Below are 219,531 nucleotides of genomic sequence, written 5' to 3'. Positions count from 1 at the left end.
TGAGGTTTTTTTCCTTCTTCTTTCTTTTCAGCAGCATTTGTCCTCAGCCATTTGCCACTGCTGGGAGAGGGGGAAAAAAAAAAAAAGAAAATAAGCTTTGTGCGAGATCAAGATTTCAACGCATTACACACCAAAACATTTGTTGCTATTTACTTTTAAAAGTGCCCTTCTGAGGCAGCACGGCTAGAGCTGCCATCTGTTCGGGATTACGCTTCGGAACTCCTGGTTTCTCTGCAAACCTCCTGCCTGGCGCTGCTCCGTCTGCCGAGGAAAGAGGTGGTGGGGAAGGGGCTGGCCGTGGGGGAAAGGCACCTTTACAGCTGGATCTGCAATCCTGGCCGGGTTGTCAGGGAACCACTGAGATGGAAAAAGATTCCTGGTAGCGAAGGTGACTCCCGAGCATGTTTTCTAAGGTTCACTGAGATGTTATGTGTTCGTTAAAATATGAGAGGACCAGGATGGGAGCGTGGCTATTCTTCTCCACTCTTTAGGCAGACATCGGGGTGATTTGGCAGGCATGTGCTGGGGCCCCTGTGAAAGCCTATGCCCAGCTCGGCTCCTGAGCTGCAAGGAGTGATGGCAAAGCAGAGCTTTTCAAGGCGCAGGGAGGAAACACCAGCCCCCGAAGCAGCAGGAGTGTAGCCACGTCCTGGAGTCCATCGCTCAGGCAGGTGAGAGCATCTTCCAGGGCCAGAAATCCCTCAGGCAGCAAGTGTGTGCATCGCTCGGTGGATCGAGTGAGTGAGGTCTTCTTCAGGAGTCAGTGCAGGCTGTGTTTAGCTTTGTGCCTTGGGAACAAAGTGCTTTTCAGTGCAAGAAGTGCGAGGTTTCATTGTGGGGTGTTCTTTTTCTCTCTTTTCCAAAAAGAGGTTTGTGCAAAAGGGCTAAGCAAAGTGTCTGGGTTCTCATTTGGCAAGAAAGAGGATCAGCTCCTGTTGCCAGACATATAGACCCTGCTCTAAACACACAATTTTCACTGTCTCCAAGAGGCTGCACCAGTCCCTGCGGGTGCTGGGAAGCTGGAGAGTCTTGGTGACTGGCCACAAACCCACTGGCTCAGCGCACAGCATTTTCATCCCTGCTTGGATCTGCCTTACAGGCTCTGATGGCAACAGATGCTAATTATTAACATGGCAATTGTCGCCTTTGTGGCTGTAACTCTCCTCTACCAGTCTCTCTTGTACCCTGAGCCCATCCCAGCTCTGACATCGCTGATGTGACAAATGCTTAAGCCACGCAGGAGCTCTGCAAACCTGGAGGTGGGTCTTTATTTACCAGCTTTACAAATCAACAAACCGAGGTGCTGAGAAAATAGAGGCTGGAGCCAGCCCTGCCAGCAGCTCCGGCAGCGGGGTATTGCTTGAGCATGCATCAGGGAACCTGAGCACAGGTTTCTGCTTGGTTCAAAGGGTCCTGGTTTTTCCAACGCCATCTTCTGGGGCCAAATGTTTGAAATTGCTCAGAGACATGAAAAATGAGCAGTGTTTTTAAGAAGTATGCAGCAAACAAGAGTTCTCGTTGTGCCAGTGCAGCACAGATGTAGGAAACTTGTTTCTCTGGGCCTGATTTTGGGTGCTTTTTACATTTTTGGACATGTGGGCTTGGTGACCTGGGGGAGCTCTGAATTATGGCAAATGCAGTAGCGTGGTTGCTCTGGGTCCCCACTATGTGCTCTGAGTCCCCGATACACTTCTGCTACAGAGGCTAAATGGATCTGCTTTTCTAGGTAGTCTCTCACCCGCATTTGTAAATACAGCCAGAAATAATAAACTTTTTAGAGATGGACAGAATTTAAGCTCCCCATTGCATGAGAAGTTTTTAAAAATTGCCCTGATGCTTCTCAGCTACTTCAATGAATTAGAGAAATACATTCTCTTATATGCTTCTCATCTATTTACTTACACTTCCGCTGCACAGAAATTATTTGCACAGTTAGCAAAGAGGCAAGCCAAGGTCCGGTAATGGCACCATCACCGTTTATAGCAGTGCTGCCGTTTGGGGGATCTGTTCTTGCCGTGGATAACCCAGGCTGTGCAATCTTCACCCCCCCAGAGCAGCACAGCGGGCTCAGGCACGCTCAGCGCTAGGACTCGGTGTTTAGCAGCAAGCCCAGGGGGGAGGGTTTGGTTTCAAACGCCAGGGCAGGGAGAAATCAATGTGATTCTCTGGTCTGATTCTCAGCTTTCAGTGGTAAGGAGCTGCTCTGCGTTTGGTGTGCGCAGTACAGCTGCACCAGTGGAGCCCTGTGATGGGCTCATCCAGCTATTTCGCTTCATCCACACACCGGATTTTTATCGGTTTATCACTAATCACTTTATATAAGCATGGTGGAAACATATGCAAGGTTGGGCATGCAAAGGTTTTGCACTAGTTTAACCATGTTGGCTCAGAAAAGAGTTTCTATTAACCCGGTGCAGGGTTTGTGAGAAGCTGGGGATGGGGAGGAAGTACTTTGCTCTTCTAGTGGCCAGTGCTGCGAGGTGCAATCATTAAGCAGAGCTATGCTGGAGCTAAAATGCGTGTTAGACCTTCTCTGCTCCTATAGGAAGATATTTTTCCCCTCTGTGTCTGTGTGTCGATAAGATCTGGACTGAAAGCGTGCCGGTGCTCTTCCAGATAATACCGCCAAACGCAGAGGAAAGAAATAACGCACTTCCCACATGGGTACCTGGGGGCTTGCAGGGCTCCTGGTGACTGCAAGGATGCTGGCTGTGGGCAGAGTGGGAATCAAGAGCCGCCTTGACAGCACTGGTCTGGGAAGGCACCGGCCAATTTTTTCTTGAACTAATCACATCAGGCAATGGAGCCAGCAGCAAATTGTGTCACGAAGAATGTAAAATATTGGCAGCGTCTCAGGCTTTTCCGTTAGGGCTGGATTTCCCGTCTCCTCTCCCTCCTTTCTCAAGCCCATGTTGCTGCTGCTCTTTTTTTAAGAATTAAAAGTAAGTCGGATTCTGGCTTCTGTCAGGTCTTGGTATTGTCAAACCTGGTGTCCTGGCAAGATGCTGTGCCACAGCCCAGGAGAGTCTCAGGGAATCTACTTTCTAAGGTTATGAAATCAAGGCTCGGATTGTAATAGCAAATTAATCTTTTCAAATTCCCCTTTGGCCCATGCCGTTCTGACCATCTCCGTATTAATATTTTAAGTGGGTTTTATGAGCTTGCTTGAAAAAGCGGGGCTGAAGGAGGTGGGATAGATCGCCTTCTCCTTGCTGGAAAATGACACTGTTTAACCCTTTGGGTCCGGTACACATGGCTGGAGGGAGTGGGATTTGCTTTTTGCTGAAGGCTGAAGTCAAATTTGAGAGGTGCGTGGGAGATGAGACACGAGTCTGACTTTTCCCACACCAGGTTCACGCTGGGGTGCTGGGTCAGCACACCAAGGCTGACCAGCATTGTGGTTTGCAGCCTTGAACATTTCCCATCGAAGGCTGGGCTAGCAGACCCTACATGGAGGTCTTCGTAGAGCTGCACGCAGCACCTGGTCCTCGCTCCACCAGCATCATCAGCACAGCCAGATTTAGCCCTGCTTTAACGTTGCGGCTGCTAGCTTGAGCTCAGGATTCAGCAACTGTTTGGGCAGAGATCAAAGGCTTCATCAGAGAACGGTGGTGCCGTTACTTACGCTTGGTCTCTAATCAAAAAGACACAAACCATCAGCAAGTCTCGCTGGCGGGATGTGCAGGGTGGTGAACCCCTTCCTATTTCTTGCTGCTGATGCTTAGGAGGTGTTTTTGATTTTCGGATGCGCGATTGTGTTCCTCAGTTGTCAGGTTGTGTTTATTTAATTAGTCATGCAGATTTCACTGGAATTTTTGTACATCTAAGTCGTTACTCTAGCAATTAAAAGTCTGCTTTGATGAGCCCCTCTCGCGGTGCGTGGCACTGTGGAGCCTGCTCAGCAAGGTTTGGATGGGGTGGGTGGTGAATTGACAAAGGGGCTTTGCTTTCTGCCTCTCTGAGGGAGCATCAAAGGTATGGAGAGGAGGGGTCCCACCCCTGGCAGTGGAAGACTCCACATGAGTGGTGGATTTACCAGCAGCTGAGAAGCTGAAGATAACAAGCAATAGCAAGTTTCTGTTGCAGTAAAAAGTTGGCCTGGGGCACTGAATGAACTCATTACTTGCAACATTACTGATGCCAGTGGGAGTCCCAGGGAGTCCCTCACAGGATGCATCATCAACAGTCCAACTAGGCAGACACCTCCCAGTCTCCCCACTCAGATAGGCTCACTGGGAATCAACGGGAGGAGATTTTTCATGGGCAACAGTGAGCTCCTCTGAAAGAGAAAGATCCAGGGCCATTTTCAATGGTGCCCTCAGACCAAATTGTGCGTATCTCCTAGTGTAAATTGGACAAAAACTGGCCAAGGTAACTGGAAGAGCAGCAGTCCTCAGGCTTATATGATGGGGGCAATTATTTTCTTGGGAGTATGTGTATGGATATGTGTCCAGGCTAAGAAGCAACATTTATAGGTACCTATCCTGCCAGAGGAACCAGTGGTGAACAGGAATAGTTTCCAGTGGCCCATGAGGCCAAAAACAAGAGGACAGTTTTATTTCCTCGCTGCTTTTGGCTCTGGAGCTGCTGGCTGTGGGACGGGAGGTTGACGGCAGTGCTCAACGTGTGGAGGTGGCTCATTATATGGCGTGCAAGTCACTTCTGTGGGTGGGTCCAAGTTTTATGGGCCAAGAGAGCCTTCAGGTTAGAAACATGTTTTGTTGGTTCTTGAACGGCAGGAGGGAGCCTCCGGACAGAAGGTGCTCAAAGGGCACAGCCTGGTGAAGTGCTGGGCGCTTTAATTCGAGCCAGCGTCAGTGGGCCTGAAGTGAAGTCAAAAGCTTTGATTATTGCTTCTTTGGAAACCCATTTATCCTGCCTATCACCCCCCTAAAATTAGGTTTTGTTTCTCAGCCCTTAATTGCTTTACTTTGTCAAATATTGTTTGATGGGAAATCAATCTCGGTGTTTTTGCTATTGCTTTTCCAAGGAAGCCTCCCCTTTCTCCAACTTATTCCATTAATATTTATTGCACTGGCAGGTAGGATCCTGAATTAAAGGTTCTGGTATTTCTCCGTCTCCCTGATCCTTTCTCTGTACTTGTGATCAATGTTTGAGTTGCTTTCACTCTATAAATTTATTGCCCTACTTTTGCTGTTGCAGCCTCTAAGCTGCAGCTGTATTTTGTTTGCAGGTCTCCTGAATCCACATCTCCTTAGCGCTGTCTTCTTCCAGCCTCTTCTGCCTCTGGATCTTTTAGATCCACTGTAAAGAAGCAGCTGCTTAGGACCTTGTCACCCACCGCTTTAATCGATGCTGTATTTGAGCCATGTATCTGTCCATATCGGGGGCTAGCTGGGGACATATTTCATGTTGGAAAGCGGTGAAGAAGTTCTCCGTGGGGAAGGCGTTAGCTTGAGACACTGTCCTGCCCCAAACATAAACAACATAAACATGGCATTGGGCACACAATGATTTTGATATGGGTGACTGAAGTGCAAATTCCTGCCTTTCCCGGTCCAGCGGTACTGAGTTTTAAGAGCTAAACCCGGCCCTGAGCTAGGCTCTGCTCTGTTTCGGAGAGCAGCAACTTCTGCGTGTGGATGTGAGTGAATTATCCCGTCAGGGGTGAACGGCTGCTTCTCACATGCTGCTTTGCTGTCTGTGCTTCCCCATAAACTCGGGCTGAGTAACAGAGATCCGGGCTAGCCTGCAGCTTTGCCTTTCGGCAGGGGAACAGGCACGGTCATTGCTGGTTTTGCAGTAATGCCCTGCAAAATCAAGGCTGTCGTGTCTACGTGGGGGCCTGATGTGTTGTGCCAAAGCCCTTAAGACGGGTGCAGGGAGCGTGGCCAGAGGGAGCAAGGGAGGCACCTCTGCTCACGTGGAGCCAGAGCAATGCTCTGGGCATGTGAACGGCCGCTTCGTGCCTTTGCCGGTGAGATGCTTGATTACTCCTACTGGGAATGAGACTTCCTTCCTCCTGGAAATCCTGGTGTCGGGCTGGGAAAGCAGAGGAATCAGTTAGATGAATCCACTGGGAAAATTCACAGAATAGACAAATGCTGTTTCTGCCTTTTGGAGCTAAACAATTCAGGGGCCCGCTGGTGAGCATCTGAAGGGGCTTAGCAGGATGGGCTCTGCCCTGTAGATCGCAGCCCTGGGCGAGAGGTGCTGCGCAGCGCCGGGGCTGGGTCCAGCCTAGGAGGTGAAGCTCCCCGAAGGCAGCGTTAATCTCCTAAAACCAACCTCTGCCTTTTGGGGCAGGGAAGTGGAAAAGGTGCGCGGCGGGGGGGACACACTGGGCTATCAGCATCAATATAGCAAATGGCTTTTGTAAGCTGCCTTAGAGAGGAGAGAGGGTGTTGGCTGCCAGCACACGAGCTTGGCTTTTTTTCCCTCCCAGGCAAGCTGTCGGAGGGTGTGTGCTCATGCACTGCAGCAGCCGGGAGCTACGCAGGCCGGCAGCTCAGCGGCAGCAGCTGAGTGACGTGAGCTGGCTTTCCCCCATCTCCTCTCCTCCTCCCACACTCCAAACCCCCCCACTGTCCCCACGACTCCTGCTCCAGCGGCACACGGGGGTGCTCCGGCCACCCTGCAGCCCCCAAGGAGGAGATGCTGTAACCCAGCACCCCAGGGACACTGCAGGGCTCCCGCAGGGGGACCGGCACACGGGGTGATACGTCGGAATGGAATAACATTTGAGACAGTTAATAAAAATCAGAATGATCACTGGTTTGTTATATGAGGCCACCTATGATCCAAGGACCACCAGATCGCTTAGCAATTGAGCATGGAGCAAGCACAAGAAGAGAGGAAAAAAGGCATTATTTAGTACTAATTTTGTAATAATTTATTATTTATTTATATTTCTGGTTGGTTCCTGCATCAGTGCGTGGGTCAGTGGGGGGACTGCGTGCACTGCATGCTGTGTTTCGCTGAGGGCTGGGTCCCAGCCACGTGCCCCAGGAGAGGGCTCTCCTGCATGCTCTGGGAGCTAAAAGTCAAATTTTAAAGGCAAGTGAAAAAAAGGGAACTTTCCCAAAGTCCCAGAGGGGAGATGGAGTTTGTGCAGCCCAATGAGCCACTGAAAGCTGCACAGATGGAAAGCCAGGACGGGAGGAAAACACCCCCCGGATGAGAGCCAAGAAGACACCCATTTCTGCACCACTTTCCTTGGACCCGAGTGTTTTAAAAAGCCATTTTCTTCCCATGTGTCTCTGAGCTAAAAACCCAACGTCTAGGGCATGACGTGAATTTGCTGTGTGGCTGAGGGTGGGATGCTCAGGGTGCTGTCGCAGGACCTTTTTGCTCACATGCTGGATACGTGGGCGCGTCTCCCACGAGGAAGATGGACCAGGTGCATCGTGGCCGAGCCCCCCCACCCAGCTCAGCCCTGGGCATCGCCACGAGGGGAACCACGGGCTGCGGCTCCCCGAGGCCGCTGCCTTGGCTGGCGGGAGATTCACCTCGAGTCGATGTTTGCTGAGTCAGGCCCTCGCTTTTGGTCAGGCTGCTTCCTGCAGCTCATTGTTCATCCGCGCTTCCTTCCTCCCCGGTCCCACACCGGCGAGGGAGTGGGATCCACCGGCTGTGGGATGAAGGGTTCAGCTCCCAGGTGCCACTTCGCCCCGTTTTCGGCACACCCCTCTCTCCATCCTGCCACGGTAGCCATTTACAAAGAACAGTAAGGCTGCAGGGGAGGGCAGAGATGCTCCCTCCCTGCTCTCTCCTCTACCTGTCCTGAGATCCATTTGGCACCCAAAATCCACCGCTACCTTCTGAAACTAATGCCCAGGTGACAAGCTAAGTTGTGGCAACATCTGGGCAAAGTGTGCTTGGATGCCCTGACCAAAGCGTCTCACTTTGATAGCTCCCTACTTTTAGGCTCTGATTATATAGAAATGGGTGTTTTGGAGAAGATGTTATTCAAAAGCTTTTGTGTCTTATGGAAAAGGAGAGAGAAACACAAATGACTTGAAAAGTGCTGAATGAATGACGGATAAAACCCAGCTGTGTCCAACTGCTAGAGGTTTTATGCAGAACTCAGTCTGGCTCATCATTTGGCACCTAAGCTTTGCTTAACCTCAGGTTTACAGAAAATAGTTTTAGTCCCTTTCAAATATGCCCGAACAGTCATTCAGTCCCATCTGTAACAGGAATTGTACCTTTCTCAAGGCCAAACAGATCTCATTTGTGCTCTGTTCAGCCCATGTTATCTTTCTTCTTTGTGTCGCTTCCTTTCAGCCCTCTTCGAATAAACCAGAGCTAAATTATACCCTGAAAAAAGAATGCAATAGGTCAATGGAAATGATGAGCAGAAGTAGATTATTGGGGTATTCATTTCTAGAGGCTTTTGGAGGTAGCAGAGCTCCCCAGGGAAACACATGGCCTTGTGGAGGACGGGGCGATGACTGGAGCAGAGCAAGGCTTGGGATAAACCCTCTGTCCAGGGCAGAGCTGCATTCCTCCTGCTCCGGCTGTGCTTGGAGGCTGGTCTTATCCCCAGAAGATGCCTGGTCTGACCGGATTACCTGTCTCATTTCAAGACCCGTCTTCAGCAAAGCCCTCCTAATTCGGCTGCTTCCAGCAAGTGCCTGGACTCCCCGCAGGACTGGCAAATTGCTTGGCAGTAGCTCAGCGTTGCTGTACCTGCCGGAGCGGTGCCAGTGCGTGTGGTGCGTGGCGCGGGGATGCTCAGGGAGGTTCGGCTCCTCCTGCTGTTTCTCACCTGGCAGAAAATGCTCCAGTAATCCAGGTTTTCTCATGGCCGCCTGGTTTATGGTACCCTGGCAGTATTTTTCAGCATTTTAATATCTTCCTCCTTAATAAAAAGAAAAAAGCCTTTGTCCATCTCGCCTTGGGTTTATTTTTCTGTGTTTTCTCTTTTTCCCTTCACTCTCCTCGCGCTGCACTGCAGTTTTGCTCAGATAGCCCAGCTGGCCTTTCCAGACCGGGAGAAAGCCCTTTTCAGAAAATAAGGGGAGAGATTTTACTGTACATCCATCCTAAAAATAAAACTGCTCTGTATTTCTGGAGCATCTTTCAGCTGCTGATTTCAAAGATCCTTGAAATTCTCGATTAATGAAGCTTCCCAGCTCCCTCAGGAAGGAAGCACTGGGTATCATTATTAGTATGCCCTGCGGAGGAAGGACTGTTGTTTGTTCTGGGTTTTGTGCAGCCCCTGACACCGCGAGGTCCTGCATGACAAGAGGGGTTATGAGGGGATTTGACACCTGGCTTGCCGTCTGCCAGATCCCAGCTGGAGAAAAAACTCTGTTTCTTGTCCTGAATTAGGAGGTTTGGTCCCGTGCCATCTCTGTCTCCATCCTCCCCCTGGCTCCCATCTTGTATTTCAATTGCAAGAGACAAGCTCACCTTCTTACTTCAATTTTTGTACAGCACTGGGCACAGCCAGGGCTTAATCCAGAATCCCTTCAAAAATTAGAATATTTTAAAATTAGGTTTTTTTCCCCAGAACAGGTTGCATTTCAGTGGAAGAGGGGATGATTCCCATGTCTGATTTGGCAGAACAGTGATACGACAGCCCCGTGTGCAGGCTGGTGCAGACATACAGACCTATCTCGGGCTCCCCAACCGTCCTTGCAGCATTTCAGCCCCACAAAAACAGGAGAAAAGGATTCAGCATCTGTGTAAAAGCCTCCAGCACAACCCCATGTACTGAGCAGGCTTTCAAGGGCTTATTTTTCTTTTGCATGAAGTGTCCTTGAAATACACCATTTCTCATACTAGATGCTTTTTAAAAGCTTTGAAGGAGCAGGACGGGAGCAGCGCAGAGCGGCAGAGCATCCCGGCTGCTCGCCCCACGGCACTGCGGAGCACCCCGAGCCCCTGCCTCGGGGAGAGGCCTTGGCTGGCTCTTAGAGCAACCAGGAGCATCGCCTCCCCACGTCCTCTGATGGACTCAAAGCAAGGAAGAGCAGGGATGGGAGAGAGCAAACCAGAGCCCTTGGGACATCTTTCAAGCCTTCGGGAGGGGCGGGATGGAGGAGGTTTATTTTAGGAGCTGTGGCTGCTCTTCCCAGCTCTGGCAGTGGCCATCAGACGGCTGCTTGCACAGCTCTGCCCGAGCTGGTGTTGAGTGTTGCATTGAGCTTGTGGCGGGCTGAAAATGTTTGTAGAAAAGCGTCTGCCTACTAGGGGGGGAAATGTGGAATTTTCTTTTTCTCAACCAGTTAAATGCATGGAGAATGAGATATTTTTTCTCTAAACCCAGCCCTTCCCCTTCCCAGACCAGCCAAAGAATGTTTGAGTTATATCAAACTGGTGGGTTGAAACTTCTTGATCTTTCTTAATAAGACATCTTGCACTCCTTTGGGGAATAAGACTCTGTGGGGATCACTCCCTGTCCCTGACTCCCAGCAAGGGACATCTCCCATTCCTGCTCGGGGTACTTGGCTAAAGGCGGAGGGAGGAGGGATAGACATTGCTGGGGAAAACAGGAGAGGGGAGAAAAACAGATGCTGAGGCTTTTTGTGTGGTGCACAAGATCCTTAAAGCCCTCAGACCCCGCGTTTAGGGGTTGGAGCCCTGTTGAGGTTTTCCCATAGGTACAAATCCATGCTGCCAACTTCATTGCCGTTGTGCCTATGGATTTCCAACGGAGACTGCACGGCCCTGCAGCCCACAGGACTCGTGGCAGCAATGTTTCGCTGGCACGCAGAAGCGTGCGCGATCCCCACAGCCTTTGATATCCGCACTGCTGTTTTCAGCTTTTTTATCTTTCCAAGAATCGCTCTTTTCCAATCCTTTTTTACTATCCCTGTAGCAAAGCTTTCATGTGCTGAGGCATCAAAAGCTTTTCTGAAGTCCAGGGTGAATCATGCCCACTCCTTCCACCTTCCCGTGTCTTTGATTACCTCCCGAGCAGATGATGGCCCTGCATCACGCAGTCTCTCCCCGTTGGTAGCCCGAGCTCAGCCAGACCCAGTCCTGGCACAGGGGACCTCAAAACCATCCCGCCTTCCTGCTGCTTGGCTGTAAATCAGGAACATAAATACCCATGTCCACCCCACAACCAGCTCCGGAGTTGGGAGTTGTTCAGGTGGGGAAAAGGGGGAAAAAAAAGCAATTTTTTTTTTCAAACATGATTTTTGGAATTATTTTTAGAGCCTAATGCTTGAATGTGAATCATGGGTTTAGCCATACAAAACCTCCTTTTCATCTTTTTACCTTATCGTTATCCCAGCACACTCAGTTTTATCTGCAGTTTGACATCTTTTATATCCAGCCTTGCAGACAGCAGAAATAGGGGCAGATCTGCTCCCTAGCACTTGAAGCGCTGCGTATGCAGGGCACACAGATTTGACATTATAATCCTCTTTTTGTTGTATTTGTTCACTGTTTGTTGTTACTGTATATACCGCTTGTTGTTTTAGTTTTCCATTTCATGCAAAATACATCCAAAAAAATGCCACGAATGCTTGAGGTCTGTTTGTTGTTCTCTGTGTTCAAAACTGTTTCTTAAAACTATCGCCTTTAAAACTAACTTCCCCGGACTGTCTGCGTTTGCCCTTCGCTTGCCATCCCTCTGACTCCACTTGCATTAGCACAAACCTTACGACCTTCCAAGCCAACTGCAGAAAGCTCTTTGTTTGCAAAGGCTTGGAGGAAAGACGGAGGGTATGTTCCCAGAAACGGGGAGCTTGTCCCTTTGCTTTGATTTGTTGGTTGGCTGATTTAATTTGGTACTGTTTATATTTCTTTGATGTGGCTGGTGCTGTGGGTCTGTGATGTTCATACGGCTTTTTGGTGCTGCTGGGTAGTCATTATCCTGTCACTAATTGTCATGCTGCCTACAGCTTTTTACGTGGCCTTTTTCCCCCCCCCCTGCATTTTAAGACTAAACAAAAATACATCAAATGGCATTTTGTCCTTTGTCTTTAATTTGGCCCCAGCCTGCAGTTTTGGAGGTCAGGAGAGGGTCTCCGTAGGCACCGGGATGCAAAGCCTTCCTCTGCGGTCCTACGAAGGGAGCTGTGGAAAAAAAAAAAACATAACCTGTGGATTTACATCCTTGAGCTGTGTTTTGGGCTTCCCCTGACACCTCTCCCTCTGCGCACAGCAGTCAGCGTGGGTGTTGGTCCTCTCGGCGAGGCTTGCCTGGAGGTGATGCTGCTGCTGGGAGGCAGGAAGGTACCAGTGCCCACCAGCCTGCCCCGGGTGGCCGGGCAGCCCTGGCGCTCAGCTCCTGGGTGGAAATGGACCCCAGAAAAAGGGTCCAGGAAAGAGAGCTATGGTCGCTGCTGCTGGGTGGAGACGATGGAGCCAGACCCATCAGAGATGGTCAGTGAAAGGAGGGAAACAGAGGGGACAAATTGCACGCAGGGAGATTGAGGCTCTTTTCCCTGATCCAGGGTAGGAAGTCACCGATGTCCCCAGATAAAAGCGCAAAGCTCGATGCTTCTGTTCAATGACGTTATACAACCTGGCACAGAGAGATCTCATTTATTTTCTCCCATCAGCCTAATGTGACGATTTGGGAGAGGGGGGAAGAGGCCGGGCAGTGATCTCCGGAACAGTTGGGCTGGGATTACACTTTTTCTATTGAGCTCATCACCGTAATAACCAGGAGCTTTGTTTATCAGCCCACCAGCCATGCCCATTTAGGAGATTACCATTTTTCCAATCTCATTTCTCATAAAAGAGGATTGCTGTCCGTTGCCTCCCCGTCCCAAGCCCCTTGCTTATGAGCGTTTATCTGCTCAGGGTGCTTATGAAGCCCCGAACAGGAAACTTCTGTTTATCCTCTGCATCATCAAGAGCTGGAAACTCGATGGGATAATTACTCTTTCAGGAACACGTGTACAGCAGCCCATCAGTAGACTTTGGCATCTTGCTGGTGTCAATAAGACGTGTATTTGGCCTGTGGAGAGATATAATGCTTATTTGTTTCTCTTTACTGTCCCTTTAACTTGGCATGAGATTGGGGTTTCTGGCTTTCAGGGTGTCACATAGAAGCAGGGCTTTTTACTTAAGGTTAAGGAGAGGTGCTGCTCCCCTCAAAGCCGGTGGCACTGAGGGTGTCCCCAGCGGCAGGGAGGACACCCGGCCCATGCAGTGCCAGCCCCAAGGCATCGCTCGCCCTGGCAGGGCATCACCGACCGCTCTCGCCATGCAATTAGAGAAGCCACGTGTGGAGACGGCTTCTTCAGATGCTAACACGAGCACCTAGCCTGGGAGAAGGCTGGGTAATGAATCATTTATTTGACAGAGCTCTTCCCTTTTCTCTCTCTGCAGGTTGCAGGGAAGACGTTAGGATTCCCTTCACCCTTCAGCAGACAATTTTTGAACTACGGAAAATGCAGAAGTTCATTAGCGATATCCACCAGATGAAATTCAAGATGTGAAGTGTTTTGACTAGTGCCGTTCAAATAGAGGAATCACTCAGGAGTATATTGCAATCAGTGCATTAAGATAAGATCCCAGAGCATTGGGTTTCTGGAGCATTGATTATAGATTAGCATCCCACTGCTTCAGAAACGGAGTCTGCAGTCCCTGTATAAACCAGGAGAGCCAACGGATATGGATGGACTCATGATGGAGAAGCGGGGAACACCAGAAAATATGGGTGCGCAGCGTGATCCCCAGTGCCGCGGCCAGCTGAGCATCGCCAGGCATTTTGTATACAACAGAATGTCACGGTACCCACTTTTTCTCCGGGGGCTGCATCTTCCCCGTGGCGCTGGGGCTTCCCCACTGCCCCCCAGGACTTCGCCTTGCTGACCGAGCACGGAGCATTTTTTTTTGGCGAGGCTGCAAATGTGGAAACCTCGTGCGGTCGGTCAAAGCAAATTCATTCAAAGTGAATGAGTGCATGCCAAGTTTCTTTTTTTTTTTTTTTTTGCATTCTTTTTGGCTGTATTCACAGAACACAAATCTGCACGCAGGAATGGGAGCCGTGTTTCTAATTCGGTATGAAACTTTTATTCTTGCTTGGCACAGAGCAGTTGCAAATGATGGAGGCTGTTCCTAATCTTCTGCCCTGTGCATTGAAAATGTGCTCTATCCGTCCGGCACTCTTGGATATGGAGTAATTTGCATTGCATAGCAATTTTCAGGAGATAAATACAAGGTTCAGTGCTTGTGGGGACAAGGACGTGGCATCCTTACTGCATAGTATGCAACCAGAAAGCAAAGACAGCAGTGAAGCAACACGAAAAGCCTGGATTTCAGGAGCTTGTAAGTTCAAGGCGGCATTAAAAAAATTAAGATCTACTTCTGCCTTAGTAAACAGAGTATTTTCAAGATCCTGTTGGAGGAAGGCACACTTGGCTGCGTGCTTAACAAGGAGACTTGCCCAAGTTTTGTACCAGTCAATAGTATCAGCCACATGTCTAGGGATAAGTACCTGCTTAAACAGTGCGGTGCTGGGGATTTGCGGAGCAGCCGTGCCCAAACAGGGCGATTCCCGCTGACCCCAGCGAGTTTCAGGTGATGCTGGTCATCCGTCAGGATGTGATGTGGGAACACACAGGGGTACGAAACGCCGTGTGTTGGGAGCAGAGGTTGTCTCCAAGTTCATTCACCAGTCAAGAAACTGATACTGGCAACCCATGTAAAACCAGGCTGCCTTTTATGACAAGTAAATATGTTCATACTTCAGCTAAGAGCATCACTTTTCTGCATCCCCCACCATAACCTCGTGATTTCAATTCAGGATGGAACCAGCCCCACAGCTGGACGTAGCTGGAAACAATATCTCCTTTTTGAAAGTTTTAGGGCCTTTTTTTTCGTGCCCTTTCTGGAATTCGGATGTTTTCCTTAGAGATAACACTTACCCAGGGGATACCCACAGGATTTGTAAGAGGGTTTAAAAATCCTTATCGGCATTGATACGGCTGCTTACACTGCCACAAATCACTGCCAGGGACCACTGCAGCTCCACGTGGCCGTTGGCTGTGGGCTGTTGTTCTCTTTCCTCCTTTTCCTGGGTCTGTATTTACCGGCAGAGCTCTCGTCTTCTTGCTCCCGTGGTGGGAATCGGGTAAACGTGTCCGGCTAACTGTGAGCAGGGTTTGCATCGCTGCTAGTGAGGGGCAAGGGCAAGAATTCATTTTTCAGTGGTATTTTTTGTCTGGCAGGTGTCATAGCCCAGGGGAGGTGGCGGATGCTTTGCCTGCATTTGCAGAAGTATTTGTAATTTAATAGTGGGGAAGGTGCGGAGGAGAGTGACCAGAGCGATGTGCCTGGAAACATGGGGGGAGAGCGATTAGTTTGATAAACTGCATAATTGTCAGAATTTCATAAAGGGTTTAATAGCGTAGGGGAACTACAGAGCTTCCAGGTCCCGGAGGAGAGAAGGTGGAAAGCAGTAAGAAGAGCTCTGCACGCTGCCTGCCAGCTTGGCACAGTGGGAACAAGCTCTTGCTCCTTCATCAGCCCGGCTCCACATTGCAATTCAATCCCTTCTGCAGCGCTGGACGGAGGAGAGCCGGTGCAGCATCTCCCCTGAGCTGCTCAGAGCGCGCGTCCCTCCTTATGCAGCTGAGACGCCGGCATGACGCCGTTGAATAACAGCCTGGGAGAAGAAGCAGGGAGCTGAGCTGCAAGGAAATGTACGTAGGAGAGAGAAGGGTCGGGGCGAGGATGGCAGGGCTGTGATTATTTGCCAGAAATCTGTTTGAGACCTGGGGGCAGCAATTTACAATAAGAAAAAGCCTTGTGTGTGAATCTTTCCTCACCTAAACCTTATTCCTCTGTTGGGAATGCATCTCTTGCGTTACTCTGCATCATCCCGGGCTGGGAGCTGGGCATTTCCAATGTGCCACCTGCAAGCACATCGCGCAGAGAGCGAGGCATGCCAATGGGCACGTGTTGTGTGCCCACAGGATCCTCTGAATTACTGAGCAGATGGGTTTGCTCCCTGCCCCACCGCTCTGCACCGCTGCCGCCGGCCAGAAAATATCACAAGGAGCGACGGGCTCGGGTGATGCAAGAGCTGGGGCGGGAGGGAAAGGCGCCCACGGAGATGCAGGGTCTGACGTGGGACATGTCCCGGGGGTGGGAGCCGCCCGGCCTGGCACGTGTGCGATGCTGGTTTCCATGGAAACCCAGCAAAAGATGTGCTTCCACGGAGGAGCCGCCAGCGAGGCAGGGTGGACCGCAGGGTGGCCTCTAGTCCCCGTTTCGGTGGCATGAGGGGGACTGTAGGGCAGAGGGGACACGTGGACCTGCTTTGGGATGAGCCACCCCGGAGCACATGCACCATGCTGCCCTTTGGGGGTGCTGCCTTGGAGGGAGCTGTGATTTATTCCCCACCTGGGGTGTGCCGGGGAATTGCAGGGGGGGTCCCACGGGGTTTCAGAGGGGCGGCAGGGGCACCCCAGGATGTGGAGGGAAGCCCCAGCACGTCCCTGGGATGCTCAGGCCCTGGCTGAGAGCAGAGCGGAGCTGAGATGGGCTCCCCGGGCTATCAAGGAGGAGAAGCCAGGCTGCTTCGTGGGGTTTTCAGGGTGTCTCTGTTTTTCCTTCCTCTAAGGGCTGCTCAGATTTTAGTATTTCCTTAAATTGAATTGCAATTTTCTCTCCATGGCCAGTGGAGAGAGCGCAGCACCTCCAGGCAGCAATTCATCCCATCCGGAGGCAGGTAGCAAGAACCACGTCCCGGATGTCTCCATCAGCCCCGGTGCAGGCGAGACATCCACCTCGTGGAGATGCAACGTCCCGAGCCCGATGACTTTGAGCTGCCCGTGACAACGTGGTTCAGGAGATGCAGCCATTGATACACCGCTCCACCCTGAGCAGGGCGGAGGGGATTTCTCCTGCCTCATTTCTGCTGCAAGGCGTTGTGGCTGAACTGCTCTCGTAGGAGGCAGCTCAGGTTGGTGGAGGAGGGAGGGAGGAAGGATTCCGCCCACAGGGGCCATGTCCCCCGCTCGCCGGCAGCTGGAAGCTGACAGCCACAGCTGGGATCAGTCACTGTGGGCTCATTTTATCATCCCGGGAGGAAAGCGGTGTGAATCACCGCATCTGAATGCAGAGGTGTGCTAGGGTGGCTGCTGTACCTTACGCTGCCTGGGGCTCTCTTCTGGCTATGTGCTTTGCAAGGGACCATGGGGCTTGGGGGTAGAAATCCAACTTTTAGGCACTGAGAGTTAGATGAACTGAGCCTATGACCATCCTGCACGGCCGGAGCACAGCAAATGGGTCCATCACATCCTAAAACCAGAAAGTGAACTGCCAGGAGGAGGACTTGGGCATCATGACACCCAGCCTAAGGACCTTGCTGCTTCCCCACCCTTCCTCACAAACCTGGGCTCCTCCTGGCCCCCCGTGCTGTACATCCCCCTCTCTCTGTTTCCTGGGGCTTGATCCTCCCTTTTCCCAGGATTGCCGGTTCCTGGTGGAAAACCTGCCCGCAGGGAGCGGTACCGCTCCGACACCCTCCAGTGTCTGCAAGGAAGGAGAATGCCTAACGAGGATGCTCTTCAAGGTGGTAATATGGAGTAGATGTGCCGTGCTAGTGTTAAATTACGTGTCGATGCAGAGGCAGCGCTTCCAGCGGGTGCGGGCTGGGAGCACTGGTGTCGCACACCGCTGGGCCAGCCGGCGCGTGTAGGGACAGAGAAGCCGTGCCCATGCCCGTGTTCTTGGCTCGGCTCTGCTGCCTTTCCCGGGGTCTCCTCCAGTCCTGTGCCAGGACCAGGAACCAGAACGAGCTCGGCAACGCATTCGTCTGCCGAGAGCCTCAGCGGCGGATTGGGGCTTGTCTTCACCCTCTGCTCCCTGGTTCAGAAGCTCCTCAACACCGTTTTCCCCTATCATAGAATCATAGGATCATTTAAGTTGGAAAAGACCTTTAAGATCATCGAGTCCAAGCATTAACCTAACACTGCCAAGTCCACCACTAAACTATGGCCCTAAGCGCCACATCTACACATCTTTTAAATACCTCCCCGCTTAGTGCCCTAGTTGCAAGGCCATTACCTAGGCTGGAAGAGGCTTTGCTTGTTCTGCAAAAGATGACCACGATGTAGCTGTCATATTCAACAGAAATTTTTTTCTAAGTATTTTCTGGGTGGGATGGGATCTTTTCCCTAGCTCCAGCAGAACTTCTTCGTTCCTCCTGCTCTCCACCTGAGGATGCTGTGGGGGTTTCGACCATCCCTCAGCCTTCGCTGGCATAACTCCCAGCATGCTGCTGCTTGTGGGCATTAGTTTCAGTGCCCGGGTTTCCATCAGCTGCGACTTAGGCGTCTGACAGCTGGATAGGGGAGGGTTTTGAGGAAAATAACATGGACGTAGGTGAATGCAGGTGATGGCTGGCTCTGCCTGTCCTAGCTGCTGGTGGGTTTCTTTGAGTTCAGGATGGAAAATCACTTGAGGCCACGTACAGCCCGGGGCGCAACACTGGCAACCTCCGATGAGCCCCCTGATCAAATTAATCACCCTGCTCGGAGCAGACGAGGAGTAATGAAATGGGCTGTGGGAGACGCACTCAGTTCAAATGAGCGTGAGCTACACGTGGTGCCCAGGCGTCTCCTCGGCGTTGCTTGTGCATTTTGTCTCTGGAGGTAAAGCAGAGCCATGTGGCTAATTAAATTGAAACATAATCTCCCGACCTTTTTTGGGTTTCTCAGCTAATCCCGATTCAGCCCTTGTAATGCCTTTCAGATTTAAGGCAAGGGCACAGCTCCCCAAGGAAAACCGAGCTGCGGGGAGGAGAAAGGCGGCTCTCCCTGGGATGCTGCCCATGGCCTTTGGCAGATTTTGGGGTCGGCCCTTCCCCAACAAGGATGGACCCAGGAGGGCCGGTGGGGTCTGAGCCACGGTGCTGGGCTGGGGAGGGGGAAGGCACCCCCCACATCCCCCCGCGGCCTCGGCTGTCCCCAGAGGGCACTGCAGGGGAGGTGAAGAAGTGAGCGGAGGGACTCAGATTACAAATGTACGGGCATAGGAAGCAGAGATATATATTCCCTGGATATTAATTGCCTCTAAAATGTTGTCCTTTTTCCGGTGAGCAGGTACTTTAGGCAACTGGATATATGATGGAAAGGAGACTGTGTCAGGCGCTGGGAGGACGGACACGGCGAGAGGTGGCTGGACACCACCGAAGGGCTGGGCGCTGCGCGTGGCTGGTGGCCAGCCCATTGCCAGAGCATCCCGACAGCCCTTAGACATGTGTCACTGACCCCGTCCCCCCTGGGGACACTGCCCTCAGACACCGCCCTCTGCTACGACTGTGAAGACCCCATCTCTGGCACAAATACCTGGCTGGTTTCTTTTTTAAAGAGGGCTGTGACTCGATCTATACCTAGGGTTTGATTTCTTTGGGAGCACGCTGCCTCTCCTGCTTGCACTCATTGCCATGTTATTATTAAGGAAGAGAAAAAGAGGGTGCACAGTGTGGCTACCTCCTCCCTCGAGGAATAAGCAGGCTTTATTCTGAGCTCTCCGTAAAACAGCACTGCTGGGGGTCCTGCTGAGCACATGGGGTTTGAGAGCTTAATTCAGAAGGAAACCTCTGCCAGGCTTTGAAAGCCTTGGGTTTAAACAAGACTTTTAAAAAAAGTATATGGCAAAAAAAGTGCCATATAGCATCGTGGTCTCTTCTGAACTGGGGAAGGGGCTCCATCTATCCCAGCAGGCGGGGACGAGGGGCAGAGGCTGGACAGCAGGATGCTGCTGGGAATAGCCACCACAATGTAAGTGGGGAAGTCCATCGCATCATCAGCCTGTGAAACTTAAATACAGGAGTCACTGAGGAAGATATTTTGGGGACTACACTGAAAATAAGGGTTAAGATTTTTTTTTCCTGTGGTTTGGAGTGATGTCTCCGTGCGGACATTGCTGCAAGGCTCAGATACCCTTGACTGGGATCTGGGGATCAAAGCTGCATTTTGGGGGGGCTTAATATGGCATAAAATCACTTTTGCATGAGGGCTAACGTGCCAGCCGGTTCCAGGCAAGGCTGGCACCTCCGCTGGGAGCTGCCTCGGCCGCTCCTGCCATTAGGAAGAGCAGGAGGAGGCAGACCCTGGCACGGGGGGGCTCTCACACCAATGCTTTAGGACAAGACGGCAGGAAAACCAGCAACGTGCCTTCCCAAACTGACAAAGCCTTCAGTTTCACCGCTTTCTAAGCAAAACACTGCAAATGTTGGCCTTGAACTGACCTTTGGTCACGAAATTACCTCGCCTCAATTAAATATTAAAAACAAACAGAAAGTCCTGAGTGTGGAATTAATTGTTTCGCTCCACCTATGGTTTGGTTTTTTTTTTTACTTCAGTGGAAAAACTGAAAACCCAGTGTCACATTGGCTCACGCTGAATGAATTTTTATTCTGGCTTCCCATCATTAAATGTCAGCAAATGAAGAAAAGCAATTATTTGAAGAGCATTTTTACGACATGAAAATGCACCTCCCCATCACCACCTCTGCTGGGATTTAGGTGGTTATTTCTTTTTGCTGGGACTAGGGAAGACCAGTGCATGATGTCAGACCGTAGTTGGACCTACAAAACTGGTGGGGCTGACATGCCAGGGTCTCCCAGCCTGCGGAGAGCCTGCGGCAGGGTCCCCACGGGTGCGGGTCTCTTGGCAGTGGGAATTGTGATCCTCCTGAGATTGGGGTTGTTTTTTTTCCCATAAGCCTTTGCTCCTGGAGTCCAGTGATTTATAAGATGATCTTATCTTATTCATCTTCCTTTCTTAATGTTTTTAGTTTTTGTGGTTTCGCAGTCAAGCTTAAAAGGACAGGAAAAAAACCTGAAGAAGAAATACCGTAAGATCAGCAAGCAAATAGAAAAATTAACTAGTGTTAAAGCTGAGACGCCAATGCACAGCCACGGAAATGAAATGAAGGAAGAGATTCTGAGAAATTTTGACTAGTGATGCGCTGCTTCTCCCTGACCCAAACCACCCTGTGAACGTGAGCAGCGTGTAGCAGCACTTCTGGCTCCATCATCCCCTGGCCGCTGCCGGGGCTGCTGCCGAGAGCCGTTATTGCTCGGGTCATGCCCCTCTCCTCCGGCCCCGACAGTGAAATCAGTGTCCCCAGCACTAATCCCACCACTTGGGACCTTAAAAAGTGCTGCGCCCTCCCCTGCGTGCTCCCCACCCATCCTCTGTGCTCTGCGAGGCTTTGGGTGCCTTTCACAGCTTCCCCTGCCCGAGACTTAAACATTTCCACTTGGGAAAATGCTAGTGCGAAGTTTAAGTGCCCCAGCGTTTCGCACAGGTCGTTATTTGTGTGCCCAGTTGCTTTTTGTGCCTGGTAAGCCCGGGACGGATTATGGCTGTAGCATCCGAGATGCCCCCGCGGCCGCTGCAAGGTCCAGAGCCAAATCCTTGCTGTTCCGTGGTCTTCGCCTACATCAGCGCATTCATTGTTTTACTTATTCTACATCGCTGCTTTGTTGGTTTTCCCTTTGGGATGCTGAAAAGCCAGCACTTTTAAATACCCACGAACAAAGTGGCACTTGAAGTGGCTACTGACCTTCCCACCGATCTGATAGGAAACATTTCCATGACTTACCCGCCGCAATAGCCCAGACCGCTCCTGGGGCGGCTGCCCACCCGGTACCATGTTGATGTTCAGCAGCCGGATTTCACAGCAGGTTTTTCCCTTCCCCTCAGTCCCTTTGCTTTTTTGGGATGGACGGGATGGAAGGGTGTCCTGGTTTCGGCTGGGATAGAGTTAATTGTCTTCCTAGTGGCTGGTACAGTGCTGTGTTTTGGATTTAGGATGAGAATAACGTGATAACACACCGATGGTTTAGTTGTTGCTGAGCAGTGCTTACACTAGTCAAGGACTTTTCACCTTCCCATGCCCTGCCGACTGAGAAGGCCGGAGGTGCACAAGAAGCTGGGAGGGGGCACAGCCAGGACAGCTGACCCCAACTGGCCACAGGGACATTCCATACCATGGGACATCATGTGCGGTACAGAAACTGGGGGGAGTTGGCCGGGGGGCAGCGATCGCTGCTCAGGGACTGCCTGGGCATCAGTCGGCGGGCGGCGAGTGGTTGCATCACCTCTTGTATTTTTTTTCTCCCGTTCCTGGGTTTTGTTCCTCTCTCTCTCTCCCCCCCCGTTGTTTTACGTTCCATTACAATTTATTATTGTTGTTGTTGTTGTTGCTGTTGTTGTTATTATTTTATTATTTCAATTATTAAACTGTTCTTATCTCGACCCACGAGTTTTCTCACTTTTGCTCTTCCCATTCTCTCCCCCATCCCAGCGGGGGCGGGGAGGGTGAGCGAGCGGCTCTGCGGGGCTTAGTTGCTGGCTGGGGTTAAACCCCGACAACAGGATAGACGGGATGGCCTCGTCCACACCTGAGACACGGATCTCATGCTCCAGCCTGGGTCACCCCAGGTTAAACCTCACGGAACGAGCTGGCCCGGCAAGAGATTTACAGCACCAAATCCCATCCTGACCCTGGAGATGGATATTCATATTTCACTCAACATGGATATTTACCTACTTAGGAAAAAAATAATACAACACTAAGTGCTTTCTTCCCCGGGCATGTTTTTGCCTGACGTGTGTAATCCTAATCCCTTGGCAGGGCTAAACCAGCATCTGAGCGGGCAGGTGCCTGGCACGGGGAGGGAGGCAGGGTCTGACGGGGCACTGGGACTGGAGAAGGGCTGGAGACATTACACAAGGTGGCCGTGGCAGGAGAAGGAGAGGAAGAGTTGGTGTAGCTAAGAGGGATCTGGGTCCTTCACCTTTTCTGATGCCAAAGGCTACCCATGGACCACGAATTTTGGCGCAGAGGCTGCGATGTGGGAAAGCTCAGGTCCGGTTCAGAGGAAGACCATGGTGGGCTGAAGGTGGGTAGAAAGGGCCGGAGGATGCCAGTGTATCAGGTCTCCAGCTGGCACCTGGACACGGGGTCCTCCCCAGCATCGTCCTCCCCAAAGGCTGAACTTACCCAACTTCTAATTTAGAAAAGGGATGCCGAAGGAAGAAGGAGCTGGTTTATATTTTCCCAAGAAAAGCCAGTCCCTTGCACTCTTCCCCCAGCCAGGCGGGATTAAATTGCAGCTCTAGGTATGTACAAACATCCCCTTGTTTTCCCAGCACTGAGCTGGTCTAGGGGGCTTACAGGTCATTACTGAAGTTTGGGTTGGTTTGGTAGCAAAAGGGTAACTCGGAGAACAAGTTCAGGTTATGTTATCGTAGGATTATGCAGAGTTTTAGATGAAAATCTTCTTTAAAGTCCTTGGGTCTTAGCCAGATGTCAGATTCCCCTTCGAGCATCCACCCGACAGGGCTCAGCTGCGATAAGGCACGTCTCGAACAAAATGGCTTTTACTGTGGGCAAATAAAGTCGAGCCCTGAATGCCACAGAAATATAAAAGACAGTGGCTCAATATAGCCCATGACTCCGCTTGAGAGCTTTCAGGGCGGGGGGATTCAGCTCCCAGTTAGCAGCAGCCTAATCCAGTCCACCCATTAAAGCCCTCCGGTTTGAAGGGTTTCAATTTGGCCTTTAAATTGTTAAGAGTTGCTGAAGGATGAGCAGCAGCTGGTGGGCTGCTCGTGGGGATTTCTCCGCTCATGTTTAATGCAGCAGCCGGCAGCCCGGGAGCCGGGCTCAGTGCGCTGTCGCTCCGGTTTCGTAGCAAAAAGCATCCTTCATACCCCTGAGGGTGCAAGGCGAGGTCTGCTCTGCTTTAGCAGGGCTCTTCTTCCAAAATCAACCTGCTCAGCCTCCAGCCTGCATATCCGTCCTCTTTCCCTGCCCACCGTCCATCTCCTGGAGCTGAAGCCTCCCGTGCCTTCTCTGGAGCCAATAACCCCATGGGGACCGTGAGTAAATGTCTTCGCTCTGAATTAAACCAGAGCACCCGAAATGTCAGCCTTTGCTAGCAACCCTGGGTGATGGCGAGCTGAATCTCAGGACTGCCTGTTGCCAGCGTCCCCCGTGTCATTGAATTCTTTAAAATGGCTTAATCTGGGAAATACTGCAGCCTCTCAGATGGCTTTGCATGGAGAGAGATCCAGGTGGCATTTTGCAGTGCCAGCAACAATCCTGTTATCCTGGCTGCGTCTTTTAAACTCCCTTCAGTTCAACATCCTTCGAAAAGACGAGACCGTCAGCTCTGCAACTGTCGGTGCTAAAGAAACAGGAAGTTTTAGAAAATCAAAACCTTTGCAGGGAAGAGGGATAAAAGCAACGCGCCAGCAACTCCGTAAGGTCTGAGACGTGTTAGCCCAGGCACAGGGCAGCACTGGGGGAGCTTCCTTTCCCTGGCTGCCTGGGGATCCCGATGGGAAGCAACCTGAAAAGAAATGATGAATCCATGTAAAATCATGGCTATTTTGGTGGGTGGAAAACGAGCTAGCTCCTCAGCCCGCTGGGGAGATGAAAATAGCATCCTCTGGGGCTTTGCTTTGGAAAATATTTGGAATATTTTCAGAAAAAAAAAATAGGAAAAGTCAGAGTTATGTTTAGTAACAAGCCGGTCGGCTCCCGAGCTGGAAGACAACATGGGTAAGAGTCATTGCAGTGCTCCGAAATCACACGTGGCTGCGCACCAGCATTCAGGTTCGAGCTCCGCGAGGAAGGGCACCCTGCGGAGGACAGGGGATCCGTGCTTTGCAGACTGACCGAGTTTGGAGCCGGGGTGGCCCACGGGTGGGGACACGCGGTGCTCCCGGCCCGGCAGCAAACCTGGGACGCGCGGGCGAAACGCGGGCGGTCACTGGTCGGGCGATGGTAGCGCACCCCTCCCCGGCGGCCTGGAGGGCCCTGAGCCTTGTGTTTCTCTTTAGCATCATTCATATTTTATACCTTTTTCAAGCCTAATGATACAGGAATGCTGGAGGCTCATAAATAATGTCTGCTGGGGCGAGGCTGCATTAAAGCATAACAAACTTTCTTCTGAGTCGAGCGAGTGGCCACAACCGCAGCCCTCAGTCATTCCCGACTCAACTCCACTCCCTCTGATTAGGTGCTCTCCATCGTCCGTCGTTGTCCTTCCCATCCTCCATCACTGCCCCCTCCATCCTCCGTCGCTGCCCTCTCCGTCCTCCATCACTGCCCCCTCCATCCTCCGTCGCTGCCCTCTCCGTCCTCCATCACTGCCCTCTCCATCCTCCATCGCTGCCCCCTCCATCCTCCATCGCTGCCCTCTCCGTCCTCCATCACTGCCCCCTCCATCCTCCATCACTGCCCCCTCCATCCTCCATCACTGCCCCCTCCATCCTCCGTCGCTGCCCTCTCCATCCTCCATCACTGCCCCCTCCATCCTCCATCACTGCCCCCTCCATCCTCCATCACTGCCCCCTCCATCCTCCGTCGCTGCCCCCTCCATCCTCCATCACTGCCCCCTCCATCCTCCATCACTGCCCCCTCCATCCTCCATCACTGCCCCCTCCATCCTCCATCGCTGCCCTCTCCATCCTCCATCATCGTCCTTCCCATCCTCCATCATCTCCTTCTCCATCCTTCATCGTTGTCCTTCCCACCCTCCATCGCTGCCCTCTCCACGTGCCGGGTGGCTGTAGGGGCTGGCAGCATCATTACACCCTGGGTGCAGGAGCAGCCCTTGGCTCTGCCAAATACTGACGTCCCGGAGGAGCCAGCACGGAGGCTCGGGAGCCGCCAGCCAAGCGCCTTTTTGCACATGACCTGACATTCAGGGATTTCTCTTGGACTTCTTTAGAGGAAAAAGGAGCTGAGCGCTCACTTCTGGTTCCCTAGCAACACTGCTGCTCCTAATTCCTGATTTTTTTTTGCTTTTGGGGGGATCCTTCACGTGTTGTGCACTGAGCCACAGAAACGCACCGTCCCCGAAGTGACGGCAAACCTGGGCAGGCGGCCGGTGTGTCCATGGCATGGCCGGGGAGGCAAATATCGGTGCAATGGGTACTGAGACACGCCGCCCTCCTTTTGCAACCCAAAATGCCTGTTTTTCAAAACAAATGGCATTTGTGAGAGTGTGTAACCACGGGGAAGCGCACGCCGGTGCCCTTCCCAGCCCCACGGGTGCCGGGTGCCGGGTGCTGGGTGCTGATGTCGACTCAAAACGTAGGCAAAACGATGATGCTTAATGGAGCACTGAGCTCTCCACGACTCATGGTGGTTGTCCATGCGCACAGGAGGAGTTATTCAATAACTCAGCCGTGAACATCTCAGAGAAGAAGACTGCAAGTAAAAACAATTATGTACTTAAACAAGGAGGGGAAGAGTTTTAAAGGCATATTTAAAGTTATTTAAAAGCGTGCCACTGCTTGGAGGAGAGTTTTCCTCGCAGTGGTGGGGCAGAAATACGTGTCATTACTGGTTAGGGCGGCTCTTTGCTGGAAATGGTGGTTTCAGGCTTTGCGGGTTTGGGTCACGCGGGGTGAATGCTTTCCATGGGGAAAATAAATAAAGCTCTGATGAGGACAAATGTTTCTGGGGTCCTTTAGGTCAAACACAAAGAAAACTCTCCCAATATTGTTTAGAAAGGAAAATGGCAAGAAAACAAATATTTCGGAGCTTTTCAGTGTGGTATCCATCCAAAAACCCAGGGATGCGCCCCACTCGCCGGGCAGGGAGAGCTGGACCCACCTCTGCCCGATTTCTGCAAAGAGGTTTTGGGGGTCCCCAACCCCAAATAAACCCAAAATCTGGGGGCAAATGCAGCATGCACAGGCTGCAAAAACCAATCCACAAATGTCAGTTTGGGACGGTTTTTCTGGCAGGAACCGAATGCTCCCAGGTCCCACCGTTGCAGCTGCAGGGTGGGACGTGCTTAGGGAAAAGCCCGGCTGCGTTTCGCAGAGCTCCTTAGCTTTTCTATAGCTTTGATTTTTTTTTTTTCTCCTAAGCAACATAATGGAATTTAATACAATGCCATATCCACGCTGGAAATTTCTTTTGCAAGTAAAAGCCTGCCAAAAATTGTATGATTTAGCTCTTTCAAATGTCTAAATATACATTTGCATGCAAATTTGTAACTTAAAATTATACATTTAAATGTGCATTTCCCCTTTGCTGATGTTAGGAGTGTTTTCCTTAAGCCAGAAACATTATCCTCATTATTTGACTGAAACGTGTGAGAATTTCATTGCCTATAGAATAAACGTTCTGGCTATTTAAGGCATATTGAAAACAAGCTTTCTGTACTACTCTCTTGGCTTCATTTCACAACAAATGCATCATTTCTGATGACTGGCATGGAGCAGGAGCTGAATTTCAAGTGTGTCTAAAACCAGATGGTTTATTCCCCGTGCGGGTGCGGACAGGGCCGGGAAAGCCGAGCGGAGCCGGCTGCTCCTCGTGCCGGGGGGCAGAGCCCAGCTGTGGGACAGATCCTGCTCCTCCCAGCGACTCCTGGGCCTCCCGGCTCAGGCTTTGCTCCTTTTCTTTGCGTTTGAGACCAGAAGGGATGAGGATGTCTGGCCCTTCGTCCCCTGCGCCCATCCCCGCACGGAGCGGCACAGTTTGGCACCCGCCTGTCCCCAAGCACACGTGATGACGGTTCAGCCCTTGATGCCCATGTGCGTTTCTATGCGGTTTTAAAGTCAATAAGCCCCCGAAAAGCTTCTCCTTTTGGATTTGGCATAACAGAAGCTCCCGCCGTCCCTTTTTGCGAGCAGGGGTGTCCCTGCCCGCGCGGCCCCGCATCCCCAGGCCGTTTCGGGTGTCTGCAGGTGATGCCCCAGCTCACAGGCTGCTGAGCGCCGGGTCCCTGCCCCAGGCTCTGAGCATCCTGGTGTCAGGGTTTGCAGTTCAGCCCTGCCTGCGCTAAAATCTCTCGTCACCCTGTATAAAACCATACATCCCCCCGGGGCAGATGGCCTGATCTCACCCGCCCTGTTCCCACCTGCTCCTCCCGGAGCCAGGATCAACCCCTCGGGAAAGGAAAATCCCCCCCCCCCCGGGGCATCGCACGCTGTTAGGCTGGTCCTAAGGGTGGTGGCCGGGCTTGCAGCAGCAGCAGCGGCACTAACTCCCACCTGGAGCTGTGCCAGGCAGCGAACGCGGAAGGGTGCTGCAGGTGTTAATCACAGGACTATTTTGATCCCTTCGTTGCAGGAAAATTGCTTTGACAAATTTTCTATTTTTTTTTTGGTGTAAGCAAAGCTAGAGTAATTACCGGGGCGGGGGGGGGGTGTAAAAAAATCAAATGTTAACATTTATATGAAGAAGGTCTCATGATGATTAAATATTTCAATGGGTTGCTCTTTAGTAATGCAAAACTAATCAACTTCCAGATGATATTTAAAAAGCAGAGAACAGTGTATGGTTTAACATCATAATTTCAATAGGCCAGGGTTTAGAAGACAGCTAATTATAAAATAATCCTTTTATGTTCTGTAAAACATCATTTTAAAGCAGATGCGCACGACAAACACGGGGTTTCCTTATTGCTGGAGGTAATTAGCTGGGTGCTCATTTAAAATGTGACTGCGAGTGTGGAGCGGCTCCCGGGATGCGCTGAGCTGATGGAGCTGCTTTTGGGGTGAACCCCCCCCTCTTTGGGCTTGGGACTGGGTCCTTTTTACCCCAAAGGGTGTTTTGGCAGCGCAGAGTCTCACCGGGGTAGATGGGAAGAGGGATGGAGACGTGCCTGAGCCTGGTGCCGGAGCACAGCTTGGTGAGAAAAGGGATGATAAATAATACAGGCGAAGCGGCCGTGTATCGCAGCCTGACGTACCCTGCGGGGCCGTCTCCGCACCCTCACCCCTGGCAGGAGCCTCCTGCCCCCAGGTTGCAAAACCAAACCATTTCCACAGCATCCCAGCAAACCATCCCATGGGATGTGTTTCGGCGGAGGCGTGGGGGGCTGGAGCCAGTCGCGAATCCCCCGGTGGGCTGGAGCCAGGCGCTTCGCTTCGCACCCCCGGGTGGGATGCTCTGGAGCTGATGCTGAGCAGCAGCGTGCAGGATGCTCCCCAGGCCCCTGCCTCTCCTCACAGGCAGCTCCGCGGTGCCGGCAGAACGGGCAGCACCATCTCCTGGCAAGAAATGCGGCCGGGCAGCACCTCGCAAACCCCGCAGCACCCCAGTTTCGGGGCAGGAGCTGGCTGGGCGAGGGGTTACTCCATTTCTGGTGTCTCACGGCTGAGGTCTCGCTCCCGTGGACCCCGCTCCGGCTCCAGCAGCCACCGACAGTTAATTGGAGCCATAATTAAGACCCACTCTGGGGCATCCCCACCCTTCCTGAGGGCTTTCCACCAGGGGCAATTTTCACCAGGTTTTTCAGCTTCGCAGCTCCATTTTTGCCCTCCTGAGAGCGGCAGAAAGCGATGGGAACCGCTGGCGGGAGCAGCAGCAAGTGAAAACTAATTAACCTGGAATATCCCCCCCTGGAGCTGGTGGGAAAATATCCCCAAATGACCCAAATATCAACACGTCAAGAAGGGGATTTAAGGGGCTGGATGGGAGCGAGACAAGGGAAGAAATGCAAAGGGCATTGCACATGGTAAGCGCAGAGGCAGCGCGGCTTCGACTTGTTCCTTGAATTATAAATACTACGGAGTACATTTAGGCACACTCTGCTTCCGCCAGCCTGATAAGCGCTGCAGCACGGCGTGTCGGCGTGGGGCTGCTCCCGGGGAGCACAGGGAGGGATTCGTTCTGCGCCCTGGCACGTAAAATGGGGATCTGCTGAGCTGCCCGCGCTGCCCGTCTCCCTGCCCACAACAGGGGGTGAGGATGCTCGGCCGGGGGGGGGTGGCAGAGGCTGCCGGGGATGCAACCCGTGCCCTTCCCACGCAGTTACAGCGCATGCATATTTCATGGCCAATAATGGCATTTCGCTGTCGATACCGCTCCTGGATTTCTTTCCACCCTGCTACGTTTTCAGGTTAAATAAATGTAAGTCTTTGGGATCCCTCCAGCTCCGGGGGAAGGAGCTTTCCCTGGAGAGCCGGCCGTGTCTCGCGGTCGGTGGCTGGCACTGACCATGTCGCCGGTGTGTGGGGGCTTGCCCGGTGCAAATCCCAACCCCGGCAAATCGTCTCCGTGAGCCCATCCAGGGCTCCGAGCGCCGGCTGCAGCCTGACCGGGTGTCTTCGCCCTGCGGTTGTCCCCACCTCTGCCGGTGGCCTTTGCCTGAGAGGGACGGGGACAGGGATGGGGAGCGCAGCCCCGACATCACCCACAGCTCTGTGTGTGGGAGGGCACCCACTGGGGACCGCGAGCGTCCCTTCCTGAGGGGAGGGAGAGCAAATTTCTCCAAACATCCTCCCCACAGTCCCAATCCGCTAACAGCCCAGTAATCCTCTTACGGGGGTCAGCCTGGGTCGCCCGTAGGAGCCTTTGTGTAATGCCAGGGAGGAAAAACATGTTTTCACTGTGGCGGTGAAATGCCAGCGCTTGCTGGCTGCCACTGCCCCGGGACGGGGACGGGACGGGGCCCAACGCTGCCCCGTGCCCGCGGCTGCTCCCGGCACATCCCGGCTCCAGCCGTGCCAGCCCCTGCCCTCGCCGCCCTTTCGGGGAGCTCCCTCGCAAGGGCAGCCCCCATTCGGGCAGCCCCTCGCCTCGGCAGTCTATTTCAGGACCCGCAAACAGCACGCTCCGCCTTGGCTCTATTAATAATGCCACTATCCTGTCCAGCCCCTCCGGGCGGTTAAGCTCCCGTTTAATGCTGGGCTGGCACCAAGCAAGCCTCCAGGAGGATGAGGACGAGGATGGTTTGGCAGCCGGTCAGGGTCGCCAGCCCCAGTGAAGCTTCAGGATGTGTCGGACCCCCTTGGGCCCCCGTGGGCTAGGTGGGGCTGGCCGGGTGCAGGGGGTCCTCCTCTCTGCTCCCCGGCTCTCGCCGCCAGCGGTACAGCACCCGCGGGATTGGGATTGATGATCTGCTGCAAGAGGACCGTACATTTATATATCTGTAATTTCTTCCTAAAACAACTACTTTTCTCTGCAGGTAGAGGAAAAGGAAGTGCAAACTCCAAAGCGACCTGGATTTTATGGCAGCATCAGGCAGCAGTGTGGCACTGAGTGCCGGCAGATGGAAAAGATCTGTTTTCCACCGTATCCCAAACGCCGGGGATCGGTGACGTTGCCGATGAGGCGCAGGGTGACGCTTCCCCCGGTGGTGCCACCGCAGCCATGGCTGTGCCCTGAGGTGCAACCTCGGCGCATGGGCTCCCGGCCCCAAAACCCAAACCCAGCCCGGCCCCTTCCCCGGGAGGCAGGAATTTGCCCTTTTTTTATCTGCAAGACCTTGCAAGCGCCAACTCGGGGCCTTATTTACATTTTTTGCAGGAGCAGTGCTGCTTGCACAGCCCTCCTCGGCCGGCCGGTCCAGCCGCGGTCCCCGGGGCCGGCACGGGCGATGCTGCAGCCTGGGAGAAGGGTTTGGGGGTGCCAGACCCCCAGGCGTGAATTGGGATTGTCACCAGCTTTAACATCCCCAGCAAATGAACTACTTCATGTCAACGTATTTATTTATTTTTTGTAACGAGGCAACTTCATTTCTGCGGGTTGCTCGAACAGCGCGCGGCATCTGATTATTAAAAATGCTGCTGGCAGCCAGCCCACAACCTACTTAGGCATTAATCTTCCCTGACAGATGCTGACCAGGAATCGCTCCGGCAGCCGGGACCAGCTCCTCCGCCCAACGCGCTTCATCCCTTAAAAGCTGGGTATTATCCCCGTTACCGCTGGCAGGAGCCGGTGGCTGATGCCACGTCGCCAGGTGATGTTGAGCCGGGCAAGCGGCAGGACAGACATCCCGCACGGGAGATGCTGGCCTGACCGACAGCCGCTGGCGATGCTCGGGGCGGCGTGGAGCCGAGCGCGCTGGCAGCGAGCGGCGCGGGAGCTGCTGCCGGCACCGGGCGGCATTTTTGAGTCACAGCGTCGTGGGTTTTCTCTTTTTTTCTCGCACAGAAATAGGCAGAGTCATGTCAAGTCAAATGTTTCATGAATTCCTGTTTTGTTCATCACATTTTTTAGGAAGGAAAAAAAAAAAATCCATTTTTTTTCCCCAAGTCAGACTCTTTCACACCAGTTGTCTCAGAAGGATTTGACAGTTTTTCTGTGCTGACATTTCCTCACCAAATGTACCCCAGCGCAATTTAAAGAAGTAATTCAGGCTCCAAAATGAAACATTTCACCCGATCCATTTGCCCTTTTTTCATACCAAGCCCAACCGAACTTTTTATATCTCCATTTCCCCCAAAAGAAACTCCTTTCCTGATGGTTTTTCCTGGCTCGTGCTCTGGAGAAACCCATTCTGGTTGCCGTCAGCTCCCGGTGCATATATTCGGGGTGCAAATATAATACATGAGCAACCGAGTACTCACCCAGGTAGGATAAAAATACATATTTCTGGTGCTCGCTGGGACTTTTTGAATATTTGAGACCTCTCAGCAGTTTCAATCAACCAGTGATAGAGATAGAGGGAAACCCAAGGAATATTACCCCAGCGTTTCAGCGGAGCTGTGACACCTCCCGGAGCAGGAGCCGGCGGGGAGCTTGCTGGCGTGTGGGCGGGCGCGAGCTGCGCACCCAGATTGCGGGTGCTCGCACGAAGGCACGAGCATGGGGTCGCCGTCCTCCCCCTCCCACCTGCCGCCCGAGCCCTGACAAAAAGCCAAAAAACACACAAAAAAAGCCCCAAAGGAAACCATGCAGGCGGCGGGGGCAGCACTTGCAGGGCTTCCCGCCTGCCGGCGTGAGCGAGGGGTCCCCTGGCTTGCGGGGGGCAGCGGGGGTGCAGGGATGTGACCAAGGCCATGGGGGGAGTTGGTGGCAGGATCAGTGCCATCGCTGTGAGCAGTCGCCCATTGCCGGGAAAGCAGATGGGAGGAAACCAAACTGGGTCTGGCACCTCGGTGGAGCTTTTCTAGCCCTAACTGGGGGGGGCGGCTGGGGAAAGGCAGATCCCCCCCCCAGCTCCCAGAGCCCCTTGGGACGAGAGCACGGCCACGTCAGCCCATCCAGCCCCATCTGCCAAAATGAATAAGCGCTGCGAAGCAAAGCCGTGAAGACTTGGGTACTCATCGCCTTCTCTTTGCTGCCTCCGGATTATTTTTAGCAGCCCAATACTGGGAGAACGGCAAGAAGCCAAGGCGACACGCGGCGAGCCCTGGTCTGTCTCCAGCCTGAGGGCTGCTGGTGCTGCTGGGCACCCATGGGTGCTGCAGAAGACCTTCCGGAGACTTGGAGGCCAGTGGCGCTGGCGGGGGCGGGTGGCCTTGCCAGGGTGCAGCAGGCGCCGGCCGGCCCCAGTTTATCGGTGGGGCAGATAGAGCGGGACCGCCGCGTCCCTGGGGCTTATCAGACCTTGGGAAACTTCCCCTCCCTCCAGCCGGCCGCTTGCTGGCTGCAGTTTTTCCACCCAACCCCTTCACCCTCAACCCACATAGTGTTATAGGTCACTTTAACCCCCTGGGTTTAACTTTTCAACAGGTGAGAGCAAATTGCGCCGGTTCCTCGCTTCACTCCAAATCGCTACGATGTCCTCGCAACCTCGGCATCATCTACGCGCAACTTTTCTCGGGGACAAGATGAAATAAAACCAAGTGTCCCGTTGGTGGAGGGCCCAAATCCAGCCCCCCCCCCCCCCCATCCCCGCAGCCGCGGGGTCCAGCAGCTTCTCCAGGATATCCTGCGGCCCCGGCCGGATCCGGGGAACAATGCGCGGGGCATCCCCTGGCCACCCGCATCCGGCCGGGGTGAGAGGTGCCGGCTGGTTCCTTCCCGTCTCTCAGCCCTCGCCTCCGGCTCCGGCCCCTTCCCCGGGGTCTGGTGGCACCTGAGCCCGAGCCGCAGCTGCAGCTCCTTCAGCACCCAAATTTCCATCCCGAGGCTCTTGCTTCCCACTTCAGTGGGCAGAGGCTGCTCTCCCTCCCTCCTGCTTTGTCCAAAAACAATTGCAATTAATTAGGAGGATGGCTTCATCATCTGCCACTCAACGTCAGGGAAATTAGCAGCTGCCTTCATTTCTTTCCCTGTTTTCCCTGTTTGTCATGAGCCCGCGGGTGCTGAGCAGCCCAGGGCCACAGTGGATGCTCTGGTCTCCCCTGGCTGTTCCTGTCGTGCCCTCGGGCCGTGCCTCTCCTTCCAGCGGCAGCCCCGTCCCTTTGCAGGAAACCATTTATTTGCTTCCAGTTTCTTTAGCCCAGCTTCCTCCCTTTCTCCGTCATTGTGTGCCGCACAATCGCTGGGGGCGGTTATAGCATCAAATAAATGCCCAATATCTGCCCTGGGGACAGGGTTGGGGGAAGGAGCATTTCTGGATCAAGGACCAGGCTGGGAAGTGGCACCTGCAATACCTTTTCCAAATGAACGAGATGATTTTGGGGTGAGCGTGGAGCTGCCTTAGACCCGCTTTCGGTCCCCCCTGAGAAGTACCGGGGACTTCTGCAGCAGGCAGTGCAGCCCCTGGCGTGGCCTCGCAGCCAGCGGAGGAGCGGTGCCTTCCCAGGCAAAACTGTGCCCCCCCCCCCCCCCCAATTACAAGCAGGTGGATAAACGAAAAAATAGTAAAGCCATCTTTATTGTTGCTAAGGTAAGTGAATGCAGAGGCGCAGGCAGGACCCACCTTCCCTGGCCTTGGCCGTGGCCATCCCCGGCGCGCTGCCGCTGCCCGGGACACACCGGCCCCCAGGAGGGGGTGAAGGTGGTCATCAGCTCTAATGGAACATTTTGGAAATTAAGAGCCATTTTGTCCATCGGCTCTCGTTAGGCGATGGCTCTCCCTGCTGCAGAGCCCTGGTTTTACAGAATCTAGATTTTGCATCCTCATGGTCCGTCATGGTTTTGCATCCTCAGGCCCCAGAGAGCATCCCTGCCTGCCACAGCTCGCAATAAATCAGTGCTATGAGTCGCCAAATAGGCTTTCCTTAGGGAAAATCGCCCACCCGCTGCAGCAGCCCTGTGTGCTCCTGCCACCAAATCACTGTTAAGTGCCGAATCCGCCCTGTGCGTTGGCCTCTCGCGCTTGCTGTGCGGGCGAAGGCAGGGGACGGCTTTGCTGGCCGCCCAGTCCCGGCTCCTGGAGAAAGCCAGGCTAAACATGTTTAATGACCTCGTGAAGCTCAGGCATTTGGGTCTCCTTGAAACTGCCATTTCGGTGGTTGGAGATGGCTTTTGCACGGGTTTGATTCAGTCCCCCAAATCCTCTCTCTCTGGATTACGCTTGGATTTTAGGGTGACGTTTTGTTGGCTGGTGTTTAATCTCTCGGGGTTCAAACTCTGCAGGTGTCCTCGCTCCTTGCTGCGTATGCGGTGGTTGCAAGGTGCAGCCCCAGGGCTGGGGCTGAAGTCCCAGGTCTCTGAGTTCCAGGAGCCCCAGGGCTGCTGCACTCGGGAGACTCAGGGATTTCGCAGCACTCGGAAGCGCCGGGATTTGGGCAGGTGCCCAGCCACGTCCCAGCGGGACACACTGCCTCCCTCGCACACTTTGAGTCACGCTCATTTGATTTTCTCCATACTCCGGGCTTCTATACAGACACAAATGCCGTTCGTTATGTGCCTAATTGCCTCCCTGATTGCTTTACAGGCCAGAAGCATCACCTCTTGTTACCCTCGCTCACCCCTTCACCTGCCGAGTCGCAGCCGGCGCGCTGACAGCAGCTCCCCGGCGGCGCTGGCTCTGCGGCTGGCTGTCTGCCAGCTGGGATGTAGGGTGCTTTCCCTGGGTCTGCCTTTCAGGGAGACTCTCATCACCCAAAACCTCTGCCCACGAGGCTTGTGCAAGGGAGGGAGCAGCCGGGTTGACCGGGAGCCACCATGGCATGGTCCAGAGCAAAGCCTCTGAAAGTTGGCTGAATGAAATACTCCAAGCAAAAAGCACATCCAAAGTATATCTTCTTCAGGGTAGGAAGATGAACATCAACACAAGCTCCGCACATGGCTTGTGGTGGCATAAATGAGCTGCATCAAACCCTGCTCTTCCCCACGAGCCTATACACATGCACATGCATGGCTTTTCTCAGGGTTTGTAAGACCGGAGTTTGCGAGCTTTGGGGTTTATTTATTTCTGCTCCTGGCCTACAGCAAGAAAAACCTATAAACTCGTGATTTTTTTTGCAGGGAGGAGGTTTGCTGCCGGCTGGTTCGCTTTTGCCGGTACATGCTGCCATCTTCAGCATCTCACAGGAGGAGCCAGCTCTGCCTGTAGCCGAGCTGGCCTCATCACTTGTCTCCTCCAGCTGTAAGAACAGGCTCTCCAGCTTCTTCCGACTATTACTCAGTAGCATTTGCCGCTGGCATGTTAATTTAGTTATTAAAGAAGAAATCCCATCAGGATGTCCACTCGGCCACGCACGGGCTGGGGAGGGGGAGCGGGAGCAGCCGACGGCGGCCGCAGTAGCAGGAGCTGTGTAATGGCAGCCGCTCGCTGGCGTCCCAGCCAAGAGCCGGCGGGTGACAAACGCAGCACAGCTCTGTAACTGATTAAAAAAAAAAAAAAATCCCAAGCAGATTAATGTGACATTACTGGAGTTTTATATACTAGACGGAGCATCTCGCACACTAACCAAGCATCGGAATGTCTATCTATGGAGTAGATCAAGTGGTGTTTGTAGTAGGAGAGCACAGGTGATGGTGCGGTACAGGCATGGGGTGTCCGTAAACCCAACAGCCCCAGACCCGAAGCCGCCGTATCCCCAGCATCGCTTCATTGACTCCACAACCCTGGGACCAAGCCATGGGGCTCTGTGGCTCCTTTTCCCAATGCAGGCTTTTCGGAGCTGCTTTTCTCCACCTGCTTTTTTGGAGGTACCTGCTTTGTGGAGCAGGTAGCGGCTGGAAATTAATTGCAATTCCCTTTTCAGCCACTGAGAGCAGCTCCTGGAGGTGGGAAATCACCGACGGGCTGGGATCCCGCATCCATCCTCCCTGGCGATGCTCCACGCTGCTGCCGCTGCTGCTATTAATCACGGCTGCAGTAATGAAGTTAATGATCTGGGGTCTCTTCTAATTACAGGTCTGCCTCTGCCTTCGCTGAGGGGACTCAGTGTGGGTGATTCAAACTCCGCACGCTACTGATGGCTCAGATTTCTAAATTGGCTTCGGTTTACAGGATGGTCTTAGCTAAACTCCCGCATTTCCCCCAAGCAGGCTGACCGGGCAGCAGGACACCCTTAGTCACAGGGCGTTTCAAGGGAGACTTGTATTTGTGTCAAATTTTCAATAGAGTGGTTTGCAAAAAATAATTCATTCCAAACTTGGGTATCTGATTAAAATCCAGAGCCCTCTGCAGCTCCTTGCAGCCGTGGTCCCGGGGAGCACAGAGCCACCCTGATAGAAGGAAGATTTGGGGTCACATCGCTCAGGAAACCTATTTCGGTTTAATAGCCCGGAGCTCGGCTGTGGGGTGCGTTTGCTTCGCTAACAGCTGGCATTCAGGTTTCTAAAAGAAAGCCAGATAGGCTTCATTTTTTCTTTAGACACCAGCCCTGGAACTCCTTACAAGGGGTGTTTAGTTTTTGTAGCCATAGGACATGAAAGGTGGTCACAGTCCGTAGCATCCCCCAGGAAGAGCACCTCTCACAGCATCCCAAACGCAGAAATTTTTAGAAAACAGCAGGAAGACTTCAAAAGTTTCCGAGGGCGATGCCGGCCCACACTTCTGGAAGCTGATCAGGTGCCTCAAATGATAAAAACATCATTAAAACTGTTGTGGGGCAAAGCTGAATGGCGTCATCCTGGACGATGCTTTAATTTTCTTCATCTTCGCCAGCATTTTACAAAGCAGCACTGAGTTGCTCAGACTCCACAAGAGGTGGCTCTTAATAGAGTTGGAGACTTTGTTTCTGGTTTGCCGAAACCAGATTAATTGCAGCCCTGAGCAGGCACCGGAGGAACGCTGCTTGCTTCTCGGGGTAAAAGCAGCATGTTTGCACAAAGCGCCTTTATAAACTTGTGGGGGTTTGAGGTTTGTTTGGCGTTATTTTCCTCCCTTTCCCCTATTCTTCATATTCCAGCACTAAATCAACACCATATGATGTCTGGTTCATTTTCTCATTAGAGCAGCTCCGTTAACTGTATAATTTCCCAGCGTCACATTGCAGCCCTGCTACTTCTCCAATGCCGCCCCAGCACCCGGGGTTTGCGTGTCTGAGCATCGGAGCGCTGCTTTGCATGGGGGAAAAAAAAAACCAATTTGCCTCCTGGGGCCTTCTCTGGATCCCAGGGGGCCGGGGGAGCGTGTCCTTCCTCACCGTCCCCTCCTGCCCCGGCCGTGTCCCCACCATCCATCTCCAAACCCCCAGCCTGATGCGGCTGCTCCAGGCGTCAGGGCTTGCTCGTCGAAGGGTCTGCTTTTGGGACTGCGGTGCACGCAGTGTCCCACCTGAGCCCCGGCTCGGCTGCGGGCTCTGCTCGTCCCTTGGGTGTCACCCCTCGGTGGGACACAAGAGCATGTTGTGGCACCCGCCAGCCACCCAGCGTGGTCCAGCCCCGAGCCCCGGCTCCCTTTTCTTCACCGTGCTGTGCATTTCCGATGTACGCAACCGTGTCCACCAGCTTCTGCGCTGCCTCTAGCACGGGCTTTTTAATCAGTCGATAATTTTACGTACACATTGTGCAACGCACTCGAAACCAATCATTTGCTGACATCATTCTCTCCCGGAAAGCAGTATCTCGATACTTTCTCATCCTCCTCCCTACAGTACCACGAGTGTCTTGGATAGGCTCTCACAGGTCCTTTGGTGGACCATGAGCATCACTGACGCCGCTGGCTGCCCTGTTATCCAACTGCTTACCTGCCCCACGTACGGAGCACCCCAGCGATGCTTTCAAAGGGTGAGGGCAAGGTGAGGAGGGCAGGGATTTAGAGGTGGTGCAACGGGGTCTAACCCCCACCCCGGGGCGATGACTCTCTCTAGCTGCTCTAACTTCACCCCACGCCGGCACCTGCCCTGTCTGCGATTGCTTTCTACGCAAATGAGCATCCGTTCACATTGCGGCACGGCTGGAGCTGCTCGGTGCTCCGAAGGCATCGAACACCCCGGCACCACTTCTAGTCAAACAGAAAAGGCGCAGAGCAGAGCCGAAATAGGGAACAGAGAGAGGAACTCGCCTTGGCGCTGCTGACAGGCTTAGTCACGTTGGTGTGCGGGCGGGTGGTGACACGGGTCCCCAGGCTGGGGTCCCCAGGCTGAGGTCCCCGCCGGCCGCCCACCTGTGCTTAGAGCCCAACGCTTCCTCGGCAGCGTGTCAAATGGCTGGCTTGAGGTACGAGGATGTGATACCTGGGCAGTCGCAGGTGAGGTTTTAGCCCAGAAATGTGGGTGACGACACCGCGGGGGTGTGGTGCAGCCCTTCTCCCAGCTCTGACGGCAGCCACGGGTCAAGCACCCGAAAGGCCGGCAGCACTGCTTGCACCACGGGCTGGCGCGTCCCGTGCCCGTGCTGCTGCACCCGGCCATTTTCCAACACCAAAGCTGTAAGCAGGCAGAGAAAAGCTCTCTGCATGGGGTGTCCCCCCCAGGGAGGTGTTTTATTTCCATTCCTGACTCCGGGGTTGGCACTAGCGGGAAGTTTTCAGTAACAGAGCCAAGGCCCCATGCAGAAATCACTGGTGGGAGGAAGAGGTTTGGGCTGGAGTCCATGAGCTTGGCGCCGGGTCCCATGGTGTTTTTCTCTGGAGGGGCCTGGCCGGGGAGGCTCACACATGACGGGTTTCCAGATGGAATCAGCGGGCCAAGCCCTCTGCTGTTACCGCTCTCCTGAGGTAGCGGGAGACATCCCAGCAGACACGCTGATGTGTAATACCGTAAATATTGGGACATTGCAGTGCGTGCGCTAAATCCAGATTCAAAACCCCAGTCAGCTGGATAGATTAGGGGTTGGTACATGGAATTGGGATAGAATAGAGGAAAACAGTGAATAAAACGTTGAGACAGAGGGGAGATGACGTTTTGTTTCCAAACTGTGCGAAGTTTCACTCTGAATTTTGCAAATAAGTTTCAAAGAGCGTCTAGATCAGCCCACTGCATGCGACCCAGAGCCCGACCGAGCTAGTCGCCATTCGTTTCCAAGCCGCATCCCCTCTGCGGAAAATAAGGCCTCAATAAAATGTTAGTAAACAATTTTCAGCGCTGGAAAAAATTAGTTACAACTCAGCGGGGAGTAGCCCAGCTATTAAATAGCTTTTAAATGCTGTGGGATTTAACAGAAAACGGCACCTTTTCTAAAAGCCCGGGAGGATTTGAAACCATTGGGTTGAACGCTCCAGGCTGCGGGGAGCGGAGCCGCTGCTGCCAGCGCGTTGGAGAGGACGCCTTGCTCGGGGGTGCCGGCCATCGCCTCCCGCAGCCTGCGGCTAGCCGAGACAGCCCGGCAAATTTTGCAGGGCTTTCTCCCGCCCAAATAATCCTGCTTTGCCTTATTACTTCACGCGATGTTCCCGGGGCCGGGCTGCGAACCTGACCTCCCCCCGCGCCCCCCCCCCCCCGGGCTCCTCAGGGCTCAGGCTGCGGCGTTTGTCAGCAGCAGCCCCGTACCGCCTCTCCGGGGCTGTGTGCGGGGCGGCGCTCCATAGACCCCGCGGTGCCCATAAGGTTTTCCCCCAGCCCGGGGGGGGGGACGTAGCTCCCCCCCCCCCCCCCCAAACCCCCCCCCGTCCCGGTACCGCCGCGCTCCGCCGGGCCCGGCGCCCCGTGCGGCCGCCAGGGGGCGCCGCAGTGCAGGCCACGCCGCGCCGGCGCCGCCAGTGGGGGCTGCCCGGGGGCGGGGAGCGGCCCCGGGGGGGGGGGAGACCCGCGGCGGCCCCGGGGGGGGGCAAAGCAAGGGGGGGGGGGGGGAGGGGGCAGGGGCTTCCTAATTGCTTTTGTATTCGTTTTTCTTTGTTTAATTAATCCCCCCCCCCCCCCCGCCCGTCGTCCCCCCCCCGAAGGCTGTATTTGTGCCCGGCGGGCGTAGAGTGGGACCCGGGGAGAGGGAGGGGGCCGTGGGGCTGAGCCTGCCTCTGTGCGGGGGTATCTGCTCACATGGCCAGACAAGGGATGATACCTGTGATTTTGGGAAACCCGAGTTCTGCTGCTCTTCCACCTCGAGTAGATTTTAATGCTGGAGGTGAACAACTGCATGCAAACGCCAAACGAGCGTTTCTCCAAGTGCCGGCGGTACGAGCAGGCAGCCCTGCCTGCAGTCTCTCTTTGAAACTCTTCCGTGTCTTTATTGGCTTCCTCGCTGGGACCTTTAAAACGAACCTCCGCCTTTGGCCAGAAATGGGTTTGCCGTGATGCGCTTAATAGGGCTCGGCTGCCTGTTGTCCTCAGGAACTTGGCCAGGCTGGAGGAGCATCTTCCTACCCGAAATAACGCTCTCCCCATCAACACGCTGTCAGCCCAAGGTCACGGCCACAGCTGCCCCATCGTACTGAGGTGGCTGTCCCCACTGGATGGAATCACCTCTCATCCCGGGCACAGATTTTGCTCCTGATGCAGTTTCCAGGCAGAAGCGTCAGCCGTGCCCAGGAAAGCCAGGCGCGCGGTACCCACGGCTACCTTATGTGATGGATAAGGGCGCAGGTTCGTAAATCCTTCCCCAAATGAGAAGGATACGTGGCTTATAAATCCCCCATCAGGGTGAAATCCCAAAGTGAAGTCAACAGGAAAACCTTAGTTTATGTCATTATTATTATTTTTAATTCCTGGATACATTTTTATTAGCCCCCCCTTGGCTGCTTTTATTCTTTCACATTTCTGACGGGATTTTCTGCCTTGTCCCTTTGAACCTGTTTTCAGGCCCTCTTCCCATGCTGGCGGACTCGGCACACCTGGGGTATAATCATTGCCGTGGGCTCACATGCCGGGTTAAACCTCCTGGGAGACCTTTCCCTTCCCTTCTCCAGCCCGTTGGTAATGTTCTCTGATTCCCTGGCCGCTGTTCAGAAGTACAGATGCTAATTTTCCCCTGCCCGCAATGAAACCCCAGCGTGCTCGCAGCCCACCAGCCTGCGTCCCAGCGCCACCCATCACAGGCTGGCACATTCAGCTGAGACCCGCATTAACCTCTAGCGCGGCCTGGCTGGCCACCGTCAGCATCACTTGGCAGAGAAGTCGTGGCTGCCGCAGATTTATTAGCTGGAATAAGTGCTGGTGCAGCTGAAATCATCTTTTCTGGCCTTAAACAGGAGGTGGGAGCAGCTGCAGGGTTCAGTCCCGGTGGAGGTCAGTGGGGAGTGAGCCCATGGGATGCAGCCGGGGGGGTTAAACCCCAGGAGAGGCCAACCACCGGCTGCAAAGCCCAGATGGTGCTGATGGGGAGAGGTTGCTGCTGCAGAGCAGAGGGTTTGCAGACATGACCACCCCAAATCTCAGCTCCCTCTTATTCCCGATGCCGCTGGTGTGAAGCGTGGTGGTTGTTATCCATGACGGCCATCCCCAGCACTGCCGGGGACAGGTACCAGCTCCTTCCAGAGACAGGGACGTTTTAACAGCAATGAACAGTGCTTGCTGTGAAACCAAAATGAGAGAAAATTGGGCTGGGGGAGAGGATGAGCAAAGGGACGAGCTTCCCGTCGGGGATGCGCAGGGGCCGGCCAGCTCTCCTGAACACCTCTTATATTTATGGTATGGCTCTGCTGCCTCTGAGCCATAAATTTTGGCGGTGACTGCCCCCCAGTGCCTCCAAGAGATCCCCTGGCCAGGATTTACTGCTCAACTCTGCAACGGAGAAATACGGCGCTGGCCACAACTCACGGTGATGTACCTGCCGGCCCCGTGCCGCTGGGATGCTTTCCCAGCTCACCTCTCCCGCCACAGCCTGGCCTTGGGCAGCATTGCTTTTTATTTAAAACTTTGTTTACCGCTTTGGCACAGCTCTTCAGGTCAGAATGTCTTGCACCGATAATGTCTTTGAGCGAAGCAAGAAAGCCTCTGCTCTGGGGGCGAGTGGGGTCTGTCCTCGGGGGCAGCAGGCAAACGCCACAAGCGAAGGAGTGTGGTGATCGTATCGCGTGTTGCTGTTGGGTTTTACGTGCCGCTTACAGGTTTGGGCTTCCTGTCCTCTTTGATATCTCAGAGCCCATTAAAGTCTCACATCTCATGTTGTGAAATACGGCACACGTCAGGGGTTTTTTTTCCCCTTCCTGGGCTCCTCTCAGCTTTCAGCTGCAAGATCCAGCGGCCCTTCCGCCCAGCATCCCTCCCAGCATCATCCTGGAGGGGCCGGTACCCACCACATCACTCCCTGCTGGCGGTCTCCCGGGGGCTGGCTGTCCCCAGCGTCCCCTCTGCCCCTTCCAGAGCGAAGGGAAGCCGCTGAGCCTGGCTGCCCTCCCCAGCAGCTGAGGCCGAACTCTCTTGCTATGAGTGGCCACCCCATCTTCACCACTGCTCCGCTTTTCCTCCCGCGCTTAATCCGAGATGATTTTGCCCATGGAGCGATCCACCCTCGAGGTTTTACGGGATCAGCCTGGCCCTCTGCCACCCCGAGCAGGCAGGGAGTGAGTTTCCCAGCTTCTCCCTGGGAGCAGGGCAGCCCCGGTGCCGGGGCAGCAGGCATGGCAGGAGACAGGGCGCTCCCGCGGCACACACAGCCTGGCGCTATCGGCCTCGGCATCTCCAGCCGCGCCTTCCAGGGGATTTTATCTCCACCAAATCTGCAGATCGGAGCATGTAATTTTCCCTCTTTCTAGTCCGGGGGAGGGTTTGTGGCCGGAGCGGAGCAGACAGATATTTGAGGCTAGGAGCGGGGAGCCTGCTGCGCCGTGTTTGCAGCTGACCCCGCGGGGCAGCCTCGCCAGCGCTGGCCAAGGCGAGATCAAAGATGCTGTGTTTGCCACCAGGTTCCGTCCTCGGCAGCCGCCGGCTTCCCACGGCAAGCTGGGTATCTGATCTCAGTGAGAGGAGCTATTCGATGTCTGGATGGAGGGGACAGACGGCCGCTGTGTTTCACCGTGCTTTCCAAGCCCGCTGCATCAGTGCCGTAATTTCGGGGCTGGGCCCTTGCTGGCTGCCCACAGACCCAGGTTTCTACACCAACATCCCTATTTTTCAGCAAAGCCTCAGCTCTTCGCCGGCAGCAGATGAGGCTGTTTCCAGCTGCCCAACCTGATGCACAGAGACTGTCTCCACACTTGCGGTTTTTACTGATTTTCCCCTTTTTCAGGTCTCATGAAATGGCAAGTTCGGAAGGTGATGTTAATGACTTGCATCCCGATTCTGCTTAGCTGTAAGGCATGGAAAATAACCTTAAACCAGGTGGGGGTAAAAGAGCCTTCAGTGTAAACAAAAATGTGAGTATCTGGCCTCAAAACCTGCTTTGGGGAAGGGAATAAAAGCAAAGGAGAAGCCCCTGGGGACAGGTACCCTCTGCTCCGAGCAGGGAGCCAGCTCCGGGGGAGGAGGAGGAGGACGAAGAGGATGACCCCGTATCCACTGACCTCCCTGCTCCCCGCTCGGCACAGCTCGGCAGCAGTGAGGCCAATTAGCGCGGCTATAAATTGTCACCCTGTTCCACCTCCAGCCAGGGTGGGCAGAGCGCACACGGCGGGCAGCGTGCTCGCTGCACCCCCAGCCTCCCGCGCCCCGACTCCCCGCGGGGTGAGGCCGGAGGTGGTTAATGAGAGTCCCCGGCAGAGGGGAGGGCTGGGGCTCTAATTGACGCCGCCGGCCGGGGGTCACCAATTAGGCGGTGAGGTGCTGGCGGTGCCGCGTGGCCGAGCGCCCCGCTGCCGTGCCGTGATGAGACAGCGAGGTGCCCAGGGCTGCTCCCGCCTGGCCGGCTCTTTCAACAAGTGCTGTTGTCTCTTTGCCGCAGGCTTGCATGCTTGCACGCACGCTGCCCCGGCTCCCGGGGGCTTCGTTAGCGCCGCGAGCACTGGAAGGCGCGTTCCCCCTCCAAAGGCTGAGGCCGCTCGCCCAGCGCCGTGTGATGGGAACAGCAACATCAGCCCCGGCGATGGCAGGGAGCATCTTCCCCTCCACAGCAGCCATGTGGCGATGCTCAATTCAATAACGCTCTCCCAGTCTTCCCAGTATAAATAAATGCCCCCAGCCCCGAGCCAGCAGCTTGATGCCTCGATGCCTGCCCGTGGATGGGGCAGCGGGAGAGCAAAGCAGCAAACCCAGCGGCATCCATCACCCCTCGGCTGGTGCCAAAGGCAGCATCTTTCGGGGGGAGCTGCAACCCAGGCAGCCTCCAGCAGTGAGCTGGCAAAGCCGGGCATCCCCAGCACCCTTGCGTTGCTCCTGCGTGCCAGGGTGCTCCCACCTGCTCCCTCTGATGTGGATTCTCTGGTGTATAATAAGGGTTGGGTCCCCGCTGCAGCCCCCTCCCCAGCGCCCTGCTCCCCAGGGGAAGAGGAGGAGGCACACGGGGGTGCAAAGGGGGACAAGCAGACACAGCCATAACAAACCGCAGCTGCTCAGCCAGGAAGGCTCCGCGGTCACAGCCAAGCTGCCGTTCATTAAACCGCCCAGCTAATTAAAGCGGAGCGTGGTGTCTGGCAGGCGGGCGGCAGCCCCGGGTGCGGCTGGGTGGGCCGGGGCCACCCAAAGCCGCCACAGCGGGTGCCAAGGCTGCCAGCACCCCAGGGAGCAGAGCTGCAACACCACCTCCCTGCCTGCCTCCTGCCCGCCACGAAGGCAGGGGGGCTGGGGGGGCCCCCCAACACTGCCCTTGGTGGAGGAAGGCTGGGGCTGGCCCCTCCGGCTCGGGGCACACGGGCTGGGATGTCCCTGCCCCGGCGGGCTCAGGGCGGTGTGACTCTGCACTGGGACGGATGGGGAGCAAGCACGCTCCCGCTGTGCAGGGTGGGGACTGCCCAGGGGTCTGCAGCCCCTTAGGGACCTGCCCGGGGGAGTGGGGGGATGGCTAAGGGTGTTGGTGGAGGCTGTGGGGAGCTGGACTGTCCCTCCAATGCTCTGGTCCTCCACCGCCTCAGCCGAGGCTTTTAATTTCTCACCATCCCAGCTCCGTGCCGTTCGGTGAGGATGCTAGCCTGGCCCTGTGTGCCCATCTCCTCCGGCACAGGCAGCGTCTCTCTGCGCAGGAGGAGGCTTCAGCTCACCCGCAGCCCCCGCAGTGCAGGTGTTGAGGGTGAGAGGGGACGGCTGGCGTGGTCCTTAAATCCCCTCTTCCAGCAAAACCCTATCGTTTACACGGGGGCAGAGGCACAGGGCTGCCGCACGCCGGCACATGGGCACCCATGGGTCCTCCTCGCTGGCCGTGCCGACCCTGGATGCTTCCCAGGGCCAGCAGCTCCTTGCTGCCGTGGGCCAGAGCGTGGCTGTGCTTTGGTGAGCGATGCTATCGGAGGCTGGTGTGAGGGCCGGTATTGCTAGCTGGTGACTTTGCCATTGCCTAAAATAAAATCCGGGGGCGGGGGAGGCGGGGGGGGACGGACCAAACCAGAAAGAAAGAAGCCTGGCTGGATTAATAATTCAGGCTGGCAAGAGAACAAAACCCTTGAGAATCCACCTTCCATTATGTGCCCACAAACCACATAAAATGGAAAAAGAAAGAACAACAAAAAAGCCCAACAACCTTGAGCCTCGGTGGCAGCCCCAGATATGCAGGGGTGCAGGGCAGAGGGGCCGGGGTGCGGGGACAGTCCCTCAGCAGGGGGGTCCGGTGCCCTCCAACTGCCGGGGGCCGGGCGGGATGGGTGCTGGGGTGCCTCCGGCAAGGCAGGGTGCGGGATGCTGTGCTTGGGGGTGGCCAGACCACACAAAACGCAGCCCGGACGGCCCTGAGCCCTCCCTGCAAAAAAACGGTGTGGCAAAAATGTGCTAAATCCTCAAACTCAAACAAGGTTTGCCTGCCGCAAATTGCAGGGGAGATTTGGAAAGGAATTTGCTACCAGAAAAGTGGTCACAGGCTGGATGTTAAATATTTGGGATGGAGACCTCCAGGCACTTTGTAGCCCATGCCCGGGGTGGGTGGGGGGGATGCTTTCTTTAGCACTGAGCTGGGGCAGGGCTGCGAGGCAGGGTAGGAAATAATTATATCCATAAACAGGTAATTATAGCCCCCTTTCAAAAAGAAATCCCTTTGAAGGCTCTTTTCCCTTTACGGGGAGCACAGCTGCTCACTGCTCTGCCCGGGACCTCACCGGCTGCCGGAGCAAAGTGCCCAGCACCACCACGGAGCAGGGGGACCCAGCCCCGTCCTTCCCTGCCGCCTCTCCAGCCTCCAACCTGCCCCGACCAGGAAACCCTCGTGCTGGTGAAGCAAATGAAGCGGTTCAGCCCCTTTCTCTCTCCCCCTCGCTTCTTTTTTGTTGTTGTTGCAATGAGAAATTGTTCGAAAGGAACCCTCTGCTATCAGAAGTCTGCCTGGGCAGCCTGGGAAATGAGGGAAGGGGATAAATCCTGCTGCTGGGGGCTCCCTGCCATCTTCCCCCAGAGAGGAAGGGAAATGTTTCAAGTCATTGCCCCGGGGGAGCCATGGCAGAGCATCCCGGAGAAGCCCCCCGGGTTTCAAGTCTCTCGATGGGTTTTCTCTGGGCCCCAGCTCAGGGAGCAATGCTGCCTTGTCCGGTCCCCGAAAACAAATCACGTCTGCTAGCTAAACAGCAAAGAAATGCAATTTAAGCATTAAATGTGCTGCTTACACGAAGCCCAGGAGCAACGTTTCCTTAGTCTCCCCAAACAGAGATGCGAAGCATTCAACAGTCCCCTTCTCCCTCGCTCCATTTTGCATCTATAGTATCATTATTATTTTTTTGTTAAATAAACTGTCAGCACAGCATGGCTCCAAGCACCGCTTCGGCCGCTGCTGTGCCAATTTAAACTTCTGATTTTCTAGTAAAAGCTCCCAGCATCTCCCCGCAAAGGTGTTTTCCATGGAGGTGGGAAGGGGAAGGGGGACGGAGGGGTGTGGGGCAGGAGCCCTGCCCAGCCGCGGTAGGCAGGGGCTCAGATGGAGCTCGTTTTATCTTAATCCCACCCTGGAAAAACTCTCCCGCCCGCCCAGTTTCCATCTCTCGTGGTTTCGGAGCTGGTTCCTGCCCCGGCAGCAGCACGGGCAGGGTCTCGCCCTGCAAAATAGGGTAGTGGTTGTGGGGTGACCGACGCTGCGTCCTTCACTTAACCAGGATATATGTTTAAATGCGCTCTATAGGTCACGACATAAAAGCCAAGATGAAGGTTATGTGTCTCTATTTCCCCGTCCCGTCCTTCTGCAGCAGTGTTGCTCCAGTGACCCACAATAAATCCCCCCTCCCCAGGGCAGAAAGGGGAAAATCTCCATAAAACCACTTTTAACCCCAAAGAGGTGACGGTCCTGGCTCTCCAGCACTGTGCATGCAGAGGAGCGGTGCTCCGGCAGCTCAGCCTGCCCTGGCCAGAAGGGCCTGGAAATCCAATACCTTTGGACAACAGGGGAGTAAGCATTAATTGAGCTGTATTAATGAGCCGGCAGCCGGAAGGCAAAAGCTCTTAGCGTGGGAGCGGGGCGGCCCCAGGATGCTGAGCAGCCTCGGGACGGGGACCCGACCAAACCCGCAGGCTGGGAAAGCAGCAAACCCCCCACCCTCCAAAAATCAAAATACAGAGAGAGAGAGAGAGATAAAAAAGCACAGGCGTTGTAATGAAAAAGCTATATGTGGTTTGAAATCCCCGGCTTGGCTCATGCCAAAGGAATTTCCAGGCCTGGTTTAGATCTGATTCAGCAAAGCTTTTATAACGGCACGGGGCGTGCGGTGGAGCCGGGGCTGCAGGAGCTGCCAGGGTGCGACAGCCCCCGCCTGGGCCAGGGCACTCGGGCCGGGCTCTCCATAGGGAGCCCCTCGGTAGGAGAGGTTGGCATGTGAGCCCTGGGCTGCCTGTAAAGCCTTTATTTTTTTTCTCCAGCCTCATTCCTGCAGAAAACGAGGCCGGTGTCTTCATGGGGAGGGATGTGTGCGGCATTTGTGGGTCTTGCCCTGACTTCTGCACGAGGTATCGGCCCAGTGGGGTACAGGATCAGGCCCCAGGGGTGATTGTGCTCCTGCAAGTTTCACGACATCGCTGGCTGGGGTAAAGGGAGGGACTTTCACCAAGAGCACAACCCTTTCTAGCCACCGGAGAATCCCCACAACGGGGTGGCTCCTCCGGGGACCAGGCACGTCCCCAGCCCTGCTCTGCTGCTGGGGGCTCTGGCAGTGGGAGAACCCCCCCCCCCCGGGAGTGAATAAGTCAAACAAAACAAAGGGGAATGGTGGAAGTTGTGGTGTCCCAATGCCGGGCACTGGAGATGATGGTTTCTTTAGGCAGAAGGAGGAAGAAAAATAAGTGTTGTGTCCAATTATCTCCCCTGTGAGTCACTCAGAGGGATGGGAATTTTTTTTCCATGGCTAAGAGTTCCCAGAAACGGGTGAGCCGTCTGGCCGGGCGGGTCTCTCTCCAGGGGGTGTCTGTCCGGGGATGGGTGAAGCAAAGCCAGCCGTGGCCCAGGGGTTCCGTGGGTTCCCCCAGCCAGCGAAAGCCCTAAAGCTATAAAGGCAGAGGGGGGCCTGGGGGTGTTCCCTGCACCCATCCCCAGGGATCTGGAGCCCCCACAAACCCCGCAGACACCCCTTCATCCTTCAGCCCCTGACACCGGCTGCATTTAATCATCATTTTTGCCTACAGGGGTATGAGAAAGGGACCGCATGGCCATCAGGGGCTTCAGAGTCGGTGCTGGGAAGCAAATTCTCCGTTGGGTGTTAGGGTACTTCCACCCGTGTATGGACTGTCTGCAACAAGCATCCCTCTCCATCCCCGCACCCTGGACTCAGATCCCTCTGGCTGGGAGGGCTTATCCGGGGACGACAGCACAGCCCCGTAATGCGGAGGGGTTTTGCACATGGAGATGCCGCTGCTTTGATCAGGCTCTTCAGAAGCTTGATTTAAAGCTTGCGAGCCTCTTCTGAAACACTTTTCGGCCTAAATATTTTTCGAGACAAAAGGAAAAAAAACCCCAAACCTTCCTCTTTACTCCTCATTTTGAAGGTGAAGTCTTCAGCCGGCTCTGTGGGGAGAAGGTGCCCCACAGCCAACGGCCCTGGCCAGGGGCTGCGTCCAGCCTCCCCGCAGTGCCGGCGCAACCCATGCATTACAGCTCCTGACTACGATTACACGCTCTCCCCCCCCTCCTTTCCTAATTATATTCCATTTCAAGATTATTGCGGAATAATTGCATTACAAAGACAGCTCCGATCTGGCATTAAGGAGCGCTTCTCCCCAACTGCACAGCACCGAAGGTACCGAGCCCCAGCGCGCAGTGCGGCAGCGGTAATGGAGCTTACCGCAAGCACTCAGGAAAAGAGCTCTCATCACTTCAGCTAATACACTTATTTGCTTTGAGCACATCCTGAATTTCTGAATCTCTTCCCTCCTTTCAAAGGCCCACGTTTGCCAAGAGCGCACCCGGGATGGCGCAGGGTGATGGCAAAGGGGAGGATGAGCTGCACGGGTGTCAGACAGGCAATGGGGCAGCATCTTACGCCTGCGGTAGGCACGGCAATCCTTCCTCTGTGCCCCGGCCCGGTTTAAATTACAGGCTCTCGTTCCCCCTCTCCCCTTCCATTCCCTTCCTCTGAAGAGGAAGGAGCATCCCCATCCCACCCCAAGCGGGAACCGGCCCCCTTGGCGCAGCCGCCGAGATCCTTTTGATTTGGAGCCAGGTCTTTCTTCGCTACCTTGATCCCCGATCCCTTTCAGCTGCCGCCGCCGTCTGCCTTGTGGTTCTCTATCAAAGGCTGTCTTGAAAGCCAGATAAACAGTGGCGTATGCAGCAAGGCTCCCAACCTTGCACATAACCGCTCAGACACGCTGGAGAGATTAGCCAGAGCCCAGCTCTCCTCTGCTTGCACGGCTCTGCCAAGAGCCCTACTACCTAAGCTAGTGATAACAGCAAGCGTGTCCCCCTCAGACTGAACACTTGCTCGCGCATTAGCAAATGACGCGCACGACCGTGCCGCACAGACATTGCCCCGGTAACGTGCTGCATGTAGGAACAGCACGTCTATCTGAGACGTGGTCCTCAGAGACAGGTCAAGCATGCAGTGTTTGGAGCTGAATCTGGAATATATTTTGGCTAGTGGCCGGGCTTGCCAGCGTTGCAGATGGATGAGCTGTTGTCACAAGCCTTACGACAAACGCTTTCGTGAGTCTGAATGTGAAAATCTGAAAAGGATCCAAGAACAAGCCCACCTTCAAGCTGGATGAGGTTTGGATTTGGCATCATCCCTCCTGTTCCTGTGTAAAGGGCTGAGCGAGGGCTGGTGTACCCTCGGGGCCTCTGCGCTGAGCGGGATGCTCCTGCAGGGAAAAGCTCCTCTGGGCAGAGCAGAGGCAAATCCAGATTTAATATCCCCTGTCTGGAGATGGGGGAGGTTGGGGAACTTGGGGATGGCCACGACAGCAAGAGCTGAGCTCAGGCTGCAGCTCTCCACCCCAAAAATATGATGGAGTTGGGTGGACAACGTGCCATTTTAGTCTTGGTAGAGAAGAACAAAAGGAAATGCATTAAGAATAAATAGTGGTAGCCAACTGAGCAGCCGCAGCGCTCTCTGCAAAGCCAGGTATCACTGCCCAGCTTTGCAGCTGGGGAAACTGAGGCAGGAGCAGGCAGTGACTTGTCCCATATCACCCTGCAAACCCATCTTCTCCCGCTGACGCTCGTGTCTACCACTCACCCTTTTAACTCTACCGGAGCCGTTTCACACCCTTGGGTCCCACTACAGCCAGAAATGCCAAGTGATAATGATTTATTATTATTATTATTACTCCTGCTATTATTATTGCTGCCTAGATAATCCCCTGTCAGAATATAAATGTGCCTCCCCTTCCAGCGTGAGAGTGTCCTGCTTAATCATGTTGTTTTCCTCTCACTGGTACCTTCAGCTCTGACATATCGAACATTAATGGCACCGGGAGAGCTCCGGCTGCCCTGCTTCTTCAGAAGACGGGTCATTATACCATCAGCCATCCTGGTACGAATACTGCTCTCCCCTCCTCCTTTATTAAGATTTGCCTCTCCTCGATTAAATTAGCCACACGCTGAACGGCTTGCTTCCGCGGGAGGGAGGGATGCGTCCATTATCGCCTATTCCCTCTGAAAAGGGGGGGGGGAATACAACGCGGCCCGGGATAATTGAATGAAAATTTAATGAGCACTTGCGAGAATACGTTAAGAGAAACGCCAATCGATAGAAAACTGATTTCCCGTTTTTAACACTAAATGGACTCGTGCTGGAGAAGTCATTCCCCTCCGCCCGTGGCAGAAGTAACAGGAAAGGCTGAAGCGGCCAGCCTGCCCTGCTGGCAAACACGGCTGCGAATCGGGGACTCGGAGGCAGAATTAAATCATTAACGCACCGTTAATCATTTTGCAAATGAATACCCTGCCTGTGCTTAACTGCCCTCTTACTCCGGTCGAGCAGGGCAGCTATTGTATGAGGAATAATAGCCATTGACCACAGAAGCATATGGACGGAGGCTCGGCTGCCTGTACCACCCACCTTTATTTCTCACCTAGGTTTAACTGTTTGGCACTAACCAGCCGGTTAAGCGGTGGGTATGGGAAGCCTGACCCACGCAGCCATCCCACAGCGAGGATGCAGACGGTCCCGCCGCCTCCAAAGCTCTCGCATGAGCATTTCGCCGTGGGGGTCTGGCCCCCCCGTGCCCCACACACCTCCCACCCCAGAGACACCGTGGAGGGATGACCTTTCCATTCCATAATTGCCTCCCTGGCTGACCTCGGATACGTCCCGGAGCGAGATTTTCGGAGGAGCACCATGCCGAGTTTGCAAAGAGCAGTGTGTGTCCCAGCCAGGTTTTTCCAAGGCACCTCGGCTCCGCCAGCCTGGATTTTCCTGGGAGCTCAGCCCAACACCTTCCCCAGCTCAAAGCCTCGTTGGCAGCTGAGTCCTTGATGAAAATGCAATGCTTTTGCTCTTGGGGCCAAAGGCATCTTCGGTGGTGCTCCCATGGAGGTCACTGGAGCTGCTCCAGATTCGGTCCTGCGGGTAAACTCTCAGTAAAATGGGTCAATAAAATAAATCTACCCAGAAAGAGTAGGGGTTGCAGAGCTCTGCCTGTTGCCATTGGAAAGTGCTTTTCATCCTCTTGATGAAAAAAAGCCAAACTGCAGTTTATTAACTGAAACAGCCCACGCGCGGGGCTCTGGGCAAGCGGCAGGGCCATCTCCCCGCCAGCCCCGCCTGCAGCAGGGCACGCTCCGTGGTTGCTTGTTCCTGCAAATCGAGATCCTCACGCCACTTTTCCACTTTTTATTACCATCTTTCCAAAAAGAAAGGATTTGACCAGCTGTCCTGGCAGAAGCGGTAGCCAGGCTGCCCCACGGCCATGAGGACTGTCCCCGTGTCCCCAAACGGCCCCGGAGCACCGCGGGGGCTCCTTTTGGACACGCTGATGCTCTCATGTGCACATCCGCCCTGCCCAACCTCCAGACCATGCCCAGCTCACATCTGAGGTCCACCGTGCCCCAGGAAGCCTGGTTTCACCCCAGATGCCACGAGCAGGAAGGGCGGTGGGGGGACCCCCGTGCTCCCCCCGCCGGGCACCCCCACCCTCCCGCAGCCGCCCCGCACAAAGCAGCTCATTCTCGGCAGCTTCCAGCGCTGCTCTGCAGCAGTAAATATTGCATTAGCTGTGGTGGGCCGGGGCTCCGGGCCCTCCTCCAGCTTGGCAGGCTCCTCTCGGCCGGCCGGCAGAAGAAGCACGGATTATGCGAGCTGGGCGCAGAGCAGCAAAGGGCAGAAAGCAGCCCCGGGAGGAGCAAGAAATGCAGGCGTGTAGCAATTGCCGGGGCAGCGATGGCTTATTTCCATCCTGCTTTCTAAACTGCTTGACAAAACCCTTATACAACATGCGGCTTCGGTAGAGTTAAAATTTTCCTCTTGGTGGGGGGGAAAAGGAAAAATAAAGTGAATTTTTAGACCGAAGCATTTGGGAATCAAAGCCGAAAAGCTTCCAGCATTGATCTGAAAAGGGCTTTTCCGCTCCCAGGAGATGCTCTGGGGTTTTGCCGTCGTGATTTTGAAACTTTCTGGAACTTGTCGGGTTTTGTTTCTGCTTGCTGGGAAAGGTCACGGCTTCCCGGGCAGGGAAGGAGAGCTCTGCTTTCCGACACAGCCCTTCGCTCCCAGCCCGCCCTGTCATTTGGGAGCCTGGCTGCCCGAGCTCGCCCGCAGCCCACTGCGGAGGCGTGGGGCAGAGGGAGCCCAAGAAGACGAGATGGAGGCATTAACAGATCACCCCACGAACAAAATCCGCACGCAAAGGCCAAAAATAGTGGGATAAAATAAATCCGAGGTGGTCCTTCCAAAACTGCCTCGCTAAGTGAGTTCCCGGTCCCGACTCCGGCGTTTCCCTCCATTCCGTGCACAACAGGCCTTTTGTTAAATTTCACATCCTGAAAGAATTTAATAGCATTTTTATTTTTAATCCATCACATGTGTTTTGTTTGGACTAATCCGACAAGGCTCCGCTCACAAGCAGCTCTTTTCCAACATCACTAAATTTCTCATGATTTAACCTGTTGACAAGGACGGGACATGTTCGGCCCTCGTTATACAAGCATCATTAGGTGCACAAGGACCCCGCAGCCCGGTGAGCAGATGGGGTGGTCAGGGTTTTTTGCCAAGGATGGGAGGAGAAGCGGAGCCCTGCTTTGGAGGTGAAGCTGTCCCCCCCTTTCTTTTGGAGGGGACTCCAGGGCTGCTCAGCAGCTTGTAGTGATTTTGCATAGACCTGTGCTTCTGCAAACCAGACCATCTTGCCCATAAAATGGGGTTTTGCTGGGGAGGAACCGGCATTCCCATCGCCCAGCCGAAGGACTGAGCTTGGGACTATTCGGAGCAGCAGTACTAATGTCCCTTAATTGCCGTAATTCAATTAAGCCCTGCGGCGGGGTGCAGCCGGGCAATGAATCAGCCCCTCCGCCACCAGCCAAGGGCCAGTACGTGGCCACAACACATTCAAGCAGGGACTTAACTTTAAGCCTGGGTTGAAGACTGTCCCCGCTCGAAAAAGCGTTTGCTCCTGAGGTGACGCGTCCTCAGGTCCTGTTGCTTTTCCCCAGGGTTCAGGCAGGAGGAAGGCTCGGGCGCTGGGCTGCGCAGCAGGCGTGAATTGCATCAGTGGGGTTATAAAAGGGATCGGGAGCCCCTGCGGGCGCCCAGCCTGCCTTCAGGCTTACGCGCGCTGCGGATGCGCCTTTGAGCACATCTGGATCCTCTAATAATTTGGGCCGTGAAGAAAACGCGCCGACGCGAGCTGACACCCCCGTGAAGCGCCTTTGTGTGATCCCTCAGAAGTGCCCGATTCCCAATCTGCGGATTGCCGCTCTAATGAACTCCAGACTTTGTTTTGAACATCAGATACATTTCAGTTTGCTGCTCCAGAAGACATCCCTCTCCCCTCACTCATCCCCTCGCGGGAAGCGGGGAGCATTTAAGCAGGCAGGGCTCGTCTGGCAGGGCTTTGAGATCCCTGCCTGCTGGGGGTGAGGGCTGCCAGCCCCGGCGAGCAGCGTCCCCAGACTAAGGCTGGATGGCGGCTTTCAAGGGACAATAGCGCAGCGAGAAATCCCACTTCAGACACTCCTTGCTCAAGAGAAGCCCGGCCAAGAAACCGACAGCAAGGCGTGTTTTATAGCTGCGGGGCTCAGCCGTCAGCCTCCGGCGCGGCCGCAGCCGGGACGTGTGGCTGCCCGCGGGGTCACTTCTGCGTGCCGGACTCTCCTGGGGTTTGACTTTAGCTGGGAGTTTTTAAGGGGCACCAGATTGTCCTGGGATCATTATTTCTACATGCAGGTGATCACTTGGTTTAAATCCAAGGTAGCAAATGTGGTTATCACAGCACATCATCTCTCGGGTGGGCAGCCAGCTGCTGATCGAGGCCGCAAATGGAGTGGGTGCACTCTAAAAAAATCCTTTTTTTTGAGCTGCTCAGTGACAAACAACCGGATTTTCCTCCTCCCTGCCACTGACGGCAGCCCAGGGTGCTGGGCGCAGGGGTGCCCTGGCCGCGGGAGGACACGGCTCTGCAGGAGCTCGCTGGGCTTGGTGGCCAGCTGGGTTTTGAAGCATTGCGGTGAGCTGCCATCTCCAGCTACCAGGGTCTGGAGGTCTCTGAAGCTTTGGTTTGGTCAAAATATGAAACCAAAGGCAGAATATATATAAGCTCCCATGTGCTCAAGTTTGGGCTGTAACCGAGGCAGGCTCTGGGAGACCTTCTTTTTCAAAGACATCAGACCCGTTGAGAGCAAACCGAGGCCATCAGCACTCCTGGGAACGTGCCTGCCGAAAGGGGCGGCAGGACGTGTCCCCACCAGCAGCAACGGACAAGGGACGGGGGCTTTTCCCATTTACCAGACATTATACAGAGCAGCTCCACGAGCCTTTCGGGAGGTCTGGAAGGATGCCTTCGCCCGGAGGTCCTGCAGCAGTCACCTGGGGACAGCCGGCGGGTGCCCTGCATTTATTTATCTCCCTCCACAAAATGCCCAAGCAACTCGTGCCAAACCACCACGGCCCCCTCATTAAATCAACATCTGCCCCGGTGTGGCAGGGCTTCGAGACCGCCCGGTAGATCAGCTCAGAGGTGGGTTCTGTGTTTGGTTTTTTTGATACTGTAGTCAAAATTAATCATCCGACAAATCCAGGCTTTGTCGCAGATTTGCAATAAAGCCCCAAACCAGAGGAAAATTCTGTGCTGGGTGGAGTCCAACGGTGCCGCGTTGCACACAGATCATGTTCAACTAATGGATTTATTTTGTCCCTGGGAACTGGATCCCTTCGAGCTGGCTCCTGGGCTGGGGCAGCACAAACCCCGGCCACTCCCTGAGAATAAACCTGGCTGGATAAACTGTGAAGAACCAGGAGACAAACATCCCATTCACCAGCTCTCCTGGAAAAGTCATTGGGATAAAAGCCGTTGCCAAAGCCACTGCAACAAAGGCATGTCTCTCCGGCACACCGGAGCTGGCAAGGATGAGCCCGGGAGTCGGGGCTGAGCCGGGGAGGACACGGGAGCGGTACGGCTCAGCAGGGCTGTCGGTTTGCTGCGTGGCCGTGGGAAACTTCTTAGCATGGTGCTAATCTCAACGGGGGAAATCTCTCAGCATGGTGCTTTGGCCTCTTGCCTGCAGGAAAGGACAGCAGCGCTTCTGCACCGGGGAATTTCGAGGACAAACTGAGGCTTTGTGTGTAAAAGCAGACTTCAGTATGGGGAGAAAAGGGACTGAAGAATTGCTGGCAGGAAACAGAAAGGGGACTGAGGCCGCTTTGTGCCCCGGCAGGCCTGCCCAGATAGCACTGGGGACGTAATGCTGGGAACATACTGCAAGTGCGTTGGAGAGAGATGAGTTGTGCTGGCTTGTTGTGGGACAAAACCCCGCTCAGCCCTTTTCCTGCTTTGCAAAGGAGAGCTCCCGCCCATGCATGCACCCCTGTATCCATGCGCACCCCTGCTCCTACGTGCACCCCCGTGCCCACGCACCCCCCCACGCCCAGCCCGGCATGCCGGGACCCACCTCTCACCAACGCAGTGACCCTGTGCCTGCTTTTGGCAGGGTGATTTTCCACTTAAACCACTTATTCAGCCCAGATCCCAAACTACTGCAGATCCAGGCCTTGCCTAACCTGGTTCAGCTAACCCGGCTCCTCAGCCAGCCTAATTGAACATCACCCATTTTTAGAAGGAAAGGGTCACTTCCATACGAGTCTGGAGCTGCCCCGGTCTGTCCACCCTGGGCAGGAAGGTCCACGCGGGGCAGGAAGGGATGTGGTCTGGGGCTGCCAGGGATGCTGCGCTCCATCGCTCACCGGCTCTGCCCTCTGTTGTATCTGAAATAATAACTTCCTCACCCAGGGAGAAGCATCCCCAAAGGCATCCAACCCACCGCTGCCTTTCCTACCGGAAAATCCCTGTCCCGCGAGCGGAGCCCGCTCAGGTGCGGCCTCGGCCGCAGAGCATCCCGTGGAGGAAGTATGGGATCCAGATGCCAGGAGTAGGGTTTGGTTTGCTTTAAATATAAGGCATACAAAAAAGTCCAAGCAGAGACTATTTATTGATTTTAATGAAAATAGTATGTTGCCTTGAATGAGGATGTTAATTAAAAGGCACCCGCTGCTGTTTATCGCTGGCTGAGTCTCTGGCAGCAGTAAAGAGAGAAACAAGTCGGGTAGCTTATGCCAAAACCTCCCTGCGGGGAAGGTGGATGGTGCTGGGAGCGGGATGCGGGGCCAGAGCGTTCCCTCTCCTCTCTGCTCGGAGGGAGCAGCTCCGAAAATAAACTCAACGTGAAAGCCGGGCATGGCAAGCGGTGTTGCTGGAAAAGGGGGGCTAAAGCTCAGGGTGCAGCCCACCCCAGCTCTGCTCCGGCCAGCGCAGTCACTGGCAGCGCGTGGGTGTGGGCAAATCCCGCCCCAGCTCCCCTGTTTACTTAATAATTTCACACAATAGCATCCTTTATATAGATAGATTTTTTTGTTTTTCTTCTCCTTGTTATGCATGAGACCACTATACAGACAAAGAGGCACCATGCACATAAAAACTTGCTACATCTTGCCTAGAGGCAGCAAATTTAAAAGCAAAATTGAATTCTTAAGGCCCCATGGAAAGTCACTGAACCTGTCGTGCAAGGTCTGCTGGCACAAAGGCAGGGAGGCTAAATAAAAACCCCTGGGTGAATGCTATATTTTTCTGATAGAGATCCAGCACGCAAAGGCACTGGGCTCAGAAGCGGGGTAGAGCTTCTGAGGTGGTTTTTTTTGTCTGGAAAAGAAAGATGATTCTGGCTCGTGAAGCATCCCACTCACTTGCTGGTAGTTCCCCCGGTGTGCTGGCTTGCTGGGGTTCTTGCTCATCCCCTATTTCTGGCCCTGCACGGCACATCCTCCCTCCACAAAACTCTCTCGGCAGTTTGGAGGGTTTGTAAGATGATTTTTCCCCCCAGCCCTCAGCAACCCTTGAGCATTGCCCTCGCCTTTCTCCTCCAAAGTCGCTTTCTAATGAACGATGCTGGGTCAAACACCGCTCCCGGCGCAAGACGCAGAGTCTGCTCCCATCCCTTGAAGAGCTTTGATTTCCTTTCAACCCTCCTTTTCCCACACCTTGTGCAACCCACCTATGCACCCAGAAAAGTCCCAACTTCCACTGCGGGAAGGGGGTGCTTGAGCGCGGAACTGGGCTCCTCGGCAGAAGGGCTCACATCCCCGCGCACACCCCAGCTCTCTCCAGGAACATGGGCTGAAGCTGAGGACGCCGAAATCTATAGAGAAAATACATTGGGTTGCTTTATTAAGCAATAATCTATTAAGAGCGCTTCTGTGGGCTTTGGCCTACTTAATACGGAGCTTGGGGCTAAAAGCAATGTCAAAGCCAAGATCAACCCATTACTGGAGGTAATTCCTATAATTTTCTATTAGATTACTGGTATGAGATGTTCAGAAGCCTTCCAGAGGCTTTTGAAATATCTGAGCTTTTTTCTGCTCTCCCTTTCAGCGTTAACTCTCGCACAGCCCATCCATGGCTGCTCTTTTCAGGAAGTACCCTGTGTCCCCCCCATGCACGGGGGAGACGGGGGCAGGCAAGGACGTGCCCAACGTGCCCGCGCAGAGGTGGAGCCGGGGGTCCGTGCCGTCTAAGCGTAAACGGTGCTCTGGGGGACTTTGCAACCAACGATTAGACATGTTTACTCATGTATTCACCAAAGGTGCCTCCCCAAGCTCCCAGTAAACAACATCAAGATCCACCTCTCCCCTACAGAGACCTCCCGGGGCAGATCCTGACCTCCCCCAGGCTCGTGGCGGGGATGGCCACGTTACCCCTGTCCATGGCAGCGGGATGCCCAGGTCTTGCCCATCAGATGGTGGCAAGTTTGTGTAGATAGGAAAGAAAGAGAGAGCGGAGCTGTTCACCTGTATCGACCCCGTTTCTTGCCAGGCTCAACCACATCAAACAGCCCGTGCAGATTACTCAAAATTCGAGTCAAGCTATGTGCGGTGGCAGGCAGGCTTCGCAGGGCTGGTCTCGCAGCCTGCCCACGGGCACGCCGAAAACAAATGCATTGAAACATTTGATTAGAAAATAGTTCGGGGGTTTTTTTTTTCTTTTTTCTTTCTTTTTTTCCCCTGGGTCTGCAAGCCGAGCGTGAGTCATCTCCCAGCTTTCCTCAATGAGAGATCTAAAGCACTTTAAAAAAAAAAAAAAAGACAAACCAAAACACGTCTGTTGTTTTAATCACGGCTCCGTTTCACAAGACATAGCTGGTCTGGGCTGTGATGCAACCGGGTCTCTTCTTCCAAGTCACACATGCGGATTTTTAGGTTTCTTCTGAGATCCTCTACCAGGCTGGCAAAGCTGCTCTGCATGCACCCCTAGACACTCCCGGGGACCTCTCCGTCCTGTAAGTCTGGGAGCACGTAATGTCACGACGTGATAAGCAGGACTTCTTGCCTGATTTTGTTCCTCTCCAGCACGGAACAAGGCAGTTGCTATTCTTATTTAAACAAGCAGCCATTGCCATCAGCTGCCCAGCAAGGTAATGGTGTTGCTGTGCGTTAGCACCCAAAGTGCCAAGTGGTTTAGGAGCCGGTGCACCGCGGCCGCACATGTGGCCAAACGCATCTCGCATCTCGCCTTCTCCTCTGGCTTAGTCCCCGCTGTGCAAATGGCATCCATACGCGTACCAGGAAGGTTAAGCCGTGATTTGTTTCGCCTGTGGGAAGGTGGCAAGCTGCAGCCATGAGGATTTCCGATATAAAATAACAATTGATCTTTATCCGGGGCTAAAACCCAGCCAGAGACCAGGGCACACCATGGAGTACGGGCAGAGCCAGCACGGTTTGCCTGCTCTGGGAGTGCTCCGGTGAAAAATGCAACAGCGATGGGCTCCGGGGCTTGCTGCTGAGCTTGCAAAGGCAGGCAGCCGTGAGGAGCCTGGCATGAGGACACTGGAGCAAAGGGCAGAGCTGTTTTCTCCTGCAACAGCTAAGCCCAGGCAGCTCCATATGCAGAGTTGTGGTTTTTTTTTCCCCTGGCATTCAACGCAAAAAGAGAGCTCACAATCCCAGTCTGCTGCATTTTTCCCCCTCCCCTCCAAAAAAAAAAAGTCCCCCCCCCAATTGTGGAGTGAGTGGGCGTATTTATGAACTGAGAGAACATCAACCACAATGTTATTTATAAGTTTGTTTTTTGACAAGCACCTCTGGCTTTTCCACGACATAAATCAGTCGTTGGGTTGCGTTCTGCTGCGAGTTTGGTTTTTTGATCTGAAGGTGATATTTCCATCACTGGGAAACACCCAGAGAAGGCTTGCGTCCCGCGGAAAATCATGCTGGGCTCTTCCCATCTGTTGTCGGTTTCGTTTGCCACATGTTATCATTTAGAAATGAGCTCTTTTCATTTGGCCAGGCAGGAAAAGCGGTTGGAAAACATCGCAGGCAGGAGTGACCCACGGAGCCTTTTCCCTTGCATCCCGTGTCTCCTGGGGGAAACAGGGCACCCGGCTAACGTAGGCTCCTCCATTACGTGCTTAATGTTAGACAGCCTGGATCTGGCCCGTGAGCCTTCGGAGAGCCGACGCTGATCATTCAAAAGGAGCGTGAGCTGCCCAGTTAGCTCCAGCGGGCACCAGCTCCAAAAGCTGCTGGGAAGTGTGGGGAGGACCTTGCCAGCCCCCTCCCTCACCCTGCAACGGGCTCCAGCTCTTACACCACAGAAACTCCCACCTTCTCTTGAGAAGCGTAAGTTTTCAATGTCTCCAAACATCAGCTCTCAAAATCTGCCTCTCTACAATGCGTGGAAAACGTAGCCCTGGATTTATTATGAAAAATGTACATTATAAAAATATTAAACCTGCTTATTGTATTATATGTATTTTCTAGACAATGGCTTTCCTTCAAACACGAGGCTAACCCTGCTCACGTGCACACCCATTTCCCTCGTCCAAACCCGAAGCTTCCCACACTCAAGTGGAAAATCAACCCTTGAATCCTCCCTGGGGGATGTGCAGCCCCCAGGGGCATCCCCTCGGGGGTCCTACCCTCCCGACCAGCAGGGCGGTGGCCTTGGGCGCAGGGTCCCGGGGACAGGCAGGCTGGCAGTAAGCCTCTCAGCATGCCCCGGGGCCGCATCCAGCTCCGCAAGGGAGCTACGACAGCCCCATTTTACAGATGGGGCCGCTGAGGCCAAAGTGAATGAGGTGGGAAGGGACGGAGGGACGTGGCGGCGGGCTGGGGTCCCTTTGGGAACAGGGAGGTGGGCAGCAGGAGGGTGGCCCATGGGTTTGGTTTCTGAGGGGCAGGCGGGACCCCCTCCCAGCCCCGGGGAGCAGCATGGGGAAGGGCTCGTCCCAGCTACCTGTGGAGCCCCACGCCTGAGAAGCATCAGGCAGTTGCCCACAGGACTATAAAAGGCTGCAGCCAGGCTCAGTATGGGCTTATAGGGGTGTTTATGATGCTCCTGTAAAGAGAAAGGTCTTGTGCACCTGATTTCAGGCTGAGGAGTTGCTTGAGCTTCTACTCCCTGCAGAAAGGGAAGAAATGCTGCAAAACAGGTAAATATGAAGCAGTGGGGCGGTGCTGCTTCTTGCGGGGTGTTCTGTTCTGTGGGGCTATGATGTCGGTCTGGGTGTCGAAGCAAGGAGCAGGGAGATGTTAAAACAGGTACGTCCCCTGGAAAAAAAGAAGTCGGGGCTCTCAGCAACTGCAGGAGTCATTTGTGGATCTTAGAGGGAGGATTTTCTTTCTGGTTCAGAAGCCTGGAGGTAGTGACAGAAGGGTCTGAGGAGCCCCTGGGGTCTGTGTGTGGAGTCTTTGCTAGGAGTTAAATGTACCTCTGCCCCCTGGTATTTTAGAAATGTGCTGTTTGATTGCAGGGGTGAGCAGGGCCTGGAAGCATGAATGCAAGAGTGTGTGTTTGCGTGTGTATAGAAAGGTTTTGAAACCAGAGAGCAGCTCTTCCCTGGCTGGTGTCACCAGGGGCTCTGAGAGTGAAGCTTTGGTAGAAAGAGTACAAGATGCTGCATGAAAGCGATGCGGCAAAAGCTTTTGGTCCTGAACCCAACACTGGAACAAATGCACTGGCAGACTCAGCTGAGATTTGTGGGAGTTTTGAGAGTCTCAAACCCTGTGGGTTATCAAACACCTCTTCAAACTCCCCCTCTGCCATGGAGGAGGACCAGGCGCACATCTTCCTCTTCATGTGGTGAGCCACGTGTGCTGCCGCACCACAAGCTCACCAGCGGCACTGAGTCAGGTGAACGTGGCCTTGCAGGAAGGCTGTGCATTTTACAACAAGGTAGGAGAGTAAAGAGCATATAGACCTATATGCTCTCTCCTACTAAACATTGTAGACATTGCAGATGGTCTCCCCATGTGTGCTGCTGGGTGTCTTGGGACAGGGGGACGGAGCAGCCACTGCTTCAGGAGGATTTGTTTTGGGGGGGGTTGAGGGCAAACAAATTGAATATTCCCCTGCCAGGCTGTTTGGGAGTTAGTCCAACTCACTCCTTGCATGCTGGAAAGGTAAGAGACAAGACTGAGGCTCTGCTTGACCCCAGCACTGGCTGCATGTGGCTGGTGCACCTGGGAGGAGGGTGCAGCAGCTCAGGAGAGGGTCCTTGCTTAGACCATAGCCTGTGGGGTGCTCAGGAGGAATGTGGTTGCTGCTGGCTGAAACAAATCCACTGAAAGGGCTGAGGAGGACCAAGCAGCATTAGCCGTGGTTGTTTTTGACATCAGGCCTTTATTTGAATACAACAACCACAGCAGCAGGAAGGCGAGGAGCTGTGGTAGTAGATCTAGAGTGCGATTACCTCTCCCCGCATCGCTTCTTGTGCTTGCTGCCTGCCAGGAACTTGGGTCTCCTCTGCCTCGTCCTTGCAGCCTGCTGCACCCCCCAAAGGGTCCCGGTCCCATCCAGGCACAGCCACTGCAATGATATCTGCAGGGGTAGGTGCTGATGCCTGGGCTTGGTTAGTCCCCCCCCTGCTGAAAGCCGTGCTGGCATCCTCCTAGAAAGCATGAGGTTTTCTAACTCAGAATAAGCTGTTTCCAGTATAAATCCGGCGTGGAGCTGGCACGGGAACCAAGCATGCACAGAGGGGGCACGGGTTGCCCTGACCGCCTGAGGGAAGTGGGCTGAGAGCTGGGCAGCTTGTGACTTGAGTGTGGGGCCACCCTCCCGTTCATCCCTGTGTGCTCTGAAAGCAGGCGGGGAGGCTCGGGAAGCGCCAGGAGGAATGGCCTTGGTGCTCCCATGCTGTGCCCCAGCTGGGCCCTCCTCCTAATTTAAAGCAGGCCAAAATTATGTGAATGGTGAAATCCTGCCAGTGCCCTCCTGGAGGGGCAGGAGCTGTTGGGAAGCCCCTGGTGCACTCGCCACGGGGAGGGAAGCAATGCAGGACCTGGTACATTGGCCCGATGCCACCAGAGGATCCTCCGCAGCTGGCTTTCTCCCAGACGGGACCAGCCATGAGGAATCCTGGTGGCCGGGATGCAGCGTCTGGCACTGGGCGTGTAGCTCCCCACTGCCGGCCTCACCAGCAGAGCTGGGTGCGAAGGTGCCCTGTTCGAGGCAGAAGAGGAAGCAGGAGTGTATTTGCATGCTGCAGCTACACCCTGCCTCAACCAAATTACCAGCAGATGAGCATAGACGCATCTCCTGCCTGTTCCCTAATTTATGGCAGCAGAAGCAGGGAGGGAAAGGTGAGGGGGAGTAGGGGAGGGAGCAGCAAACATGGCCATTATACATGCAAATACAGTACTTTCTGGTTTTCCAGTGCTTTCCCTCTGAGCACCCCTGTGTATTTTCCCACCGCTAATGAACCAGTCATTGTTCCCCACATTTTGGGGTGCAAAGGGCTTGGCAGGGAGAAGGGTAGCTCATGCCATCCTGTCCCCGCTGCGGGTGCCAGCAGCGCTGGGTGTCTCCATCCCTGTGCCTGCCTGGCCGGACCTGCCTGGGCACCCGGGGCTGTGTGCGGGCAGAGCCGGTGCCCACACCTGCCTGCGCGGCCGTGTGGGAACCCACGGGCTCGCCCGAGGCCAGGCACTGCGTCTGGGACGGAGAACAAAGCCGGCGCTTCACCTCCCCACCGACCCGAGCAGACTTCCTCCTTGGAGTATTTACCATTTTTCCAAGGCAGCTTCCCATGGGGACAAGCCAAGCAGAAACACCCGTGGGGCTGGCCGTGGGCGCTGGGGAGGAGGTGTCCTCCTCATTTACCTGGTGGAGCTGCTGCCTCTGAGGAGCCCAGCTACGAAACAGGGGATGCGGTGACCCCCCCCCCTTGCTCTAGACCCCTTTTGGGAGGCACACCTCATCCTTGGTACCCTGGCTTTAGGTCAATCCTGTTGGAGAGGCTGAGGTTTGCCTGTCCCTGCAAATCAGGAGCAAACCTGCTGAGCAACTTTGGTACTAAAACAGCTAGTCCAGGATTAAGCAGTGGGAGAGCAGGATCGGTCCGTCCGCAGCTCCTCCAGAAAGGCTCTGTAATGAAGCGGTCCTTTGTGCATAGCAGGAATGGAAACAACAGCCCTCAAGTCTGACCCCAGACAATTGTTTTCAGTGAAGAGGGCTGGGGAGGCAATTAATAATGTTTAAACGAAAGAAATAAAAAAAGGAATACTGTATCTAGAAATTCTTCTGAGGGCCAGAGCTGTGACAGAAAGATATATGCTTTAGCATTTCTGTCAGAATAAATGACCCTCCTGAGAGAAGGATTTTTTGAGGCTCTTTCTGCCCCACTGGACGTAATTTAAGAAATGCATTACAGCTAAAAATCACTAATTTTAGCCAGTAGATGAGTTACAAAGGGTCGAGTTTTTCCTCGTATGCTGGAAGGACAGGGGAGATATTATTAGAGAGCCATAATGCAAACAGTAGTTTATGATTAGAAGAGAACATCGTCAGCGTTTCTCCAATTAGGCATGGGCATCAAGTTCCCCGGCACGCAAAGTGCCTGTTAGTAAACCTTCGTCTCTGCTGGGAGCGGAGGAGTGGACTGAGAAAACGCAGCCCGTCTCTTCAGAGCCGCTGTGAAGTTTCTCAGCGAGAGCCGACTTTTCAACTCCGTCAGTGCGCGCCAGCCCTGCCGCGAAGGGACCCCCTCTGAGAGTAAGAAAAGAGGGCGTTTTTCATATCTCCTTGCAGGGGAGCTGGTTTTTCTAGGACATGGACGCTCGTCCCCTAAGACATGAACCCAGACCACCAAATTCATTTTGCAGAGACCACCAAATGGCCATCTGAGATCAATTAGCTTGTCATTACTCATCCCCATCAGATCTGAACTGCTGACCTACAAGTGAAAGTCCGTATATTTGTCTCCCAGCGATGTGCAGACCTGTCCAGCTATCTAATGAGAAGAGTTTCCCCTCTAAACAAAGCCGAGGAGGTTGTGCTCTGGCTGTCCATTGCCTGCCCCAATTAGCTTGAGCCCAAGGGCCAAGCTGAGTCTAGCTTGATGAAGAGGTAGGAGTCTCCGGGGCATCCAGCTCTGACAACAGGCTGCTGACTGGAGGAGGATGGCTCCCGTTATTGACAATTTCAAACAATTTTAGAACTTGAAATGCCATTTTAACTTTGCATTTGAACGGTTGCATTGTTATTTTAAACTGCTATTCATAACTAGTTAGTAGTTGAAATTATAGCCTTATTTATTGAAGATACTAAATATGCAATCTGGAGGCAGTATTTATTAGGTCGTGTGTATTGAAAGTTTATTATTTAGGTAAGGATATTTAACATGGAAGGAGATACAGCCCTTTTAATTAAAGGAGTGTGAACTTGACTGAAGCATTTGCTGCCTGCAAAGGCTGTAATTATCGCACGTGATTCAAGTCTTCGTTTAAATCTAAGATTCACAACCCCTTTCCTCATTTAAATTTATGTGTTCTTGCATATCTGTTTTCCGGTAGCATATGGGGATACATACATTAGTCTGAACTCTGAATTACTTCAGGATGGCTGGGAGGCACCAGTGGGTTTTACTCCATTTGGGAGAGTTACTCCAAGCTTCCAGAGGTCTGGCAAGTGCGGATGCCGCGGTGCAGGTGCGGTGGGTGGTGGTTGGGCATCTCATCACATGGGCTTGGGAACAGGCTGGAGCATCGTCGGAGGTAGCAGTTCTCTGTCCCCGTGGAGGGTCGCAGCTCCCTCCTCTCAGCCCCCGGCTCTGCAGGAGATGGTCTCCAGCAGCCGGCCCCTAAAACAGCTCAGGCTGTAAATCATCCCCTCCGTGCAGTTGAACGCATGGCTTCAGCTGGGTCAGTACTTCGGAAGAGCAAGACACTGTCAGCAACGCTGGGGCTTTTGCTCGTGCTTTTCTCATGTTGGAAATGTGGTTGTGGGTACCAGCCTGCTCGGGGACATCCTCATGACAGTGGCCAGCACAGGCAGACCACTGGCGTGACCCTTCATCCGTGGCTATGTTCCTTTGAGCACAACTGTCAGGCTTGCTTATAATTCACTGGTGTTACTACTGTTTAATTTTTTGTCCTAAATATAGACCAATTGTTTTTCCCTTAGAGTGACCGACAATTTTATTGTAAGCTGCGTTTTCCAAAACCTTCTTGAGAGGGTAATAGCTATCAGGGAAGCAAGCGCTTGTTCCAGTGGGTAACTTTGCGTTTCTCTTAAGCTTCCCCACTTTGGTGTGGGTGGGGTCCAATGTTGGCCCCTTTATGATTATTTTAATTAAAATACCCAAAGGCAGCAGACCATGACAGGTGAGGCTAGTTTGGTGTTAGTGTTGCATGGTAGAAACCCAAAAAGTGCTGTTCTGGTCTTTAGAAACAACGTGCCTCAACCTAAACTGTTGATATAAAGAGAAAGCTTTTTGGAAATTGCCACAGCTTGGAAAATAATTGGTCCTTTTTTGTAAAATCCTAGAGTTAATCAAAACTATATGATTAAGACTCTGAATGTTTTCTTTACTATACCTTTAAATTCCAAATAAATCAGTGCCTCTACGGAATTATTCAATTGACACAAATTTGTTCCACCCAAAATGAATAGTAAGCCTGAGAAAGTGATAGGAAATTGTTAATTCATCACTGCCTGCCTTCCCCCGGTATATATTTCTCCTAATTAAAATGCAACCTGATATTCAATCCAAGGAAAACATTTCTAAGGGTCCATCATACGCCACAAGCTTCCAAAACTTTTCTAAATCTGATAGCAAGAAAACATCGTACATCTTAGTCACTAATGTATGCTGTGGAAAGATAAATGTAAGGTTCAGTTTTTACCAGAGTTGCAGCAACCTGTAACTGACAGCCTTTCCACATGATTCATGAGCTGATGGAACAGCAGTAGAGGGACATTTCAATATACTGTGTTACAGTCTTAGGTTTCAGTGTTTAAACGAGCAGAAAAAAATATCGCGTCTTTTGGGCCTTGATTCAGAACAAACCTGAAGCACAAGCTTGAGTCTCATTCAGGTCAATGGCTTTTAGGCATGTGCTGAATAAATGTCTTCCTGAACCAGGGCCGTACTCGTGAGCACAGCGCGAGCACCGGTCATTGGAAACATATTGGCGATGTAAAGAAAGCATCTGCTCTTGATCTAGTATTTCTGCCTTTACAAGTCAGGATAAAGCTGTGCTTGACAAGCCAACCCTCCGGGGCTAGGACAGTACATCTTGCAAGAAAATCCCACAAGAGTAATGAAACTTTGGAAGAAAAATGAGGCTGAAGCTTATGTTTCGCTGCTGTTAAAGTACCTCTGAGCTACGCGCTAGGTGTGTGCGTCTTGCAGCGGGCGTGCAAGAAATGGAAAAGTGGTCCTTTCTTCAGCTCCAAGCCATCAGCACCTGGAGCACCTTCTGCCCCAGATGACTGTTTTAATAGCTGCTGCTGGCTTAATACCCCAAGAAACTGTAATTGTCTTTTTGAACACGCATCTGCTCACAGGTGCTCGGCACTATATTTAAGTTAGAGGTTCACTGGCAGAGAAACAGGCGTACTACTAGGGAATGCTTGTCATAGCAAAGGCTTCACGTGCTTAAAATGAAAATTAGGAAATCAAAAAGACAATGAAGGTATTTAAATAGTTTCTGAGTAGATTAATGGAAAATGCAGGACAGTAAAGGAGGCAAGATGGTCTCTGAGGGTCCAAGAGTTTCTGAAATACTTGGTGAAATAAGGCAAGGATAGGGCAAGGATGTATTAGAAAAGTTCAGTGCTGGGCTGCTTTCACAAACCTATAAGCAAATGGTGGGAATATAACTAGCTGCTGCAGGAGACAGAGGCTGCGGCTGGAGGTCTTTGAATTGCAGTTGCTGCTTCGCTCTAGCCCGTTTTATGCAGCTGAGAAGGAACATAAACTACACCTCAGTTCCCCTACCTCTGCTCTCAGGATTTGGGGTATTTTTTAAGTCGTCTCTAACATGTTTTCTGAAGTCTTTGAAGAGAAAGCAGGATGAAAAAAGCGAGTACTTTGTCCTCATTAGCAGTTCCACAAAGTGTTGAATTTTAGTCTCCTTTTAATCTTTCGGCAGTCATGTGTTCAGTGGCTACATATGTTTTCTTAAAGAGCAAAGCATAATCAGCTTTGCATCCTGCATTGCCACGAGCACTTCCTCTTCAGTTCAAAGGCGGTGCAGAGGAATTGAGATGGAGAGACCCAGCTTTCTGTCCATATTCATGCACACCTCTGCTTTGACTGTACTTTAGATGTAGCTTCTTGCATTTAATAACTTGGGGCTCGTGATCCTGTTTTCTCACTTCTGTGTTGTGGCAATGACACTTTCCTTGGAGAAAAGCTCTTGTTTGTCATTAAATACTGGTGTTTGAGAAACAAAGCGGAGGACGATGGTGCTTTCAAACCAAGGGCAGCAGCATGTTTGACAGCCTGCCTCTGTGCTTGGGACTGCAGCTAGCCATCTGAGGTACTCAGTTTTGCCTACGTAAGCAAAAAAAAAGGTGAATTACAGGCAGCTTCAGAGAAAAATATGCAGACCTGACTTCCAAAGCGCTTTGCACACTCTTCTCATGAAGCAGTGTGAAAGCCGGTGTGCAGGCAGCAGCCACGGGAGCAAGAAGCTCCCAGGCAGCAAGTTCAATCGCTGCACAGTGCTCCTGGGCTTTTCCTAGATGTTTGCTGACAATCACGTTATTCCTAAATGCAGTGTTAGTGATAAATGCTGGGAAACGGACCCACGGGAGAGCACTGCTAGGACTTTCTGTACCGCTGTGCCTGGGTGGGGATGGTAGTGGTGTGTGGCTTTGACACTGAGCTCTGGTTACCTACAGGCCAGACTGACTCAACCAGCTTTAATTTCAGCATGCTCCAGAGTGATTCAGGGACTGTAACTAATTGAATTTAAAATGACTAGGGTATTTTTTTTAGTGGACAGAAAGTGGAGGCTTTTCCCAGCTTTGTGGTTCTCAGGGGGAATTTGCTTCCTGGAGACACTTTCAGGTATCTGGCTGCTTCTGCAGGAGATAAAACTCCAGCCATGTACAGCTTAGGGGAGGAAACCCTCTGAAAGTCCGCCTTTTGCAACCAAGAATTACAATGTGGTGGGTGACACACCTTGAAACAGGGAGAACTGGACCTTAAAGCTCCGCTCTGAAATGCTTTATCGGCAGCTCTTACATGAAAGTTAAAGTGCTTGAATTAGTATCTTCTGCTAAGAACAATTTCCCTGGTCGCTGTCTTGTCCCCTCTCAGCTGAGCAGCGCCCAGACTATGTCTCTCCTTTGGCAGAGAGAAACAGGTCTGCCATGACAACTTACTAACTGGGAAGGAGCTGCAAAGTAATGGTTAGTTAAGCTTGTTTTCCCCTTCGTAACAATCTGCAAACTTTACCTCAGGGGTGATGAAGGACTATGCTGCCTGCAGGCAGATCTGCCAGGAAGGTAATCCTTGAGTGCCACTGCAGGTTGTCTTCGGCACGCTTTCATCCAGACTGGTTACTAGTGAAGCCGAAGGGGTGAATCCCTTGACGCCGTACTTGGCTTTTACTGGAGGCAGAAGCCTAAACTGGGTGGCCAAACATACCCTTTCTTGACTCTAAAACGGCAGCATGAAGAACGCACCTGGTTTTCATCTTTGGAAATGAATGTTGCTTCAGGTTCCTGCCAGATAAAGACATATTAAAGGGCAAAACTCTGAAATGGCAGTAGACTCCTTATGAGAGCAGAAAAGAGCCATTAAGATACCATGGTGGAAAATGAGTACATTGCCAAACTGAGTGAGAGCAGATGTGATAGAGGCCGGGATCCAACACTGTGGGAAATCAGTCTGCACAGTGCAAAATGAGAACAGATCCTGAATTAATTGTAGCTGTTTCCCATCTAGAGGCAAACCAAAGAAAAACGGGTGAACAATTTGGTGCTACTGAGAAAATGACCATAAATACGAAGGATGTGAAAATCAAGTCTAAAAGACAATGGGGTGGGAGAAACCAAAACCTTCTGGACCTCAAAGGATCTGTGAAGCTCAAAACTGATGCTTGTAAATTTGTTGGTACATGATAACATCAAGGAAGCTGCTGTTAAGAGCAAAAGAGAAGTGGTGAGGAAACAAGCTGTTCCCAGGGTCACGAGCTGCCCACCAGACATCCTTGGCTGGGCAGCGGTAGGACATTCTCTGTTGAATCTTCTGACACTCTCAAGTGGCTTCCTCCGATTCCCAAAGGATTCCTCTTTGACTTTCTACAATTAAAATAAAGCCTTGAAAGAGAAGGAACAGAAACAGCAAATAAACAGGAATCCCCATTTTATGAAGTAGTTAGACATGTAGTGAAGACCTGCCAGGCTGGAAGTGAAGGGAAGGAGTTGAAAAGTAGATGATGAAAACAGGGAGGAAAAGCTCCCATCCAGGATCTTTCCTCAGAAAGATGAAGCACAGCAGACTGCTAGATAAAAGGGACGTATGCAACCTTGGATCTGACAGAGTGGAAATCCCCTAGCTGGAGAAAAGAAGAAAGAGATGATGAGGTAGCTGTAAGGAGATCCTAGGGTATTGGGCTCAGATAAACCCTAGAGCAGAAGAAGCAGCAGCCAAAAAAAGGAACTCCATCAATCAGTGGCCATGAAAATGTGTGTGTGAACTTTTCTGAAATTCCCAGGGAGAAGAATGATTTGGGTTGAGAAGCGATGAATGCAGAACTCTAAATACTGGTGTCATCAGCCCTACCCGAACTAGTTTTCTATGAGTGTGGACAAGTCGCACAACCTCCATGTGCCTCTGCTTCATCACTTCTGTCAGATGGGCGTAGCAATATTGTCTCTGTTAAAACATGGATGTGAAAAATAGATCACTTCAACAATTATAAAATCCTCCTACTAAGGGAAGAGCATTATTGCTCATTGTTGGCATCTGTAAATGATTGTGTATAGAGTAAATATGGAGGAGTCTTGGATATGTCACCCGGTTCGCTTTTAAGCTGCTCTTTGCTATGGCAGGGATGGTTGCACTCCATCTGCTTCTGACAACCTCCAGTGATGGAAACTCATTTCTCCTGGGACATCTATCCCAGGACTCAAGTTATCTTAACAGTTAAATGTTCTCCTGTTACCTAATCTTGATCTTGCTGCTGCGATTTGAACCCATTCATTACTGCTCACCCTATCTGCTGTGGAGTGCAGGTTTTTATAGATACAAGAGATGTCTGCGTTTTTATAAGTGGGTATGCACCGATCAAGTGTGCCGGGTGGTTTTCATTGTAAGAAGCAGTCTGACTGCTTCCAGCTTTGCCAAAGCTCAGCTATTTAGGCTAAAGCTCTTCCATGCCAGGCATTTCCCTCAAGCTGTTTTCCACCCCCTTCGTTTTTTCCCTCCTCTTTGCTTTTTTGTTTTAAAATGCAGCCAAAAATCTCAGCTGTTTCTGAGAACGAGGTTAGGGAATGATACCGCTGCATTATGGCTGAGCAGGAGAACTTCAGTGATGGGACTATTTTTGGAAACCTCGAGTGCTCTGGAAGAGGGATCTGAAATCCGGGAGCGGGGCTGTGACTTGGAGATCAGCCAGCCAGCTGCTAACCCCCCCAAAATGACAGCTCTCCATGGTGGGCACGCGTTGGTCAGTCTGGCTCCAGCCTGGGAATCTCAGTTGATACTGAGATGTTTCCTGTGAGAGTTTCAGGAGTCACTCTCCTTGTCCTGAAAGGACTTTCTGTCCAAAAAAAGTCTCACCCTGCACAAACTCAGTTTGACACTGGATTCATAGTAAAGCAAGGTGTGGGACATCACTACACCTGTGTGCCTTTTTTCCTGTTTTCTGTTCTCTTACACAACAAATTGTTGAGTCCGCAGGTCAAATTCAAGCAAATTTGATAGTGGGAGGGAAAGTGGGTTTCAGAAATTCCTTCAAAAGCCTTTAAACTGGGTTGTATGGGTGAAAGGGCAGAACGGAGGTGCAAATCCTGAGGAAACCAGCCTACCTTTGTTTTAATGCTCCCCAGAGCAGCTTGTGTTTGCGTAGGATAACATTGTCATTTGTTAACTCCCCTGCGACAGGATCCAACTTTGTATTTGAGCCATATTTTCCCTCCTTCAGCTTTCAAGGGTGGTTTTTTTTCCCCAAACAGTTAAGACCGTTCAAAATCTAGGATCTCTGATGAAACCAGATCTGCCTTCGATACACATTAATCATGGCTGGATTATGGGGTTGGAGTAGCCACTGGAATTTCTTTCTGGTGAAACTGGAAGTGACCTTTGTTTCTCCTTGTTCTGTGGGTCAGTCTTGAGCTTAACTGGACATCTACAAATGCTGCAGCTGCTAATGGAGACCACAAAGGTGACTGAGAGGTGAAGAGCAACCTCTGCTCTTGTGCCTTATTTCTTTCGCTGCTGCTGTAGCATTGGCTCGTAGACATCTTGCTGGTCTCCTGCCTGTTGGTAAGCACAGGCCTGGGCAGAGGGAGCAAAGCACAAAAATGCAGCAAATCACAACACTAAAGCCTTGAGAGGGGAAAATTCACATCTAATAGGAAAATCCTATGGTAGAGCGTGCTGAGGAATCTGTCTTGGGACATAAAGAAGGCAAAGGGTTGTAAATATACCCTTCAACCTAGAACATGCAATCGAATCTGCATGGGGAAATTCTTGTGCTCTTACGAAGTCAAGGGAAAGTCTATGAGACTTCATTCTGATCCAGGGTGCACCCATTTGGATCAAGGTGGAGGATTCAAGGTCCAGTTGGACGGGGCTCTGAGCAACCTGATCTAGTTGAAGATGTCCCTGCCCATGGCAGGGGGGTCGGGCTAGATGAGCTTTAGAGGTCCCTTCCAACCCAAACTATTCTATGATTGGGGCCATCCTAATTCCTAGTCAGTAAAAACAAACAGCTCTAGCAACAGAGGAGAAGCATGCAAATGAAGTTACTATCAACACCCTGCCTCTTTGAAATCCCTTCCAAATTCTCAAAGGATAAGATCAATGCGAACAAAAACAATAACAGCACTGTATTAAAAGAAGGTGAAAAGGCAGCTCCCTCAGCAGTACACACCCAAGAAATGGGCTTTTCTTTGCTTTCTTGGAGCTGACAAGAGGCAGGCAGAGCTAGGAAGAGCCCCAAAGCAGCAGCCAGGTATTTTTTTTTAACTTTGCGAGCTCCATAATGAAAGCAGCGGTCGGCACCCCCTGTGCCAGAGCGCTCCAAACCTGCCTGCGATGGAATGTGCTGATAAAGAGGAGTATTTCCTTGCGGACTTGGTTTGAGACACAAATTTAAATACTGCTAATTTCCAGTATCGGCCTCAGCAAGAGACTTCACCTCTCAGTGATCCATCTGTAAATGGTGGCAGCTCTTCCTAGCCTTGAATGTCGAATTAGACAACACGCTTCATGACTTTGTCTCCCAGTCTCTGCGTTCACCTAAGTGGAGCACTGATTCCTCTGAAAGCACAATAAAACAGCCAGCCAGCCATTTGTTATGATACGATGTGGCAGCCTGGTGTGTTAGGTGTATGGAAATGTAAGTTTTTGATGTGTTTAGTGTGTAATAAGACAGCAGAACTCTGCTCAGTTCTGAAATGCAACTTTCACCGTGAAAATGAAATTAATTCTTTAAGAACAAGTTCTTTAGAATAATCTGATGGTTTGATAGTCAACATTTTGCTGCCTTTTATGAGGCAAATTTGAAGTTGGCTGTGTGTCATAAAGGTGGATAAAGTGTGAGTGACCAAGAGGACTGAATGGCAGCAGAAAAACTTTAACTTACAGTATCTTCAGGAAAACTTCCTAGAAACAGAACAGGGGATTTGAACAAAGTTCTCGTTAAGATTAATGCAAGTTGTGCTGATAAATCCTCTGGAGTTGTCCGACTCTTCTAAACAAATACAGAATTTTGGAAGGAGAGATTTTTTTTTTGTGCATAAACTTCGTTTCTCACCAGCAAAACATTTTCAGCTAAGATGCGCCTGTGGCAAGTCTCCCCTACTGTGAAGTTTATTGACATTTTTATTTCAGTTGGGCAAAGTCTTAAAAACCTTCATTACAGTTGGGAGTTCATTTCTGCTTTGACCATAGAGAAGGTAAAAAAGCTTCAGAAATGCAATTGCTTTCCACCACTGGATCTATAAGAGGAAAGAATTGTAGCTCAAAGCTTACAAGAATAATCTCTTTTGAATCTGAAGAGTCACTTGGACATTATCTGTACCAAAACTGAATCACCTCTAACAGTTGTACTGAGTATAATCAAAAGTATAACAGACTATAACACAGCTTGCTCAGTGATAAACATTCACATGTGAAACAATAACAGGGCTTTGAGTCGCTCTGTTCAGCGTTCTCCCTATCATCTCAAATTCAACCCATGAACAGCTATCCCTACAAGTGTTTGGTTTCTGTGCTTTGAATTTGAACGTACCCTGTCCTGCTCATGCAGGAACAAGAAGGGATGGCTGCAGGACCAGATACTTGCGCTGTCCTGCACATGAGTTCCTCTCTCACATCAGCCACCTTAGTTTGTGTCAACCAATTTCTTACAGTGCTGTGTATGCTAACAAGAGGGGAAAAAAACAACCCAAAAACCCTGAAGATTGGAAACAAAAGAGGAGCAAATATAATTAATCCAGAGAGATGATGTTGCATTTAGCTTATCGAGTAGAGATTTGGCTGGTGGAGACTACTAGAGCACGTGCATGTTTTGACTGTTTCTTAGGCTCTCTGCTTGTGACCACTTCGTGTCACTTTGATTCCTTCATGTGGAAGAAAACCTCAGATATCCTGGGTGGGCAACTTCGTGTCCACTCTGAGCTGCCAGAGTACTACAGCTGCGTTGTGCTGGGCCTGAGGAACTGAAACTGTCTGCATCGTCCATTCTCATGTTGCTTCCTGGTGGCCCTTGAGAGCTGAAAATCTGCAGGGACTTCTAGAACAGCTACAAGATTAGATCTTGTCCAGCCCTTTTACGTCTTGCTGTGCTTAATGTTTTTTTAAAATGTGTAAAAGGCTCTCTACCAGAGCACGTCACCCCCCCAAAACCATGCATATACATTTGAAGGAGTTTTTAATGGATTAAGAAATGCAATGTAATGAGGCAGTGTGGCTGATACCAGCACAGTAGATAATACACAGAAAAAGTTATGCCTGAACAACATAGACTTGAGTGCCATTAGTATTGTCCGTATGCTGATAACAGCATCTTCAGAACTAATTTCACAAAGGCAGTTTTTAAACACTTCCTTTTATGTATGTAGGCTTGGGTGAGTCATGCCTTGTGCTCAGTTAAACTTTCTCCTCGTTGCTCAACATCAGGGATAATGACGGTGCCTGGCTCTTTACATAGAGATCTCGAGATCTTCATCTGGAGATCTCAAGACACTTGATAGCTGGGGGAACTGAGGCATGAGAGGTGAAGTGATATGCCCAAAGTCACTTAGCAGGCCACAGGCAAGGCTGGAAGAGGCACCCAGTCCTGCCCTCTGCTCGCCAGACAATGGAGACTCTTGAGTTCAGGTAATATTTCTCTTCACAGTTTCAGCTGCGATTGGTAAAATGAAAACAGGGTTTTTAACATAAAAGCTGCATAGTTCCATTGCCAAAACATGTATAGACAGCACAGAATCATAGAAATGTATACCTACTTTGCTCATCATCACTGTTCCCAATAACCAGCATGAAAGTCAAGCAGCCTTCTGGGATAATCTGGTTTAGTTCTCTAATTGTGTAGTTCAGCCTCCATTGCATTATCGGAGGAATAATTGGTTCTGTTGTTCCCGAGTTTCATTTCATGTTGGTTTCTAGAAAAACAGCTGTATCCCCCTGGTTAATTGAAAGAATTTAAACAGATTTTCAATTCATTACGATGTTGTGTTTTCCTAAGACAGTGCCAAGCTCGATAATCAGGGGCCGCCTTCGCTACATCAGGCTCCTGTACCTGGTACCACACTGTACTTCCATAGTTGCACGTCCCTGATCTTTTTACAATCGGTTGCTGGCATGCATGTGTCAGAACAGTGTATTCAGGTGGATGTCCCAGGCTGTACAGGCCGTGCTTTTGTGGGAGATGCCACACATGTATGTTATTGAAACAAAGGCTATTTCTTTGTGAAGCACGCTGTTAAACTGCCAGTGCTCGAAACCAGAAATAGCCCAGGGTGTCCAAGTCACCCGGCTGGGAAAGGATGGTTGTTTTTACTGGCTTTTCATTTAGGCCTGCCCATGAAGACTTGGGTCTCTTGTTGCACTGTGGTAGTAACCCAGGTTGAAGCAGAGGTGTGAATGCAGCTACTCCTGTGCTAGGGTCATTGTGACTAGGGTGCTTGCTGGGGAGGCCAGGAACTTGGGCTTCAACAGCTTCAGTGTGGGATAGGTCTCCCATGCCCTGTCGGAGTACTCCAAACGCTTGGGAACAGCAAAGACAGGCAGGAGTCACGTTCTGGTAAGGGAGAGTCCCATTCAGTTATTTCAAGTAGCACCTGCAGGCATCTTCTTTTAGGTAAGGGGTTCCAGCTTTGGTATCTGGAGTCAACAGATGCATCTCTCTTGTAGCCTGGTTTAGAGAAAAGAGAGGTCAGGTGCTGCTTTCTCCCTCACACCTGCCGTGCTCAGCATTTTTTTAACTGGTAGGCAGCATCAGAATGCAAAATTAGACCATTTTGTTTGACTGTTGTGGTACGGCTCTTCCCTCTCTTTGTGTGCTATGTAGGACTGTTGATACCTAAACGTCTTGAGAGCTGCATGTTGTCGCATTTGGAGTCCCGACATCCATCTCTGCATAAAGTGCTTCCACAGATATGAATTGACTCCGATAGCTCGTGGCCCTCTGCATTGCCCATATCCCTCGTTAGGGTTGTTTTGGGAGTCCTGAGATAAGATAGATCTTTATGCTGATGTATGCAGGCTAGACACGAAAGGCTGCTCTGGAGGTTAGTTAGAGCATTTCAGGATGGTTTCTGCATGTGACTGGGTCCACGAACCGATCAGCAATACCCCACGTCACTGGTGGGATGACTTCAGTGAGGATATTCTGGCTGGGAGCATCGGTTGTAGTAGTAGGGGAATAAAAATTAGTCTGGGGCAAAGAAGTCAATTCATCTGCTCAGTTTCTCCCCCTCTCCCTGAATTTTGTAGAACCCATAAGCATGGGCCTTGCGTAAGTGGATTGCATTTCACATTTAATGTGCATAATTATATCTTGCAAACAGTTCATTAATGGATCTATAATCATAGAGTAGCTTGTATATACGTAACAGTGGTGTTTGATTATGCTGCAGCTGCCAGAGATCAATGGATACACAGGAGTCTTGCTTATTAGTGCCTCAGATGCGTGAAGTCTAGAGAACAAGATAACACCGGTGCCGTGCGGTTGTTCATCAAATACTGCTACCCAGGGGAAACCAGAGGTTTTAAAGGCATGGTAGAGAAGGGTTATAGAAAGTGCAGTATATATGGGACTTGTCACTTGAAGAAAGCTCCCTTTCTCAAAAACATCCCATGTGTAAATCTTTAAGTGGTATTCTGTCTCAATTACCCATGCACTGTAAACACGTTAGATCTTATTTTGGAAAGGGGTCTGTTCTGAGAAATCGCTCTGAAAGCAGCATGCCTACAAGCTTGGCCGTTTCCATTTTCTGAAGGTGACCCACCCAGAGGCCTGATGAACAGCCTAAGTTCTTGTGAATCAACAGACCAAAGACTTGCAGACCAAGGTAAGCCTACTCACATTTCAGCAGCCTGAACCACACTGAAAGGGTTTGCAGAGATATCGCCGAGACACCTTTAGGAAGCAGTTGCATTTGGTTATGCACAAGGAAAAAGGTTCTAGCTCGTTTTGGTGCGTTGATGAGACAGCGCTAAAAACTGAAAGCACAAAAAAATGTTAGGCGAGCTGCAGAATTCCCACGAGTTTGTAACCCATCTCCAACACGATAACCTCGGCTTTCCCTCTCGTGTCCCCCAGCTACCACCTGCGAAGCTGCCTCTGATCTATGTTGACTGTCTGGCCGGTGGCCAGCAGCTCTGGCCAAACGGGGTAAATAACTGCGGAAATCATGCTCTAGCCTTTCTTGCAGCAAAGACATTAATTTGTGTGCCTCTCCTCTGTCTAGCTAGGAACAAAAAAAGTAGGAACTTCTCTGTCTTTAAGACCTGAATTGCCTTATTAAGTGTTGGGGGCTGCGTGGGGTAGAGAGAGGAAGAGCTGGTCCAATTTTATAAGCTTCCCTTGATGAGAAAACAGGCCTAAAACAACTGTTTTCTCCCAATTATATCTGTTACAATATAAAGGAATCGGTTCCCTTCACTAAGGAGGGGAGGTATTCTTCAGAGCAGAAGTTCTTTTTTTTTGTGTCAGCTTAGTGTAGAGAAACTGGATAAATTCAGAAGAATAATACAATACTGTGTCGCTGTTTTCCATCTCACCCCTTCTGCATCAGACCAACCGAGGCAACAAACAGAGGCAGCGTCTGATCTGTTACAGACTTTCTGATAATATTGACTCACTTTATTTAAAACAAAAACTTTGCAGTGCAGAGATGAAAACTCCAGGATGACAAATCTTAAACAAAGAGCTGCCTGGAGGGAAGCAATCAAATTCGATGTTGCTTCCGAAGTCTTGAAAAATATATGCCAAGGTCAAAAACCCAAACTTGCCAGGTGATTGTGTCTCCCGTTTCTTATTTTAGGGCTTCACAACCACTCATCTTGCTTTTGACCTTGGTAATTTTTTTTGCAAATTCTTGTTTGGAAGAAGGCACAGGCAGCTTGGGGGGTGAGGAGGTGGGAACTGGGCGATGTACTAGCAAGTAGTGAAAGATTACCGGAGGTTGAGGGAGCAGATTTCTGCCTTATGAACTTGGCAGTTCTCCTGCAGGTCTACACTCTTCGTATTGATCTTGCTGTAAGATGAATAGTGATATGGATTTTTTTTAAAAAAAGTCTTATTTTGGGACCTTTAAGTGTGCCTGACATTCACAAGAATTTTGCTTAAGGGTTGGTATTAATCTAAATGAATCAAGATAATAACATTTTTCTGTTTTCAATCTCGGTGTATTTTCTTTTAAGATTTGGTTATTATTGAAGAAAGCTTTTAAAACAGTTCTTTTAGTGCTTTTAACGTCTGAATTTGCACATGTATCTGCATTACAGGAATGTACCAAAAATGGGAAGATACAGCTTATACACATATGCAGTTACTACCTAAATCTGCAGTTAACAAATGTATTAAACTTCTCTTAGAATATTTTTGACATTTAGAAAAAAACTTCTAGTTTTTTTATGAAGTCCGTATACAATTAGTTAAGGGATACAGACACTTCCCTCTTTTTTTTATTAATTTGCTCGTACTTGATTCAAATCATGCCTTCTGGCTAACTTTAGCATTGCCCTCTTCCAATTTGCATGAGTACCTGTGAAGTTAAGATTGTAATACTGAGAGATTAGAAAGCCTCATTTCTTTATCAAAAGATCTAATACTCTCTAATATTTTTATGTTGGCAATAGGCATCGTAATATCAAACTGGTTTTTGGCATGCGCAGCTATCCTTATGACACTCCAGAGCTGCTAAAAAGCTGGGGGAGTGGTTGTAGGAAAAAAATAATCAAGGTATGCATGAAAAAATGCATTTAGGGACAGGTGATGTATGTCCTGCTGTGCTCCTTGATTGAATTGGCTCCTGTAAAATGCCCGTTTGTGAAGATGAAGAATCAAGAGTTCAGGCTGCAGCCTTGGTGCTGTGTTTTTAGCATGCGAGTAAGTGAACTTTCTAAGCGCTGGTGAGCCCAAGTGCTGGGTTTTTTTGCTCTAGGCCAACACCAAAGATTTCAAAGCCACCGAGCAGCCGTGCTGCACGTTTTGAAGTGGTGGGCGCTTCTGCTCTCCCCAGGAGCAGGCCTCTCGCCTGCGGTCTGTGCGCGGCTCCGCTGCCGGCAGTGCCAGCTCCCTGCTGCTCGCAGACCCAACAGCCAACGGGACCGACGCAGCCCCGGGATAGCCCCGTTTTGGGTGGCAGCCGGACAGCGGGGCGGAGGGTCCTTTGGCAGCGGCGAGGTACGGCTGCGGGACCATCCTTCGGGCTAAGCCAGGCCTTTACACCGGCTCCTGGTCCGGGGTCAGCCCTCGCTGACCGTGAGGGGGGGCAGAGGAGGCAGGTGCGACGCCAGCACCATCCCATACCTACCTGCCCCCTCCTCACCACCACCCGCGGCTCGGGGGCGGGGGGGCACGACGCGGCCACCTCTCCCTTCTCCCAACCCAAGCGGGACGGCCGGAGCAGGTGCAGGGGGCGGCCCGGGAGGGACCGCCGAGTCCCCGCTGTGAGGGGATAGCGCCCCATCGCCACCGGGGCAGAGGGGGGCGGCCGCCGCCCGCCCGCCCGCCCGCGGCAGGGCTGAGGCTGCTCCCCTCGAAGCAGGAAGCCGGAAACGATCGAGACGAGCCGCGTTACCAGGGGAGAGAGAGGGGGAGCGACCCCGCTCGCCTCAGCCCTGAGGGGTGAGTCACTCCCCCCTCCCCCAGCTGTGGCGGGGAGCACCGACGCACCCCCCCCCCCCCCCGCTTCCCGCCTCCGAGGGAGGCGCGCGAGCCCCCGCGGCGCATGCGCGGCGGCGGCGGCGGAGTTGTGAATGGTGCGGCTGTTCGGCAGGAGTTTACGAGCCGGGGAGGAAGTCGGAGGGGAGGGGGGGGGCGGGAGCGAGCGGCGCGCGGCGGCGGCGGCAGCAGCAGCAGCTCGAGCTCCGGCGGCGGCTGCTGCTGCTGCTCTGCGCGCGCGGCGGCGGCGGGGGGAGGAGGAGGAGGAGGAGGAGGGAGAGGGAGGAGGAGGAGGAGGCGGCGGAGGAGGAGGGAGGGGGGCGCCGCCGCCGCCGCCGCCGGCGGGGGCTAACAAAGGGCGAGGCGAGCGCTGGGGCTGGGACAGCGCGGGGCGGGAGGGAGGGCGGGAGGGCAGCCGGCGGCGGCCCCACCACCATGCCGCGGGTTGTCCCCGACCAGCGGAGCAAGTTCGAGAACGAGGAGTTCTTCAGGAAGCTGAGCCGCGAGTGCGAGGTGAGGCGGCGGCGGCGGCGGCGCCCCCCTTCCCCTCCGCTCGGCCGCCGCGGGGAAAGTTTCCGCGGGCCGCGGAGCGGCCGGGGGGGAGCCCCGCGCCTCGCCTCAGCCGCGGCGGGGGAGCCGAGCCCGGCGGCGCGGGGAGGCGCAGTCTGTGCACTCCGCTGCCCCCTTATCGCCGGGATTGGCCCCTCCTGATTGCGCGCCCTGTTCTCCGCAGATTAAATACACCGGCTTCAGGGACCGGCCCCACGAGGAGAGGCAGGCCCGCTTCCAGAACGCCTGCCGCGACGGCCGCTCCGAGATCGTAAGTGGCGCCGCGCTCCCCTCGGGGCCCGCCGGGACCGGGCCGGGGCGGCCGCCGGCGCCTGTCAGCCGCGGGCGGGGTACCGGCCGCCCCCGGGGCCGGGCAGCCGCTCCCGGGCCCCTCCGCCGCTTTGCGGCCCCCCCCCCCCTTTTTTCTTTTTTTTTTTTTGTTTGTTTAAATAAAAAGTTTCAGGGAGCCTTTGAGGAGGAGGAACGCTCCGAAGTAACTAAGCTAAAATCTTGGCGCTGGGTGTGGCGGGAGCGGACGGTGCTGGGACGGTGCGCGGTGTCGGTCGGGTCTGGGTGGCCGCGCTGTGCTGGAAAGTTTTCCTTGAGGAAAAAAATCACGTCTGCCGCCTTTCAAACGCCGAGGGAAAGGCGGCTTTCGTTAAAAGGCAATGCCTCTTTCCTGTTAAGAATAGTGCTTTTTCGTTAAAACGTGTCGGCTCGCTCTGCCTTCGCTGGAGCAGCAAAAATGCAGTTGACTGGAGCGGTGGGGTTAGAGGGAGGTGATAGGGAGGTGAGGAAAAGCTCTCAGAGCCTTCAGAGCCACCCGCCAGTGCGAATTGGCTGTGCTTCCTTCCCTGGGCACGTGTTACGATTGTAAGCTGCTTATTTCAATATTCAGCTGTGTGTTTTCTTTTTTTTTTTTCCTTTTTTTGGGTTTTTTTTTTTTTTTTCGGAAACAGTAGCTTTCAGAAGTGAGTAAAATTGTGCGGAAGGTGCCAGCTAAAAGTCTCGAATGAGCTGTTTGATGTATTTGTGAACTACATCAAATGCTTTTAAAATTAGGCTTTGAAAGTTGCAACTTCAGCTCTGTTTTTCTCATTCATTAAGGTTAGGTACAGACCGCTCTCTTCTGAATTAAGAAGCGAGATGAAGTATAGCTCAGAGTAGTCAAGAACTGACTAGTTATTTCCTGGTTTGATTTCTGCTGTATGTTCCTTTTATAGGATCAGTATCTCATAGTGTTGTTAATTTCTTAACTCTTCGCTGTTCTTAAAATGCAGAAGTAACCTCTTTTGCAATTAGAGTATGCAATGAAAGATGAGGTAAAAATTCCCTTCCCATAGAGAATAACACCTACTTTCACCAAGTTCGGTTTATGATGATTCTTTAATTTCACGTAGTATAGGTATTGCTAGTCAGATCACGATGAAATTATTCTTACGCACAATGAAATTATTCTTATGCACACCCAAACAAATATAATTGAACACCAGGTACTGCAACTGATCTTGTTCATTTGCATTTGTGAGTAAAAGGCTGTACACTCAAGTACACGGTTATCTTTTGCTGAGTAACTTTATTTTAGTTGAATCTTATCCCTGCTTGTTATCTGTGGTCTTAGACCTGTAATGTTATTTTGTGAGGGGCCCCCTGTAGTCAGTCTCTTAATCTTACTATTTTTTTTACATTCATTTTTCATTGCTCATGTTTGCTTCCTTTAAAAAGTCACCAGGGAAACAATGGGTAGGTGAGGAAAACATAGTTTGCTAGCACTTGAAGTTCCTGAACAGGTGAAAGCGCAGAGTATACCTGAGTACTTCCCTAAAAAAAGAAAATTAAAAAAAATTGATATGTAGCTTATAAACTAGCTTTCTAATGAAGCTTATGCGGTTATTTATATAAATGGGAAATAGCTGTAGTTTCACCTTTGTACTTCTAAGCCTGCTGCTGTCTTTCTCTGCCAGAACTTCATCCCTTGGAAGCAACCAGTGATGCCTGTTCTATGTATTTTTACTTCTACTTAATTATAAAACAGCCTCTAAATTTCTTGATCTGAAACATCTGGTTTTGTTTTGTGAACAGGGCACAAGTAGTCCGGTTTATTTAGAAATGTAGTGTGTGTAATGACTGATGTTAAAAAGAGCTAGCAATTTTACTTTTTTTTAGTCTTGAATGTTTTTCCAGACATCAAGGATTTATTCTTTTATCTCCAAAGGGAGCCTTTGCAAATGACCTTACATATTTTTAAGGAGGCAAAAAACCCCAGAGAACAGCTTAGGGATTTAGTGTGGAACTGGCAGTAGGTTGTTGGTTACTTCTGTCAAATAACTCTTGATTGAATAAAGAAAATAATTACCAGTATTACTGAGAAAGTAACTGTGAAATATTAAATAAGATTTCAGGTTTACGGGTGTTGCTTTGATAACTTGAAAGTAACTTTACATGTTCAGTTTGTTTTGGAGACTTCCTAACTACCTATTTGTTTGGAAGGTACTTGTATTTACGTTGTCTACATGTGGGTCAGATCACCCTTGTACTACCTGATAAGCTTTTTGCAAAATTTGAGGCATATGTATACGATAGCATTTCAGACTGAGCTTTAAAAGGCTCTATATATAAAATTATAATTTTCTTACTTTCAAGTTTAAGGCCAAACTAGTGGTGTGGTTTTTTGTTTGGGGTTTTTTTTTTTAATTTTTAAAAATTTGCTTCTTACTAGAAGAAAATTGTTGGGTTTGGTGTAGTCCTGTGTGGTTCCTAGAGAGACTGTTCTCGAGTTTTTCAGTATTGACTTACAATTTTTATTTGAGAAGCACGTGGGTATTTTAATTGGATGGTTTTATCTGTTCAAAGGGAGGGAACAGGCTTCAAAAATCCAGAGAATAAATATCTACATAGCTTTTTAAATAGCCTATGGTTTAAATGTTGCCCACATGACTCCATGAGGATGTGGGAATCTGTGTACTTTCATTTTCTTCTTTTCTCTGATATTTTTCCCATGGTTTTTCATGGCCCCCTAGCACAAGTTGGGGGGTGGAAGCAGGGAGGCATGGGCACTTCACTGACTCTCTCGGTTTCCCGGGAAGCAAGTATAGTACTTCTGACCCCGTATCCTTGGGGCCTGCAGAAACTGGGGTGGTGCGGAGGGCTGCAGTGGTCAGCTGGTTTGCACTCAAAGATCTCACTCCTTGGCATTTTGCTTTAAGTGTATAAATTAAGGAGTATAAAACACGTATTTGCTAAAGATGCTCAGAGGTGGGAAGGTGGTTCTTGAACAGAGTAAGTGGTGATGACTTATGAGTCAAAAATCTTTGGAGATAGGTGTAATTTTTTTGTTGATATGTAAATAGAATCACTTAGAAAAGCAAAGGGATAATACAAGCTAGTCGGCCTGACACTGATGGTCTGCAGCCCTCACAGTTTTGATGCTTCCTATTTGTGCAAGCGTATCCTCGATGAGGCTTCTATTACATTGATGGAAATGCTTGGTTTTGCCTATTGTAGGGCAAACAAATATTAATGTACCAATACGATATCCCACCCCAGTATTAGTAGGACCGATTCGTCAATTTTAATGACATTGAGAATGTGCTTAACAGGAGATTTAAAAAACAAAACAAACCTGCTCTTAAGGCTAGTCTGGAATGGAACCTGACTGCAAAGTGTTAGTCTCCCTTGGCGGAGGGGAAAAAGTCAAGACAAAGCACTTCTACTTTAAAAATGGGAGGTATTAATCCTGTGACAGCGTTGCAGTACATGACCGGAACTATCTTAAATAACATATAGAGCTATTGTGTCGTAGGTAGCAGTACAGTTACACCAAAGTTGCTGAATTCTGGGTTGCTTGAAAGGAATTGGCTTGTCAGGAAATTCCAACTATTAGAGTAGTATTTGTATAGCTTTTAAGAAAAACTGTATTCTGGATTAATGACCATTTAAATCTAAGTGATCGTGGTAATCAATACAGTTATTTGATTGCAACAAATTATGTTTAACCCTGGGATTTTGAGTACAGTTATATTCTGGGAGCATGTTCGAGTATTCGCGTGCTTACAGGACATACTCACGTGTACCAGAGAAGGGTATAAATACTGTGAATCCAACTTATACTTGCAAAAATGGTTTTTTATTTCATGTCTAGAAGTTGACATACTCTTCATGGCTTGGAGTTGATAAGATACACAAATAAATACAGAGAGTTTATAAAGAAAACTGAATCTTATTTTCATTTGAAACCATAGAAAATTACTTACTTGAAAGCAATGTATGCTTTTTCTAATATGGTTAAGTCAGTCCCTTTAATGATTTTACAAAGGGCTGCAGCTGAGAAGAATTCCTATGGTTGCCTGTTCTCACTGACACAGCATCTGCCGATTTGGATTTCACTGGTGTCTTAATGTGGCAAGAGGACTTCGTTCTGTGAAGTTTCATTGAGCTGTATATTGATGCTGCTTGCCTGTAGACGATAAAATAGGAATATTTACATTTCAGTTCAGATAAGCGTTTATCTAGGTACAAGTAGATTGTGAAAGGAAATGAGTCCTTTTCTTTCAGAAAAAGTTGTCCTTAGTAACAGGTCTCAGGAGTTCATTTTCGTTCAGCAGTACTTCTTCTAGAGATATGCAAGCTCTTTAAAAAGCACGGGCAATTTTTAATGTTGCAGGTACTAAGTTGGTGCAGGGTATCCAGACAGAACTGAAAGGACAGATTCTAATGTCAGCAAAACTGATTTGAAAGAAGTATTGATTCCGTGTTGTATTTTATATCCGAAGCAGCCAATGGCAAATGTTGTCAAAATGGAATCAGATGTTTGTAACTTAATACTTAAGAAAAATGATGAGTGCATGTTTTTGACTTTAAGTATTCTCTATGCTGCCTGGCTTAAGACATAAACTGATGTAAAAATAAATGACTGCCTGCATAATTTATGTAATGTCTTGCTCCCTGATCCTGTTTGTATTGATTTTTCTAAAAGGCTTTTGTGGCCACAGGAACCAATCTGTCTCTCCAGTTTTTTCCGGCCAGCTGGCAGGGGGAGCAGCGACAGACACCGACCCGGGAATATGTCGACTTTGAAAGAGAAGGAGGCAAGGTAAGAAGGAAATTGTTGCGACTGAAAGAAATTATGTTGTGCTTATGATCTTATTAGTATGGGGCTGCATGTGTGATGTGAAATTACTAATATTTCACATCTCAGTGCATGTAGGTAGTCTCAGGAGTACAACTGAACACCGGTAGGATAAAATCTGGATCGCTTTGTTTTAAAGCATGTTAATATTTCTGGAGGGAAACACGTGGGTAATACTGGTGGCTTCTTACTATTTTGAAGAACAGAACTTTATTTCTACTGTCATGCTATGATAAAATTTTGGGGAACGATTTAAATTTGGTGTTGAGTAGGTGCTTCTAAAATGGTTCAGAAATTAGACTTTGGCCAATGAATTGTGGTAGACTAATGAAAATTTGCACTTTGAACAGGTTACTTCATTGAGTCTTAGGTTGCCAGTTGCTAGAGCAAGCATTCAGTGTGCTGCTTAGTGGAATGAAGCTTTTTTTTTCTCAGTTTCACCATGAGCTATAATACAGAAGAAGCATCGCTTTCAGAATTGATTTCTGAATATTTTTTTTTCTTAGGTGGTTGTCCCATAGACTGATATCGAAAGCTAGAATTCCCTAATGACAGCGATGGTTACTGTGAGGCTGTATTAGACTGAAAGTCAGAAACCTTGCTTAGTCTCATCAGAATAAAGTTACTGAAATCACTTACAGCTGGTTTTGTTTTACAGGAAAAACATACCTTTAAAATGTAGTTGCTGTCTCTTACCTATGCTACTGTAGGTGCTTTGGGACTGATCCAAAGATCACTGAGACCTCAGTAGGTTTGGACCAGCACTTAAGCCCCCATAGCCTTTCTGTTTCAGGGTAATTTCTGTATAATTTTTTTTACTTTAAAGATTTCTAATAGACTACAAAATTCTTGCTTTTGCCTAAAATTTTTTTACCCGCTTTTGTAATAAGTAACAGCTAATGCAACCAAACCTACCAGGCTGGAGGAAGTATTTGAAGCATATTCAGGTTTAATGGCATATTGGGTCTTTTCAGTGCTGCTAGGTGGAAGATAAATATTTCCTATAGTGAGAAAACTTGATTGGAAGAAAAAAAAATTCCTGAGGGCAGATATGGTATTTGGAATCCAAGGTAGTGAGGTTTTTTGGAAAAAAATTGTTTTCCATTTAGTCCTGTGAGGCTTGCAGAAGTTTGACAAATTGGGGGAGGAGGAGTGAAGTTGGCTATGCTGGGTACTGACTGCTTTGCTAAGGAAACTGAATTGAATCTGGCTCTTACTGAAAAATATTGATTCTGGCTCACAATTGAATGAGGAATTTTTCTTGTAATGTGTAAGAAGACTGAAGTCTCTCTTGTTGCCAGTTCAAAACTAATTTTATTTACTCCTATGATTTTTTTAACTTTGTTTTCTCTGAATGAATTTTTAAAGTACTGAACTGCTTCATCCATTTTCTTGTGTTGCCTTAATCATGTAAGAGAGTGGTAGATATGCTGTGTATTAAAATAGAACATGAGCCTCATTAATGAATGCCACTCCCTGTTTTATGTGTGTTTACAGTAAATTCTAGAGTGCTTCACTAAAATGTTTAGATGAATTCATCTGAATGAGGCTAGAGGTGGACAGACTAATAAATGGCAATAGTGTTATGCTGTAGTATGTACAAATCACAAATTCAGCGTTGTAATCAAACTTTACTAGTGTAAATCACACGCGAACGCAGGCGTGCTCTGCACAGAACTAAACTTGTTTGAAAGTAAGCCACTCCCATAACTTCAGAAGAGAAGTAAGCAGAATGGGAGAGTGTTTCTTACGTTATCAACAGAAACAGTTAAACGTTTTGTATGAATTGTCTGAGATTTTGTCCTCTAGATTTTTGTCGTTTGGTTTTATTAAGAATTTTTTCATAGGCTTCAACAGTCTCTTAACACCATGTGATTTTTGTAGCTCTGTGCAACGTTGTTTTATGAGCTTTGATTCTTGAGGCAGTGCATAATGTGTGTTTGTTCATCACTGGATTTAAGCCAGCAAGGCATGTTTTTAATTATATGAATAAAAAAAGGCTAGGGGGGGAGCTGTCAGTTAATTATTATTTTAGGCATTAGTTTGAGATCTAGAATGTAGATAAACTTACCAATGCTAGAATATTTTTATTCTGGAATTCTGCTTCAGTGTTTGGCTAAGCAAATGATGGCCCAAAATAGTTTATCCAGAGTTGAGGTATGTCACTGTAGTGCCTAAGCAGTTCTGTACACAGATTGACAAAGCTACCAATGCAGCATCTGCTAGAATTGCTTCTTAAACGGCTGAATTTTAGAAAGAGCAGCAGCCTTGTGAATTCGTGTGAAAGTTGGGATTCGGTGAATATCTACTTCATAGGCTTGAGGTTTTTCATTCTGGTATTTCTTAACTGAGGGGTTTTTCCTATGCTTAATTTGCCTCTTAATTTGATGCATCTGATGTTCACGATGGGTGGGTAGGCCTCTAGTGGATGCCCTGTCTTCATTAATTCAAAAATTGGATAGCTAAGTGTTCACTTAATGTTTCTACTCATTTTAAACTCAAGCTTAACTTTTTGTTTTTGAGATAGTTTTTGAGATAGTTTTAACATTCTGTGCTGTCTTTGATCTGTAGCAAATTTAATTGTGTATTTGAGCAATTTTTCAGGTTTGTCATAGCAAAGGAAAAAGCACTAAAAAGAGGTCCCTAGATTGTAAAAATCATAGAACATTGTATTTCACTGTGATTGTGGGGGTGTGTGGGGGGCGCCAAATTCAGTGTATGTCCTGTTTCTGGCTATCCAAACCATACCAAGGCTTCCTGATCCTTTGTGTTGTCAGCTAATGTCCAGTTCTTTTTTTTAAAGAATAAATTAATAGATATTGCTAAGAAATTCAGAGGCAGACAGTGTAGTAGTGTAATGTATTGCCTGAAATCATAATTGAATCCTGGAATGAAATGGAGAGCTTTATTTTCACCTTGGTTCTCTGGTATCATTCATCACTTAGACTAGTTTTATTGTGCTTAATGAAGTTCTTAATTTTTACTTCAGTTTTATACTGATACCATATGAACGTCAGGCTGAACTCTGTGTGTGTGGACTTCAATGCTTCTTAAAATCTAATTTTATTGAAAGTCCCGTTGTTTTGTTAAGAACTGTGTGATCAACTTTCTTTGCATAATTCATTTTGTATACTTCTTACAGTAAGATAAAATGTCCCTGGTTTTCATTTGTTGTTTGAGATGTTTATATAGCTTTGGTCTTTCTTACCTGCAAGAACATTAGTTCTCAGATATTCTTTTTTGATTGTTTAAATACCAGTTACTACACTGATGAAGTGTGTGAAGTTGTTTTACTTTCCCTCCCCTTTATAATACTGTTCTCCATCTCGTTTCTAATGCAGCTTAACTTCCTGTCTGCTGTTGGGTGGCAGCTGCTCATAAACCAGAATCTTCCACACAGGCTTATTTCAGTATAAGGCGCTATGAACTCCCCAAGCCTGCAGGAAAGCACATCAGACATGATTTAAATTGATTCAGAGTGCCTGGTATGCCACATGTGTGATGTAGCTAGGGTTTCTACTCACTAGACCATTAACTATGTTCTAGCCACAACTAAATATTACCGGACTTCAGTTTTCTTCCTGAGGATGCTGAGTTTCAACTCGTGTGCAGTTTTTTCTGTTGTAGCTAGGAAATTTTATTTGGCTATAAGTTGATGTTAAGTGCTTGGATGAATCTAAAAAACTGAAAATCTCTGTTGTGCTGCAGGCACTGCAGCAGTTACAGAGATGTAATGAGAAAGAAAAAGGTGCTGTATTTGAATAAAAACTATATTTAAATGGCAGCCAATAGCACCAGTTTTCCACTTGTGTCCTCTGTTCTCACTAGAGGTTTGATAGGTAGGACTTGTCCCCAAATCAACTTTTTCTTTTCTGACTTTAGCAATAAAATTTCATAATTACTGGGATGGTGTATTGGCTGCAATAGAACTTCATAATTATTGGGATGGTGTATTGGCTGCTCCGTTTTCTGAGCAAATGCAGTTTCCAGTCACACATAGGATCACAGCGTACCCAGTGGAATTTGCTTGGAAAGCGAAGGCTTAATTTATGAGAAATATCTGAATATCAGTGCTAACCTGTATTGAATCAGAAGTTTTACTTTCTTTGGTCCCCACCACTTTCTGAAGAATTTAGATGAAACATTAAGTTATTCAGACAAAGTTGGAGTAGCAGCTTTCTTTTTTCTTTGTTTAGGTACCCTTACTTTTAAAAAATCGGTAAGGGTGTCTAGGAAACTGATTTACAGTTTCAGCTCTCATTTCACCCTCACCATAGTGCTAAAGAGCCGTATTCCTTAAGTTCCTATATTTTCAGTCCAGCGGTATTTGGGATTTTTGCATTGTGACCATCGAAAACGTTCTTACAGTTAGCAGTTACTTGTATGCGTTCCCTGCAATCCACTGAGTCTCTGGACAAAAAGGATTTAAATTTAATTTTTTTTTTTCATATCAGTGGGAAAGGATGTCTGATGTTAGGGATTTAGGGGAAGAAAAAGTATGCTAGAGCCGTAATACTAATTAAAGATCATACTGTGGTGTGCCACCACAAGGGCAAACCATCTCAGCCATGAGATGCATGTGGTCTTAACAGTTATTAAGACTTCATCCTTTTATTTGTCTGTAGTAATTTAATGCTCCTTCAAATTATTGTGAAGGTCTCTGCTTAAAGCACTTCAGGAGACAGTGTTACAACCTTGAAGAGTTGGACATCGCCTAACAAAAATTCACGGAGCTGTTTGTATGTGGTGGAGGCGTATGAGCATGTAAGATGTAACTTACTTAGAAAACTAGCAAATGTCAACCTTTAAGTGGTACCATGCGCATTCCTTGTGGATCGTCTCTTAATATGCGAGGGCATCTGGCGAGGACACTTTGTTTCCCAGGAGCTGTCCTGCTCATAAACGCTTTCTCTCGCAGACCAGTCTTGTTGCTTACAGGTCTGAACTTGAGCTGAGGTTCATTGTGTAGCCCTCTACAGTCCTTGATTGATTTTTAGGCTAGTCCCTTAATGCACTGGTGGGTTAGGATAAGGATATTTGGGGGTCAGATTTTTATCATGTTCATCTGCTGTTCTCTCCCTTTGTGCTAGCAGAATGATACAGAATTCCTCTTCTGGCTTAGTTTCAGCTTACTTCAGGAATGTGGAGCAGGGAATATCTGACCGGTGCCTGTCCTCAGAGCTGGTGCTTTTCCTGAGCACCCTTAAAGCTCGGGTTTAAGGTTCATCCCCCTGCTCGGGTCTACCTGATGACTCCACAACCCCAAAACATTGTGGTAACCAGGAGAGATTCTTCTGTGAAGAGCAGCTGGTGGTCAGTGAAGGCACGTCAGCTGCTGAACTGTCTGTGTGCTCGGGCCCTTTGAGGTGCTTTTGCTTGCTTCAGCCAAGGGAAGTGGTGGTGCCCTGATGAAGCCCACGTCACTGTCATTCCTTTTTATCTTTCTCAGTCTTTTTCTGTGAGCTTTAAACAAGAAAGTCAGTGTGTGGTTATTCTGACAGCAGATAAATGGGTTTGGTGGTATATCCAGTTTGTACCCAGCCTGGCTAAACAGCTCAGTTTTTTTTCTTGGAGTTGCATGGTGGGAGTCCTGCAAAGGCTTGGTGAATTAGAAGAATCCACTTTCCTGGATGGTGCCCTTGATGAATTTTCATCCAGGATCATCTATATGGTTTGGGTAAAATATTAGTTTTCTATAGATGCTTGTGATTCTAGATTTTATTATTTTGTTTGTGCTTAAGAGTCTTTTAGAGAGACTGCTCAGTTTCTCCCTCTCCCCGATATGTCATTTCTTTGTTTATGTTCCTGTACCATTTTTGCTTTAGAGGAGAGTGAAACTTCTTGTTTTGCCTAGATACTTTGAGGTGCTATTCATTATGACCTGCTATTGCATAGAGGAGAGCTGTTTAATTGAAACTCCATTTGAAGCCAGGGAGTCATAGCGTATCTTTGCTTACTCACTTCCCCTCAAAACTGGGAGATGCTTCTATCTGCATCCAGTTTATACGCTATTAACAGTTAGGAACTTGGATTTTGGGACGAGAAATCTTTAGAGCTCGTAGCTTGTTAGGTATGTGTTGTCCTGTGCTGGCAAGCAGCCGTTGGCCGAGATTTGGACAGTTGCTCCTGAGGAATGATTTATCATAGGGTGTCCTCTGCCACTAGAGCATGAGTCACACCAGGCATCTCTCATGTGACAAGCATCCACAGCCTTTTCCCCATAATCCTTTCACTCCCCCCCATCCTCCAAATACTTTTGTTACTGCACGCAGCCTTGTTCATGCATTACGGTGCATGCAGTGACGATGCCATTTTGGAACAATGCTTATGAACCGTACTTCCAGCACGGCTGTGCTGTTTGTGATGCCTACCTATCAACCCGTTCTGTAGGTCCCAAGTACTTAAGATCTGCCATCAGAAACCTGCTTTTGATTAGCTTTTATTACATGTTGTAGAAGCAGTTATTTGGTCATATTTTATATATTACCTTGAACTTTTCCAGTGGTCTAAATGCACCCATTAGAGTCGTATAGACAAGACTTCAAATTTACTCATACCATCCTCCTAAAGTTTCCCAGAAGCTGAACAAAAGCAGAGTTAGTGAGCTAAATTTTGCATTTGGGAACCAGCTATGTATAAGGACAGATGAGTACTGTGTGGATGAAATCAGTACTGGAGATCCCTGCAGATACTGGAAGAAATCCAGACATTTGGATTGTTGAATCCTCTTGTTTGCATATCAGTCTCCACTCACTAAGCAAAGTTGTTAACATTATGCTTCTCTGCTCTTCTTATAAATGAATGAGAAAAGTAAGAGCATTGCTGTTGGAGGATGTCTGTTTCTTTGTGAAAAATCACTTAATACTTCATATTTAAAAAAAGAAAAATTCAGTAAGATGATGAAACATATGCTACAAGAAGCTGTCATTTTTCTGAAAGGTACTGAAATGTTTCTTCAAGCTTTATTGTCCAAAGTACAAGTAATAAAACGAGCTAATCAGCTTACATAATTGCATATTTGATATTTAACAAGTTGGCCTGGTGAAATATATACTGTGACAATAATGTGCGGGGGGAGGGAGGACTCTTGCACAGGACTGCTATTCCAAGAACGTGAGTGCTAATGAAAGGATCATCTTTTGGGGAATAGCGGATGATGCAGATGTTTTGTCTAAGCAGAAAGTCCATATATTTTCTGTTACATTAATATTGAGACTTGTATGTGAGATCCAAATTGTAGCTACTTGAGGAGTCTTTGCAGAACTTCTGCCTTCTTTCTGTATTTAAGATACTTTGCTTAAACAGTTGCAGACAGCAGCTCTATGTTGCGGGACTTCTGGGTATGCAACTTGTTTTATCTGTTCATTTCAGTATAAATATAGAAGATAAAACCTATGGAAGGTGACACAGAGTTCTTAAACCTGGCATAATTTTTACAGTAAGGGTCATTAAACCTTTGATTTTGACTTGAAATACAGTGACTGAGGACAAAGTGTTGTCTGTCACATATTTCAAATACTTTTTAGGTGTGAAATTTAGGGAAGAAAGCAGCAATGGAATGCTGAATGGGGGCTTTTATGTCCTGATGAAATACCTCTTGATGGCGGTTGAGGAGTAGCCAGCATTGTTTGACAAAACAGATTGGAGGTGACAAGAAGAAATTTTTAGTTTCTTTTCAGCCAATGTATTCCTTTAAAAAAATAAAATAGATTAAAAAAGGGGAAAAGCTTACATTATTCGGTAGAGGCACTATTGGGCTTTTCTCTTTCCTTTTGGAAAACTAATACAAGACTAAAGAATGCTTAAGAATAGGAAAACTAAGGCAGGAAAGCATGTAGACAAAGTAAGACAACTATAGTAGTGTATTTTTTCTCATGCTACTAAAGAGCGTTTGAGGATTTCTTTATAAAGCTTGCATTCTTCTCTGATTTTTACTTGTTTTCTTTTTTTTCTAATGAGGGCAAGCTTTTTCACTTGGGTAGAGGGGCAGTGAGCAGTCCTCTCGCGTCCGGATGCCTCAAACCAGGGGGATCAGAGTACAGTACCCTGTAATGGGATTGCACAGCCTGGTAGCCTGGTGGGTTTTCGTCGCAGAAAACTATCAGGATTTTAGTTACAGCAAACCAGAAAGCCGTTGTTTCTAATCACTTCAAAAGGTCTTACAGCAGACTGTTTGTGAAACATACAGGATGAAACTTTCTTGACAAAGCATTCAGAGAAGCAGTATGACTTTTTTAAGCTCTATTCTGATACCTGGAACTTGAGAAGCAGACTTCTGAGGAAGTATGGCTCATGTCATCTATAAATGTTTTGAACTTCAAGAAAACGAATCAGTAGGTGGTTTATAGGGAATAAAAATAAATAGTGCATAAGAGTTTAAATTTGTTCTCCTCTCCCGCGCATCATACAGTGTTGGTTCTGTCCTTTCCTGGTCTTGTGCTGGGAAAATTCTTGTTGCATTTTGGCTAACCAAAGCTGTATTTATATTATTCACTATCTTTATAACTGTGTTGATTTTTTTTTTTTAAGGATTTTGCTGTTTGAAGAACTTGGTATTAAACATATATCTGAAAGTGCTAATTACTTTGTTGAAGAAAATTCACAGCCATTGCTAATGATGTTTCTCTACAGAAGCTGATAGTTTACTGCAGAATAATTATGACATTATGAAATTTTACTGGGTGATGAAAGCTAAGTAGTTGTTATGGTATATAAAAGACAAAAAATTACTAACTTGCATTATTTTAAGGCTTGATGGAGTACTACTTGTTGAATAAATGTTCATGCAGTTTTTCCAGACTTGAATCCTGCTTAAGGGGGAAGGGTGAGGCTGTCAAAGTGCTCAAGAACGTAATAAAAGCCAAAGGGCAGAAGAGGCAACTTTTCTTGCCCCCCTCCTGCTCAGGTCAGTTCCTGGATGGTTTTTATTAGTTGCTTGCCCATGTTGTCAAAAATCAGGTACCTTCTAGTTGAGTATACTTGCATTACACATTTCAAATTTTCAATTTAAAAATATGGGTTTAATAGGCTATTTATTTGCACACAGGTAGCATGGTGTGTAAATGATGTGTTTTAGATAAACCTCTCTTTCTAAACCCCCTATTGGAGTTTCTAGTTATAACTGTTTTTGGTATGCTATTTTCTGAAAGCTTGAAAAGAACTGATTTCCCAATCAATTTTGAGATTTCCATCTGGAAAATGTATTCTGTCCACGTGGCAGAAAACAGTGTCCCCCTGTTAGTTAACTGGTTTTGTGAGCATAAGCATTTGTCAGTTACATGCATGTGTGCTTGCAGCAGCAAAACAGCAGCAGCCTCCCAGCAATATTTTGCTGCAAAAACATTATTCTTTTCAAATGTTGCAAGAAAAATTGGGTCTTTTTTTAACGCATGCTGTTTCAGGAGAGTAGATTTAAAATCCAGCATCTTTCTCATGTAGAATCTAGTGGTAAAGAGATACTGATAAAAGACTCTGGTAAAGTTTCACAGGGGAAAACCCCGGCACGTATTTGCCTTTCAGATTATCTGTGTATTTTGCTCGTTGCATTTTTGTTGATTCTCAGTTCCAGCTATGTGGTTGGTTCTGTCTTTTTGAAGGCAAATGGAGTGAGTCTGGACATGAGATACATTTCATGTTGGGAGGCATTAGACCTTTTTGTAGTGACACTGCAAAAACAAGAAGCCACCTACTTTTTGCTTTGTATTAGGGTTTTTTTGGTGGTTTTGGTCGAGTGTAGTGTATGTTTCCTGCTCAGTCCAGCAGCTGCAATACTTTGGAACTGTGTCTGGAGACTTATTTGTTACTAAATGATGAGTATAATTTCCGTGCAGTAGCATTTTAGTATTTTTCTCTGTTAACTTCTAAGCATAAGTACTGACCAGTGATCTTAATCCAGGAATAAAACGCTGTGGTCTCCGCAGATCTTAATCGCGTTTGTTCTGACATCCTTAATGCTTCATATCTGTTCTTATAGACTTGTTTTTTAGTTAACTGAAATAGTAACCTGCATAATTTAATGAAACATTGATCTGCCTTCAGAAAGGAGTCATGATTACATAGTTGAGCTAACTATGCAGAAAAAAACCAACAACCACCAAAAAAACATAAAAATACCAGGTTTTCTAAAAGTGACTTATAAATTCTCTCTCTCCAGTAAAGTAAGGAAGATTGTTCTGCTGTTCTTTTTTGAAGTCTTAGAAACCAAACCAAAAACCATCACTGTAGTAGTTCAGGAATACAGAAAGCATGGGGAGAGAGGTTTTGTCACAGCTCTGATACTACTTACAAAGACGTTTTTTATGTGAGTCCATACATGGATATTTTTACTACATAGAATTGTAAAAATGGATTGTGCTGCATTTGAATTTTATCTAGATGGGCGTTTTCCAAAACTTTAGTTTTATTTATAATAAAAACAGGTGATTTATTTAAGCATACTTAAAAATTGGTTGAAGTATGTAATACCAGACCCATCAGGTTTTGCTATGAAGTTGAAAATTATAGGAAGTATTTTCTGAGTGCGTTCTTTCCTGAGGGAATACACTAAGGGAATGCTATCACTTGTTATCCAAACACCTTCTACTATAATTAGAGAGCTAAAATAGATTTTTTTTTTTTGGTGGTAGTGTTCTTGAATGGAACTTACAACACAAATTTTTTGAGATTTTTTTTTTCCCTTGGCCATGAAATGCCTTAAGCTAATATTTCAAGCTGTTTGAATCACCTTTGACATTAGCATGTGTATATATAGGCATGTATAAATTCTTAGGTTTCCATAGGGGGGGTGAAAAATGCATTTAAGAGCCTAAAACTTGTATTAAAAAAAATTGTATTCCTCTGACTCCTGAATATGGCAGGTACAGTATTTTGATAAAGGTCAGACTAAATGAAAAACCTTTCTGAGAAATTAAATCATAGTTGCAACTTTTCTAATACACTTTAAGCTTTAAATTTATCTTAATAAGCTCCAATATGCAGAAGCAGAATGAACAAGGGATATATTGCTCTAAAGGGAGGGAAATACAGGGGTTTAAAATCTTTAACAACAATTTTATCTGGTTATATGCAAAAACCCCCTGCAAATAATAGTTAAATTAGTTAGCCCTGTGCTCAGCTATTTTTACTGGTTGCTATTAAAATTCTAGTACAGGCTGTTAGCAATTCATGGGGTATTTTGTATTTCAGCAAATTCTTTTCTTCAAGATACTTTGTTCCTCACAGTCGGTGAGTTTGCATTTCCACTGCTTGTTGTGATCTTAAAACATTGTAGTATGAAAGATTGCATTTACAACTCTTGCTTTCTTCTTTTTATTTTTTCCTAAGCATAACAGTCTAGATTGAGACTCTTAGCAAGCATACTGTTGTGTTAATATTTCTGGTTTTGCTAGAGGAGTCGACGTTTGTCATAGCTGATGAAATAGAGTAACCCTATTTCATTTTGAACGTTAAACTTTCTTTCCAGAAATTCTTCTTGGGATCTGTAAAAACTAATGCCTGGGTTGTTGGTTTTTTGGTTTATTTGTGTTTGGTTTTTGGGTGGGTGTTACGGCACGTGTAGGTAACATAGAGGAAAGAGGAAAACTAAAAAGTTGAAATGGGCTTTTTCCAAAGAATATTTCATGCGCTGCAATAGGCCTGGTCATTCCTGATCTTACCAGGCTCTTATCAAATTATTTACATAGTCTGAAGTTGGAAGTGAAATGTCTTTGTGCCATCACAAAAAGGAAGAGCTATAGGAGCAGGTCACAGGCAGAGAAATGGTGGTGCCGGGCGCCGCAGGGTCTGCTGCGCCCACCGTGGTGTCCCTGGGCAGCCCTGCTGCTCAGGCCAGCACTGTCCGGGAGCCCCATGTTGGCCGCCGCTCACGAACCAGCAAGGGCCTGGCGTCGGTGGTGCGATACGGTTGTGACATAGGTGCCACCCTTGAGAAACTTAGAGCTGTGTTCATCTTGAAAGCCACGGTTTGGTCATCCATGCACAACTGTTTAGGAAAGACTTGTTTTGTCAGGAAGTACCGCTTCCTTTGCGTTTTTACAAAATAGTGTAAGGTTTAAATTTTAACAAAACCTCATTTTCATATAGTGGAAGCTGTTTCAAGATGTAGCTTTCAAAATAACTTAGAAAACATTTTCTTTTTGTGTTTAAGGGAAGACTAATGCTTTGAGGCATGAGACAGAGGATTGATCTAAACTTGTTGGATTTTTGAGCTCTTATGGTTTGTAATGATGTGTCTATTGTTCTAAGATTAAAAACACTAAAAAGTGTTTCACTCACAGTGACTTTCTAAATGGGATTCTTTTCCTCTGTTTCTATTTACTGTTTCATTCCCAGTTAAAACTGATACAAAGGTTTTGTTTCAGAATTGGACTGACGAAGTCTAAGTGCTGTAAACTGCCCGTGACTTGGTTATTTGTCATTAGTTTCTTTAAAATATGAGTGATCAGTATCTAAAAGTGTAGACTGAAGCCTTGTATGGAGTTGTCAGCTTTTGCTGTAACTTCAGTTGTTGTTATACTAATGAAGATAGTATTCTGTTTTGCTCCCCAAATAATTGAGGATTTTAGTGTATAAATTCTGTTGCAAAGTCTTAGAAAAAAAATTTTCTTTTTTTTTTTTTTTCCCTGCCTTTCATAGATCACTTCCTCTCTTATGCTCTGCCCCCTTTTTGAACCCCAGGCTAGCAACCCTTCTCTGATAATGATAGGCAAGTGAGTGTCCTGGCATTTGGGGAGGGAGGACTGACTCAGCTTTACATTTCAAAACAATCATGCCAAATCTGTAGGCAGGACCACAGCATTTTATTTATGAAAATGTATATAGACTCCTTTAAGACTTCTGTTGAAGGAAACAGATGAATACATAATTTCCTATTTTAACATTTTGAATAGGTAGTCTCCTTTTACTCGGCAGCGTATACAGACCATGTTAAGAGAAGCTGAAACGATGAGGTTAGCCTTAACCGATTTAACATCTTTCTTACTCGGAGTAAATGTTTACAGCTGTTTCTTAGTGGTCAGTATTTCATATATGAAGTCACTGGGGAGACTGCTGTTTAAATATTTAAAAGTGGGGTATGATTCAGGGGAAGTTGGGTTCAAAACCGAGACGTACGTACTTGGCTCAACCAAGAGAGAGGCAGCTTGTGTGAGCAGTTATGAATGGGCAGATGTGTGTGTGATGAGGCACACGGTGAGTCAGAACTGAGCCTCTTCTGAAAGAATGCGTTTTGCTCCAGCGTGCTGGGAAAACGAAAACAGGAGGGAGGGGACTGCACCACTTCGCTGGGGGCTGGTGTTTCCTGGGGGGGTGAAGTTGGGCCCATCGGTGGCGGCGTCCGTGGCCGTTGTGAGCGTGCTGATTCATTAGTCAGTGGGTGGTGAGAACTGTGTGCAGTCTCTGGGGGAGGAAATGGCTTGGTTGCTTTAGGGAGAAGGAGCATTTTCTGTAACTGCAGGATGTGTGGATGGAGCATACAGATAGCGTATCTATAGCACATCAGTTAAATACCCGGTGTTGTGAGATAAGGATTTACTAGAGGACTAAAATAGGATGTGAAACTGAGGTTTTGCGTCTTGTGCTCAAGTAAAGCAGCTTTTTGTAAAGTCATTGAGAATTGTCCTCTGCTTCGCTATATTCAAATCAAGTTTGGTTTTTAAAATATGAACGAATGGTGTTAGAGGAGCCAAGTCCCTGCCTATTTTTAACAACAAAGCTAACTCCCAATTAGTTGGAGTTGGAGGAGAGGGTTGCTCATTTAAATGCAGATGAAAAGAAGTAACAGATTAGTTGGAAGAGTACAAAAAGGAAGGTGTGGCACAGGTCTTTGACATCAAGCCAGACAGTAGGCCGAGAAAGCACGAACACGGGTCAACACCTTAGAGCCTGACGTATTCATGCAGCACCTTCTCAAGTTTACGTGCGTTTATGGTGCTGTTCATCCAACATCCAGATAATCTGCCAGGAGATAGGAGCGTTTACTCTTGCTGGTTGTTCAGTCAGCAAGCAGAATATTTGTTCTAACACTAAAAGCCTGTTTCCAATGTAAAAGTAACATGTCTACTTTTCTCGTTTAAAAAATTCTAATGCTACTTTGATTTGTAGTAGGAGTTTGCAATGGAAGGTGTAGTTTGAGATGAAATTACACTTTTGTGTAACAGCCACCTGAACAAAAATTCAGCTGGTACAAACTACTAAAAATGGCAGATTTCAGTATGTGGTAGTTTACCTTGGTCTCAAAATCTATCAAACTAATTAGCTTTGGCTGTGCCAGTGTGTGGAAAATGAGGGTGCGAAATGAGGGAGAACTTACTCTCCTCCTTCAACATGTGTATAGTAATGCTTAACTTAGTTACACAACCATCTACTGTCACTGTCAGAAAAGCCATACCTCGTTTGGTTTACAGGATGGACTGCACTCTGAAAGGAGGCAGCTGTGTAATATCTCTTTTCCTCTTGTATGTCCCTATAATGGTGTTTCTTTATGTAGCATTAAATTCATCCGCTGTATATGAAATTGGTAATTGCCTGACTTCCAACCCCTCCTTCTTCCTACTGCTCTCTAGTGCTTTTCACCTAAGTGTCTGAGTTTTACAAGAATGACTTCCAGATATTATTACGAAGAGCACCCGGAGGTGTGGGGAAGATTTATAAAATTATATAAATGCAGCTAATCTGGGGTTAGCAACAAAACCTTGAGAGAGTTATTCTAATAAAGACATCCTTTTATCTACCTTTAATCAAATTGTATAGCTCAGTAATATTAAGGGGAGAAGTTGGGGTCTTTACAGAAATAACGTGGCTTTTGCCTTTGCTCTCTTACTGTGACTGTCTTAAGGCAACTCTCAGAAGAGAGGATTCTGGAAGTTTTTAAAAGACAACTTTGTGCTGGATTTTTCAGGTGCAATAACAGATCACGGGCTCATAGACAAGAGCAGTAATTTATTAATAATTCTGTTAAGTTCGGAAATTGAAAGGGAACCAGCATGGCTTTATCTGAAAAGAAGGAAATATGTGGTTAAACGGTTTTGGCTACAGTCTTAGGTGGTTTCCATTCTCCAGAAAGAGGAGAGGGGGGAAAAGGAGTCTAAATTCCTTTCTCTAAAATAAAGGAAAAAGCACCAGTATGCTTTAGTGTGTGTTTTAATAAGAGAAAAATTCCTGCATAAGTGCATGTGGTTTCAATATGAATTATACTAAATTTGAATTACTCTATAGTAATTTCAAAACTCAAATATCTTGCTAAGGAATTAATCCTTTCAGAGGTGAAAAATGTTTATTATCTGAGTTTTGAAGACCTACTGAATCCAGTGGCGTAAGGCTTTAAGGGCTCTGATTCAGGAGCAAAGGCAGAGTACTTCATCTCGAAAGGTCAGGCTGCATGCCAGCGGTTCACAAGCTGCTTTGTCGGCAGCTGAGCTGTTGGTCAGTGTGCTTAGGGCAGATAGTAGGCATCAGTAATCACATCGGCTCTGTCAGCTTGTTTCCCTTTTCCCCTTTGACTTCTGAAGACTTTCACAGAATTTCCGGCACTGCTCAGGCTTCCAGGTGATGTGTGAGGCATTGCGTTTGAAGTACTGAGCCCTCAGCAGCTGCATCTGACCTGCCTCCTGTTTGCACCGAGCGACGAAGTTTGCACGTAATGCGCTGGCAGCTGCAGTGACCAAGGCAACTGAGCAGCATCTCATGCTGGACAGCTTGAAAAGCTAGATTTTTGTCATCTGTGGGAAGTCCTGTGTAACTTTTGATTTCCCAGGCTTTTGTTGTGGGCCAGAAGGATAGGGGAGGCCAGGTGAAATGTAAACCCTAAATGAAGATCAGCAAAATGCTTGTTTGCTTCTGCAAAAAGTAACTAGCATGAGAGTACAGACTGTTTCATCTTTACACAGTTAGGTTGTGCTGTTTTTTTTTTTCCTTTTGAATTATTCTGCATGCTTCTTAGAAGAGAATGACTTTTGATTCTAATAGCCTCTTTAACTGTCTTTCACTTCTAAACTAATTAAATGCATCTATTAAATTGATGGTGCGTACTTCGTTTATTTCTTGTGAGATGAATGAGTGAAGACTGTGCTGAAAGGGAGTAATGTTGTATTTTGTATGTTTGAAATGATTAATCTTGAAATGAGGGCTGTGGGAGGTGGTTTCCTGGTAGTCCACATCTTACTCACGCTGGTTCTGACGCCTCTGCTCACAAAGGCTGTTGGCTGGTAGATCTGCACCCTGCATAGTGTGCTGTCATCACGGAAGACATAGGTGTGATGACTTGCATAGCTAGTCTGTGAATGCAAGGACAGAAAACCAGTCTGTGCTGCTCTTAGTGGAGACCCTGCAGTAGGAGAGCTGATACAAAGAAGATACGCTTGAACTAACTTCTATTTCTTTGTTGTTGAGCTACGGCATATTGTACTAATTAAAACTTCTACAGTATATCACTTCATACTGAAGTGTGGTAAGTTGTAAAAATCAAGCTCAGAGATCAAATGTGTATTTTCTTTGGCAGATAACATTACTTGTTTGTCAGTTGGTTTCATGTTATTTGTTCCCTTTCTTCCACTTGCGGATTGCCTTTCATGCTGTTCAGTGCTTAATTTTACCAGGACAGCCTTTGCATAAGGAAGGCTTACCTTCCTTCAGTACCTCCTGTAGCTCTTTGCCTTTCCTTTTTCTGCTTGAGTGACCTTAGCTGATAAGTGTGGAACTGAGCAGGTAGGCACAGTCGGGGTGCTTTGAAATGCGCTATAGCGCTAAACATCAATTATACTTTGAGGCTTTGCCAGAGGATGAAAATTCACCTACCTAGCTGGGCCACTCCTGAAGACCAAAAAGACTCGACAGGATTTTGAACGTCTAGGCAGTCTTTAAATCTGAAGTGAGTGCTGGCCTGTATGCATGGTTTGCCTCTCTGACAATTCAGCGTAGATAAACTTCTGTTCTGTGAGGGGTTTGAATTGCCAAGTAGGCTGAAATAACTACTGGCGAGTGATTTTTTTTTTTTTCTTGGCAATTTAGATAATTTTGCCTTTTTTTTAAAGGCTGATGTCATTAAATATAGGGTGTCACACTCGTTTAGCGTTGTATTTGCTTCTTTTTAAATTTCCTGTGCGGAGATTAATCTCTGGCCTTTAGAAGGGGAAGTACTTCTGCTTTAAATCACTCTATCATCTACCATTATCTAGATGTAGGGCCTTAAGCTCATGCATTATTCCTTGCTGCAGCTCAAGGCACTGTGCACGTTGATGCTGTAGATGGGTTTTGATCATCTGACATTGCTTCTTTTGAAAACCCTTTCACAAATGCTAGAATAGACACAGGAAGGCTTTCTTATTTTTAGCATGGTGTATATATAGTGTATTGTACTAACCTCTGACTAGTTTGTAAACTGGAGGAGGACTGAAACTGGTGCTTGTTATTTGTTGAAAGAGCTCGTGTATTGGGGTAGAATACAGTGCTTCTTGGGAGTGGGAAAGCATGTGTTCGTTTAACCATTTAAACGTGCTGTAAAGGATCTTCCCTGTCTGGCAGCATGCCACTTTCTTTGTGACACGAAGGTAAGCTGACAAGAAAAACAGTTACTTTTAACTGAAAGCAGTAGCAGACTTCTAACCGAATCCTGGTGCATGCCAGTTTATAAAACGAGAACACAAATTTATTCCATCCAGTACGGTAGGCAAAAGGTACAGCACTCACTTGATTAAAACGAGTTCTTGGAAAGGAGGCAGGAGAAGCTGTTAAGCGGAGTCTCATGTTACCAGTTGGTTTGGATGTTCTTCTAAGAATACATACAGAGGCTTCCTGCATCAGTATTTTCGTTGTGCGGGCGTGTGTGTAAATGCTTTCAAATTCATAGCATGTGTTTTGCTTTTATTTCAGGTGTACTTGAAGGCACCTATGATTCTCAATGGTGTCTGTGTAATCTGGAAAGGCTGGATAGACCTACAGAGACTGGATGGTATGGGCTGCCTGGAATTTGATGAAGAGCGAGCACAGGTAAGACAGCCTGCCCATGGCTACTGTGCCTTGGACATTTGTTTGTTCTTCTGGAAGGAAACATACAGTCAGGTAGTGATCACACATTTTAATTTGCTTGTTTTCTGTCTTCACTTTGAGTACAAATTCCAAAGAAAACTTACAGTATAGAAGTTCAGAAATACGTGGTTGTAGCTAAACTAGTGTTTCAATGAGATCAAAATATTGGAGGCAGGAATTATCTGTAGTTTACAACTTTGTGGGTGACTTTGCACGATTACTATGCTGCAGAGTAGTAAATCTTGAAGTATTTGAAAAGCCATGTCTGTAACTTGAAGCAATTTAATTGGCAAGTCTATTCTAGCTGTTTATTTTAAGGTGGTTTTTGGAAGTAGCTTTTTGTTTTACATACAGGGTTGTGAATAGGGTTTTTCCATTTGCTCTCTTAGCAGTGGTAGACTCTCTGCTCTGTTAAGGTATGGCAGCTTTTGAGAAACCTACTTCCTATCTACCTACTTCCTACCACCAAAGTGACTGTCTAGCAGCTGAATCTTTGGACATGCACAAGAACAGAGTAAACGCAGAGGAAATGACATTTTAAGTGCATATCACGTATATAAGTTTCACTTACACAGCTGTAGGGTTCCTTAATTTGGTCAGACTCGAGACAGACCTTTGCTTTTGAGGTGTAGCTTGGTAACAAAGATACTTAACTGATATTAAAAGCACCAGGTTTGTGTGGGCTTCCACGCAGATTATGTGTCTCTGCAGTGGACAGTAAATTGGATGTAGTAACATCAGTTACCAGAGTTATGACTTACAATCTGTATTTTATGGTGAACTTAGCAGTTCATTTCTGTAGTGTGATAATTTAGAAATGTTACAACTATATGAAGACATGGCCCAAAGTGCTTCTGAATACAAGGGTTTAAGCATGCAGAGAAAAGAAGGGTGAGCAATTTCCTGCAGCCCTTTTTTTTTTTTTTTTCCCCCTCCCCCCCCAAGTTCTGTATTGGTACTCCAGCAAATAATTCTTAATAATTTACTCTGTACCTGTATATAGTTATTTTCTCCTAACTTCTCTCTGAATACTACTTCTTTCACCCAAGACCATCGTGACTTCCCCTAACTTTTCTGGAAACTTGAGTAATTCACTTTGAACCATTGTTCAATGTCTTAAATGGTAACTCTGTCTTTTTCATCTTGATAGCATAGTAAAATTGGAGCTTTCTTTATCTCCTTCCTTTTGTTCCCTTAAACTCAGGGACCCAAAACAACTCACTCATCTTAATAATTGAACTGATTTGTGTAACACTGGTGGTGATTCCCTTTGTCTTTCTTTGTTACATCTCATGTATTTTATACATATGGGTGATTTTTGCAAAAACTTACTATTCACACAAACTGTTTGCTTTTCCAAATTACCTTTACTTTCACTTTGTGCCTGCCAGGGGCACAAAGTCCTCGGGGGGATTGCTTCTGGCAGTTGTGCACTGCAACTGAGTTAAATAAGGGTGCATTTTTCTATTTCTACCCTGTGCCTCTCGTTCTCAGCCCTCACTTCCTTGCAGTTTCCCTTTTAGTTGTTCTACAGCCACAGTTGGTCACTCCTTAACAGGTCGGAACCCTTTGATTCCACCTAAATACAAAGAGCACTCTTCTATTCCAGGCATGCAGAACTGGAGGGCATATTGATGAATTTGTTCTTCAAGAGCTGGAAGTATTCAAATCAAATTTTATGTGGTGATACGTATAGTTGCAAGCTTTGTGGTGCCTTGCCTCTCCCCAACTTAAGAAACCAATTTGCACAGTAATGAGATCGTGTTATTGTGACTATGTTCTGGGTTAAATAGAAATACTTTGTGTCAAAACAGTGTCTTTGAAATAGTCACAGCCCTGCATGCTTTCTTCAGGATGCCTAGAAAGAGAGGGTATGCTATTCTGAGACTAGGCCTGCCGCCTTTTGTTAACCCGCCAGAAAAGCCGCAGAACCAAGCTTTTGCTTGAATGCTACTATTTGCTGTGGCATTCGCTTCTTCCAAAGCTGGGTGTCGGCATTTGAGCTAGCTATGTTCCTGTTGCAGCAGCGTGTTCTTTGGAGAGAGAGTAACTGCTGTCGACTCCATTGATTAGAAGGCCTTTAGACTATAATGGCTCACAAAGCAGGGTCAAATGTAGACTCCTGAGGACTGTGCAAGATAAATCCCAAGGTTCTTGATCTATGACAGTTAAGTTTGATACAGAACGCTAAGTCACATGACTTCTGAACTGAGAGGAGACTGATTTGAACGTGCGCTCGGAAGGAGATAGTGTCACTCTTTTCCAAAATTGGATAGTTCCTGAAAAAAGTGGGCACCCTTCCAAAAAGGAGGGTGGTCAGGTGACCTGTGGGTTCAATCTTTCTCTTTTTAATTTCCCGATAGAAGTTTTTGCATGCTCTTGGATTATTTTAGTCTCCCGATGTGTATATGCTGTCTTAACTACACTTAAGAATTCCTTTTTGCTGCCTTCAGAAAGTGTTTGTGTGCTGAGCATGTGATGATTTCTTTTTTTTTTTTTTTTTTTTTGGTGAGGGAATGTATGCACGCTGTCAGGTGTCAGTGCTTTCTTGAGTTTTGAGTACAGGGTGCTGAGCTGGGGGTATTACACAATGTGGATCTACCAGAGGTATGTTTGCACTCAGTTACAGGTGTGTAATTTGTTTTCAGTTTGTGCTTCTCAGCAATTACAAGGAGGTCATTGGACATCTTATTTGCTACAGTAGTAGCAGTACCTAAGAGTTACTGGTGTTGTAAGGCACTATACAGGCACAGAGAAGTAGCTGCACCCTTGATGTGGCATTGTCTTTTATGTATGTATTTGTTACTATTCTAAACATTTGGGCAATCTTTTACATTTTTCAGTTTCCTTTTTCCTGTATCTGTCACTTTGCTTCCTTTTTTTAAAACTGTTTTAATAATTGCTAGTGGCAATTGACCTAACTGCTGACTTTGATCCCAGAATAACACTGGTGTCAGAACGGGTTTAAGTGCCTCATACTGTGCAGCGTAGTGCCTGTGGTACCCACTGTCTTTTGTAGTAAGAGGTCCTGTTGGCATTCACCACCACCACCCCCCTTACTTCCATTTTCTGGAAGGCCTGCCTTACACAAATGTAACGCTCTTGCATTTTCCTGTCTCTTACTGCTTCTTACTAAGTAATACCGGGATCGGATAAAATTCTTCTTTGCTGCCACACTTTGGAAATGACACTATCCTTCACCAGGTCAAAAATATTTTAGGAAGAAAAACCACATGCATAACAGTAAAGTACTTTAATTGTAACTTTTAAGCTAGTGTTCTTTTTATTTAATTCATAGCCTATTAATGTCTTACTACTAAGCCGTCTTACTTTTTTTACTGGAGGCCCTGATTCAGCTGTTTGTTCAGACTTCAGTGGACTAACACATACAAAGCTCTACATACATGCTTGAGTATCTTCCCCATTTGGGGCTGAAATTTCCCTGGGTTTGATATTTACCCTGAGTGTCATTAAAAGACTGCTTCAGTCTTCAGTACTTTTGTATCTCTTCTGTAATAGAGCATTCTTGCTGTGTAGATTCGGTACCTGTAAATGGTTGTTCTCACAAAGTCTTTTCCGACCAAGCTGCATGGGGGGGTGTTTAAGCTGTTTAAGCTTCTCTTTTTTTTTTTTTTTGTTTTTGTTTTGTTTTTCTGGGTTGGGGTGTTTGTTTTGTTCTGTTCTCATGTTGATATGGCTCCTGCTTTGCTTATTCTTCTTTTTCTTAGTAGATTCATACCAGGAGCATTTTTATTGATTAAAACTAAGATGGATAAATGATTGGGTTTCACACAGCCAAATTCACTAGGCTATAATTACTAGATTTGAGTGACATTTGAAAAAAAGCTTGTTAAATTCCTGTTGTACGAGATCCTGAGATGTTTGTTAATTTCTGTTATAACACATCACCAGCAGTAGAGCAGAATTTTTTTTACTTAAAATAAGTTCTGATGATTCCCACCCCCCTTTGCAGACATTAGTCAACCAGTGTTTCAGCTGTCAACATGTGTTCATTCTGGATGTCAACATACTGATTCTTTTCCTATGAACTTCTAATTTAGTTTCTTTTGGTTATGACCATTTCTTTAAAATATTGTGGCTGAGGCTATATGTTAGCCATTTATTTCATGACCACTTTAAATGATGGCAAAATGCAAAAATCTTTTATAAAAAAAATCAAAAAAATCTGCTTTCATTTAAGTCTGTTTAAAAAAAAAAAAAAGGGGGTAATAAAGACATACCTAGCTTTTGTAAATTAGAAATAAGGCAGCTTTTCTGTAGTCATCTGTGAGACAAGCTTATCTATTTTATCTCTATCCTTCTGCATTATTAAGAACAAACTTACTTTCCACTGTCTGACCTTGGTTGCTATGCATTGCATGAACATCAAGATAAAGGGCCAAATTCTACTTTTAAAAATAGTAGGTAGTGTTAAAACGTTATCTTATTGGCAGCTTTAAACACTGCCTTTCACCATGGCTTTCTGGGGACCTGCCTGTGTGGAGTTATTGATTGACAGATGTTTGTATTTAACTGCGTTAGGCCACGAGGGGCACTCATTCACATCATTTCACAAAGTAGCTTCAGGGTGCATGATTGTGCCCATGGCAAAAAAAGCAATTTAACATTCTCTGAGATGCTTTTTCTTAAATGAAAAAATTTATGTGCTTAATCCCTTGGTATATTAAAATTTAGTTGGGTTCTCAACATGTTTTTGTCCTCTAACAGGCAAGGTTAGGATTTTTTTTTTTAATCTATCGTCTTGAAAATAACATTTGTGTGTATGTGGGAACCATAAGCAGAGTTAGTAGTAATTATAGCTGGGGGGGGAGGGGAGAGCAATACAGTTTATCCCTCACTGTTTTGTGGAACCTCTTTAGACTTGACTCCTCCATTCGGAACGTTTTAAGTCTCTGGTGGGGAACAGAGCCATCTGTTTTCATTCTGAGCAAAATATGTGTTAAAAGGTCTCTTTAAGAGAAATAATTTGTAACCCATTTAATAATGGCTTACATATTAATAACACTTTATTTAAAACCTTTTCTAACAGAAAATATGATTCAAAGGATTTTTTTTAAATCTATTCCTGTGCATAAGCCACTGTTGAAAATAAAACAACGGGGCTGTTGAAAACGTGCAGGTTTCTTCTGCATTGTATGTGAATGTGTACAAATTAGTGGGGGAATAACTTCTGCTTTGCACTTTCTCATGTATCTAAGTTTAAATAATTTAAATGATACATAAGAATTATGAACGTTCATACTAATGCACCTTCAGCAGCTTTTGATAAAATGGAGGATTTATTTGGTTTGTAACTTAGATAATACTTTTTTTTTCAGTGACAGAGAATTAAATTACCATTATATAATGATGCTAGTGAACTCTAGATATACCTGAGTACTGTCTTCAAAATGACGTTTATAAGGAGGATAAAATGTATTGCCTCTTTCATATAACTTTTAAGAATTCCTAGCTTTTAAAAAAAAAAAGCACCTTTTTAAACTACTTTTCAAAAGCAGTTGTTCTTTGAAAATGTATTTTAGTAGTAGCTGTGTTGCATCTTTGGTTCTCTCTACTGCATTGATGAAGGTGAGTATTATTTCATTAACCTATATCGGCATTTGCTGGAACTCATCTGTGTTCTAGCAGATTCTGTAGGACATACTTGTCTTTGCTGCCAAGCGATCCCTAATATTCAAAAGAAATGTGATCTGGTGGAAACAAGGGTAGCCTTTTGTGTCACTCTGTGTCATCTGGTTTGGTAGCAGGAGGATGCATTGGCACAACAAGCCTTTGAAGAAGCTCGGCGAAGAACTCGTGAATTCGAGGATAGAGACAGGTCTCATCGGGAGGAAATGGAGGTGAGGGTTTCACAGCTGCTGTCAGTAACTGGTTAGTACTTTCCCAAAACTTTAGATTGTTTCCATTTATTTGTCTGTTTGTACAATGTTGTGTATTTTCTGTTTGCTGTTCGATGTTGTCATATAAAAATTGCAAAACGCATTGTTTTTAACTCTCGTAAAATGAATTTCAAGTTTTTGAAGTTTTTATAAAAAATATCTTTTTATCCTTTTTTCCTTTCTGTAGATGGCCTTTTGTGTTGGTACTTAAGCTGTAAGGGTACATTTGTTCACAGAGCCGCCATATCTCTTGCAAAAGATACTTTAATAGCAGAGAGAGGGATCTTTTGCCCCATGCATTTCTCATGAACACAGGAGAGGCTTCGGGAGCTGCAGGCACATAATTTTCTATCTATCCCATGTTGTGGGAAACATTACCAGTGAATTTAATCGGATGCCACGGTCTGCTTTCTTGTACAGGCTAGTTTTAGTTCTCCCTCACCTTTTTCTTACTGGCAGGGAGTCTTACTCCTCTGTTTCACTGGTGTAGTTCCCCCTATCTTGTTCTCTGCTTCTTTAGGGCCCCACAGTCTTGAATCTTGTTCTTTCTTGATGAGAGCAGAAATTACTGGGATCAAGAAAAGAGGAGCCAGAAAAGGGAATGGAAACCAGCTGCTCTGAGATGTCAGAAAGGCAAGAGCTGTAAGAGGACGAGTAATACATAAGGAGAGTTGGCAAGTTAAGGCAGGCTGTAGGTCAGGCAGAGAATAGGGAGAAAACAGAAACACTTTGAATTTTTCCCTTACTGTTTCCTACTTCCTGCTTCATCAGTACAGCCTGACTTTACTATAATCAAATGTGATCAATCTGCTGCTTCTCAGGTTTTTAGAAAATTATTGTTACTGCTAAGCTGCTTTTCTTCTGGCATCCTTACTGATAATTGAGATGATTAGACAGACTCTCTTCCCTTCCAAGTACAAATGGAAGACACTGAGCACAAGAATGAGGGGGGAAGAGGCAGATGCAGAGAATCTCTCTCACTTTGAAGGGATGGCTGGTGTGCGTCTCCTGGCTACATCAGTGTTTGCCAGGTCAGATGTCAGCTGTAGCAAAGTAAAATCCTTGCCTTGGGGGCCTCACTACCACTGGACCCTTGGAGCAACAGCTAGATTACCTGAATCGTTCTGTCTCTGTCACAGCATAGCTGGAACCTGCTTCTAAGTTCAGTTCAAAAGGAAGGTAGAATTAACTTAAAGCTGTTCATGAAGGTCTGTGGCAGCCTGCCTTAATTTTGACAACACAGTAGGAACTTTTAAGCCTGGCCTTATGTCCTTGACCTCAATTTACTTCAAGCTTTTCTTGATTTATTTTCTTTTACTGTTCCCTTCTTCCCCACTCGTGTTATTACAGAGAAGCCGTGTGCTTACTGAATGCTGAAGGTTTAAAAAGAATGAGGCTTCCTGAAATAACTTCTGGAGTTCTGTGAGACTTACTCTTTCCTCCAAGTGTAGAAAACACTTATTTGCAGCTGGGATGCACAAAAACTCTTTCAATTAACAGTGAGATTGAGGTGATACCAAGCATCTGGGGCTTCATGACAGACATCAAAACTTGTGACACTGAGACACAAAAAGCAGCGTCCCTGGCCAGCTGCAGGAACTGGATTCAATAACTTCTGAAAAGGCTCTTGCTTTTAATAAGACAGCAGGCAGTTGTTATTAAATGGTGTCCTTATTAGCTGCCAGTACCCATTTTCTCTTAAAACAGCAATAGTCATTGTCCCAGCTCTAAAGCGCTGGCATAGATCACCTACAGAAAGGAAGAAAAGGAAAAAATACTGACTTGAAATATGTTAAAGCAGAATGAAAAACATTGTCAAAGGTACTTCAAACTTACGTGATATCAAATACAGGTTTTTAATAATTGCAATATGTTTTGTTATGCATATTTTATTTTTTATTTTACTGTGCATGTTTAATATGTATAACCAAGAGATCTTTGCCTCAATTACTTGTAGTTCTATAACTGGTTTTTACATTTCAGTTTTCATTTGTGTGTTTGGGGGAAGGCGTCCTGGCCACCACATATCTGGAATGTTTACAGATGAGCTTTTGCACTCTGGATCTTAGGACTGCATAAAAATCGGGATCTTTTGGGGTGGGGCAGGGGAGAGAGCGGAGGTAGACTTACAGTGCATTCCTAGGGAGCAGTCAGGTTTCCAAACCATTCATTGTTTCCCTGACTTTCACTCCAGTTGTATTCTAATGCAGCCTTCAGGCAGAATCAAATGAACTTTAATCAGTAAGCACTTACATAAGGTGCTCATGGTCATCATATAGAATTCTCAATAGGAAGTAATGCATAAATGCGCATTCCCATGTTTGTTGTGTTTATGGCCTGTGTCGAATTTTCCGGTGCTCTCATGCTCGGTCAGCTTGGAAACACGGTTTGTCAGTTGTGCCCTTCTGACTGTTGCATTGCTGACAGCTATCAAAACGTTAGTCCAAGCTGTATCGTGTACTGTCGGTGTAATTTGAATAGGTCAAATATTATCTGTGGTTGCACTACAGAGATGGTACTTGAAGGTTTTTATAGGCCAGCTAGGAAAGGTGGGTTCTAAGTGTGCTGAGTGAATTTTTATGTATGTTACGCTACACACAGATGAAGATCCCCTCAACATAATCTTTTCAATATGATATCTATACACCTTTCATCATTACCGCAACTTAAAGTTTTTCTTTCCTGCTAAGCTTGGCATGGAGAGTAAAACTTGGAATTGCCAGACCTGGAACAGGATCTCATCGGTGTTAATGATTGGTTTAGGAATTGCAACACTGTATAAAATCAGGATATTTCAGACAGTAGAATTACAGCTGAAATGCCTTTAATAGAGACCAGATTCTGCTTCAGTGGGGGAGGGAAGGGGAATCCTGCAATATTCCACCCGCTCCTACCCAAAACAGAGGCGCCAGCTCTTTGGAAACATTAATCCATCAAAAGCCTGGCAGCATATGAAAATGATCAGATTCAGTTCTTTATTTATACAGCTTTCCGTGTAGAAAAGATTCCCTATTCTAAGTCTCTCTGTAGACTTTTAAAACAAAGTGGTATATCCTTGCCTAGGAGGGATCAGCGAAGGTTGTTGAAAGCAGTTAAAATGGCTTGTATGTGGCAGTTGGATATTAGAATGGTGATACTTTGAAGGGGGGGGGGGAATAGCAAGTGCAGTAGCAATTTAGGAATAATTGCTATATCAATCGTCATTTTTAAGTATCCTAAAAAAAACCCCAACCAACCAATAAAAAAAAAACCACCAACAGAAAAAACACTTGGAGTGCTGTCAGATTTGTTTGCCTTCCTTTCATCACATAGTATCCCTTCCGTTGATGACTTCATTAGCACAACATATCTGTATTTTAATGAACATGTTCTTTGCATCTGAGGGCAGAATCGGTAGTGGTTGGTAGATTGTGCTTGAATTTCCAAAGTGATCACATTTTTGTGCAATTACAGCATTCCTCTAATGTAAATAGGGTGTGAGTGGAGTTAGGAATTTTCATTGAAGTTTTTAAGTGCCTTTGAGTTGAACTGCATTCTGTTACATTTTTAACATAGTTTCAGTTTTGAATACAAGATGCTTTTTGGTTTGTTTATCAACTTACGTAGCTTGATCACATCGGATACCGCAAATGCTGCCTCGCTGTTCAGGATTCTTTTGTTTCAAAGATGCTTTTGAAGTCAGTGAGTGTTTTTAATTAATGCCTTCAAAATTAATAATGTATTCCAATGGCTTTCACTCTTACAAAAATGTCGGAATGCTGAGACAGTAAATGTTTAATGATACACATGAAGAAAGACTTTATCCCCAGTTAAAGACTATTGTAAAAATAAATGATTGTATGAAGCTTCATGAGGTTAGGAGCACTGAGCTGCTTGGCAAACTCGCACTATTTAATGGCTTCATACCAGTCGAAGGCAAAGTTCTCTTTCCATGAGCAAGTACCACACCACGGGGAACTTGGTCCAAGGCTGTTACTTTAGGGGTGTATCCTGGAATTCATGCCATTGAACAGGTATATGAACTTGAAGTATTTGTATGTTTCCCTTTGCCAAACTGATAGAAGAGAGCGAGGAGACTGAAGGGATATCAGTGAGGCAGATGCCTAATTTTCACTACCTCTTTATCCCCTCGTGTCTTGGTCGAGAGAGTCAATACTAGTGTTTTCTTCTGTTTGGTCATTCATACTGAAACCATACCAGAGTCCAGTGTTAGGATAGAAGTGTTCTGCAGAAATTACTGTGAGGTTGCTGTCTAGACGTTCTTGAATCTTCCAGTAAAAACTTTTGCTTTTTATTCAGTGTCTGGCCATAGTAGCATGGTGCAAAATGCGTTGCACTCTCCAGAATGACTTTGAGAGATATAAACAGCCCCCAGTTGGTGAAATGAGAATACATTGAAAGTAATGGCCTGTGTTCAGTCCAGAAAAGCAGCAAGCGGGTGCCTCCTGCCACCTTTTCACTGGAGCAGAAGCGGTGGATTTTCAGCAAGGGGATGGATAAAGAGAAGAGGTTATCTTGTGAGTTGCTGTGTTCAGATAGGTTGGGTTTTTTTGTGAAGGTTTGTTTTGCGTAGGCAAACTATAACTTCACAATTGAAGTGATCTATTTGAATGCACAGTTTGTCCTACTCTGTTGCTCTTGAACTTAGCTAAAGATGTTCTACTGCTTGCTTTACCTAGGGGTGGGTTGGATCTCTTCTCGGGTTTCCAGCACAATTGGTTTGACCAGTATTTTTGAAATGTCGTATTTTTCTATTTTGTGTTCATTTCCTGTGTTACTGCCGTGCTCTTTATTTTAGCAACACCGTGAGTAAAGAGACAGAGTGGTTTGCTCTTCCCTGAAACAGTCTAGTCTAGCAATCTGTCTGTTTGTGGTCTTGTGCTAAATATGAATTACATTAATGGCTAAGCAGAGCCATTTTAGGAAACTGCATGAAATTCCCATTTTAAAAACCCCCGTCTTGAAACTTTTGTTTCTTCCACTAGAAATCCCTCTCAATACAAAGCACCAAAAAACCCCACCAACCCACCCTTTAAAAATTGCTGGAGTAAATATTTACCTAAATTTTAAATACTCAGTCCTGCCCTAGGTTTCTACACGTTTTCGCTGTTTGTTGGGAATTGTGAGTTGAAATGGGAGAGATGTATTTCATTTAATTGTGCTGAAGTTGTGAGCTCTTAGAAAACAGGATTTTGCTACAGAAATGGAAACAGTTCACAATTGAAACAAAATCACGTAGTAGGACTAACTTTCCTATTCTTCCAAGGTTCTAGGCAGTGAAGTTATTCTCCCTTCTTTCTTAAAAAAAAAAAAACAACAAAACAAACCAAAAGACCAAAGAAAAGCGACAAAAAAAAAGAATTTAAGATGAAACTACTAGTGTAGATAAATGCTCTAACTAATTATAAGTATTTTTCTCAAGTATAACTTGCTTCAGAAGAAAATACAATATTCCAATAAGGCTCTTTTTTTTTTTTTTTTTTTTTTTCTCATCAAACTTTCTGACTTTTAAGGTTTTTTTCCTCAAAAATTAATCTGGAATGAATTTAATTACTACTTATTGTATGGACTCTCCAAACTGACAATGATACAAAAATAGTATAACCTTTAATACAGCTTTTTGGATGTGAAAGAAACCCAAACTGTTAATTCTTCATATGCAGTGGGTAGTGCAGACTTGGTGTATGCTTGTGTGTGTATAAATGAGCATATATATATATATATATATGATCTGTTTATATTCAGGGTGAATACAACATAATTTAGAAAAAAGCTTTAAAGTATGTGTGTGAATATGCGTTGCCTCAAAAGGTTCTACAATGCAAGTACAGTACAAGTAGGCCAGTAATGTTATAACTAGATTGTTTCACAAGAACTTTAAATAGCTGGTATTTGTGTAAAAGTGCTATGGAATGCATATATCAGAAAAACAATTTGTGCTGTACAGAGTCAATGCTGACTGTAGTAGAGAGGAGATCAATCTTGCAAATCAGGGAATACTGTAATATAAGCGTCTTCTTTCAGTCAATGAAGGTTAGAAAGGGGCTGAGCAACAGAGGAATACTGTCTGGAGGCAATCAATATTAATTATAAATTTATAACCTCTATACCAGCCTTCAAACAATACTTTCTAAAAGGGAGCATTTCAAGCTTTTTTCCCCTTGGAAAAGAAGTTTTCATACAAAAGTAAAAAATTTTAGTCTGTACTTGAAGCTCTTAAGAGCTATACTCTTGCCGTGCATTTTCCATCCTTGGCTTGCTGTGACTTTAGTCCAGTTACCAAGGTGGTGTACCAGAGTCTGTAGCTTCATGATGGCCTTTAAACAAAGGTGCGACTGTTGCAAAGATTTCGGGCAAGAGGGTGCATCAGGATTGGTAAGCAAATTATGCTACTTGGCCTGGTCGTGCTCTATAGCTCTCAAGCGGCTGGTGGTGGGAGAGCAGACTCAGCATATAACACAATTGACGTGCGTTTTTAGTGAAGAGTACCCTGTTTCTAGGAAGTAGACTGTTGGAAGCTTGAAACGAAATCTTGATGGAGGTAGGGGCTAAATGATTTTTATCTATGGCCTTTGTCAAGAAAATTGTTTATTTTGACTTTCAGTGAGCTTAAAAGGCAATGAAAATGGATGTAGGGATAAAAAAGAGCATCAGGTATGGAGTTCATAGCACTAATCGTTCTACAAGGACTTTAGTCTAACAACCAGGTCTCTTACCAAATTTGAGAGACTGTTTTCCATTATTTGCATAATTTAAGTGGTACTTGACATTATAATTAAGAAAGATCAAGGCTACTTCTTCCCAGGTTCAAGTGAAAAGGTGAGGTGATTGCAAAATGGATGTTACGGCCAGCAAACAAAGCAACTCCAGGGACTGGATCTAGGCTATAAAGTCTCACGCTGATAGCTACACCTGCTAGGAGTGTGGTAAAAATCATATCCCCGACTGACTGCCAGTAGCTTATAGGTGCAGTATGTAGTGATGATGGGGTCCCTTTGCCGCTGTAGCTAAAGTTGTTCTGAGAAGCAAAGACTGAGAGGGAGAGTCTCTTTTCAAGCCCCCCTGAAAGCGTACAGGGTGCTTCATCAGGCTATAACTGTGACCAAAGAAGTTCTACTGTATATAAGCTGTCATTCTTACTACGTTGTAGTGGCCCGGTTTCGCTGACTTTAATTCTGAGAAGGCTGTGTTTCCCCGCCCCTACCCTTCTATTGACTAAGGGTAATTGAAGTGGAGGCATGGCCAGCATTTTAACCAAGTTCAAATCTCTGCAGGAGAGGCTGTTATTAACCAGCAGCTCAGAGAAGAGCTTTCAGTTTGTTGCTTTTCTTGATGTGGGTCTGCCTCAGTTAGCAGGACTGATGCGGAGGTGTGTTTGATTGTAACTAGTCATTTTCCTGAGCATTGCTGCCTTTATTTCGGGGCGAGGGGGGGGTGCTTAGGGTTTTTTGTCTTTTTTTTTTTTTTTTTTGTCCTGTGGTTGTATGCTTTTTAGAAAAGTATCTGCAATGTGTTCTTAGGGTTGGTGTTTTTTTTAATCCTTTTCAGGAGGCTGACAGTCCTTCTAAGAGAATCCAAATGTTCACTGTTTAGTTTTTCATAACATAGCCTGATTTTTCACTTATTTAGTAAATTATAGATGACAGATGCCAAGGCACATAATGCATGTGCTCTGTCTGTTTCAGCAGTATGGAGTTGCCAGAATGCAATTAAAGAATTGCAGTGGAGTTGTCCACGGAGAGACTTTATTTTGGCTAGTCTTTGTGACAGCCCTTCTTCAAATTATCTCCCTCCTCCTCCCCTCCTCTTCACCAGTGGCCCAAGTTATATATGCAGTGCATATTGTTGTTCTTGTGACTTCACTGCCTAGTATTCAGAGGTCCCAATTTTGCCTGCTGGTTTTTTTCTTTTGTGATTCGTCGAAAAGGAGAGCCATCTTCATGGCAACCCTGTCCATCCTTACTAAATTTACCTCCAACTTTCCCAGTTCTGCTTTCTCAGAGCTATCGTATAAACCACACGGTGGGACTCCATTATCTTTTCCTGATGAACTCGTGTGGTAAAAGGAGTTGGTTTCCTTAGGTATGTTGCAGGTCTCTGAACATGCACAGGAAGGGGGTAGTTACATACGCTTTCTCAAAGCCAGCGTAAGGAGTTTTATTGGCACTTTTGGAAGCACGATCAGCTGCAGCATGGGTCAGGACTGAGTGGCTGGAGGAGGAGGATGGTGTCTGGCTGTCTTGGCTGCTGGAGGAACTGCTTGTTCCGCCTTCCTTAACTGCTATTATTCTTAGATCTGTTTTACTTAAGTGCCCCAGTAACAGGTGTAAATGCTCCAACATGATCCTTGTCCAAAAGAGTCACAATTCGAAGTTAATGATTTGATGACTTAAAGCTATCTAATTTATTAAGAAGAAAATACAATACAGATATCGCTGCATCATTCTTTTGATACGACTTGTAGCCTATACTAGTTAGCCTGTATTTGGGCTTGGGGAAAGCTCAGAGGTAACAGGGTTGAAGAGAGAATAGGCATAAGAGTATTGCAGGGGACACTTTTTGCATTTGTTTACCCTCAAGTCAAAATGATTTTGTTAGTAACTATTCTCTTGTTTGTTAGTATGTTATTACCCCTGTGGTATCAGCATTATGAGTTCAGCGTGAATAAGTCTAGAATAGCATGTTATAGGAGGCTTTGAAACGTTTTTTGCCAGATACGTTCCTGCAATTCTTTCAGTCGGTCATCATACCATCTCCAACGTTAGAGGTTTTAAATGACTTGTGGCCAGTTATAATTCCTTCCGTGTTGCAGAAGATTTGCATGGCTTCATGTGCTGAAAGCTGAGTGCGAAGTATTTTTGGGTATTGAAACTCCCTACGTGTCCATCACATTAACTGTTCAATTTCAGGATATTTGGAAGGAACCTGGCAGCGTTGGTTAAAATACACTAGTTTTTAAGAAAATTGTAACTGTGGTGGGATCTAGGTACTATTTACAAGTTTTTCTCGCAAGCAAATATTTGTGATCCTTCCACTAAATAGCAGATGAATAACATTGGAAGTAGTGCTCCTTCAAACTTAAAATCAGCATTTGACTGAAAAAATGAAATATGCTGAGATAAGATGAATAACTACTGTTTTCTCATGACTCACGATGCATGACTCATGGCAGAGTATTCCATTTCCTAATGGCAAAGATAGATGTATCTTTCTTAATTGAAGCAAGTCTCCCTAATCTTTGAGAAGCTGAGCCCATTATTCACTGAGAGTAGTTCTGATGCTTCTGCATGGCATCATAAGGTATGCATTTCAAAAATTACAGCAAATGCTGCAATTCAGAGGATTGATTAGCTATGCTGAGAGTACGAGACCCCAACTTGAGAGAATTCTGGAAAGTGTCATTTTTATATCGGTGAAAGGGAACTTTTAGCTTCCTGTAATAGACTGAGGAGAACTACCAGATACTACCATACTGGTAGTCACACTCCTTCTGCAAGTGAGCGTTAAGGATCTTGTGGCATTTCTTATGAAAGCTGTATTTTGCCCATTGTCTGGACAAAAATACCACCCAATGCCTGATGCTCTACAGTGTGCTTGCTGTCTACATACAAGATGACTTCTCCTGTCTTTTTATGAGTGTTTTTTATTGTTTAGATACATACATGGTGCTTTTACATATTTTTTTTTTACAGCGTGTAAAGCACAGTTGTAGTTGTTACATACTGTGCACATGCTCCTTGGCAGGATGGTGACTGATAGAATAAGCGTGTTTCACGTGTACGTATTCTTGCATAGTAGTACAGCACAAGTAAAGGAGGGCGTCTGAGACGGAGCTGTCATTCCAACATGTTGCAGTTGCTTGTGTAAATTCCCCACTTACTGAAATGCAAAATTACACCTTTATCCACGTATGCTAGTGTAAGATATTGTAATGACTGCTTTCGGTACATGTGAGGGTAATTTGTCAAGCCTTCTGCATATCACTTGAAAGGGCGAATCTGGTAGTTGTTCAGTAGTGGCTTCTGCAAACTCCACAAGTAGCAATGAGGTCACAAATCATGTGAATTCTTTCATATGTTTTGAAAGAAAAGGCCACTTTAGGCAAAGCATAAATGCAACCATATGCCCATACCTTGGAGTCTTCACTGAAATTTGACAATAAAATTGCTGTGCATATGATTTGTTTTCTGAAGAAGAAACTCTGTTGCTTTTTAGAGCAGTAGTATAGCAGCAATTAACTGGCTGGGTTTTTTTTCTAGTTAAGTGTAAAAATGTTTATCGAGTACAAAATTGGTAACTAGATTGGTATAGGTAAGATTTTGGTAATTCTCAAAGACGGCACGTGCCTGCCTTTCCTTTTAGAAGAAAAAGGCAGCAGTTAAAACCAGAAGAAATCTTGTTACAGTCTGTTCAATAGGAGAAAAGTATGCAAAGTGGAACTGTTATCCTTTTGTTAATCCTCATACAACTTACGCTAGCGTGGAAGTATCTATTTAAGCCTGTTGAACAACCATTTTGTATTAAGAAAAATCTTTACAGCACAGTTTACTTTTCCGTTGAAGAAAAAAAAAAGTGCAGGCTTTCCCTCGTTAACTTTTCCACAGTGATCTTGGTAGTCAAAGCTGAATGATTTGGCTTTTGGAAATAATGTGAAAGTCTCAATTAAATGCCATCTCCCAATATTCTGCATCTCTACAAAGAGGTCAGTTTGCAAAAGTTGCTTCAGGGGCTGAGAGGAATACGCCCTTTAGCACTTAAGATCTTCAGCGCCGTATGTGATTATAGCTGTTTGTTTTAACGCGATTCCTCAGAAAGATTACTGAGAAATCTGTGGGTTTGTGCACCAGCAGTGGTGTTGGTTGTCATGTTCAGAGTTCTTCTGCGTGTAGGAAAAGCAGATTGTTTCCTTCAGTCAGAGTATGACTGGTGCAGATAGAACAGAGCGAGAAGATCATCTCACCCCTAAATACCTAAATTGGAACCAACAACAGTACTGGATACATAAATGTAGTAGGTAGCAATTGTGATATTTAAAATAGCGAGGGTGTTTCCAAAACAATAATGGCAATACAACCACTAAAGAAAGTGCAGGAGGGAATTGTCTTCACTGGGAACGTGCTGATTACTAGAAGGATTTATTGAATGAACTCTGTGTGCATCAGAATGGGATCATTGCACGTGAAAGGAAAACGTAACTTTAAATCTGTATTTAAGTAGGAGAAGGAAGCAACAGTTCTCTGTTTGGGTGAAGCTAACCAGTTGCACTGGGAGCATAAAATTAGGCCGACAAGAAGAATGGTAGATGAGGGAGGAAGAAGTGAACAGAGAAAGAAAAGTCTAAATTAGAGAAAACGATGCTGGCAGTACGTGCCAGAGGGTTTGGGAGCTGACAGACTTGGCTCGCTTGCTGTTTCGTATGGGAGCGAACAAGCAGCACGCTGTGAGCTGGTAACTGCCGTGCTGGCGGGAAGGCTTCCTCTGTGTCAGTAAATATGACTCAGAAGAGCCCAGGGAACACCTGAGCAGCACATGTGTCGCTGTTAGTCACGGTTTGGTTGAAGTACTCTTACTGTTCAGTGTGACCGTGTAAACGTGGTAATTGCTTAAACTGCATATTTCAGTGGTACAACTGCCTGCAGTAAGTCTGTTCCCGCCTCTTTCAACGAAATACGAGAAGCCTTTCAAAGGAGGGAAGCAGTCACTTGTTTTGCATTTTTTGGAGAGCATTTTTTTGAAGCACTGAATGTGGCAGGTTATTGCAGCTGGTGAAACTAATAGAGCTACACTGAATAGTGCTCGTGTAGTGATGCCTTCCACCAGCTGAGAATGTGGCCCTGATACTATTTGGGTCGCATGATAGTTACAGGCCAAGGTGCCAGCTTTTCACTCGGTAAATGTTATATAAAAGTATCAATACTAAAATGTCTTAAAAACCAGCTAGCGTATATTAGGTGTTCCTAGAATCAAAGTATTGCTTTAAAATTTAAGTATATTGACATTTTTTAAGTATTTACCTGCAGCATTTGTGTGTGCTACTTGAAAGCAGCCTGCCTGTGTACAGGTAGAGAAAGTCGATAGCAGTGTCTTCTACTGTGACTGATATTACTATGACTGACCATCCTTGATTTCCTCTTTAAAATGCCATCAACTCAAACTGCTTAACAGAGTCATTTATTTAAAGGAGAACTTATGTTACTTTTTTTTAAATACAGGGGTGCAATCATAAGTACCGGAGTTTTCTGTTTCGTATTATTGCTAACTTTACAGGTGCACCAAAGGGGGAAAAAAAGTATGCTGCAGTAAACCCCCAACTCTTAAGAAGTGTTAAAATGTGTGTCAATCTATAGATTAAATGGTGCTAGTGGGTTGTCATGTTATAAGTCTCTCTATTCCAGAAAAAGCTAAAGTAAACGTTTCCTACATAAAAATACTGAGGGGAGGTTTATTTGGAAATGGTGTAACATACTCTGCCATCTTGCATTGTAGCCTTTCTCCCCAAAATCTCGATCCTGAAAACACTTACAGAAAAGGTTAACAGAAGGGAATTTCACAGGAAAGAACGTGTGTTTTGGAAGAAGAGACAAAATTGTTGCCTAACTATTCTGGAAGTCTCTTGCTGATTGCTAGTGACGTCAAGAAGCGTTTCAGCCTGGCTGCAGGAGGGCCTCTGAGGCAGTCTGAGTGTGCACGTGTGTGTGCACACTCGCTCCCGAGAGTGCCAGCCTTCCTGCCCCCCGGCTGGATGGAGAGGCAGCGCCAGAGCTCTCCGCCCCTCCAGAGAGAGGACGGTGCCCGACGGCTGGGCCCACAGCCCTCCTCTAAGATTCCTGTTGATTCTGGGGGATTATTGAATTGAGGGGGAAAGAGAATGATTTTGATGTTAAAAATTAATTCTTTGGTTACTGTTTGAAATATAAAGTTTCTGCCTTAGAATTGGCTATGGTCTTAGTGATGTGCTTAATACACTAAAGAAATTAACTAAACTGATAACTTCTAAATCATTTTTCTGATTGTAAATATGCGTTTATTAATGCAGGCAAGAAGACAGCAAGACCCTAGTCCTGGTTCTAACCTAGGAAGCGGCGATGATCTCAAACTACGTTAATCAACAGCAGCAGGCGTACCATGGGTCTGCACACGTGCATTGCTTCTACTTGGCAAAGGATTTAATAAAAGACCAGAAACTGTGATAACTGGGTATACTATGGTCTGTTTCCTGACCTGCGGCAGTCAAAATCACCGTGAACTGCCATGGTTTGCACTATGTTTATGTTACAATACCTGCATTTCCCATTTTAAGCATGTAGCCAGTGGCAATTTGAAATTTTGTTTTTCTATGCAAACTTATTTTTGTTGGCACTATTTTAGTGAAATGGAAACTTATGCAGCTATAAAACCATTTTTCTCAACTGTAATAAAAATTGTCACTTAAAAATAGGTCAAGATATTACAGATTCAAAACTTCTTTTTTGGTTTGGTTTTTTTTTTTGTAAACTGCTGGAAGCCAATGCATTCCAAGCTTAATTTTTTTTAATATGGGCTTTTGGAATTTTGACTGTCCTTATTGTGCTCCTGCTTTATTTTAGATACGCATTCTTACCTTTCTTTCAGTTTTCTTTTCTTCTAAATTTGCAAGACCTTCTTAAAACTGCTGACATTATTTTGCATTATTTCCAAGCTAAACCCAGTGAATCAGAGCTGTTGGAATCCGTTTTCAACCTTTGTGGGTTTGTAAACGTTACAGTTGCAGTATTCTTTTCACTGCTAACAATTCATTGGTTTCACTTTTTAAATGGCAAAATTTTAAAATGTATATTTTCATGCATTAATGCATTCTGCCCCAGTATCTGTCTTAGATTTTATTCTGTATCAAGTGAGTTTGGGTGGTGATTATACCCCTGTATATAGTACTTCACTGAAACTCATAGGAAGTCGCAGGCTGGCTTCTGTTTTATTCAGGGATTTTTTTAAATAGTTCTTAAAAGGGATACTGCAACTCTACAATCAGATTCAACAGCATGTTAAACTGGGAACAAAAGTGATCAGCTGCCAAGGTGATATGTATTAAATCATGTTTAAGATAGCTGCTTTAAGTATATTTTATATCTTAGGCTTTTTGTAAAGTTGTGCTGAATGGTGAAAAGTTGAGATGAGGTTGTGTGCAGAAAATCTCATACTGTGTGCATAGGACACTTCTATTAAATCTTATGCAAATTAAGACTACATTGCAGTATATGTTGCATTTTCTAACAGGGTAAGATTTGGGATGAGTTAATTTGTGTGAATTACCTTGTTTTATTTGGGGTGATGGTGAACGGACCTGTTCCAAACTTTTCATTGCATCCAATATTGAAGAAAATTGGTTGGAAATGTGATGTCTTTTGGCTGTGTTAAAATGTGGTGCTTCCTGTACAGCCTGAGTAATTAAAATGTCACTGAAATACCTTTTTAAAATAGGTGATCCGACTTCAGTATTTTAAGAATGATTTTGAAGGTAGAAACTCCGTATCGTTAGATCGGTTAAATCTCTATTAAATTCTACAATTAAGATCATTACATTCCTCATCAATGGCAAAACAATTGATGCAAAAGAGGTCTTGCAAAAACGTAAGCAGATGTCAATGTGAAGGAGAATCTTTGTATGTTAATAATATGACTATTTAACATTCACTTAAAAACGTCAATAACTGTAAACTGTGAGAATGTCATCAAATAGAAATATTTTGATACTTCAATTTAAATGTGATTCACCTGAAAGAGAACCTTTTTCACTCTGTGGCCACGTGTTCTTCTTGCTCTTCTTCCCCCAAAGAAATAATTTTTCTGAAGTGTTTCTGCAGTGAGTTATTTAAGGGACACGCACGCATCCACACGCATCCCTAGCCTTGGATCTTCTCTGCCATCTGTGTATTTTTGATGGAATAGTCTGAAGATGTATTTTAAAAGGTTTTCCTAACGTTTCAGACAGTGGTTTTAAACCATGAGTACACAGGAAATTATGCTATCGGATATTAACGTTGCTATCTTTGTGTAAATACTGAACTTTCCCTATCATCATTTAGCGTTCTGCTGCTTCCGATATCTTAATGCTGGCATTAAGATCACAAGCCCTTACCCTCTGCTGGTTAGTGCAGACTTTTTAAAGTGCATTTTAAGTTATTGATGCAATTTGATATTTTTCATAATTTCTATTTAAACTGAAGTTGCATCATCTTTCTTGAATTCATCTCCTGTAAGAGTTGCCTTAAGCTACGAGATTGCTTTTGCTACTTTTTGTGTTGTATGTTTAACTTTCATAATAAACTTCTGTGTAGTGAAAACGAGCCGCTGTGGATTTATTCCCGACACCCCGGTAGCCCACGCTGACGTGCTGGGTGTTTCTGGGGTGACTGTCCAGCCTGCTGCCGGTGCCAGGCTGCCGTGATGTCTGTGGTTAAAGCAACACTGACATCCAGTGGTCACTTCACTAACCCGAACACCCCCCGGCTTTAGGGACTTCAGGGTATTCACAGCGCTCTCAAAACTTTTAATACGGGGGCACGTGTTGGGGAAAATGTGGGGTTTGCTGCCCATATTGGGACCGGTACTGTTTAATATTTTCATCAGTGACACGGGCAGTGGGATCGAGGGCACCCTCAGCAAGTTTGCAGATGACACCAAGCTGAGTGGTGCGGTCGACACGCCAGAGGGATGGGATGCCGTCCAGAGGGACCTGGACAAGCTGGAGAAGTGGGCCCCTGTGAACCTCATGAGGTTTAACAAGGCCAAGTGCAAGGTCCTGCACCTGGGTCGGGGCAACCCCCGGTATCAATCCAGGCTGGGGGATGAAGGGATGGAGAGCAGCCCTGCCGAGAAGGACTTGGGGGTACTGGTGGGTGAAAAGCTGGACATGAGCCAGCAATGTGCACTCACAGCCCCAAAGGCCAATCGTATCCTGGGCTGCATCCAAAGCAGCGTGGCCAGCAGGGCGAGGGAGGGGATTCTGCCCCTCTGCTCTGCTCTGGTGAGACCCCCCCTGGAGCACTGCGTCCAGCTCTGGAGCCCTCAGCACAGAAAAGACACGGACCTGTTGGAGCGGGTCCAGAGGAGGGCCACGAAAATGATCAGGGGGATGGAACGCCTCTGCTATGAAGAAAGGCTGAGAGAGTTGGGGTTGTTCAGCCTGGAGAAGAGAAGGCTTCGGGGACACCTTATTGCAGCCTGTCAGTACTTAAAGGGGGCTTATAAAAAAAGATGGGGACAAACTTTTTAGCAGGGCCTGTTGCGACAGGACAAGGGGGAATGGCTTTAAACTAAAGGGGGGTAGATTTAGACTAGATATAGGGAAGAAATGTTTTACGCTGAGGGTGGTGAAACACTGGCCCAGGTTGCCCAGAGAGGTGGTGGATGCCCCATCCCTGGAAACATTCCAGGTCAGGTTGGACGGGGCTCTGAGCAATTATGCTGCTTTGAGAACAAGGTAGTTTGCACGTTGAAATTGAGGAAATGGGGAAATGTGGTAAAGTACCGTGGGGAAAATACGAATGTTACGTGCTACACCTGAAAACCTCTTCTGAAGCTGCTAAAATTTTTGGTGGTATAACTTCAAATATCTAATATTGAATGACAGCGGTGGTTAGTACTGAAATCGTGTAGAGGATTGCCGCCTTAATAACTGGAGACCTGCAGTCTGCTTTGGAAGTGTTTACATGTAAAAGGACAAAGTATAACCTTATTTCATACTTTTAAAATCTGACCGAAAACAGATCAGGGGACGCCTAATGAAAACGGCATTGACTGTGACCTGGGGTTCTTCTGAAGGTACTCTCTAGTCTGGAAGGGAGGTGGCTTTTAAAACAGGCGTAAATGACAAACTGCGTTGCTCCGACTCGGTGTTCCTGACGGCAGGCGGTATCTTTGTTAGCTGTTGCTAACAAACATAGGGCTCTGCCCTCAAAGCAGTTCATTCTGAAAGGCGTCTCTAAAGAGCAGTTAATAAAGCCATTAGGCGACTCGTGGGTTTACCAGCACGTCCATGGAATGATTCCCTTTTCTGCCCAAGGTGCATCACGAGTGGATGAGCACCTTATTCCTGAAGCCTTTTCTTGAGTGGAGGCATCTGACGGACAGAGGCACTTTGTCCCCCGACTCCTCTTAGGTTGGGTTTGCCTCTCGGGTGCATAAATAGCAGAGGGAATCTGAAAATCTTCCTGCACGAGGCACCTGCGGCAGAAGAGGGTCCTTTCCCTCAGTTAGCATGACTTAGTGTTCAGCTGGGGAGTGAAAGACCGCTGGAACCGCTGGAGCTCATTGGAATGGAGAAGGATGTCGGTGACCTGGAGCCCAACCGGAGCAGGTGAGGTACGGGGGTTTCTGGCTTGCTTGTTCAACCTCTTGCAGTTACACGGCCTCTTCCTAACGAGAGAATCTGGAGTATGAACGGTTTGGTCCATTTTACTTAAGTTTCCAAAACCCGAATGAATGGGTTTCCTAGTCTCTCTTGAAGGAAACGGCAGCTCTCGGCTGTCCTGGTCTGGGCTCCTGGTCCCCCTTTTGAAAGCAGGAAACTTGTGAAAATGAAACTGTGGGTGAAAACAGCAGCTTTTCTGTTCCTGCAGATCTGTGGTGTTTTGTCTAATAATAAGCCTTGTTCAGGTAAGGGCTGGGAAGTTAAATGAAGGAGATGCGGTTTTTGAGAACTCCAAAATTGCATGGCCTGACAGGATCTTGGCAGGACTTCCGTATTTATTTTTTTTTTGCCCGCCATTAGGCCAGGGCTCCACTCTCACGGATGGGTTTATGACTCCATCTTGTCTGCATAGAAATGGGACCAATTTCTGTAAAGTTACATTATTTTGTTACTACCTTTCTAATGCAAGTAAGAGAATGACAGAAATGGCTTCAAGGATGAGAATTGCAGTGAGAAGTTGCAGCAGAGCGAACATTTGCATAGGCAACATTTCTCATAACTCATTTGCTTGACATCCTGTCTTCACGCTGCCACGAAATGTAAATCCCAGTACGTGTGTATTCACCAGCCGCTGCACGGCTCGGAGCTGCTCGGGGTTTAAGTAACTTTATTAAATAGTTTTCTCAATTACGGGTTGAGATAAGTGAATTTCCAGAACTGCCTCGGGCTCATTTCTTAAAGCTCAGGAGTGAGGGGGAAAAAAGTAACGCAGAAGGGCCGAGTGCTGCCTCGGCCGCTGCTGTCACCCTGCAGTGGGTGGCCGTGGAAAACCCTGTAGGAGGGGAAGAAATTGGAAACGGGAGTGTTTCTTGCTCAGCCTTACGCTTACTTGTCCCGGTCCACAGTTTACCACGGCTGGTGAGGCTTTTGCGAAGTCTTTGTTTCTCCCCACAACTCTTCTGATGAGTAACTCGGTGTTTTCCAGCCTGTTAGACGTGACGACGGTGTCCTGGGGGACGTGGGTTTTCCCAGTGCTCCGCTTTCCCTTGTTCCACAGGCTGTAATTGTCCGTTTTTCATGGGACCTGCTGGCCTTATCACCTTTCACCCTTTGCAATCCTCTCTCTTTCCCATAGCAGGTGATGAGTTAGCTTGAAAACAGAAAAACCTTCTAGAGCTGGAGAAAAGTTTGCGCCTGAAAGCTCCTCTGTCTTTTCCAGCTGTTATCTGCTGGTTTGCCGAAAGAGCCTGTCCCCGTGAGCCTTGCCCGCTTGCATCCCTAGACCCGTTTAGCTACAATAGCACTGCGTTTGCTGTGCACACCGTGCAAAAGTCCAGCAGAATACAGGCCTAGAAAAACGAGCCATAAGATAAACTTTTTGGCTGCTGGGTGCACTTGGCCTTTGATAGCTTCTTATGCGAATACGCTGCTACCGAAGCGCATGGCTGGGGTGATGGTGCTGCTGCTGGGATACTTCGGGAGTATTTCAGGGCTCTGGCCCTTCGTGGCAGGGGTGCAGATCATGGCTCTTCAGGTTGTGCTCCTCGGGGAGATCTCGGACACGAAGAGCTGAGGTCTGCACGGCGGGGAAGTAAGCCGGTTCATGGAAGAAGCCACGCGAAGGTAGCTTTAACCGCAGAGGTTGGGTGGTAAGGCTGCCCGCCCTTCGGGAAGCGAGCAGGTACCCGTGCGCCTCAGGAGGGAAGAGAAAATGGGGGTGGGTGGGAGGGAAGGGGGGACCCGCCGGGGCAGGCATTCCTGGCAGCGACCGTTTCCTTCAAGGCCGGCGGGCACTGTTGTGTTTGCCCTCGCTTTAGCTTGGCCAAAAGGGTTGTGGCTCTTGGCTTGAGTCTTGAGCAGAAGAGGGGACGTGCGGTACTGAGGGCTCCTAATTAGTGCAGCGGTTCTGGGTGCCAGTTAGTGGATTTGGTGAGAGAAGCAGGAGGGATATCCCTCTGTACGAGCGAGGATGCCGGCGCCTGAACCCCCTGCATCCTGCGTGAGCCGGCTTCCTGGCCCGCCTGCCTCTGCCTTCGGCTGCAGATACGATCTCGAGTCCCTGTTCTCCCCTTCCTGCTGCGGCGGCGTTGAGCCCTTTGCAGAGCTAGATTTAGGTCTTGTTTGTAATCATGTATCGTATCGTAAAGCCTTGCAGGAGCTGGGTCTGAGAGATGAGCGGTGATTGCCCCGGGGGCTGGCTCCCACCAGGCAGATGAGCAGCAGCTCGGGCAAACGCTGCTGGACGGGGACGGCGTCCCTGCTTGAAGGCACCTTGCTGCCCAAGTTTCTCTGGGGTAGTTGGGCGTTCAGTGGCATTTGGTGGTCAGATGTAATGAATGAATTGCCAAGGCTCATTCCCGGCTTCTTCAGTTGGCTTGATCATTTCAACTCAAAGGTGCAGCACCTCGTTCATATTTCGTACAGTTTTGGTGCAGCGGGCTGGTGCTCTCAGCTCCTGAAGGCAGCAGGGCAGGAGAGGTTGGTCACAGCTTGATGTATGGCTGCGGGTTTCTCTTCTGTGCATCGTGCTTTCTTCTGCAGTATGTGCTGATGCCTCTTGTAAAATCCTGCCCATCTTGATGTTGAAACTGCCCCTGAACAAGGGCCTCGGTCTGCATCTCAGCTGCCGCAGCAGCAGTCCTCTCCCACGGCAAGCTATTTCTCTGCAACCCCCGTTTCTGAGCGCACGGAGCTGCACAGGGGGGGAGCGACGTCCTGGTGAAACCCCGGGAGCTCTAAGCTTGGAGGAGAGCAGAGAGGTTGGTGGGGGGGGAGCACAAGTTTGCTGCTAGATTGCAAACAACGCCATGGGGGGAACAACTCTTACCAGATGACTCTTAAGAAATGGGCGGCTCCAGCCAGAAACACCAGTCTGACCATCACCTCCGAGCCGGGAAGGCTGCTGAGCATCTCGCTTCCCGCAATGACATGTCACCTACCCAGAAAGAGCACCAGGTCCACTCCTGCCCCACCGAGAGCCGAGCAGCCCTGTGCTTTGCAGCACCCCAGCCCGTTCTCCCCAGTGGCCCCTGCTCCGGGGCAGCGCTGCAGTGGGACACCTGCCCCAGAGGTGGGGTGCTGCGATCCCCTTCCCGGCACCATCCTGCTCCTCAATGGCCTTCCCCAACACCCCAGAGCCTCCGGCTGCCGCCTGTGCCTTGCTGCCAGCCTGCAGCCACCTGGGTAGCCCATCCCTGGAGCCAGGAGTCTGTGCTGCCGCTGCCTCGGCCCAGAAGGGGAGGAGGATATTTGGGGATGCTCAGCCCACACGCAGGCTGGCCGTGCTGCAGCTCCAGGTCCTTTGCTCCGGCTGCGTTTGAGGATTGGGAGCCAGTGTGAGGAGGGAAGGGAGGGACAGGCAGCGTTGCATGCACAGACTGCTCCTGAGCTGCCCAGAACTTGCCTTCTGCTTGGGCCAGAGCTGCTGCTGCCGCTGAGAACCCCCTGAGCCCCTTCCCAGCAGTGACGGCCCCGGCCTGGAGCCGCTCGGCAGATGCTCCCACACAGAGGAGAGGACAGATCCTCTTTTTGGTTCTGCTTTCGGTTCTGCTCTGCAGGGTATGACCGCCGGGACCTGGTGTTGGTGGGCCCACGGGGCGCGTGACTCTCCGAAACCACCAACCCCACCAAGGTGCCTTAGTCACCGCGTCCTCCAAACCCGCCAGCATCTTACCCTCTGCTTCTGCATCCAGGGCAGGACGTGCTAGCAGGGCCACGGGGCACCGCGCTGCAAAGTGGGACCAGAGGAAAAGCGGGAATAAACTGGAAAGTGAGACCCTGCGGTCCAGGAGCCTGAGAGACGGCTGGAAAGGGAACAGGAGTGGAGCAGAAAAGCGGGGTCTGCGAGAGGGACCTCGCTCCGGCTGGTCGCATCTGGCCAGGGAGGGGTGCCGGCCATCCCTTGCGGCTCTCCGGCGTGGCACACGGCAGCCAGGAGCCGCCGGCCATAGCGGGACCTCTTCTCTTGCCAGCAAACTCAGCTCGTGCTCTGCTCTGCTGAGTTCATAACAGACTTTTAATTGTGACAGATAGCGGGCCCTTTGAAAAGCTGTCCTCCTTACTCTATTGATGATCTGCCACCCTTTTAACGTGCTGCCCCGCGTTTTAGTGCTGTAGCCCCGTTGCTCAGGCTGGTGGCTTTAACAGAGCAGCAACCGGCAGACGTTTCCCGCTCGGTGTGTGCTGTGTTCGCCCCCCGGCACGTGGCGTGGGATCTGGCCCCCCTACCTCTCTGAAACAATTTCTTGCTCCAAAGAAAATATTGGTGATGGTGACGCACCGGTCAACAGAGGTGGAGGGTTTGCACGGGAGGCCGGCGGTGTGGCTCTGTGGCAGACGCGGGGGGGAGCTCAGCGCCCTGCAGAGCAGATTTTCAGTGTTTTTCAGCTTTCTGCCTTGTGGGCTGGATGCCACGAGACAGCGGCAGGAGGCATGGATGTTGGTTTGGGTGCAAAACTGATCCTTTGGGTGCAAGGCCCTTTCTTGCCGGGGCTGGGCTGGCGGTGGGGGATCTGCACAGCGAAGTCCCTGCTAGCAGCACCAGCGACAGCGTAGGGTGGATGCACGTGCTCCTCCTGGCTCCCCAAAGGCCTGCAGGGCACTTGGCTGGTGTCCCACAGCTCTGAAAAAAACGAAAATGGGACAGAAACGTAGCTGTGGCTATGGGGAACACGGCCGCCGCCGGCCTGAGCGAGCACCCGGGCAGTTTCACGTGCTGTTGCCCGAAACCCGGCGCTACGGGGACCAGGGTTGCTCTCAAACGGCATTTAACGAAGCTCGGCCGCAGGGAAGAATTTCCAGCGATGCGTGCGTCGGACCAAGTAATTTCCCGCTGTGAAATGAACAGGCTGCAAAGGGGGCTGGGAGCTGGGAGCAAGGCTTAGTGAGCATCTCTTGTTTGTTTTCTCCGTTGCAGCCTGTGAGTAAGATTCAAGTCACCCCCCGCGCTGCTCGCTTGCCAGAAGTCAGCGACAAACCGGGCAGCCAGAGATCCGCAGGGGCTCAGAGGGGGGCTCCGTCACCCAAACCTGCTGCTCTGACTTCATGTCCCGTTAAATGATGAAACCCCGAGCGCCAGGGCTGGAGCAGGCTGGGGGGGGGGGGCTTGTCCCCTCTGCCCCCTCTTCATGCGCTTTGCCCCACGGCTTTGCCCCGTGGGCCTTCCTTGTCGTCTGCTCTGAAGCTCAAACATCCCTTTTGGAAATGTCTCTGGAGGTGAAACGCAGCCCGAGTGAAAGCCCTGCCACCCGCGCAGCACTCCCGGCTCCGTAAGCCCTTGGGATAAGGGTTGTGTGGGATTCTATAGAAACCCACCCTTCACTTTTTTTAATAAAACCTGTGCTTTCATTTTTTTTTTATTTTATTTTTTTTAAGAAACCCCGTGCTCTGCCCCAGGGTGACTTTTCCCACGAGTTCTTGACGCGCATTTAAAAACCCCAAGCGCCTCGCTCGGCAGCAGCCGAAGGAGGGACGCAGCGGCTGCCCGCTCCCTGGGAGGAGGCTCCCCTTGCGCCAGCTGCCGACGCCGGCGGCTCCGCGCTGACAGATCCGGGAAGGGTCGAACCACCCTCACCTCCGCCGGCTGCCCCTCGCCCCGCCGCGCCTCCGGCTCCCTGCCCGGCAGCGCCGGCACCGCGGGGAGCTGGACTTCGCACCCTGCCCAGGCCTGGCAGCATCTCCCAGGCTAAACCGCCCTGAGAAGGAGAGAGAAGCCAGCGCATCTGTTTCTAATGAAGCCGAAGCCAATTTAGATCTAGCCCTGCATGAATCAGAGCTTTTAAAATATATCTGGAGGGGCCGAGTTCTGCTCAACGCACATAACGCGGGAGCGCTGCCGCCGCGCTCGGGCGATGCGGAGGATCTGCTGCCGTGCGGTTAACAGCCCCTCCTGCCCCAGCTTTTACTGCTGCTCCCTTTCCTTCTTGGAAACACCTCGTCCTCGTCCATCCAGCCCTCCTCCCCGGCCCCTGCCCTTGCCCCAGCCCTGTGAAATGCCCTGCAAGGGGCAGGGGCCGTGCCGGCTGCTCTTCTTCTCGGTCGGTGTTTAACATAACGTCTTGGCATCTTTGGGTGAGCGCTGGGAGCCTCCCATTTTTGCCCATCTCTAGACACCAAGCAGGGTACAAAAATGCAGGGGAGGTTTGTAGCTGCCAGGCGCCCAAATCTGGGATGTGGGAAGTGATGCCGGTGGCCACCGTGGTCCTGATTGAGCAAAGCATGTGCCAAAGCCTCGCCGTGCCCTCCAGCCCGTGCTGGGCGCACATCACCTTCCTTCCCCTGGCCAAGCGCAGAATCATCTCAAAAATCTTTATTCTTGATGGGCTGCGTGGCCGCAAGCCCAGCATATGCTGGGGCCGGCAGGGAGGAGGATGTTTTCCCCGGAGCGTGCAAGCCCCAGCCCACGGAGGGTTTCTGGATGAGGCTCACGACACGCGGGAGACTTCGCGTGTGCAGGTAACCGGCCCGTTGAAAAAAGGCACTTTCTGCCCCGCCACCCCTTGGCTGCAGCATCCGCAGGCAGAGCAGCGGGGCAGCTCCTGGCACCCCGGCCGGGTGCTGACGCTGCACATTCTGCCCGCGTTAACCTTGGCCGCCGCTCCAGCGGGTTTCTGGGTGATTGAAAACATCCCAGCGGGGCGTGTTTAGTGCAGGCAAGGAGGGGAGAAGCGCTGAGCCAGGGAAAATGGAGCCAGGGGTCTCCCCTGGGAAGGGCCAGGCTCGGCGCTGCCAGCCCCTGCCCACCCCGGCACTGATGCGGCGCAGGGTGCAGCATCGCTCTGCCCGAGCTGGGTCCGTGGGTGCTGCCCACCTGGATGGGACCCAGGGCACCCAAAGCTCTTGGCTGTGGGATAAATCCTCTCAAAGAGGTGGATAAACTCCCCCGGAGAGTTGGGATAAATCCCCCCCGGAGAGTCTCAACGCTTCCCCCAGGAGCACAAACAAAGCCCCCCTTGCTCTGCAGCCGGAGGAGCTGCAAACACTATTTGGAAACATTTCTGACTGCAAACCCAAAGCTTTTTAGCAGGAAATGCAACTCCAAAAAAATAAGAGCAACTTCAGAGCTTTACAGCAAATACCTTTCCCCCAACCGAAACAGCGCTGCCAAGTTTGGGGTCTGTTTCCAGCGCATTTTTCTGGGCAGCCACAGGGCAGATTTCCTTACAGACACGCTTTGCGTCGCTGTTAACTCTCATCGGGAGAGGGCAGCTCGCCTTCACCGTGAGCCGCCAGCGCTTTTCCCCACGCACGGCTGCGGCCCCGCGCCCTGCAAGGCCTGGTGCGTTTTTGGTCCCTCCTGGTAGCTTTTGCATTTTTTCCCCTTTCCTTTGACCGGCTGGATTGCAAAGCCCAGCTCTTCTCTGCTAACGTCTTTCCCACAGACGTGTGGAATTTAAGAAAGTCAAGTAAAAACCCAGTAATTCCCCACAGCTGCCGATCCCACCCCAAAATGTGATGGTATCGCAAGCCTTTGGTAGCAGGGAACGTGGATCGCCTCCGATGGATGCGCCCGTTGCCGTTCCTTTGGTCTGAAACATTAACAACTGAGCTAGTCTTTAAAAAAAATAGTGATTATAATTTTCAGACAGCCGTGCATTGCTTCCTGAGCCCTGGGACCGGATTTGCCTGTTTTCCAAGAATTGCTCCATAATCTGGAGAGCGAAAATAATAATTTTTTTTTTTTTTTAATTTAATTTTTACCTGTGCTGAGCCGCTGCCAAAATGATGGTGCTTTGCCCAACCTGCTTTGAAAATGGTATCCCGGCTGGTGTCACCAGGGGAGCACGGGAGGGCTCCTCCGGTCACTCTTGGGGTGTTTGGTTTCAGTTGCCCAAATCAGTCTCCGCTCCCGACCTTCGCCAGCCCCGGCCAGGGAAAGCGCCCGGTCCACGGCGGGGACACGCGGGGCAGCTCCGTCCCTGGCACCCCCGCAGACACCGGCTGCTCCCGGCCCCTGAACGCGACCCGCAGCCCAGAGGTGTCCAAAGGGAAAAACATCCCCGTGTCCCCGGGCAGCTCGCTGGTGCTGGCCGCGTGAGGAGCAGAATTGGTGCTGGGGGAGCCGGGATTTTTTTATAACCACTGTCTTAGCTGTGCAAAAAAAAACCCCAAACCCAACCCCACCTTGCAGCTGGATCTCTGCCCAGGACGGCTTCTCCAGGCAGGGAGAAGGCCAGGGGAGGGATGTGCCCAGAGGAGATGGAGGTGACCCAGGTGGGTCTCCAGCCTCTCTGCAGAGCTGATGGTCCCCTGTGCAAACCACTCCCTCCCCGCTGCCGTCGGGGCAAGGGGCTCGAAAGCAACCTCCAAGCTGCTTGCCTTTGGCGGTGCAGCCGCCACCTATGCAAACGAAGCCTTGGGTGAGTTTTCTGCCTTCTAGGGACTTGGGATTTTTTTTTTTTTCCTTTTCTTTACTCGTCTTGGCCGGTGGAACGAGAGCTGTGGTCTGAAAAGAAACCAGCCCCTTCTGGGAATCCAGGGAGGATGCCTTAGGTGCATGGGGGGGGGGGGTGCTTTCCTGCGCCGGGGGAAGCAGAGAGCCGGGGCTCGGTGGTGTGCACGGAGACGGGGAGGTGCTCTGTCTCCAGCTGTGCCGGAGCTTGCTCTCCTTCAGGATGCTGCGGCGGGATTTTCAGCCAGCTGGGATTTACTGCCGCTCCGTGCCTGCGCCCGGGGACCGACCTCCTCACCCTGCGGGAATCACTGCAGTCGCGCAGGCTGGCCAGAAAACACCCAGCACGTCTGGTGTCCGGTGCCGCTGTCCTCGCCTGCCCCCCGGGCAGCTTTGCTCTGCCCTCCCAGTTATTTAAGGGGTGTATTTTAAGCTCAGAGACGTAGAAGGGGCTGGCATGCTCCCTGGATGAGAGCTCCCTGTCAATACACTGGTTATTATTTTAAAGAGCAAAGCCCCAGCGCGGCGGGGCCGGGAGGTGGCGGTGGCTCAGGCACCGGCCTCGGCAGCACCGAGCCTTCCTCTGCCTTCGGTTAGGGTTTGGGGTGACGTGTGGAAATGGATGGCAGGGTAGAGGTGCATCCAGAAATCAATTATCTCAGGATTTATTTTTTTCCCCAGTTGTATTTGGCCTTCTTTCTCCTTCTCCTTGCTTTCTAATCTCCAAACCTACGCGGGGAATTCAGCTCGTACTTTCAATATTCTTTTTCAAAGGATACTGAGTTTTGTTAAATGAAAACCTAGCCTGTTGCATTCCCCAGTTTGCAGCGCTGGGCATTCAAAGGGCATCGCCCAACACGGGAGTAGTTAGGAGAAGAGTTTCTGCAAAGCCCAGCCGATCTGCATCCACCTGCTTTCCATCCAGCATCCCTACCCGAGGGCCGCGTGTGTCCTGCGCCCGGTTAAAAGTGGGTGCTGGGGTGTCCTTCATGCCCCATTAAATAAATGGGGTACACAAGATTTCTAGCTAGGTATTTCTTCTCTCAAGTACGTTCCTTATGGATGTTACCATATATATATGGCGAGTCGGAGCGCCGCGGGTGGCTCGCGACGAAGGATCAGCCCGTGCTCCTGGGAGAGGATGGGCTGATTTCTCTTTTTAAGCCAATAAAGACGTGTCAGAGGGCAGAAAGGGAGGGGAAAAATTGGCAGCACCTCTGCGCTTTTCCGCATATTTAGATGTCGCCGTGCTTAGATTGAAAACAACAAAAAAGTAATCGAGGCATGAATAATAAATAGAGCAACATGCAGCTGACTTCAAGGGAAAGCTGATTTCCCCGGGGCGCGCTCCACGCCGTATACGTTAAAATCTGGCCTGCTTTGACAGCTCTGTGACCTGAAGACAGATGCTGAGAAACGAGCCTGGCCGAGGTCCTGCTCCCAAATGTGACTGGGGCTTGGGGTTTTTTTGATGCTTCGATTCCCTCTGCCAGCGGTGGCTTGGTCTGCCCATGGAAGAAGAGGTGTGACTACGCCTGTTGGTATTTATATACACTGGTGGTTAAAAGAGCTGTTTGAAACTATAATGGACACCTTTTCTTTGCAGCTGGCGTGGAAGTGGTGCGTGCACAGCCTGCGTACCTTGGGTTTTAGACAGCAAAGCGCGAGGCTTTGCCGTGCAAAGGCCGCGTCGGTGCAGCAGGCAGCTCACCGGCAGGCATCAGCTCAGGCGGGCGGGAAAGGCAAATTACCGCTTTGCCACCCAAGAGCCAGGGCCTCCGGAGCAGGCTGGCTCGCTCTGGGCTTTACGAAGACTGTATGTTGCTGGGGGCACAAGGAGCACACGGAGCGCCTGACGCGAACGCGAGGCTGCTGCAGCGGAAAACCTAGCAGGAATTCTGTTTTTCTCTCTTTTTTTTTTTTTTTTTTTTTAATATGAGCAACTCAAACTTCCGTGGTTAGCTGCATGAAGGGTTTTCTTAAATGGTATTTTCCGCCCCACTGGGGGATATTCTGTGTGATGGATATTCTGTGCGATGGTGCTGGCCTGCTGCGGACCTCCGCTGGGACATGGTGGGCACGTGGGACGGGGCGCGTGGGCAGCATGCGGGTGGTGGGGTCAAGCCGGGACGGAGCATCCCCGCCCCGAGGGATGCAGCCGAGGAGAGGGGACGGGAGATGGGTATCGCCCGAGGAGAGGGTTTTCTGCTACCACCCTCAAATAAATGTGGAAAAAAATGCATCTCTCCCCACCCCCTGCCCCTCCTGGAGCCTCGACCTGCCGGCAGAAGGAATTACAGCCGCTTCCAAACCCTCTGGACCCTCTTGGTTTTTCCCTCACTTGTGCAGCCCTACTCCAGTGGACGCGCCGCTTCGCGTGAGGCTGGCACGAGCCCGTACCCTTGGTTTTCATCATGTTTATTTTTAATTCCCTGCTTATGTTGGGCAATGCTTGATCTGGTGCCTTTCACCTTGGATCAAATTCCTGCTGTAAAAATGGGTGATGGTCTGACGTGGGGTGTCCAAGGCGGTGGCGGCCTTGGGAGGGTGGCAGCATCTCAGCGTCTCGGGAGAGCTCCGTTATCCTCATGCCTTGCGTGGATGCCAGCTGCTTGCACCCGGGGTCTTCTGGGTCTGAGCAAAGCAGGTTCACGTACGGTGACCACCACCCCAGGGGAACGGTCGGACTCCTTTAGGGAAAAAAAGCTCAGGATTTGGCTACCGCAGCCCCCCGGGTGGCGATCTCCCTGTTTTCCCAAGTAACGTCGCAAAGCCAATGGCCTCGTTAGGACTTTCTTCCACGCTGAGTCATTCCTGAGCCTGTTCCGGCAACTTTGCTCGTGCCACTGACTAATTTCTCCTCGAGTCCTTCCCGCGCGCCTCTGTCCCCCACCCTGGCCTGTCAGCCGGGAAAACTGGATGCGACCGGGTTGGTTCGGGTTTGCCTTTCCCCCCCCCTCGGTCCTGAGCTCACTGCGCGGGCTGGGACACGGCGTAATTCGGGCTTGCGTGGTGGGGCTGGCGTTCGGCTGGAGACGGGGACAGGGGGTGGCCGCGGGGCCGCACCCGCCACCCCCGGGGCGGCCCCGAGGCTCCCGCGGCGGGACTCGAACCCGCGGGCTCCCCCTCGCCAGGCCGACGCCTTCCCCTCTCCCCCGCGGTCGGGGGGGGGGGGGGGGGGAGGGGGGAGGGGGGAGGGGGGGGGAGCGAGCCGCACCTCCGCCGGCCCCGCCCCCGCCCTCCGCCCCGCCCCGCGCGCGGGCTCGCCTGACGACAGCTGCAAAGCACTTTTTCAGCAGCCGCAAGTGAGGTGAGTCGCAGCCCCGCAGCGCGGGGGGGAGGGGGTTGTAACCCACCCCCCACCCCCCCCCTCGCTCCCCTCCCCCGCCGGGCGGGGGCCGCCGTCGGTACGTCCGGGCCGAGCGGCGGAGGCGGCGGCTCCCCTTCTCCCGGGGGGGCGGGCGGGCGGGCAGGCAGGGCAGCGGCTGCCCGCGCTCGGTGGCCGGCCCGGCCCGGCCCGGCCCGGGCAGGGCGGGCGCAGGCAGCGGGGCCGTGAGGCGGCGGGGGGCGAGCTGTTCGCTGTGGTGACGGTGCCCGGGCTCCCCCCGCCTCAGCCCGGCTCGGGGGGGGGCTCCGCTGCGACTCAGCGCTGCCCCCCGGGGGGGGCTGGGGGCGGCGGGGGGGGGCCGGGACGCAGGCTGCGAGCTTCCCTCCTGTGCTTCCCGCAGAGGTCCGGCGCCGCGACCGGGTGACCTGCCGTGCCAGCCCGCGGCCTCCGCGCTACCTGAGCCAATGCTAGATCTGGAGGTGGTGCCCGAGCGGTCTCTGGGGAACGAGCAATGGGAGTTCACCTTGGGTAAGTGTGGGGGGGGGTGCCCCCAGCAGCTCGCCTGGCTGCCCCGGGGCCCCGTGGGCATGAGCGGGGTGATTCGCGTCCGCTCGCGATCCGGCGCTCGTGAGGTTTTTCCCAAGGCTTTCGGGGAGCTGCAGGAGTGAAAGGGAGAGAGAGTCAAAGCTCACCTTTCTCTGTCGCTAAAAATACTAAAGTACGAGCTTTACGGATTCCCTTGTAACATATAGTCTCACCTTTAGCTTCTGCGCGCCGAGTTGTGCTTTGTTTATCCGCTTGTATGCTTTCTGCTACTTGTCTGCCTTGTTTTGTCTTGCCTCGCTGCCTTAGGCCAGTGATTTTTTTTAAATAACTCCTAAAAGAGGAGGCACGGATGCGCTGATTGTCACCTGAATATGTCAGGTGATACTAGCATCTTCAACTGTGCGCTAATACTTAGCATAAATACTGTGCTTTTCTGTGCAAACCTTTCATAAATATGAGCTGAGTTTCATAATTTCTTTGTGTCGTTGCTGGGTTGCGACATTGTAGTGGAGAAAGTGAGCTTTTGAGAGGTTTTCTCAGGGTTAGATAACAAGTATTTCTTCCTCCAATGATTCTTACTTTTCCATCTCTCTGAGAGGTCCTTCCTTACCAGCCGTTGCTCTCTTTACTGCGATGAGAAAGAACTTTCCCCCAGCTGATGGAAATTTGGCTGGCGCTCAGCCTAGGGCACTTAAATGTACAGTTGAAACTCAGATGGTATGGATTCTTCAGATGACCTGTGTTTTCAGGCAGATGCTGGTGGTCCTTAAAACTGTCAGAAAATACCGTAGCTGTCGCGTTTTTCAAGTGATTGTTTGAGATACCAGCGTTGGACTCTGTCTCTCAGAGTTTTCCATCTTCGCTGTTGCTCTGTCTAAAGCACAGTTAATGGTGGTAGTAGCTCGGCTAATGTAAACAGGGCTCTGCGTGGCAGCCGTCTGTATCTGCCAGAACTTGAGTTACGCTGCTGCTGCTGTTGTCACCTGTGGCAGCAGGGGGACAGACTGTTCCGTAAAAACACTGTTACACAGCTTCCATGAACTTGGGTCGCACCAGAGGGGTGGTGCTGTGACGTGGAGTTGTTTGTGTGAAACCCATCAAACACAAAGGGCTGTTCATGCTGCTGTGACTTCAGAGTCAAGCACAACTTGATGGTTACAGGGAGTGTTAGAATGACTTTTGGAGGCTAATTATAGTACCTCAGGTCCCACCCTTTGAAATGTCGGTGATCTCCTTGTGCCGCTAACATGTTACCGTGCTCTCTCAGCTCTGCGTGACCTTCCACGACCCTCTAGTGCCTGTATTACCTGAAAAGAAATGCAATCTCGAACTATATACCCTGACAACCTTCATAAATACGTAGTACCGGCTTCCCGCCGTTCTCCTTATAAAAACAAAAAAAGGGAAGAGAGAAAAAGATTTTCATTTTCCCAAGAACCCCCAAAGAAGCCCGTTAATGCAGTCTCATGGTTAAAATTATACAGTGTCTCTGTCTGTGTGTACACACACACACATGCATAGATGTGAGAGGGAGGAAACTCAGCTGTAATGCTTGGAGTAAACATAGCCACCACGTGATGTGTCTAATATATAATTAGCATGACCTGCTGGTACAGAGCAGGAGGCTGACGAGGTATTAAGATACTTAACTTTGTCCTGCGCTAGCGATGTTGCATGAGAGCTGTCCCCGCTGATAAAGCTGGTTCAGCTGTGTTAGTGGTAGCCGGGTTGGAAGCGCCAGTGTAAATGGGATTCTCGCTGCCAGCGGTATTCTACTCATCGTTTGTTTAGATCTGCTCTTAGCAGAACTAATGGCAGTATTCCTGAACCGCTGCTGACTCTGGCTTCCAGTAGTGTGCCCACAATGGAGATGACTGAGGGGAAATGCCAGGAAAATTTTTTACATGAGTTTTTGGATTCTGTTTCTGGCTCCAGTGTTGACTCACTATGTGACCAGAGCATAAAAAATTTAACCGAGGCTGAGTTTTGCATTCAATTAGATACCTGTGTCGCTGCAGCTCTCGGGCGGCATTCCTGCCGTTTTAAAGGAGAACAATTAAATACTTATTCTGTAGTGCCTATAGCTGTATTATTAGCGTTTGAGATGTATAATTTCTAAGGCATACTTGCATTTCTCTTGCTTTTTATACTTTCTTTTCTTACTAAGTTTCACTTCTCTTTATTTAATGTGTTACAATTCATCTTCTCTTGGATTTTCTCGTATTCTCTTTTAATCTTTATTTGCTCCTTTACCCCCCTCCCCTTTGAGACACACAGTCTTAGCATAGACTAACGCTTCAAGCTATGTTGTTCACGACCAGCATATGTGAGAGGAGCGTCTTGTGTCGCTTGTATCGCTCCAGCATTTAGAAAAGGGAAAAGTTTGTGATAGGAGAGTCCTAGCGCTGATCTTTGTGGGCGTTATTTGCCATGGCTCAGTTTGGTTGACTGTCTGATGTGCTGGAAACCATGCTTGCTTGCCCGCTCCCCCTGACTGGTGAGCAGGCAAAAAAGAATTCTTTGTTTTCCTCTTTGACTGCAAAGGCTGACGAATGTTGAGGAAAAGGGGGTGTTGTGTCTGTGCGTGAGAAGGGTGGAGAAAAATAACCCAGCTTCTTTACTCCTCCTTTGGCTCTCTGCTAATGGAGGCAAAGGGAGGATACTGGCTCCTCCACGCGTGTTTTAAGTTCTCCAAGAACAGTTCGCAGAACCCAAGTTGCTCATCGTAGCTTTGCTAAGCAGCTGCGTGGCAAAATCTGCTTGATTCTCAGTTGCTGAAAACCAAACAAAATTGGTCCATGTCCATTTGCTCGCAGCTTGAGAAAGCTCTGAGTAAGAGTCACATGAGCCATCTGTTTGCACACTTACCAACCCAAGATTGCATCAGTTTACATCGGACTACAAACTGAACTTCATGTTTGTGTGCACTTTTTTTAACCGCATGCTTTTTTTACTGAAACCTTACCTACTTCTGACGCTTGCCATCGGCGTGTAGATCCTGTCAGCTTGTTCGCTGGCTTTGCTTGAGCCTTTGTCACTACTTTTTTTTTAAGAGCTCATGGTCTTACCTCTGCAAGTCTCCTAGAAATACTGGCTTTGAAAATGGGTTTTATACTTTTAAATCGTCTTTACTTTTTTTGGAATCATAGCTTTTACTAGGTTAAGAAATGTGAAACTTTCACAGCAGCATCTTGACCTTAGCTTCCTGCTGGTTTTTATGTTTCTGTTCCATTTTGAAAATATCATCTAATACATAATAACTGTGTCTTTAAAACTCAGCTGCTTAGACTACAAGGCAACTGCTATTTCCTAGATAATAGGAAACAGTGCTGCTTTATTGTGTGGCTCGGTGCATTTTAATTTTATTACCATTATTAAAATAATAACTTCTTTTGGATTTTTTTGTATCATCTTCTGGTGTATAATTTCTAGTTGAAAAAAAAAAGTTTCCAGGATTACAGGCTAATGTGAAAACCAATTTCACAGAAACAGTTGTATATGGTATTTACAAATTGAATCACTGTAGTTCTAATCTATAAGCCTGTTTTGCCAAAACTCGACTTCATGATTGCAGAAAAGCTGCGATGTATGGGTGTGACAGGCACGTAGTTTAGTGAAAATAATAAGGTTTGGGGTTTTTTTTTTTTTAGTGTTATGCTAGTATTACGTTATAGCAGTACCTATGGTGATCTAGGCGTCTGTGTGAGAGAGATGGATAGATACGGAGAGAGAGAGGGAGTTTTCTCGCTTTGGTACTGTAGATAATGTCTAAAAGGTGCTTTGGAACATGATGTTCGGTCTGAGTTTGGGAGGTGTAGCTAGTAACTAAAAATTTGAATGCGTGAACTGTTACCTAAATAAAAGTGTAGGTCCCGTGGTAAATTTTCCCTAATCAAGGCAACTTTCTTCATGTTTAAAAACTAGAAATAGAGAAGAATAGGGCAAGGAATGTAAATAAAATGTCAGATAACTAATCTAAACTGACTTGCAGCAATTAGTAGGGAAATAAAACTTCACAACTATGAGCTCATAACCCCTCTTTATAAATGCCTGCTTTGAATCCAGGAACACGATCACATTTCATTTGGAAAGGCAACAAAGGTTTTAAGTGTGATAAAGGGTGAGATGGTGTGGCGCTATTCTTTCTGCAAAATCAGCTGTTTCATTCCACTCTGAAAAATTTATAGCTGTAAAGATAAGATATACACTGAAGGAAAAAAAAAAGGCAACAAAATAAAGCCCTTGAAATTGTCTTAGAGGGTGAATGACTATTAAGTGTATTACTTCAATCGAACCAAATTGTTTAGTGTGTTTATCTTGTCTGTAAACCGAGAAGATAAAGTTCCTTCCTTGACACAGCTGTAGCCCTATCAGCAGCTAATGTGGCCTGTTAGGTCTAAGGAGAATCATTGCTCCGTTTTGGTATTTGTATCTCTCTCGTAGGACAACTCAGTACTTTATCAAGCTTGATAGAGGGTATGCCATAAAATGCAGTCCAGGAGCCTAATGAATGTGTACAGGAGTGCTCTAGCCAGCTCTACTGGAGTTTGGTATAGGCTATTTTATCAGTTATCGGATTGTTGGCCCCAAAAAGCAGAAAATTTTGTGCACGGATTGTAGAAGGATCTGTGCTTTTTCTGCCTGAACTTTGCTGTTTAATTTTGTGGCTAGAGATACTTTTCTTTCATATATGCCTAACAAACTGGTAGATAAACAATGACTTTTCTGTTTCAAAACAACCCAGGCCTGTGCTGATACGATGAGTCGAGTAGGCTTATTTGTTGATTGCATACCTTTCTGTTGTAATGTACTGTTTGCTGATGACGGCTCTGTTACCTCACCTGTAACCTTTCTGTTAAGAAACGCTGTTAGCTGGTCTCCGGACTGAAGAAATGCAACTGTTTTTATTTACAGGAATGCCGTTGGCTCAGGCTGTAGCAATTCTTCAGAAACACTGTCGCATTATCAAAAACGTCCAGGTTCTCTACAGTGAGCAGGTGAGTAGTACATGGTCCGGCCGGGTCGTTCACCTCATTGTGTCCCCAAATTAAGGCATTAGAGGGTATACCGATACTGTGTCATGCTGACATGCGTATTGTATGAATTGTGGAGCTACTTGAAATCGAATTACTACCACCACATCAGAGGTGTAGCTTTTATAACAGTTTCATGTCAAGTGTAAAAATCCTCAGCACAGTGCAGTGATTTAACAGGTATCAGTTTTGTATATGCGGTGGTGGCATAGTATTGTTTTTCCTTTAAGAAGGGAAATGTTCTGTAATTAGCTGGATAATTTAATTTCTAGGGGTTTTTTACATGATCATTGTCAAGCGTTGCAGTATTTTTGAAGTACTGAATCCCTCATTACTTTCCGCTTTTGTGTTTGGTTCAGTGGTGATGAACGCCCTGAAAAGGCTTCCACGCTTTCTCTCTGGATCTGCAATTTTGTCCTGCAGAAAGTGGATGCAGTAATTTAAACCAGCTGTAGATGTTTTAATCGTTCTTTGTAATTAAGCATTAAGTTCCTAATACGTTTGACTTCCATCAAAAAGGGGACTAGAAGTGAAACCTTTCTGCTAGATCAAATAAAATGTGTTATATACCCACCTTTACTTTGAAAGAAGTGGAAGGGAAGAGGAGATAGGACAGAGGAGGATCGTGACTCTCCAAGTGTGTATTATGTGAAACGCATGTTAATCAGAAGGTGATATTCATATTTTGTAGATTGCCTTTTTCCTGATGCAAAGATCTGTAAAGTCTGCTAGAACGTCAGTTTGCATCAAAATACTGATTGAGGCCTCATGCATTCGCAGTGAATGCTGAATGGCTAAGGAACAAGCTCGACTCTGGTGTTTACTGCTGGATACATATTTCATGTAATTAAATGAATTACCCTTTTTTGTTTCATGTTATGTAGATTTATGGGTTTTATGATGACTGAATCGCAAATTGAAAAGCTAGCTCCTTGTACTTAATGCATGGGAGCATCCGTCTGGCAGTGAACGCATTCCTTGTTTTTTGTATGCTTTGGAGGTTTTTTTAGTTTTTCTTACCACAATGCATTCCAGAATTATTTCTAGGTTTGTTTAGATAAATGATGAGATTCCCGTTCCTCTCGGGTTTGTAGAATCACAGAAGGATTAGTGGTCCAGTACTAGAAAGCAAGCTATACTGCTGCTTGGCTTTTTACACCTCTTGGAAAGCTACGTTGTGTTTGACCATGAAAACAGAATTTTTATTCTATTTCGGGGGGGAGGGGTGTGTGTGTGTTAGGGGTTTTCTCCCCAAACTGTAATAAATGTAAAGATGTTTTTAACATCTGCATAGTCCAACAAAATAGTAGTTCTCAACTTTGTGGTATAGTTGTGCTGCTGATGACTTTTTTTTTCTGTATATTATTCCGATTCAGTGCAATTTTTTCCACATGCCACTCAGGGCCTGCAGTTGACTGTCTGGCTATATCCTCACCCTTGTGCAGAACATTGTGTACTTCATGAGCAGCTAAGCACGAAGAGCTGCTGCTGCAGTTCTTAGAAGATTCAAAGCTTTAAATAAACTTTGCCACGCACAACTTTTATCTAGCTAAACTATACCTGAACAGCCTCCATGTCTTTCCTCTTTGGTTTCTAAAAGAATGCCTTTGAGCATAGTGATCAAATGTTATTTAAAGTTGTTGCATCTAAAGCGCTGAATTCTGATCCTGGAACTCCAGCAGCGAGTATTTCCTTTCAAAAATTTATATGACAACTAAATGCAATTAGATCTGCCCACAGCTCTCTTTTTAACTTGACATAAATGGGATGCCCAAACTGTGCCAAAAAAGCTTGATGAACCCTTTTCTGTGACTAGAGAACTTTAACTCCTTTCTGGTCGGTTTAAGTGGGGTACTTAATTGCCTTTGTATGTTTTCCTAAGCCTCTTCCTCTGGATTAGCATCGATGGGATTGTTCAGTGATAACAGTTCTTCCTGCAGCTTTGTGTAGATTAGCAGCATAACTGCACATCTGCGTTGCTTCCTTCAGGAAGGACTCTCCTGTTGCTTCCTGGCATCATTTTTCATACTTGAGGTTCTAGTTTGTGTATTAAAAGTCACATGAACGAAGTTTGTGCCCTTGAAACTTTTCTTCTATTAGAAAATATGCCAGCATAGAACAGAAGCTATTTGCTGTACTAATTATCAAGCTTTTCCTCAGATGTTTGTGGGTTTTTTTTTCCACCCACTCAAAAGTACTTGTAATGCTCTCATTAATTTTGGAATAACCTTATGAAAATTTTGCTTAGAAAGCAGTGAAATGCAGGGCATATCCCATATCAGAACAACTCTGGTATATTTAAATGCAACATGACACATGTTTTTTTGTTCTATCTGTAGCCTTTCTAAATTAGATTTATAAGGGATTTAGAAAAAGACCGTCAGGATCAGCATTAGACCTTTTCATCTCAGGCTCATGGCTATATTGCAGTGCTGCTGCAGTTCTACACAGTATCATCAAAGTTTGCCAGCAGTAGTGAAGTATTGATGCCATTGTGCAAGGTGCTGTGAAGATTTCATTTAGAAGACAGCTTACATGTCAGATCACCGGTGTTCAAGAAAGATGAGCTCAAACTGAACCTGCGTCAGGAAAAGCTACTGGAGTGATCAAGGGGAATGGGAAATCTGCATCACGGGGGATTGAAAGCCCTGTGGCTTGCCTTGACCTAGCGATGTGAAGTCTAGGATCTGATTACTTAAATACATGGTTTGGGAAGGGGTGGGAGATGCACGTGAGAACGCACAAAAAGTATCCAGGCTAGAAGACAGTGCTGATGTGGGAATAAAGAGGTGAGAAAATTTAGGATGAAAATTAGACTTCTGACAGTCAAAACATAGACCTTCTCCCAGTAGAGCAAAGGGGAGAGTAACAGGTTTTAAGATAGCTTACGCTTAATTCATAAAAAGGGCTGTATGCTGTGGCTGCCCGCATTAGAAGCCTGTGTATGCCCCAGATGTCCCATCCCCATTCTGTCTTTTGCTACGTAGCTGCTTGGTGCAGTTCTAGGGCACGAATATTGCTGCCTGCCTGTCGTTCAGCCTTTTTTCTCCTCTGAGGAGACAGTTGTGGAGGGTAGAGCTTTTTGAAGCAAACGCGCTTTGGATGGTACATGATCAAATAGCTGAACTGGGGCCAGCTGCCTGTGTATGCGTGGATTGTACCGGTGCAGCAGTGAGCAGCTTCCATAGTGTCGCAGCAGACCGAGATGGCGTAGAGCCTATACAGACACCAGTGAAGCCAGTGGAATGTCTCCTATTGACTCCAGCAGACTGCAAATTAAGCCTTTAGTTGTTATGATTCACAGTAACTAAGGAAACGTAAATTCACAACATAAGTCTGAAGCCTTCCTTCTGAGGCCTGAAAAAGACACTGACACTCCTTGATTTTTGAAGTGGAAAGCCATCTCACCACCTTTTTGTCAAATGTATGCTTGGTTCTGATGCGAGACTTGGTGAGATGGGCTATTATTTTTGTGCGCCAAGAATGCAACAGGCTGTCCCTGCATGATGTCTCTGATGCTAAACTTGGAATGTTAATTTTCAAGGTGTTTCCCCCCTGCCCCAACTTAAAGTAACGGACAGCTACCCTTTTGGGAGTGCTTGCAGGGTGCCGATCTTATTCAGGCACTTTTATTTCTTTTCTTAAGGAAACTGAAGGGGTTGAGAGGTTTGGCCAAATGTATTTTCATTATGCTTATTCGATGAACCAAGTGATTGTTTTCTGAGGCAGTTTTGTTTTTCCAAAGTAACCAATTTATACTTGTACGATGATATATATCTTAACAAAGAAGCCTTGAAATTAAAAGCCTAACAGCTTTTTCTGTTTTACAGTCACCTCTTAGCCATGACCTCATCCTTAACCTGACTCAGGATGGAATCAAACTGCTGTTTGATGCTTTCAATCAGAGACTTAAGGTAATGAAACACCCTTCCTGCAAACAAAACAATGCAAACCAAAACCCTAGGATATATTGACACTTAACAGAGCGTAAGTCTGTGGTTCTTTTAGACGTGTAATTTGCCATATATAGTGCTCTCTTGTGATAATGAATTGCATTTGTTTGGTTTGGGGGTTAAACCTTCATTTATAGGATTAAGACATTTCAGCATTGTACTGGGGAGTGTAAGAGTGCCATAGGAGGAGGATGGTCCAGTGTGGTCTCACTTGCCCATCTTGTCTCAAGTTGCAGCAGAAGCTGCGAAAGGCCATTAGTAAAGCTAAGCCTAGGATCTGAAATCAGATCGTCGGTGAATGCAAACCGGACAGTGTTGTTTTCTGCACAGGTTGTTCCTTTATCTGTGCTGCCATTTTATTTTTGAAGGTAAACTTGCTTCCTCCTATTCTTAGTTTTCAGTTGAGTTAGGTTCACAGAGTACTTGTGTGGCTGCGAGTGCATGACTTCTCCCAGAAAGCCACGTTCAGGTCTGTTGTGAGCAGCTGCCTCCTGCACCGACTTCAGTTTGTTCTGGATGAGTTTCTATTCTTGCAATCAAAGTCCTCAGCCCAGCAATTCTGCTTCTGTGCTTTTAGGTGACCAAGTGTTGATCTGCCTCTCTCTAGGATGCTTTGTGTAGTTAAGATGCAAAATAGAGGGCAGGCTGGTCACTAACTTCCCATGGCATTTACGTTTGCAACAGATCTGTTATGAAAGTGGTATGTTTCGTCCATACAAAATGGGCGACTGTGGGACTGTAGAGATACGACTTGATCAGTACAAAATTTTGAAAAGCTTTCTTAACTGAAACATTTAAAATATCTATATGTAACTTCTTAGTTATTCAGGGTGGTCCTTTTGGCAGGCCCAGCTGTGCTGAACAATTGTCAGTGTGGTTCTCACCTGGTGTGCATCAATTCCTCTGTGACAAAGTGCCCAGGTGTTGATTTGGCTGACTGGGTGAGACTGTACTGCTCTAACTGCCGTGCTATTTAACATTTGAAAGCAGAAGTGTGGGGTTAAATGTGATGCTAAAAAATGGGATGCTTACCCTTTAGGTAAGTCTGGAATATGGTGCTCGCATCCATACTTCCAAGCTTTGGAACAGTGGTAGGTGGAGCCTTGTTCCCCTTACTCATGTCTCCAATGAGCAGCAAAACGTCACTCTCCAAAATGTCAGCCTAGTGCTTTATCCCAAAAATGACTGTAAGAGTGTAGCGGTGTGCTGTCAGCTAAAACTTGAGCTCTTCATATACTTTAAATGTATATATAAAACTGTTGAATACCAACCCAAATTAGTAGTTGTTGGAAGTACTTATTTCTCTAGTAGTAACCTGTAACACCATGGTACGTTTGTATTTTCCTTTTTCAAAATCTCTTTTATATTAACTGTAAAAATACACATTTTGAAGAACAATTTTCAGTTCAAATTGAGCTCAGATGGGGGACAACAGCACTTTTTTGCCAGATTTCAGTTTGTAATTGCTTTATGGTAGCTTCTGTTCATGAAGTTATTCTGTAATAATGGGATTCTTATTTTTGTCAAGATTTAGAACTTAATTATTCAGATTGCGTATGTGAATTTACAATTTTTAAGAGAGTATCTTGAAAATTCTGTCAGATGGATCTTTATCAGTGTAAGCTACACCTGCGGTATGAAATCTTTCCAAAATAGATTTAATTCTTAAGGAGACTGAACTCAAAACTGACATAATCACTTCAAGTGTATGGCTTGCTTACTGACGTCTTCTGGAATGTCACAATCTTGTAGTGTTTTTGAAGTGCCGTAACTAGTGTATGCCATGTCTCTTCATCTCCAGTTTTTGAGGGTCTGACTTTGTCATTTCAACACCCGGTGTTGTAAGAACTATGCAAGAGCTGTTCTTCTCACCTTTCTCCACAATGTGTTTTAAAATTTGTTTTAAAGAAAAAATAGAAAAACCAAACTCTGCTGGTATGTATTTTTAGGCTTGTTTCAAAAAAAAAAAGCAAAACCCAAAAAACTCCCCCCAAAACAGTCTCTTCTGGTATGTCGTGGTTCAGTGGTCTAGTGATACCGTTTGTTTGTTTGTTTTAACTACGAAGAGTAAAGCTGTGTAAATCCATACAATGCTATGAAAACTTATACTTGTGTTCAGAAAGCTTTATAGAAGAAGTTCTATGGGATCAGCTCAGAAGTGAGCAACAGGACTTGTTAAAGAATAGTGTAGGTGTAGAATAAATAATGCCTATTTTTAAGATGGTATGACTCTGTTTTCAGTGTTGCTCAGCAGCAGCAAAACTGGAAAAATCAGGATGCCTTTTTTCTTTGTGTGGTGTTGGTTCTTTTCAATACACACTTGCTATTAGATTTGGTTGTGAAAGAGATTGAAATGCAGGCTACTAAAATGGAAAGTCTTGTCAGACCCAAAGAAGCTGGTGCAGGAATAAAGCCATAGCAATATTCCTAAAATGTTTCCTCCCTTTTTTCAGGGAGGGGAGGAAGGCTTTTGCATAGTCTCTCTACTCACCTTCAGTAGCCAGAGCACCGCAGGAGGTGTTACTAACGTGAGCTAATGTGAAAGAGTAGATCCAGGACCAGGTTCTGAAAGCATTGCTATGAATTTTAGCAACAAGGTCTCTCGCACGCGCTCACTCTGAGCTGGAGAAAGAGTTAGACTTCCCAGCGTTGGTCTGTTATTGCTGGTTAGTAGATACCTGAACGTTTTTGAGTCTTACTCAGTAGTAATTAGCAAAACAGTGAGTGTGACAAAACATCAGGTTTTACTCATTTAAACCAACTGCCTTCTGGCTGTGTAGTAAACCCATCGCTGACTAGTCCTCGGTCTTCTCGGTTTTTGTTCCTCTGCACACAGACAGATTCACGTTAATCCTTTTGTCAGTGTAGCTTCTGTAGTTTAAAAAAAAAAAAATCCTTTTCTGGTGCTATGGCCTGTTGCAGTGGTTCTTCAATATGTCTTTTGTGACTTTTATGAGATCTTTTAACTACCTTTACATTTTACGAAGTTGCGCTTGTTTCTTCCTCTGCTGTTAGTAAAAAGAAATGTTGACGTGAATAGATCTGTCTGAATCGTGGGAAGAGAGCCGGTGGCAAATCGGTGCCTGTTGGCTGCTGTCAGGGTGTTTCTCTCGCTTGGGACCTCATTTGTGCAACGTGCTATTCCTCATGTACTGCTCCTTGTTGTTCGACTCGTCCTTTTGTCTTCCACCACTGCAGCGTGTTTCAGCAGCACTTCAGGAGAGTGCCCGATGCTCTCCGGTAGTTGCTGCAAAACTAGATCTGTGTGTGGGGTGGTTTTCTCTATTTTCAGAAATGTTTTCTGGGGGGGAAAGATGATGTGCGAGGTCACTAAAAAATGTAAAATCATTCCTAGCTTTTCATAAAAGTAGCCTTTGTTATTAACAAGCTGTGCAGTAAAAGAGACCTGGACATGTCAAACTGCATTTGAATTAAAATACTCTGGATAACCAGGTTTTTCCAAGAAGCTTAATTCAAAGTATATTTATTAAAAAGAAAAATTTGTTTGCTCTTCTTCATGTTGGTTCTGCCAGAATGTTCATTTGTTACTTTTATCCTGAAATGTGTGGGCTTCCCGAGCAAACAAAGTGCTTCAGAGAACTCTTCCAACTTTTTGAGTCAACAGCGTACCATTAAATGTTGAATTTTTTTTGTTTGTTTGTTTGGGTTTTTTTAGGTTTTTATATAGTGGTTTAAGCATTGCAAGTTGTTTTATTTAGGGTTATTTGCCGGGCATCTCCCAAAACCAAGACTTCCTTCTTAGCTGGTGATATTTTTAGGCTTTAAAGCCACATTTGGCAGCAAGCTCCCTGGGGAATTCTGCTTTATTCTCTAGCTGAAGAGCGAGTCCTCTCTAAATCTGCCAGTGATTTACCTTTTCTTTACAGCAATTATGATGCGCTCTACGTATTTTCCTTTTCCTCCTGACACAGGTACACATAATGTAGGGTGGAAGAAGCTTGTGTTTGGCCATGGTTGCTCCCCAAAAATGGTCTGCTTAAAGCCCAGTCTAGCCTCAAGATCCAGTAACGGTCACATAAAAATCATATGAAATCAATCTCAGACGCACATTTGCAGTAATGCATTCAGAAGAAAGGATCCATACCTAATATTATCTGCAGGGAGGGGAGCTCCTTGGAATATTCAGTAAGGTCTAAAATATTTAATAAATATCAGAACTAGCCTTGCTGTGTTCATCTCTTACTTTAGAAGGAGTTGGAAAGTTAGAACAGTGCAGTCAGTGCTAGGACTTACTGCCCTGCACAGGTATTCTTCAGGGTAATAAGAGCAACCCGAGGAACAGCCTACTGTTTGACATTCATTAGAGGATTCCCTAATTTGCTGACCTTTGCTATTACTTTCCTTTGAGCTTGCTTAAGAGTAATCTTTGCAGAAATCAAGATGCTGATGTATTAGTGAAAAGACTACTTGCTGCAGGTCAGTGCTGATTTACACGGGATCTGGAGGTACTGTACTGAACCCGTAGTTGTTCTTCAGTACTTGTTTCAGATGCGCAGTTCCTGAGTCAGTTTTCAGAGTTTCGTCTCTGTCAATGTGATTTATCCTAGCAGAGTTCTGTTAAGGAGGGGAGCGAGCAGCACTAGCTAGTCTTGCCTTTTGATGAGAATTTGCCGCTGTAGTGATTCGCAAATGTGTGAAGTATGGTAATGTTTCTGTTTCCCATGTTTCAGGTGATTGAAGTTTATGACTTGACTAAGGTGAAGTTAAAATATTGGTAAGTGATTTAAGACCTCCCGTGATTTTTTCTTGATTACAGTGATTGGTTTCTCACCTTTTTTTTTGATCCTGAATTCATTTTTTCAATCACTCTTGTTAAAAAAACAAAATAACTGTCAAAAAAGAATGTAGATAATTATCCTTTCTTGAACACAGCACTTGGTTAAATTACCAGGTTACTCCTTCCTTCAGTCTTAGAGACTTCTTCCAATTTAAATGTGGTATTGCCATTAGTAAACATTTGTAGCATCCATTCAATATTCTTAAGACAGGTTCATTTTGTTTTCTTTTTCAGTGGTGTCCATTTTAACTCTCAGGCAATTGCTCCAACCATAGAACAAATTGATCAGTCATTTGGAGCAACACATCCAGGAGGTAAGCCGAAGTATTTCTGAGACTCAGAAGCACACCTAGATTGACAGACTTCTTTTTAGGAAATCTGCCTAGAGAAATGTGTAGGCACTGTTGTCAAACGATCGGAAGTTGTGTTCCAGAATGGTCGTATTCTTATAGCTGGGATATCATGTAAAATGTACTGTAAGTTCAACTGTGACTTTCTTTAAGTGAAATAGCGAGGCAGAGAGTCATTGGCGCAGAATGGTGTGTTCAGATATCATTAATGATCTGTTTTGAACTGCCAGTACCAGAAAACTGTGAGCTTTGTTGTTGATGCTGTTGTTTTTACACATTCTTACGCGTGGTCAGCTCTCAAGTGTCCTTAGGGATTAAGTATACCATGACATGGTATATACAGACATTTGAGCTGATTTCTGTGCAGAGCCAGCCAGGACTGATTGCTCAGGCTCCGTGTTCTGCGAATGTGCTTATACCCCTGCTAGGGCAGAATCAAGTCTGATCCTGTGTGTAACTGGCTTGCGTCTCCCTGCGCCTCCTTCCTGTTACTGGGAGCACTGGGGAGGTGTGAAGCCAGCCTACGTGCAGCATGACCAGAACCGGGACAAGTGTAATTAACCTGGCTGAACCCACTCTGACTCTTGCACAGCTACTTGGCTGTTCGCCACCTCTGTAGCAGGAAAAAGACTATCTTTGAGCTCCTTGCTTACATATGAAAATAGAGAGTGTATTTCAGGGGTTTGTTAAGTGATGAAAATAAGCCGGTGGTAAAACTTTGAAGAGGATACTTATAATTAAACTGCTCAGGAACCTTCAAGAAATGGAGCCACAAACTGGCATAACAAGAAAGAAGATTAACTCCATATAGGCAAGATACCCTTTTTAGAGCATCACGTTCTATTTTTAGCTTAACCCAGTCCATTTGCAGTAGTCGGGCTGATCCCAAATAGGCTAGCGTTCTTTGTGATGGATGGTAGTTGCATATCCAGTCTTTATCCCTGTTCTCTGCAGACAATCTCTTGCACACTACAGAACAGAATTTATTAAATGTGGAGGGTCATGTGGCTGAAGTAATATAATTGCATAAAAGCCTGCTGTAGTAGATGAATATCAGATTGAGGTAAATGAAGCCTGGAGGATTTTTAGCCATGGTACTCCAAGGACCAGAATCAGCCTTTTTAAATTTCACTTTGGTCATAATCGTAACATTTTCCTCTTAGGCAGAAACTCTGAGAACTATAGTTAGCTATTATGGAAATAGTATGTACAAGACTTCATAATTTTAGCTTGTTCTGTGACAGTGGTTTATTTGCAAATATTTAGAGGAGAAGTGCTTGCAAAACTGTGATATTATGAACCATAAAAATAAATATCCGGCTGTAAGCATTGCTTATGATACCAATAGCATGTTTTATTACTGCATGAAATTGTAGCAAGCACTTAAAAGCATAGCTTGGCACCACATGTCCTCGTGCTGAATTTGCCAGATCTTGTGCGCCTGTCATATTCAGTTAAGAAAACTTGCATACTTGCTTCATCTGATGATAGTTTTTCATAACATCTTTCATCCAGCGACACGTAGATATGAAAATGTATTTATTAAAATGTTGGTCTCTATTACCATTTCACTAGTGCATTTGCTTACTCAGTTTCCTCACTGGAAATTTGGTATCTTCCGTTAACAGCCTACTTAGCAGAAGTAAATGCTCTGTATTAAGCTGCCTGTCATAAACAGTTTGAACCGTATCATGCAATGCAAGTTTTTGATAACTCTTTTTTTCTTTGTGTTTTCTGAAACAGAAAAGGCAAAAAAACAGAATAGTTTTCAGCATGTGGGAGGGATGATGATGGTGTTTTCATGTCCCACAAAAATTTGAGCTGGGGTGGGGAGAGAAAGGTGGGAAGAGAAACCTTCCTCTTAATGTGACCAAAGTACCAAATGTCAGTTTTCATGAATGAAAGTATGACATAACCATCCCTTTTCTTCTCTGTACCAATACTCCTCCAAAGCCCCAGTGCAAGCCCTTTAAGTTTAAAAGTATGTTGTTTATCTCTGTGTTAACCTCCACTAGAATTTCAAACGTAATGTTGTCTTTCACTTAAACCCAAGGTGGTTGCAGCAGAACTGTCCTGCAGCAGGATACAGTGATAGCTTCAAAATGTACTTCAAAAGGTTAGCAACGGTTTTGTGTTGAAACCGACCTTCAGTGAGCAGTTTTTTAAAACCACTGCTTTGTCAAAACCAAAAGAAGAGTCATCAGGAAAACTGCAACCAGCTTCATTACTTTTTGGCTAATGTTAGTTTGAAACATTGTAGTATCTTTGTCATGGGGCTGATTGAAATATGACCACTTTGGAGGTCAATAGCTTCATCCAAGCCAAGATTTTATCCCACGTTTCCATGATGCTCTGACCTGACCTCCTGCTGGGGAGCGCTTGCTCTTGCCAGTGGTTCTGTTGAAATCACATCCTGTTCTGAGTCCTCGTGGATGTGGCTGTTTGCCGAGGTGCCATTCAGCACGGATGAGGGCTGTGAGATTGAACTGAAGTCGTAAGGTAGGAGGAAAAAAGAGTCCTTCCCTCCTGCCACAGTGGCCTTGCAAGAATGGAGGGAGATCCTGTCTTCTAGCTCTGTAACTCTCAGACTTCAGAGGTTGCCCAGATTCCCCTGGGGTGCCAGAGAAGTCTTGTGCTCGATACTTTTGGATCTGCCTCTGCTTTTATCAGGACTGTGTCTGTTCTGCAGGCTTGCTGGTGTTGGTGGCTTTGTCCCGTCCTGCTCTACAGAAACGTTTTCCAGCTGGTCACACTCTGCTGCTTTCCTGGAAGGCAAACTCTCTCCCCTTCCTTCACCTAGAGTGCAGCAGCAAAGAAGCAGTCGTCTTGCTTCTGTCAGCAATTTTGAATGGAATTATTCTGCAGGCTACCCATGTAGTAAATAAATTAAAAATAATTTTAAAAAGGCTTACCTTGTTCAGTCGTGTGGTTGTGACATATGGTCTTGAGGGAGACGTGAGAGAACTTCGTAAGGATAGAAACATTCCTTGCCCTTTAAGCCTAAACATCAACAAACATTGCAGGGGATGGGAACTGATGCGATTTATATAATCAGATACCACACTTGGCATGACTAGGGGAAAAACGCTTCTCCAGCTGGCTGTGGCCTTTGGAAAAGATGCATCATAATTTATCACATGAGAGAGATTTGTGTAATTTTCCTGCAGATCAAAACATTTCCCTCTCCCCACACGTTTTCCTTTGAGTGACAAGCAGGGAAAATGCTCTTAACCAGCACATTCTGCAGAAAAGGCAAATGATGACTTTTGAAAGCTTAATGCTTATTGCTCAACTATTATTTTTCTATCCTGGGCGGTCTGGCATTGTCCAGATATCTTGTGACATGTCTCTCAACTTGAACATTTGAAAGGCACTTTGGGGGGGGGGGGGGGGAGGGGGCAGGAATTTATATGCATTTTCTCTCTATGCTATGTCATCTTAAATATAAAATTGTAAGAAAAAAGAGAATATTGAACCAATTTCCTTTGGTAAAGTGGAAGAAAGCAGCTTCTCTTACTGGAGTGTTTCTTTATTGGTTTTTTGCTTCTGCTGTTTTCAAACTGTTTTGCAAATGAACCAGCTTCTGTGTGCGTTACAAGAACGCTGTGTTCCCCCCAGCAGCTACCGGGCACAGGTTGAAGTTTGGTAGCATCAATCCCAAAACTGTTCCCAAGCTCCCAGTCTCCTGGGATTGTTTTTAAGCTTTCCACAGCCTCACAAAACAGTATGTCTTGTTAGAGTAAGTACTGGGGTGACTTTTATTGCTGTTTATAGTTGATGATGTGCAATTTATTGCGATAAATCGGGACATCTCGTGACGTGATGACAGCTGGAAGTCTGTGCGTGTTCTAATTTCTTAACTGCTCCTTGTAAAAGCTGACCGATCGGCTGGTGTTTCTGGTGATACTGTCTTTAATTATTGTAAGTGGCCTAGGACCCGTGTGTCTGAAGCATTTCCTTCTTGTGCCGTATTACTTAGGGACGCAGGCAGCTGAACTGGGGCATGCAAGAAGGAGCTTCTCTTGGGGAGGAGAGGTGGAAGTGGCAGGGAGGCACCTGTGAGCTCCCACTCGGGAACGTGCTTCCCGGTGGTGTGAAATACTGAATCTTTCAGTGTTCTGGGCACATCTGTCTGAGACTTCCTGGTTAATATTGTACAAGTGTTTCACATGACAATGAACAGAATTGTTTTGTAGTAATAGTAGCTGTTTAAACTACTTGAGGGATATTAAGGTATAATTGATTGTGTCATATTGTATAATTGTATCATTAGGGACCGGTTAGTGCCTACAGGCTTACATAGGCAACTCTTACTTTAATGAATCTAAGGTTTCTCTTATTGCTATGTTTCTACTGCAACAAATTAAAAGGAAAACTATTGCTGTCCTGTGTAATTGTGTTCCTCCCACATCTTGAAGCGTAGTAAATTCAATGAGGTGATGAAAGTGCTGTTAGATCTGAACTGGAGAATTCTTAGTTTATTTTGGTAACTCTGTTTTTACTTTCTTTTCCCTTTTAGTGTATAATTCAGCTGAGCAACTCTTTCACCTCAATTTCAGAGGACTGTCGTTTTCTTTTCAGTTAGACTCCTGGACTGAAACTCCGAAGTACGAGGTCAGCAATCATTCTTAGTTAATGGATAGTCTTTTTGCCTCTATGGTACTTGCAAAATATCACCTACAGCGTGTCTCGCCTGCAAGCAAAAGAAACCAGTAATTTGGAAGGAATTTAACTCCTCGGTTGTGCTCTTATTCATGCTATGTAATCATTTCAAAGTTAAAAATTTTCTCCCTTTTAGCAGAAGGCATATGCTTAGAGGTTTTGCTTGCATCATGAACTGGGACTAGCAATTCTGTTGTTGAAAGGAGTCTTCTAAAAATATGAGCACTCTCTATGCAAATGCGTAAATATTAAGCAATCTACTGGGAGGCTGTGCTTTTATCAGATATTTTTGAATCTCATCAAAGTGATTACGCAACTAAACTAGGGTAGAGTTCATAAAATACATTTTCATCTTAAGTGTCCTTCAGTATGAGTGCTTTTAGAAAGCCAAATGAATGAACTTTGCTTGTAATGCCTGTTTGCATATTCACCAAATGTTTGGATGAGTTACTGAATAATTGAATGTATTACTGCGTTCCACGAAATCTTTGGAAATCGCTGTCTATAGTGGAAACAAGATCAGGTCTCTGATTTCCACCTATACTAACAAAAATGTATGTGTAACTTGTTTTGTGTGAGGATGGAAATGCTCTCAGTTGTATTATCTAGGCTTAGCAGTTAAAAAGAATGCATGCTGTATGGTATTAAAATAAAAAGGAGCATATAAAGAGCCAAAACAAAGTGGGAGGAATCAACCAATATGATGACACATGTTTTGATGTCACAGCCTAGTACTTCAGTAGTTGTGTTTTGACACGTGAGAGAGCAGGGGGTAACCAGGGGAAGTTACTATTTAGCAGTAGTGAAGGTCAGTTGGGCTTCAGAAATATTGGAAGGTAAATAGAAACCTAATAAGCCGTAAGAAAGAAGTCCCAACAAAGAGTAGTTGCTTTTCATGCAAGCGTTCCCAGGGCGTTTATGAATGAAATGGCCGAGCTGCTAAGAAAGTCAATTGTTATACCGAAGATTTGAGAAGATAATAGAATCATAGAATATCTCAAGTTGGAAGGGACCCATAAGGATCGTCAAGTCCAATTCCCTGCTCCTTGCAGGGCTACGTAAAACTGAAAGATGTTAAAATAAACCCACTAGAATCAATTTTAGCCATTGCATCTGTGTGTCTTGTTTTGGTACATGGTTCAGTTAACTAAGAAAATAATTAAGGATAGTTACAGAATGCTTGGTGCGAATATGCTTTGAGAGGGACATAGTGTGGCTGTTGAGGATGATACAGTTCTCCATAGCTGCCGGAACAGTGGAGAAAATAATTTTGCATTCTCAAAGTCTTTCATCCAGTTGTTCAAATGAGGTTAGTAAAATGTTGTTTGCACAGAGTGAAAGGCAAAATTCTCCCCAGGATTATAAATAGGTAGAAATAGGATAGTTTAGAAAACGGAGTAGTATGAAACAGTCCACAGGGAAGACGGCTATTTGTTCCTCCCCAAAAGGCTCCACATTAGGAAAGACTGAAGAGTGAAATGAAATTTGAAGATGTCAAAATCTTTCAAGTTCAGAGAGGATCATACAGGAATGCTAAACTAGTTAGCAAAGCAGTGTAATCTCTGCTTATGGAAATGAAAAAACTCTGAAGAAAACTTTGGGGTTTTTATATAGCTGGTAACAAACTGCGGGTGAGGAGAACATGAAAACCTGCTTACGCTGTTCCCATTAAGAAACGAGGCATGTGTGGCCCAGGCACTTCCATGGTTCTAGAGAAGATTTCTCTGTTGCTAAGGCATAAGTATGTTAAAAAGTAATCTAAAGTCTGACTACTTTAGAAAGCTGTGTTTTGAGGTGTTCATGTTCTGGTCAAATTCAGAAAGAGGATTGAAATCAGGACATCTCTAGATTTGCAAAGTAGTGGAGGTTCCCTTCTAAATACCTACAGCAGTGAAAGTCATTGCTCTGGGTTATTTTTTTTTTTTCCTAAGAATAACTTTTTTGTGTTTACCTTATGTGATGTCCTGCTAAAGCAGACCAGGATAATAGTTTGCATATTGTGCATCTTGGTTTTTGTGTGTGACAAAGTTTCTTTTCTGTCCAGTGCCAGCAAAGTACGTTGACAGTCTTGAAGAAGGTCCTGTCAACTTCAGAGTTGAAAGAAGTAGGCTCTTACCGCACTAGAAGAATGAATCTGGCTTCCTTAGCACGCTTTCTAGTTGATGAAAACACTTAAAATCCCTATCAAAACAATATGTGTAAGAATGTGGTGATAAGGAGAGTGGAAAATGTATTTAACGAATGAGTCTCTGCTCATCAGATAAAGGCCTTTTACAAACCAGCAAAAATGTTAAAAGGCTGAAATCAGTGCAGTGGGAGAGGACAAAGAAGAAGTTCTACCTTTCAGATAGCCGATTTCTTAGACCTTAAATACAGTGTAGCAGTGCAAATACTTTTATATTGCTAGTTGCCAGTGATCAAACCAAGAAAACTTGAATTCTCAGTACACACAATGGCTAATTGTCAGACTAGTGCCATCTTTTGGTGGATAAGCATAGTGAGCATTGCACTCCAGCTTGGGAATCCGGGAGTGGTGTAGTGTAAAGAAACGCCATCTGGAAGGGTTTTTTGTTGTTGTTTTTCCCCCTTGTCTTTGGCTAGAGACTTACCTGAATTGGTAAGCATATACTGTATTTCTGTTGTAATTTATAACTTTGACCTGAAGTGTCCAGTGTGTCATGTAACAAGAATGATTTTGTATATCCACAGCCTAACTTTGCCCATGGTCTAGCCTCCCTGCAAATTCCACATGGTGCGACTGTGAAACGTATGTACATCTACAACGGAAACAGTCTGCAGGATACCAAGTATGTACAGCTGGTCGTGCTGTTTTGATCATTTAGAACATACTTTTTCTTCCTCATTTATTTAGGGCTTTGCAAATGCTAAATATAATCATACACTTTTTTGGTTCAGTTTGGGTCTTTTATGAATTCGGTAGCGTGCAGAATGCCTTTAGATACCAACCTCTTTCAGATTTCCATAGGCGTTGTCCTCAGACCTTGTAATCAAATGTTGGTTTGATTTATGTTGCTATAAAATCGGCTTGGCTCAGCTGTAGTAGGCTAATTCAGTTGACCTGAAAATGAATTCATGAAGTAAAGGAGGAAATGTAGTGAGTCTAGTAAGAGATGCCGTTAGGATATTCTTACTCTATATTTTGTTTGCATGCTAATGACCTCTCCCTAGACAATCAAAGTACCCATACACAATATTGGTACTATGTATGTCATGGCAGGGTCCTGCCAAGGGTCTTAAACTCACTCACAATACAAAAATAATAAAATATGTATTTTCAAGCTTAAGCTGTATGCATAACCTACGATATATTCAATATATTTGCAGTTACCTGACTCAACTTACCATTCTGAGGAAACTAATCTTCATGCCTTAATACTAATGGAATAGTTGTATTTTAATATGGTTAATGTTTTCTGTGGTACTGTAGTCTGTATTCTTTTAAGCAGTAATTTACTGTACAACATCTGATGTTTTGCTCTTTCTAAAAATGTCATTCCTGGCGTTCCTTACTCAAGGAAAAATTGAAAGGACTTCTGTAAATTCTTCCTTTCAGCTTATAAATACCCAAACTGATAAGGTGGTTTTTGCAGAGACAGTTGTATGCTAATGCTAGGAGAAGATTAACGCATCTGTGGATTACTGCTCAGAAGGGAGGGAACCTTGTTTATGCAGACATTGTCTCCTAATTAGAAATAGGAGACAGAAATAGAAATTTCTGCACTTCAGAAAAATGTTGTTGTCTGTGCCCATCTGTGACACAGTGGGCTTTAGTGGAAGCACTAATTGTTGCACGGGGCTCTGGTGTGTGTGTGTGTGTGTGAGAGCTCAAAGCCTGACTTACAGCTCATGTCATTCACACACAGGAGAAATTCACCTAAGAAAAGTGAATTTTACGGAGAATATACAAACTAACACACAAAAAAGCAGTCCTTCCACTGAAAATATCTTCCTTGGGGCTGTTATAATTTTCTCAGGTATTATTGTAATTGAATTAAAATGAGAATTGTCCCAGTAAAGCAGAACAATTGCTTGTGGTGTACCTGCACAAGCTGAATTCACGTTCTGGGCTATGGAGTACCTTCCCAAGAGCAGCGAGAGCATCACAGAGAAGGCTGCATTTGGGTGATATGCCTAGTTCAAGGAGTAGGTATCTCTAAGCACTGTACAACTTCCATTTTCCCAGAGAGAAGTCTGAAATGATACGTCCTCATAGGAGGTATCCAAAGGCTAGATACAGTTTCTGTAACTTCTGGAGTCTTTGGAACTTGCCGTTTGTTTCATTAATAGTAAAGGTCCTGCATTTGAGTGCTGCCTTGCTGTTCCTCTTCCTTTTTCCCCAGGCTTTCTGATCCTTGTGTTTAACATAACTTACAATTTTCAGTCTGAGTTAAATGCAGCTTTGTCAAAATTAGCGTGCTGTGTTCCAGTGAACTGGTAGCACCTTGTTAATGGAAAATTAGAAGATTAAGTAAATCTTATGCACGTTTTTTGTATGATTGGTTTCAGGGCTCCCTTGATGCCCCTCAGCTGTTTCCTTGGTAATGTGTATGCTGAGAACGTTGATGTTCTGAGAGATGGAACTGGACCCTCAGGTTTACGGCTTCGCCTACTCACTGCAGGTATTAGTGCCACTCAGAACATTGAACTGGTTGCTTTCCTCAGGAAAAGAGGGATAAACCTGTATAAATTAAGCATAGGTTATTTGTGATGATTTTACAGGTGATTTCAAAGTGTTCTATATACCTTATTTTGAACTATTGGAAACAAAACCCAGTAAAAACCCTGTGAAGGTGAGTGCCTGCTGCTGCATTTCCCTGGCCCTGGAGGAATCACGGGGGACTGTAGCCCTGTCCTCTGTAGTTCCAAGTCCTTAGAGTCTGTTTGCAGAAATGGCATTTGTCTCCAGGTGTATGTGTAGAATAAAACAGATGCGAGTACATCACTGAAAAAAACATGAGAAATCAAGAAACCTTATGTACATGTGCTTTTTCTGAGATTTCAGTGAGCTGTATAATGTTGATATTTTTGTGATTGATTCTGGAAGGCTTTTAAAAATGCCAGCAAGAGACTACATCAATGCTGCAGCCATAGACTACGCTTTAAATTCAATTCCGTTTTCATTTGCTGTAGGAGGCAGCAGTGAAAGCGACAGGCTGATGAATACCTTCTCCTTGTGTGTGCTTTCAGAGACACGGGGAGGCGGGGCTCAGAAATTAGGGAAGGATACGATGACTGCAAAGGAGCCTTGTTCAGTCACCATAACTTGAGGCTTGACAATGTTTTTAAGGAAAAAATACTGAGATGTTTTTAACAATTTTCATTAGCAGGCTCAGCTTTTGACCTCTTCTGATTACTAGCTGTATGTATATTGAGGAAACACTTGGAATGCATTCCCAATATGCAAAAGTTAAAAAGGAGAAAATTTAAGATGAAGAATAAAAAATCATGAATAAAAATGGAGCAGATGTTTTCAAGTTACTTTGCTTCTCTCTTTACAGAGGAAGATAATGGAGAGCTGCCTAGGGCAGGGAACATATATCCTCGTGTACTAGGGAAGGAGTTAGCTATAACATCATCATAATATAAATGATTTTGAGAAATTGGACACTTCTAAGGTAGAGTGTCAAGCTTAGTGAAAAATATATATATATGCAGCTTAAAGGAAATGTTGTCAATGAATAAAGTAATTATTAAAATATATCACTAATGTTCAGACTAAAACTTGCAGAGAGGCAATCTTGCTAAAGTTTGCAGAAACTCCTTTGTAGAACATATTACACGCCTGTTCTAGCACAAGTTTCTCTGCAAGTGTATTAATTTGAAGTAACTCTTGCTTAAGAGATCAAGGATGACTCAATTGGATTTTCATGATTTATTTTATTGGGTAACTGGCTACATAAATAATGTATAGTGAGAAAAGCTAAGTGTGTATTTAGCGCACATCCTGTATTTTGCAGTAACTGCTGCGTATGTGTACATGCATTCTCGGAAATGTAAGATGCTGCATTCCAGAAAGCAAATGGGGTCACAAACTGTAAGGTCTTTCCATTTCTTAACATCTAGTAACGTATGGCAGCCGTTCATCTATGTAATGGCTATTCGGTAAGATCCATTTTTAACATTGTTTGCGTAGGAACATACTTGCTATTGATTTAATAAGCTATGGGAATCTTGAGTAAAGGATGTGTGTTTTCTGGTAACAGTTAATATGGATGAGGAATTTCATTTCACGGACTTTACTTCTTTAGCAACTAGAGATGTATCTCCAGCTGAAGTAGAATATTTTAAGGATAGAAATAATTCTTGGTATTTACTGCTAATAACCAGCTGATCAAATTGAGGCTGACTAGGAAAACAAGTCACGTTCACGTGTATGGCAAGGAAGTGAAGATAGCATTGCTGACGCTGGAGGTTAAGGTGGGGATCTGTGCAGCAGTCAGCACACACATCCCTTTGATAAGAAATGTTTAAACTGTTGCAAGATAAAGGGTTAAATTTAGTTTGGCGCTGTTGTCTAAAGAATGCAGCTGGTTTGTGATAAATAGAGGAATGCTAAGCTTTTGGTGTTGATTTGCTGATGTATTCTCTGATCAGGAAGGATGAATTTTGAGTTGTTTTTCATTCTGCAGGTTGTGGCCCGGGTGTTTTAGCCGATGCCAAGATGCGGGTATTTGAGCGTTGTGTGTACTTCGGTGATTCGTGCCAGGATGTGCTGAGCACCCTGGGGTCCCCGCACAAAGTCTTCTACAAGTCCGAAGATAAGGTGAGGGAATTGATTCAGGCGCAGGACTTTCTCTCTGTTCGGTGCTGTCTCGGTTTAATCACAGGGCCTGCGTTTTGTAAGGCCAGTGAAGTTAAACTTCCATGTCGGACAAATTATGAGTGCTTCACCTGACATGTAATAGACCAGGATGAACCATTACATAATTTGATTTTAAAAAGCTTTTTTAAGCTAAATTGATGCAAATCTGTTTAAATTAAAAAAAAAATTGCATCATTTTAACTGGTTTAAAAATTGATAAAAATAGGAGCACTTTTGAATCCAAATGAGCTTTAGCAAGGGTGTACTCCCTTTGAGTAAACCTTTTACTTCAGATAGCTAAAAAAGAAAAAAACCTGATGTGTCACTGTGCCGCTGCAAGCAGCTGATGGTCCTGTCATGAAGCAGAGTATCTTACGTATTTGAACAAGGGCTTCAAATGAGATAATGGCAATTTGTTTGAATGTAGTGATGTTGTTAATGGCATTCATCTTTGTGAGCGTTATTAAATACATCTGAAAAATGTGTCTTGCAGATGAAAATCCATTCGCCCTCGCCCCATAAGCAGGTCCCATCAAAGTGCAATGACTACTTCTTCAATTATTTCACACTTGGAGTGGTGAGTGGGAAGCTTCCACAAACAAATTCATGTAAAGTTTTGATTTAGCTACACGGCAGTCCTTTCAGAAGGCCAAAGGCTGTGGGAAATGAGAGACTGCAAAACTCTTGATCGCTGCCTTAGGAATCTCTGGATATGAAGAACACCACTGCCTTTTCTCTAGCACTTGCAAATTCAATCGGTAACGTTTGATCATCTCCGCCAGTGGATGGAGGGCTCTTTATGTTTGTGCTTTGGCATTCTCTTAGGTTTTCTCCCTCTGCCATGCCTGATGCATAGATATACTAGTTCTTGTTTCTGAAATCCATGCTCCTGTCCCACAGAACTGAGATAGGTGTATCAATTGTGAAAGTTTGCCGAGTTGTGGGATGTAGTTCAGCCTTCATGTCCCTCCTTACAGCTATTTTGCTGTAAGTTACCGTAAATAACATGCAGAAAAACAAGACTTCCTTAGAAAACTTGCCAACATTAGCAAATGAAACTGCAGTTGTTATTGAGTGCTGGAGGAAATGGGTGTTTATTTGAATTTACAAATAGTCTCATTTTCAAATACTACTTTTCATAGTTCCATTCGGTTCCAATGAGATAGATACATATCACTATATACAGGTACTATTGTAACTAATCTCAGGTTAGTTTGGGGAAAGCCACCTTCCTCTATCCAAATTGCTTCATGTCTGTCTGTTTTTTCTTCAACAGGATATTCTCTTTGATGCAAACACTCACAAGGTGAAGAAATTTGTCCTGCATACAAATTATCCTGGTCATTACAACTTTAACATGTGAGTGTAAAGAACTGATCTGTTAAAGAGTATTTTAAAACACCTGAAAAGGAAATCTTATGTTCCCTTAATAGAATTCCAGTATTTCTTCCCCAAGTGTTTTTGGTGTATCTGGTAACCCGTGGAGGTTTCAGCCATCATTATTAGCACTTCTTAGAAATTATTTTCTTTTTACTTTTAAATGCCTTTATATTGTCAAGTATGTCTTTAAGCAGTAAATGAGGTAAAGTGGCTCTTGGGCCAGCTATAATGAGCGAACTCTCTTGCTAGAGGCAAACTTCATATTAGCAAGAGTGTTCATTTACTGGTAGGTAGGCTGCTGGTTTTTTCCTGACATTATTTTGGTTAGTGATTAAAAAAAAAATTTCTCTCGTGCTTCTGAACGTATTTTCAGTACTTTTAAAATGCAAACTCTTTAGGGGAGTAATATGAGTTAAGGAATAAGTGATTGGATGTCTGATTAAAGCAAATGTGTTTTCAGGCAGTTGGCGTTAGTGACAGAGAAATCTATGGTACTGTTTCTAAGCTGAGTATTTTTCCATCCACTCTGCGTAACAGCAGAGTAATTTGTGCTGAAGGACCTTTTGTGTTCTTTAGAAAATTATGTTAGGACGTTGCCAGACAGCTGCCTTTTTTGATGTAGAAAATAGAAATGAGAACTTTTCTTCTTAACCTGTTAGCATTGAGACTCTCATTTTATTATTCGTGTGACTTCTCATTAAACTGGTTATTAAGAGCCCTAAGTTTGTGCTATGCAGTTTATTTTGGGTCTTCTGTTTTCTAATAGCTTTACGATTTGCACTTTCTAGTTACCATCGCTGTGAATTCAAGATTCCACTAGTCATTAAGCGAGGTGAGTAGTTCATCTCTTGTCCTGCTCAGGGGACATGTACCACAAAATGCTCAAAGGGGAGGTATGATCAGTTTTCATTTCTAATGCATCCTTCATTATCAGAGGGTGCTAACAGTGACAGTCATTGAGGCAGAGGAGGAATTTTGGGGTTAGGTTTCTATTTGTTAAGTCAAAAAGATACTTCAGGACAAGTTAGCAGTTCTCTGATTTTACTTACACTACCTTCTTTACTTACTTAAATCATAGTAATATTTAGCTGCAACATCACTAATTTTCTGTAATGCTGCCACTCTGCTAAAATTAATTACCTTGTACCTGGAGGCTCAAAATCTGTAAGGCAGCGTTAAGTCTGAGCTGGTCTGTCCAATCCACTGTTGAACTTTTTAACCCTGAACTTGCTTTTGAAAGGCTTATTCATGATACTTAATATGAACTGGTTTAGCGGGGAATGAGAACAAATATCCGGAATATGTTGGCTCTGTGTGCTATAGACAAAGTATGTCTGTTGTGTTCACTTGAAAATCTCTACTTGAAAAAATACATATATAATCAGTAGTGCTGAATTCTACAGGATATTTAGATGTGCCCAGCACTGTGCGTGTAAGTAATCGCAACAAAGCATGGGGAACCTTGTTTGCGTGAAGATCATAGTGATCGAGGTAGACTGCTTTTATACAAGAATTAACAGGTGTACTGGGAAAGTGTGTATTTTGATTATCCAGGGAATACTGGATGCTGGCTAAGGTTTTGGCCAGGGATGTTTTCTTCATTTTGATTAGTACACTGAAAGCACTTCCCTGTGTAAAGTGCAATTCTCCTGTGGCTGTCACAGCAGTTTGAGCATGTAGAGGAATAAAAACCTGGAGAAACAATGTCTGGATATACAAGCTTACATGAAAGTTGATTTGTACTTCAGCCAAGAGAATAAGTGTGAAAGTTCTCGCTTTTTAAATTATTTTCCCTTAGGTTACTGTGCAAGACTTCAAAGGCATTCATTTCTGATTATTTTTATTCACCTCAAGTAGTACCATGAACCTCTTCTGAATATGTCTGGGGTTTTGGTTTGTTTTGGTTTTTTTAAATTCACTTTCTGGTCTCTAGCTTGTGTTCAGGACATGTAACAAGTTGAAAACAAATGTTACAAAATTTATCAAGAGCCCATCTTCTTCCATCTGGTGGCAGTGCCTGATGCAGCTTTATTAACTCCCTTCTGTAGTTCAACTTCGGGCAATAGATTGAAAGCCAGAGTTAAGTGAACTCTTTGAACATAAAGAGAGCATGTTTATTTAGCAGGTGGAAAATACAGAGGAGCTTTCAATCGAATTAAAGACCATTTGCTATGTTTGACTTGTTTAGTGTCTCGGTCCATTCCCACTGCTTCAGGAAGGTGCTTTCAGTATTCAGAAGCCCCCAAATGTATGTAAGAAATAGCGCTTGAAGCCACCGGCAAACAATTTGTGTTTAAGACTGTAAGCATAAATGCAATGCTGTCCGCACCTGCAGCTTTTTTTATTATGCAGTAGGTAGACTGCAATTCCCAAGCTCTCTGCTATCTTTGTTTTTGAAAGAGTGGCATTTCAGTTGATTTCAGGCCTGCCGGCTCCTGAATCTCAAGCTGTCGGTTTTAGCCAGCTTCCTTTCCAAGAGAGTTTGGACTTGATGAGTGGCACCCCATCTTATCTCAATGAGTGGCTGCGCTAGGCGTGTTAACCTAGTGCAAGGAGATGTAGTCTCTCTTACGCTGGCATTCTTCTACGTAAGGTTACGGCTTAAGCATATATAGTGTTAGAACTTTGGAACTTGCTGTAAATAGGCAGATTTGTTTAATCACCTGAACTGGCATTTAATCAATGTTGTTGACAATTCTGGTTGCTAGTAAATGCTGGTAAATTTGCATATGAACCAATCTAATGCTTGTGTGTCTCCTGCTCTCTGAACTAACCTCCCAAAATAAAGGATTATATAGGAGACTGTTCAGGTATAAACTACAAAGGCTTTTCTGTTTTTCTTTCATAGATAGTGCTGATTCACAGACTGAAACATGTACAACATACAGCAAGGTAAGTCTGTGCAGAACTGAATGTTTTCCTTCTTTTCTTAAACCATCTAAATGATCTATGCTGAATTTGCAGTACGCTTTGAAGAAGTAATAGCAGGTGAATCATGTTGGTTTAAAATAGAAAAGTTGAAGGCCAAAAATTCATGTACGTTTTGTGGTCTAAGCATTTTGTTGTGTTAAGGATTGAAGGCATTCGTAATAGCAGGTTTCTAGTAAATTAAATTATTGCATTCTTGCATGCTTTGCATTTTAAGATAGCTGCAGGTAGACATAGAACAGTAAAATAAGCGATGTGGGAAAGCGATAGCAGTGGTGGCTGAATGTTAGCTGGAAGAGATATTTCTAAACAGAATTTTCACAGGGCTTTTCTACTTAATGTAGCTCTTGAAGACATTTAGTATTTAACCAAGAGGGTCCAGTGCCCTTCCAGTTTCTTCTGAAGCGTGCCAGTAATGGACGTTTCTCGGCAGCAGCAGGCCTTACAAAAATGTCACTGCTAATGTGACACCTCCTGATGACAGCAGACTCCTTGAAGACTGTATAGCCTTACTACCCAAATGAAATTGCTGCTGCATGTTTTGGAGCTACATTAAGTTGAAAAACTTCTCAAAAATCGTGTTCAGCAGTGTCTCTACAGTTAACGTTCAGCCAGGGTCAGTGCTGCTCTCTTGGCTCCTGGGGTGCCAAATGAAGACTTTCCTTGATGAATTTTGGGTCCCATATTGGGAAGAAAAAATTGGAGTCAGCAACCTGGAAGCTGCCATTCTTTGCTTTTTGATTTGAATTACTTGCATCCTTCAGTGCTTTGACTTATTTCAGTCTTGTGTGTGAAACTGCAGCTTCTTAAGTCTGCTTAGAGTGATGAAAACTGCTGGACACTCCCAATGATGAAATAGTCCAGCTTTCCTCTTCTTTTCCAAACTTGTCGCTTAAATCAAGGAAAGGCTTTTGGGAGAGGTAGCAGTGATGCTATTTTTCTGTCTGCAAAGGTATGTAAGAGGATATTTGCTGAGGTTTCCCACAGCTGCTTTGTTCTCTGAGTTGTCCCCGAAATGCTACAAGACTTTCCAGCTACATTTTACCCATAAGACCCATAGAATTTTTTTATATTAATAATTCTAATTCAAAGCTATTTTGGGACAAAAATGAGAGTAAACCCTGGGAGGATTTCCTAGCCCTAGTAATGGATAGTTTCCATTACTGAGTATGGCTTCAGTCGCAAAATACTTCTGTAAGTACAACCTCTGTGTTATTTGGCAAATGAGCATGTCACAAACAAAAATGTACACGAGACTCTTCCTAGATAAAAAGAAGAGTTTTCCCGTGCCTCACTTTAACACAAAGTCTTTGATATATTTGCAGTGGGACAATATTCAGGATCTTCTGGGGCACCCTGTAGAAAAGCCAGTGGTACTTCACAGGTAAAGATCTCTCTATTTTCCTTGCAGGGATTGAGCTGATAACAGAGGATGAGTTTAGGCAGGGGAGGGGTGTTTATTGCACTAGTTACTTTTAGGCTGCTTTGCTGATACAGTTTCAGACTTTTTGGCCACTAACAAGACTAGATAGCTGCTCTCAGGTGAAATAGACTGACATGCAAAATGACAACTTGGAAAATTTTGGAATGAAATTTCCAAAATTCCTTGAACTGTAAAATCCGGAGAAGAGCTAAGCAGCACATAAAGAAGTATCTCTGTTCACGTGTAATAAATAGCATAGATTTTTTTTTATACTAGTCACATGCATTTCAACAATGTGACATCATCTAGCACAGTGTGTGGTGTATATGATAGCAATCTGTCTGAAGAAGCCTTGCTTTTACGAACATACATAGTTGTTCTACAGTTCTTTTCAGCTGACTGAAGATAGAACGGTGTGCTCACACTTGCTCCATTCCTACAGGGGTTGAGCTGGGTGTTGGGTTAAATAGGCATTACCTGCTTGCAGTGCTATCGTTCTATGATATGAAACTATGATTTGTCTTGGGACAAGTGTAAGTCATGGGTACTGTGAAAATACTGCAGCAATTTCAGATATACCTAACAAGGTATTTTCATCAGGCTTTCATATGATTGAGTTTAATTTCCACCACCACACCACCACCCCCCCACATCATGGTGTCCTTTGCTCCCCTTTACTCCTGTTTTATTCCAATGAGATCATTAGAGCAGAAGCCATGTAAAGTAAAGCTGGGGTGAAATAGCCATTACATAGAGCCCTTCTGTTTTTCATCTGTGTTGTAGAGAGTAGTTCAACCACAGTTTGCTTTACTGAGCACATCTCAAATGTCTCAGACATGCAATTTGAGAAACTGACCAGTTACAAGAAAGGCCAAAAGGTAAATATTTTTGGGGCGGGGAGCGGGTTGGCTGTAATCTAAAATCCATTGCAGTCAGCAGGAGTCTACTATTGTTGTATAGATGATCCAGAAATATCGGAAATATCTGAAGGACAAGGGATACATTAATCTTGAAAAATACTGTTTAGTAAAATCTGGATTATTCTATTTCAGCATCTTACAGGGTAATTTTTTAACATGATAAAACCAGTGAATTAATAGTCAGCATATAGTAAATATGTTTGGTAAAGGCTGAGAAATAAAGTAGATTGAAGAGTGGGAAAGGACCTCGCACAGAAATAACTTGTAATAAATTACATGGTGCTTCTCTCTTCCTATGTATCTGCTTACTTTCAGGGTTCTTCCTGTTCAAGTTCAGTGAGAGAGAGTTTTCCTGTAGAGGTTGTTAGTAACTTTTTGATTACTTTCTCCCTGAGTATTAATAACGGCTCTGTGACGTTAAGCAGAGGTATCCTCTGGCTCACTTGGAGTCTAGCAGTGGTGTTGCATAACATAGATTTACTTTCTTTTGATGAAAGCCATGACAAAGATGCCATAATTTGCCTTATGTTACTGAGTGGTTATTCTTCCCTAAGAAGTTCCTGATCCTCACGCATCCTTTTTTTTTTTCTTCCCCCCTCTTTTCTGTTCAGGTCGTCATCTCCGAACAACACTAACCCATTTGGGTCAACCTTTTGCTTTGGACTGCAACGAATGATCTTTGAGGTTAGGAGAAACTTTCATATTTGTCTGAGCAAGAGAAGATGAGGAGTTTGCTATTATTACTACTGGCTTCTTATTTCCCATTTCAAGAAAAGCCAGCGCTTGGGAGTGGCTGTATTTTTAGAGCTTATTGGCAGAAACAGGCAACTTCCCGATCTCTTCTCTGAGGTTGTACATTTGCATGTTAGAGCTGGGACTTCAGGTTTGTCACCTAGAACTCGTGCCGGCAGGAGATACATGCGCTCAGCTCTGAGTAGTGGTGGAGCATGCTGGTGTTTAAATGTGTCATGGAAATCTAGAGACCGTTTTTAGGAACTAGCCAAGAGCTTGTTGCTTTCTTTTGTTGTTGGAATTTCTTTTTTTCAGGCAGATCAGTTCCCTATTTGCCATTTTCACTCTTCTGAGTTCCTGTTTGGTGTACAGTTCTCTTAATTTCCCTTTTTCCCTGCCGTCCTTTTGCAGGTGATGCAGAATAATCACATAGCTTCTGTTACTCTGTATGGCCCAACGCGGCCCAGCAGCCAGTTGAGAACATCGGACCTTCCCCAGTGAGCATCCCCTGCAAAGTCAGCTAATCTCAATGCTACAAAATTAGTACAGCGTGCCTTGATTTGCTGCCACTTACAATATGGAAAGCACGTTATGATTTTTTTTTTTCAATAAGCCTTTCCACCCAGGAGCGGTGTGGAGGGGAAATTCTCTCAACCCTTCATCATGGGGCATGGAACTGTTGATGGAGGAAAGCAGCTTAGGTGCCTGTGCCGTCGTTTATTCCTCTCCGTTGCCCTCATCCTATGCAGCACAGACCTGAAGAGACTGTCCCCCCTTCTCAGCTGGCAGAAGGGGGAAATGGAAGAGGGGCACGTAATGACTGCAAGAGTTAGAAGCACAAACTTTCTGAGCCTTGGAGCATCTGGAAGCAGGTATTGATTTTAGTCTGTTTGTGTTACTGTATTGATGTGGTGGTCACATTTTAAGAAAACGTGTGTGTATATATATATAGATATAAACACATCGGTATTTCTGTGGCTTAGGACATTGTACCAAGTGTGACAAGGATGTATATATGTCCATGATTTCAGGCACCACATCTTTGTGTAACTTTAAACCAAGCAAGTAGCATGTGCATAATACTTGGTTGTAACATTTGCACTACATACACTTTAATTACTTGATGAACGTTTATCTTCACTGAGGAGCATCTGTGTACTGGGTGTGAGTGGGGTGTGATGGTTATTTAATGTACGCTGCGCATAAAGCTTATTTATACAGTGGATCAAATTTATCCACCTTCCTGCACTAATATGTACTTGATATGCTGAAACATTTTTTTTTCTGCCATGGCTGGTTTACTAATTCTTTTTCTTATGCAGTTTAAAAAAAAAAAATTCTGGAAGAGGTTGTTTCTATGATTGAATTATGTTTTAGTGAAAAGGTTTGATACAATTTTTCGTACTACAGAAAGATGTAACGAAGAAATAGCGTTGCCTCATTTACCTCTGTTACAAAATCCTTTATTCCTACTCTGTTTCCTTAGAGAAAGAAAAGCTGTATATAATGGTATCTCAGAAAGAAATTCCCAAGCTCTGGCATCACCAAGAAAACCTTTTCTGTAACTTTTGATGTATGATTTTAATTTATGCCAAAGGTTTAGCCAAAGACATCCTTATTGTAGTTTCACCATTTCTGTACATACATGCTAACTGCACACCCCACCCCAGCAGACAGGATATAGGCTTCTTTCTAGTTGGGAGATGCTGCTCGCAACATTTTATCCCAGGAGGATACTTTAGGTTTCTAGTTCTCTTACCAGTCTTATTTGGGGGAAATAGGTGGTCTGTCTTTGGAATATTGAACCCTTTTTAAAAATGGACAAGAGAAATGTATAATTTTATCCCATTTTTAATATTTTGGTGTAGCAACTTGTGATACATAGATGACAATTTTGTGAGTTTTACTATGTGTGTACAGATTTTGTAAATATGACATTTTTGTAATTTTAACTCCATGTACAGTGTAATCCTGTATAGTTTATCAATGAATGAGAGATAGGAAATCGAATGTTAACTGAAGTTTTGGATCCTGGACCAGTAGCAGGGATAAATGTGGTGTGTGTGTGTGTGAGACGTTCTTTGCCATTTAGTCTTCCTGTATACTGTGATACTCTAAACTGTTTTGCTAAAACAAACAAAAAAGCCCCACGGAGAATCTAATGGATAAGGAAAAAGTTACTGTTTACCTTTATCCCTAGGTGTCACTCCTGTTGAATCCCTGTTCAATCTGTGCTGTCTCCTGTGATCGTTGCTTGCTAAGAAAATTCTATGCCTCAAGCTTACTTTTGTTTCCTCTCTAATTTTAATTTCATTTTACATAGCCCTTCTGTAAATTAAATGGAATAATAATGAGCATGTACACTGAAAGAAAAATAAAATGAGACTCTCAGTTACTGTTTTTGTGTTAAATACAGTTGCTGGGTGTTTTTGTAATAAAACCATGGATGTTTTTGCCTTTTTTTTTTCTTATCAATTCGTCCTTTTTATTTTACTGTCTTTCAGACGGTATATTTGAAGTACCTGACTAGTGTTCCTCCTTTACAGCCGATACAGTACATTCTCTGGAGAAGCAGTATAAAAAGTAACATAACTTGCAGTCTGTTTCCTAGTAGACACATGAAAGCATATTATAAATTTTTGCCCCGAAGTGGAGAAGGAAAGTCTTTAAAGTGTGGTAAATAACACCATGGCTTCTGTATTGTGTTCAAAAATGCGGTTGTTACACTCATGTCAGCCTCTGGGTATCATTAAAATCGATCGAGCTTCACAGAGTTTGAATATAGCACAACAGAATGGAAGAAATGTCTGCAGTAAAAGGAGCAAACGTGAATTCCCGTACTGCTTTCTTGTGCCCTGAGGTACTTCAACAGCAAAGCATTGAAAGTACGCTTACCCTGAAGTAGCTTAGAGGTTAATGCAGGGCGTAAGGAGTGGGACTCCTGTTTCCGTTCGCGTTTCTCCTGCAGTGGCTGCATCATGCAGGGTAGAGCACTCAGCTCTCCCTCCTCTAGCATCCTTCGGTGTTGGAAGATAAAATGACCTTGCGTAACGCTTGGCTCAGTGCGCCTTTGGAGAATTTTATGATCTCTGAACTGAGATGGTGTGCATGCTTCTGTTACTAAAATATGACAGCAATCCTGCTAATAATTAACTTAATTTTAGTTAATCCTTTTCTAATAAAGGCTCCAGATTAGCTGCAGGAGGAGATAAATTCTTCATGGGACGATTTGAGTAATGGCTATGCAGATGCTACCAATACCCTGCTCTCAAGCATACTCAGTTGGAATTCTTCAGAAGTGTGAGGTCAGGACAGCTGCTATAACATGCACCTCGAGACTTAGGACAGGATATCAGCAGCTAACCAAAGGTATTTTAACAACTTCAGTGACTCCCATCTTCTCTTGTAACACGCTGGTGAGTCAAAGTGACGAAAACAGCGTAGATAATGAAATGTGCTCTCTTAACAGCCCAGATACTTCTCTAGGTCAGTCCCTTCATCTTGAAAAGTTCCTCTGTAACAGGCAAAAATTAAAGGCAACTTTGCATCTTGGCCGCTGCTGATGGGCTGAGCGCAAAGCATTTGACTTTTGGGAGAGGCAGAGCTGAAGAGGGGCACGGGGAGGTAACGTGGAGCAGCGCTTTTGGGTTTCCTCGCCCTTCCTTTGTGATTGCAGCTGTTCATAGCTCGCTTCTCTGAGATGTTTTGCTTTGTTTGCTGCTATTTGGACTAAGCTAAGCCAAGCTGTTCCTGTGCTGATGCATTAGGGGAGCTGGTGTGGAGCCTTACGGACTTGCTGGCATGAAAAGGTTAGGACTGGGTGGGGGGGACTAATGGCAGTTTTGAATCACCAGAATGAAGAAAGGAAGGAATAGGGAATAGAGGAGCTCTGGGGGAGAAGGTGAGGATGGCAGCGTGGCAGGAAGGAGGGGCTGGGACAAGGCTGTTTCTTTGAACCAAAAGCTGCTCCTTGCAGAGGGGGGCTCAGGGTGCAGCAGTGTGCCAGCTCGAGCTCTGGCGGGCCAGGTGGGCAGGGTGCATCACCTCCCCCTCCCAAAGGCACCGAGAGGTCTGGGCTGTGTCAGATCCCACCTCAGCAGGTGCCCTCGTTTAGAATTACATATGGTTTGATACAGATCCTGCATGTTGGCAACATGGGCGATGGTCCATCATTTTGGTTTCATATGATAAAACTGATGATAACGTTAAGTACAACTGCATTTTTAATAAAACATACTGTGCATATGATCCCATTTTGATGTGTGCCTTCTTCCTTTGTATACAAAGTAAGAGTTTGTGTGTGTGTCTGCTTAACTTAAATATTGCAGTATTTTCCACAGTATTTCATTTGTTTACACTTAATAAAACTGTGCCCTTCTTTTTGGAGGTGAAGCTGACGTTTCTTCCCATATGCTTTAGGCCTGCAAGCAGTCCCTGGGCTCCTGTGAGTATTGCAGGCGGTGCTATATAGATCAGCGCTGCTGTGTAATACTAAAACCCTCTGTTTCCCAAAATGCAGTTCCTGTCAAGAAAACCCTGTTTTCTGTTGCCAGGGACCATCACACTTTGAATTCTAAACAGATTTTTTTGCTGAAATAGCGATCGGGTGGTGTGTGAGAACTGATTCGTGTGTGAGAACTGATTCATGTGCTCATGATCATTCATATTCCAGAACCCACATCAAACCTGTTTAAAATATCTTTCCGACGGCTCAGCATTACAGCAAGATGGTGATTCATTGTTATCAGGGGCTGGCTGGAGGTTTCCAAAGGGAAACCGAGGGTGTTGGTGCTCACTTCACACTGACTTTCTACGTGTTGTTAGAGCCTGTTTGTCACTTAGCAGCTCTGCTATGCTGAACTTCTGTTAGGTTTTGTGTTTGATGGCTCCAAATGTATATGAGAGTAAACCTGCATGTGTGTGAAGCTATGCGGCTGTTACTTTGAAAGAAGTGTTATGTCCCAGCTGTAGCTATTTGCTTGCTCCAGAGTACTCGGACAAGGACTAAGATGTCTGATATGGCAGAATTTCACGTGGGCTGGTTGTGTTCTTTGAGTTCAGAGTAATTTTTAGTGTCACGATGCAAAAAAGGCTATTCTGTGCTAGCTCTGCAGATACAATTATTCCATGTCAACTTTTGCCCCATAAACACCTTTTATTTTACCTCCTTTATCTTGATTACACCAACACAAAGGCACTCTCCTCTCTGGCTGATCCTGTCAGACACAACCTGACACAGCATGTGTAGCCAAATAAATACATCACTGTGTGTGTTTGGGGAGTTAACAGAATACAAATTAGTTCTGGTTGGTTCTTTTTGCATAAGGTATGGCCCAGGACGTTTCAGAGATAAGGTAAGGTTGAAGCAAAATAAGGGGAAATTAAAAATGGAGCTTACTGAAGATGTAACTCTTGAGCATTAAAATAGGATCGGGAGTTAATGAAGTAGGGGGCTTTGTTCAAGGCCAGGGTATAACCAGTTCACCAAGTGAAAACTGCACCTACGAAGGGATTTGTTTTTGCAGGGGGTTGTATGTGTTACTTGGAGGGTTCAGGTTGAGCTTAAATACCATATTCTCTACCTATGTGAATTTTAGCTGTAACTAATAAAGTCACTGTTTAAATGTTTTATCTGCTAAACCTTATATCCAAGGCTTTTGTTTTGGTTGTGGGGATGTGTATTTTTCCAGCAAGCAAAATCATTCCTTTTTGTGATCTGGGAACAGTGGCTGCTTGAAACAGCAGGAAAGGTAAGGTGGAGTTTGCAGAATAGGTCATTTACTGTGGTTTAAGATACTGGTACGACAGTAACTTTTGTTCTGGACTAGACTGTAATGCTTTAATGTAACCTTTTCTCTTTCATACCCTAATTAATTCCCCTTTAAACATTACTAGTTTGGTCATTTTAAAGTACTGCATATTGGAATTTTGGAAGCTGGTTTTAAGTGCCTTAATATTTCACACCTACGCTACATATTCCACTTAATGCATAAGTTTCATTCCGGTATTAATATCCATCAGAGAGACATTTAATTTAAATACCAATCGCAAAAAAAGCCCCTGCATGATTATGCGATGTGCAGTCTAATCAACTAAGTAATCAAAACAGCCTGAATCACTGTCTTCCCTTTTCACCTCCGCTGGTCTCTCTTAGAAAAACCGAAGCCCCGAAATCCCGAGTTTGCCCTTTTCCTCGCTGGGTGGTTCTGTTGCGTCCACAAGTATGGAGGCTACTAAGATTATTTCCCCCTTTTCTTCTGCTTCTGTGGCCGTAGGGAGCATTTGTCTTAATATCACGCTTTTCTTCCTACCCAGCTCAGTCAGCCCCCCTGGGGACAAGGCGGTCACCGCGGACCTGTGTTATTTTACATTTTTTCCCTGGTCTCGGCACTGGGCTTGTCAACGGACAGGCTGGGAAAGGGAGGGAGAGAGGAAAGATCCGTGAGCTGGGTTTGGATGAATTGGAGAGAGAGCACTGGGCTGGTCAGGACTGGCGGGGGAGCTGTTTGCTGCTCTTGGAGGGACTCGGATGCACGCATCCTTCGGGGTTTAGTTTCCTCCCTCATTTCTCAGTATGGTTTTCTTACTGACCGTAAGCCTAGAAAATCATGAAAAGTTGCATTTAAAGGTTTTACTGGTTTTGACGAATGTCAGTAGAGTTAGTAGCGTCACTGGGGAAATGTGGTGAGCTAATTTTCAGGGCTGCTGAGACCTGCAACTCCAGCTGAAAGGTACAACTCGGGGGCTCAGCAGTTCTTCAAATTGGGCTTTGGGGTAGACTTCCCCCTGCCCCCCCCCCCCAGCCGATCTGTTGGTCGTTCAGCACTCCCCGGGGAATGTTCTCAGTGCTAATATTTAGTGAGGATTATCTGAGCTGTTTGATTATTTTGTACTGTTTGATTTTGCAGTTGGGGTTTGCTTCCGAGAACCTACTGTAGAAAGATGAATAATTAAACTGCAGACAGGAAGCACAATATTTTAACGCTCAATTGCTTCAGAACCATCTTTGGCTTTCTTTTTTATGATGTCTAAGTCAGCAGTGGCCTGACCGAATGATGGGTCTTGGCATTCGCTACCAGTTTTACGTGCTCAGAGATGCATTCGGAGGTGCTAAATGTGAGGTTCAAGCCAGCTCTGCTCGTTACAGTGACCAAATCTGGCTACTCATGTGCAGTAGGAACAAAATTTGACTGTGCGTGGATCCCTGGGATTCAATAAAACCTACTGTACTAGATTAGTTTCAGATGTTTCTGTCTGTCGAGGAAGTCTGCTCTCCTTGCTACTGGTGGAACCCACTTAGGATGTTTTTATGTTTTCTTTTCTCATCATGGGTTAGTCATGAAAAAAACTGCCAAGCAAGGCTTTGTAGCAAAACCCCGACTGGTGCATTGAATTGGCCAGTTAATAGAAGCTGCTCAGAATGTCATTCTGAAATGGATGGGTTCGGTTTTCTGAGATGCATCAGAAAGGTCGGGTGAGGGTCCTTCCTGCCAGTTCTCATACACACCTAGGGTTTTAGGATTTTCCGAAAAGACTCCCATCTTTTAGGAAACAATCTCCAGCTTGGGTGAATTCAAAGACGTTTTGCCTGCTGTAGCGGTAAGTAAAATTGAATAAACTGCAGGGGGTGCAGCACTGCCCTCCAGCATTTCCCCAGTGCGTTATGCTCACATATGGGGTCTGTGAACTTCCAGCTCGACTGCAGAAGCAAATGGAAACTCTTAAAACCAGGTCAAACGGGCCATACAGCAGAGGCTGGAGGACAAAAGCAGATGTATCTTTCGTTAATAGATACTAGATTTGATATTCATTGGATAAAAGAAATGAGCTATTCCATAGAATAAGACAACGGAGTAAACAGTTTGCTCTAGTTCTGTTTCTGCCAGCTGTCGGGGTATGTGCTGGCACAGGTAGATGATGAACAACGAGTTTGATCTGGGACACAATGTACTCATTAATGCTGTATTGTGGGTAGATTGCAGATCTGAAGACGTTATAGCGAGAGGAGCCAATCTCTGTGCATCTCCAAGCTTAAAAGGAAGATCTTAATAAGGACTTCTGAACCTGACTAGTTGCCTTGTAGGAAATCATAAGGTAAGCCGTGTTTATTTTTCTGTCATTACCATTAAATTAAGTCCAGCATAAGGAAAGATTTACCAAGTTATCTGAAATAATGAGTATTTTTCATGTTGCTGTCTTCATGAAAAATACCTGTGGTGTTAGTCTTACAACGTGAGTGCAGGTGTACTTGACAGACTCACTCTGACAACTAGAGGCGCGTCTGCATGCTGTCTTTTAATTATGGTATAAATAATTTCCCAAACTGTAAACTAATCACAGGTAATACATTTCTGTACAAGCTCATAAATACATAAGTATCACACATGTTAGCAGACAGGGGTGTGACTGGCTTTCTCCCACCAGCAAGGCTCTGGCTTATTTCCACACCCTGCAGAGCTCCTTGTAAAGCTCACGTGAGCATTTTGTATTTCAGGATTGCAGCCCGAAAATATCCCAAATCAACATAGGGTCTTTTGATTTCTATATAGCTGACCTTTCCTTGGAAATATATTATTGTAAGGCTTAAACTCTTATGATGAAGATAACGTGCAAGACTGTTGTTAATAGTCTACCAGTAGATATTACCAGCTTGCTTTCCTCCATGTTGTGCATAGTTAATACGAGCACTGAGCCTGGCCTACTGCTGGGTGGGGGGAAGGTTGTACCCAGGTATGAAATGCAGCTGCGCTGCGGGGCTCTGTTCAAGGGAAAGCAACTTCTCGGACATTTATGACCGATTGTAGTTTCCTTTGAAGCTGCGTGTATGTGCCCTCCTGAAGAGGGATGACATCGGGGCTTCTCTGATGGATAGGAGTTTTGTTGAGGGGGAAAAAATTGCAAAAGAATTAACAAACACAGTATCAGAGGAGAATTCAGGCCCCATGAATTTCATAGCTTTTTAACCCTGATTTAGAGGAATTTACTTCCTCTCTGATGCCCAAGAAAAGGATGTTCTTCTAAGGTAATCTGCTGCTGGAAAAAACAAAATGCTTCAAAATATTGACTATTCTTTCAAAAACCAAGCAATCCGGCGTTCTTGTCCGATGCTTAAAATACTTGTGAAGTTACAGACTGACTGAAACTTGGAAAGCCCAACAGAAAGATTGCTGTGTGGTTTTGCTTTCTTGCAATAAATTTAGAAAGGCTCTTATTCTGAAGCCCTTTTGTCTGAAGACTACTTTCTCCGTTCACATGACACCTGCAGCAATATGAAAAGTCTTGGCTGCTCTTTGCAGTTGACTGTATGCCAGGCAAGAGCACCGACGAGGTCTATAGAAACCAGCCCAGCCCATTGACAAGTTTTCCTTTGGTTTGAAGAAGCTCCCAGATGTGACACAAGCAGCAGCTCTGTGTGGTTTTACCCTCACAAGCGAAGGCCAAAGGATGTCTCCAGATGCAAACCTTCTGAAGATCTGGATTAGATGGTGAGAGAGATCGGATACTGTTGGATGACTTTGAGTTTTCACTGAGTGCCAGTTGGCATAGCGTAGAGAGCCTGAGCTCATGGAAGTGCCAAAAACTGGTCCCCTGAGTTCTGAGTGTGTCAAAGGAGCAGATACTCGAACTGAGGAGTTGCTACGAATAATGAAAAATCAAGACTCAGAGGGATCAACTCAAAGTTCTACTTGTCCTTTCTTGAAAGGCCCTTTGGAAGTCTGCCCCTTCGCAGTTATCTATTTACCTGTCCTTTGCTCAACCAGCCACCCCAGCCTCAGCATCCAGTTTGTCTTCTTGTAGTCCACCCTATCTGCAACGTATAGGACCCCATTTCAATAGCTGCTAGTTGTTCTTTTCTTCTCTTCTTATGAGGCCTACAGAAAGCCAACCAGGCAGTAGTGATTTGATTTGAGCATACGCTAAGGTGACTTGATTTCCTTTACTCTAGTTATTGTGTAGTTTGGTCATTTCTCAATGAGCCCGAGTCAAGGTAACAAGTTGACAACGATCCCTGTGCTCCTTGGCGTCATCTCTTACCCTCTATCTTCTTTCATTTCTCACATTTCCAATAAGGCTGAAAAATCTCCAAGGACTGCATTTTGCAATGTGTTTTTACACATTCGCCCACTAAGCACTACTATAATTCTAATAAATAATAATAAATTAAAGATACTGTTATGATTATTTGGACTCTTTAATGGAGAAGGACCTACCCGATATGTGCGTGCAAATGTGGAATCTTGGCAAATTCCTGCAACAGTTTGTCATCTTCTCTTAACATTGTAAATAAGATGTGCTAAAATACTTCTAAAGTCAGTTCATTTGGTTGCAACAGTTCCAGGTTCCCTTTCTCAGCTGGTTTGCCACGTGTTTCTGCTGCAGTCTGCCTGTATTATCTGAGGGGTGATGCCTGTGTTGTTATTTGAGCTTTCTTTTTCCATTGGAAAGGCTTCTTCACTTGCTTCTTCTGAGTACAGGAAAGACGTGGGCTGTGGAGCAGGTTCCACATTAGCCAGATCTCAGCAACTTTCAGACTGTGAACTACCATGAGATCTTTGTAAAAACAGGGGTCAAATGTCTGTAGGTGTGGGGCAGCAGAAGGCTTGACAATGCCAAAGGTCTTGAATCCTTCATGCAAAATGGGTTTGAGATTGATTCTCTGTAAGCACATGCCCAAAAAGACATCGTCGATGGGGAAGAGTTCCACCTCTCTGCAAGCCCTAGAGAGCTTCCTCATGGTGCGGCTGGACAGCAAAAACCCTCCTCCGCCTGCGTAGGCTGGGTAGATGCTTAGCCCATACATGGTCTCTGGGATATAGTATTTGCTCTTTCGGACACGGATAGGGCGGGCATTGTAGATGATGTCCCCAACAAAGAGGTCCTCAGTGGGGTCATGTCTCTCAAGGAAGTCAACAATGTTCTCGACATTGACAAAAACATCAGCATCACCTTTAAAAATAAATTTCACGTTGTGGCAGAACTCGGCAGCCCAGTTCAGGAAGTGGATCTCCTTCAGGGTCAGATTGAAGAAAGTGTCCGTGAAGTCCCAGAGTAAAATGTCCCGGTATGTCTGACTCTCCTGGTGGATCAGGGTCTCCCATGTTGCCAGCACAGTCCTATTCTTTGGTGTTCCCAGGAGGAACACTCGCTGGATCTGCTCCCCGTTCACCAAACCCTCCCTGCCCCAAGTTTTCCGGACAATCTCACGTCTGTCGAAGTCTTCAACTACCGATTTGATAGCAATGAGCAGAAAGGGACCTCCAGGTGTTTTCCTGCATTTCTTGGGCTGGTTAATGAGGAGATTGAAGTTCCTGTTGTCCTTGTTTAGGAGATAGTGCTTGAAGTTGAAGGCAGAATCAGTCAATGGGGGAGGACGTGTCGTTTGGACCCTGTTGTTGGCCACTTCTGTTCGTCTAACGATAGGAGTTACTTGGGGCCTGGATACCGTTGCCTCTGCTGGCGTCGGTCTCCAAGGTGCTCTGGGGTCAGAGAGTATTTTCGGTGTTACTGAAGGCTTCTTCTGTGTCGGCTCCTTGTTTCCTACTGGGACTAAATGTTCCAGTTGGGAGTAGAGTAAAGAGCAAAGCGCTACCAGCAGGAAGAGGGTACAGATCGCATCCCCTTTGAGACGAACTCTCATTGTCTCCGCGGTGTTTCTGGGACTGTTAAAAGCTGTGTTTGAGCTGCCTGGCACCAATGTCCAATTTATCTGTAAATAAACGTACGGTGTGTCAGCAACGAGGATTCGGCAGCTTTGAAGCACGCAGGCAGGACTAAGTGAAACACCATTTAAAAAACTAGCAGCAAAGTTGCATTTTACTCATACAAACACTGAGACACGTTAAGGAACTTGCCAAAAGGCACACGGGTCGCAAACCTAACACTGATCCTAGTGCTCTGGCTCTGTGACTTGGTTAGTTAAGTCACCAAGCCATCATCCTGAGCACTCCCTAAGCACAGCGTGAAATGAGCCCTTCCTCCCCCATCCCTCTCTGCCAAACGCGTTTTGCCATTCAGAGCTTTCACTGCTTTGGGAAGAACAAGGTGGAAAATCATGACCAATGCCATTCTTCCATAAATCATTAGATTATTTTTTTTTCTTCCCTTTCCCCCTTCCTCCCTCCTCCCCCCTCCCGCCCCCCAACTTGGTAACTGGTTCTTGCTGCTTTTACACCTTTTGAGTCGAAACGGGGAGGCAATGGAGCTGGCTGTTGAAGGGCAGACTTTTCAGCGGCAGCGTGTCACTGGCGTTTCCCTGCACGCAGAGCCAGCTCTCGTAAACCAACTATGATGTGTGCCTTCAAAATGAATACGTTAGGCATGCTCTTGAATGCACATAGGGCCTTTTTGCTGCCAGTAATCTTCATAAAATATTAAACCATTATAAATAACTTCCATTAATAAGGTTGGAAGGGGCACGGGTGTTTTGCCTCTGCCAAATCACCCTAACCGGTAAGCAAGAGGTGGGCAAATAAATCCCAATACGCAGAAGCAAGGCAGAGCCTGGTGTTAGGAATGTTTTATTCACGTGTGAGAGATGAAGCTGCCTTTTGAAATACAAGATTTGATTCCTCACTCACGCTTTTCCCGGAGATCATCTGTCTCATTCGATCAGTTCTTCAACTGCAAACAAACAAACAAACAAAAAAAGAAAGAGTAGTAAGAAGGCAGAAAGCAGCATGTTCAGGGAAAGAGCTGGTCAAGCGTCTGTAGCTGCAGCAAGGGCAGGTCCTCTCATCGCCACCGTACGTGCAGCCACGCCGTCCCCGCCAGCGGCTAACAACCGAGCTGAACAGAGGGGACCTGACAGTCGCTCCGGGCTCCCGAAGAAGGCAGGAGACAATTGTAATCCTCACAGACGTTAGCAGGGAGCATGTTCCTAAAATAGCTCTACCCCAAAATTTTCCCACACGTGCACATAAGTGTTCTTATATAACCCACTGATAATCTTTTACACTCGTATGCGACTAGTGCTGCATTAGTAGAAGCTACCTTTGAAGGTATTACAGTTGTCTGTCTTGAATTAGCCGAGATCATCTTACCCAAAAACCTCTTGATCGAAAGCTGCCTGGCTGAACGTCAGTCTGCCTTCACTTAAGGAACGCTCCTTTCGGAGGACAGAGAAGGGAGGAGGAGCCAGGGCTTCCAGCTTCCTACGCAATTTATTCCTGCAGTTCACTGTTTTCAGCGTTGTTAGCCTACGGAGCACACAGATGGATGCCCTGCCTCCAGTCGAGGCCGGTAGCCACTTTACTGACTCAAACACCTAATGGGCAGCTACGTGCTTGGTAAGAACATTGTCATTCGACGCGATTATGATTTAAAACAGGACCCTCTCTAGTTTGGTGGCATCCGTTTTCAGCAAATCCTTTTTCACTGTCATGGATTGTATCACCCACTAATTGTTCATTAACCATCAAATTTGTATCAGCCGTAACATTATCTTTTTGAAGCTCAAAATTAGACTGACGAGTCTGTAGTTGTGAAGTATTAAAGTAGCGGCACAACATTACCTCCGGACCCTGTGGGATCTAGGCAATATTTCAAGACCAATGGAAAAGCAAAATTAATAAACCAGATGAATTTTTTTTTTTTTTCGGTCAGTCCCTTTAAAATTCTTAGATGCACATTACTTGGACCTCAATGTTAAAATATTTTGCTTTTTCATTACTGGTTAACTGCATCTCCAAGTTACTGTTGAAATGGAGAGTATTTCATCACCATGTGGTATCCGCTATCTTTTTTTTCCCAAGTGCAGCTCCAAAATACTTACTGACCTCGGCTGCTTTCTCTCCAGTATTACTGAAAACTTTATTTTAGCAAATGGCTTATCCGTGCCTTGGTAAGGCTCTTTGCGTTCCCAGTGGATTCAAAATCACTTCCTCCCTGTCCTGATGGCCATGCTTTTTTCCTCAGGCTGCCTTTCTCAACGTTTTCTGGCCTCTAATAGAGATTGCTGGGGTTTTCTCCGTTTGTTGGCTTTTTTCACTGTACCTTTCACTTCTCTCCTAGGCTGGGCAGATGTTTTAACCGGCATAGCTTTGATATTGATAGCAGGATTGTAGAATTTTCTCTGATCTCTCATAAATTGTTGTTAAAATGCTTATAATAATCAGAAGCTGTTTTCTGTTTATGCTTTTTCTGCCACATGACTTGGCTCGTAACTGTTTTCAGCCTCATGAAACAGTCTCTTCTAACGCATATAGGATGTTAGTTTGCCTTTTACGTCTGTCGTGTGCAAATTACCCTTGGCAAGTCCTGATTATGGTTCTCTCCAGCAAGCCGCTGTGTTTCAGTTTTGTGCTCAATCATCCTTTATCTGTCAAGACATGGTTCCCAGCAGGCTTTCCTTCACGTTGCTTTCAATAATTTTGAAGGCAAGCGCTGGGGGTATATGAAAGGATGGTCCCACTACACCCAGGACAATGCTGCTGAACTGGATCCGCTAAGCAGACGGAGTCTGTCCCTCTTCCGCCCATCGCGAGCAAGAATTTTTGCTCGGTGCTGTTGAGATACCTAAAATAGGGACCCTGTCTCAAAAAGCTCATAAGAACTAAAGTTGAGGCATTTTTGCTCCTTCTGTCGCGATGGGTTAAGCTTTATTGAGGTGCTACGCAGCTCTGGGCGCGTGGTCTCCAGAGCAAGCAGGAGATGTGGCGTCCCTGGTGGGGGACAGATCCTGATAGCTTTGGGATGTTTGTGTATCTCCACTCAAGCTCTTCATAAAGACTCATCTCTTTCCCAGCTGTAATAGCAATTTTTTTTTTTCCTTTTCTATGCAAAAGTTTGATCTTATTTCAGCTGCCAAGCTCCAGATGGTAATTAAGAAGCTGGATGAAAGTCCTGGCTCTTTCCTGTATTTAATTTTATCGGCGAGGGTTTGGAATAAAGCATGTGTGTCATGAAACTCGTAATTTCCATGACTTACAGATTTATCCTGCCAGCATCTCGGAATCTGGCAATAAGCGCCCTTGGAAAAGCCAAGAAAAACCCTGAATTGTTACAAGCCTGGGCTGATAGCCCAGATTTTCTTCGGTGTTTTCATTTATTGAAAGAAAGGAATCCGAAATAGCGATTTCCATGCTGAAACAAAACAGTTCAGTGCTGAATATAGACATCTCATTTTCAAAAGAAGTTGCCAGGCCTTGAAGTGATTCCTCGATCGAATGATATGGATTTTCCAGTCTTTGTTAGATATTTCCTTCTTTTGAAGGAAATACCCTCGATTTGTTACGCAGGTGTGAGCTCTATCCATGGATGTCAGTGTGGGAAAAGCTGTCCTGTTCTTGAATTCAGAGGGATTGATGATTCTGGCAGACACTCTGGTATGTCCTAAAGCCAAAAAGATTATTCATCCACCTTGACACCAGCTGGGGGGGGGGGGGGGGAAATTATGGGGCTATCAAAGTGAGCAGAAAATATTTGATGCCAAACAAAAGAGATGTGAGCACAGCAGAGCAGTTCTTGGCACAGCATCTTGCTGCATGTCTGCATCCAAGGTGGACACGCCTCTGCTTCGTACGCTGCCATGGGGGATCTTCATCCAACTTGTGAAACGGAGCCGGGGTTATAAAACTGCTGCATCACTCGGTGCCTCGGGGAATGCGGGCTTAGCTGCCAGGGCTGCCTCCCATGTCCCCCAAGCTTGGAAAAGTGGCCACGTGTCCCTCTTTGCGTTGGCTGCCCGGGGATGGCTACAGTTGAGATCTTGAGTCCAGCTCGAGCGGGGCTGAATGGGACGGTGCAGTTTGCCCCAGCAGTGGGACAAGGGGGGTCCTGGGGAAGGCTGGGAGTGACACGTGCTGGGCTGCAAGCACCAGCAATGTTAGAGGGCTGAGCTGGGCTGTAGGAAGAGGCTGAGAGGTCCCGTATCCATGAGGTGGAAACACAGGGAGCCCGTACACAGGGAATGTGCTGGAAGGACCAAGGGGGCCACAGCCTGCGCGGCCTGAGAGGCAACAAAATGCTCGAAAGCTGGAAGCGGCCGGAGCTGGGCAGGGCACCCTGGTGAACATCCAGGCGGGGAATCTGACCTGCGCTGTTGCACGCTCGGGCAGAGGGCCCAGTCCTCCGCCTGGTTTTCATTTATTTGAGAGGAGGATTCTGAAATATGGCCAAGGAGTGCTGCAATAAAAGCAGTTAAATGATGATTTTTTTTTTTTTTTTTGAAGTTGCTAGTCCTTCATTCCCAGCTGAATGACGTGAAGCCTTGAGCTCATCCTGGAAACTTCCTTCTTTTGCAGCAGCCGTCACGTCTCCATCACTTGGCACTTCAGCTCACACGGGCCCAGGTGGGGAAAAGTCTCTGGATCCTGTCTCCGAGTTCAGTCAAGAAGCCTTGGTTATTCTGGCACGTTGCTTTGTGCCTTGAAGAGTGGTTATTCGACCCGCCCAGCCTTGGGAAAAGCAGCTGCGGTAGCGAGGCAAGCTGAAAGTGTGGTACACCGAGCAAGAGGGTACAAAACACAGCAATGAGCTCTGCTGCACACTCGTCCCAGCCTGGCTCACGGGAGCATCCGTCCCCACCAAGCACGGCTGTGGGTTGTCCCTGGATCAACTTGCACGCGAAGTGTTTCTGGCTCCCCTCCTCGCTCTTGAAGCTGGAGCTGCCACTGGTAGGTTTGTGTTGTGCAACGGAGGGGCCGCATGCGTTGTGTGGCCACGCAATACGTGGGGCAGTGGTTGCTGATGGAGATGACTTATCTGTTTCTCTGTACAATGAGCTAAAGAAAGCGTTGGGGATCCAGCACCGGTGGGTTCAATGAGGTTTTTTGCAATCCTCAGGGGAACTTTGGAAAATTCTGGGTGATGGGGGTGCTTTGAGGCAATGCTTGAGGTTTTGGATATTTGTTTTCATTTCATGTTTGTTGAACGTAGTTCACGAGAACAAAGTCGGGTTGTAACGCCCAGTGGTGGAAGCTGAGACCCAGGCTCTGGCCTGCAGCGGGGAGGTCTGCGCACGTGTCCCCCTCCCGCCTCATTTCCAGCAGTTTTTCCATCCTGATTCACTCACAAGAGCAAATCAAGCTCCCAGGCCCTTCCTCACCTCGTGCTGCTGTTCCTCGGCTGCCTCCACTTGACACTGTTCAAGAACCCACCAGCAACAATAATAATATACCCTATGCCCATCCTGCAGCTGGGACTGTGTAAAACAGACGTGCGCAGATTAGCTTCGTCCCACCAGACCAGGATGCTGATGGCAAGAAGTCTGCACCGCCTGAAGGTCTGGTGACTACACCTTCCTACCAACGCCCGCTTAGTCTCATCCTCCGAGCCCCCAAGGGCCCGGAGAGCGCTTGACTTCTGTGTCTGCACCAGTTTAGTTTAAATGCATTGCTGAACGCGCAGATACGAGTAGCACTCTGTTTCGTGTGGGGATTACTTGTTTTGCCTCTCTTCAAGCTGCATTGGGCTGCCGTCCTTCTCTTACCCTTGAACAGGAACCTGAAGTGAAGCACTAAGGCAAAGGTATTCAAATCTCAGCTGAGCTATCTCGGTACGGGTCTCACGCAGGCAAAACCTCGTCTTCATGTTGCATTGCATCGGTGCCTGGGCTCTTTGGGGTACCCACAGGGAAATGTGTCAGCTTCCAGCACTGGGTTTGTTCTGCCCCACATACAAAAACATGGATGAAACAACTCGGGTTTAACGGTTTGAGCTAGTTTTGGAGTGTTTGAAGGGGAAAAATAGCTCTGTGCGTTGGAGCAGGGGAAGAAGCCCTCCTTCATTTCTGTGTTTGGGTGTCATGTAATGAGTTTTACTCCTGCTTGGCTTCTTTTTTGGTTTTGTTTGTTTGTTTTTTGTTTGGGGTTTTCCCCCCCCACCCTCCAGGCAAAGTCAATAACCTCATCAAAGTTGATGCTTCAAGTGGCTTTGGTGCCAGACAACTCCTCTCTGCATTACAGGGTGTTTGTGAAGAGGTCTCATTTGGAGCTCTAGGATTACAAAGCCACGCTGAACGATTTGATCTTCTTGACTAGAAGACAGGGCAGGCTGAAATACAAGAGATGCCCTTTGGCATGTTGGTTAGCGCAAAGCCCTAGAAAAATGAAGTCACCAAAACAATCGCTAAGCTGCCTTACCAGAAAAAAGAGCCCATCTCATTCGGCCGCTTAGAAGTTTTGAAATCTATAAACAAACTGAGGATAGGCTGTAGGATTTAATTAGCTTGAAAGTCTTAAGAGAGCTTTCCCAGGAGTCAGGATCATGAGCCAGAGCCACATGAACACAGTGCAGAGGGGCAGAGGCTCGCAGTGCTCAGCTGCACACCACGGTGCTGCTCGGATGCTGCTGGCCGGTGCCGCCATCGCAGCAGCATTCTGGCCCCGTGCGCAGTGTCACCGGCACAGTGTCACCGCTGCCGTTACTTGCGTTGCAGCACCTGGAGGCAAAAGCTCTGTTGGTCAAAACACTGCGCAAGCAGGTAACAAAAATGCAGGCCCCACTCCAAAGACCGTTTCCAACTTTCCTGTTGGAGCTGCTTTTCAGGCCAGCTCAAACAAATGGTTGAGATCCATGCTGTTACAGGACAGGGTGCCTTTTTATCTCTCTGCTGGCCCCAGTCCTGAAATAAGTGGTTTCATCAGCTTCCCAGCTGGCTGGTCCCATTTTATAACAGTCTCTCCTGTTGGCACTGCCAGCCTCACCTTCGCAATGCCAGTCACACGTTAGACAACTTGCTGCAGTTGCCCTCTTTTAGCTTTCACCCCGGTCAGTGAAGCTTTTACGAAGTATACAAACTTAAACGCAGAGAAACTGCAGAGCTGCTGTGCGAAGGCTGGAGACGGATGCTAAGATGTCTGCTCTCACCTACAGGGGTCCCAGAAAGGAACTTGCACCCTTCCTGGCAGGGAATCGTGTGGTACCGCGGCCGAAGGCAGCGGCAGTTGTGCACGGGAGCCCCCATGACCCTGGGCAGCGCTGGCTGCCTGCACGACCGTCCCCATGACCTCCGGGAAAGGCTGTCTGCCCGCACCGCTCCTCCTGACTCGGTGGTAAGTCACTTGCGTACACGTGGCACAGTTTGAGGACTGCGGCTCTGCTGCATTTAAGCAGTGCAGGATGTTTTCCTGGCCCTTTCAGGGCAGGCTGTGCCATCAGGGCAGTGCCCATGCAGGACTGCGCTGCTGCCAGGCGTGCCACGGCGAGCCCCAGCAAACGGGGAAAACTCCAGCTCCTCCTAAGCACAGCACCATGTCTCTAACGAGAACGTTCAGCTGCCTGCAAGGTAGGAGAAGGTAACGCGCAATTATCTTTCGCAGGCTCAGCAGCCTCGAGAGGTACTTTCCTAAATCCAGACGCAGTCTTGCGTGTAGGTGGTCTGATTTTCAGAATTACGGAGAGCTCAGCAGCTCAACTCACACCCCGAGTGCTTTGGGGAGACAGGCCCCTCCTGGAGCAGCCAAGGGCAGGGCGAGGAACTTGCCCTCTCTCTTGCAAACATTCATTTCCCCTGGCCCCAGGAGGAGAATAAAGCCTTGCAGGCTTGCGAAGGGGTAAGAAAGAGCCCCGCTGAAACAACCGCCCTCCTTTCCCAGCCCTCCCCAGGCTGCAGCGCTCGCTGCCTTTTCAGCTCCCAGACTCTCTTCTGGTAAATCATTTGCTTGATGTGCCCCAAAACCCAGCAATTACAGTGCATTAGCATGGATGTAGCGTTACCCCCAGACATGAACGGGAGAGAGAGTACGTGCTGACTTGCCCCACTAATTTCAAGATGATACCCAACGCATAAGTTTATCAGAATCTGCCCAAAAACTATTTAAAAATGTGATCAGTAACTGCCCGTTTCACTGGGACTGAATTTTTTTCTTTCTCTCTTTGCGACGCTAAAGAGCTTGAAAATTCCCATGTTTTGCTCAAAGCATACGATAGTGTCACACAGGGGGAAGATTCATGTCCTTTTACTGACGAGGAATGGTTTGTAAATGTAATGTGCTGCCACTGGAACATGTTCGCGGTTGGGAGGAAACCCTGTCTGGGAGCACTGGAGGCATTGTCTAAAGCAGTCCCAAACTTTCTTCTGTAAAAACAACCTAAAACACTTTGGAAAGTAAAGTGTAAAGCAGACACAGCAGGGCTGGAGACTGCGTGTTCAGAGCCTGTAGCCAGCCCTGCTGCATGTTAACCATCACAGTTCAGGTTGCTGCACGTAACAACACTGCAAGAGCAACAAGGCAAAAAGAAAAGCCGCAGGCTGGAGGAAAAGGAAAGCAGTAAGGACGGTCTCCAGTTCACACTGCTTGCTGCATAACTCTCCCCAACCCACCCTGATCAAACATACATAATAGATACTTACATCCCATTTGATAGCGCTGATCCTGTGTCCCCTCGGTAATGTCTCAGCAGCAGGCTGCCAAGTAGCCACATGTGGATATAGTTAGCGTTAGACATTCCTCAGCCTTTAAGTGAAACCGAGGAAATCCTCGCTGAGCAAAGCAGCGCTCGGTCTCCTGCACTCTGGGCCGTTTTCATGCTGAAAGCCAGCAAAGTTTCCCTGCGCCCGTGTGCCTACCGGGGAGGGGTGCGTGTGCCAGTGGGGTCTGAGACGAGACGCCGGCCTTCCTCCTTGCACACACTTGCTTACTGTAGCATGGTGGAAGGAGCAACTGCACCAGGGGAAGGAGCTGGGTCCGCTTCCAAGTGCCTGACACGTGATCGGCAGGCTGGGGAGTGCAGATGGCCTCCAGCGCCGCAGAGCCCCACGTCCCGCAGCTCCCCGGGTCTTTCTGCGCGTGGTCATCTGCACCCCGCGGGACAGGGCAGGGACGGGGGTGTCGAGGGATTGAATGTGGAGCCAGGCTGGGGACTTCCATCAATTCTGCTGTTCTACCAGTTAAAAATAACAACCACAAAAAAGGCTTTTTTTTTTTTTTACTGTAACTTTTTTCAATAGGAAATGTATTAATTTTTCTGCTTTTTTTTTCTTCCCCACAATTTGGCTTTTTTTGTGATTACCTCTGTAAAGGCTCAAAATTAGAAATTGAGGTTGGGTTTAGCTCAGAAGGGAAATCCATTTGGGGGTTGGTTTCTTTTTTTCTAGTAGGGCAACGATGGGAGGAGGCGGGGGAGCTGAGCGGTGTGGAGGCTGAAGACAGATGCGAGGGTCCCTCCCAAAACACTGAACAAAAAAACCCCACCCATTTTTTTTTTTTTTCCCATTTAACTTGAATTACTTCAAAACAAAACATTTTTATTTGGAGCCAAATCTAAATTGCCATCGCTACCAATCTGTCAGCTGACTGCAGCCATAGCGTTTCCTATCTCTGTGGCTCCGTTTGTCTCTGCAATGGAAACGACCCTTATTCCTCTAACAGAGGCCAAGGGTCTGGAGAATGCCCAGACCACGGCTCCTTTAGTATGCAAAGTTTTTCATTTACAGTGAACTTGTCATAAAACCAGGTTTTGATCTACTCGTTTTCACAAACACGCAACTGTTTTTTAAACGTAACATAAAAATGCTTTTTTATAAGTGTCTGTGCTTTTTTGATGTATTTTTAATTTCAGCTCAAACGTTTTGCTTTATTGAACACCATGTCATCATGAAAAGCTGTCATGTGGATGGGTTCGTGATGAGCAGCCCTCAGGCCCTGTGTTCGGGTGCTTCAGGCTGGGAAAGCCGTTTCCTTGTGACCTGCAGCGGTCTGAAACGCAGCGGTTCCTCGCTGAATAGCGCAGCTGATAAAAAAACCTCGGCCATAAATGTTACTCAGCTTCACGCTTTCCCTGTGCCAACCCAAGGTACCTTTATGCTTCTCTGCAGCAGCAGCCCCAGGCTGTTTTTCATCCCTCCTCCGTAAGGAGGCAGATGACGGTCACAGAGGTGAACAGCAGACCGGTGTGTCCACCTTTGCTCGGAGGGGCTGGCTGCGGAGTGAGGGGGACTGCTCCCTGAAACCATCGGGGACTCACAGCAGGTATTTCCACCACGTTCTTCCCCCCCCCCCCCAGGGTTTTGGGACCTACTGTCCTTTTTGCTTGCTCCCATGGAGAGTGAAAACAGAGGCTTTCGTTGCTCTGCGGTGCCTTTGTGGCTGCTGTGGCTTGGAGAGTCATGCAGGGAACTTGGGAGGTGGAGGGAGTTTTCTCCATGGGTGCTTCTACTTGGTTGTTGTCTCACCTGTACCTTGTCCCTGGGCACCGATGCACGGCCGATTCATTCTTCTCACTGCCAGCAAAGGTGCCCTTGGTCTGTCCCATGGCATGTCACTCTGTCTTTATAAGATTGGGTCAGTAATCTTGTTGACCCCCATCTGTAGGTCAACCCTGTTGACCCCGGGTTGGTGTGTTGGCACATGGCTTTAAGTGAGCCATGTGCCAAATGTCCTTCTCCCCGCTGTAGGGCAGAGCCCTGCTCCCCGTCACTGTATTCCTGCAGGCACCAAGCCGTGCGGTTGGGAATACAGCTTTGTGGTAAATAAAGAAGGGCTGATCTTGTGATTTTTCAAGTACTGCCTGAGATTTAAGTGATTCAGGGTGAAATACTGCTGCGCTCGAGTTCACGGCAAAAGGAATTTCCCTGGGTTCAGTTGTCAGGTCAGCCAGTGGCTTCCTGTGCAAAGCTGCTGGAGAAGATTTAATGTCAAAGCTCCTTGGCTCCCCACCTACGGGGCAGGCAGCCTTGTGAGAAAGCTCATTGATAGCGAGGCGCTTTGGGATTACAGCGATGCTGTGGCCTCAGAGGAGTCCCAGATATATAATAGCACTGAAGGAAACACGGGGAGCTCTGCCAGGTTTGGGACAAACCTCCCCTTCTGGCCATGTTTGCTAAAAAAGGCTAATCAAAGCAGTAACTGGAAACTGAACAAACGTGGTGGCTTAGCTCGGTTTCGACTTGAAATCGGAGCCATTAACTTGCACGTGGGGCACCAGCCTCGGCGTGTCAGCAGAAACACACGACTTTGGGCAGGACCCTGTTGTGCATCCAGACACTCTGGCTGGATGCTCCTTTGAGAGCTGGTGATAGCCAATGTGGCCAGAAGTTCAGTGAACCCCTTTCTTACTACTGCATTAAGTGTTTAATGAAAGTCTCCGAGGCACTTTCCATCAAAAGTATACATTTATTTATAAAAATGGAGAAAAAATAGATCAAAGTGCTTTTTTCTACAAAAGACGATTCGTTGGAGGTTGAATGTCCTAGACCTGAGTGTACATGGCATTGCAGTCTACAGCTGTAGATGGCTGATCCAGATCTGATGCTGACTATCGTGGAGATTTGGAATTAGAAGGCCAGCACGGGATTTTTCCACCGATGACTAAGGGACTTAACCACACATCTCCTACGGATTTCAGTTAGAGATGTATGGCCAAATCCCTTCAGTGGCTTTAAAATTCAATCCAGAGAAGAAAAAAACCTGTAATTGTTTGACTCTAGGCCTTAAATTGCCTCACCGTTTGAGCCCATCTCTGTACAAAAGACAAATGGCCAGACCCTTGTCCGGTGTAAAGCAGTGTATCTCACCAATCTCAGGTACGCACTCCAGTATGTGGGTTAGACTGAAGAAACCCTCTGGACTCCCATTCTAGTATCTCCTCGGTTTAAGGTGTACAGTACCTTATCTCGTACAGTACTTATATCACGGCTATCCCAGGATTTTCAGTTAAACTAAATCAGCAGTTTAAGTGAATTCGAGGCTCCTCATTGCTGTACGTGCTCGCTTCTGCTTTCAGAGTCTGTGGGCAGCTGCCTTGGAGGTGGCTCTAAGGTACCTTTCGAAACCGCAGAGGGGAGGCGACACGGTGACCCAGGCAGCAGGACAGCTTCTCGATGCCGAACCGGATTTTGAAATGAATGGCAAAACTAACAGGTAAGGAAAAACCCCACCATTTCCTCACACTGGGAAGACCTTTGCCTGGAGCAGTGTCCGCACCAAGCACCTATGCCTTCTCTGAACAAGTAGTTTCCCTCAGCCCTAAGCCTATGTGCTTTTTTTGGCCTTATGTTTTCCGTATCTTGACAGTGGTGCAAAGTATATTCTGTTTTCTGCCTCAGCTTCCCCCAAATTTTGAAATGGATACAGTTCTGAGATTTCCCAGCTATGAAACTCCAGCAAACTGTTTTACTTGGAGGCTCTCATTTTTTTTATAAAGCTCTGTAACCTGCAGTGCTGCGACATTAGCACCCCATTTTGCATTAAAAATAATCCAGATACCCATCTCTTCAATGGTAGGGCTGAAGATGAAAATGGAAACCTGGAAAGTGTTGCTGCGAGCTGTCAACATTCATTTTTAATTTGACTTGCTATGAAAATCTGGAAGAAAATTTTATGATTTCTTTAACGTCCGGCTCGTGATTTTCAAGTGCTTCCGATCAATAATGCTGAACCCTTTTCTTATTTTTGAGTCAAGTACTGTTTTCACCTGACAAACTGGTCCACTGTAAGCAGTTGTGGCATGTGAGAACGGAAGCTGCTGGAAGAGAGCGCCTTCCCTATCTGCCACGATGGTGCATCGTTGTCTTCAGCAGATGAATTAATCTATGGTGTGTTTTTAGCAAGCATCTAAGAGGGTTAATGTCGGCCTTTCACTGACTCTGCCCTCCAGGACAGTTTGATATTTTTCCTTTGTGACAATTTTATATCAGGGTATACTCTCAGGTTTATTTCTACCAGATGCCTCACAACAAAGTGTATCTGGTGAGCATTTTAACTTTCACTCTCCTCTTCGTTATTATCCATTTGAAAACTAGCTCAGCTATGCCAAAACAAATCATTCAAATTCTCCTTTGGATGGATCTTTTATTCTTTCTGGCAGACTGAAAGGAGCCTCCTTCAACTCTGAAACATTGCTAAAACTACAAAAACAATCTGTACCACAAAAAAGCCCTCTTGGATCCCTTCCTGTAAGCGCATTTTGGCCTGGTTTCTGCTGTTTGTTTTATACTTTGTCTATTTAATTTTTTTATATGCAACTGATTAGCATCTTTATTTCCTTTTAATACCGTGTGCTGGTTTGCTGCATGCTTGATTCTGAAACACCCTCACCCCCCCACCCCAAATATTTTGTATTTTTTTTTCCAGACATACCTCAATACCTAGAGCTGTTATGGGATAAGGCCAAATTCACCAGGAGCAGCACTGCCCATGGCTTATCTCACACACCCGACGTTAGCTAATCGGTATAAATAGTAGTAAGGGCGTGTTGCCATCTGAGTAGGTGCGGGGTGTGTGTGCAACTAACTTTGCACAGGCAAGGAAGAAAGCACGAGCGCGCTCCTCTTCCAGCAGCGTGACAGCCAGGCGGTCACCGGGGGTGCTTATTGTAGCCCTTGGTCTAGCATATAGCACCGAGTTCCTGGTGTATCAGCAAGTATCCCCAACACCTAGCCCTTTCTTCAGTTCCACTCACTGCATTACTATCTGAGGTGAAGACATGCCTCTAATTTCTTCAACAAATCTCTGCTAATGTTTTTTTCCTTTGTGAGTGCTTCCTCCTTCCCTGCGTAATGCGAGTTCCCTTGTCTTTGCACGCCGGTGTAAAACCGCTGTAAAATCTTCTGGGTAAAACAGAAGTAAATTCAGAGTCAAGCCCCAGCCAAATGCCAAATCAATGCAAAAGACATCGTGTACTCACGATCCAATTGATCTATTTCATTCTAAGGCTTCTGTGAACATTGTCTCTATGACTGTGCCAGATAATACTAAGAAAACCAAACCTACTCTCTTAGCAGGAAGGAGTCCGCTTGAGACTGGAATCGAGTTCTCGTTGCATATGATGATGATGACCCATCGTGGAAAAGAAGGTATGAAATAGCCACTGCTATGATCCCAAACCATGCCATGTGCTCAAGACAGTTCCACCATGGAATATCACTGGAAAACCCTTTTCCTTCGAGTCTCTGCAATGAAGGCACCTGTGAATGCTGTTAAAGATGATGATATTCCAGAAAGGTTGCCAGGAGCTCCAGCACTTAATGGCACTTTTGAGAGGGAATCTGTGAGTAAGAGGAAACACATATGCCAATTGCTGGCAGAGGAATAAAATGCACAAGGTTTGCATTAAGAAAAAAAGCATTCATGCTTAGTCCTCTGTAATACAGTAATAGCAGCAAAGAAGTTATTCAGCATCTACGTCAAGTGCAAAAAAATAAGCCTTTCTCATTTTGAGCAGTAACAGATGCTATAAAAGCTAGCAGTTCTCACTACTCGGTGGCTGCCTTCGAACTGTACATGAAAGTTGTGCACGTGAATAGCTAGTCTGAGAGCTTAGAAATATTCATTACAAACGAGACAGCAGGCTATGCATATGACCTTGTTTTCTAAAAAATCATTTTTGCAAAATCAAGAGCAAACCCTCTTGCTGTTAAAGTAATTTTCAAGTTTCTGATGGTTTGGGGGGGGGGGGGGGGTTGTTGTTTTTTTAAATACCATTTGCCAGGTATTTGGGTTGCTGCCAAACAGTTCCCCAGGTAGGATCTGGCAGGAAAGCTAAATGCTTTGAGGTATGGTTCCACAGCACCCTAAACTAAGTAAGATCAGCATCGCTGTGCTGGTCCCAAAAGCGAAAGTGTCAGAGGGATAATTGCTTCATTTTGGGAAGAGCACTGGTACTACTGTAAGGGAGAGGGTAGGACATGGAGCAGGAACAGGGGAGATGAGACTGCAACAGCACTAACATAGAATGGCTTAGTAAAAGGTCATGGAGCCACAGTCTTTGTAGAGATGGTGCCTGCATGAAGTCCTGCTTCCTTTGAAGCTAAGGGCAAGACAAACAGATTCACTCACACCCTGAAAACATTCTCCCCATCTTTGACCCCCTCCATTTTCTTTCCACACTGTGTACGTGATCTTGGGGATTCAAAATCTGCAGAAAAAAGCCAGGTTCCTCAGGCTCACACTGAGGCACGCGATGCTTAGCACATCTGAGGCATGTGGACCCCAACTGGGTAGAAGCTGGCCATCTAAATCCTCCTGATTCCAGTTTTCAATTAGCTGATGCTCACAGCATGCATTTTAGCAGAAGCTAAGGGAGCGGCACCAGCCCCAGGAGCTCAGATCTGAGCCTGCACCTGAATCCCACGTTGCATCCCTCCTTACTGAATTGCAGCTTTGACTCCAGGAAGGATTAAGATGCGAGTTGTGGTTTAAAAGGTGATCAGGGCTTGCCTGTCTGAAACCTGGTCCCACCACGACTGCCAGGGGCCCGATACTTGCGTGCACACACAGGCTTTATGTGTGCTGGCAGAGCCACTCTCTGCATCTGAAATAATTTCCGAGGCCCACTGGCTATTCCCACGGATGGGAAGGGCAAAGAGGGCTAGAATTAATGAAAAAGGATAAGTAAAAACCTATCAGGAAAGCATAGGGAATATGTCAAAGGCAATCGAGCTGTTGTGCTTCACGGGACCCACGTCATGCTAGATACTTGTTGCTTTGTTACGGGCAAAGGTGTAAACTCTGCTCTGTTGCAGCCTGCATCAACCATACCAGGAGAGAGTTGGCTTCTCCCACCGGAACTGAAGGCACGAGTCAGCCCCGGGGTTTGGGTGCTTTGTCCTTCAAGCCATTTTTAACCCTCAAAATCAGGGCAGGTAAATCCAGGCACAGCAGCTGATGTCCAACTGTCACACAGTGACAACACCGCCAGGGAAAGGCTCCGTGCAAATCCCGACTCTTGTGAGACTCGATGGCGTGAGCTATCCTCTCCGGTGAACTCAGCAGGCCGAGGGCAGGTGGTTAAGAAGAGAGCGAAGGCACTAGAGAGCCAGCTGGTCAGAGGCGATTGCTCAGCTCTGTGGGCTGGGGTATTTGATGGTATGTGATGCTGTGGCACACGTTAGAGCAGCAGTTCCAATCTGCGCTCCACAGGTAACTTGCTGACTAGGAGACTATTTTCCTTCCAGCACTGTGTTTTGCTTTTCACAGATGCAGGCTCCCTCGGGTTGGTGGGAAAGAGCTAAGCGCGACGTAGTCAATATATTATTGTCCACCACGGTCCAGAAAAAGTTGGGAATCATTCTCTGAATTTGTGTTTGTCCATATTGCTTGTTCAGTGCCTGAAATTTGTTCTACAGCAGCAATCTTGTGCACTGTGGAAGATTATGACTGTCCCAGGTAAAAGGGAAACCTTCAGGTGGTGAGAGGTGGGAAGGAGCTATACTAGGGTAGGGCAGGACAGATGCGCTTGCCACAGATGATCCTCATTTGAAGAACAAAGAAGGAAAATAATATAAAATTGGCTTTTCCTTAATTTCCCCTCTGTCTTTGCTTGATGTCGTGCCTGAGGGCGTAAATGTCTTCAATATAAAAAAATATATTGCAGCTCTCCAGGTGATGGCCCTGGGCCACAGCCTGAGAAACAGTGGCGTTGTCTGCTTCTCAGAGAAATTCTCTGAGATGCCTTCCTTGCTTTTCTCCTCTCCCCCACCCTTCCCTAGGGCGCTCTAACTGTCTGGCTGCTTCCCTGTGACGTGTCAGTCCTGAAGGAAGTCAGGCTGAAAGCCTCTCTCACCAGTTCACGGGAAGGTAACGCTGACTTCTGGAAACAGCATGAAATAAGCAACGTCAGAGGTCCGTGCTGGCTTCTGCGAGCACAGAACCTCTCCCCTGGGCATTCCCACCTACACGGAAACCTGCGGTGATTTTCAGGACTTTACATTCCCAGACACTGGCAGCAGTCTCCTACGCTAGCTAAAGCAAGAAAGCCCTTAGCAATGCCACTACCCGTCGGGCTCTAGGAGCAGTCCTCGTTGGAATGGAGGCCCAAGAGCTCCTCAGCCAAGCTGATGAGACCATTTTCTTCCAGGGCTGCGATCAGCCGCGCTATTGTGGCCTTCTTCCCCTCCGACTGGATAAATCTGAGAAGCAGCTGATAGGCTTGTTCGTATAGTCCCTCTCGGTCATATTCGAGGGCCAGGTTATCAATGACAGGATCGCGCAGGGCCCGGCAGTTCTTCTGCAAAGAGCGACCCACTTGCTTCCATTTCTTGGATACGAGCTTGGCAAATTTCTGGTGGTCGTCTAGTGTGAGCGTTCTGTTGGCTGAAAGGGACAGAGGGCAGGTAAAACACAGGGGTTTCATGGCTGATGTGATGCAGCTTGGGCCAGTCCAAGGTTTGCTCAATATTCTGTGGAGCAGGGAATCTGTTCAGCGTCCACAGCATGTTACTAAACTGCTGCGGAGCCGCTCTGCGTGTCCTCTGGTGTTTTAACACCGGGGCAGCGCTGTGAGTTTGGAGCAGAAGTGGAAGAGCAGTGAAGCTAAAGGGACTGCCCCGCCACGGGCAGGGGGTCCCGCACACGGGTCTGTGCACTCTGATGGCATTCCTCCACCACTGGGAAGGGAAAACCAGCTGGAGTAAGCCCCACCGCTTAGGGTCTCCCCGCTCCCTGCATATGAGCTGGACACGTCCGCTCTCCACGTAGTCTGCCATCCCCCAGGGCAGTGCTGGTGCCTCGGGTGGCAAACTGTAGCACGTGGTGACACACTTACTTGCTCACAGCCACCTGCCCTGGCACATCTGAGCTCCCTGCCTTGCTCGGACCGTTCCCTTACCGAAATCCTCCCACAACATCAGAGTATCTGGGCTTGCCCCTACCCTGCAAGCTTGGCAATGCCTATTCCCCCCCCCCCCCCCAGGATGGGACTGTCCTGTGGTTTGCCAGAGCTAATTTTTTTTTCTGATGGACATCCTCTTTATTTGTTTCAGCCTTTCAAAAGCAACTCGGCAAGGCCTTTCTGACCAAGTCCCCCGTTCCCTACCTAAGCATCCTCAAAATACTGAAACGCAGACAGGAGCTCTCTCCTTGGCTGTTTAGCACTGGAGACTGTATACACAGCTTAAGCACGCTCAAAAATGATCTAGCTGATCTCAAGCTAAAATTGCTATGTGAGACTATCTGAAAGCTCTCTGGAGGGAGCAGACCCCACAGAAAGCCGGTGTACTGCAGGGAGCCTGGACAAATGTGTCTTGGCTGAAAGCAGGGCCGATGGTGTCCACAGTAACCTTCCCAGTCTGATCCAACCTATGCTATTAACTCACCTCAACCAAATGACGTGGAGGAAGAGAACTACTCTGTATTCTTCCTTCCAGCGTTAAGGAGTTTTAAAACGTGAGGAACCTGGAAGGGACACAGACTCTGAAGCATCTGGTTCTGTGCCACCCCAGAAAGAAAAGGGGTTGAGGCCTGATCTGAAGCAGTATGGCGGTATCTTAGGACTACTGTAATTCCTTCCTTATGGGATGCTGGGAAATCCTTGATTTATCTGAGGTAGACCCCAATATGTAGTCACGTTAATCCTCCCTCTTGGGCTTCAAGGCGAGGAAGACCAAGGGCTCTCTTGGTCAGCTCTAGCTACTCACCAAACTCTTGTCCCTGAAAGATGAAGGTGACTTGTGGGGAAAGGGAGCTGCTTTGAGAAGGATAAGGTAGAGATGGGGAGTTCAGAGACGCGTAGTCTTTTACAGCGACATTGTTGTTGATACTCTGGTGAACAATCAGGCTCTTGAGGCATTCCTCCAGCTCTGTGATTTCCTCATCCCGCAGGCGGTCAGGCTGTAATGCAAACAGCATCAGTGATTCATGCCAGGTTCACCATCTTGCAAAGCTATAGATGCTTAGCTGGAAGGCGCAGCTTAAGATGATGGTGTCAAGAGAGGAGCAATGAGATAGCTGTAGCATGAGTTGTCAACTGACCAAATGAGATATAGTCTAATGGAGTTCTGGCTGTGAATGTGTGAATTTGAATCTGTAATGTGATACGAAACAGGCAATCTCCCCCTCCAGGGCTTCTCACATGCAGCGGTGAGTGCTTACAAGTTGCACAAAACTGCTACTAGTCCACGTTTATTTTCAGCAGCCCTCTGCAGGAATTGGGGCGCACCATAGGCAGCGTGGCTTCTCTGACTTACTCCGCATGAGGGTCAGACCCACAGAATAGGGTGACCTGATCCAACAGCTCATGGCCACCAAAGCTCCTGCTACCCCCCCTTCTCTCTCTCTCTCTCTCTCTGCCCCTCCATTACCTAAGTTTTGTTGTTCCTGGATCCTCTCCAAGCCAGTTTTTCTCACTAACCAAGAGAAAAGTAGTCTGACCTCCAAAAAGCAGGCCATGAGAAAAGGAGTAAAGAAGGCAAAGCACATGGGGAAGAGTCAAACCTGGCGAGCGCTCCGACTCGGTCTAGTGTTTAGCTCACGTACAGCAGGTACCCAGCACTGCCCTCAGCCACTGACAGCTGTGCCCTAGTGTCATCTTTCTGACTGTTGCGCTGTTAGGCAGAGGTCAGACTGAGTCAGTTTTGGGGAACTGAGAGTACGCCCATCTCTTTTGTCCAGTCAGCTAGTTCAGCAGAGGGAGGGAGCAGCAAGCAGAAGTTGACAGGTTATGGGATATCACATGTTGTTTGGTCCAGGGCTGAAAGGTTTGCATTTCATTCTCTGTGCTTGCAGAAAAACAACCTGGCAAAACACGCTCTTGTGCCTGACCTTCCCGAGTAGACGGTGACTACCTATTTCTCAGGACCATCTAGAGGGAACCAGAGCTATAAGGTATTGCTAGTTCCAGGTGGAAAAAAAGAGGAGAGGAGAAAGGCAATGAGTTTAATCGTGTCAAGTGCCTTGGTTTTGTGGTGAGATGACAAGGTCTCACTGTTCTTGCTAGCAGGATTAGAGTGCCAGTGCCAAAGTGTGCGATGAGCTAGACGTTAGATATTGCCCCTGAGAGAGAGACTTTGCCTTCGGAAGGGCAACCTATTCCTGCTGGCAGCAGATGCTACGTGTCCCCACTCTGTCACAAGTTGTTGGTGTCACGTGCAGAGTGTTTGCACTCACGCTCACTTCTAGGTGCAGTTACCATTGCTGCTCTCAGAGGAGGTGGCGTGCGAGGTGGGGGAGGAAGGTGCTGAGCAGTGATCGTTCCACACAGGACAGCTGTCCTCTCTGCCTGCCTCACAGGTGTATCGAGGCACACTTGCTTGTGCTCTTAACTGCACCTTCTATAATTCCTTGTCTTAGTGGTGATAACAGCCACACTAATTGTTATATACAGAAACGACAGTGATTTAGCAGAATCTCTGTAGGCTGTTTTAGGTAACTCTATTGCCCTTCCAGAAAAGTGCACGGCTCTTTTCTGGAGAAGAGCAGAGCTGTTTCTCCGTATTACAGTTGAGAACTGAAGGATGGAGAAGTCAACAACCCAGCACGCTGCAGCAAAGCAAGATTTGCACCCACCTTCCTGAGTCCTGTGCTACCGCTCCTCACTGCTGCCTGGCCTCCCTCCCTCTCCCATTCACCTTTTCTCTGTAGATGCACTCCAGGCAGCGATCCTCATCCTTCAGCATGTTGTCGAGGTGCTCGTTGCCAGCCTTCAGCTCCATCTCAAGAGGCACCGTGGTCACGGCCAAGGAGAGTTGGAGGTGATTCTGGAGGGACTCCTGGAGCGCTCCTTCCCGGTAACTCTGCAGGAACCGGCGGCAGTTCTCCTGCTTGCAGAACTTGAGCTGGACTATCAGGTGCGGGTGGCTGCAGTGCACTTTGAGCATGTCCACACCATTCACGCTGCCGGTGGAGTCTGGCAGGGAGAAGTGAGCAGAGTCACTATCCAGGCATGAGACAGACAACCCAGACCCACTCCCATCCACCACCAAGCCTGCAATGGAGTAGCTTTTGAATTCTCTTCTCTCTGTGATAAAGTCCTCTGGGACGAAAAACCTGTATGTAAAACCAAGAGGAAACGATTAAGTTTTTGCTGCCCTGCCACCATCAATCCCCGGGAGGTATGGTGTCCAACTGAAGCCGTATGGTACTACACCCCAGGTAATTATCTCAACACTGTTTATTAGGGGAGGTTTTAAGTTTGAGGTTCCATTTCCAGGACAGAAATGGTTATGCTAAACTGGTAGCACAGGAAAGTTTTATAGATGAAAGCGCATAGTTCAGCTCAGTGCTCAGTCTTCAGTCCTTGTGACTGGAGTTTTATGCAGTGATGAAGGTCCTGGAAAGAGACCCAGCGTTTCCTCTCCACCCCATGCCTAGAGGTAACTTTTGGCTCTCTCTGAGCCTTCAACACATCTAACAAATGGCGAACGATAGATCCAGCCACAGGAATTGGGCTGCTTGAGATTGGGTGTTGACTTGTTAAGCCCTTTTGCACAGAGAATTAATTCACAGTAAAATCTAAGCAAGGAGAAGCCAGGGATGTACCCTCTAACATTAGTGCGGGGGGAGCACGAGCGACATGGACAACAGAAATTGTCCGGGCCTTCATTCTTCCTCCTCCCAGCAAAATTTAATTTTGATTAGCTGTGCACATTGACCCTGTCTCCACGGGGATTTTATATGCTGATGATGACAGTTCAGAGTATGTGTTTTTCTCTTTTTTTTTCTTTTTTTTTTTGCAGCAGAGGCCTGTGGGAGGCTGGCTGTACTGCTTCCAGACCCGAATCGACCTCTTGGCCTGTCATTGCACGGGGCCGTACAGAAGTACCAGCTCACACTGGCACTACACCAGGTATTTCTAAACCACACATCGTGGCATTATTTAGACAGGCTCGAAGGACAATCCCAAGGCAAAGCAGACTTGTGTGCTCCACATTAGGCAGGACAAGTGACCTGGCATTTGAAAGTATGTGATCTGACAGTGGCTTTACAGGGTTTACTGAGTCCTGGTCGCATCAGAAAGTCTAGCCTGGACCAGATGTGTAACTGGGACATGGGGCTAGGCACCTAGGAGAGGCATTTTAATTCACTGTGGCTGACCAGAAATGTCTTTTTATTGCTTCCTTCATGCTTTGTTTTTCGTAAGTGCTGGTTAAACAAAAGCTTCCATAACAGGGTAAGAGGGCTAGGGAGGGAAAAGCTGCACAGACATGGAAACCTTTATGAACGGTGTACGAGACAGCTGTGAAGCTACCTCAAAAGAGAGGACTTTGCACGCATTTCTTCATGAAACTTCAGACAGCTTCAGATTTCCTGTCCTTTTTAGGTCTGAATAAGCATGGTAGGATTTAGCGTTTTTGTGGGCTTTCCTTTAAATGTGTGAGCAGACTCACATTCCAGTGACACAAAGCAGCCGTAAATCGAGCCGAGCTGGACAACTGTGTTGGGCTTCCTGCTGCTTCACATCTTTGGATCGAGCTGCAAGATGAGCAGGCCTGTATTGGATAAACTATCTGACTTGGCTAGGCTCACGATTGCCAGAAGAGATTACGGAATAGTTACACAAGCCCAGTCCAACAATATAGGCTCAGCTGTATGACAGGTAAAGAACACCGTAAGTGTCATTCTAGGTAAGTATGATAAACTCTTCAAATTACTATTATTCTGAAGTCAGCTTGGTGCAAGGGTGGATAAAGAAACATAGTTTTATGGCCATTTGCATCTCAAGTCCTTTTTTGATGTAAATAGGGTTACATACAGTTGAAGATAATGTAATTGTGCCTGTTGATAGCAGAAAAGAACTTACACTGGCTATCACTAATTTTAAAAATCGGCTTCTCAAAGCAGAAATCATGGTTCTGTGGTGGTATAAAGACAGAAATTAAATCTTCTTTCATAGCAATTGCAATCTTTTCCCCTCTTACATGAATGGGTTTAAACAAACATTCATAAAGTAGCATAACTCATAGGATAGTTGAAGTTGGAAGGAAGCCCAGGAATTCTCTAGCCCAACCTCCCGTGCAAAGCAGGGTCAGCTCTGAGGTCAGACCAAGTTGCTCAGGGCTTTATCCAGTCCCATTTTGAAAACCCCCAAGGATGGAGAATACACAGTCGCTCTGGGCAACTGCTTGACTGTCCTCATGGGGAAAATGTTTGTCCTTATATCTGGTGTCTACCCCTCTTGTTTCAACTTGTGCCTGTTGCCTCTCATTCCCCATGCACCACTGTGAAGAGTGTGGCTCCATCTCCCCCTCCCCGTAGGTATTGGCAGGCTGTTGGTAGGTCCCCCAAAGCCTTCTCTTCCCCAGGCTGAACAGGTCCAACTCCTTCAGCCTCTCCTCACAGGACAAGTGCTCCAGCCCCCAACCATCTTGGTGGACCTCTGCTGAACTTGCCTCACTTTATTGTCCTTCCTAAATACAGTGAGCACCCGCTTTCCTTACCCATGAGTGTGAGATTCAAGAAAGGCATGGCATTGCGTGAAGAGATGAGACAGCGTGCCAAGGTATCAAGAGAGAGTGGGTACCTGCTAATGCCAGCTTCAGCGCCTTGAATACACTAGGTTTCTTCTGGGAGCTTTCGTAGAGAGACGGCAGAACGATGGTCTTGCACGTCGACTGGAGGAAGAGATAAGCGCTGCCGATCCAAGGAGCGGAGCTGCCTGCCATCTTCAGCACCCTACAAAATCACACAGATGAGCTGAGAGACCATAGGGAAAATGGCCTGATGCCGGGTGAGTGCTTACAGCAAACACTAAGCACAAGCATGACAGGATTATGGGGATTTACCCTTATTTCCTAGAGGAGGCAGTGATGTTGTTAAAGCAAGTGTAACCTTTGAGGAGTTTACTGTTGTTCCGTAAAGCACAGCAGAGTGGGACACGGTGTCCCAAAGACTCCGCAGCTCACAAAGCTCTGCTTTCATTTTCCACTGGAGTCCATTCATTTTATGGTCCAAAGAGACTCCGAAGCAAAGAGTTTCAGTCCTCGTGCCTCTGACTGCCCAGCCAAGCTAGCAAAGTCTAAAGACACATAGTTGGGGTGCTCCAGGGAGCACCCAGCAGTCCTGGTTCTGGCACGTTCACACAGACTGAAGCCCTATTGCAGGCAGAGGCATTCTACCCGAGGTCCCGGTCCCCTTGTGGTCCTCACTAAAGGATGTGTTACAGAGCCCAGGGCTCACGTAGCAGCACAGTCAGGGCTATTCCTCTGCTTTACGTACTAGCTCACTTATTAGTCCTCTCCTACCATTTGCCTCTTGCAGCAGTGCACGTGGAAGAGAGCACATCCACCTCTCCGTTCTCATCACGCCTGTTCCTCGCTGGCCAGCTAATGCAACGCTTACATCTACTGCAGCTGCACCCAACTCTGCTCCCAAGGCAAAGACGAACCAAAACACCTCCCAGGCTACGGATACTCAGAACGGAAAAGCCGTGCTAGATCGGGCAATGCCGGACTGAGGCTGTGGCGGCTGGAGAGAGCGCCTGACAGCCCAGGAGAGAGGCATGGCCACCTCTCCTTTCTGGCATGTACGCAAACTGCCTGTGCGTGTCCATGAGCTGGTCAGCGCAAGCCCCCCGAAACTGCTCCCACAGAGAGCAGCGCTCGGAGCCAGCCCTTCCATCACATCATAGTGACAAGTAATTTGGGGCTTTTGGCTCAGCCCCAGTCCCAAGTCCTGTCCCCTCTCTGACTACTTGTTTGCACCTCTTGTCACACCATCGGCTGCTTTCCCGCAGGCATCCCTTCTTTCTGCCCTGTTGCTCAACCCCAACAGCCCTCCCTTGGCTGCCAAGCACTGGCCTGACAGTATAACTGCTGGCCACGACAGTGTCCCTCTCTTCAGATGTCCTTTAGATTGTGGGTGTGAAGGTCTTTTGTCACGAGGGGCTGCCAGACCAAGAAGGATGACCTCCCATGGACAGGCTGTCTTCCAGGTGGTAGCTGGGGCTGGGAACCGTTTCCATCCCTTGCAGCATGTCCAACAGGGCACTGGAACATACGGCCCACCCTGTTTCCTTACTATAACCTTGAACGGTGCCCAGCACGGGAGCCTTTTACTTGTTCAGCAAATACAGGAAATAACCAGCGAATCATAAAATTCACACTGAACTTGGAGTTCAAGGAGTGCCTGCGGGATGCAGGAGTGAGTGTTTCCAGGCCACGGGCTCCCGCATCACACAGGCCTTTTAGAAAAGCATCTCGTAAAGAAGAAAGAGGAGGATGCACTGCTGCTGCAGTCCAGGTCTGGTCTGAGCCTCCAAACACCGGGAAGTTTGGGATCTGGGCACCCATCTCCTAGCGTCTTGCAGAAGGAGGGTAACAGAAATCTGAGCAACATCTTAGACAACTACAGATGTGGAATATTTCAAAGATGTAACCCACGGAACAATTTATCTTTTGCAGTGCAAATGCCTGAGAGCTCCCTACCAGCCCAGAGGCACATGAAGTACAAGGACCCTGTTTCATCCCGCTCCCATCGCTGCAGCGTGGACCCCGCTGCCCCTGCACCCCTTCCCGACACAGACCAGGCTCTTGCTCCTCAGCAACTGCCTGGTTCGACTCAGCAACGCTGGGGAGCCTGGAAATTACACCAGGCTTGCCAAGGCTCAGATAAGGAGCCCTTTGCTGTTGCGCCTCTGCAGTGTTATCCCAGCGGGCGAGTTTTCCAGCCCCATGAGCGCTGCCCCATCCCCGTCCCCACTCGGCAGTGGGGACCCCTCGCTGTGGGTTTGAGCAGCAGCGGTCAAACCGTTGTGGCGTGCTTTAGAAAAACCAACCCCGGGCAACAAGTAACGTATGTGATCATCGTTAGTGCCTTTTTCGCCGACCTTTGGCACGTATCAGGCGGCTGCTGCTGCTGAATTCCTGTAAAAGACTAACTGGGACGGGGCCGTCTTTATTTTAAGGAAGAAGAGCTAGGGCAGCGAGTCCGGGGCAGCGAGTCCGGGGCAGCCGCCAGCCCTGGGCACCGCCGGGCTGCGCCTGCCCGCGGTGACACGACGCTCTCCCCGGCGCCTGGATGTCCCTACCCGGTCAAATGCCGGGGCCCGCTGACCCGCCCCGTGAACGCCCCGGCACCGCCGTCCCGCGAGCCGGGGCAGCGCCGGGGGGGGTGGTGGGGGGTGGGGGGCGCAGAGAGCGCCCCGCCAGCCTGACCCTGCCCTGCCCCGGCGGGACGCGCCCGGGACGGCCCGCGGCCCCCGCCGCCCGGAGGACCCGACGCCCGGCGGCGGCCCCGCGCCCCCGCCCCCGGGCCGGCCGGCGGGAGGCGGCACCCGCGCCCCCGGCCCCCCCTCCCCGCCCGCCCGCGGCAGCCCCGGGCCCCTCCGGCGACTCCGGGCGGCTTTACCTCCTGCCGCCGCCGCCGCCGCCCGGCCTCGGCGCCGCCACTTCCGTCTCTGCGCGGCGCCGCCCGCTGCTCCGCCGACACGGCCGGGAGGGCCCCCGGGCGGCCCCGCCGCCGGCGGGGACCGGGCTGGGTGCGGGCGGAGGGGGGGTTAACGGAGAAGCGGAAAAAAACCCAAACCAAAACCCCATTGAAATGCAAGGGGTATTCCACTTCCCGTGAAAATCTGCCGGTTTTCTTGTACTGTCCCAAAAAAACAGCCCCGAGAGCAGGATTTCAGCCTGTGTTACTTCCATCCGCAGCCGGCGGCGAGGCCAGCCGACGGGGACGGATGCCGTTTGCTGAGGAGGCCTGAACGGTTCTTGCCGTGCCTTGGTGCCTCCGGGTCTCCGCGCCGCAACGCGGCGGGTGGCTCCGGCAGCAGCCGAATGCCCACCCAGCTTCGGTCACTTGGTCACACGTGTAGGTGAGGATATGTAAGAGGGTCAGAAATTACTCTGTTGGGATAGCTTAGGAGCTGCCCACCGGCTGGGACCGGGCACGTGCCCCTGGTCCGTTAGGGGTGGAGGAAAGCGGGGTTGCTTGAACCCCCTGCGTAGTTTGTGGCTGACAGCACCGCAAGGCTGATGGATCCTGGCCGGCACTCTTCAGCTTTCCCCCGTGACGCTGCTAACGAGAGTGAACGGTGGAAACGAAGGTTGGTTGGGTTAGTAACTACTGAGCAGCGGAGGAAGTTCAGCTCTCATGTCCCCCTTTCTCTGGAGCTCATTTTGAAAAGGTGTCCTAGGATAATTTAGTTGTGGAACGCAGAAACTGCAGCATCTGTGACAGCATCCAGGGGCGTCCGTTTGCTCAGGAGGGGAGAGGGATTAACGATGTGGAGTTCCCTTCTCCAGGCAAATCCAGCAGGCTCGGCAGGCAGGTAGGGACGCATCGGCTGGTCCTCGCATCTCCTACAGGAGGGGTAAGATGATGGTGTCAATATAGCTGCTGAATTCTGCTGGGCGTTCTGGTTTAGCCCTTCCTGCAGTGATACCTGAACGGTCTCCCGCCTCTTTCTGGGCCAGGCGAGCCTGTTAACTCCGCTGTGCTCCTCTGACGAACTGAACGGACAGGTAGAGAGCGTAAAGCAGCTTTTCCTGAGTCCACAAGGGGTTCTGTGGCAAGCAAAGCCAAGGAGCTGGATTTGGGTCTCCATTGCTCAAGCTCAGGTGGGAGCCTCCTGCCCAGGCTGTGTTTGTCTTGCATAGATGTCCTCCCGGGAGCAGAGGGGTAACAGCTGCTCCCTTGTTTGTCCCCGGCTGGCGTGGGCCTGGGGCCAGATTTTTGTGCCCACATGCTAGCTGCCATCGCTCTGGCTTGGCAGTTGGTTTGCACAAACTCCCTGGGGAACTGAACTTCAAACAAAAGTGGAAAACATTATAAAAGGTTTTTTTATATATACATATATATATAAAAAAATACATATCTATTTAATGCTATTTTACAACAACAGCATTTTAACAATATAAGCGAATTTGTTTGCCAAAGGAAAAATATAATTGAAATAAATCCCTAAAGGGGTTAATCCAGGCTGGCTCTGCTGGGTGCTCTCCTTTACAGGGTCAGGCAGCAACTGCAGTCCCCTTGAGGGTCAGTGGCCTGGTGGTGCCAGCGCTTCTGGAGACCAGGCATTTACTTGCTGACTCTTTAAGAAGCAACTCGTGAGTTCATGCATTTAAGGGTTAATGGGGTTAAGTGAGCCCGAACATCCCAACCTTCCCCTATAAAAGACAAGCCAGGTGGGAACCACAGGGCGAGTTGCTGTGGGGACCATCACCCACCCGTGTCCCTTAAACATTTCTCCTTGAAGCTAATCTGTTTGCTGCACATTGAGGGGGTAAAAAGGGAAAGGGTAGCTGAGAGCCGAGTTTCTCTTCCACTAACCCTTGCTGAGTGCGTGCTTTCAGGGAGCATCCTGTGTGGTGAAATCAAAGTGCTCGATAAGCACTTGGAGTTTCGCCCTGTTGTTTCCCGTTTGGGAAGTAAAGATGCATGTGAGGGGAGAGGCTGCGGCTCAGGGGGCTCAGCCGGCACAAGATCCGGGTGTCGGGATTCAGTGGCGTGCCTGCTTGGGGAACGCGCGGCTGGGGGACCACAGGCTCCCCCTGAGCCTGGCAGCTGCTGGCCGGCTGCAGCGCGGGAAGGATCAGTGCTGGGGCCCTGCAGGGAAGCGGGGTGTTGGGGGACGGCTGCTGAAGGAGGAGGAAGACGGGGCTATTAATCTGTGTGTTCCCATAAACGACAGCGCAGCATCCCGGCTCCCAGCCCGTGCGCAGGGAAGGCGCCTCTCTCTCGGCTGTTATTTTTGGCATCTCCTCCTCCGCTCCTCCCTCTGGGGCGCAGCCCACGCTGGGAGCCGCAGGCAGGGAGCGCAGAGGAAGACGGACTCTGCTCCGAGAGGTACGCTGCGCCCCTTCCCAAACTGCCTGGCAGGGCCTACGTGGGGCTGGAGGGGGTGCCGTGGCGGGGGGCTTCCCCGCGCTGCTCGGCTCGCTGGGAGAGAGGCGGCCAGGCCCCGGCGCGTCGGGCGTCTCGCCCGGTTGCAGCACCGCCTGTTCCTGTTTGGGCTGCTGGCCGCTCTCTCCCAGCCAGCGTCTGCCTGGCTTCCTTGGGGCCTGCTGTGCTGAGGAGCAGCAACAAGCAGCGCTCCTCCATCATGTGGTTAATAAAGCGCGGAGATCCTTGATGGCTCACGAGATGCAGTCCGAACCCGGCTGTTCTCACCGGGGCAGGCACCCGAGTAGACCCAAGCCAACCCGCAGCATTCACAGACCCTGAACCGTACCCCTCACTGACTCAAAGCCATGCAATTACTTAAAGTAACACTGATAGTTTTGCCTTTCTGCCTGCCTTTCTGCTCTCAGGCCATATTTTTAAGCTTTTCCAAGCAATCACCACAGCTAGAAATGCACTCTTGCTTTCTGAGAGGTTCAAGGTCCTTTTCACATGACTCCAAGGGCTTTAAGGAAAAACATCATAATGAAAACGAAAGGAGTTGAACACGTAAGATTTCATGTAGGGCAAAGAGCAGTTTAACATTTTGGCAACCGTGTATTAGAGACGGTATTAAAAGCAGCTAAAAGTAGAAGAGCAGGGTCCGAGCTGTCAAGGTGATTGTCAGAGAAAATAACAAAAGAGAGCAAGTTCCCAGGGAGGAAGCAGGACTGTATCACTTGGCTGTTCTAGCGCGGCGGTGGGTGGAAAGGGGGTTGTCACCGATACGATGGTAGATAAGATAGTATAGCTGCTATGCTACTGCCACCTCGCACTCAGAATAATGAGTCACACTTCAAAGCAGCGTATTCTAGAAAAATGTGCAATTGTGTTCCTCTCTGCATTATGCTTTTTGCATCGCTACTCCGTACTTGCTTCATGTTTTTCAACTCTTTTCCCTACTTCGAGGATATCTAGAAGCATAGGTTTTCATTTAAGCGAAACCTGCGATGCTGAGATAATGCTGTGACTCCGGGACCTGGGGCTTCGAAAGCAAGAGGGCATGCCGTGGAATTCAGAGTGAGATTGCGAGACTTGGCCCGTGCTCCAGTGCTAGCCTAGGAAGGGGAATGTTTGCATTTAAAATTCCCTCACTTGTTTATGGGAGGGTTGAAAAAATATGTCACGTTGGTAGTTTTTTTTGTGCAGAAATCTAGAAGCTGGGTGCAGCGCACGTTGGAAGGAGAGGAATGAAGTTAGGTAATGGTCTGCTGCTACGAACCTCAGCCTTCTTCCCAGGCGCTTATTCTTTCGCATTATAGTTTGCATGAAAGGTGAATCATAGAGTAGCTGGGGTTGGAAGGGACCTCTAAAGGTCATCTAGTCCAGCCCCCCTGCCGTGGGCAGGGACAAAATAATCAAAATAGGCTTTTCCATTTCTCAGTCAGACACGTATAAATGCAATTTCTGAGAACCGGAGTCACAGTAATAAAACACTTTTTTCAAACTGCCACATCTCCTCACCGGCAAGGACCACTGTGATTAAGCTGCCGGTTTCTACTATAGCCCTTCTGTTTCACTATCAGTAAAAAATGGGGGTGTGAGGCTGTTTTCTGTGCAGAGCTTCTGCTTGCAAAGAGGTTTTTTTCCCCCCACAGTTTGAGAAATCTGTCTCAGCTTTTTGAATACCGGTGCAGCAGTACTAGAAAATTCCCTCACATTTTTATTACTCAGAGTAGCGAAACCTCACTGCAGGAAAAAAAGGCTTTCCCCCCCGCACCCCCCACCCCCAGCTTTGATCTGCCATCTTTAACTCTTGAAAAGTATCACCCGTCGTCTTAGGATTGATTGAAAAAACTGTGCAAAACAATTGGCCAACAGATTTTCCTCATTTGTGTGTTCAATTTCAAAATCTGGTGAAATTTCAAGTTTGAAAAAATTTTGACCTCCTCTGTGATCCAGTTGCGTTGGTTTGATTTGCTAAATAAATCCTAATGTGTGTGTGTCTTTTTTGTTGTTGTTGTTGTTCATTTTTCTGAACAGGAACTTTTGAGAATTAATTGCAGTTTTGGAAGTTTTTCCCATTTTTTAAACCTGCCTGAATCAGCAAAATGCCCGCTCCGGTTCCAGAACTGTGGAACTACATCCCAGAAGAAATCCTCATCCAAATTTTCTATTACCTTTCTCTTCGAGATAGATACGCGGTCTTCCAGGTGTGCAGGCAGTGGGCTACAGCTGTTTCTTCTAGCTCTGTCTGGCATTTCACAGAGATCAGGTACGAGGAAGGGGTTTCTAATGTCCGAGCGTCTCTGCAGGCATAACGAGACCGTTATGTTTTCGGTGCCTGTCAAACACTTACATCACCCTACTGTGACATTATTGACATTAATTGTGCGTTCTGTGCGTGATGATGATATCTTGCATGACTAGCACCCTTTTATGTAATAGAGAAAATTGTGTTAGATGCTGGGGTTTTTTAATTGCTGCTGAGGATTTGGGTTTTACGGGAAGTATTGCTCTAAGTTGCCGTTTGAAAATGGCAAGAGACAGTTACTAACTAGTCGACTTCATCACGGCACTTACTTCTCTGATGGGTCTTTCTGGGGACTCACCTCTCACCTCCTGACTCCTTCGGTGTTTGGCCTTGCAGTGACTCTCCAGGCATCAAGTGAGAAGAAACGTCTGGGGAATCTGTTGATGTTTGCAGAAAGACTAGTAAAGGAGAGTGTCTGCTCTGTGGTTGCTCAGCTCAGCGTTCACGGTGACTAAGAGTTTGTTTTACCCTTCCAGCTGTGATTCGGAGGATGAGGAAGGCATGCTGCAGAGCCTGCTCCAGTTCCTCAGCCAAATCAAACACCTGAAGATTGCGTTTGACCAGTCCAAGGAGGCCAACCGGAAGAATGTGACACGCATCTTGGATGTGTTGGCAAAACAGAACCACAAACTGCAGCAGCTGTGCATTGTGTGCCACGGGGAGAACCCCTATTTCTACTCTGGCCAGGACATCCTACAGAGCATACGGAATATATGCAACACTGAGAACCAGATAGATCTTCAGCACATTGATTTTCGACAAATGCCCTTCACTCTCGATGATGAGCTTGTTGAACTCGTAGCTACCACCAACCCAAACCTGCACAGTTTGTTCATCAACAACCGCACCCTGGTATGCAACGTGGCACCAGACACCATTAGGAAAGTTCTCAGAGCATGTCCCAAACTCTCAGCCTTGGGGGTTTACTATGCCAGTTTGTCTGACGATGTATTTCAGGAACTGCTCAAGCCCGACAGAGCAGCTTTCACCCATTTAGACATTTTCTGTGAGCGCCTGGACAAATATATACCAGTCATCTCAGAAGAGCTCTGGGCTGCTGTAAGTCAAAAGCATCCTCAACTCTGTGTAGACCTCGAGTTTGATCATACGGTCCCTGCCTGCAAAATACCACGGATCCTGAAGCTGAATATACCCGTGAGCACGTTGCAACTTAATACCTATAATTACATGGTAAATCAGATTAGGTTTGTCACCCAGAGCTACAGCAGTACTTTAAAGAAGCTGACGCTGCAAACCACGTCCTCAGAGGACTTAAATTCCTCACTAGTAGATCTGGCTAGGCAGTGCAGAAATCTGTTGGAGATCCACTGCTACTGTGTGGTCAGCCAGGAGGTGGTGGAAGCGTTCCTCACGCACTGCCCCAGCCTGAAACAATACACTCTGAAGGTCACCAAGGAACGGCACCCCTGGAAACCAGTAACTGCTCAGTGACCGGCTCCTGCTGACTTCCTGGGGAAATCGTAGGGATCTGCAAGAGGACGGCGAAAGAAGATTTAGGGCTACAAGGAAAACGCTGCAAAATGCCCTCTGCGCTCGCTGAGAACAGGCTGTTTCACCAGCCCTGGCTGTTACATACGATGCACACCTGCTGTGCAGACCAAGCATTTACACTCAAATGGGACAGAGAAAGGGTTATACAGAGAAACAAATTGGCCTTTTTTTTTTTTTTTCTTTCTCTCTTTCTTGGGTTACAGAGGGCAGGTCTCTTCTCCTCTGCTTCTTTATTTAGCAGTAGCAGGAATGCCAAGTTTACCCTTTGTGGGTTTTTACTGAGGGTGTCAGCAAAATTTAATTTTGATTTTACATTTTAAAAGCACGTCAAAGTCAAGCACACTGTGTCAGGCGCCCAGCAACTACTTAAATAGTTAAGGAGGTGGCAGCTTCAGTGCAGCCATTTTCTGCCCAGCTGGGGTACTTAACCATGCAGATTCAGTGAGCTATAGCAACGAACTGTGGTGGTCTGATGGGATAGCCACTCCAACCTTGGTAATTCCTCTTCTGGCATTCCAGTGATGGTGAGCTCGCCCGTCATCCAGTTGTCAGGTAGCTTCCAGCTTGGAGGGATGTAACAGGAGCTGAATTATGTTAGGAAATACAAGCAGGAGAAAAAGCACTTAAGGAAAAACATCGACAAGGTACTAATAAAAGGCACGTGGCCCGCAAATTCCCTTGTCCACCTTGTCTTTCTGCTGTTCCGGAATGCAGATTTCCAGGTTATAATTGGAATGCCTTTTGCAGAGACCTTTGCTTTCATTACGTTGTTAGTGTTTCTTAGGAGAATCAAGAGTGTTAACAGTTTCTGCATCTGATATCTGCATTCACATGCAAGTTATCTTGCATCTGGATTAGGATACGTGCGTGTCAGTCTGTCGTACCAAAGATTTTGGTGAATGTTACCTGAAGAGCAGTTTCTGAGTTGAAATGATTCTGGCATAAAGTTACACTGAGAGCACCTATTTAGAACTATCTAAAGCATTTATTATAATAATAATAATAAAGCATATTGTCATCTAGATTCTATGTGTAGCTGTTTTCATCACCCTCTCTTCTTACCTAAGAGCCTAGTCATTTCTTTTGACAAATAACATGGGATCTGTAGCCAAACCAACTTACAATTTTGACTTTTCAAAACCTTGCCAAAGATGTGCAGCCCTGAGGTCTGGCCAGCCCTTGTTGATCTGTGCCGGCCAAAGTTTAGGACAAGCAAATTCCAAGATAACAATCCGGGTGCCCTCACAAACCTGGCATCGCTGCGCCTGGACGTCCCACAGGCTC

General features: G+C 47.4%; 5 protein-coding genes and 1 long non-coding RNA gene across 11 annotated transcripts; 3 read left to right on the top strand and 3 right to left on the bottom strand.

Annotated features, from left to right (window-relative positions):
* Positions 1–82,192: 82,192 nt before the first annotated feature.
* CBFB (core-binding factor subunit beta) lies at positions 82,193–126,678 on the top strand. Of its 2 annotated transcripts, none has more exons than XM_076349381.1 (6): positions 82,193–82,270; positions 82,491–82,577; positions 87,282–87,398; positions 105,300–105,416; positions 111,221–111,316; positions 124,392–126,678. In XM_076349381.1, the coding sequence occupies exons 1-6, from the start codon at positions 82,193–82,195 to the stop codon at positions 124,458–124,460; spliced, it is 564 nt and encodes a 187-aa protein (XP_076205496.1). In that variant the 3' UTR covers positions 124,461–126,678. The 2 variants fall into 2 exon arrangements, with proteins under 2 accessions (XP_076205496.1, XP_076205497.1); XM_076349382.1 differs by having other exon boundaries at positions 111,221–111,347.
* Positions 126,679–139,535: 12,857 nt separating this feature from the next.
* LOC143165721 (uncharacterized) lies at positions 139,536–141,955 on the bottom strand. Its single transcript, XR_012996307.1, has 3 exons — positions 141,220–141,955; positions 140,985–141,117; positions 139,536–139,823 (listed from the first exon to the last, which is right to left on the bottom strand). It is a non-coding gene; the product is annotated as an uncharacterized LOC143165721 (long non-coding RNA).
* On the top strand, positions 140,389–174,675 carry PHAF1 (phagophore assembly factor 1). 3 transcript variants are annotated; one of them, XM_076349378.1, is made up of 18 exons: positions 140,389–140,443; positions 140,862–140,989; positions 145,922–146,004; positions 149,871–149,954; positions 154,685–154,728; positions 155,026–155,105; positions 159,661–159,755; positions 162,513–162,610; positions 164,331–164,443; positions 166,454–166,587; positions 167,120–167,203; positions 167,903–167,985; positions 168,795–168,838; positions 170,195–170,254; positions 170,855–170,898; positions 172,260–172,318; positions 173,889–173,961; positions 174,421–174,675. In XM_076349378.1, the coding sequence occupies exons 2-18, from the start codon at positions 140,926–140,928 to the stop codon at positions 174,508–174,510; spliced, it is 1,332 nt and encodes a 443-aa protein (XP_076205493.1). In that variant the 5' UTR covers positions 140,389–140,443; positions 140,862–140,925; the 3' UTR covers positions 174,511–174,675. The 3 variants fall into 3 exon arrangements, with proteins under 3 accessions (XP_076205493.1, XP_076205494.1, XP_076205495.1); XM_076349379.1 differs by lacking the exon at positions 140,389–140,443 and adding an exon at positions 140,523–140,540; XM_076349380.1 differs by lacking the exons at positions 140,389–140,443; positions 170,195–170,254 and having other exon boundaries at positions 140,830–140,989.
* A 9,507-nt stretch (positions 174,676–184,182) lies between these two features.
* B3GNT9 (UDP-GlcNAc:betaGal beta-1,3-N-acetylglucosaminyltransferase 9) lies at positions 184,183–194,377 on the bottom strand. Its single transcript, XM_076349377.1, has 3 exons — positions 194,303–194,377; positions 186,588–186,630; positions 184,183–185,716 (listed from the first exon to the last, which is right to left on the bottom strand). Exons 2-3 carry the CDS (start codon positions 186,612–186,614, stop codon positions 184,400–184,402), a joined length of 1,344 nt encoding a protein of 447 aa, XP_076205492.1. The 5' UTR covers positions 186,615–186,630; positions 194,303–194,377; the 3' UTR covers positions 184,183–184,399.
* A 2,671-nt stretch (positions 194,378–197,048) lies between these two features.
* On the bottom strand, positions 197,049–211,998 carry TRADD (TNFRSF1A associated via death domain). Of its 2 annotated transcripts, none has more exons than XM_076349375.1 (5): positions 211,950–211,974; positions 209,125–209,276; positions 206,234–206,511; positions 204,305–204,497; positions 197,049–199,936 (listed from the first exon to the last, which is right to left on the bottom strand). In XM_076349375.1, exons 2-5 carry the CDS (start codon positions 209,264–209,266, stop codon positions 199,812–199,814), a joined length of 738 nt encoding a protein of 245 aa, XP_076205490.1. In that variant the 5' UTR covers positions 209,267–209,276; positions 211,950–211,974; the 3' UTR covers positions 197,049–199,811. The 2 variants fall into 2 exon arrangements, with proteins under 2 accessions (XP_076205490.1, XP_076205491.1); XM_076349376.1 differs by having other exon boundaries at positions 199,873–202,982; positions 211,950–211,998.
* A 2,331-nt stretch (positions 211,999–214,329) lies between these two features.
* FBXL8 (F-box and leucine rich repeat protein 8) lies at positions 214,330–219,269 on the top strand. 2 transcript variants are annotated; one of them, XM_076349372.1, is made up of 3 exons: positions 214,330–214,388; positions 216,465–216,696; positions 217,212–219,269. In XM_076349372.1, exons 2-3 carry the CDS (start codon positions 216,533–216,535, stop codon positions 218,185–218,187), a joined length of 1,140 nt encoding a protein of 379 aa, XP_076205487.1. In that variant the 5' UTR covers positions 214,330–214,388; positions 216,465–216,532; the 3' UTR covers positions 218,188–219,269. The 2 variants fall into 2 exon arrangements, with proteins under 2 accessions (XP_076205487.1, XP_076205488.1); XM_076349373.1 differs by lacking the exon at positions 214,330–214,388 and adding an exon at positions 215,233–215,681.
* The last annotated feature ends 262 nt before the right edge of the window (positions 219,270–219,531 follow it).

Source organism: Aptenodytes patagonicus, chromosome 11, assembly GCF_965638725.1.
Source record: "Aptenodytes patagonicus chromosome 11, bAptPat1.pri.cur, whole genome shotgun sequence".
Classification (NCBI taxonomy): Eukaryota; Metazoa; Chordata; class Aves; order Sphenisciformes; family Spheniscidae; genus Aptenodytes; species Aptenodytes patagonicus.
The sequence above is the reverse complement of the archived record's forward strand: the minus strand, read 5'-3'. Positions and strand labels throughout refer to the sequence as shown.

What these genes read in the sequence shown, in the direction of transcription:
- B3GNT9 (XM_076349377.1), bottom strand. Translation starts at nt 186,614, where the DNA reads ATGAGACAGATGATCTCCGGGAAAAGC. An exon ending in AGATGATCTCCGGGAAAAGC is followed by an intron (nt 185,717 to 186,587) that starts GTGAGTGAGGAA and finishes GTTTATTTACAG; the next exon opens with ATAAATTGGACATTGGTGCC.
- PHAF1 (XM_076349378.1), top strand. Translation starts at nt 140,926, where the DNA reads ATGCTAGATCTGGAGGTGGTGCCCGAGCGGTCTCTGGGGAACGAGCAA. An exon ending in GTATTCAGAAGCCCCCAAAT is followed by an intron (nt 170,255 to 170,854) that starts GTATGTAAGAAA and finishes TTTCTTTCATAG; the next exon opens with ATAGTGCTGATTCACAGACT. An exon ending in AAGCCAGTGGTACTTCACAG is followed by an intron (nt 172,319 to 173,888) that starts GTAAAGATCTCT and finishes TTTTCTGTTCAG; the next exon opens with GTCGTCATCTCCGAACAACA.
- TRADD (XM_076349376.1), bottom strand. Translation starts at nt 209,266, where the DNA reads ATGGCAGGCAGCTCCGCTCCTTGGATCGGCAGCGCTTATCTCTTCCTC. An exon ending in GCTGAAGCTGGCATTAGCAG is followed by an intron (nt 206,512 to 209,124) that starts GTACCCACTCTC and finishes TCTCCCTGCCAG; the next exon opens with ACTCCACCGGCAGCGTGAAT. An exon ending in AGTGCATCTACAGAGAAAAG is followed by an intron (nt 204,498 to 206,233) that starts GTGAATGGGAGA and finishes TTTGCATTACAG; the next exon opens with CCTGACCGCCTGCGGGATGA.
- FBXL8 (XM_076349372.1), top strand. Translation starts at nt 216,533, where the DNA reads ATGCCCGCTCCGGTTCCAGAACTGTGGAACTACATCCCAGAAGAAATC. An exon ending in TGGCATTTCACAGAGATCAG is followed by an intron (nt 216,697 to 217,211) that starts GTACGAGGAAGG and finishes TTACCCTTCCAG; the next exon opens with CTGTGATTCGGAGGATGAGG.
- CBFB (XM_076349381.1), top strand. Translation starts at nt 82,193, where the DNA reads ATGCCGCGGGTTGTCCCCGACCAGCGGAGCAAGTTCGAGAACGAGGAG. An exon ending in GCGACGGCCGCTCCGAGATC is followed by an intron (nt 82,578 to 87,281) that starts GTAAGTGGCGCC and finishes TTTTTCTAAAAG; the next exon opens with GCTTTTGTGGCCACAGGAAC. An exon ending in TTGAAAGAGAAGGAGGCAAG is followed by an intron (nt 87,399 to 105,299) that starts GTAAGAAGGAAA and finishes CTTTTATTTCAG; the next exon opens with GTGTACTTGAAGGCACCTAT.